This window comes from Aulonocara stuartgranti, assembly GCF_965226115.1.
Source record: "Aulonocara stuartgranti genome assembly, chromosome: 2".
NCBI classification, from domain to species: domain Eukaryota; kingdom Metazoa; phylum Chordata; class Actinopteri; order Cichliformes; family Cichlidae; genus Aulonocara; species Aulonocara stuartgranti.
Genome location: NC_138940.1, coordinates 4087907 through 4319388, shown reverse-complemented (window position 1 = coordinate 4319388; position 231482 = coordinate 4087907). Strand labels below are relative to the sequence as shown.

The 231482-nt window shown below is 40.1% G+C and overlaps 11 protein-coding genes across 17 annotated transcripts; 4 read left to right on the top strand and 7 right to left on the bottom strand.

Annotated features, from left to right (window-relative positions):
- Positions 1-3631: 3631 nt before the first annotated feature.
- On the bottom strand, positions 3632-18935 carry klhl3 (kelch-like family member 3). 2 transcript variants are annotated; one of them, XR_014270648.1, is made up of 16 exons: positions 18825-18935; positions 17019-17153; positions 16032-16138; positions 15823-15944; positions 12706-12868; positions 12389-12498; positions 10165-10281; positions 9180-9329; positions 8968-9085; positions 7646-7843; positions 6989-7090; positions 6757-6885; positions 6231-6371; positions 5648-5791; positions 4975-5530; positions 3632-4787 (listed from the first exon to the last, which is right to left on the bottom strand). XR_014270648.1 is itself a non-coding variant. In XM_082501945.1 (15 exons), the coding sequence occupies exons 1-15, from the start codon at positions 18872-18874 to the stop codon at positions 5502-5504; spliced, it is 1815 nt and encodes a 604-aa protein (XP_082358071.1). In that variant the 5' UTR covers positions 18875-18935; the 3' UTR covers positions 3632-5501. The 2 variants fall into 2 exon arrangements, 1 of the variants encoding a protein (XP_082358071.1); XM_082501945.1 differs by having other exon boundaries at positions 3632-5530.
- A 3164-nt stretch (positions 18936-22099) lies between these two features.
- On the bottom strand, positions 22100-23682 carry LOC309715163 (heterogeneous nuclear ribonucleoprotein A0-like). The gene has a single exon (XM_082548029.1). The coding sequence runs from the start codon at positions 23609-23611 to the stop codon at positions 22739-22741; it is 873 nt and encodes a 290-aa protein (XP_082404155.1). The 5' UTR covers positions 23612-23682; the 3' UTR covers positions 22100-22738.
- A 1300-nt stretch (positions 23683-24982) lies between these two features.
- On the bottom strand, positions 24983-29144 carry LOC309715153 (heterogeneous nuclear ribonucleoprotein A0-like). 2 transcript variants are annotated; one of them, XM_082548014.1, is made up of 4 exons: positions 27977-29144; positions 26914-27064; positions 26510-26621; positions 24983-25087 (listed from the first exon to the last, which is right to left on the bottom strand). In XM_082548014.1, exon 1 carries the CDS (start codon positions 29069-29071, stop codon positions 28166-28168), a length of 906 nt encoding a protein of 301 aa, XP_082404140.1. In that variant the 5' UTR covers positions 29072-29144; the 3' UTR covers positions 24983-25087; positions 26510-26621; positions 26914-27064; positions 27977-28165. The 2 variants fall into 2 exon arrangements, with proteins under 2 accessions (XP_082404140.1, XP_082404139.1); XM_082548013.1 differs by lacking the exon at positions 26914-27064.
- A 1029-nt stretch (positions 29145-30173) lies between these two features.
- Positions 30174-45946, bottom strand: maea (macrophage erythroblast attacher, E3 ubiquitin ligase). Its single transcript, XM_082547994.1, has 10 exons — positions 44724-45946; positions 43967-44168; positions 40247-40429; positions 38442-38645; positions 35033-35155; positions 34381-34457; positions 34163-34271; positions 32486-32619; positions 32140-32335; positions 30174-32003 (listed from the first exon to the last, which is right to left on the bottom strand). The coding sequence occupies exons 2-10, from the start codon at positions 44033-44035 to the stop codon at positions 31908-31910; spliced, it is 1191 nt and encodes a 396-aa protein (XP_082404120.1). The 5' UTR covers positions 44036-44168; positions 44724-45946; the 3' UTR covers positions 30174-31907.
- Positions 45947-45979: 33 nt separating this feature from the next.
- Positions 45980-125661, bottom strand: LOC309715200 (uncharacterized protein). Its single transcript, XM_082548106.1, has 3 exons — positions 125584-125661; positions 49093-49178; positions 45980-48427 (listed from the first exon to the last, which is right to left on the bottom strand). The coding sequence occupies exons 1-3, from the start codon at positions 125601-125603 to the stop codon at positions 48084-48086; spliced, it is 450 nt and encodes a 149-aa protein (XP_082404232.1). The 5' UTR covers positions 125604-125661; the 3' UTR covers positions 45980-48083.
- ctbp1 (C-terminal binding protein 1) lies at positions 57733-78106 on the top strand. Its single transcript, XM_082547983.1, has 11 exons — positions 57733-58158; positions 66345-66499; positions 67958-68102; positions 69148-69251; positions 69626-69728; positions 70231-70355; positions 71719-71808; positions 72327-72457; positions 73682-73809; positions 73973-74087; positions 75466-78106. Exons 1-11 carry the CDS (start codon positions 58119-58121, stop codon positions 75659-75661), a joined length of 1332 nt encoding a protein of 443 aa, XP_082404109.1. The 5' UTR covers positions 57733-58118; the 3' UTR covers positions 75662-78106.
- On the bottom strand, positions 81221-126800 carry LOC309715194 (uncharacterized protein). Its single transcript, XM_082548089.1, has 3 exons — positions 126717-126800; positions 126441-126509; positions 81221-88266 (listed from the first exon to the last, which is right to left on the bottom strand). The coding sequence occupies exon 3, from the start codon at positions 82655-82657 to the stop codon at positions 82091-82093; it is 567 nt and encodes a 188-aa protein (XP_082404215.1). The 5' UTR covers positions 82658-88266; positions 126441-126509; positions 126717-126800; the 3' UTR covers positions 81221-82090.
- spon2b (spondin 2b, extracellular matrix protein) lies at positions 114487-123088 on the top strand. The gene is made up of 6 exons (XM_082507114.1): positions 114487-114786; positions 115852-116112; positions 116472-116695; positions 117814-118005; positions 119330-119516; positions 121980-123088. Exons 2-6 carry the CDS (start codon positions 115878-115880, stop codon positions 122156-122158), a joined length of 1017 nt encoding a protein of 338 aa, XP_082363240.1. The 5' UTR covers positions 114487-114786; positions 115852-115877; the 3' UTR covers positions 122159-123088.
- On the top strand, positions 125089-129143 carry LOC309715184 (transmembrane emp24 domain-containing protein 11). Its single transcript, XM_082548080.1, has 5 exons — positions 125089-125674; positions 126447-126538; positions 126676-126801; positions 126919-127065; positions 127302-129143. The coding sequence occupies exons 1-5, from the start codon at positions 125545-125547 to the stop codon at positions 127449-127451; spliced, it is 645 nt and encodes a 214-aa protein (XP_082404206.1). The 5' UTR covers positions 125089-125544; the 3' UTR covers positions 127452-129143.
- A 682-nt stretch (positions 129144-129825) lies between these two features.
- On the top strand, positions 129826-137010 carry rnf212 (ring finger protein 212; the record flags this gene model as incomplete). 4 transcript variants are annotated; one of them, XM_082548041.1, is made up of 12 exons in its annotated part: positions 129826-129946; positions 130517-130578; positions 130711-130785; positions 130957-131013; positions 131179-131237; positions 131317-131376; positions 131934-131998; positions 133670-133730; positions 134790-134832; positions 135002-135047; positions 135718-135787; positions 136683-137010. In XM_082548041.1, 12 exons carry the CDS (start codon positions 129826-129828, stop codon positions 136789-136791), a joined length of 828 nt encoding a protein of 275 aa, XP_082404167.1. In that variant the 3' UTR covers positions 136792-137010. The 4 variants fall into 4 exon arrangements, with proteins under 4 accessions (XP_082404167.1, XP_082404168.1, XP_082404170.1 ...); XM_082548043.1 differs by having other exon boundaries at positions 129865-129946; positions 130716-130785; XM_082548042.1 differs by lacking the exon at positions 135718-135787.
- Positions 137011-145527: 8517 nt separating this feature from the next.
- On the bottom strand, positions 145528-212316 carry fgfrl1a (fibroblast growth factor receptor like 1a). Of its 2 annotated transcripts, XM_082550409.1 has the most exons (9): positions 211814-212316; positions 210525-210628; positions 185894-186166; positions 184283-184342; positions 157470-157547; positions 153678-153971; positions 150109-150281; positions 149833-150013; positions 145528-148733 (listed from the first exon to the last, which is right to left on the bottom strand). In XM_082550409.1, the coding sequence occupies exons 2-9, from the start codon at positions 210583-210585 to the stop codon at positions 148312-148314; spliced, it is 1542 nt and encodes a 513-aa protein (XP_082406535.1). In that variant the 5' UTR covers positions 210586-210628; positions 211814-212316; the 3' UTR covers positions 145528-148311. The 2 variants fall into 2 exon arrangements, with proteins under 2 accessions (XP_082406535.1, XP_082406536.1); XM_082550410.1 differs by lacking the exon at positions 184283-184342 and having other exon boundaries at positions 212230-212316.
- Positions 212317-231482: the final 19166 nt, after the last annotated feature.

Genomic DNA, 231482 nt, shown 5'->3' with positions numbered 1-231482 from the left:
TATAGCGTAAACAGATGCATAGACATAATGTCACTTGTCTCTGATAATTTTTCTTCTTCAACATTATGTGTGATGTTCTCCAATTGCAGGCTGTAGTTCCCATAAAAGTAGTTCTATGCTCTATACATCTACAAATGGATAGCGTAGTAGTAAGACCACACTCCTTTGGAGCAGGAGTTGCAAGTTCGATTCCCACCCGTTCCATTCTATATACAGTAAGGGAATCTTATAACCTTAGACCTATGAAATCTTCAATACCCAACATCCACAGTTGATGGCAAAACAACTAATAGCTCTGTGTTCGTTTGGAAGAAGGGACTGCTCCCACTGCTAGAGACTGACGAGGTACAAAACACATGCTACGGCAAGGGGGAGCCAGGACGCCAGGTCAGGGGGAGAGATCATCACCCCCACCCGAGATTGGGTACCAATTAAACAAAGAATTACATTTGTTGAGCTCAGGCATCAAAGGTACATTTTTTATTTCAAAATGTCAGTGATAATATTAGTGTTTTCTCAAAACATCAAATAGATGCGAGTAAACTAGTAATCTGATTACTGAAAAATCTGACCAACCCTTTATCACAGAAACCTTTTAACCTGATTAGGTGAACTACAAATTAGTAATCAGTGACCTCTAGTGGAAGCTAGAGAACACATATGCTGCACAAATACACTCTTCCTTCCCTTTTTCCTGCAAACTACAAGTCAAACATACCAGTTAAGATAAGTTATATACCGCCCTTTGTTCTAATTTTGTTGAGACGTCTCACACAGTCAACCATTATTGTTTTTAAAACATGTTTTAAAAGTACAACAAGTTGTGTCCTCCAAGTTTCACAGCCTATGAGATCCCACAACTCGCATCTATTTGAGAAAACACTAAAATTATCACTGACATTTTGAAATAAAAAATGTACCTTTGATGCCTGAGCTCAACAAATGTAATTCGTTGCTTAATTATTTGATTTATACATAACAGCGTTATAACATTAAGTGACATTTAATATAATTTTCAATATTTTTAAGCTTAAATTGTCCTCCAATTGTAAAAAAACAAAAAACAAAAAACACCGTGAATCCATCCTACCTGGAAAAACATCCTACCCAATGTTTCTGCGCAGACGCGGCGCATGCGCACAACACCAACGCCAAATTAACTTCTTTTTCTCTCACCCATTCTTTATGGTTAGGTTTAGTCGCAAGTCACCGTCAAACTATAATACGGGTAGGACGTTTTGTCAGAGTAGGATGGTTTCTCAGAACACCGCCATTAGCGCTAGCTTAGCAGGTTTGGCTTACAAACTACTAAAACGAGTACTTAACAAGTCTGTTAATTTATTCCAGTATGCAACAATACGGCGCCTCTCTGCATCCCACCTGGTGTGGTCATTTAAAGTTAAAAGCATGGTAGAGAAGGAAACAAGTGACGGGAACGAAAATTAATTCAAACTCACCTCCCGCTAGGCTCTTCTTGCGGCACACACGTTTCCTGATAAATCCTTTTTCTTAATTATATTATTATTAAAATAGTTCAATGGCTAACTGTTAATAGCAACTGCTACATTCGGCACCGTAGCTAATTAGGCTCGTTGCACCTGTCAACAAAACCAAGACCACGCCCACATGGACCCTTTTCTTTTTTCATCCGAACTCATTCAACTGCTTTTAAAACGCACACCTTTAAAAGAAATTAAGACATTAAGAATGTCTTTTCTCCTTAAAGGTTTGCTTCTTTATAAAAGGAAATAATTTCCCTTAAAATAGATCATGGTTTTGTTTTATATGCTGCTTTGTCAAGAGGAAGATGGCATCATGCAAAGAGCACAAAGAGATGTAATGATGGAGACATAGAGAAGGCCAGAAGGAGCTGCACAGTCTTTGTGGATTAGACAAAATCATATAATATTCAATTCAATAAAACTTTATTGATCCTGAAGGTTGACCCCGAAGGAAAGGAAGGAGGGTATCTGCATGAAGTGATGGTGCTTTTTACTTTAGTGCGAACAACTCATGAATTTCAAAGCTGTTCTAACAGTCCAACACTGGTCTCTCAATCTCCCGTTGGAGAGCCGTGAGCTTTCTATGATGTTATCCAAACTTACGTTCTGTGATGTTGTCGTTCTTTTTGCTCAAAGAGCAGGTTCTGAGAACTCACGACCGCAGTGCACTTCCCCAAGATGTGATTGAATTTGCGCTCAAAGGTGTTGTTCGAGCTAGCCCCTCCAGATGTAATCCAGTTTTTCACTCAGAGGTCTTGTTTTGAGTGTTCACGGCAGCCGTGCGTTCTCCAAGATCTTCTCCGTGCTGCACTCAATGAGCCCATTTTGAGAAACTCACGCCTCGTCCCATCATTTCAATCCCAGCGGGCAGCCTTGTGGGGGTTTGAACAGCCGGTTCCGCTTCCTTAATTCCTTAATAAGTCAGGGCCAAGCCAGCTCCGATCCGCCAGAACCCTGTTACCATGGTTCCGAATAGGTAGATATCTTCAGCAGTCAGGCTCACCCGAGCCCAGACTTCTCGTTGAGAAGGGGTGTCAATTGCATTCAGAGACCAGTTGATCAAATCCATAATTCTCTTTTAGGTTTTAGAGAACAGACTGTGAGAGACTGTTCAGGGAAAAGTAATACAAAAAACACGAGACTAGACAAGGACATAAGAGGCTAAGCAGGGAAGCTAAGGGAGAGGAGGAGGAGGAAAGTGCGACCACCTTCGTCAAGAGCAGACAGGTAATAGGTTGCAAATAGAGGATCTTAGAAAGCCCGGAGTGGCAGAGAATATGAGAGCGTGGTGCAGGAGATTTAAGAAGACAATGAGATAGTGGCGAGCAGTGACAGACGGGTTCAAGGTTGGGGTGGGATCATGGAATCTCCCTGGCCTATGAGTTTTGCAGATGGCAACTGCAACCTGTTGTGAGAGTAGAGAGCCTGGAGAGGTGGGGGGAGCCAGCAGAAGAAGGTTGAGCGATTTGGAGACAAACTTAGTGATGCAAGGCTGGAATGTTTGGACATGTGCAGAGGTGGGAAAGTGGATATATTGGACTAAGGATGTTAAACATGGAGCTGCCAGGAAGGAGGAAGTTCTCCGAAAAGATTCTGTTAGTGAAGGAGGTGTGCAGAGGGTTGGTGTGACAGACAGGACACCATCAACTGTGGCAATAAATGTTATGCATTTGGGCTGATTAGAAACCACCACTGTGCACTTGCTCACTCAATACCAGCTGCTTACTACTTTTCCATAGAAGGCAAAGTCCACTTCATACAAAACATCCTTAAATTTCCACACAGAGTCAGTTTTAAGCTCCTCTTGCACATTAGCTCAGCTTCATTTCATGAACACATTGAACAGTTAACAAACTCACAACAGCAGCCGTTTCAGTCACAACATCCACAGTTTATATTAAAAAATATAACATCTGCTGTAAGAACATCATTATAACCTGAAGCTTCGATAAAAATCGCCATAATCATGACCAAATGGGTTTAATTTGCCATCTACATGAAACTGCATATTGTTATCATAGCTTTGTTTTTTTAGAAAAAAAAAAAATCCCAATGCTTCTGGTAGAGCAATTTGAAAGTCCGCTAATAAACACTTAGATTTGCTCGAGACAGATGCAAGTGTGAGTAGGTTTTATTTTTTAGGTGAAGAAAAGATCTAAGAAAGCAAAAATACTTGGTGATGCGTTCAAGTGCTGATGGGAGGCTCTGAAATCACCTCTTATTGCTGCCAAGTGCATGTCTCTAAAGTTTCACCCATTTTAGTTAAGTGTCTAAAACTCGGCGTGCGATCTGTGCTTTAAGTAGTGCCCTGAAAAATAAGAAGAAATTTACACACATTTCACCTAATCAGCGTTGAGGATCTATAACATAGGAAGTGGTGAATGCCTTCAAACACAGCAGAGGACATGAAGGAATAAAGAGCCTCTAACCTCACTGAGTGACATGGACTCCTAAATGCACCACGTGGCTCGAGCCACTTGCGATACTACACAGTGTTAAAGGCTGTCCTGATGCTGAACTCTAGCTCTTCAGATCACTACCCCAAACTGGAATAGTCACAGTGATCCATTCATATATCTCGAGCAAATTCAAGTCACTCCAAGTCTGAAATTTTAAGAACTATGTAGTATTTATAGTTCTCTGTGAGACTGCTTTGAAAGGTTAACCATTATGTCATGATTTTAGGGAAATCAAAAACAGAAATTACAAAAGTCGACGTTACATAAAACTTTTTTTTTTATAAAACTCTCTTCAGATCAAAAGCCATGGCACCAGTCAGTCATCTACATCTAAAAGACACCCACCATCATCCAGACGGGGGCACAAAGTGACATTATGATGCTAAGACTTGGATGCGGATGAATGCTGTGTGATAAAAGTCAACCAAATAATAATAATAATAATAATAATAATAATAATAATAAATAAAATGTTAAATCTGCATGTTTTACACATTACAGCTGAATTACTACAGTGCATTTTTGACACGATCGATTCTTAATTTACTTAAGCGGTAAAAACATCTCCAGCATTTTTTTGATTACGATTCAAACTGGCATACATTTGTTGTTGTTTTTTTTACAATTATTGGCCTTTAAGAAGCGAATGTAAAAGCTCCTGTGAGTGCGATCAGAAACAGCTGAGCGATCAAGTTCGTTGGTCAGTCAGAGAGAGGTCGGTCGGTGTGTCCGCTCCGCCGCTCTGCGTCAGTCAGTGCAAGTGATCAGTGCTTCAGTAGTGTGTCGACAACAGCAAAGTCCCATCAACCGGCCTAGGTCAGAGCCCCTAAAAATATTAAATATCACTCTTAATTTGCATATTTTATACATTCTTTACACTAACTGTGCAGCTCTCCGGGTCCAGGATTCTTGGAGGCGAACCAGCTCAACTCCTCAGAATAAAGTTGAGCAGAGTTGCTGGGTGAGTCCTATAATTTAAAAAAGGAAGAAGAAGAAAGGTCTCAACTGCTCACCCAGATTACAATAATCTTGTGAATGATGTTCCTGCAGCAGCCAATCACAGGCCAGCATTGGAGCGTCGAGATTATCGCCTCAACGATGTTGTGAGCAGTCTGAAACCTTCGTGCAGTCCATCGAGTCAAGTTGTTTCTTTTTTCCTTCCTCAGCTGATGTTTCAAAGCTTTAATTCTCCAGGAAATTCTCCAAAAAAGAAAACCGTACGTCTCCATTTGGTCCACTAGGATCACTTCCTTCCTTTGAGTCTTATTACAGCTGCTGGTTGTGTGCTTAGCATTTGAAAAAGCCCACTCTCCTGTGGCTGCTGCTTCTTATCCAGTGCAACACTGCCCTCAAACAGGATCTGACACAGCTTGAATTGAAATGACAAGAAAAACAAAACAGATGTACCCCCCTAAAAAAAAAAAATATAATAATAAAATCATTTCCGATCACGTTAGCTGAAGACTGAGGGCGTCTCGTGTTTGTTCCGCTTTCCCGATTGCTTGCTGAGCTTCAGTTCGCTGATGCGGAGCAGATGCCGTCATAACAGCTTGTCAATCACTGCGACTCCTGAAACAACGAGACGACCAATCAGAGAAAGCAGATTTGCAAACAGGTAATACGTGTTCAGCCCGTCACGTTCATTTCTCCCGGTACTGTAGAAATACTGCCTGCAAGGAGACCTACCAGCATAACTTCGTCCATTGCTCATGTTGGTGGGAATGAGGCTCCACTTGTCTGTGGCTGGGTTGTAAAACTCTACAGAGGACAGATTGCAGGACCCGTCATCTCCACCGATCACATACAGCAGCCCGTTAATGGCACAAACACCTGGGGGGGAGCAATGTAACATGTTTATTTTAAAGATCAGCACAGGAAATTTGTCCCATTTATCATTAAATGACCCAATTTACAAAATAATCAGCGTACACCACGTTTACGTATGTTTTATTAGCAATACAGGAGAATAAAGGTTTTTAGTCATCTCTTACAGATCGAATATCTTTAAAGCACAGGCCAGTAGAGTACATGAACATCTTAAAGCCAATCTGAACATCATGCAAGAAAATATTGTAAATATTTGTACATGTAAATCTAACAAATGGCTCTCTTACCCATAAACGGCAGCTGAATAGTTATTTATTATTAACAATTTAAATAACTCAAGGACCAAAAAGAAAGGCAGTCATCAGCTTTTCAGAGGGAGAAATAAAGCTTTAGCCAGAGCGTACGATGAATAGATCGATAGATGCTGTGACCGCAGTCTGACCTGCGTTTCGTCGACACATGTTCATGTCGCAGACCAGCCTCCAGGTGTTGGTCTGTGGGTCGTACACCTCCACACTCTTTCTCACCAGAGGACCGTCATGGCCTCCTGCTGCATACAGCTGACCACCCAACACACCCACACCTGGACAGAAATGTTTTTTAAATAAATATCAGGAGACTGTGAAATCCTCCAAAACCCCAAATATAGTGCAAATTCACCACAAATGAAGAGCTTTAACAAAACAAGTTCTGATTTTGTTCAGATTATTTTTACAAAGCAGTTAGCGTCCACCAGGGGGTGCTGTTTCTACCAGTTAAATGGTTAGAAAAAGGCCAATTCACCATCATAGAGCGGGATGATTAGATGCTTCTAATACTGATATTACACAACACATTATGATCAGAGCATGTGAGCATTCGCTTGGATCCCACTGATGGAAATTTCTATTTTTCCTGAATACTAAGGGTTGAGCTGTGATGCTGCTCCCTGTGTGGATGTACAGTAGGCAGGATACAGTGTGTGGTACCTGCTCCACTTCGCCGTGTGCCCATCTCAGCTACATAGCACCACTGATTAGAGACTGGGTCATATTCTTCCACTGTACTGAGACACTGGCGTGATGCACCATCATAACCCCCTACTGCGTACAGTTTACCTACAGATAAACACAAACCGGTTAAAAACAGCATATACATATTTAAAGCTTGGATTTTCATTCTGATGGCATAAAAGGTAGCTGACACACAAGTCATTCTTACCATCAACCACCCCTACACCCACGCTGCTGCGTCTGGTGTTCATGGAGGCGACGTACGTCCACTCGTTGGTTTTATAGTTGTAAACCTCGACTGTTGACAAACCTGAGACACAGATGCAAAGAAAGAAGGGAGAGATGTAGAAATGGGAAAGACTGGAAGCGAAGGTCTGCGGTAAAGGGTTACCGAGTGCGTTATCACATCAGTCTGTGAGCCTTCTACACCCAGCTGGTAGATGTGTTGTGAGAAGAAAATAGATCTCCTGCCTCCTGTGTTTTAATGGGGTTTAATAGAGCATAAGAGCGCTGTGCCACTACAAGCAAATGTATCAAATGAGGAGAACAGTCAGATGATGATACCAAGGAAAAACAACTTTTTTTCTAAAGGGAAAATATTTTTCTTCACTTGCATAGAAATTTACCTTAATTTCCTTCAGTATAAACAGTTCATAATCAGTATTTTTATATTAATTGAAGGCAGTGCAATGAGATCCCTGTGAGCAGCAACTGGATGTGTGATAGTTCTCAAACTGCAATAATGTGACAAATGTATCTATTCCGACTGAAATTTACTAAACTTAAAAATGTGTTTATTTGAGTTACCAACAGGCACATTATGCATAAACCCACTGCTATTAATAGCTACATGCATTATGTGTACCTATGCTTCCATTAAAGCCTCCCACAGCATACAGTAAATCGCCCAGCACAGCGGCTCCCAGCGTGCTGCGTCTCTCCTGCATGCTCGACACCGCACTCCACTGGTCTCTTGTGCCGTCGTACACGTCCACCGTACGCTCCCGCAGCGAACTGTTGAAACCTCCAACCGCAAACACTCGGCCCGCCATGGAAACCACACCTGGGAAACAAGACAAAGAATTTGGGGATGAGATCATAGCTTGTTAAATTCCAAAAGTCATTGCTTCTATGAGGAAACCACAAGAATGTTTAGAAAACAACATGTCAGAAATGCACAAAGTCTGTCTTGAATCCTTGTATCTTTAACAGTCTTTGTTACACCCTTGCTGAACCTCCTTCATAGGACTCTACTAGACCACAGCTGGTCTGCTGCATTGTTCTACTGATTGTTTCTCCTTTTTTCAGTGCTTTTGGAGTAGGGCTGTGCGATATGACCAAAATCTCATATCCTGATATAACCCTGCTTTATTGTGAAAGGTTTATGTGGAACATAAACAAGCAGACACGCGAAGGTGTTACCGTCATTGTTGCTAACCACAACGCATAAAAACAGGCGCTTGTAGTGTGGTTATATTAAATATAAGAGAAAGAGAGAACTTTAAGAAATTAATACAGCCACTACAGTGACCATCAAAATGATGAAAAATATCGCCGTGAACAGTTTAGTTTATTTTGCGACATCACGAAACAAACGATAGCGTAAAATGAAACGACAGATGTTTTTATATCGTCATATCGAACAGCCCTATTTTGGAGTGCAGGAACCAAAACCATAATAAGTTTACAGAACTTTTTGGGGCCGTTTTATCTGCTACTACAGAGTCAGTAGTTTTGGTCCATACATATATGTAGGCTTGAGTAATCTGGATAAAGCAAAACTAGTACAGGTATACATGTATATAGATTAGTCATTGAACATAAATGCAGCACAAGCCACCAGCATTGCAAAAATATACATGTAAACCTTAAAAAGTGGATAAATAAGGAAATATTAATGCACCGTAAATTGATCCTATATAATATACATTTTAACCTGGTATATAAGTCCATATATTCCTGTCAACATAGTACAGGGCATCCAACACACTGCAAACAAATGTAGAAATAAGAGGTGAGAAATAAGGTTTGGGCGGTACACAATTCCCTGGGAACAGTGCAGACAGTCCCCAAAACTGATTGAAATGCAGCCATTATTTCTATTTTTCCATCAGAAGTGCATTTGCAGCAGTGTTATCCAACCCGCTGTTTTCAGATGTCACTAGACACACCAAGTAATGAACTAACCTGCCCGGCAGCGTCTAGAGGGCAGATCGGCCACTTGGTACCAACGATCTTCCTGGAAGTCGTAACACTCCACGCTGCGGATGGCTTTGGGAGCCTGACCACCCACTACAATCATCACCTGCACGTCCACACAGACCCACAGTAAGAAAATACAAGCGCACACGTGTATTTTATGTTAAAAACCTTCAGCTTTGGCACATTTCTGCGTGTACCTTTGGGATGCTGATCGGAGTTCGTGGTCGCGTCCTATCAGTCTTTATGAGGTGACGCTGGTCAGCAGGCAACAGGTGATACTTCATTGCTTCTATGAGGAAATCTTTACAAGTGTTGTTGTTCTTTATCAAAGCTTCTTCCTCTACAATCTGAAACAAGGATCAGATTTCATTCAAGATGAAGACACAGTAGATTTCTGTTGAGTACTCAGCCTTTCAGTCTCTGGAGGCATTTCTAAATGTAATAACTCCTTTCATCAAGTCCCTCTGTTGTTGCAATACCTGTTTAAAATGTGGCAACAGTGGCAGAGACATGAACACTACAGGTGGGAGGCGAGAGAAAAAAAAAAAATTACGTGGGAAACCGGTTTCTTGTGTGTGACTTGAGCAAAAAAAAAAAATCAGTGCTGCTGAAAGATTTGCATGTAGGCACACTAATTGTAGCAGCTGGCCCACAAACACGATGACTAATGTACTGCACAAAGACGAACAAACAGTGATTTATTTCAGCATCAACTCTTCTTAACATACTGTGATGAAAACCATTTGTAGCTGTGGGAGTGACTTTGTTATCCAACCTAAAGGCCAGAAACTAGTCTAACATCTTAGTAGAGCAGCGATTCCCAACTGGGACGAGCCATCAAGGTACGTCAAACAAAGCTATGAGCTGAATTTATTGTATATCACATTAACAGTGGGGCTCTCAAATGTAAAGCGGATTGAGAAACTAAACAAGCAAATCATTAACAATCAAATCAAGGACAACATAATGAAGGAAATGCTTGATACACTGGTGTGATGGTCAAAGTTGTGGGTTGGCCAGAGGAGATTTTTAGCTCACATAATGAGCAATAGCAGTCTTAGGTTTGAAAAAGCTCTTTTGAATATTCAATTATATCTGATGGCACGGCTGACTGAAAGCCATGATTAACCCCCGTCCCCTGTTGGTCAAAGACCGATAATGTTTAAACAGAATTCGTTTTACCTGTACCAGGTAATCTCTGGAAAGCAGTGGAAGTCTCACATGCTCCATTAGTTTGGGCATGTATTCCAGACGAGCTGGTTTATCATGTTTGATCCACGATATCATTGCCTCGAACACCTAAGAACAAGGAAAAATATGAAGGATATGGAGAAACTGCTCCGAGGTAGAAGCGACCACAGCAGTTTATTACATAGACTCTCAGTTACTTTGTTTGGCCCCACTTTGTATTTACAGGTGCTTATCTACATCAGTACTCCACTTTTTCAGGGGTGTGTGAAAGTTTGAAAACTTTTGGGATCAAAAATTTTAAAACTGGGAACAAAACCTGTTAACACAAGCCCAATTTTATCCCATCCCCTTGAAGTTAAGAGGGCGTGACAGATTTTTCTTGGAAGCTGCTGGATGTTAGAAATGTGCAGGCTGAGACTGAAACAGTGAGACTACCAGTGTATAAATACACGACACCTCATAATCCCAACGACTTTCCTGTTTTGTAGATGCCGTGAAGTTTCAAGACTGATCGCTCCAGGGAGCAATCGACAGAACAGAGGCTGCAGACACTAGTTTCATGCCACACCACATTCATATTCATTGTGCCACTTCAGTCCCATTTATCTCTTGATTGCCTGTAGGGCAGCTCCACAAGAGCAAAGGGGGGGCTGCGTGCCCCTCACATTGTGCACAAAGGACTCCAGCGATGGTAGCATAAAAAGACTCACCCAACTCAAGGGATGCACCAGTTTTTCTCTAAACATAACAAACAACCTAGCAAAAAAAACTGTTTTAAATCGCATCTTTACACAATTCATTACTAGAAAGCCTGTCAGAAATGCAAACACAATTTGTTCCCATTTCTTTAGCTGAATCTTTGAAAGAAAAAAAAACACCAAAGATAACAGTTTGACGTGCATAGAAATCGTGTTTTTCCACCAGTAGGGCAAATACCAAAGTGCTATTAGGTGGAAACCTAACTTATTGTGGCAGTATGCACTTCCAAGATTAGAGGAAACTAGTCAAATAGCAGAAATGGGCAACTGGGAGCTAAAAACTACCAGCAAATAAATCACTATCTGAAAGTTACGTCCTTAACAAATGAGACAAAATCCAGCAAAAACCCAACTGGCCCTTTTGTTGAGCCAGTTGTTTGTTAAAGCCTCGTGGTGTGAGGGGAAGGGTGGCTGTTAAGAAGCCATTCTCATGGAAGAGAAGTGGACTGAAAACCAGTGGCAGCGGTTTTGATGAAGTGATGAATCCAAATTTAAATTTGGACTGGATTAACCAGAGCCCAAACCTCAACATTACTGAAGCAGTGCGGGATCATCTTGACACAACAGAACAAAAGGCAGCCACCAACATCCAAAGCCTGGAGAACTACTCCTGAAGACAACTCAGACAAGCTTTCTAGTAATTTCTTTAAGAGTCCGGCTGTTTAAGAATAAAGGTGATCATAGCAAATACAGACTGTCAAGCTCCTTTGTGTTTATACCAGTTCTGTTTTTGCCTTATATGCTGTATTTTTATATAGGATTGCACATTTCAATCCATCACTGCACCCATTTTCAATTTTCCTTGCAAAATATAAAGAAATAACGGCTGATGCAAGACTTTTGCACAATGTAAAGCAATAAAAACTGCAATTTGGGTTATTCTCCTCTCAACTAAGAGGTTAATAGAGGGGGAACCCTGTTTCAATGATGCATGAACACTCACATGATGGAAGAACAAAGTCAAATTGAGACAATACACAAAAATGACCTCAAGAAGTTAATCCACTCACTTCATTTAATCCACTCACAAAACAGCTGCAGCAGGTAAATCAGAGCTAAATGACTGTGTCTGCTGATGCAGTTTGTTTGGCGCTTCATGGTTAGCGTGACAGCGTCCAACTCCCCGCGTTTATGTTTGAATCAACCTTTGCTGTCAGTGCTCTGACAGCAGCATGTCACACAGCTGCTACATCAAACTCTTGCTGTTTGACAGGTTAACTGCAGACAGATGCGCCATCCCCAGGAATATACGTCTGCTGTCAGATTCAGCCCATCATACACAGCAAGTGTGGGATGACTCTTTTTTACTGTCCCTTTTTCTGAAGTCTGCTTTACTTCAGAGATTTTGTGATCACTGAAGTGAAAATCTGTTATGGATTTCATTTTCACTCAAGCATCTTTAAAAAAAAAAAAAAAAAAAAAGAATAAAAATCTCTATCTTTATGGTGACGCCTGACCTTTTCCTCTGTTGACACGGTGAGTTTGTCGCTGGAGATGAGGCTGCACACCTGCTGCAGAGAAAGGCTCAGAAACTCCTCGCCCTGCACCACATCAGTAAAATGCTGCTCTGAGAGACACAAACATCCACAGCACACATTAAACACTGTCCCAGCAAGCGAAGCTTAAATGAAAACATGTTCGTTGTCTTTGCTGTCCAAGACACCTAATGTATTCCCTAGACTCGTGTCAGATTTTAAACACCTCATAAATCAGCCAACTCACAAAGTGACAGATTATGTGGCGCGAATAGAGAAAGAAAAAACAAAAATCTTACCAGCGTAAGCATGAGCCTGGTTGAGAAGCTGTGTGCATGTATGCAGGTCAGCAAAGGCTCTGATGCCCAAGCAGTTGGTGGGATGAAGCTGAGATTGCAGGAATTCGCAACAAACCTGACGCACATCCATCAGCTGGAGGAGGCTGGCTGCAGGCAGCAGTACCTAATATTTGTTTTTTTTAAAAAGTCACAAAAAGTTGAGTTAGCAGTTTACCTCCACAGCCATTCCCTGTGTACACAACTCAAGACTTCATCAGCACAGCAGGTCTGTTATTCAGTGAGCTAATCAAACAAACTCAAACGCATCATTCAGGTTAGGAAGCAAACTGATACCCGGTAAGTTTATCAGTAGGATTAACTTTAAGGATCGGACAGAACTGAAGAAGCTTCTCGGATGAGAGGTGAATCGTCTTCAAGCAACTTTAAAAAAGTCCAGACGCTTTTCTTTGCAAGCTCCTTAAAGTAGAGAAACTCACATTTGGTTTTGATCTCTACTTTGAATGAGGAGCTACTAAACCACTTCCTGCAAGACTTTCAACTTGGTGCAAGAGCCTCTAAAACGAAAGGTCACAAACATGTCAGCTATGCTTGCCACTTAGAGTTTATAAACACAAACATCATGGATTTAACAATTTTCTGCAATTCTTCATCCCTCTATTTTCTTTACCAGCAATGAAAAATAAATAAATCCAGCCCGGGACCATAATCAGCCAATAGCCATAGTCCTTGGTCCTGACCAGAGTCGACCTCATATATGATCACAAGCCAGTCCGATTCATGCATGCACAACACATACACGCTGACAGCCACGCGCCAACATGAAAGCTTCTCACTGGGCGTGAATACACAACACCGCATGGCGACGACCCCAAAAACACTTGAAACAACAAACCTAATCAGACACTTAAAATCACCTTCATCTCACTGAACACTGACATTAACTGAGGCTAACAAAGGCTAAAGCTATCCAGAGCTCAGAGCCAGGACTAAGACGGCAGCCTCGGTACGAGCAAAGGCTCAAAGCAGAGACAAGTGAAAAAGAAAAAGAGCTTGATGTCTGCTGAAGTTAGGAACACTGGAAACATTATTCAAGTACCTGAAATTGATTTTGTTATATAAACCTGTTGAACCTGCTTCTGTTTGGTAGGTAAAAGTGGGTGTGCAGCAACTCATTTTCAGTTACGTGTACCTCTTTCCACTAAAGAAGATCCTGCAACTTACTGCAATTAGGGAGAAAAGCTTAGCCTTCACTGTAAATCTGCCTTTTTTGTTGTTGTGTTAAAAACAAAGCAAGTCCTTATCCTTTACAGCAGAGCGCTTTCACCCCTCCTTGGCACGCCAAACCGAGTCCCTGTTTATCGCAGCTCAAATAAAGGTAACTAGAAAAGAGCTTTTTATCAACACGATATAAATAAAGTCCTAAATAAAGAGTTATCTGAAAAATCTGGCTTCAGTCCGCCTTCTGCAGCTTTTGTTTGTATTGTGATTTTATTGTTAGAACACTAGATATTATGCTAAACTCATCACTGTGACATAAAGATAGACGAAAAAGAAAAAAGATTAATAAAGACCAAATAAGAGTTTGCACACATTCAACTGGCAACACTTACTGCTCGATCAGTACTGACCTTGGCCACTTGAAACTATTTTCTAGACCAGCCCTCATTTTTTTGGCTACGGGTGCCGCTTTTTGTCCATTTCAACATTTGTGACAAGCATCTAGGGAACTGCCGAGAAACTGATGCTAACAAAGCTACTCATTAGTTTAAGTAGGTCAGTGTCTGCCTGCCTCAACACCTCGCTGTTTCTTCAGACACACACACTCATCCACTGAATGAGTATTGTCACTGTGTCCTCTGTTTCCTGTACACAGCTGCCCCGAAGCCTTGCATCTTCTAAAACACAGCATCAGGCCCAGTGAAACTCTGTTTACAGCAGCTGTGACACACCAAAACACACACGGCTGCAAGCAAAACAAAAACACTTTTAGTACAGAGAAACGCTGACTTTCAAGAAAAGAAAAAGAGTCTAAATCCAACTTTTGACAGATTTTTTTTTTTGTCAAAACACACACACACACACACACACACACACACACACACACACACACACACACACACACAAACACAAAAACTGAGAGCCAATCAGCGAGGCACGCTGCTAACAGTTGGAGGATTTCCTGCCTTGTCCATGCACACTTCCTGCACTAATAATCAGAGGAAGTATCTTGCCTGCAGCTGGATCAAGCTGAGCTGTGAGAGAAGTAATGCAGCTACCACAGGTTAATGCCACCGAGCTAACCAAAGCCTCAGCGCTGTGCTTTCACAGCAGAAAACCCCACAGAAAGCTCTGTGTTTGTCCTCTGTAGTAAACATCTGCTCCTCAAACACGGCCAATCGGACCATCCTGATAAAAGGGAAAGACTTAAAATGACGACAATCCCTTTCAGGTATTATGCAGCTGTGTCTGAAACACATTTATGATTAGAAACAAAAACAATAATATCATTAAAATGCTTTTGTGAGCAACACTTTTATTAAAATTAATTTAGGTCTTAAAACAGGTAAATAGAGGCACTTTCCCCAAGAAGGACAGTTCAAAATATGTGTTTAGTTTATAGTTTAGCAACAGTGTTTAAAAAAATTAAAGCTTTTATCCACCCCAAACAGGATTAATATGCAGTTATTCTTTCTTGTACTTAAACTGGTGAACAAAAACAAAGGTCAGGATAAAGAAAAGGGCAGCAAGTTACAAATTTCCTTCTTAAAACAAAGGATGTTTTGTAAGAGCCAGACTTATGCTGCGATCGTTTTGCTTGGAGCAGCAGCAGCACCACTTTGATATAATTATCTAACTTGTTAAACAAGTGTGAAAAAAGAAAGTGTGACAACATGATGTTTTAATATGCAGCTCCCCAGGCAGCTCCATGTTTACTTCTCCACTGTTAACCATTAAACAGAGGAGACGACCAGCTTACAGGGCTAGGCGTTATTAGCAAAGGTGATTATGTTATTGCTGCTAATATACAAGAGTCGTTTTAAAGCACAAGCAGTCTTCAAATGAACACACAAGCCACCATAAGAGAGCAGAAACGGGAAGGAAATCTAGGATTCTCACCTGGACGTTGTCCTCTGTGACCTCGATCTCTGCTGTGTAAATATAGTCGACCAGTTTTCTCAGAGTCTGACCGTCCACCTCTCTGATCTCCACCTGGTGAGCTTTACTCTCACTCATATCACCTGCGCACACACAGACACACACAGCTAAGCATACACACAACTGTGTGCAGCATCATACACAATGCACCAACAATAGTGTGCATGTACCTGTGAACATGGCACAGAAGTAAGGGCTACAGGACGCCAAGACCACCCTGTGAGCTGGCACTTCAACGCTCCCGGCTACCAGCTGGACGTCACACAGCATCTTTTTACTGGAGGAAGGACAAACAGACGGCGTTATGTACGAGAACCTTCAACTGACGATGTCCATAACTAGACATCTGATTTTATCGCTTGCAATTTTCAGATTCGTCATTATTTTTGTGCAGAAACACTCAATTTCCTAATGTTACACACCTACAAACACGACGTTTATTAGAAAGTAAATCTAAACAGACATGTGGCAGTAACACTATGAGATTAAGGCATTGAAACAAAGAGAATTTAACTCACTTTTCGATAAAGACTTAAAAAAAATTACTGACATTAGAACATAAATATGTCACAGACATACGATAAACACAAAATAGAGCAACAGATAAGCATTAATGCTTCTGGTCATTCCAGTTGCTTTGTCAATTGAGAGTTCTGGAAGGATTATTTGAGTTGCGTCAAAAATATAAGACAGAATTATTAAAATGTTTTTTGTACAAATGTGAAGTTAAATCTGCACTCAAGAGCCGAGCCAGGGAAGAGGGGCACCTTTGAAGTAAAAAAACTCTGGTATTCATCACCAGTTGATGAAATATCACAGTAAAATACATGAACCTGGGCCAGTTGTGTTGAGGTTCACATTTCACAATTAACAAGCCCACAGTCGTTTTTGTCATGCATGTGCAGAATAAAACATCCCCACCCAACAGAAGAGGTTTGCCAGTAGCTGTTCGACAGTGATTTGCAGTTGAAGTCGCTTCTTTAAAAACGCAGCAGTTCAGTTCAGGCAGAAGTCATGTACTGCTGCACTGACATTTTCAGACAAGCCAGGTGAACAAGCGAAGACTTGCATGTCCTTTCTGGCTTACAAAACTCGATACGGCCTCTTCGTTCTCAAGTTAAAACGAAACGGTAGAAACCACAATTTGAGCTACGCACCTCCTCAGGTCGTTCATCAACTGAAACGCTTTCCTCATGTGCGTCTGGTTGAAGGTGTGCATCCCTCCATTCACCGTGTCCTCTTCTGAATCGGTGGCACATGGTGGACGCGGTGAGGCCGGTGTGGCAACCAGACTGGTAAGACATAAGAGGCGGTGTCTGGATCAGCGGATAGCGATGATGACAAAAGGCAACCACAAACCATAACAAAGCCTCCACCATCTTTTACAGATGACTGTAGACACTCACTGTTGTACATCTCCCCTCACCTCCTCTGTACATATGAATGATCTGAACCAAAAATAATTTTATACGGCTTCTTCACTCCATAAAACTTGTTGCTACAGTCCAGTTCTTATGTAATTTGGCATAGCTCAGCCTTGTCTCCTCATTTCCCTTCCTTAGGAACAGATTTTGAACAGCCACATATCCAATGAGACCATTTCTGATAAGGCTTCAGCAAACAGTGGACAGATCAACTGAAGGTTCATATGCATCTCTCAGATCCTGTGTCACGTCTTTGTGTAGATACAACACTGGCTCATCCTTGAGTTAGGTGCCTTTTTATCCTTGAATGGTTAACTGGTTAGTGTTAAGTAGAAAGTTTGGATTTCTCAAGACAATCAAAACAACAACAGAGTCTGGCTTCTTGGAAGCAAACTACAAAAAAATGAGTATGTGTATACTCAAAGCTGATCCATTAGACTGATGGATGTCATCTTCGCGTTAATCCAAAGGTACCAAATAACCATTCAAGCATGTCTATTTAACTGAGGATACCTGCTCTATTCAAGATGATTGGAGGAAAGGTGTTCTTTGACCCTATCCTTTATTAAGGATTAAAGCTGGATACATTTTATGGTCAGTGCATCCTTTAAAAGGGTAAAAACAGCCACAATATATAGGGTTTCATTTCTTTTAACGAGCTAAGCAATTAGTGCCTATTTGCTGTGGAAGATTAACAAACATCTGCCACACAGATGGCATGTGCATATTACTGGTAACTTCTTTTACACAGGGACTGCACAGAAAAAGAAGCCCTCACACATGCTTACAAGGAAATGGGGGGAGAAAGAGCATGCAGACCCGAAGCTTCAGCCCAAACCTTAGGATATTAATTTACAAGCAAATGTGACCTGCAGCGAGCTGAAAGCACATCTGATAGTGTCGGACAGAAAAACCGCTGTTTATTTAAACAGTGCTTGGCCGTCTCCACCGTGCATGTACTGTACGATGTGCTATCTTAACTCTCAAAACAAGCCGTCTCTTCACCCACAGATAATCAAGCATTTCGAAGAATTTATGATGCTGCACTGAAAAGTCCCAGTAGCTGCCCGGTAATTCGTTTTTGTTTAACAGCTTACGGTAAGCTTGTCTTCATGCGTCCAAAAAAACCAAATCAACAGGAAGCTGTTCAATTCATTTTAAGTTTGTTGTGGGTTAAGTTAGCTAGCTCCTAGCATTGCTAACCAACATATAACCTTATGACAGCCATGGATATCAACTGAAATCGTATTCTAAGCTACTTTAAAAATAATTACAAACCAACCCACTTTCAGTCAACTATCTACAGTCTGGTTTGGTTGGCTGCCATCAGCTGAGCAGCCAGTGATGCTAGCTGACTAACGGGCGCTAACTAGTCAACACAGCTAGCACCGAGTTCGCGTGCTGTGAGCGAGCTCTCGAGCTGTCCGTGTTGGGTTTCTGGCCACTACATCGCGTAGGTTCAAATGTCATCCAGCAGATGCAGAAGCAGCCTGAATCCCATCTTTAGAAAACATAATCCCCACCGATGAGCCAACTCACCCCAACGACACACCGTCCATCCTCCCGGAGTCAGAGAACACAGCGGGCATGAGCGCCGAGCGGCCGGCTGCACGCAGATCGTCTATTAGAAAGATGAGTAACTCCGCAAGACTGGCATACACAGATGGTTTTATATGGTGACTCACTCCCTTTATTTTTATGCACATTTTTAAAAATAGTTATACAAACTGTATTAGAACACAGTAAGCCAACCTTTGAAAGATAATAAGTAATGACAAGAATTATCAACAAGACCACAATTTCATAAAAGTTATAGGGTTCATCGTTCTTTCTTTGTATCATTCGTCTTTTGTTGTCATTTCCAGTGAAAACAGGATCAGGGATCAACATTTCCCTGAAATTACTAAATGCTCCTCCCACGATAAACTTGAATTTCTCTTATCTTAAAAACACAACTGATTTGAATTTAAATTAGCTGGATGATTATAATTCAGATATTCCGATTAACTAAAAAGAAAATGCGTTTCGATGCCTTTTGTTTCCATTTGCACTATAAAGGCAGCACAGTCAATAAATGCTTTTGCATTTGCAGGACTTCATGAGTACAATTGATTTTCCATCATCTGGCTAATCAAATCACTGTTTCAACTCTAACAAGAAATGTGAAATCCATCACCTGGTATAAAGCAGGGGCGTTACCAGCTACTTAAGATAACAGGAAATGCAGCAACGTTGTAGACATAAAATAAAGCCATTTTTTTGTTATTTTAGTTGTATTGCAAGAGCTGTTAGTCTTTAAATCTCTGCAATGGAAGGACTGCCAAAGTAAAAGAATTTAGATGACTTAAAAATCACATCTTAAATAGGCCCACATTATGAATATTTAGGTTTTATTAAATAGCAAGATTGTACAATCCAAAATTGCTTACTGGAGGGTTGTTTACCAACTGGTGGCCTGCATTTAGTCTATTAGTGTATCATAAAATGCTTACTAAGTCAAATACAAATAGTCACATCTGGTCACATCTGCACTGAAAGAGTCCCATTTTAAAATCTATGGGAGCATTCAGTGATTGCAAATACCACGAAGCAAAATTCCTACCCATTATTGTGAGCTTTCAAACGTAAGTCAGCCACCCTTTGAATTCACATTTGAGCAAAAGGGGTATGCAGAACTATTTCTATAAGTTAATTGTTCCTATTTTAACAGCACAAACATGCATTTAGTTTACTTCAGCAATAACAAAAAATAACTTGAGGAACTTTCTTCTATCAGTTGAGGTTAAAATAAAAATGCTTATAGGCTTTGTATTAGCACTTTTATGCACTATTTGCAAGGGATTCAGCAAATTATAAAAGTGGCTCAAAAAATAACTCTTTGGACTACAGTTAAAAAAATTACATATCAAGTTCTGCACGTAGTGTAAATAATGGTCGTCTCTATAATAAATCTTTCTAGCTCCACCCACTGTTTGACTTAGTATTTTACATTCACAGTCATCTGTCCAGTGATCGGAGCTTTATTCTGGCTTCCTGTGAGTCAGAGATTTTTCTGCTGTTGTAAAACACTGAACGGGTTGGTGTCAACAGCACTCCTCTCACAAACTCTAAAGGGAATAATTATGAGTTATACACCGGAGTCTTCTCAGTTAGCCTCATTTAATATTGCTAATCTCACTCGCTATGAATTGAAGTTGACTTAAAATCCTATTTGTAACCTGTGAAAAACAAAAAAACCTGCAACCCTGTGCCTGAAGAACTGAACTCTGTGTGACCTTTGGGGAAGCTGTACCTAGATCCCTGTAGGGTGGCTTTGAAGGGAGGTTGTCATACAGTTTACAGGGAGTAAACACTGGGAAGCATGCTGAACATAGGCACGCTCAAATACACTGGAAAAGCAAAGCTTGGCCTGATATGTTTGGCATGTGAGAGGTGCTTCACATTAATATGCATTTAGAGTCTACGCTTGTGCACAATACATGTGGTTAAATAACAAAGAGAGAAGGTGTCAGCGGCACTTTGTCTTTCTCTGCTGCTCGTGCTTAAGTCTCGACACCCCAGGGGATCATTTTTACTCCTTAGTTTTTTATTTTACATGTTCTATTAGGATCTGTTAATCTGGTTTAAATCAAGCATTATATCTAGCAAGATTATGCTCAAAATACTTTGCAAAACAAGCATTACAAATTAACGCTCAAACCTTTTGTGAAGTGTAACTTTTCATTAAATATATTAAACAGGATACAAGGCAAGGCTGCACAGAAACGTTAAAATCATAGGTTTTCCAGGCCTGTTTTCTGCATTTATTTCTGATTTCCTTCCTGGAAATGCACATTCTCATCTCCAGGCCTCTTAGGTCAGGTTTGTGATGAGTATGTGCATTTCCATGTACTAAACTGATAACAGAAGACCAGCATTCAGTTTTAAGTTCGCTCGAGGTCTCTTCCAACTCTCATTCCATTTAATCTAAAGCCAAAATGATTCAGTCAAACAATGAATGTATGCTACTAAACGTGCTTTATAAAAATCAGGCATGAAAGGAGTGATAAAATGCAGTGTACAACTGTAACAACATCAGGTTATAACACTCAATGTTAAAAAGAAAAATACTTTCATATAAAAACACCCAGTATTTGGATATTTTCCAAACCAGAAACAGGTTCAGAGTGAGAGCTCTCACTTTATTCTTCCTTTGCCTGTGCACCTACTTTCCTCCATAAAATCTTGTAGGTCATGTAGGTGTTGCTGATGACATCCAGCCCTTACACAAGCGGATTTGGTACACACTTTAGCACCATGGCCGGTTACGTTCATCTATATCTGCCAATACCTAACACCTCTCCCCTTTGTTTGATGGACACTAAATACTGGTTGCTCCCAGGTGAAAATATTTATCAGCTGGCTGAATCTGTGAGGGTTTTAGGAGCCTGATATTGTGAAAACCTGTCATCGATGCGTTTCTGTAGATCAATATGGAGGAAAAATAAAAAGACAACTGGTAAGTCTTAAAAAAAAAAAAACAAAAAAAAAAAAAACAAAGCAGTTAATCAAAATGAGGATGCTCGTTTATTTTTTATGTTGTATAGGAATAACAAATACTGCTTTGGTGATTCACCACCTCCAAAATGGCCGATGTAGCAGAAATCCATGATTTCCAGGCAATACTACCTCCTAGTGGTCGTTTCCTGAACCCAATTTAAAGAGGAGAGTTTAAGGATTTAAAAAGGAAATAAAAATAATTGTTCCCAAACGTTCCCAAAGTGGGGGGTTTAAAAGCACTTTCTGTTGATCTGAATTAAGACTGCGAGATTAGATAGATTTTTAAAACATTAAAAACTTTAATAAAAGCAGAACATAGGGGGTGAGCTGAACACATGAATTTCAAAGGATTTTAATCTAGGCAAAACAAAAAAAGAAAACAAAAAGAAAACTGGGACGGGAAAGTGGGGCAAGAGTACAGTGAAAATAGTCCCTGACATTTCTCAAAACAATAAACAAAAGAGAGCAAAGAAAAAAGTTTTAGGGTCAAGAAGCTGAAGAAATCCAGTCCCATGCTGCCGGACACTGCCACAAACTTTACCTAAAACCCTGAGTTCATGGTGTGAAAACAGGCAAAACTGACAGATCTGCAAATCAAACAATCGATTTTTTCTCATTTGAAGCAGTGACTGACAAAAATTATACTTAAAGAATTCAACATAACAAAATACAGTTCAATAATTCACAATTCTTAGTATTAAAGTCCATAACGTGTGGAATAAGAGGACAAGAAGGGAAGTCCTGGTGGGGGGTGGATGGGATCCAGAAAGCAGGCTGTGTGGGTGATGGGCGTTGCTTCTTTTTAATTGAACTCGAAGACCACCTCTCACCCCCTACCTGGACATGTGTAGCTCGTGTGTGTAAATCAAGTCCATTTCAATTAGAAATGAATCTCTCATCGTTTGAGGGCGCCATTAGTAGCCACTGCTAAATCCACCACCCCTGTTATAAGGAGCCCCGCTCCGGTAAGAAGTATAGTTGCCCCCCTTCATCGCTCCGTAACTGGAGTGCTGCTGTCCATAGCCGTCCCCAAAGTCCCCATTGCTGTACCCGCCACCCATCTGGCTGTCGTATTCGTCGTATCCCCCGTAGCCTCCGTAGCCATCCCCCCCGTTATAGCCCCCGCCGTAGCCGTAGCCACCCCCGTAACTACCGCCGTAGCCGCCTCCGTAGCTGCCGCCGCCGCCTCCTCTTCCGCCGCCGTAACTCTGCATCCCTCTCCCTCGACCCCTTCCTCCCCGGCCGCTGGTGGACATTTCCTGCTTGGTTAGAGCCTTTTTCACCTCCACCTTGTTCCCGTTGATGGTGTGGTATTTGGTCAGGACCGCTTTGGTGGCGGAGTCGGTATCCTCGAAGAAGACAAAGCCGAAGCCTCTCTTCCTGCCGGTCTGCTTGTCGGAGATGATCTCGGCCTTCTCCACCGCGCCAAATTGCGAGAAGTACTCGGTCAGGTTCTCCTCAACGATGTGGTCTTTCACGCCGCCGACGAAGATTTTCTTGACATTGGCGAGTATGTCCGGGTTGTTGGCATCCTCTCGCGCTATGGCCCTTTTCACCTCCACGTTGTTGCCTTCGACGACATGTGGCTTAGCGGCCATTGCTGCGTCGGCCTCCTCCGGCGTGGAGTAGGTGATGAAACCGAAACAGCGGGAACGTCCAAGCTGCTGGTTCATGACCACCACGCAGTCGCTAAGGGTACCATACTGCTCGAAGTACTTGCGGAGGCCTTCATCGGTGGTCTCCACGTTCAATCCCCCAACAAAAAGCTTACAAAGTTTGGATGTCATGGTTCCTCCGGAGGATGGTGCGCAGCTCAGACCGTCCCTCTTCTTCAATGAACCGACGTAAGGGCGGGCCGTTTCACTCACGTCTTCGTAAGACGTTCCTCTCGCTGATTGGTCACCTTAAACCAAATCACCCCCTCACAATCGGCGCGCGATTGGCGTCACTGTCCTGTTCCCTTCAGGTCCCATCGGAAATCTTAATTTCCTGAAAAAGGACCGCGTAAATTTCGACCTTTGTTTTTCTTCGAATACAGTAATAAAGCTACACCCCCGATAAATTAATTTTACTTAAAACACATAAAACGTCAATCCGTGTTTTATTTTGTGTCGCACTTTAGACCCACTGGGACAAAATATATTTTTTCCAAGTGTGTACGTGAACCACGTTCTACCCTAAAATAAACGAAACTCATAAGCCTGAATTTCATGTTTTATTTTTTTAAGTGTATATTAGCTCTGCACGACTGGCTGTTTCCAGCAATTACAGCTGTGAAATGCAGTCATTTCGCTGTTAAACTATTATGATCAGAGAAAATCTGAAGTCGCTACAGCCTTAATAAATTAGGTTAGCTGGAGGCAGGCGCTTCACAATAAATGCAACTTCTCTCAGCGCCCCTCCCCCCTTGTTCCTGGAACACGATTTGAGCCCGACAGAAGCGAATAACTCCCATCACATAGTCTGACACACGAAAAGCATTTTTCCTATCAAATTCAGCTTCTTAGTTTGATCCACCTCATTTCTGATTGAAAAAAAAAGACATTTTGATAGGACACCTTGTGGAGATTGTTCTGCAAGCCATTTAAACTTCAGTCTTAGTGGTCGTGCAGATCTGAAATGTAAATTATGTTAATTTAATTCTATGTGAATTTTCAGTAGTGGTAACTGAGATTGGATATAATTTATTCATTTAACACATACTTATCTTGTTTGGCAAACATGTTGCAAAACACCAACTGTAACCAAGTGAAAATATAGTTAAAAGGTACCACCAAGGTTTTATTATTATTGCCACTATTGAACTATTATTTCAGCTAGTTATTTAGCCAAAACATGCAGCAATGTGCAGGCAAAACCAAAGTGGAAGGAGGCCAAATAGGAGTGATGGTGATGGGCAGACCTCCACAAGGCACCTTCAAAACTGGCACAGTATGTGCTATGCATATGGAAAAACCATGAAATCCAAGCTGTATTATGGAACACATGGGATGGACAGTAAAGAAGGGCACTCTGCATGTTTTATAAAACACCCCTAAAACAAAAACACATACCAGCTTTACATCTCTGGGCTCCCACCTCTGCAAACCCTCCACCCAACAGATTGAAAACAAGCAATCAGACTGCCCTCAGTGTAAAAAAGCAACATAACAGACATCTTGATATACAAAAATATATTGATTTATTGTGAATTCATAAAAAGAAAGGCCAACATAAGTTTCCTTTTCCTACAGGGTGATCAGAATTCGCCAAGCACCATCATCCTATAAAAAAAAAAAGGTAAGAGAACAAAAGCATAATTTACACTCATGACCACATCAAGCAGTTCCTTTTTAAATCAGCACAAAACCTCAGATTGGTTTTCATTTTTTATTTAAACCCTAACAAATACTTAAGATTACTGTGGGAGTTTTAGTCAACTCTTGTACTGATTTTCTAGTGCTCATTAAAGCCAAGACATCAAGTATTGTCTTGCATTTCATCATTGAAGCGCTCTTTAGAACATCTTTCAATTAATCTGAGAAAACTGCTTCAAGAACCACAAAGACCAAGATTCACTTTTAGACAGTGGTCAGCAGACTTGAAGACTTAAAGCAGTGCTGGAAAAACCAAATAGCTGAATATAACAGTCCACTCTGTGTAGATGACTAGTTTGGTCTACAGTGTTTGTTTATGCAAATTCTGAGTGCATTATGGCTTTTACCTGATACAAAGTAGCATCATCTCCCCTCTGTTCAATTATATATGACTAACGTTCATTGTCAAATGTGGAGGCCGTTTTAACAGCTAGCCCACTTTGCAGCTGTTGAACACTTTAATAATTTAGGTAAGAAGCACTGAGCTGCAGTGGGGTCTGCCACCATCTCCCATGTTTTTATTCCCCACCCCTTCCATTTACTGACCCGTCATGTTTTAATTTTACAACCATCCATTACCACATTAAAACCCGACAAGTGGGTTATTTTAATTACTTATTTGCAAGTTAATAAAATGAAATGTGAAGTCAATTCTGTAGACAAATGTACAGTCAACTGTGTTGTTTACAAAGATCAACTAGATTTTTACTGGTCTTGCAAAACAAGTAAAACCAGAACTACAAGAGCCATTTGAACAGTTTCCCTTTGGCCAAAACCCCACAAAGCATGTGACTGACTTGAAATGCATCTTAAAAAGCTTTACAATTATCAGCTTCAAGTGTTAAATACTTTTGAAACAGTGCAAAAACGCCCATGCTCCCTATGAACATTGGTGGTTTCCAACCAAGATGTTGAATCAAGTAGAAAATTCTCAGACTTGACCTCAATTTTATTTGGGTACTGTTACTCAATGCCAAGTTCTCCTTTCATACGAGGATTTATTCTGGTATTAAACACAAGTTAATAAGTTACCTAGATGAAAGTCAAAACTGTAAAAGCTCAAATACACCAAAAAGAACACACTAACGAGGACTAAGAAAACGCTTTATTTTAGAAGGTGTTCCAGACCAAAAAGGCTAGAAAACCCCGATTTGGATTCAGTACTTATTTTTTTAAAACAAATGCATCAAAGGTGTACACTGGTTAGTCAGTAGCACTGGGGTACTGTATAATCAAAATTCCCTGGAAACCCAGTAACAGTTCACATTAAAAAGCACATTAACACTGCCTTTGACCACACCGGGGGAATCCTCTGAAAACTGACTTCACCTGTGGGGGAAGAAGGCACAACCACTCTTTGGTCCCCACTGTCAGCGTGGAGAGACACACACCCCCATCGTTTCGGGGGTTACCGTCCTCGTGCCCAGGTTACAGAAGCAACCTGGAGGAGATGAGAAAGAAAACAACAGGGTGAGATTCTGCACCGAGCAAAGCTTCTCTGGAGGAGACTCCAATTTACTTGTTCCATCGTTTCATTTAATTATGGAACAATACTTGGACCCCCTTCCAACCCCCCATCAAAAAATAATTAACCCACCCACCCCTCCCTTTTATTTATTTTAAGATTAGCTATATAAGACGCTGATAAATTAAATAATGGCACACGTGTGCACCATCTCAAAGATATGCCATACAATGACCAACACAGAGTGAAGACAGGTTGATTTACATACCTAGTTTGCTGGATGTGGATATCCTAAAGAGATATTTCAGACTCCTATCACAATCGACCCCAGGTAATCAACAGGGTCCTGATGTAGCCTACAAACAAACTGCTACGGCTATTTTGGCTGGGATAGCCTACTGGAATAAGAGTAAGAACACCTAAATGTAGGAATAATCAAAGATAAATATCAGAGCCCTCATGTCCACATAAATATATGTATTCAGAAGAAAAATAAAGAGTTATTAGCAATATCTAAAAACCACAATTTTAAAACAACGTCACACCCTACAAAGCCTACATGCATTGGCTGTGGGTAGACAACCATTAACCATTTCACCCACCTGAGTGTAAGGGAATAAACTGTGGGAATGATGCCATGTAACTAAAGAGCAACAAGGTGATGCCACTTATATACCTGTGGATGAACTTGAGGAAGCCTGGTTAAATAAGTAAAATAACTAAGCTAAGTGGTATAACGTTTTATTTAAAATGAACATACATGAGCATAGCAAATTGTTTTTTTTTTAACAGTAGGTTTTGTTCTCCAGACATGAAAGTATACAATATACATTAGATATTGCTACAGGTAAAGGAAACATGAACAATATTTAGACTGAGACTGGCTGAGAGGTTTGGTACAATAAGGGAGAAGGAAACAGTGGTCCTGCATCCCGTCCCGCCTTTGCTGAATGACCCAATAAGTAAATAATACATGTCCGTTATCAATAATGACATAGCTATGAAAAACCATAAACATGCTTTCTCATCCTCATACATTGAAAAGTCACACTAAGTTTTCTGCAGAAAAAAACAAAATCGAAAACGAACTGCTTTAAAATGCAAATATTAAAAATAAATCAGAACTTGTCAGAAAAACAATCCTACATCGAAAAAATCCAAAAACAACGAGTGAACGCAAATAAAAAATAAATTCAACTCTAGACAACTAGACGCCGGAGGCGTGAGTACATAATAAAAAGCGATGTTATTCTTCGTCTTAATGTGTCCTAGTTGAACGGCAACAACCGCTTCTCGTTATAATCAGGTGTTCTGGGAAGTGACCTTCCTACCTGTTTGGGTTTGGAGGTCTTCGTAATGATTTGGGGGAGGGGGTCTTTGTGTCCGTATCTCTGCCATGGTTGGATTTCACGGCAGACGCCCCGTTACTGGCTTTGACTCTTGGCGTCCAATTCCGGGCTGAGGGGAGAGGGCAATTTGTGGGACAATAGTAGGGGTTGCTTTCCATCGTGCAGTCTCATTTAATAGCCGCCGCCGCCGTAGCCCCCCCTTGCGTAGCCGCCACCGCCGCCGCCGCCTCTGGTGTAGGGAGCTGCGCTCCTCTGGCCGCCGAAAGGTGGCCCTTTCATGGGGCCATAGCCAGAAGGATGCTGACCATAGCCGCTGCCAAACTCATTGTAGCCGTTGCCACCGCCATAGCCACTTCCCTGATCTCCATAGCCACCCCCATATGGCCCGCTGCCGTACCCTCCGTAGCCGCCACAGTTGTAGCCTCCGCCATTACCGTAGTTGTAGTTTCCGCCATAATCCCTGCCGCCGTAGCCATTTTGATTTCCTCTCATACCTCTACCGCCTCTGCCTCTCGGTGTCATAGAGGTTCTGTTGGCTGCCTGCATCTCCTGTTTGGTCAGGGCTTTCTTTACCTCAACTTTGTGTCCTTTGACGGTGTGGAATTTCACGACAACCGCCTTATCGGCCGAGTCGTGATCGGTGAAGTACACAAAGCCGAAGCCCCTTTTCTTTCCGGTCTCCTTCTCTGAGATCACTTCGGACTTCTCGACCTGTCCGTACTGGGAGAAGTATTCGGTCAGATGCTGCTCTTCGATGTCGTCTTTCAGACCGCCAACGAAGATTTTCTTCACCTTAGCGAGGGCCTCGGGCTTGTTTGCGTCTTCTCTTGCCACGGCTCGCTTCACTTCGACCGCGTTGCCATCGACGGTGTGCGGCCTAGCCGCCATTGCCGCGTCGGCCTCCTCCGGCGTGGAGTAGGTTACAAAGCCGAAGCAGCGAGATCGCTGGAGCTGCTTGTTCACGACGACAACGCAGTCGGTGAGCGTGCCGTACTGCTCAAAATGCTTGCGTAGGCCATCGTCGTCGGTGTCCACGTTGAGCCCACCGACGAAAAGTTTACAAAGCTGGTCGGTCATTTTTGAAAAATGGCGAATCGATTACACCCGAACACCCTCAACAACGCTCTGAACTCAAGATGGAGGTGGGGGAGAACGCAGCTGTATTTATATCATACGCGCTGTGACGACATGCTAGGCTGACTATTAGCGCCGCCTTTTCCGGTCCACTGCTGTTTCTTTTGTAGAAAAAGACTGAAGATACATGAATAACCCATGATTTAAAAAGACTTAACTACAGTGAATAGTTTTGGCCATGCTACCCTTTTCTCACGTATTACCAAACCACATCGATCTCAAAAACTTAGACCTTAAAACATGGAGGTGGGGAACCTTGTTATGTATTGCGTATCTCCTCCTCATTATTTTAAAGAGTGCGAGGCTATGACCCAATAAATCGGATGAACAAAAAAAGACTTATTCTCTTTTCTATCTCTCCGAAATATGGCATTGGAAGATTTGCTAATGAAATTACAATTTTTATATTTGGTTTTATCTACGGCAGAGGATTAGGGCCACTGGGGAAAAAAAAAAAGTGGGCACGTCTTTTCCCCCTTTTCCAGAATCCTGAGATTGAAGTCAGAATTCTGACTTTTTTCTCAGAATTCTGGAAAAGAAGAAGAAGAAAAAAGACGTGCTCACTTTTCCCCAGCAGCCCTAATCCTCTTCCGTATTTATCAAGGTAAGAAAGGCTGTAGAAACTGAATAGGCTCTCAACTAGTGTGTGAAATTGTAGCAGACATTATTTTTCACTAATTTACACGTCAAACAGAAAATGAGAAAAATACTGGATTAATCTGGAGAAGAAAACCTTGTCAGTGGCTGATGTGTTTTCTGCAGAAGTTGCAGGTTTCGGTTGTAACAGATAAGCCAATCGTCCTGCCTATTTTCCCCTTATCTTTCCTGCCACGATCTCCATGTAAGTGATCAAACACAAAGAAAAGGCCAATTCCCCTCGAATCCCGACGTCCTCGGGCTATGGCGATGTAGTTTCAGGTGAAAGACACGGCACTTGATTTAATTACCTTGTGCAGAGAATAACCACACCTACCAACAGCTTATGGTAATGCAGATTTCAGAGCAGACAAGAGCAAAGCAGACGGCAAACAAAGAAACACCAAAATCAAAGTTTACTGAAACCTTTATGAGGCATATTGCTCATGAAACAATCCCCATTTCTACTCTACCAACACAAACACACAGGACAGTCTGTGTCTGCACAGATACAGCTCCAAACTATAGATGGACACAAACGAGGTGACTCGTGGTTTGCTGATAAAACAACAGATGGAAGAAAGGACCGACCACAAAATTGATTATGTTAACCTGCATTTTTTGAGTATTCTGGGTGTTCAGGCTTGATTTTCAGAGTGACCTTTAGGTCCTTCTCCATATTATTTTATATCCCAGTCCTTCTATAGTACGTTTGAAAGCCATAAAGGTTGAATGTGACTCCTCTCCTCCTCCTGTCTTTGTAAGGAAAGACAAAGTCTTTACCTTCAGTAAAGGCATGTGAATGTATATTAAATGAAATGGTCTTAAAGCCTGTAATAATGGTGCTGCAAGCAGCTTCAACATAGAGTACAAGACTGGTAACGCAGCGCCATTGTCCTTCTCTTTATTATCGAGGCTTCACTGGGAAAATAGTTATGAAATTCAGACTGTAGGCAACGTCCAGTTGACTAAAAATCACCCAGAATGTCTTTTTTTAAAGGCAAAATTTCAAACAAACTGAAATAAACACCAAACCTGTCACACCAAAAATGGGAAGACTGTTTTTGTGTTTTTCATTTGGAAGCTAAAAACATCAGAGATGGTTTTCTTGTCTGAAAACTTAGTACATTTCTTTACGGGAGCAAGTACCGCTTAATTTATATTACTGTCTGTGAAACTACGAGCTTCTCCAGATATGAGAAATTATAAGCAAAAACCGCTTGACTTGAGGATATTGAAGGCTACATCAGGTTTTAAACACCCGAGAAAACACTCAAATTTACACAGCAATCTGTGCAGATGGCAAATATTTTGTTTTTTTAAAATGACATTTCTCTAAAACTCCTGAATTTATAAATGAAGATCAAGTCCTACCTAATATTTACATTAAAACTGAAGCCTTTTGTAGCCCAAAACATCCTCCAGTTTCAATCGTGAGGGAGATAAATGTAATTAATCCAGTTAGGTAGTTTAAAGGAAGCATTTAAAAATATTCCCTAACAACCAACATAAACATGGCTATAAGACAAACGATGCAGACAGCATGCACCACAGGAGGAGATGTGACTAGGAAGCCATGTCTGTTCACAAAAAAGGCTCAAATCTTGTGTTAATGGTTAAAGCAGCGACTTAACACATTTCTGCCACATTATTTCAGTAACAAACAACATTTGTAAAAGGAAAAAAGTCAAAAGTAACCTCAACAGGATTTTATTTGTTGTAGTAAAATCAAACATCTATCTAGCAGTTTTTCCACTCTTCAGTCTTTTTCTCTACTCTCTAATCTTCAGTGTGAAGGCCTGTAAGATAATGACAATGCTGATAGTCCATGTGCTTGAATGGATCAGATTAAACAACTTCTAGCCACATCTAAAACAGAGTCTTAAAGGAGAGGAGCCCAGTTTGTCAGATAAAATGGAGGGGGCGGGGGGGCACGGGGTCTGGATGGGCTAACTTGAGCTGATCATGTAGAGGAACTGGATGGGTTGGGGTGGTGGAGTCTCCACGGACATGTGGGTTTTGTCTGTGGGAGGAAGGGCACTGGATCACAGCTCCACAGGTGGCTCTGAGCAGGCCGGGTCACAGGTGATGGGCGACGGGCCGTATCTGATGTGGTTGATACTCAGAAGCGTCATCCGAGCAATCACATGATGTACACTTTCTCCGCCTGAGAGAAGTTGAAGACTTCTTTGGTTCTGGGACACACCACTTTGTCATCTTGGCGAATGGACAGAAGAGACTGGAAGAGATAATAATGAAATATCAAGGAGTGTTTTATGAAACTTTATCATCCTTTAAGTCTGCATTTTAAATTGCTTCAACATGGATGGAAGCACCTTTATACAGTCCCAGCTGGCATCATGCAGTTTACTCACATTGTAGCCGTAAACATATCCATTAGGCAGCATCATGGGAGGGTTGTTTTCATTCATGACCTCTCCAGAGATTTTACAGACTAGTCTGGAATTGGCGCAGTGGGCCATGGGTAGAGGCTGAGCCAACTTGTTAAGAGATTTACTGCACACTGGGCAGTCTGGGTTTTTAGAGGTGCCATCCTCCTTGTAGCACTGACTGGTTTGGAAATGGGAGTTAAGGATTAATGCAGATTAGGGAATAACACACAGAATAGACCCCCCTTAGAACAAAAAGCACTATCCATCTTCATATAGCTTAAGAAGTTGAAATGACAGGGTTAAGAGTAACCACACACTGGAAGGATACGGTGTCTTGATGGCAGACAGACCAGCCTGCAGGGTGATGGTGAAGACAGAGTTGTTTCCCAGCTGATGCAGTCTGTAATTGTCATATCGGAACTGCTGGATCAGCATCTTCCAGCGGGCTGGATCCAACAGATCCTGATAGATCAGAAAGAAAAAGAGAAAATAAAAGGAAGATTTTTTTTACAACTGCATTTCTGAAAAATTAATAAATAAATAATCAAGTTTAATTTGGCACAGGGGGCTTTTATAATTTGTACAATATAAAAAAAGTCTGAATTAAACAAAAAGGTCTACTTTTGTGTATAAAAGGCATACATTTGTCTTTGGTCTGCGCAGCTTAAAACACAACTGAAGCTACACCCTGTCTGGTTAGTAATGTTGGGACACCACAGGGTGCACCTTAGACTTCACGTATAAAACGAAATTTATGGTCGAGCAGAGGTTTGTTGTCCTCTCCATTCCAGGAGAGCAAAGTTATAACATACAAAGAGCTGAAATTTCAATGTTTAAAACAATGAAATTTGTGTTGCATTTTTTGTGGCTCAACAAATTGATTCACAAGGCTGGACCATCACTGACCATATTCTGGGGGGGCACAAGATTCCACACATATTCATCACATTTATCTTCTTGGAGCAGTTTCTAAGCTACTTTTATAGCAACAACAACAATAACAATAATAGCAACACTATGACACATTTTTACTTCCTCCAGAGTCTATTACAGTAATGCTCTCTTTTCTGGACCACCTAAAAAAAGAAGCCCCACTGAAAGTCTTAGATTCTGACTTGGTCTTTAATCAGCGATGTTGATTTCAAGTGAATTGTGATTAACGGTTTTTCCAAGAACAGCTGAGACTGTAATCCTATCAGTAATGTAACTGCGTTGTCTAAATTAATTACAGTTTAATCCTTTTTAATTACCCCTGGCAGTATTTTTATTGAGCATGATTATATTTATGATTACTTTTATTATGATCATAAGTAATCATGACACTGAGGAAAAACACTATGATAATAATGAAAGCTACTAAGCTCTCCCGTTAATAGCATACTGGCAGGGAAGAGAGGCTGTTTCTGTAACTCTGGCACAAGCAGCTGGCACAAACACTACACTGGCTTGCCTAAAAGCGAAAGAAAAAAAGCCTTGGTGACAGTGTGCCATAGTACAATTCAGAGGATGTTGGAGTGGAAAATTAAAAACAGCAGTGCCACTGAAAGCCTGTACAAAAAGGGAATTGAGCTTTTTGTAAAAGACAATGGAGGCCCTCTGGTGGCTGGTCTGTGTCTATAGCGCTTTCTCTTTACTTCAAACACACAAGAAGTCAGGCTGGTTTGGTCACAGCTCTGCCCAAAGTGGTACCAATATTTCCACGAGGACAGACCCATGGAGTTTAAAGTTTTTCTCAAAATTTTCCCAAGTGTTTTTCTTTCTTCTTAACACAGAGCAAGAGATTTTCAGCATTTCTAAACATATCAGTTTTCTTTAGAAAGCATAAATTATCTATATTTGAACACAGAAACAAAACAAAAATGACCAGGTCAGAATTATCAGCCTGACTGAAAATCTGAGAAATCTTTATTGAGCCAAAGCACAAACTATTGCTGTGTAATGACTTCTGATCAAATCAAATGATATCCTTGTAGACATTCACACTGATAAAGACCACTAATGTTACCTTGTATGGAGAGATGTGCGTATCTGATGGAAAGGCCAGCATGCCCATCACCTGCCGAACCTCATCCAACTGTCCACCTTCTGCTTGGCTGAAGTGCTTTCTAGCATGTCTAATACACACAGAGAGACTCACAATCTCAGTAACGCAACTGCAAATGTGGAAATACGTGAGTAAAAGGCTTCAGGTGAAAAAATTATTTGTGTGTGTGTTTTAAGTACCGCACTGCATCCATGCGCTTGTTTTGTCTGATGAGCTCAATGAACTCCTGGATTCTCAGACTGAACTCAAGACAACTCTGCCAGAGAAAGGAAAGATGGAAGAGGAGGCATCGAGTTTAAAAAAATGAGGCGACCCCCCCATGGTTAATTAATAATGTCCATGGAAATCGAGACAGAACAAACAGCAAAATGATCTGTTAATATTTTACCATCTAAATGGACTGAGCAGGGAAAAAACCCACATCTGTTACCAACTGGAACTATAGTTTTTCTGATTTACATATTGCCCAACTGGCAAGAAGATAAACTAAACCAAATTTTACTAAAACAAAGCCACGTCCATATAAATAAGTAACAGCCAACAAGTCAGATTATTGACTCCCGTCTGAATTCTACTGAGGACTCAGACCCTGTCTAATAAAATAATGTTGGGATTAAAATGGGAACTTGCTGAGATTCTCAGCAGAGCGAAAGCTACAAGAAAAGCAATCAAGACTTAATTTTTTGCATCAAAAACCGGTTACACTGCTGACTGTTGTTTATTAGAGCCAAAACTATGCAATGTAAAAAACTGATAGCAGGGTTTTTTTCAGGGTTCACTGGTATCAAAGCTAGTATTAACAATGCCTTGAAACATCATTAATTATTCTACCTTCATCTTGCGGAGGCGGGACTTGTTGTCATGGCACCAAGCCAGGCAAGTGGCTGTCTCCTGCCTCTCCAGAGACTCCTCCACCTCCTTAGCTGTGAGGAACATCTCAATGTTCACCAGATCCTAAAAACACAACAGAGACAGAAAAACAGAAAAACACAGGTTATTTCTGTATGTGAAAGGTATGTGTGAACGAGAAGACTTTTCTTTTAACTAACAAGCTGACAAACAGCTATGAGGATATTAATTGAAAGAAGAAGAGATCTATTAAAGTCTGATCTTCGCTACACATTTTTCATGAAGTCAATCATGGCTTAAACAAAAGAAATCTCCGAGGACCTCAGAAACAAGGACGTGATGCTCATTAGGCTGGCTATTGAGTACTCTCTATAGAGGCTGACAGACATTGTACAAAAAAAAAAAAAGAGAAATTCAAGACCATTGTTACCCTCCCTGGGAATACTTGACTAACAAATATTCCTCAGAGAGCAAAATGTGTAATAGTACCCGAGGTGACAAAGTAACCCCGGGTAACGTGCTTCTCAGAAACTAAAGGCCTCTCACACTGGCTCACGCTCATGTTTTTGAGTCCACCATCAGCAGAACACTGAACAAAAATGTTATCCATGTCACGGTTGAATGGAGAATGCCACTGGTCTTCCAAAAGAACACAGCTGCTCATCTGCTGTTTGTTAGAGAAAAGACACTGGAACTGTTTGGTGTAAATCATAAGCACTACATTTGAAGAAATAAAAAGACAGCATTCCAGCATCTGAATCTCATCCCATCTGAAACGCACTGTACTGTTCGAGTCATGGTTTGTAGGCCTTGTCTGCCGGTCCTTAGTGGGGCGATTCATTTGAATTATACTACAAAATTCTAAAATGTCAGGATGTGCCTGTAAAAAAAAGAAAAAGCAAACTGGGTCGTGCAGCAAGACAGCAATGCTCAGCACATGTCATTCTACAAAAGAAGGATTAAAAAGAGTAAAGGTAATGTTTTGCAACATGTGCTGAGCAAATTCAATACAAATGCTCTGAAAGGACCTGAAGCAAGCAGTTCAAAACGATGAAGCCACTCAGAATTTCTGTATCCAGCTGGAGGCCATTTAAGTCCAAGACAAAAATCACACACATCTTAGATGATTAAAAAAATATTATAAATATTTAAAAAAAATGTTCTGAAACAGTATCTCGAGGACAAAAAACTGTAAAATAAGTGAGGGGAAAGGTTTTAGAGACAGGCATGGATGGGGGACGTCCTGTCCTGTATAGTAATCACTAATTACAACTAGTTTGGTGACACGGTTTTTAAAATACTGTGTAGATTTCATGCATTGGCTCATGAAATCACACCATTCATAGCAAAGTGATGTCTGTGCTTCAGTATTCAAGTAGTCGTTCTTCCAGCAGAAACTCTGATTGTGTGGGCTGCATTCAACTGAATCTTGCAGAAAAAGAGAAGCACTGTAATGCTTTTGGTGTGTTTGGCCAGGGCATGTTTGTAAATAGACAGTTTTAACTGACAGCACAATTTATTTCCATGCTTTTCAGTAGTATTATCCACAGACAAATGAACTTCACAGTGTTTGTTTAAAACACTGCATTTAATCTTGTAGTGATTCCACATTACAGAAACAGTACTCTCAGGCTACGTTCACACTGCAGGTCTTGATGCTCAATTCAGATTTTTTGATCAAATCCGAATTTTTTTGTCTGCTCGTTCACACTACAAATAAAATGCGACAGCAACGCGCTCTAGTGTGAACGCTCAAAGCGCCCGCATGCGCAAAAGAAGACGTCACACACAACGCGCTCTGTTTAGACCCAGAGCAACAGTATTGTTTGACTGATGGACCTTAATATAAAGACTTTGGACTTTACGTTTCCCAATTTTTGCTTTAAGTTATTTTGTTATTTAAATAATAATGTAAATAGCCTAATAATGATCCTTATTGCTGTTTAAGAGGAGCGCTGCTTCAAAGGATAGCTGCAGATTTCTGTCAGAATCTGCAGATACAAATAAAATGTTCACGTTTCTCCAACGTTTTTTTTCCCAACAGTTTCACTGACATCTACACTGGATGGCCAGGAAGTGTTCATGGTGTCTACTCCGGAGCTGATAATTGGCGTCTGTCTTGTGTCAGTGACGTAAAAGACGGATTTAATGCGACTTGACCGTCAAACAGCAGTCGCTTTCTGAAACATCGGATATGTATCGGATTCAGTACCACATACGAAAGTGACCCAGATCGGATTTGAAAATATCGGATTTGTGCCGTTCACACTGTCAGACCATGATCGGATATGTGTCGCACAGGGTCAAAAAAATCGGATTTGATGCGCTTTCGCCTGCAGTGTGAACGTAGCCTAATGCAGGCTCCCTTTTGGCCATTTGGCTTGTTCTCCCATTAAAACTACCCCCATTTTAGATTTCCTATCAACAAATAGATCAATATCGCTGCAGATACAATTAAATATGAGTTGCCATTATCACTGCTCTTCCTGTTGGATAAACAAACTAATGTTTATCCATTATTAATGTAAAACCACATTCCTACTTAGGGGTGTCTACATGTTGTAGCTGTTTATTATGAACACAGGGCAGTGGGGAAAGTTGTCTTGTTCGTGTACGCGCTGTTGTTGGTCTTTTTGGTTTACCTTCAACTGCAAGTCTAAATCATAACAAAGAGCTTTTTATGGTGTAAAGAAACAGAGTGTTAAGAACAATGAAAGCTGTCCAGTGTAGCCACAGCCTGTACTTCAAGCTGCTGCTGAATTCCACTCTTGCTCCCTTTAACTCTACCTCTGCCTATCATCACCACCGTAGTGCCACATGCTGCTGTTGTTTTGAATGACCATATGCAAGGACATGTGCAAAGACAGAACATCCATAATCCTTCACTCTCAATAGCCAAAAGCCACAGAAACACAAGGACAGTACCATTAACTCTGCTTTAAGAGTCAGGGCTGTATTCACTAAATCTCCTAACAGCCAAGGAGCAGATGGAGATCCAGCAGGGATCTGCCACAGATCTGAACAGGGCCTGCCACTGACCAACCAGCTGGTTTGTATCAGCGAAATCCTTCTTGGAGTTAAACACTCTGTATATAAGGAACTGGTTAAAAGTCCTTTAAACTGATGTGCAGAACTTATCGTTCTGCACATCAGAAGTTAAGTTGCAATTACTCCTGCACTACATACTGACAGTAAAGGTTAATACCTTTTCCCCTTGCAGATACATAATACTGGATCAAACCCTCAGTAAATAAATGTAAATCATAGAACAATTTCTTTAATTAGGTTCTCTTTTTAAAAAAATGATTTCAGGTCATATTTATGAAGAAATACAGAAAACCCAAAACCTTTGCCTCTTTCTGTACATGAACTGTAGGAGCCCTGTAATTACCTCTATACCGCTCTGTCTGGCCAGTTTCACAGCTGTGTTGTAGTAGCCACAGCGCAGCAGATGCTCCACCATCATGCGGTCCATCCGTTTCTTCTTCCACAGGTTAACTGAAGCTGGCTGGTCGCTGCTGTGCTCCTTTAAGTGCTCGATGCGACGCTTACACAGCTTGGCACTCTCGTCTTCTGCTTGAATGGACTCTGCAGCCTACGGGACACAAACACAATCACGAGAGCTACAAAATGCTTCCTGTTAATCGTTTCTCTAAGAAGGATAATTAAAATGAATTATGTTTATGACATGTAACATGGTTGACTTTAGAACAGGAACAAACCCTGAACACTGAAACCAAGAAGTCAGAAACCTTGAACGCTGCTCAAGTTTCGTTGGAACAAAACTGCTGCTTTCTGCTTCACAGACATGGCAGGATGGAAATTATGGATCACAACCACAAAGGAGTAATTTCTTTCCACTGTTACATGCAGTAAGGACTCGGTGATCCTTCAGCACATAATTACAATCCTAGGCTCGCTTTTCAGCACATCTTGTACTTTTAGAGTAAATTGAAAAAGAAACAAATATAAAATTGTATAACACCAATTTAGATAAGCATTGTTTTCCTGGTAGAAATGGAACAAAGCATGATTTATTTTTCACTTCTCAGATTTCAGATGCCCAATCAGTGCAGTGTCTAATGACATCATCTGATACACAATTAAAGTATCCCCCCTTCCTCCGCCCAAAATGAACCTTTTGTATCTGCTGAGAATGTCGACATAAAGGTAAATTTTTTATTTTTAAAAAAAAGCAAAAGTGCGATTTGACAGCTCAACACACGAGCCACCCTTGGAGCATTCCTTGGCAAACAAATGCAATCCACCTAATGAGGTGCTTTTGCTAAAACAGTGATTACTGTGGTTTTCCATGGTCGGCTCTACGTGAAGCAAGATTTTGTTTGTAAAGAAGATAATACGTGTGATGCATAGATGTATAACAGCTTTTCTACTCCAGGTTAACAAGATGTAGGTGGTTGGTTCTGCTTTACCTCTTCACACTATTTTACATGTTAGGCAAAATGATGGTGTGCAGACGGGTTCGAGTAACTTAGAAAGGCCCACAGAGCACGACCAAAATTTAGCTGCACGATTGAAGTACCTCTTTTAAGGCGTGCACTTTATCTCTTTACAAAAAGCATCAAATTATTTCTTCCCTCAATCGCATTCAAACAGCTGCCAAGGAAAATTGAGATTTCTCTGGCCTTCTGGAAACCGTTTTCTCTCTTTCCAGAAGCGAGATTTTAAATAATGCCAGAAACATTTTAAAACACAGGCCTGTAAGTGTAGCAATGACAACATACACAGGGATGACTATTATGATAGAACTATATACAGCTGCACAGTTGCACTTGAAAGCCATCTTCCTGTTGGGCCTGATTATCTCTGTAATTGCCTTTTTGTATAAAAGCAGTGCTTCTGACTGCTTCCAGAGAAAAGGCTAAAGTTGAAACTGATAGAACCTCTATTGTGTGGTCAGCTTCAGTCGAACAGAAAACAAGCAACCGCAGAGAGTCAGCGCCATCAGAGATTTACTGTTAGGGATGAAAAGAACATGTGCAAAGCTATGCATGTTCATAAAATCAAGTGTTATCATAAAAGGTGGCGGAAAATATCGACTTTTATGCCTTCAAAAACATGATGTTCAAGAGCTGCAAACTCCCTCACTAAAACTAAAAGGAAACTTGGCACTCTTACCAGTCTGGAAGGACTTGACTGTTACACTTGGAAAATGTGTATGCCTGTATCTCTTACCTTCCTCTTCAGGGCACTGAGTTTCTCCACCACTCCATCCAGCAGGGACACCACCGAGTCAACCACGGGGAAGCTGCTGAGCGTTTTCTCCAGCTCTGCAACTACCATTGTGACGTGACTCGTCTCCCTGTCGATGTTCTTCTGAGCCGCTCTAAAGCGTTTGTTCAGAGTCTCGTATGGCACCTGTAGACATCATAAATGTTCTATTTCAGACATTCATTCAAGGGGATTAATGCATCTTAGTGTAATTTTATAAGCTACGATTATAGCTCAATATGTGAATTACCTCAAGACAATATGGTAGAAAACTGTTTAAATACTAAAGCTTTACTTTTTCTTATCCTTGATACAGAACAATTGGCCATCATTATCCTTAATTTGAGATGTTCTGTTCTCTAATTTATGCCGTTTCATCTGGAATGAAGAACAAAAACATGATGCTAAACTCCTGCTTAAACATTTCCTAATACTTAAACTGAAAAACTGCAACAGATTTCTGTAAAAATGTTACTTTCTCCGTCAGTTCACTTTAAATAAAACTTCCATATCAATTTATGGTCATTCAATTTTAGAAAAGCAAGTAAGCTGTCACAACAGATTCAAGAACTTCATCCAGACCACAAAGAGAAGGGGGGAAAAAAAAAAACACCATTTCCCCTCACCAGTTGGCACACACTGGAGCGCAGTCAGAGTCTGTAAACTTCTGAAAACTCAGCTTGAAAAAGCTAAAAAAGCATTCGAAACCACGTCCTTTTCAGAGAAACCTGCTTTGTTAAATGATGTACTTATTTTCTTTGCACAACAATAAAAGTACTTAACTAGTTTCATGTGATTCTTGATATTCCCTCTGCTGACATGCTGGATCAACAAAAGAAGTGCTTTGACCGATTGAAAGGAGCGTTTCTTTTAACTCAGAGCCAAGTTTATGTCACAGATTACTAAGATGGCGAGGAAGGAATCGGGGGGGACAAACTGGAAAATGCAGCACCAAATGGGCCGCATTTCTCAGATAGCTTACTTTACCACATATTGGTATATACTCCAAAAAAAATTATTGGATGGATTTTTCGTATTACACTAACAGCTCCCATCAGAATATAACAGAGATTAAACATTACCTTTATGTCAGCCTCCACTCCCTAATATCTTTCAGTGACGACTACATTAGAGTCAGGATTCGCCACAGACAAGGTTTATACTTACTTATTGACCAGCAAATATTCTGGTTGCCCAGATCAACAAATAACTACCGGTACTCACAACTCAAATTTTTCAACACAGAAGACGATGATTTTAGCAAGATGTAAGGAAGAGCCGAGGTATATTTATAACGTAGGTAAAAGGTTTTTCCTGGCTCAGAGAGGGTCATTAGAGATAATCAGTTTGCATTACGTCAAAGTCATTTCAATATGTCTGTGTTACATTTTTAATATAAATCTATTAATTGTCCTGCTGTTATTGGCCAGCTGACAGGCACAAATGTGTAGTCTCCTCAGTTCACAACACTTATTGAACATGTCAATGTTTTTGATTTTGTTCTGGGGAAAAACACATGTAGCAGGCTTTGGTAACATAGTAATATAGTAGCTAAATGGTAGATTGGTAAGCTCTAATTAACTTTTACAAAACTCGGTGCTCATTTTTTTAAAAAGCTGCTTGAAAATGATTACATATTTTTTCTGTGGCAGACTCATCCTCATGGCAATTCAAACAGACTCATAACTTTTTCTGTAGGTGGTCATGTCAATGGCATACCTGCTGGCACAGACTGTGCTAACCCAGGGTTTTTCCTGGCTCAAAAAGAAGGCTTTGAGGGTGGTGACCACACATGGAAGCACACATTCTCCTTTATAATTTAGCCATAAAGTCTTTTGTTAACAGCTTTTCAGATACACTTTTATAAAATAAATAACACATATTCTTAAATAATCCATAAGGCCCATGTCTGCAAAAAATTTTTAGCTGCATGTTGGGAAAACTGAAATATCCCCTTTCTGAATTTGACTGGCTACTAGATGTTATAACATTGCTAAGATTAGTAACCCCTTTATGATATGACCTTGATTTAGTCAAGAGTGAACATGTAATTCAGCCATGAACACAAAGCAGACTGTTATCACAGTAAAAGCCATACAGTATATGAGTATGGTGGTTATCATTCATAATTGTTTTAAGTGAATCCTTGGAAGAGACAACAGGAAGCCCATTTCAAACAGCAAACATTACATATTAATAACAATCACAGTAATAATCAATACAAGGCTCAAGTGATTTAATTATCATTTTGACTGCATTTTGCTGTCAACATTTTAATACCTTTGTGTCTTAATTGTGAGATCTTTATATATGCTTAGTAATGCAGAAATACAGATCAGATTAGAACCTTCTTCAGTTTCTGGGACAGGCATTATTACAATGATAAAATTCTGCTCAATACAGCTCCAAATGTAATCAACACTGCTGTCCTGCAGCTGTAGACTCCCATTTGATGCCAATTACAACCATCACTCCTGTCTTAAAATGGTGCCCATCATCTCACTGCAGCATCCAACCATAGCAGCCAGAGACATCCCCAAACCAAAGCCATGCATGCTCAGCACAGAGGCATTTTAACATCAGCTGCAGCAGGAAATGCCTCTATCCATCATGCAACATTACACAATTAGTTACCACACAAAAGCAGTAAATGCGCCGGTACTCACAGCCCTGCTGTCTTTATATGACGACGCTCTCCTGATCACAGGAAGCAGCCCGGACCTGTCTTTTAGCAGCGGTGTCGCAGCAGCAGCGTTATGTGGAATGGAGGAAAACCGTGCGTGTGTGCGGCGGCGGCAGGCTGTGATTTCTCTCACTGGCCATTTTGAAGTACAGGGAGGCAGCAGCAGCAGCAATCTGATGACACTGCGCTAACTCACAGTGCTGCTTCTCCGCCTGACAGCACCGGGTTAGGGGATCTTCCTCCTCCCCCGAAAGCTTTAAACCCACGTATCTCCGAACCAGCCCGGATTTCGCTTGCTTTGACGTTATGAATTGGGCAGGCTGCTCGTTAAACACGACAAATACTGGTTTTAAGTGCCGTAGCTAAGCTAACGGCCGAGTTAGCAGGCCAATCACGTTTGCATGTCACTTCTCTGACTGGGGGCGAGTAACCATGCTGCTTCCATGTAACCATATAAACTGTAACCCTTAAACCTCCTATCCCAGTCTTTTTTAAATGTCCAGGTCAGCGCAGGAGACAAGCTGTACACTCGCACACATACACTACACAAAAAAGCATGCTTCCCACAGGCCAGCCATCTTTAAGGTGATGCACCCTTAGGTAGGTGGTAGGTACTTAGGTGAGCTCACGAGCCATGGTTAAAAGGATAATCAGGCCAAACCCAACAAAAAGTCAAGCGATCAGCTTTTGGGCCTCTGACGGACTCAGAGTCCATAATAAAAAGAATTAACCCAGCAGGAAGCTAACCAACTAACCCCCAGCTTATATCATTTAGGGGACCACTCATATTTTTACATCCGTTCATAAAAACAAGCACTTTACGGACACTGGGTGCCTGGCTAAGCTAATTCAGCTAGCGTTAGCCTCCCTGACGAGTTCACTCGCTATCTAATGAACGACTAATTCCGATTTCTTTCCAAGTGGCACAGCACGCATCGCGTATTTTTGTAACAGCAGACTCATTGGGCTATCAATATACACCATTATGCGTTTGTGTTTACCTTCAGGGTGGGATATTCTTGGACTTTGAGAGCCATGGACAGTTGAGATGCTGTCTCCTGCACCGCCATCTTGGTTTTGTGGTTTTCTTGTGGTTGTTTGTGTTTTTTTTCTATCAGCTCAGAATGGGCTCAGCGCTCACTATCGCCATCTGGTGGGACGGTGTAAGTACTGACTCTGAAGACGTTCAGGATTCAGCACTTACTATGGAAACATAACGAAGTGACAGTTATACTCCCTCCCTAACCTTGTGCACAACATTTACACACAGCACAACACGCACGGACGTACATACACAAACAGTAGGAGGAAAATAAATAAAAAATAAATAGGATAATAGAAAAGTATTTATACCTTACAGTTATTTGCTTGCATTCCTAAACATAAACGTTTTTGTAGTTTGATTATTCCTCACTTTTCAGAGAAGTCCAGTGTGTTGCCTCAAACTTGGGTATAGAACATTATTTTGGTGGGTATTTCTGTCTAAGTAAAAAAGGATGTAAACAGTAAGGACATAAGACATTTAAACAAGTGCAACTTCCACCAATACTTTCAGATTTGCAACTCTGAGAAATGAAATGGGAAAAAAAAGACTAATACACCTCCAGGAAGAAGTACAGAAAGGTGGTGACATCCAGGATGAGCGCTGCACTGTTTTAACCCATTCCAGTTTGTCCTGTTTAGTGAAAGGTGATTTTGTTTTTCTGTGTGTAAGGATGCGTTTCAGCCTATTTGCGTGTTTGTACACCTCTGAAGTACCTGCTTGATGGGCGAAGCTTGAACAAATGGAGGTCTGGAGAGTCTTTGTGGCCTTCTTCACACAGCAAGTGGTGTAAAGATGATCCAGATATGGTAGCTCTGTGCCCACAATCTTTCCACAACATGCTGGAGGGCCTTTTGTCAGCTTTGGTACAGCTACCACACCAAGCTGCGAGGATGCTCTCTACTGTGCTGTAAAAGCTGCAGTGTTGGTGGCAGTGTGGTGCGCAGTAGACTCTCTCTATGGATGTGTAGTGGTGTGTCTGTGGTTTTCTTTTTGGTTCGGGACTCTATAATCATCTCTTTGGTGTGTGTGTTATTAAAACACACACATGACATCATATTGTTATGATGTCAAATTGAGTGCAATGGCTGTCGTATCATCTGTAAACGTAACAGTGGTATTCGTCTTGTGCATGCACTGATGGTCATGTCTGTCCGGAGCATACAGGAAGGGTCTCGGCACATAGCCTTGCAGAACTCCGTGGTCAGAGTGAGGATGGGGAGTGTTTGCCTGCCCAGGCTGACAGTCTGAGAGCAGTTGGTGTTAAAATCTTATACCTGGTGATCTACCTCCGCTGTGACGCATAGCTTTATGTGATTGAATAGCAGTCTTTCAAAGTATTTAGGAATGATCATGGTAAGAGGAATTGGCCAATAGTTGTTGACACAACTTACTGTAGATTTTTTGGTCACAGGTTCAATGATGGTTAAAAAATTAACCATCATTGTGTTTTTAAAAAGTTTGAAGTTATTCAGCAGGAAGAAAGAAAGCATCAAGGGAAAGGGATGAATGACTGAATAACCCTTTAGTGTTGGAAACATGTAAACAGTTTTTGCATGTCGGTAAGAAACATTCTTATTATTGTTATGAAATATCCCTTCTTTAGGGCTGGGAGGACACAGACCCAGTGTCAGTCAACTAACCCCCAGCTTATTTGTATTTAAGGAGTATTAGCGTACTCCCAGTGCCAGTCCCAAGCCTGGATAAATAGGAGGGGAGCATTCAGAAGGGCATCCGGGGTAAAAAATGTGCCAAATCAAACATGTAGTTCTATCCGCTGCAGAGCCCCTTGGGTAAACAAGGAAGCAGCCAAAAGAGCCCAGCCATCATCATTATTATTATTGTCCTCTAAGTGTTGAGACTTGTGAGAATAATGTAAAAAAGAAAAAGGCATATTTTGTCATTTCACAGCCTTGAATGTCATGAGCAATGAAAGAAATCTCCGTCCCGGGTTTCTCCATGGATCGGGTTTCCTCCAAGGCGTGAGCACCGATAAGCAGAGTTCTGTATAAAATTAATTATTCAAAGTAAGCTCAGGTATGCCGTTCAGCAGGTTAGTTACAGCGCCGGGAGTAGCTTGGGAGAACAAAATGACACAGAAACTGCTTCAGGTTGCTCTTCCAAAATCAACTCAAAGGTTTATTCAGTATACAACAGTTTATATAGAGGAAAAAAAGGTTCGTGTGTCAGCAGATTCTCAGTTCAAACCGGTACAGACCAAATAAGGAAACGTCTTCCTGCCTTCTGAGCAAAGAAGTATCCTTTGTGTAGTTTATCAGTTCAGCTACAATTTATGATCATTCCAGCAAAATACACTCCTAGACATAGAATACAGAGTTCTTTCATTAGTGAATTCTGAAACAAACCACCTGGCCTTTAACAAGCTCTTTTCTAGGAGATAAAGAAGGGAGGATGGGAGTAAGGAAGTGATCTCTGTGGTGTTTTCGACCTTGAGGTACCATCCTGTGATTCTTACACATTAATTCTTGGGTCACAGAGAAAGAGAAAAACAACTAGTAAATGGGCCTTATTGAGTAACAGTTTTCCTGTATAATATCACTATAAAACAATATCCTGTAAATGCTATCATGGTATCAAAATATCACAACAGTTCCCCCCTTTTATCATGAAATGATAACATAGTATAAAGACAGAATGTAATAACATAATATAAAGACAAATCATAAATGTGAAACAAATCATAAATGTAACTGGTCCTTCGAGCAAGCTTAATATCAAAAATCCTGAGAGCGTATACATGGTATCACACAACAGACAATAATTATCGAAAACATGCGGCAACGGTTACAAAGGCTACAATTAGTTTCTTCCATTTTCCAAACGTGTCCTGTAGCCACTTATGTAGCCACTGACCGTGGCCTGTATTGGCAATTAGTTCTATCTTCAATGCTTCAAGTCTATTCATAGCTTGTGTGAATGAACCGTTAGGAGCGGTATTATTGGGAATGAAAGTACAGCATACATCAACGGTCACTAGACCACAGGTACCGGTCCAATTAACAGGTAAGGCTAGTCTAAGAGTATTGTTGCACAACCAATAACCGTTAGGGATTGCTCTAGTTAGGCGCGTGACCATGTGTGATTTAACTAACTCCCCCCAGTCAGTGTCATTTAATACACCTTCTGGGGGAACAATGATCGATTCTCCGCTCGAACTTGAACTGTGTGTGTGTTCCTCCAGATATGATACAACTTCAGCCACAGAGACAGCTAGCCATGTCTCATTACAGCGTGCACCTGGGGAGTCAGAGAAGAATGTATAGTTATCCTTTGTATAATCTATGTGTGTGTCTGGGCCCGTTAACTTTAGTCTACGCAGACATATCATACTAGTATTAAAATGGAAAGGGATCTGTCCTAGGGGTAGTGAGGGCTTTAACCTAGTCTTAGGGCGTTTCATTGGGGCGCAGGTCCCTGCCGTGTCATTAGATAACTTCAATAATTTGCCTAATGGAGTCTCAGGGTTAGTTGGTGTGTGTGTGTGTCTAAGTAGGCAGTCGAGAGGGCTCAGAGTCAACTGTAAAGTGTCTTTAAGGAGAGCATTATCTCCGCCGATTTTCTCTAGTCCCTCAGTGAGGGGGAAACCGTATATGGGGTATCCTACTATTACCTGTTCTGGATTAGCCTTTGAACAGACATAACAGTTACTGTTTCCTAAATCACGAGCGGCTATTCTGGCATTTTCATACCAGGAGTTGACTCCTGCTCTAGAGGGCGCATAAAATGGTTTATTAGTGGCGTCTATGTTGCTATTTACTGATTGTGAGGAGCGTATTAAGTAGGTGTCTCGCAAAGTAGAGCATGAGGTATTGTCAGCAAAATATGACCTGCAGAAATGTGAACATGGTTGCAGTTTACAATACAAAATGGCAAAGAAAAATCCTAAAGTTAATGCGATAGATATGATAAATAACCTAAATATATAAGAAAAACAGTTCTTCAGTCGTCTTCTGGCCTGGTCCCAGGTTCGAGAGACATAGAATAAGCGTCGTATGATGACAATGGGCATTTCATTTTCTCCATTATCAGGATGGAATGAGTCTAGCTTTATCAGATTAGACATCCTGTGGTACTCTCAGCTTTCTATTCCTGCTGGATGTTCGAGTACCTTGCTGTGGCTCTTTCAGACGTTGTGTGTTAATCAGTGATTGCGTGTGTGTAGGTGGATTGGATCCGGGCGTTGGCTCGCCGGAGACGTTGTCTGCTTGATCCGACGCCTGAGATGGTCTGGTTGGGCTGGTCTTAACCCTGCTGGCATGAATCCACTGAGGTTGTCCGTCTGTGAGGATGCTGGTCACTGCCAGTACAGTCTGGGGGCTGGAAAACGCGCGGCCTCCCTGAGTGTCCTTGGTTTTAGCGACTTCACCAACACCGCATCTCCTGGTCTCCACTGGTGGAACTGTGGAGGGGAGAGGCTGAGAAAGACAAACTTTCTGATAGTTATTATTCAGTGTTTCTACCAGATTGTGAACATAGTCGGACAATGCAGTGTCTACATCCCCTTCCAATAGCGGTGCCCCTCTGGAAGCTGACCATGGTGTTGGAAATAGTCTTATTTCAAATGGAGATAATTTGGTTACTGCAGATGGAGTCATAATGTATGAAATGGAAAATCTGGTTGTGGTAAATGCTGATGTTTCGCTTTTGGTTTTCCTACATTAGTTCGTGCACATGTTAGACAGGTTGCTAATATGCTTTTTACTGCATGTGATGTTTTCTCAATTACAAATCTTGATTTTATTGCCCCTATTACCCCTCTTTGTCCGACATGACTCACAGTGAAAATGTCGGACAAGGACTGGCATCAGGGAATATGGGAGGGCAATCAAACCCTCAAGATTTTGTATAGGCCATCTCTGTCATCTAAGGTACAGTCATTATCCTCCCAATAGGTGTAATCAGATGCAGAGGCTTGCTCTTGTATAAAGTTTAAATCAACATTTGTTTCTAAATAGTCTGGGAGTGTAACAAGTGGCAACTGTAGGGGCACAGATAATACTTCCTGTGGAGGTGGGAGCTGCGATGCAGCTGCAGCCTTGGCTGTCACGTCTACTAGAGCATTACCTGCTGCTTCGTCTGTGTCAGCTGTACTGTGTCCTTTCGTTTTTACAACTGCAACGGCCGATGGCAGCTGTATAGCCTGCAAAAGTCTTTGAACAAAATCAGAATTTAGCAATTGATTTTCCGTCAGCAGATCTAAATCCTCTTTGTCTCCACAATGTGCCAAAGTCATGTACGACGCCAAACGCATAGCGGCTGTCTGTGTAAATTGTCACACGCTTATCCAAATGGAGCTCACAGGCGCGTATTAAAGCCATGAGCTCTGCTTTTTGTGCTGAGTGAAATGGTAATGAGTGAGCCTCTAGTATGATGTCAGGCAATGTCACCACTGAATAGCCACAAAGAAATGAGTTGTCATTCGGCCTTGAACAGGACCCGTCCACATAAACCGTGGCTGAGTCTGAGATAGGTGTTTGCTCTAAATCTGGACTTGGTGCTGTGGATTCCTGTATACGTGTCATGCAGTCATGATCGTCAAGCCTGTCTGAGCCATCCTGTCGGTCAGAAGAATACAGCATATGGATCAATAAATGTGCTGGCGAATTGGGTGTGCTGCTCGCTTTTATAGTGAGATTTGCATATGTTGTGTAGTTATGTTTGCTAGAATGGTCGTGACCTGGTGATTGGTGTGTAGAATAGTGTCATGTGAGAGTGTGAGCTTCTCGCAGTCCCTTATCATGATATCACAACAAGCAATAATAGAGAAAAATAGCTTTAACAACCATAAGCACCCAACGTTACTGTGAGATATTTCTGTAATGAAATCAGTAAATAAATAGTGGCTATATTTACATGGATCTTAGTTTTTAAATGGTTTAAAAGCCCAGATAAAGAAAAATGCTTCAAATAAAGAAACTCAAAAAAAATTAATGGAAAAATTAGTGGCACGTGGGAACACGAGCCAAAGTCATAACAAAGATGTTGAGGAAGACAAACAGATGATGCATTTAACAGCTTTGATGTAAACAGCGCGCAGTATTAAAACCATATTTCACATGAACACCTGGCACCAAATCTTTCATCCAAATAAAAATAATAATGTGTGATTTAATAACCTCTTATTGTGTTTATTGGTTTCTCTAGGCTTGTTTTATTGAATCATCCCTTTCAAGCAGAGCTTAGTTTGATCCTTTTTAGTCACTCATCACATTTATTTATATATACAATAGAAATGCAGTTAAATGAAAACCAACAGGGATAAGAGAAAAACGAGGTTTTGGGCTAAAAGCAGAACGAATGGATGACACTGGAGACACTTAAGCTGCTTTCAACATGCACTGCATCCCTGAACATTTCTAGACTTTACCCTTGTGTCTCTTTGGTAGAGGAGAAGCAATTTACATGCATCAACCAGGCAGGAGCAGTTCTCTTACTTACATGTTGGCCTCAAAAGGACGACTGTAAATATTCAGGTGAGGCAGCTGCCAGGGTAGAGCATGCAAGAAGGCAGACTCTTGATGCCCCGTGGTTTACTGTGAATTTACTGCGTAATTACATGAGTTGTCTCACACATGCAGACTTTGTAAAAGTCTAGAAAAGCTCAGAGCTGAAGCACAAAGCTGTGGACAAAAAGCCTGGCCCAGAGTTCTTGTATAACTGCATAATGCTTAAACAATTATTGAAGCTGGTGGAAGAACAGAAAATTTGCTACTCCTACAATAATCAGGATGAGATATCAGTCTGAAAACAACATTTTTATCTTTCCAAATGCCAGAATTCGGCTGCTTTCATTGTTTTAAATCAGCGTAAAGGATATTTTGAAGTTTGCAGGACAAAATAACAAACTCAAGATGATGAGCTGGAGTCTGGAAAATTATACACTACAGTAAAGGCTGGTGACGATGACAACGAGTTATATGTGGTGCACAGGAGTGACTCATATTTAAACATTAATAACACGTTGCTACATTTACAGAAAAGGCAGAAAGAGATAAAAAAGGATAAAGATGAAAAAATGTTTGTGGCATAGTGTAAACAAATGACACTGATGGAGAAAAAGCTGTTAGTTATTCATTTTGTTCACATTAGTCTGTTTGGAAACCAACTCTGGGTTTTGTTTAAGGACGTCCATCTAAAAATAAATTGTATGTAATCAATTTGAAAAAGAAAATGAAACAAAATTGTAAAAACATATTTACACACATGCACTGAATTATAGGAGGTACTGTGCAAAGGCTCGGCCACATTTCTTTTCCTGTGTGTGAGCGAGAGCGCCCTCCCCCAGCTGCGCTGAACATCTTGCCATTGGCCACAGTCCAGTACCAGGCTGTGCTGATTGGTTGGCTCCAACTCTAATCACTTACAATTGGCCCATTATCTACTGCATGCCACACCTCCCGTACGCACACACACACACCTCCACCCAGCTTTGGGACACAGTGGAAGAGTGGACACACTGAGAGGAAGGTGATGCAAGGTTTGTGATGTATTTTTGGCCCCATATCACAGACTTCCTGTGTGTAATTTTCTGTGTGTGTCTATGTATGTGTGTGCGGGTTTGTGTGATAACAGCGGCTATTCTGTAGTGTGTTTAAGGTCTGAAGAGATAACTCTGTGCCAAGCTAATAAGGGTGAAACAACCCCCCCCCCCCCACCCCCTTCCTCTGTGTACTTAACAGTATGAAGGCTTGGTTGTGTGTGAATGTAAGAATTTGTTTATTTTTCTGTGAAAGGGTTGTTGTTTAGTAAGTAAGATGTTTGCAGAGACGTGGGGATTACTGCTTCGATGAATTCTACCCAGAAGGGTTTTTACATGTTGCTGCTGGTTATATAGAAAAAAGTCTGAGTATCAGCTCTCATCGTATGACAAATACAGCATCTAAAACATCCTTATGAACCATAAATAGGGAGCCGATTAGAGAGCGAGTCTTTAAACGTAAGTGTTGAGAGGGCTGTGCACTCCTCAGCGCATATGATCAGTGAAGTATGTGAGGTATTAAGAGCCAAAACCACTGTGAGTCCCAAAAATTAATATTAATAAGCTTAGATAGGACACTTCATGCAAAAGTTGCAAAACCCCTGTTTTACTGTAGCTAAAACATTAAACACAATCTATAACAAAATAACTTAAATAAAGTAGAAAAGCTGAATGAAGTGAATACAATATAACAAATGACACAAAGGAGCCTAATAGGTAAAAATCTAAACAAAATCCAATAGATCACCATTAATAACACGGTTAAAATACAATAATCTTGTGTAAAGAACAAACAATTTTACAGGTATCTCAGTGAAAAACTAAAAACTTAGTACACTTTGTCTCAACAGCTTGCATAATTTAAAGTATTTATTTACTGTATGGCTTTATCAGTCTCTCACACTGATGTGGAGGAACTTTGTCTCACTCTTCTTCACATTATTGCTTAAATAAATTCATTGAGGTTTGCAGGTATTTGTTAATGCACGGCTCTTTTATGGTTCCACCACAGCATTTCAATCGGGTTGCAACCTTGATTATTTTCTTTTTTTAAACATTCTGTTGTAGCTTTGCGTCTGTGTTTGGGATAACTGACCTGTTGCATGATCCAATTTGGGCCGAGCTTTAGCTGTCGGACTGACAACCTCACATTTGGCTCGAGAACACTTTGGTATTCAGAGGAGTTCACGGTTGACTCTCTGACTGCAAAGTGTCCAGGTCCTGTGGCTGCAAAACAAGCCCAAATCATCACCCGTCCACCACCGTGCTTGACGGCTGGTATAAGGTGTTTGTGCTAATATGTTCTGTTTGTTCTTTTCCAAACATGCTGCCATGTTCTTTTTAGAGAACAGGCTTTCTTCTCCTATATCTTTTTTTGGCAGCTTACAGGGTTTTAAATCATCCAGTGCCCAATTATTATTTCTACATCCACTTATAAGCACTTGGGTCCGAGAGATGTAAACGGTGACAGCGAGGGTCTCTGCAGATGTCCGCAGAGGATTTACATAACAATGCACCAACTACCCATGCGCCCCAGGCGGCAGACTTCAAGAAGTATAACAGGAATGACTGCTCGGCCGTTGCGCCTCGAGCTGTCTGTGCTTGTATATGATCAAGGTATAACATGATCGGTGTCCCAGCCACTAGAGCGTCAGAGTATCCAGTTTGTAACCACTCTCACACAGCCTTGTTTGAGCCCAGATGCATGGTTCTAATCTTTACGTTTTGGTCTGCTGTTTAGCATAATGAAAACATCTAAAAGAGTCCATTTCCTCTTTTATTAAACAGCTCAAGAAAGCAGCTCATCCAGTAAGAACTGATTTTTGTTATGCTGATCAGACATTGGAGCATTTCTCATTTTTAACCTCACACTCTCATACTGTTATTGAGTTTTCAAATAGGTTCTTTTCTACTCCTTGAATGAAACAGGAAGATAACACAGCACAAGTTTCAGGCCAGAATCAAAGAGACTACTTGACTACTTCCTTTATTCTTTTCTTACTGTGCCCATCCTTTTGCACTCCTCAACTTCCTCTTCCCCCTTCCTTTTCCTTTCTAGCGCTCTGTTCCTTAATCTCTCCCGTTGGTCCCACCTAGTCAGCCTCTTTTCACTCATCTCGCCCCCCCTCCTTCCCTCCTTCCCTTCCACATGTTGGCTGGATTCTTCACGCCTGCGGTACCCATCTCCACTTACAGTAGATTAGATTGTTTCTGCAGTATCTACTCTCTTCTGTAGTGGCATCCACATTGTTCTGCAGCTCACTGTCAGCATCCATAAATCCAATTTGTTGCCCATGCGTGTGTCTGTATGTGCCTGCGTCTGCATGTGTGCTTCAATGCGATGCAGCTGCCTTACGTTTAGTTGTCCGCGTGAGTGCATTTAAGTGTCGCAGGCATCCTTTTGTTTGTGTGTGCTGCAGAAATATTATTTCCGTGTACCTGCCTTTCAGTGTCAGTACGTTCGTCTTGCATGAGTGTGCATTTATTAAGCTTGTGTCTTTGTGGATGTGCAGGCGTGTATCTTTGCAATTGTTTGTGCGAGTGAGCATGTGTGTGTGTTAGCGATAGCTCTGGGTCTAGTTCGCTGTCAGTCTTGATAAGACACGCTGCAGTGACTATAGAGAGAAAAGGAGTGGGAGGGTGGAGATGTATGAGAGTGGGAAAAAGAGAGAGAGAAATGCAGGAATGAGGAATGGGGTAGGGGTGGAGTGTGTCGTGGTGGTTGATGGAGTGTGAATAAGATCAAGATAGAAACTGGGAGAGGAAGATGATAAAAATCATCACAGTCAGATAAGGAGGGCAGATGCAGGCGAGGTGAAGGCAGTTAGAGAGAGAGGATGAACAGGAAAAACCAAAGGAAGTCTATCCCCAGTTCTTTCCCTCTTCTGTTTCACCTTTTCCCTCCTGAAAATCATTAAATATTCAATCTCTTTTAAACTATTTTTTCTTTTTTCCCTTATATCTCTCTACTACCCATCCACCCCCCTTTGTTTCCTCCTTGCTCCCTGTGGAGCTTGAACAGTTCAGATATCCCCGCAGTGTCGCCTTTCTCTGTCCTTATTTAGAAGCACCAAATATGCTTCATATTTCTTCCATCTCCTGGGGAATATTTGTCTCTCGTATGTTAGCTGAAGTCGCTGTCAGCCTCAGAAACAAGATAAACACGTCTGTTGCTTCTCTAGTCGACACAGGGATGTCAGTTTGCATTTGGTCTGAGACCTCGAGCACCTAACACATTCCTTTTAATAGGATACATGCAACTGTGATGTGTCAGAGAGACATTTCTCAATTACTAATCAGTTTAACTACTAACTGGCATAATTTGTTGAGTTCAATATATCACGGTTATGATACTAAAATACGAGACAGCTCGGGTGCTTCTTCTTGAAACAGCAAGTGGCTGATACATTCTGCAGTGTGGAGCAAATCTCACAAACCTCCTAATCCCACAGCAAATTTTTAAAGTATCTGCGGCAATTTGCACCTAATTTATACGTTGGTTCGTGGGCTTTTTCTCGTCGCAAATTTGATCAGAAACACATTTAGTTACACATGTTTACAGTGCAGAGGTGGAAAACCTTGTTTCTTAAGTTAGAAAGCGTCTCAGGTCTGTTCCCGCCAGCTGCTGCTACTGGCTGCGATAGAAAAGATTACTTCAAGTCAAGCTTTACAAGAGAAACATTCAGAAAATGCCATCGCTTGCCACTGTTCGGTGCTGCAGTGTGAAATAAGCATGAAAGTGTTGTGGAAAAAGCCAGGAGGACCCAAAACAGCCAAAATAACGTGTTTTAGTACATCAATTGTCACGGTTGACAGGTCTCTGGTTCAGTATGTCAAGGCTACTCATATATACGTGCCTCATATATTTGCAAATATGAGGCAATCTGCAGCTCGTTCCTTTGACCTGTTTTTTTTTAGCGTCGTCTTGTCTAAACTGTGTTTTTTTCCTTTTACTATGTTTACCTTTGGAAAATTTGGAGTCGACGTAATTTCCATCATAGTTCTTTGAAACAGGGCCAGAAAAAAGAGGTTGGGTTATTTTATTTAAAGAAAGAGGCAGTGGCCCAGAGCCATGTATGGTCCACTTCACTGTGTAACTAAAGGGGAAAAAAGGTAAGGGAGGAGGGTACTGCTCATTTTTAATTTTGTTTCAAACAATTCAACAGTGCATGAAAGGAATGATGGGAGGAAATGCTGGTGTTGAAAACAACAGTTTCGCTAACCCTCTGCCTCTTTTTGGATTTGAACAACTCGCCCACTGGCTGTCTGTGACATTTACCAATAGTGAGCGTGTGATGTAACCATCATTGCTGTTAAACTAGGTTAGGCGCCGGCAGTTAGAGGGGCGTCTGAGGCTTATATCACAGCCGTTATCAAGTGGCTAATGTGTAGATGACAGGAGCTCTAAAGCCATCACTGCAGTCAGTCTGGACAGGTATTTACTGTCGGTGACCAGACCAAAGCACCCAGATGGAAAATTGGAGACTAATTGGATGACACACTAGCTGTTGCTTGCATTTTTGGACACACCTATGAGGTATTATTAGGGAACAATAGAGCATGAAGGAGAGAATGGCCATATTACATCACTGATAAGATTTCTCCTTCTGGTAATGGTCTACTTTAAAGGCTTAGTTTTTATGCGCAAAAGGAATCAACAGAAAATAACATGATAAAAATGGCGAGGACATATATACTCGCTGCCCACTTTGTTAAGCACATCTGTTCAGCTGCTCATTAATACAAATATTTCATGCAACAGCAACTCAGTACATTTAGGTATACAGAGTTCAAAACGAGCATCAGAATGAGGAAGAAAGGTGATTTTTAAGTGGCATTGAATGCAGCCTAGTTGTTAGCACCACAAAGATTGGTCTGAATATTTCATAAATTGCTGATATTCTGGGATTTCTCCACATAGCCATCTGTAGGGTTTACAGAGAATGGTCCAAAAACGAAAAAATATGGACTGAGTGGCAGTTCTCTGGCTGAAAATGCCTTGTTGATGACAGAAGTCAGAGAAAGTAGGCAACAAGACCTCAAATAATCACCTATTATAACCAAGGTATGCAGAAGAGCATATTTGAACCTTAAAGCAGAGCAGCAGCAGAAGACCATACCAGGTACTAATGCAGTCAGCAAAGATCAGAAAACTGAAGCTACACTTCACACAGGCTCACTAAAATTGGACAAATGAAGCTCTGATCTGGTGAGTCTGCTGTAAATAACATGAAGGCATGGATCCACCCTGCCTTATACCAATGGTTCAGGCTAGCAGTGGTGGTGTAATGGTGCGGGGGAGGATATCGGCAATTCAGTAGAGCAACTTTACATTATGAATGTTCAACCAACAAATTCATATGGATTTAAGCATCTTTTAATCTACGCCATACAAAAAGCAGTTCTGAAGGCAAGAAGACGTCAACTAGGTAGTAGGAAGGTGTGCCTAATAAAGTGGCCAGGACAGCACATAAACAAGATAATTAGAAAGAATAGTAATAGTAATAGAATAGTAACATTTTATTTTTAAATAGATGGATGATTTAATAAAGAAACACCATAATGCAGTAATAAGAACTTTTCACTTATAAAATTTAATGTTCTTTTTCTGGAGGAAATCATTGTCACAGGTTAAATATTTAGCCAAGCAAAACAAGCTAAACGTATATAACAAGGAACTATAGCACAATCAGCACATTTCATACGCTTACTTAAGGCGGGGTAGACTAACAGCACTGACTTCCTCAAGTAACTTCCTTAAAATATAAAAACATGAACCTGTATTCATGCATGGCATAAGCACAGTGTATTTACCCATAGTGTGCATTACTCATGGAAGTGGGTTAAGTCAAAAATATAACTAATCCCTCGCAAAAATAAAAAGTTTGAATGTTCTCAAACAAACACAACGCAAGAGTAAACGTATAAACCAAAGATGGTGATTAAACGGGTGTTACTAAAGGCACACATTGATTGCAGTGTTACAACTTGTCTCCTCATTATTCAAATTAAGTTTTGTTATAGTTTCGTTTTTATCACAGAGAACTAGTTTTTCCTCTCTTGCTTCAGCCTTGAAATTGCACAACTCTTCTTTCTTTCGTCTTTCCTCCTCCCTGTCGTCTTTCAGGAAACAAAAGATGAATTTTGGCCCGCGTTAGCTCCTCCCCATTCCTGCTCTCCCTATCGCTCTCTCTTTTTTTCTATGCTATATACCCCCCCGCCATCTCTTTTGCACTCTCCCGCTCTCATAAACGCAGCAGCTCTTGCAAACTGTGTGTGCTTCTTTTTTTGGTGACAGAGAGCTGGAAAGACAGAGAGATTTTCTGTATTAGAAAGTGAGAAAGGAAGGGGAGGGAGGTACCTAAAGACAGCGGGGAGGGAGGGGTAAGAGATAGAGAGAGCAGGCGAGCGAAGGGGACGGAAGGGAGGGGAGAGAGAGAGAGCGAAAAGAGGGGGAGCACATGTGTATGCTTGTCACTAAGGGGCTGGGAGAAGGACTAAGGGAAGCGAGGTAGCTGGCCACAGCCGCCATATGCTGACTGGATTCCTGTTCATGTCTGCTGTGTGAAGACTGTAGGTTTCTGTTGTGTGCTGGCCGGCTGGGGAACACACCATGGGAAGCTCACATCTCCTCAACAAAGGCATGCCTTTAGGTAAACAACCAGCACTCTGCTTTTATGTGGGAACTGCATATCACTGTGTGTGTGTATGAGTGTGTGTGTGCCAATATTTGTGAACTCAGTGTAGATCATTCTGCCTCCTTCTCCCCTCCCCCTTCTCTCTCTTCCTCTCCCTTTTTCCGTCTCCTCCTCCTCCTTCTCTTCTTAATTCACTCACACTGTTATCTTTTGTTTTTCCTTAATCGCTCAGCCGCTCTCATCACACAAGAATGGTTAGTCCTTTCTCTAAAGATCTGTGTGTGTGTGTGTTTGTGCGTGAGTGAGTGTATGTGCACGAAGAGGCAAATCTCTGCTATTGAAAGCTGCTTGAACACCTCTGTTTGCGGTGACAGAAATAGATCTCCCTCTCCTTCGAGGGCTAGCAAGGACATGACACATATTTGCCTTTCATTGTGCTTCTTTTAATGGAAAGTGGTTGCCTTCACTGAAGTGTGCGCACAATTTACGTGCAAGCACACTTACACACTCACAGACATAAAAGGGAACTAAAGTGACACACATATTCAAGTATAAACATGCATGCCCCCAGCCGGATTCACAGGTAATAGATGCACCTTATGATAGGGGCTGCAAAAGACTGTTCTAGAAAATGGGATCAAGGTAGGGCTGCTAGGAATAAGAAAGGGGTGGGAGGGGAGGAGGAAGAGGGGGGTCGGGTGTCGAGCAGGAGGATGAGGGTGTGAAGATAAACGATCATTCCCGTGTTATCGAGTTATTATATCAGCTAAATCTGCATTTGTGAATCCAGTTCTTCTTCAAAGAAAGCAGACATTATTTGATGTCATCAAGAGGCTGCAGGCTCTTTTTCCTGATGACATCAAAGATTAAAGTTGCAGCTATTATCTTACTACCCCCCCACCCTTTTTTTATTGCCCCTCGCTTTGGGCAGATATCTTCTCCACATCCACGCCGGCAGCTTGAGAATCCAAGGTCACAGGACTAAATGACTGTGGCTCAGCAAGGTTTGTCCTTTTCAAGACGCTCATGCACAAATCTCCACCAGTCAATAATCGTGACACTGATTGGGTCGTGGGGTCTGTTTCAGTGCACGGTGACAAGCACTGAACCTTTAAAGGGTGCTGTAAAATCAGCTTGCAGTTTCAGGTGATTGATTGATTCATCTTTCTGAAGGCAGGGGAGCCTCTGATTAAACCAGATCTGCTGGTAAAACACAAAAAATCGAATGTTGGTAAACGCATCCCATGAGGCCTTTACACTGTAAACACGACTGTTATAGTTCCAGGCAGTTTCCCACTGAGAGACGCCTAATGTCAAAGGCAAAAATCGAGGGAAACCGCTCATGTGGTGGCATGTTGTTAGTTTAGAGAAATCCAGAGTAATCTGAAACGGCTATTAGATTACAAGTCACTACACATCTATGTTGGAATGTGAAATAAGGGCTCCAGTACCATTTCACACACTTATGAAAACAAATACAGGTTTTTTTATACTGCACTACTGCCATATAAAAGGCAGGAATCTCCTCAGGTGTAATTTACAGCACTTAGAAATCTATAAAGTGCTCAGCAAAGAGCCATTAAGATGCTTGGTCTATTATGTCAAATGCTTACAGAAAAATGACTGAACTAAAATGGGAATCAATAGTGAAAGATGTGCCAGTCAGAACTAATACATCTCACTCTTTTATTCAGTCAAGGTTAGCCTTATGTAATACTTGCTAGCTGCATTTGACAAGTTCGTTTTTTATTGAGAAGGGCTGTTCAAAGGGGGGAATGTGACTGAGACAAAGTGGCAAGATCAAAAGACGAGTACAGAAAAAACAAAACACAACAAAAAACCAACAGACCTACAATTTACCACCCCAAAACAACAGTTAGCAGGTAGGCTATAATTCAGCTATGGTAGGTAATTAGCAGCTTTGCATTATGATGAGTCCGTGCATACTCGTTATTAATTTATATGTCAACACTGTCAAGTGAGTCTGATTGGGGTAAAACCTGCAGATTAAATAACTTTTAAGATGATACCTGTAAAATGGCTTTAGCAGCCTCTTTAAAACGACCAAACAGCACTTTAAGCAGTTATTTTAGCTCAGCTCAAATAAACGGTGCAATGTGTGAAACGAAACCCTTTTTTCCTTTTGCTGGGAATACCCTTGAAACCGCTCAAACGCCCCCCTGCGGGTCCCCGCACTTCAACAAACCCGTAATCTAAACGCAGTAAATGCTTCATAGCCTTAATAATCCATTACGGGGAGGCGTTTACACCAGAGTGTCCAAACTGACCCAATCCAATTGAAACTTCAAAGTGACTGTGATTTAAAAAAAATGTATATTAACAATTAATCCAATGTAACAGGCCAGCAGCCATACAATAATCCAGTTACAGCCTTATAAATGTATTTTTTTCCTCTAGTGCAAATACTGTTTAAGCCAGTACTTATAAACAGTTTATGAATTCCTGCAAACAAACAGTGGGTACTTGTGACATTCGTGGCAATCTGGAAATTGAACCCTAAGTCATGTCAAATTGAAAATGATTGACTTCACAATTGTAAAATAAATATTTTCCAGCAGAAATAGCTTCCAATAATAAATTATTTTTAACAATTACAATTTATTGATCTATTAAGCTAGTCTCTGGAATATTTAAAGTATAGGCACATAGCACAACTGGAACTATAGCCTGCCTCATCAAACTTTGAACTGGTTGCCATTACTGAGTTGCTGTCAAATGTTATTGCTGGTTTGCTGCTGGTGTCTTTCATTATGAGAACAAAGACCTGACAAACCTGAACTGCTTTGCTGACATCATACCTGCAAATGAGAGCCCTGCATGGTGATCGTTTCTATGTGTGTCATACATCACTGTATATTAGTCATGTCCAAAAGCACTGACTGACGAGGCAAAAGTGTAATACCTGTGTTAGTGTGTAGGTGTGTGAGTCCATGAAAGAAGGAGGACCAGTGGTGATGGATATGTCTGTCTTCTTATTTTTCCTTCCTGGGAGTTGAAGTGGGGGTAGGGGGAGAAAGACGAAAGACAGAAACATCAAGCCACCCCTGAACACTTTGTTCCTGGATATTCACCCGCTTTTTAGCAATATAAATACAACTATTATACAAAGCACGCCTTTATGAATTGCTAGGGAGTTGTGCAGAGCGGGAGAAAAAAAGAAAAACGGCAAGGGAGATGAAGAAAGCCTGGGGAAGTGAGACTGAAATGAGAGATGGAGACCAAAAAATGAGGCAACATCAGATGAAGAGATGTTGAGACGAACACTGAAGGGGTGAGAAGGAGGATACGGGGGCTCTTGTGGTTGCTGCACGCCACAAGAGCCAGTAGCATTATAAATCAGCCATGCTGTGGCTCGATGATTGGTTTCTACGGCTGCAGGCGACTTGAGCGATCACAGGTGCCGACAGCGATGTCGTCCCCGCTTTTCTTCCTTTCCTTTTTCTCGCTCGCACAGTGAAAAATAAAAACACTTGATCTGCTGGAGCTGAATGTAGTCAGACGAGGAAAAGGAATGTGAAGATTTGTTTTTAAATATTGAAATGAAGAAAACGGGAACTATTCTTCTAACTATTCTTAGCTTATAGCTTAATAAATAAACTGTAACAATAGTTATGACCTTTTTTCAGCTGACTAATAGTTCAACACAGAGGAAGCCCTACAGATGCTTCGGAGCGGTTTACCCTTGTTACTAGAGTGCATGTTCTTGTGGGAAAAATCAGGTCCGCTGCAGCTTGTTTTGGCAGATCATTCTGCATCGAGGCTGGCCGACGTCCCGTTGACCTGTACGTTTAAAACGCATGAAATTAGCTGATCCTTTTAATTGTCTTTGTTGACTGACAGTGTGAAAACACGGTCTCCCTCCTCGGGGACAAAAATCCAGCTGTTCCTAAGAGCTGGTCAATGACAGCTGGATGCAGGCAGGCCGCAGGGCTTTCCCATTGGCTCTCGTGCTGCAGTCCCAGCAGTCACTGGCAGATGCTTTTTCAATTTCTAAATGTCAATCAACTTTGGGATGGAGCCTATTTTCATATCTATGATGTCATTTGATCTTGCCCCCCCTCCCCAGGCTCAACTGTTACTGTACAGATGGTTATTGTATTATAGTGAACAATGAACAAAACTTTCTTTGTTTTCGCTTTTCCCAAGTTGCAAATCACTACCACTGCTTTGCTGCGTTTACTCAAAATGTCTACTGTTCATGCTTGTGCATCTGAGTTAAAGAGTACTTGTTCAGAAATGCTGGATGGAAAAGCACGAGCAGAGCTGAAGCTCTGGCTGTCAAGAGGCCTGTTTGCACCGTGAATGCCCCCAGCAGTCACCAAGCCCCGGGGCTACGGGAGAGGTAAAGACAGAGTGAGAGATTACTGGAGTATTTAATATAATGAGAGAGGGAAAGGAGAGGGATAAGCGTTTACAGTTAGGGAACTGGAAGTCTGGCCAATTATTTAATACAATGAAGGATTTAATGAGTGTTTAAAGTGACGGGAGAGCGAGAAAAATACCAGTAATAAAAAAAGACCAAGAAATAATGACCATTTGAGTTGGAGGATTAATATTTACAGGGCACTGCTGTGGTTTGTGAGTGTGGGGGAAGAGACAGAGACAGTGAATAAAGCAGTGTTTTATTGCCTAGTACTACTCAGCAGGCTGAAGTGCTGGTACTCCCAAGGTCATTCATGGGGCTGGAATGAGAGCTATTTCCTCCCTCAGTCTGACCAAGTGTGTGCTGGAGAAATGTCTGGAATCTCTGTAACCCCCCCCCCATAAAAATAATACCAGAATGACAAGATTTCATGAAAATCCTGTCTGCTCAGTTACTACTACTTTTTCCATGTCAGTGCCAAAAACTGAGCAGCGCGGTGCCGTAATTCTTCTCGCTGCCGCTGTATTCCATTTTCTAAGCTGTGCACCATAGATTTTATATTGATGTGTAAGTGCAGTGGCCTCCAGGCAAATCCTATTAGGTATAGCTGATGTTTTAGCAGGCCACATAAGGCACCATGTGCAAGATTTGAGTTTCACCTCACTGGACTGCTTCATCAGATCAAGTTTCATGCTGTAATCTGACAATGCAGATTTAAGAGACAATGCAGAAGTCGAGTGACGGGTCGCGCGATGTTGGGAGCTATTCTTTGTCGCCGTGCAGCTTCTGAGTGCTCTTGCTTTTCTTTTTTATCAGTGGAAGTATGAAGGAAATGCCCACATTAAACCAGGAGAACGTGCTGTGGGCAAAACTGAGGTGGAAACCAAGTTTTAGCTCACGTACAAGTAGCTGAGCTTCTGTTGTGGCTGCACGACAGCTTCATACCACATGAAACCAAAACTGAAACGTGTTTGAACACAACTGTTGGTGTTAAATTCCCGACAGCGAAGCGTCTCTCTATGTATTTTGTCATGCACTTATAGCGTGCTAGTTTAAAAATAACCACGCGACTATGCTGCTTTAAACAAAGGGAAAGTTAACGGTAGACGGATCAAACGAGACACAAACTGAACGCAGACCCCTTGTATCGGTTTTCTTAATATAGACTGTGAAAGCTTATTTTGTGTCACAGCAGAACTCTAATGGCTGCAGCCTAATGAGACGTACGAGCTGAAATGCAATGTACCGCTGCATACATTACTTCCTCATGCATGCACACCAGTGAAAACTGCTGCAAGTATGTGGGGGAGAAAGTCACAGAGTTTCAACCTTAATGACCTATTTACTTCCCACGGTGGGCCTTTCACATGAGAAAAAAATCATCATCCATCATCATACATACTTTTATAAATAGAAGTTAATTGGATGTTTTCCCCCAGTCTGCCCCTTTTCTCTTAATTATACAGTTACACTTATTTACTCCTAGTGGTTACAAATACAACACAGTCCTCATCTTGTAGTGAAGCAAATGGGAAAAAAAGATCAAAGCAGCAACCAGTTCCTGGCCAAATGTAATTAATGTTAAATGCAAATTTCCAGTGTTAACAGAAAGCCAACAAAGATTAAATAATCAAAACATCAGTGCTAAAGGTCAGGCTCAGACATCACTCCAAATCAAAGAGCAGAGGTGTCTCTCTGAACTGTTTTGCAGCAACATAAAACAGTCACACAGGAAGAAATCAATCCGCTGCAGGAAAGGTTGGGACACCGACTTCTCCAACAACAGGATGCAACCTCAAAAAACATGTTGCATTACTCAAAAGGTTTAATAAATTGGAAAGTCCCTTTATGTTTCAGTCATTCTGAAAGTTGCATTCATTCTGCTTCTTCCCCCCCACCCCATGTTTCTGTCTTCAATAATCTGAAAAGCATGAACTCACTGTTTGAAGTAGAGAAACGCAGCCTTTAAGTACAAGAAAACAAGTAAACAGCAGCAAAACCCAAAATGACAACGAGCTTCAACTGGGCTCTCGGTGAAGCTGTAGCTGCCAGGAGAAGAGTGTTATTTTTTCAGATTTCTCAAACTAATTCATAAGTTAGGAGCTGCCAAACTTCTGTCCACAAGTACGGTTCTCAGGGATTCTTGGCATGCAAAGTATTGCGTAGACCCTAGAATCTTGATTTCGTTTAATTTAAATGACTGGTTTAATAACTTGGCTTCTTTTGCACGATGTTGGTAATGCAAATGGAAAACACGCTAAAACTCGGGGAAGGTCAATTGTGTATCCTTTGAGCTTATTCGAGATGTCAGACTGCACATCTCAGATGGGGGGAAAAGTCAGCGATGAATGATGGGTTTGTCAGCATCAGCAAAAACAGGCATAACTCTGCACTTATTTCATCTGCAGTGTTTCAGAGGGCTGTCAAAACTTTACATGTCAAAAAATCCCAATTACACACACACACAGCCAGGACTTTCTTCAGAATCTGCATCTCTATGTCCCTCAGATGTCTTCTGTCTCAGGCTGTAAGGCCCTCAGTCATCTGGAATAATTATTCCATCGGTTATGTGGAAAGAGAAAGGGAGGGAAACGATGCAGGAAAATGCAGCAGGAAGGAATATTCAAGGAAAACTAATAAATCCACCTCCTATCAACCCCTGTTCTTGTTATAACTTCAACAAAGGCCCACTAGTGGGGTCATTTGGCATATCTTCATTGTTAAATACCATTTTTCCTCCTGTACAGCCCAGCAGCACTCTCAGGGTAATGGTTTAATCTTTAGGCATGATTTAATAAAACACCCTGCGGCAGGGGTGCAGGAGGAGTTCGCTGTAATTCGGTTATTGACAGATTTCAGTCGGATTTCAGAGACTCGCGTGGCAAACCGCTCTATCCCTTGCGAACTGTTGCACTTCCTTACGCACCTGCACGTTTACCCCTTTCAGCGATGTTTCGATGTTTTTCTATTTGCATTTTTCTTGTATATTTATAAAGAGACACTTGGTTTCATCCAAAATGTGCTGCACAATAAACAACTGAGATATAATCTAGTGCTTCAGGCTGCATGCCTAGTTATTTTCGTATCAACACCGCCCCATTTTTTCCAAGTAAGCAGCTCCCAAGATGCACTCTGAGTCCATGGGGATGAGCATTTACATTCAGTATATAAAGACTTGTGAACAGGCTGGAATAAAAAGTATTCTTCATTATCACAGGCTGTTGTTTTTCCTCATTATTAATAACACTAAATTCATATAGCAAGATTTGCCTTTTCAACGCTATTTTCTACTAGAATAGCTACGACACCCACCTCATCCATCTTCTAAATTACCGCCTGTTTCATAAAGTCAGCAAATTTAATCATAAGTCAGCAGTAATTAAGCAAAAACAGTGAAATATTTCAAAGTTATGAGGAGAAAAACAGCTGTGAAACATGACCTCACACAAGAGGAATTAGCTCCGCAACAGGCAGACAGCTGCTCCGAGAAACAGCTTTTTTTCCTCCACGCCTATTGTCACTGTTGGCATGGCAACCACCACCTCAGAACAGAAACATTATGGGATGCAGATACAGCCGCGGCCTCGTGTGTGCCTGGGACCTCATCCTTATTTTCACTTTAAAATTTCCTACACAAAAGTAAACGCTGGAAGTTTGAATGAAGTACAGAACAAGTATCCCCATTCCTTTTGTAGGAGATTTACACTGGTGGTGTTTCAGCACCACAGTCTACTTTTCCACCCATGTCTTCCCTGTCTTCTTTTCTTCTTTTGTTCTGCCGATCTGACTCTTTGTCCCTCACTTCTTGCGTTTTTAGGCATCAGGCCCCCCATTATGAACGGGCCCATGCATCCGCGCCCCCTGGTGGCGCTGCTGGACGGGCGAGACTGCACTGTGGAGATGCCCATCCTAAAAGACGTAGCAACTGTAGCGTTCTGTGACGCTCAGTCCACACAGGAGATCCACGAGAAGGTAACATGCTTGAAGTAACATGTACACATAAAGTGCAATAATAATTCTATAATTCTATCTGGATGTTTTTGTGTTTCAGCTAAACAGAAAAAAGAACAGGCAAAGTAAAGCGTTTGCTTTTACTAATTTTGCATATATGGATTAAACAGAAAGATAACCAAGTAGCTGACATGAAACTTGTCACCATGGGCTAAAGGAATAATGAAAGCAACGTCAACCAATTCAGAAACCAGTGATTTAAAACTCTCTTTTCATGCTTTCCTGACTTAATGATGCTGCCATATCTAATAGGCTTAGAATGCTTAAACAGATATGAATCGGTAAAGCAATGGCACCAAAAAGAAGATTTAATTTAAAGCTTTGAAATATAATACTGCCTAGCCCAAAAAAGTCACCATCTGGATTTAGCTAAGAAACAGGTAACAATACACACACAATGTCAGAAGAACTCAAGGGATTACGACTAAACAGCTACACAGTCTTTAAAAAGTGAGGGTAATCGGAAAAAAAGGCTTCTTTTTGTCCCGAAGGATAAAGATTGTAGCGATGGAAAAAGTTCACGAGACTTGAGAAGCCCAGATTTACCCTGTTTCAGGGTGATGGGAATGAAGAGATGTGGATGAAGTGATTTACCCATCACGCCCAGTGCTTACCATACAAGTCTGTTGGGGCAGTGTTATGTCTGGGCTTCCTTCAGTTGGTCAGGTCTACATTCAGAAATGCTATGTGCTCAAAAAAAAAAATCAACTGAATATACCGAATGACGAGGTTTTTCCATCAGGATGACAAAGGCAGGATTCGCCAGACTCAGACTGAGAAGAGTGATTCAGGAAGCATGAGACATTATTTTCACACTGGCCACCACAGAGCAGAGACTCTAGCCTCAATGAGAAATGTTTAACCTAAGAGAAGAGTCTAAAGTTAAATAGATGATGTTAAAACAAAAGGGATGCACAAAAATCAAGTACAAACTTGAATGTGGGTCAGATTCTGCAACAGTCACTACGATTGTAAATGGGTTTGTATGTCTGGCAGGGTTATGTCTTGTACTGGGTGTCTGCCAGGCGCACCCTCTCTGTGAGCGCGCTCAGTAGGCCACAGTGTGGGAGAAACAGATGGCACTCCCTCCCTCGCAATCCTTCTCTTGCTCTCTGTCTCTGGTTCTCTAATAAGCAGCCACCTCATTGTGTAATTAAAAGGGCTTCTTTACTGTAATTGAACCGCATGTCATTTTCATCCCCTCGCACATATGAACCAGGGGGCTGGCAACATTACAGAAAGATCACACCAATTAAAAGGTGTCGGCTCTGTCTGCAGACACCTTATCTTAATTTATCTTAATCTTACTTCAAAAGGCAAAATATCAATGAAATGTAATTCTCAGGAAAAAAAGTTAATAATAATAATAATTTCTTATATGTTAACTTGCTCTATATGTTGTGTTGTGTGTGTTTCCAGGTCCTAAATGAAGCTGTAGGAGCGCTGATGTACCACACCATCACTCTAATGAGAGAAGACCTGGAGAAGTTTAAAGCGCTGCGTATCATCGTCCGAATCGGCAGCGGTTATGACAACATTGATATTAAATCTGCTGGAGAACTTGGTAGGAACATGCACACATACGTGCACATATTTGCATAATAGCAAAATAGTTCTTCCCAGCTGTTTCAGTGCTCTGTCTTAAAGACACAGGCAGAACTGGCACAGATTTTAATTTTCCTGTTAGTAATCTAACAAGAAAGAAGCGTCTCTGACAATTTGGTCTACTGTATTGTTGCAACAGCCAAGTTACTTGTTCAGCTTCTTATTATATTTTATGTTTTAAAATACTTAAGATGAGCATTGGCGTATGAATTTATTATTCAATAAAAAACGATCCAGTCTTTGGTATGACCCACTGTCTCTCCTATGTGAGGGGGGGAGTGGCCTCATTTAGTAAAGAGATGCTTTTTCCAAAATTAACCACAAATTTCATCACTGTTCCTTACTTTCTATTGTAAATTTACTCTTGCAGCTATGGATGTTAACTTTTGATGTGTCCAAAATTTTAAATAAAAAAGACAAACAAAGTTTTTTGCATGCTTTGGGAACAGATCTTGCTATAAACACAGAAGTAACACCCACCTTGTGTTTAAACCTTTTGTTTTTGCGGAACAGCCAATCACAAGAATCCTGGCTTAAAGAGTGTGAGAAGTGAGCCAGATCTGTAAAGACATTTTCGAAATTAGAACAATAGGGCCCCTTTAAATACATTTTTTAAACTAATTTAATATATGAAACACGAAAAAGTCGACTGTAAGCTGTGTAAATGCATGACCTAAACATTAAGTCAAATTTTAAGCTTCCTAGCTACCAGTTCCTGTTGCCATGTTTGCAAAAAATCTGTAATAGAAAAAAGGAGAACTTTTTTAAAACTCAGTTTGCTCCTGCAACAGCCTGAACTTTACTAACTTCCCTTATCTTCTTCTACCGAGAGCCTCTTCCATTTTAAAGTGTCGAGTAGTTTTGTATTTTGCACAGGAAAAAAAAACTGCTGACACCTTCAGCTCGTACTTCCCCACAAAAATAGCTTTCACCAAACGTCATTTCTCTCTCAAAATGGTTTTTAAAAGCTATTACCAATCCTTATCTGCTTTCTGGTCCAACAGGCATAGCTGTTTGTAATATGCCAGCCGCCTCTGTGGAGGAAACGGCAGACTCCACGCTGTGTCACATCCTCACCTTGTACCGACGCACCACCTGGCTGCATCAGGTTTGTAGCTCCGTGTGGCTGATAAAAGAGTCTCAAATTAAATGGATTTAAGCGACTTATTTTAAATGTCTTGGTTAGTGGTGTGCATTCGGTTATCACAATTTTAGTTTCGACAGTTACTAATCAGAAAAATTGAAACGTTCATTCATTTTCTTTAGAATGTGGCTGTATTTGAAAGACGTTGATGTAAGATGTAGAAGGTACAGTAAAATGATTTGTTCCTCAAATCATTATTTAGACTTATCACCTGAAACGACTTAGACTTTGGTCATTGAGTCCAGATATTATGATGTATGGCTGGATCATGTTCAACTGTAACGTTTGTGTGCTCTGCCTTGTATATGCGTGTAATAACTAATTGGTATTCGTGCCAGGCTCTGCGGGAGGGGACCCGTGTTCAGAGTGTGGAACAGATCCGTGAGGTGGCATCGGGAGCAGCGAGGATCAGAGGAGAGACCCTGGGACTCATCGGGCTCGGTGAGTAACAACAAAGACGAACGTATGTGAAGCAGAGCTCAGCAATACACACCGAGGTCAGCATGCTGAGGTGCTCACAGTGATCATACTAACACGCAGGTACAATGTTTGGTCAGCTGGTCAGAATGTGCTGTCTGTTTGTTTTTACATTTCCAGTGATCGAACATTTGTTCTGTCGTTTCTAGTTTTGTCCTTAGCTCAGCTAAATTGGCTTCGCAAGGGGTTACTGCCAATAAAATATAAGCGGATTAACCAGAAGCAATGCAAATCTCTTCCATGTACATTCTAAAGGGTTTTTCCAGTAATAATGAGCAAACGTGGGTAGCAGTCAGAGAATCGCAGTATGTAATTTGTGCTAGCAAAAGACAAAAAGCGGAATATTAGATGCACGTGGATATAGTCTAGATATATAGGTTTTATATGTTTGCAGTTTTTCTAATGCCCCTGCATGAGTATTGATGTTAATGTAATTCCACGCCCGCGGGTATTCCTGTGTTTCTAGGTCGAGTGGGCCAGGCTGTAGCCCTGCGAGCCAAGGCCTTTGGCTTCAGTGTGATTTTCTATGACCCTTATTTGGCTGACGGTGTAGAAAGATCCCTGGGATTACAAAGGGTCACCACACTACAGGTAAAACACACACTTGTGAAACCATTTTATATTTTAAACATCAGCCTCTTTTCACTTTTGTCAGCTCTTCTGTATAATAGAAAAAAACCCCAAAACATCTTTTAACAGTTTATTTTCCATGGAGTCATTATTTTCAAACGGTAACTCCATCACCGTTTATGCTGTGGAAGCACAAACAGGGTACTCCTGTCTGAACGCAGATAGAAAAAATAAGCTCCGCCTAGATTTTACCATGTGCACGTCACCTTACTCCTCAACCATTTGAGAGAAAATCGAAATGGTTAATGAAAGATTAGAATGATTATTCTGATTGATTATTATCTGATTGATATATAATGATTACAAATTTTGGAGCCAAAGTTACAATAAAAGTCCATTAGTCCTGTGTGAATCTTGATCAATAGAAAGTTAAACTCATAGGCAGCCTTTTCATACCTCTGCATCCTTGACATCTACAGGCATCGGTCGTATACACTATGTGACACTGAGACCATAAAAGAAGTGAAAGCTAATTAAATTCCACAGCTAATTTGATTTTGAGTGGATTTAAGGGCTACGTTTAATGAAAAATTGCAATGGCTTGTGAGTTACTACTGAGAATCAGATTTTAAGGGGGACGTGCTATGCTCATTTCCATCTGCATATTTGCATGTTTTCACTGATTTTCACAAGAAAGAATCCTTATTTATACATATACACTAATACTAATATATACATATATTTACTTATACTTACCTATACTTATACTGGGCTTTGGTGTATCTCCTCAGTTCATGCTTTGTGTGATACAGGCAGTTTTAGCTCTTTTTCCTTTAACTTTATTCTGACTGCCTGCCCCTAACTAACATGTGAGCACGACCCCTGAGCCCAGCTCTGACCGTATAAAGGCTATTGTTGACAACATAGAGACCCAACAGTGCCAAAAATTGGTAGAAAGCCAGTGTTTAGATCAATGTGAAGCTATAGCTGTCACAGTATGCACATGACAGAACATGAGGAGAAGCAGAGCAAAATGCTTTGCACAAATATCAGCAAAGCACCTGTCACACAACAATGCTCACCTGGCGTGTGTGCCAAAAACAATTTCCACTCAGCTCGTATTTAACCAATAAGAGCTCATCACTAGCACAGCATTTAAATGGATTCAGACTAAATCCTCTTTTTACAGGGAAACAAATCCTTTGTCTCCAATTCTCTTTGCTGACGAGAATGCTTTCTCCACAATCCGCCGTGACAAATAGGCATTTATTGCAATGGTGCTGTGACCACTGTGTGTGGAAAAGTAACAGTAACTGTCGTCTGGACCTGGTTCAACATTTCTGTTGGGATTGGGATTAAGTGGCTCCTTTTTTCTCTTCCTCAGGATCTGCTCTTCCACTCTGACTGTGTGTCTCTGCACTGCAGCCTCAACGAACACAACCACCACCTGATCAATGACTTCACCATCAAACAGGTAAAGATCGGCATTCGCACTCATCGCCCAACACACGCGACACTGAGCAGGTACACTGAAGCATAAATGATTTCTTTGACCTCAAATCAACTACTGAGTCCCATAGCCATAAATATTAAAGAGCCTACACCCAGGGAAGCCCACCATTTTACAGATTAATGAGGTTCTGTACCACGTCTGAAGGACTATCAGATATTGGCTTTTCTCCTTAAAGGATTTTAGCTTTAAACACTTCTACCCTAACTGGGAGAGGATAAGTGAAAAGACAATTGCTCAGTGTAGGCCTATAAAATATTACTGGAAATTCTGCACTGTGAGCTGAAAATGTGATTTCTTTTTTATTAGCTTTACTGAAAGGGATTTGTTTCATATTTAATATCACAGAGTCTTTATGTACAGGGGCACCGATCTTAAAATGTAAATGTGGTGTTAAGCTCAACTGAACATATATCACTGACTGTGTGTGTGTGTGTGTGTGTGTGTGTGTGTGTGTGTGTGTGTGTGTGTGTGTGTTAAAGATGCGTCAGGGGGCGTTTCTGGTGAACACAGCAAGGGGGGGTCTGGTGGATGAGAAGGCTCTGGCTCAGGCCTTGAAGGAGGGAAGGATACGTGGAGCTGCCCTGGATGTTCATGAGTCAGAGCCTTTCAGGTAACCTCCTGTTTTAACTGCTAGCTATATTTGACTTTATCGTTAATGAATTCATGAATTATTCCATCAGTGCTACTGGCCACTTTATTAGGTATGTAGTCAACTGCTGGTTAATGCAAATATCTAATCGGCTAATCGTATGGCAGCAACTCAGTCAAGGCAACCATCAGAATGTTAAAGAAAGATGATTTAACTGATTTTGAACATGGCATGGTTTTGGTGCCCGTATTTCAGAAACCGCTGATCCGCTGGGATTTCACACAACCATCTGTAAGGCTGACAGAAAATAGAAAAAGAGAAAAAAAATCTATTAAGTGGTAGTTTTCTGCGAGAAAATGGCTGGTTGATACCAGAGGTCAGAGGTCAATGGCCAGACTGCTTTGAGCTGATAGGATGATAACAGTAATCTCAACTAACGACTCAGCGCAACCAATGTATGCAGAAGGACGTCTCTAAATGCACAACCCATTGAAACTTGAATCAGATGGCCTACAGTAGCAGAAGGAGAACAGGACACTGAGGCTAAAACTCACAACGGTTCACCAAAATTGGATAATAGAAGATAATAGAAGGTCTGATGAGTCTCAATTTCTGCTGCAGTCTTTAGATGGTAGGGTCAGGCTCTGAAAGCATGGATCCGCCCTACCCTGTATTGGAGTGGGGAATATTTTCTTGGCACACTTTAGGCCCTTGCTGTCAAGTGAGCATCATTTGAAAGCCATTACCTAGCTGAGCATTGTTGCCTACCCTCTCTAGCCTATCGTGACCACAGTGTACCCATCCTCTGATGACTGCTTCCAGCAGTACAACACACCATGTCACGAAACTCAAATAATGTCAAACTGTTTTTTTTTTTTAACATAGCGATCAGTTCAAGTCCTCAAATAACCTCCATAGTCAGCAGATGTTCATCCAATATTACTCCTTAGAGATGTGATAGAACGGGAGATCTGCATCATGGATTGGCAGCTGATAAATCTGCACGATGGTTTCATATCTTATGGACCAAAATCATTGTTGAATATTTGCAGCATCTTACTTCACTTCCATGAAGAATTAGGGGCAGTTTACAGGAATGTTTACTAATTTTATAATATCATGGTATTCAATGACATTTGTGCCACAGCATAGGTCATCAATAAACACAAAACAAAAGCCTTTTGTGGTGCACAAAATCATTTTTGCTGCAGCTCAGAGTGATTGTACTGCTTGTGTATTTGTCAGTTTCAGTCAGGGTCCGCTCAAAGATGCCCCCAATCTCATTTGCACACCACACGCTGCCTGGTACAGCGAACAGGCATCACTGGAAATGCGAGAGGAAGCAGCCAGGGAGATCCGAAGGGCTGTGACAGGTAGTGCACACACACGGTCACAGAAACACAAACTTTAGCAGACAGCATGATTTCTGATGAAAAAAGCCCAAAAAGTGGTATTTTAAGGAATTCCATGCTTCCTGTCGAGGAATTTTAAGGGCCTTCTTTCCTTTTCTTCTATCCTATTTTTCTTTTCTTTAAGGTCGCATCCCAGACAGTCTAAAGAACTGCGTCAATAAAGAGTTCCTCACCCAGAACAACCACTGGGCAGGTGTTGACCCAGCTACCGTCCACCCTGAGCTCAATGGGGCATACAGGTATCAACCAGCAATTACTTGACTGGGTTTTTAGTTGTTCCTTCTTTTGGCATATTTCTACATATTTTCCAACTATATGGAAACCTTAACCCTTAAGCTTTCAGGGTAAAAGAGCTACAATCATCAGTTGATGTTTGTTTTGGTCTTTCAAATGTACTCGAGCTTTAAAGGAGCATGTTGCTGCCCTGTTGACTTCCAGTCTGTTAGTACTCGCAGATGTGATGACAGCTCTGACTATACACGATAAGAGAGGTCGCACGGCAGTCTATAATTATACTGATGGGTAGACAGCGTCGCTGCCTGCCATGAGGAATTCAGCCAGGCAATGTCAGCACAACAAAACACTGGCTGCTGGGGTATTGAAAAGTGCTTGCAGGGTGTATCACATCCTGAAATAGCAACACAGTTCAGCTTACCAAACACTGCACTACATCTACTACGCAAAGCACTGTTTGGTGATGTGAAGAAGGTAATGAATATCCCACTTATAATTATTAGTTTATATTCAAATCAGATTTCTGCAAACCACAAAAAATGGAGGCCAAATTTCTGTACGTACAGCAAATCTAAATATTCCACAGTGACACACAATAATCAAACATGCTGTCGTAATCGGAAGTAGTGTCAAGTGTCCATGGGGTTTTTAAGTGGTCTTTAATGTTTAACATGTGGACATGGTTATGTCTAGGGCTGTGTGATATGACCAAAATCTCATGTCCCGATATAAGAATTCTATCGTCCGATAACGATATAAATCACAAAAATGTAACATTTTCTGTAAATTCTGTGAATCTCGGGCAGCTCGTCTTGCGTGAAGTGTTTCCAGCTGCGCATCATGTAGCTGGAGTCGAGTGTTTTAACCGATACATGAAACGATACATTTTTAGACATAAGTTGCCGTAAACAGTTTATTTTGCGACACCACGAAACAAACGATACGTTAAAATGAAACGATAGACGTTTTTATATCGTCATCCGATATATATCGTTATATCGAACAGCCCTAGTTATGTCACTCTTTTATCATTTATGCGATTCCTGTTTTTATCCATTCTAAGATGTTTAGTGTTTAGCTTTGTTTTTGTTGAGTGCTTGAACTGAATAACCACCTTGGTGGGGGTGTCCTCTTGGAGCTGGACCTTAGATTTACTGACCCACCCTGTAATCATGTGAGTCATCGAAGGTCATATGACCCAAGGTGTGGGTTATTACTGTCAAGTAAGGTGTGAATCCTTTCTAAGACACTACCCTGTGAGTTATTAAGGTTGCATAAGTGAATTTACAAAATGCCTTTAATCATATTAGTTTAACTGCATTTAAGATGACTCAGTTCTTATTCTCTCAGATTTTATTCTCTCCCCATGTCTGTTACCACCAGGTATCCCCCAGGAGTAGTGAACTTGCCATCTGGCGGCCTCCCTCCCCCTGTTGAAGGCATTGTACAGAGCGCCGTGCCAATCGCGCACACCCTTCCGCCCGCCGTCACACACCCTCCTCACGCCCCGTCTCCCGGACAGAACACAGTGAAGCCACCAGAGGGCGACAGAGAGCAGCATCCAAATGACCAGCTGTAGCCCCTCCACAAACACAAAACACACACGTTCCCGTGTTGTCTAGTGACTGGTGGTGGTTGGCACAGCAACCGGTGTCATTGCGATAAGTTCTCTAGTGACAATTGTTATCAGGTTTGGTGTCAGATTGACCGGTTGACGTCCCAATTACAATCAATTCAAGAACTCTCTGGCAACTGGTTTCCAACAGCCGGTTCACACTCCAAAGAGGAAGACAAGGAAGGTGGTGATGAATTAAAGAGCAAGGCAGCTGTCTGCTGCCCCGACCAGAAGTTGGTCTTCCGATCGCTGGATGATCTTCAGATTCTGTGCCAGAAGTAAATAAAAAAAACAACAACATAACAATAACTATGTGTTGATTTGGGAAAAAAACTAGGATCAAATTCCTCTGTCTTAGACTGTAGTGTGTCCAAAGTTAGAGGGGCGGGGTTTATGTCTTTCTCTCTTTTCTGTGTCTTTTCCTTAGTTTGATGTACAAGCAAAGTTAGTAGGTTATAAAATGAATGTAACCTGTCTGTGTACAGTTTTAGACTTAAAGCAAGAAGATACTGATATTTGTATTCGAGTCTTAACAAAAGCAAAAGTGATCTCTCTATGTAGCTGAACCAGTTGGAGAATACAATATCCGTTTTTATTTTATTTTAATGTCCCCAAATTAGCAAGCCCCCCCAAAAAGAGGCAGCTTTTTGCACACCATCTCAGGAGAGTAAGTTTCCGCAGTTGGTATATTAGTTATTTTTTGTTTCTTTTTGTTCTTTTTTTTTAGTTTTGTTTTATAAATTCTTTTTTCATGCCACTTAGTGCTTTTGTTTTTCTACCTGCTTGCCTTTTCGTGTCCCGCTACATTAGAAAAAGAACTTTAACAAGAGCTAAAGTTGAACTGATGTTTGCTTTTGTTAGTTATGTTTAAGGGGCATGTGACTTTGCTCTTGGGACTTGTCTAAATGCTTGACCGAAATCAAGAGGGTTGTGGGAGGAAAGGCTGCAAGAAAGCGGTAAAATGGTATGCCAAGGCTGGGAACTTATCTCCTTGTCTCTATTAATATATATGTCGACAAAATGATGCACTGAGAGCTTGTAGCAGACCGCACTTTGAGAAACAAGGATGTTTATCTTGTCCTGTCTAATGATACAACAGTACCCCTATCACACACAGTAAATGTGCAGGTCATGGAGCATGAACAGTTTGATGAATCACTGAGTCATGGTTCATCATGCTGCAAAGTCAGTATATTACTGAAGTTGCCCTTGCAGATATAGATCTCTCCAATCAGCCCGAAGAGTTGCAAAACACTCAACTTTCCATTTGAAGTTTTAAACTCACTCCCAGATGTCACATCTAGTTAAGCAAAGTTAACGTTTACTGACAGATGAGAAACAGTCATGCGCATGAACTTGAATCAAATGAAATCTTCATACTGTTTAGGACATTTTAAAATTCAAAGCAAAGTCAGTAAATAAAATAAAAATCTCATTTATCCAGACTACTATCCCTTTAACATTTCAAGATGGGTCCTTCCTTGAGTATACCGTTTAGCCACTCTGTGGCTTCCGTGTCTATGTGTACATATGGTGTTCTGCCTGCCTGTGTCAATGTGAGTTGGTTGTATCTGTGTCTAAAAAAGCAGCACTGGGAGGAGGGGTGGTGGCTTGTGCTCTCCACAAACATCAATACAAAGACTGCCATTAACAAAATACTTAATACGAAACTATAAACACCTGAAATTGAAACTGATTCCAAACTTAGCCTAGCAATCTCTCAGAAATTAAATCTCTTACAGGTTACATTCCCACATAACAAGAAGAGTACAGTGTCATGCAAGCGTAAAACTCTGCCAAACCCTTTTCTCGCGTGCTGATGTTAACCAGCCATCTGAGTGAAGGTGCTTTCTGATCCCCTCCTACCAGCAGCTGAGTAGTAAAAAAACAGTTTACTGTTGCCTACCTGGTCTTCTTCATGGTTAGGTAGTAAGCGTAGCAATCAGGGATGGAAATTTTGCCAGCGATATCTGAAAGGGGCGCCTCATACTGAAGGTACTGCCAGGCTAGAGCCCCAAAATCCTCAACATCATGCTGAACTGTTTTGAACTTGAATCTTAAACAAGATGCCATTCTTTTTCTGTGGACGAAAGTCTTCTGCTTGTTTCTTTCTAAAACAAACTGCGAGCATTCCTTTATTAAAATGATGGGCGCCACATCAGATGAGCTTTTTAAGTGTCGAGGTGCTCCTTGAATTTCCATCCCTGGTAGTAACACACAGTCCACTGTTGCCTACCTTGGTCCCCTTTATGGTAAAGTAGTAGGCGTAGCAATATACAGTATACATAATCTATATTCTACAGTAAATATCATTATTTTTGGTCAAAACTGACAACCTGACAAAGATACGTTTGTGACTGTATGCATTTGTATGAATTATTTTAAAAGAAATAAACTGTGGAAAGGTGATGGTTGCTTCCTTAATGCCAATGTGTTTGGTTTTAAGGGGAAGTTATGAGTATGTACAAGAGTATGAGAGAATTTCTGATTTAAAGTAAGCATGAATTTTGGTAAATTTACCAAGAAAAAAACGATTACTGAATGTTTATGGAACACACACCACAATTTGATGTTTGAAGCTCATTCTTTAAATTATTAAGTTAAAACAAAGAATTGAGTGGTCAATACAACACGATAAGTAACTGTTTTAATAGTTTAATAATCGTAAGGTAGGGTAGTTAGTCCAGCAATGGGCAGCATAGTGGCTAAATTTGTTAAGTTTCAAATCTCTACACCACGAGGTGACCAGCTCTCCTAGTCAAAGTTCTCAACTGGGATTTCCAACTTGTAAAATTGAAGCTGTCCAACCAACCACAACTTAAGAATATAGGACGGTGGCAGTGAATGCAAATGTAAATGCCACTGTAAAGCATAAGCAATCTGTACTGACAAGTGCAACTGTGAGTTTCTAAATACAATACATGGAGAGGAAAGACTGAGTTTTATCCCCCCAAAAAACAAGCACCACGGTGTAATGCTAGACATGCACGAATGGCTAAAGAGCAAAACAATCCCTATTTTTTCTTCCTTTTCCGACTTTACTCCTTCAACGCGCTCAACTGGGTAGTGAAGTGACTCCCAACTCTAAAATCAGGCTTCCAAGGTAAATGGGACACAGCATTAAAAACCAGGTTTGTATCAAACATCTATATATTAAATGCTCAAGCCATTTAAAGACTTGAGTGAATACAGATCTATAGCTTAATAGAAGCAACTGCAGATAGGTGACAATCAAACGATTTTTGAAATTCCAGCAGCAGCATTTTGAAGTAACTGTAATTGTCTGAAGGTCTTTTTAAGGATGCAAATAAAAAAACATTGCAATAGTCAACCGAGAATAAGAATTAAAGGGATAAACAAGCTTAGTTATTATTACATAATATTATCCAGAACAAAAAAGTCTTCCTTTATGCTCTTCTACTAAACATGACAAGTACTTAAAACTGCTGTCACATTTACTACTACACTGCTCAAAGGTGGCACATTAGATAGGTTTCTCTTTTTATAATTAAGCACAACACACTCTGATCTTTTTACTTAATCAATATGATTCATTTGGAGTTATTCAACCTTGAATATATATCCTACTTTATTCCACTAGATGTCACCAGCACAACTGCAACAGCCACTGTGACATCCAAGCCAGATGTAACATCTGAATCTGCTCTGCTACCTGCATGTGTTAAATGTATTCACACCAAATTTATGTTCATCTTTGTGTCTTATTCCAGACTTATACCACGCACCTGTGTCACATTATATGTGTGGGTGTCAATATTTCTTGCTGGACTGCTCAGCCGACCACAGCAGTTATTGGCAGCTCAAGCAAAAAGCCTGGTGCGGAATATTAGGTAATAGCGTGCAATCATTAGAGAATTGTTTATGAATTATATTTTACACAGACAGAAGAACAGGGCATCAAAATTATTACTTAAAACTCTCAAAATCAATAAAATGTCATCCATATCACTGGACTTTTGAGTAAGCAAACAGGAAGTCAGATGTCTTTGCAAATCTTGTACAAGCTACGGATCCACAATAAATAATGAATTTCATTTCAATTCAAAAAGAATAGAAATCTATCAGCTATGAGGCAGATAGACGTAAAGGTAGGTCCGTATACTTTTCTGAACACTGGCATAATTTTTGTAATCTCACCTCTGTACACCAACACAGTGCAGTCCAAATCAGACACTCAGTATGTGAGTGATGTGCAAACTTCATAAAAGCACAGCATTGGCTATACGTGAGTTCCAGCCAAATTTATATTAGTCTATTTAGAGGCTTAAATTAATTGGACAAATTAACATAATGTGAAATATAATGACTACTTTTAGTACCTGCGATCAATGATCAGCTGAAGTTTAGAAATCAAGGACATCACCAGCTCTGCTGGGCGTTTACTGCAGCCACGTTCAGTTGCTGCTTTTTTGTGGGTCTCTCCTTCAGTTTTGTATTTAGTAGCTGAAAAGCAGGCTCTACTCTGCAGAGGTAGGTGACTGCCTTTGCTGTTGTAGAATGTCCTTTTTCTTCGCCTTCAGAAACTCTTGGGTAGCTTTTGCAGTATGTATTGAAAACACAGATGGGATACAGAAAGGTGAAAATTTAAACTTTAACATTTAATAATAAACATAACTTGAAAGTTCAAAAACACAAACAATGTCCACTTTCACAGAGTCTGTGGTTATTTTAAATAATGCACCAGGATAGCTGCAAAATAGAGCCCTGGTGACATTTTATGTTGGGTGCTGAACAACAGGACTTCGACAGAGTTTAATACTAGCTAATATTAAATGTATATGATTAGAAAAAAACTTTAAAGACATCTTAAAGATATTAAAAAAAAGAATAATCTGCCATTAGGTAAATATTTTAGCTTTGTCATGATCAGCTATTGTGGAGCAGCTGTTAAGTTTTAAGAGGATGACTTTTAAGTAAACCTAGCACACCAGCACACTCTCTTGTGTAGGGAGGACACAAATGCACAAATCCCATACATTAATAAGAAATATAAAGGATAATAATTAAGGGTAAAAAACAAAGAAAGCTTAAAATACAGATAGTAGATAAATACAGATACAGTAGATATTGAGACACCTTTTTTGGGCTTGACACTGAAATGAAAACACGAAGAAGTTACTAATGGGAACTTAAATTTGTTTTGGTTACTGATATGTGATAACTGTTAGTACAGAAAATGAGCTTGTGCAGCTGTTTGGTTTGGAGCTAGGTTTGACTGCTTTGATAAGATGTGTAACTAGTAATACGAAGCAGGAGTATGCCTCAGTGACTTTCATTTTGTCAAATTAGCTCTCTAAGGAAATCATTTTGGGAACTCCACTTTACTCTAGATTGTTACTTTAGATAAATAAAGCCCCCAAATGGAAGAAGCAAATGGACGAAACCACAGAAAGAATAAGAGAGGAGGTTTCCCTCTCCAAGGCAGACAGATATGCATCAGAGTGATGATGTTACACAGAAAGGAAAAATACAATACAGATGGTCAAGTTATAACTTTTTTTTTTAACTTTTATTGCCAAAAATAACAAGGCAATTCACATCAACAACATGACCTGAGACCAAATCTGCAGCATATAATGGTGAGGGTTATGCAAAAACTTAATTTAAAAGAAAAAACATATATACATGTATACGCATACATACATACATACATACCAATACCTAAGCACAGGTATTCTATTTGCAATAATGGTTGTAAGAATTTTTAAATCAACACAAAGCAGGCTGATAGGGCGATAAGACATGCATAAAGTCGGGTCCTTGCTTTCTTTATGGATAGAATAGAATAGAATAGAATTCAACTTTATTGTCATTGCACATGCACAGGTACAGGGCAACGAAATGCAGTTTGCATCCATCCAGAAGTGCTTTAGTGATATAGATATATTACAATATATATTAGCAATAATATAGATATGTAAGTATATTACAGAAATGGGTCTATTATGTTATAATGTACACGGTATGAAGTATGTTGTGAATATTCTATAACTATAAGTATGTACAGGCTGTAGTGAGTACAAGCTATGTACAGGCTATGAACAGGATATAAATATGAAAAACTATACAGAATATGAAATAAATAACTTTACAGAATCTGGGATATACAGCTATACAGAAATGGGAACTATGCAAGTTGTAAACAGTTGTAGGATTAAAGATTATCGAATGTACAGAATGATTATTTACACAGAGCTATACAGTAGTGCAGTTAAGATAAGTGAGGGTGTAGATAGTTTCTACAGAGGCTATATAAAGTGCTAGTGGTTGTGAGTGGTGGTTCAGTCCATGTTATTATTGTGTGTTTGAGGGTACAGTTGTCCATTGTGGGTGTGTGTATGTTCAGTCCATGAGTTTAACGTGGGTCAGATGTCAGGAGGCAGAGTTCAGGAGTCTGACAGCTGTGGGGAAGAAGCTGTTCCGGTACCTGGTGGTCTTAGTCCGGAGGCTCCTGTAGCGCCTCCCAGAGGGCAGGAGGGTGAAGAGTCCATGCGATGGGTGACTGGGGTCTTTGATGATTTTCCCAGCCCTTTTCAGACACCGCTTCCTGTAGATGTCTTTTATGGCAGGAAGTGGTGCTCCGGCGATGCGCTGGGCAGTTTTCACGACCCTCTGCAACGCCTTCCGGTCCGAGGCAGAGCAGTTCCCGTACCAGACTGTTATACAGTTGGTCAGGATGCTCTCGATGGTGCAGCGATAGAAGTTCACCAGGATGTCTGAGGACAGGTGGTTCTTCCTCAGAGTCCTCAAGAAGAAGAGGCGCTGGTGAGCCTTCTTGACCAGCTTGGAGCAGTTGGTCGTCCAGGTGAGATCCTCTGAGATGTGGACTCCCAGGAACTTGAAGCTGCTCACACGCTCCACAGCCGTCCCCTTAATGTGGATGACACTAATAATAGCTTCAGACCATGACTGGGGGGGGATCACCTTTAAATAATGCATAATTATGAACTTTGCATAACAATGGTGTTAGCTCTTTTTCAAAAAATTGTAATACTCCCCAGGCAGGCCATCCACTCCGGGGGACTTGTTGTTTTTCAGTTTTCCAATACGTTTTTTTTATTTCTTCAATGGTGATTGGATTTGTTATTAGTTCAGCCTCTTCCTGAGACAGTTTACTAAGATTAATTGGGTTAAGAAATTGTTCAATCTTTTCAATCTTATTTGGGACATTTTCTTCTTTATACAATTCCTGATAATACAAAGAAAATGATTTTGCAACTTCCTTAGGTTGGCATACAATTTTTCCGGAGTTTGGACATTTAATTTTATGAACAACCCTACTTGATTGCTCTTTACGCAGCTGAAATGCCAGCAGTCGGCTTGCCCGATTGCCGTATTGGTAGTTTGATTAACAAAGCGTAGTTGTCCCTCCGCCTTATACGTTAGTAAATCATCCAACTTTTGCCTCTGGTCTTTCAATGATTTCAAAGTCCCAGTGTCTTTAGTTACCTGATAGACTTTTTCTAATTTCTTAGTTTTGCTTTCTAGTTCTGTTTGTTCTGCTAGTCTCTCCTTTTCAGTCTTGATGAAACTGCTATAATATTACCTCTCAAATAACTTTTGGCACTCTCCCACAAGATTGAAGGAGACACCTCATTATTATCATTGAATTGAATATATTCAGTCAGACTCTTCTGAAGTTCTTGTCGGGTTGTTTCATTATTCAAGATAGATACATTGGCTCTCCAATATTTAAAATGATTGTTTGGATTCATTCTTAATGTCAGACAAACCGGGGCGTGATCAGAGAAAGTGATTGCTTCTATGCTACACTGTCTAGTCCTATAAAGGTTCGTCCTAGGCATTAAAAACATGTCTATCCTTGAATGGCTGCGATGTACATGTGAATAAAAAGTAACATTTTTTTCTTGGGGGTGGAACTGGCACCACACATCCACTAGGCCCAATTCTTTAATCATTGTATTTAAACTACAAGATTTTTTGGATTTGGGGCCATTGTGTGCCGGGAGTCTGTCGACAGCTGCTTTCAAAGTACAATTGAAATCACCTCCCACCAAGATCATTCCTTCAGATTTTTCTGCTATTAATGATGCAATATTCTTGAAGAAATTTGGACAGTCCTCGTTTGGTGCATATAAATTTAGTAAAGTAATTTTAGACCCCCCCCCCTACAGAGCCAATCACCATTACATAACACCCTTCCCTATCCGCAAATGTTTTTTCATGGTGGAAATATGTTGACCGGTTAACAAGAATTGCAACTCCTCTTTTTCTCCCACCCTGATAAGTAGAGCTATACTGTTGTTCAACCCACTCTCTCCCCAACTTCCTGTGTTCCCTTTCAGAGAGGTGAGACTCCTGGAGCATTGCTATGGAGCACCCAAAGTTTTTCAGTTGGTTCAGTACCTTTTTTCTTTTAATTGGACTATTCAAACCCTTTACGTTATACGAAACACAAATTGGATCTTTCATATCTTAGACTCATATCCTATACAGACAAAATTAAATTATTGTACTCAATGAAATAATGGTCCACAATTGGTCTCAGGCCAAGATAAACAAAAACATTTAGAACTAAACAAACAAAGAACATTAAGAACAGTAGCTTCCACGTACCCGACTGGATTAATAACAACCTGAGTAATCCAGTCCGCGGTGTACCCTGGGCGGAGGGTGGTGACGAGTCCTCCGTGGGGGAAAAACACAATGTGTTATTTCGTCGCTGTTGCCCGCTCGCAGAGCGAGTTTTAAAAATTGTAGTTAGGAGTAATGTATTAATCTGGACGGAGCTCGTTCCTTATGCTGCTTGACTAGATCATGGCGTCACCGGAAGCCGAACTCCAAGTTATAACATTTTTATTAGGTATTATTATAAATGTATTATCAGTTTTAAAGAGTTGGGGGTTTTGTGTGGGTTTCTTTAAGCTTTTGTTCTCTTTGCGTGAGAAATAAAGAGATTTAACCAGGAAACATGGATTCCTGGTTATCTTAAGAGTACCTTAATATTAGGTCATGATAGTCCAAGGAGCTTGGAAAGAAAAACAACTGGACTTCTTCAATTCTCAGAGCATCTTAACAAAACCTAAAGAACTGAAGAAGCCTCTTAGATGAGAGGAGAAACGTCTTCATGAAACTTAAGGGGGTCTAGTCGCTTTCTTTCCAAGCTCCTTAGAGAGGGTTAGTCACTGACCAATCTTTTTCCAAACTTTTCCATTACTTAAAACAAGCCACCATCTCTTAAATCTACAAGCTTCACAATGGAAGATGTGACTGCTTTGAGCTTACTGATGGTTTTGTACAATGTCTCCAACTACTGAATTACAGCCTGTTGATGGTCTTGAGGTTTATGCACCCTATTTTTTTCCCCTGACAAAAAGTTTTATGCAGTCTCATGAAAACTCCTCTTCCCCTTTGCACAGTGCCCTTTGGAGATCCCCATGCTAGCCGAGTTAAACGTGCCCTATGTTTGTTTTCTTTCTTTCTTTCTTTCTTTCTTTCTTTCTTTCTTTCTTTTTCCTTTATTGCATCTGGTTCCCATCCTGCTTCCTGAGGTTTAGATTAAACCATCTTGAGTTTCCAGCTGCTGAGGAGCCTGTTCCAGTGGTTGTAACCCCGAATGGATGAACCAGAGAAGGAGGAAGAAATAAAGAAGAAAAAAGAGAGCATGATGGAGAGATTGAGGGTAAGCTAAGGGCAAAACAGGGATCGGTGCAGAGAAAAGCAAAGAGAAGCTAAAGCACACGTCTGTTTCTGCACCAGAAGAACCTTTGGTCTCGCTCAAAATTCGAACTTTAAACAGTTTTAATAGTTTATTTATTTCTAATTTTATTAAAGACTTCAACAAGACTGAACAGTAATATAACTTGAATAGTGCTTTCATCAGTAACTACAATTTGGTCTCTTTTTTTTGGTCAACAACACTTTTACATTTTGTTCTTTTTGTTATTTTGTAAACCACTAAATAGTCTTTTAAATCCATTAAGATCTGATCAAAATGCAAACTTTCAGCTGCCTTTTATCAGCTTTTGATAGATCAGATCACACAGCACCAACAGCACAAAGACAGCATAGATCCAGTTTAGTGAATTAGTTGGGATCTAGCATACAACAATCAGTCGAAAGGAGAAACTCTTTCCTGCAAAACGTACTTTTTAATGCAATAAAGTTAAGAATTTTAACACAGGAGTATTTTGGGATCTTTGGGGGATAGACTGGCTTTGGTTTTTAGCCTCAGAGGCTTCATTCTTCTTTTTTACCTGCACATTTTGTCTCTATCAATTTTGCTGCTACCGGATTCTCCCTTGATTTCACGTTCTTTGAGTGTGTCTGTCTTAAAATGTCTCTGGTTCTATTTAATTTCCCGTTTTGTGCGCCAAATATAACTGACCTTAATAATGACGCATTAAGGAAAATTACATTGGAGGATATTTTAGAGCATCCACAGCCTACTATATGCATCTGGTATCAATTTAGTCAGCTGCAGTCAGTACAAGGAAAACCAGCTTTGATTATAGACTACACAGTCTGACTACTTGATGAAATGTTAATTCATTGTTGTGTCAGATTTGAACGCTCACTGCAGAAAGAATTTGTGAATTTAACAAAGCTTGTGCCAGGCTTTAACAGATGAACTGGTTGATGATGGAAAAGGAATAAATCGGGTGGTTTTCACACTTCCTCTCTGCATCTCCTATTCCTGTCTCTCTGCTCTTCTCACCTTTCCTCTTACATCTCCTCTCACCTCTCTGTGGTTTTTCCTCCTGACAATATTCTCCCTTCTGTTTTCTACTCTGCCCTCCTCTCCCCTCGACTGGTCACAGTCCAAATAAAGCCTGACAGAGGATTATTATGTGCAGAAGTATAGTGGAATACAGTGGCAGCCCTAACACTGAGAAGGTGAGGCATCATGCTGAGATGAGTTCCCCACAAAGTGTAAGATTTCCATTAGAATTTGTTTCAGTGGTGGGTTTCAGTGTCCACTGGGCACACACAGTGTTTCATAGGGTCCTTCAACCCTGCCAAGAAAAATGTCTGGTGGTTAATAAACACCAGCCACGTGCTTGTAAATGCTAGCTGGTGCCTGAAAGATGCCAACTCCATCGGCTGCTTTGGCAGGTCATCATTTCGTAGTTGGCCAGTAGAAAAGGATTTAATTCCAATACGTCTGCAATTTGTAGCATTTTATACATTTTTACAACAATCACTCCCCTTAACACCAAGCATGCAGGCCTTTGTTGATTTTTTACTTTTTTGCCTCAGATGTGCCTCAATGAAAATCTGATGTTTTAATGAGGCACAAAGACTGGCTCTAATTCCTCAAATGTGTCTGTTAAAGTCAATTATATTGTTGTCTCTGGTCTATTGGGTTTTGTTAGGCCCATACAATGTTGGAAGACCCTGCGCACTAAAAAAATAAACAGACTGTTGGATAGAGCTTGCACTGCTGGAGAAACCACAGGAACTAAATGGGTGGATGAAGATTATGAGAAAGGCAGCTTTAGATAAATATAGAATAAACATGGAGATGACCGTGAATAACTTTTCGGATTTAATATTTTAGGAGAACAATAAAGCTTTTTTTTCAACCATCCAGTTTACATTTTTCACAGGAACTCTAAGTCACGTTTTAACATTTTCCCTCAACGTGAAAGAAACCTGTGAAGGTGGTGACCCACTTTCTACTGCCAAGTTCCTGGGGTTTGGGTTTTTTCTTCCCACTCGTGTCTGAGGTGGGAGGAGCTGACACTTGACAGTTGCCATGTGGTCCATATAAACATATACATAGAGAAAAACACACACTGGTAGGACTACATATGTGCTCAATGAAGTTCTTTATATGCTTCAGAGTCTGTCGACTAGTTTCACTGCTGGTAAGTTTCTCAAAAAGTACATCTTGAAACCGTAACACATTTATTCTGTTGTTATGTCCTTTCAAACTTCAGTATTAGATCACAATCACACTAAAAAGTGTTACAGCAAAACTGATTTGTGTGTTTTTGGTAATGTAATGCCACTACTACTTGCAGAGTAGATGAACCGCTGTAATTGGCAAACTACATGTGCTAGCTGACAGATTTAGTGCAAGTTTCTATTCGTTCCAAAACACGTTTGCGAGCTAAGAAAAGGTAAATGGAAACAATTCAATCAGGCTTAATGTAAGGGCCATTCAAATTTCCATGTCTGGTCTGGCAATCCTCATTTTAAACTGTGAAGATCAGTTATAATCCACAAAAACATAATAAAAGACAAATAATCTCCATTCATAAATTGGTTACCACATACAAGATGCTATTTGCTTAAGCCAAAAAACAGAATATTGTTTTTATAGACCTCGACCCTGTCATTTTTCCAGAGAAAAACCCACAAAAGGCACGCTGTTAATCCAAAAGCAGGATATTTCCAAGAAACATTTACCCAACAGCAGGAGTGCCCAACATTTAAACAAATCTTGAGTCTTCTTGTACTTCTAGTCGGTGAAGAGCAACAGATACACTGAAGCACTGCCAATAATGGGGCAGTGCTTCATTCCTTCAAAAATGAACAACATCATGTTTTCCAAATGTTGATCCAGTAAGATGTTTAATGTCCTAGAGGCCAAGGCAGATTGTTGTAAATGTTATAAACAGGAATATTAAGAACAAACCAACAGGAATGCAAAATGAATAAATATTAGCATGTGATTATTTGCACAGATCCAAGCCTGAGTAGTGATGTCTGCACCTATGCGTGCAGGCAGCAGAATATAATCCTCACCTTAGTGACTGTGGATTCAACAAGGTCGTGAAATAACGTTGGTCCATACCGACATGACAACAACACTTTGTTGATGCCATTTTTATCTCTTTGTTGCTTGGCTGGTGCAACTAAACCCGATTCTCAAAATTCACCTTAAAGAGCAATTCAGCAGTTAAGACCAATGTTAGTAAAGACCAGTCGGAGCAACCACCTGCTGGATTTTCCCATGAACTGCAATGACTGTGATCAAACTCAGTGAGGGAAATTAAACCAACTTTAAAAAGCAATCATAAAATCAAATCAATGCTGTCTTGGCCAATAATGTCCCTTTATTCAGAGATGGGACAATTCAGATCAAAATATTCCCATTGGAGAACAAATGAGTAGATTGTTATCCTTCTGGTTTGGATTTGTACTTTGAATTCAGGTTGAGCAGGTCCACACAAGACATTATTGAGATCACCACTGAGTACTACTTTAATAAATTCAAAGAATAAGATCACATCCATGATTGGGAACTTTTTCCATGTCACCAATTTTACTTAAAGCAAGGCATGACTTTTCTAAAAAGCACCTTTGCTACGGTTTAAAAGTTTTTAAATTAATTGACAGATGAAAAAAAAGCAAAAATGAGAAAATCTGAGTTGATACTTTTATATCATTCATGTTCATTCATGAAATGGCCAAAAAAAACTCTTGTTCTCATTTGAATAATTCACCAAGCTGAAATAAGCAGCTTTAGGTTTTATCATCAAGCAGTACAATTGCTGCATGTAGTTAAACCTCAGTGTTTTAACTACAGAGAAGAAAGAGTTGAATTTGTGCGCAGCTGATAAACAGACTTGTTGCTTGGTAACATTTCAAACTTCATGGCTGCTCTGCGTGCCAGATGGGTATTTTTTTCCAGCTTTTTACGTGTGTTAGACCTCTGGCTTTAATGGACAAAGGCTACAATTGTTTGTAACGTTACTGCAAAATAGCTTTTGCACTCTCAGTCTCGAAGGACGTCTGTTCTTGTTGGATAACACCTCCCACCCACTCCATGACATGTTGGTCAGTCACAGGAGCTCGTTCAGTGAGAGACTGAGATTACCGAAAAGCACCACTGAACGACACAGGAAATCATTCCTGCCTGTGGCCATCTCCCTGTACAACGCATCCACTTAACACACTGTTTGCTGCTACAACTACACATGTTTCTTTTCCAAATATTTATTTATAAGTGACTTATGTATGTATGTATGTATATATATGTATATATTGTACTATTCTTAGTTAGCGTATTGTCTGTCTTGTCTTAATGTTGGTTTAAAATGGAGCACTGTAACAAAAAATAATTTCCCCCAGGGATCAATAAAGTATTCTGATTCTGATTCTTGTATTCTATCCATAGGAAGTAGGGCTGCTCAATTAATCGAATTTTAATCACGATTACGATCTGGGCTTTCAACGATCATTAAAAATGACTGAGCCGATTATTAGCCCCTCCCTCATTTATCCGCGACACCTTAAAGGCCGGTCCGTGAAAATATTGTCGGGCATAAACCGGTCCGTGGCGCAAAAAAGGTTGGAGACCGCTGATTAAGAGGACCCGAGGGAAGCTCGGAAAGCTAAGCAGAAGTTATTTGGAGAGTGACTGCCGTTGGTTGAAAAGAGAGTTTTAAAAAAAAAACTTCAGTGGTGTTGCACACCATTTTATATTATTTTTTTAAAGTCATTGTTAACCCTTTAAAGCAGAGCAGCACGCTCCGTTTTGCGTAACTATTTTTAAATCCCTGTAGAACCTGAACCGTGTAAGCTAGCGCAATAATTTGTTTTGCATATGAAACCGGAGGAGTTGTACTTACATCTGATGCCATCAGCTTGTCCTCGGTCACGGTTTCCTTCCACATATAGCTTTGCAAAAATTGCATAAAAAGCGCTTGCAGGAACAAAAACATAATATTCCAGAAACACGCTTTGCCGATCCTATCAGCTGTTCGTAACACTTCCCACAGTGAAATGATGCACCTGCTGTTTTCTTTGCAAATTTGCATCATAGGATTGTTTTTTGTTTTTCCTGCAGTATATAAAAATTGGTGTATCTCCAAAATAAAACTATGAAGACACTCAAAATAAATTTCCTGTGGTGGGAAACTATTTTTTTGCAACTTTATTGTATTTAAAGTTTTGAGGGATAAACCTCTTAAATTTCTCCAAGTAGAAATATATGTAAACAAAACAAAAGCGATTTTCAATTTTTTTTGTAGTTTATTGCACTTTTTTGCAATTTATGTAATTACTATGCACTTAATGCATACATATTATTAAAATATGGGCTATAACAGTTGTATTGATGTATAGCAACTTGAAATGCTCCCACAAATGGCACTACAGCATGTAAAAAAAATAATATATAAGCTCTGGTGGACTTGGTTCTATGGTAGGTCTTAAAGGGTTAAATAAATATCGTCAAATAATCGTGATCTCAATTTCAGTGAAAATAATCGTGATTATAATTTTTGCCATAATCGAGCAGCCCTAATAGGAAGGGATTTTTACATCTAAATACAGACAGGATTTCACTCCAGTCCTGAAATAGGCTCAGTTAGGTTTACGAATCAAAAACTCAAAGTATGCCACTGACATGTAAACATCTCCAACCTGGAGTTTGTATCTATTTGTCAAAAAACTGCTCAGTTTTAGTCAGACTCAGAGCCACAATTGTCTTTTACAAGGGCATCTGTTCATACTTAGGTACTCTCAAATGCCTCCAACTATACAGATAACAAGCCCTCCAGTGAACAGATAAACAAGTTATTTTAATCACTCTTCAGATTCAAACTACATCCCTACAGCAGAGTTGAAACTAAGCACACAGTAATTATTTATACACCTAAATTTGAGCAGTTTGCTTCTGTCTTCATTAACCTCCCAGCATGGCCCACACAGACAGGAGTGGAAGAGAGACAAAAGCCCACAAACATAGGTGGGCAGGCTTCCTCACAATCACCCCCTCGGCTGTCAGAGTTCTGGTGAGCACGTCTCTCATCTGTCATCATTATTTCATTAGAATAGAAACCTGAGAGACACCTTCTGGCAAGGCTATTAACACTGAATATTGTGCAGTAACTGCTCACACCTATGAAAACAAAGTGGAGACTCTATGGCTCTGTCAAGATGTCAGAGGTAGGAAGAAAGAGATTAAGGTGTTACAGTAATCTCACTTAAAGCACATACCATCTTATCTCACTGTAACATTTGACAGATATATGAGAGAGGTCATTTCCAATTACATAATGCGCATATAATTCAGGCATCTGTTTGCATTTTGGTAAGTATGGATAAGTGTCAAAGTCACAAACAGCCTCAGAATTAAAAACTTTGCTGATGAAGAAACCAATAAGTTATGGGATACAAAATAATAAATATACTATAAACTGATTGTCTTGTCTTATATTTTGTAGTTTGAAGGCAAAAAGTGTGCACATTCAAATTATTAGCACTATTGGCACTGAAGACATGTATAAAGTTGACAGCTTTTTACTTCTTTTTTTCCACTAATGTCAATACAAATGAAGACTCTTGGTTTGTCTGAGAAATACGTGGTCATGGAAGAAATAGGTCAGAACTAACCGTGGTAATGTTGTACCCATTACAGCTGAGATTGTTAGCTCACTTAGTGGCATACTGAATTTAAGATGGGGAACTGGACAAGCATGCGCTCAGAGCTGTGATTATACACAATCTGGACTATTTTGGGTCTTACTTTGTAATTCACAGTTATCCTGTTAATCTACTGTAATACTACATACTTGACATCAGAAATACAAAGGACAACACCATTACTGTACAACTCTGCAAAGAGTTTCGACTCAAATCTGTACAAACTTTAGTCATTTGGGGTCTTAGTGCAACCATCTGGACCGAAACATAGTCTAATGGTTTAAAATCATTAACCATTACATCAACAAGGAACAGATTAGGCAAAGGAGAAGGACGCATACGCAGGACACATGAGACGCAGTTTCCAGGTTGGGTCTCCATGTGGAAGTAGTTTGATAGATGAACAAAGCAAATGAGGTGCAGGCAAAGGGAAAAGTACAGACAACCTACCACAGGGTCACGAGCAGAGCTATAGACAGTGAGGAACTGACAAAATACAGAAATACACAGAAGAAAAAATAATCTTGACTATGAGAACATTGCTATCTAGCAAAGGAAACAAAGGGAAACAGGGGTTGATCGGGAACAACTGTTGAAACTGAACAAATGTTAGAAGTAGAACTGCCAAAAGTACATGATAAACAGATTCTAAACTAAAACAGAAACACAAAAACCTGCCAGTTTAATGTTTTTTGTAAACTGACGGTATACAAAACCGTCAGTTTACAAATGTAGAAATGGAGGCTGCAGCCTGGCTGCCCTTCAGTTTGTTACCTGCTGAAATTCTGGGTCTGGTCTCTAGGCTGGGGTCGACATTCAGTGTTAACATACCTACTGTGCAAGTGCTTGCAAAGAGTCGAAGTTGTGTTAACAGCATAATGCAGCCATTTCTGTCCTGGATGCAGTTTGGACTTCCTTTTGTGGAATAAAAATAAAAATAGTGTCCATATCCACGGTGAAAACTACAACTATACTATTTTCCTCCTCCGGCATACAAAATGAAATCAACTGATTGTAGCGCAACTTCAAGTGGAACGGATAAGCGGGATAGGGATTGATAGGCAAGCAGACTAACAACTCCAAGGAACTGAACTACTTCGGTTCCTATCTCTAGTTGGTACTTCATTAGTCCAATAAGGGTCTTCCCTCAAATTTGAATCTCCATTCCATAAAACAGTTAAAAGCATAAAGTTTTCTACCTCTAAGTCTTCAGAAACCAAAAAAAGTCGCAGAAAATAAATAAAGAAATGCAATCTTTGCTTTGACTTAAAACTTGCTGATGACAAATGACAATAATGACAAATGTTACAAAAAAGTACAGTGAAAGTATGGCCCATTGTCTCAAATGACTGTCCCTTTGCACCCTTTGCAACATCCTATTGAATGTCTTGAGAAATGTCACCAACACAATCCCTTTTTATGAACTGCACTCTGCAGTTTTGGTGACTGTGATATTGAATTGCAATAATCCATGTATGAACCAAAATCACCTGTCAAAAGCTACCATGGCAAAGAGGAATTTATGAGGTGATTAGGTGAGTGAGGGATCATAGGTTTTACCTAGGTTCATTTTGGTTAGCACGGTTCATGGAAACAGCAGGTGCTCCTGATAGGTTTTCTTGAGAATCACAGGAGTTCTGGGCAGTGAAGCAGCATTACTTAACGATTCCTCAGAGAGGGACAGTAAATCCCTGAACAGAGACGAAGACCAGAGGTACTAGATGATCCCTCTGGCTGACTTACTGAAAGGGAATAAGGTGAGTGAGTGAGTGTGTGTGTGTGAGAGCTTCTATTATGTCACTTTTGCTGTGTGCATTTGTATGTCGTGTGCATTAAAATCTCTTGTGTGCTGTTCTTCAATAATACCACGAAGAAATGTCTGTATTTTTACAAGACTGCACAAGTGTGGGTCAGTAGTTCTGCACTTTTTCTGCAGAGAACTTCTCCTTTTGCATAATAACAAAAGCAGAAGGTCGACTCTTCTTTCTGCAGACATCTGGTCTAACATCAAACCACATCTTCACCAAAAGGTTTCTGAATGTGTTCTTGCATTTTTATTCATCCTGTTCAATATTCATAAGTGCAGTCCTGTCACTATGTTTGCAATAAAAATCAGCGATGTGCACTGTTTTGCAGACATTGGACTTATTATTATTACAGCCTGTCAATCAGGGTTTGATTTACAGCAAGAACTAGCCAAAGTTTAAAATGACACCAAGGGATTGGGAACAAAGAATCACTGTCCAGATGCAGTTACACAACAGTACGGTTGTGTGGAAATCTCCTATATTCACATTTGGCTTTTGCTTCATTTTCACCTTGACTTTAAAGCTGACATCATCCTCCAACATGCTGAGGGAGTGATATGACCTTTGTGTCTGCAGAACCCATTCCATTACCCAAAAAAAGGCCTCACCATGAAATAAGAATTGCTTTTTTCTTTCTGCTGTGCTGCAAAATCAATCTATTGTAACAAGTCCTTCAGTGCAGAATGGAGGCTTTAAACCTTATTGTGCAGAAAGCTACTGAAGCAAAACCTGGCAGGAGACAGTGAAGTTTGCTGAAGCAAGCTGGTTTGTTTAAGCAATTTTCAAGTAATGTCAGCTTGATAATCCTGAGATGATATTATCCGTATTTCACAATGTCATCGCTTGTTTTTAAAACCACTCTGGTAACCAGTGAAATTATTTCACACATTTTCACCTCCTTAAAAGAAAAACAACATCTTAAGAATTTTTTCTGCATGATGATATGTCTTCTGGGATTTAAGGTTTTGAGGTTTTGTTTTTACTTCAGTGATACTTTAATATCCTTCCTTGTCTCTTTATTTCCCAACTATTAGTAACTCATCTGCAAAGCCTGACAGTTGGATAGAGGTTTCTCCTCTTCATTGTCAGTGAAAGAGCTTCAAACAATCACAAGTCAAAGTACGTAATACAGGATCTTACTTAGACTGATTTCTCAGTTTTTGTAGGTGTCGTCAATATCACATTTTGTTGGGACAGCTTAGACACCAGTGTTCACAGCATATCTCTGGCTTTGTTATCAAGTCTATTAAAAACAGGGGAACAAACACAAACCTAATTAGGAACAAAAAAAGCAACAGTTAGTTAACCGGTTACTCTAATTTAACACAAGTTAACTGGCACAGTTATTACATTATTACATTTTTACATCTGTCTCCTTCGCTGTGGCTTTTAGAGTGATTATCCTGCCTTCAAAGCTGTTTTCAGAGCAAACCAACCTCTAAACTGGAGGTCTAGGGATCATTCTGGGTCTATCCTCTACTCTTTAACTCTTTCCAGCATGGGTGAACCTACCTGGGATAACTCTAGGGTTCACTGAAACATGCAGGCTCCACGATCAAAATAAGGTGGCAATCCAACAGTTTTAATTAGCTACAGGACAGAGGACTTTGATGGTCCCCTATAGATGGCCTACTCCCCACAGTGTGAAAGGCTAAAGAAAAAAAGATACTTTTGAAGGCTGACGTAGTAAATATACTTATTTTTTCATGAAGAGAAATGTCATCTGCATTCATTCACAGGGCTGGAAATTTGTTTTTTTTTCCATGCAATACTTTTTTCATTTACTTTGAATATGGGGACTCCATGGCCTACCAAACTGAATTGGGAATGCTTTGCTTCACTTTGTTTGTGGTGCTTGCAGTGAAGAGTTCAATACTACAATCACCGGTACAGATGCCAACAAATCAAATCACATTTATTTAAATTGCATTATGAAAATATCTCATACAGAGTCTATGAGAAAGGGATGTGGTTGCTGGTATAGTTTGTCATGTGACATCAAAATTGACTGTTGTTATTTCTATGCCCATTAGGCATGCATCAACAGAAAGCCAGCATGTGAAAGCAGCAGAGTAGGGGTTCATTTAATACCTGCTGCAAATGTGAAAAAAACAAACAACAAAAACTAGTCTGTTATGTCACTATGTTAATGATGTTATATAACAGATGACTATGACTTCTTCAGGCATACATTAATCAAAAAAGCTCTGTTTGATTATTGATGTGGACGATAAGCTTAAAGCCTCTGTCTTCCCCCAGTTGTTCTGCAAAAGCTTTCACCTGTAACCACTAATGGTTTTACAATACAGTTACATGAGAACATGACAGCATAAGACAGCATCTGTAGAGCAAGAGGAAAAATAGAGTGATCCACCATCACTGCATGTGTGTGTGTGTGTCCTACAGAGCAGTGAGCTCTTTCCAGGAGCTACCCAAAGGTTATATTTACATATATCTAATGTAATTTGTGATGTGGGTAGTAATTTACATTTATATGTTTTTAACATTAGTCAGCAAAGAGTGATGCCGTTATATGGTAAGTCCAAAGTAAACTATGGAGGTGCATCTTGGTTTGGTATGATTTCACTTTGATTGGTTCATTTGGTCATTTAGGTACATCTGGTCATCTCACTAACCATTAAGTGGTTAGCGAGGTGACATAGTGGTAAGCACCTCACCGAAAAAAGGTTCAGTGCCCAAATCTTTAAAAAAGTACGGCTTAAAGGTGATGGCACAGTATTAGTGTAATCATAATGGGCCATATTTGCTTTACTGTTTCATTTAATAATACATGTGAACAGCTTTGTAATTTGACTGTACTGTATGTTTGACCAGCTATAAACAGCTTACCAGTTTGTCCAATTAAGTGCAGGGCTGGAGGCGGCTGAGTAACAATAAATTATATAGATCGATCAGGCATAGCATTATGACCACTGACAAGTGAAATGAATAACACGGATCATCTTTTCATCATGGTACCTGTTAGTGGGTAGGCTATATTAGGAAGCAAGGGAACATTTTTCCCCAAAGTTGAAAGAAGCAGTAATAATAAATGGAAAGCGTAAGGATTTGAAGGCGTTTGGCAAGGCAAAATTGTGATGGCTGTGACAGAGTGACACCAAAACATTTGGTTACATGCATAACTCATGTTCTCTGACAACCTCACTCGGTATCTCACTATTGGAAGTGCCCTCTGATTGGTCATAAATGGATTGGTCATGCCAGAGTGCGCTTCCCACACTGAGTGAGTTTGAAAGAGAACTGAAGCTCTTGCTATCATTTAGTTTTTGATGATTGTTTTTTGAGGATCACTTCTGTCCTAGTTTGTCTCTTTTCTAATATTAGTAAGAATGCTTGTGGCAGGGTGTGGTTTGTGGTTGTAGAAGGAGGGGTGGAGCAGTGGGTTGAGGGGGTAGTGCCAGGGGAGGCTGGCTGGCACAGCTGTCAGCCATCACACCAATTATGCCTTCCCTATTTCAGTAGCCCCCTAACCCCGGAGAAGAAGGCTGTGTGGTATGTGTGAGTTGGAGAGGGCAGCTGAAAAGCTTTCTGTACATGAATCACTGTAAATAAAAACAGTTTCCTGCCAAGTGCCAGGTCCTTCCTACCACAAGGCTATTTTCTTTTATGTTATTACTATATCCTCCAGCGCTCAGTTTGTATTCTAGTCCATCTAATTATGTATCTTCTAGTTGAGTCCATGTGTCTTAGTTATGTAGGATTTTTCTCTGTTTCTGTTTTTCCATTCCTGTCCCCATGTTTGTCTAGTCTCTCTGTGTTCTGTACCCATGGTTGACTGGTTTCCCCATTTCATTGTCTCAAGTTATTCTTGTCTTCCCATTCAGTTATGTCTCTTTGGCATGTCACTGTGCATTTAGTTCTCTGCCTGCTTTGTTGATTATACCTTTGTTAGTTCCCTTTTGTATTCCCATCCGGTTCCCTTGTCTCTGTTTGTTTTTGTCCCTATGTCAGATTCGCTTGTGTGGGTCTGTCATCTATTACTTCCTGTTTTACTTTGGTGGTTGTTTGTGTCATGTATTTTGCATCTAGTTGTGTCTACTTCCCTTCTCTCAGCTTCTGAGATCGAACCTTGTACACTTTCAAAAGGACAATGCACCATGCCACAAAGCAATCATTGTACAAATATGTTTAAAGCAGCACAACAACGAGTTTTAGATGTTAACTTGGCATATAAATTCCCCAGAGAAACAAGTCAAATCCTGAGAGGCTTCATCTGGCATTTTACAGGACTCAAAGAATTTGTTGCTAACATGTTGGTGCCAAATACCATAGCATACGTTCAAGGTTCTAGTGGAGTCCATGCATTGATGGGTCAGGGCTGTTTCCTTTCAGTCGATCCACTCTGTGCAACACGCAAGTTTGGTATATCACATCCTCGTGTGTCCTGGCTGAAGAAACTTTTATTCACGCCTTTTTGACCTGTGATAACATATGCACAGCCCTGCCTGCGCATACATCCCATGTCATCACATCACCCAACAGTGACCAGCATCATGCCTGTCCTGTTTGCTGGGGATTGTCCATGCTAGGAGAGCGTTGACAGAGCCCAAAGCCTGTGCATTCTGTCACCAGCACCAGCGCTCAACCCTGGAAAGACGGATGATGTTTGTGGAGAAAGTGCTGGGATGGACTGCTGTCGCATAGCATGACCCTCTCCTCTCGTCTGGCATCTTAACGAGGTCAGAGTCGCCACAGATTACATCCTCTGTGCGTCCCACTGTACAGCACTCTCCCAAGTCAGAGGGATGGCTTCAACAGTAGTGGCCCAGAGGCACCTGTGGCTGAGCCTCTCTGATGTCCCAGACAGGGACAGGGCTGTGTATCTGGACAGACCAGTGCAACAATCGATCTAACAGATGCTTATTTTCACCCAAACCAAAGGTAGTTTCACTGCATTCGAGGGCGTAGCCTACCAATACCTTGGGCTGCCGTTCGGGTTGTCTCTCGCTTCTCGGACCTTCGCGAAATATGCCAAGGCAGCGCTAGCACCCCTCAGAGCACGAGGGGGAGGAGGTTTCACCCTTTGATGGTGTCCCAGATTTGGATCTATTTGGGTAGGCGTAAGTAGATCTTTTTGCCTGCAGGGTAAACGCTCACTGCCCCCTGTTCTTCTCCGTAATTGACCACGATGCACCCTTGGGCATGGACGCAACAGTGTACCAATGGCCAGACGTGCTCCTGTGTGCATTTCCTCCAGCTGAAATGATATCTCCAGTTCTAGAGAGAGTGTGTCGGCAGTATCTCTCAGATTCTAGTGGCCCCTTGGTGGCCTCCAAGGCCGTTGCATACAGAGATAATCGGTCTGCTAGCAGTGAGTCCTTGGCAGCTACCTCTCCGTAGGGACCTTTTCTCTCAGGCGGGAGTAGAGGTGTTTCATCCGCACCTGGATCTGTGGCACCTTCATGCTTCAATTTGATTGCTAAGGGTCTGCCACCTAGTGTGTTAGTGACAATTCAGAGTGCTAGGGCGTCATCCACTAGAGGCTTGTACGCTTACAAATGGCAAGCCTCTGAGCTATCGAACTGAGGGATGACTGTGATGACAGTGGGTATATGTGCAGGTGGGGCTCTGCGCATGTCAACACAGCTCATCTGCCTTAGAGGCATGAATAAAAGTTTCTTCAGCCAGGACACGAGAGGGCGTGGTATCCCATACTTATGCGTTGTACCTCATTCCTCTCCTTCGGGGAACAGAAGTTATAGATACAACTGTTTGCTTTGGCTGCAAAAGTTGGACCAATACATTCGGTGTTTGATGTACATTATATTAAAGAACAGAACTACAGTATGATAAGTTGGCATAATTCAGGCTTGTTGAAACATGTCAATATAGAGAACTTCCTGTTCCTTGAATGAACTTCTGGATTGCATTGTTTTATCAGGTATCTACATAAATAATTAGTCTAAATTCTCAAACTGGTAATTAATCATCAAGTAGAGATAGACTCTAGCCAAGGTCTCTCTGCACAGTACATACAAAGCTTGATTGTTTTACCACATCATGTTCAGAGAAAGCACTGCCATCATTTTGCTTCAACTGTAACCCTTCAATTACATAACCAGAATTTATGACCTAGAATGTGCTTTAAAGCTATTTAAAAGGCAGCTTTAAAATGTGTTTTTTTACCTATTGAATTGTACAGTCATTTACTCTGTTCAATGTTAACTGTAACCCTTTTTATTTGACATGGAAGTTTAATAAACTACATTTTATTTTACCTCTTCAGTTTTGCTATTGCAAGCAAATGAATTTCAACAATCTGACTTTGGGAAGCACAATAACTGTTAATAGCACTCCAGCGGCACCATGATGTTGACATCGATTCAATGGATTACTATGAATCAAATTCTTGTTTTCATGCAAGATGAATGTTACAAACCTGAACCATTAGTTTTCCAAACAGCACAGTCATCAGTTCAAAATTCTATTTTCTTTTGTGATTTCAATTATACCAACAGGATCGGATCACAGACAGGATCCAATCTCGTCTCTAGTCTTGTTTGGGGGACGAGGGGCAGGATTTCAAGTTATAGACGTTTTGTGAACCTAAGAACAGCTTCCCTTCTTTTCACAGATGATTCTGTTGGATTCATCGAATCGTGACCCAACTGCGAAACAGCTATAATGGAAGTGAGCAAGGCAAAGTCTGAGGCTCTATGTTGGATGTAAGCTCCCTTTGGGTCAGGAGAGAAAGGCCACCCCCAAGTGACAGAGTTCAAGTATTGGGATATTCTTAACCCATAATGGGAGAGCAAAGCGTGAGTTGGACTGACAGATTAGTGCACAATCAGCAACAACGTTGGTGTTGTATCGAACTATGAAGGTGAAAGAATAGCTTAGCCAAAATATTTACATTTTTACATCAAGGACAAAGATCTGGGTAATGTTCAAAAAAGTGAGGTCTCAAATACAAGCAGCTGAAATTAGTTACCATCGCTGGCCTTTGCATGGTTGGGCTCAAGCTTACAGATAGGACGAGGAGCTTGGACACATCAAAAACCTCACAGTTGAGCCACTGGTTCTTCGTGTCAACAGGAGCCAGTTGAGGTGGCTCAGCAGTCTGGTTAGGATGCCCTCTGGGCACCTCCTTTTGCATGTTTTTTTGGCACAACCACCAGGGAGACCTCGGGGAATACCCAGAACTCATCATAGAAGCTATATATCTAATCTGTCTTAGCCTGCTGCCACCAAAATCTTTGAAAGATGAAAATAATGGTTGGATGAATGGACTATATATTATGTTATCCTCACTCTGCTAGCTGGCTGTAGACTTTTAGTGTAGCATATATTTATAATGTAAACACATTTAGGACAGTTAAACATCTCCATATCTAATCATGTCCACCTATAATTATTAGTTTGTCATTGCTTTAGATTTTTTTCTGTTTGACATGCTAGAATTTCCTGTTACCTGGCACTGTGTTTTGTTATTGTTCTTCTGTAAGTTTAATCAAAGGTCACCTTTGTTTGCTTTACCTGCCTGCATTTATATTAGTACAGTCACTCAGGTTTATTTATCATTTATTTTAGTTTAGTTGCATATTTTCAGTTTCTCATAACATTTGTTAGATTTGTAATTACTTTGTTTCTTGTTATGTTTCCATATGTAAAAGCCTTAATGGGTGTTTGGGGTTTGTTTTGACACTGGAGCACAGATATACTGGTTTGTTTCCAGCAGTAAAATTTATAGGCTCAGCCTGTCACAACTTCACAGTGGTTTTATTCATGAGGAATGTCTGTCTGGGTGTTGTTGTTTTTCAAATGACAAGAGAGATGAGATGTTGAGCAGCAAACAGTGTGTGTCTGATTACGTAAGAGCATGGTAACCTCCCTAATCTTCCCAACATATGGCTGTGAATTAGTGCTTAATAGCATAATACTTGAATTTCACTCACTAAAAACTGAAGCACAACTTTGCAGAGAGTCTGTATCAGACAGCAAACCACATCATTTGCCAGTAATTCCATTTAAAATGCTCCAAATGGCAAAACATCACAAACATCATTCAGTTGAGTGACTCGAATCGCAGACGTAAAGACTAGCACAAACCGATCAGCTTACAGCTCTCTTTGTCAGCATACCTGTCAATCAAAGCAGCTGAATTTCCTATACTGAAGCCTTAATGGTATCCAAGTGTGACGTAGTCAGACTCGAACGTCAAGGAATGTGGTAGGGAAGTAGACTACTCAGGTGGCAGAGCAGGTCAGCCACTAATCAGAAGGTCGGTGGTTCGATCCCAGGCTGCCTCCTGGCTGCATGCCCAAAATATCCTTGGGCAAGATACTAACCCCATGTCTGCCTACTGGTGGTGGTCAGAGGGCCCGGTGGCGCAAGTGTCCGGCAGCCTCGCCTCTGTCAGTGCGCCCCAGGGCAGCTGTGGCTACAATGTAGCTCGCCATCACCAGTGTGTGAATGTGTGTGTGAATGGGTGAATGACTGAATGTAGTGTGAAGCGCTTTGGGGTCCTTAGTGACTAGTAAAGCGCTATACAAATGCAGGCCATTTATCATTTCCAAAGGCGAGCAATTTATTTACAGTGAACTGAATTTAATGTATAACTAAACAAAACGTTCCCCCCCAACAACAACCCCAAAAACCCTCACCAGCCCATGGATCTGGTAACACAACTCACCTCTCCTCTCTGCTGCATCTGGTAAAGACTGGCTTTAAATAGGGCCATCAAAGGTTTTTAAGGATAAACCATCTAGGGATAGTCAGGTTATAAAGAGTCTCCACTTTGGTGGCCTTTTATTTGCAAACTGTAGTTCAGCAGTGGTTCAGTTTGCACTGATGCGGTTTAGAGCTGAGTGTGAAGTGGCAAGAATGAGAATGAGCATTTCCAAATCCAAGACCATGGTTCGCAACCAGAAAAGAGTGGACCACGAGATTGACATACAGTTCGCATTGCCAGAAGAATACAGTAGAAGCAATCTGTAGCATTTCAGGTTTGAACTGAAATAACATTGAAGATCTTGGTCACAATAACAACATCCATAAGGAAATCCACATGAATCATTTCTGATCTCACCTGAATCACATAACAGTGTTGAGGTTAACAGCTCCAACTGCAGTTGCAGTCCACACATGACAGGTGTTTGGGATTTGATGTTATGTAAATACAGTGTTGGGGAGTAACGGAATACATGTACCGCCGTTACGTACTTAAAATACAAAATATGAGTAACTGTATTCCGTTACAGTTACCGTTTAAAAAGGTGGTATTCAGAATACAGTTACTTTGTTGAAATAAATGGATTACACTGCGGTACTTTCTTGTTTCATTTTGTCGCGGGTCAGGACTGTTTGGGTTTTGTTTGACAGCTACGTTCTGTTGTTCCAGGCAGCGTTACGGTTCCCATGGTTACAGGGCGACGCTCTCTCTCTCTGTGACTGTGTGTTTCCTGGGTGAGAGAGCGCCTTTTCGTTGTTGTTGTTGTTGTGCTAAGCTAACAGGCAGAATGCTACAAGCATAGCTCTAAAGAATGTAGCCTCATGGGCAGTGTAGTCCGTGTTGCAGGGAGAATGGACTGCCATACACGTTATGGGTCTGTGAGCGCGAGGAGGGAGAAAAAGGGGAGTGGAAAGGTACGAGTTGTCATCGAGGAGAAACGGGAGCTGGAAGCATGTAAATATAATAATAACCACTGCAGCCAAGAAGAGTGCCTGACGAGCCCAGTTGTAAGTAAGCTATTAAGACTCGACTGTACACCGTGTTCCTGTTTTCCTCCGAAAACAATAAGTTCCGTTGGAGCAGCCTTTCAACGCCTCTCTCTGTCTCTCGCAAGAAAAGTTGACCCACACAACAAAGTAAAGCTATTTTTCGGCTACGAGCCGACGGGGACCCCGCCGTATTAGTCAGAGGTCCCTTTACTACAGTTCAGAGTCGCGGACCTTCAGTAATAGTAATAAATCACACAGCAATAGTACATTCACGTTGTTGTAAAAAACATGGTAATATATTAAGTAATCCAAAGTATTCAGAATACGTTACAGAATACATTTTGGGGCATGTATTCTGTAATGGAATACATTTTAAAAGTAACCTTCCCAACACTGTGTAAATATGATACGAGGCGTTAAATACCGCAATGATGTGAGGCTATGATTTTGTGGCATGTGGTGAAATATCAGAACCTAATTTTTGCATTTAGTGCAAGAGTCTCATCCCAGTCAAACTAAACAAGCACAATTAGATATTTATACCACATAAGAGTCTGGAGAGAAAACGTCGGGCTTTTTACCTCTACAAATTGACACCTTTCAGCTTTCCAGTGTAAACAGTCTTCTGCTATTGACCATGGACCTACTCCAGCTGACCAGCTGGGGTTAAAATGTCTTTGTTGCTTAGGGATTAGAAACTTTTGTTGATTTTTTTTCTTCTTAAGTCTGTCCAGAATGTAAATTCTTGACTTTCTAGCCACAGATCTCCTGCTCCAACTTCCAGGCTAGATTTTTGTACTATTAAACAGAATCAGTGTTTGGCTTCAAACTCATAACTGATTATAATGTATAACTAAATCAAAATCAGAAGAAAGCATTTATTCTGGAAGACTTTGTAGTGTTACCTCTATTTGTTAAAAACATCGTGATATGCTTCCAAGGTTCTACAAAATAAAAAACATTCCAGGGTTAACTGGTATCTTGGATTAGTAATTCAAAATATTATTAACTAAAACAGCCACTGTGTGATGTTTTTCAGAAAGAATTTTCCTCTATTCCAGACTACCAAACATCTAGTACTTACTTCTGAGAAATATTGACTGCAACGCCAGTATTGTCTGATCAAAACAGAATTCCACTGGCAGTCATGTAAGTCCACATTTTATTTTGATTTTGTCATCTAAAAGCAACCCAGCTCCACTGCTAATTCACATTAATGATATGCTTGCAGACAGCTTTCCAGGACACTATCTATTTAAAAATTAAAAATCAGGTCATTCACCTTTGAGCTCTTTTTCAACGTGTAGAAGGCTGCACAGTTCAGCTTCACACTGTATATATTTATGTATGTATAAGTTTTTGCTGCACAAGATAAAAAAACGAGACTTCATTTAACTGGGACTTCACATCCCATGGTTTCTTTTAAACCACAGCATCCCTGAGTGTCAATAGCACAGCCCTGGGCCTTAATGTTTAACTGTTGTTCCCACTTCCTCCCTCATTTGGTTCTCTGTGCTGCCCATCTAGATATGTCAACAGAACCCATATGGAGAAAACCAAAACCAGCTTTAACATTGTTTTCTTCTCCTGTGGAAATGCATTTTGGCACTTTTGCAGGATGACAAAATTGGACCACACCATGTCGTTGTTGAACTGACATATATCAAGTAAAAAAAACCCCAAAAAGACCCCAAAAACACTGACGAGTGAAACCTGCATTGAAGCACAGGGCTACTGTGCTGGAAAACTGATCTCTCTTTTTATGTCTTTTTTTCTTTTTTCTTTTGCTGCAAAGGAGCCCTGTAAATCATGTCCTTTATACCTCCGGCTGGGGGTTCAGTGCCTCACCACAGGGTGGGAGGAGAGCATGATGGGAAAAACATGATGGGATCTTACTTTAGTGCGTCAGACCAGACAGCGGGAGAGAAAAGAGGGAAACGAGAATGAGAAGCTCCAAACGGGTAGAGAGACAAAACCACCAGGAGGGTAAAATATTGAAATACAGTCAGAGAAAGACAAATAAAGACACAAGACTATGAAGACATAAAACTGCAGTAACAGTAATAAAAATTAGACTTACTCTTTCAAAACATTTTAAATGGCCAGCTCGGTAACTCTTTAACTCTGTAATAGCAAAAGGGCACAAAATGTAATGATATACTAAAACATCAGCCATGACCTACTCAAAAACAAAAAGGAAGAAAAAGGGAAACCGATACATAAATCTTCCTAACTCCTTATTGGTTCGACCATCATTTTTTCAACAATAGCACAATTTTTGTAGCTGTGTTGTATTTGTAGATTTAAATAAATAAATTAAGATACAAATGAAGTGCAGACTTTCAGTTTTGGTTCATGGGTTTTAACAAAAGTAATAACTGTTTCTGAAGTAATAGTCATTCTTATATACAGACACTCATGAAGGATCAAAATTAATTGGAGATCCAGTTTCATGGCGAGATGACATCTGTTTTTATTCCATGAAAAATTAAGAACATAAAAGTTCTCGAGTTGATTTCAACTGAATAAATGAATGTATTAACGGAACGCAGTGGCTAGCTCGGCAACACCAACAGGCCTGAAAAACCACAGAAGGAAACTGAAATGCACGATGACTGTTATTTTCTATGGTTAAGAAAAACAACTTGACATCTAACAAAGAACACTCTCAAAGAGGTAGGTATATCATTGTCTAGGTCACAACTAAAAGATGCTTTCAAGACTATGATGGAAATGGAATGTGTCAAACATAGTTTCTCAAGGTAAGGGTATTCTTTAATGGTCAAGTCAATCATCTAATTTGAACCCATTGGAGCCCACCTTTCAGTTATTAAATGCAAAACCGAATGCAGAAATACCAACAAACAAGCAACAACTGTAGGTGGCTGCAGTAAATGCCTATCAGAGGGTCTCAAGAGACGAAAAACAGCATTGGGTAATGGCCATGAATTCTGCAAAGGAGTTTGATCTAAGTACCAAGATGGAGCATGAAAATGATTATAGAGCTTATAGTGGTTGCTAATTTTCCACCCTTGTCCCATGTTTGTAGATATTTTTGCCAGCAAATAACCTTTGATAAAAAAAAGATTTAAGTACTCAAACTAATGATAAATGTTGCCTTTTAACCTGTGAGCAAGCCTCATTAAAATCATCATGTTTGAATGTCCCCACAAGAAAAAGTACTGTGACCTTTTCATGGGCCCTAGCGTTTTTTAAAGTTTAAAAGTGTCTCCTACTCCTATGGCAGATATGGTTGAACAAAAGACAAAGAACGTGAGAAGACAAAACATGTATTTATTGATAAGGGATACTGTACTTCATGAAATGAGGGCTTGCCAACCAACAATTTCAGGATCTGGCACTCAGGTCATGGAGGCATTTCAGAATTTTAAAGTATACCTAGTGGCCATCTGATGCAGTTTTTTACAATTTTTCATATATAATTTCTCTTTAGGGTTTTATAGCCACCAACAGTTACTCGCACAACGCAAGCTCTCTAAGAAGGCAAAGAAAGGCTTGCCAAAAAATAGAAATAGCAAATGTTATTGCAACTAAGAAGTAAATGACACGAGTCACTAACCACAGCGCTTCTCTCCTCTACATGAACCCTCATGTCTATTTGAAGTTACCCTTGTGCAAATGTTCTCTGTGAAGCTTTTAAAAGCCTTCCAACAAAACCTAGACGACGCAATCCAGGTGCCAACTGCTCGAAAATTGCCACAAAAGACACAAAATCGAGTAAGAGGAAGCTGGAACAGCAAGCTCAGCAGCTGTGCGTTCCTTGTGGTAAATTTACGTGTTGTGTTTTAATACTCTTCTGTCACCTAATACTCTAAACAGAGCTGTTCATCCATAATTCTCAGATATAAATCGCTTTGGTCTCGACATCTAATATTGGCTTGTCTGAATGTGGTGGGTTCTGATGATTGATTGCACAAACATTCAACAAAGTCAGTTATAATATTCTGTTCCTGTGGAGGCAAACGGTAGGAATCATGAATGATTCATTACAGAGTTAAGGTAGGTCAGAGGGTTTATGCGATTAAACTTTTTTTTATTTTTAGAATTATCATTATAAGAATCCAAATTTAAGATCTCAGTGATTTAAAACAAGTAGCAATTTCAGACAGACATACAAATGGGTTATATGTTTGTGTCATCATGTAAATAAATCTGGGACTCTGATAGTACTGCAGCCACATGTCAGCAAGCCATGTGCTACATAGATACAAAATACCACAATCAAACTTGTTGTCTCTTCTTTCTGTGCTGACCTGCTGCATCCATTAGACGGGGCGTGTGCGTGCACACACACACGCATATGCGCAATTTATCCAATAATGTGCAAATTAATGCACAGGCACAGATTGCTCCCACACAGCTGAGGAAATTATTCCTGGAAATCAACAGCGATTATTACAATAACAAGGACCTGGGGACATGCTGAGTGAAGGCTTGTAAAGAGAACAGTGTGAAAAAGGTTATATAGTGAGGAAAGGGTCTAAGGAGCTTGGAAAGAAAAGCGTCTGGACCTGGAGACGTTTCACCTCTCATCCGAGAAGCTTCTTCAGTTCTAAGGTCAAATGGTGGAGAGTCCCAGATTTAAACCCAGTGGGAGTTTCCCCCCACAGAGGGACAAAAGGACCCCCTGATGATCCTCTAATCATATGAGCCAAGGTGTGAAAGCGGGTGTGGGTCACAATCAGCCAGGGTTTCGGGTGAGCTCATTGTGAAACCTGGCCCCACCCTATCATGTGATTTCCTGAGGTCAAATGGCCCAGGATGTGAGTGGGCGTTAAGGCGTCTGGGAAGGGATCTCAAAACTGGATTATAGATGGCATTATATATCTGGGATTATAAATCTGGGACTCTCCACCATTTGACCCTTAGAACTGAAGAAGCTTCTCGGATGAGAGGTGAAACGTCTTCAAGCAACTTAAAGAAGTCCAGACGCTTTTCTTTCCAAGCTCCTTAGAGTACGATGACCTGGATGACTGAGAACCTTCACAGACATGGTGAGGAAAGGTTTCAGCTCGAAAAGGAACAGGTCAAATATATATATAAATATATACAGTGGGGCAAAAAAGTATTTAGTCAGCCACCGATTGTGCAAGTTCCCCCACTTAAAATGATGACAGAGGTCAGTAATTTGCACCACAGGTACACTTCAACTGTGAGAGACAGAATGTGAAAAAAAAAATCCATGAATCCACATGGTAGGATTTGTAAAGAATTTATTCGGTGGAAAATAAGTATTTGGTCAATAACAAAAATACAACTCAATACTTTGTAACATAACCTTTGTTGGCAATAACAGAGGTCAAACGTTTACTATAGGTCTTTACCAGGTTTGCACACACAGTAGCTGGTATTTTGGCCCACTCCTCCATGCAGATCTTCTCGAGAGCAGTGATGTTTTGGGGCTGTCGCCGAGCAACACGGACTTTCAACTCCCGCCACAGATTTTCTATGGGGTTGAGGTCTGGAGACTGGCTAGGCCACTCCAGGACTTTCAAATGCTTCTTACGGAGCCACTCCTTTGTTGCCCGGGCGGTGTGTTTTGGATCATTGTCATGTTGGAAGACCCAGCCTCGTTTCATCTTCAAAGTTCTCACTGATGGAAGGAGGTTTTGGCTCAAAATCTCACGATACATGGCCCCATTCATTCTGTCCTTAACACGGATCAGTCGTCCTGTCCCCTTGGCAGAAAAACAGCCCCATAGCATGATGTTTCCACCCCCATGCTTCACAGTAGGTATGGTGTTCTTGGGATGCAACTCAGTATTCTTCTTCCTCCAAACACGACGAGTTGAGTTTATACCAAAAAGTTCTACTTTGGTTTCATCTGACCACATGACATTCTCCCAGTCCTCTGCTGTATCATCCATGTGCTCTCTGGCAAACTTCAGACGGGCCTGGACATGCACTGGCTTCAGCAGCGGAACACGTCTGGCACTGCGGGATTTGATTCCCTGCCGTTGTAGTGTGTTACTGATGGTGACCTTTGTTACTTTGGTCCCAGCTCTCTGCAGGTCATTCACCAGGTCCCCCCGTGTGGTTCTGGGATCTTTGCTCACCGTTCTCATGATCATTTTGACCCCACGGGATGAGATCTTGCGTGGAGCCCCAGATCGAGGGAGATTATCAGTGGTCTTGTATGTCTTCCATTTTCTGATGATTGCTCCCACAGTTGATTTTTTCACACCAAGCTGCTTGCCTATTGTAGATTCACTCTTCCCAGTCTGGTGCAGGTCTACAATACTTTTCCTGGTGTCCTTCGAAAGCTCTTTGGTCTTGGCCATGGCGGAGTTTGGAGTCTGACTGTTTGAGGCTGTGGACAGGTGTCTTTTATACAGATGATGAGTTCAAACAGGTGCCATTCATACAGGTAACGAGTGGGGGACAGAAAAGCTTCTTACAGAAGACGTTACAGGTCTGTGAGAGCCAGAGATTTTCCTTGTTTGAGGTGACCAAATACTTATTTTCCACCCTAATTTACGAATAAATTCTTTACAAATCCTACCATGTGAATTCATGGATTTTTTTTTCACATTCTGTCTCTCACAGTTGAAGTGTACCTCTGGTGCAAATTACTGACCTCTGTCATCATTTTAGGTGGGGGAACTTGCACAATCGGTGGCTGACTAAATACTTTTTTGCCCCACTGTATAATGAACGACTGATGCGACTTTTGTTTTAATTTATTACAAGCTGTTACGTGAAGCACCGCACGCATCTCTGTGTGTTCAAGTCCTGACACACGAGACTCTAGATTTGTTTGTGTCCTCGTGTGCATGTCTGATTGCGGATATTTCTTAGAAGCCAGGACGACAAAACAATGACCTCACATTGTGTCACTACAGCAACCCTGGCGACGGACCAAACAATAACATCTCTGTTATTTTGTTTACAGGCTGTACGGTCCATTGAGTGGCCTCATGGTTTGCATCAGGGGGCCTTCAATATCTTCACCCAGTCGCTGAAATCAATGCGTTCAACTCTGTTTCTTACTTTCTGCTAGAAAGTTCAGTGATGTTACTTGGCTGCAAAACCAATTCCAGCTTGTAAACCACGTTTGGATAATATTTCTTAGCCGTCAAAGTTTGTGTCATAAAAAGACTGAATCTGTTTCATAACCTGATATGAGCACTAGGTAGGCCACTGGGTGCAGCCAGGGGTGAATAGTGTACTGGATGATCTGACTTTTGGCTTGCAAGATAAAGAAAAAAATCATCCACTTTTCCCTCTGTTGTGCTATAAATTCCCAGAGCAAAACATTCACACTCCATTTGTCAACTCTAGTGAGTGTAGTGCAATCATTGTGTCTGTACTTCCAAGAATAATTGGGACAGTGCCTGACAGGTTCATAATTAATCACAAATGATTTAATTATTAAAATAGTGCTTAAATTTAAGCAAATCTAAGCTGCTAAATGGTTTAATAGGGTTATTAAAGCATTTAGCAGCAATAACTTGAAGTAACGTTTGGGCTCTCACATTATTATGGAGGACTTTTGGCCCACTCTTCTTTACAGCATTGCTTCAGTTTATTCAAGTTTCCAGTTATTCATTTATGCACAGCTCTCTTAAAGTCCTGCCACAGCATTTCATTCAAGTTGACATCTGGATTTTGTCTGGACCAGCAACTTGATTCTTTTTTCTCATTGTATTCTGTATACAATGGAGTTTGTGGTTGACTCAATGACTGCAATGGTACAGTCACTGAGTCACTGATGTTTTGTCATTGGCTTTTTGCAATGTCTCTGAAGGTTGCACGTCTGTCTGATTACACATAATTCTAGTCTTTCTTCTTTACAAGACTGCATATTCATAGTTGTTGAAGAACATTATAGTGTTTCATATAGATTGCTTTTTTTAAGAACCCAGCAACATTAATTGAAAAATATATTAATGACTATTCCCTAAAATTACATTTGACAAAGTGAAAGTATCAACAACAATTCTAACATAGTAAATATTCCATTTTCATAAGCTGACTGTAAATAAACTCACAACTTAAGCTCTTTACAGCTTCGGGCATGACATTGTTTTATTTTTTGTTTGCCAGCTGCCAATTTCCACAATCTGTGAATTAAACCGTCTATTTTATTAATTCTTCAATTCATTTAAGAAGAACTTGGTCTTCAAAATTGCCATATTACTCTTAACTTTGGCTGGAGGCCCTTGTTGTCTTTTCTGAATGTTTTTTCCTTGATTCTTGATTTTTTTTCTGCATAAGATGACTTACATGTCAGACCTATGTGTTTCTAAATCAAGGCCAGCTAGTCAGGGTCGACCTTATATGATGAAAAAGTAGAGCTGAAATGGGTGTGTCCACAGCATCCCACAGTAACAGAAGAGAAAACAATATAAAAACAACTTGAACTTGGACAGTGTTTCCATTTCTCTCTAATGCAAAAATATCAAGATCCCTTGCCCACCATTTTCTCAAAAGCCCTTTATTTATACTTTCATTATAAAAATGGTTTTAGAGATATGAGCCCTCACACAACCACTCTAAGTACTTTCTATCTAACATTCACATGCATTCATACAAGCAACTTGGGGGTAGTATCTTGCCTAAGGGCTTTTGGCGTGCAGACTGGAGCAGACAGGGAGTGAACCACCAACCTTCCATTTATGACCTGTTTTACCACCTGAGCGACAGCTCTACATTTCTGCAGCAACTTCTTGTTTTTTATCTCAGTAATGTCTGTAACAATAACCTCTTTATTGTTTTAGTTTATATTTCTCTGACAGCTGCCACGAAACACAAATGGAATTTCAAAAAGGACAATAAACAATATAATAATCCAATATAACTAATCCATCTGTAAATCTCATCCTCCACTCGCTTGTGAATAAAACCCTGAGATACTCAAACTGGAGGCCATCACCTGATGAAGCCAGGTGATGCCACCAAAACCACATCAACAGATCAACAGAACCACAAAAAACAAAGACAATATCTTGAGACCATCAAAGCACAGACCCTGTACCACTTGGCTACAGCAGAGTATTATAATTATAAGAATTATAAACAGAATTGGTGACAAAGCGCAGCCCTGGAGAAATCCAACATGCATTGGCTTTTGCTGTAGTTTGCAACTAGCCATACTCCTGTAGTTCCCCTCATACGATATCTTGAGGGACTTGGTCAAATGCCTTCTTCAAATTCCCAAAACACCTGAGGACTGGTTGGGTAACCTCACACACACCCTTGAATATTATCCAATCCAGGATATCCAGGATAAAGAACTGGTCCACTGTTCTGCGACTACGACCTTTTAAATGGAACCATCCCCTGCCAATCCAGCGACGCCACTGCACGCAACACTGCAGAGATGTGCCAACCAGGACTTCCCAACAAACTCCAGAGCTTTTCAGAATTCAGGGTGAACCTCATCCTCCCCTGTGGTTCTACCATTAAAGAACTGTGTGACTATGCCAGTCATCCCCCTTGTCTCCACACACTGCTTTCATTATAGAAAGTGTCAGTGGGATTGAGGAAATCTCCAAGGGGTTACTTCCACTACCTAACTATATCCTCAGCTAAGTCAGCAGCACTTCTTCCCCATCCTGAGTCACTTGATGCTTTGCCAGAATTACTTTGATAAAACTGAGCACACTCCACCACTGTCAGCTTGGGTAATGAGGGTGGTAATGAGTTAACTTTTCCTTTTCAAATGTTACTGGGTCAAAACAGACTGAATTCTACAGGCCAAAAATTAAATCGTGGAAATGAGGTTGAGTGAAGGCAACTGGTCTGTGTGTGTGTGTCTGTATGTGTGTAGGTGTTTTGGTTGAGGGTTTTTTTTTTTTAAAGAAACGTGACCATATGGAAATCATTACATGTGGGCTGATTCAGCATGCCAACATATTTTTGTGTTTGCACGTGAGTGTGGGTCTGTCACCTCCAAGTTCAGCAAGTCAAGTACCACACCCCCAACCTCCACCCACACACATACAAACACAGAGACATAACAAAATGTCCTCAGAAATCTGGCTTAGACTAAATATTTGACCAAACAAAAGTAAAAAGTATCTTGCATACAAATACTAAAGTATGCTCTATAAGCTGACTGGGAGACTAACACAATGGGAGAAAACTGCAACTGTTAGTTAGGTTTCCTATAGGCGTGGAACTAAAGCATATTTAACAATACTTATTTATAGCCAGTCTAAGCCAAAGTTTGATCAAAAACACTCAATGCTTATCATATTTTTTGTAGAAAACATGCGAGTTGTTCTAAAAGTGTTCAGAAAATAATAACAAAGAATCATGACACTGTTACAATTAATGTAAAATCTTCCAGAAATAGTTCGGAAGAGTAGCTCTCTGAACAAAGGTGACCAATCATGGTAATCATTGCAACAGCTCAATACAATTTATACAGTTTAATACAAAACACAGCTCATCACTTTTCAAGTACAACTTAAGCACAACTTCTTAAACCACTGACTATACTAGATCAGTAAGTTTTTTGCCAATCACTTACCAAGAGCCACCAAAAACACAATCTTGTTGTGTCTGAAACCCTGTAACTCCTCTGCATTTTGTAATATAATGCTGACTGACTTTATAAGCCCCTGAAAAACACATCAAAGAAAGTATGCAAATTGACAACGACATAGGCAATAAAACTTCCTAGGTGACTTAAAAAGCAGCACTGGGACTGGATCTAGTAGCTCAACTGAAATTCAAAAATGTGACCAAGAAACCGTTAGAGAATAAGTACACCATTAACCTCATTAGTCATATATGTAGGTTTAGAGAGCTACAGTATCAAACTGTGAACTGAAACTCTAACCACGGACTGCATCGGACCCCTGGCAGTGCACGCAGAACTGCTGAACGCATTATTCATTTAATGGGATACTTATAAAGAGTACGGGAGAGAGGAGGAGGCGGGTGAAGGAGGGAGAGCCAAAGTCAAAGGGCATGAAGGGGGCAAGGAAGTCATTTGCATGAAGATAGAGACTGAGTGAAAGCGTGGAGCAAGCTGGAGAGGGGAGTGGAGCCCAAGGGGGAAGAGGGGGGGAAATAGGGGAAAGGAGGGGAGGAAAGCGAGGGGTGAAACTCCTAAAACACATAAATAGGCGGAAAAGGACTTGGAACTTTGCAGTCACTCGTCCCGACAGCCACATCCACAGCTCTCCTCTCCCCTTCTCCTCACCTTCAGCCCTCTACTCCACTCAGCTGCAGTCCATCATTCATCTGGAACCCTGAGCAAACCCAGTGAGTAGTTTCTACAGCACACATTTACCCTGTTTCTGCATAGCCTTCCAGCTAAAAGACTGCTTAGACTACTAATCTACACAAATTGATGGATGTAAGAGTTGAACCATAGGTAGCTACAGAGCTGTGAGCTATTAACAGTTTTTAAGACACAGGACTTTTAAACAAGTACAAAGTATTTAAGTGATAACATATTCAGAGTAAGCAAAGGTGATAAAAAATGTAAATGTAGCCATTTTTAATTTAATTGTAAATATTTAAATTAAGAACAAAATGTTAAAAGAATGGAAAAGCTGCTAATTCTGAAAGACCTGGCAGTGTCAAGATAAAGTGTCTTACTTGCTCAGGGTTAAATACTAAAAATGTGTTGCAATCTATGCGAAAGCTGTTCATTTATATACCCTCTGAGAAGCAGGGATGCAGCACTTGAACTCTTCATTAAACAGTGACACATATGAGCATGAAAGTGATACTGCTAACTGAACGACTAAATCAGAAGACCCACACTGGAGCTTTAATGACAGAGTTCAGGGAAGATGCAGCCATGACTGGAAGAAGGCAATAATGAGATATCCAATGGAGAAGAAGAATAGCTTACTTCTATTTAGTACCTTTAATGCAGGTAATACAGAGATGGATGGTTTAGCAGACTGCAAGTGCGATTACACTTTCGCTGTATGTATCCTAATAAATGTCAGATTTCCTTCTGCCACTTTAACAACGCTAAACTAACTTTACAAGTATAAAAAGTGGAAAGACTGCCTAGAAACAAATGTCCCTTGTATAAAGAAGTTGTTAAACCCAATGTTACTGGTGTCTGATCACAGTTTTCTTGGTGCTGATCTGTCTTAAATATATAAGATTATAAGAATCAAAAAGAATGAGAAGACTTTTATTTGGAAAACCAATATTTATGGTTAGGCCGCTGTTATAAGACCTTTATAAAAGAAAAAAGTACAAAATAGTGTTTACTGTGTAGTAACTGACCAGGTACTTCTTTGCAGCTCTATATTATTACTGACTAGTCTTCCTTCTTTACCATTTTCTTTTATGCACCTCATTCAGGTCTTCTCCCCCGATCTACTCTTATCATGGACACCACAAAAATGACTATCTCCTTCTCTGAGGCACTCTGTCACCTGATTGTCTTGATGCTAAGTCTGGGCCAAGGAATTCATTCGATGCCTGTCCCTACTGACATCCCCATGTGCACAGCTTCAGAAACTGCCCAGTATAGTCTAACATTTACTGGCAAGTGGACCCAGGCAGCTTTTCCTAAGCAGTATCCTCGCTACCGTCCTCCTGCACAGTGGTCAAATCTTATTGGTAAGTGCATCTAACCTAAGGCAAGTTATTAGTCACATTATTTTCAGGTCAATGTGGCAAGATCTATTGGGTGGTTGAAAAACAGAAAGCTACAACATAAAATGTCTTTTGAATAAATCAGAAGAGGAATGCACCAACTGTTTACTATAGAGTTATTAAAAAACAATCCTATTTTTTATTTGTATCACATTTTACCCACTAGTAGGATGTTATACATCTGCCCAATTCAGTCCAAAAACACTAGAAAACAGTCACAGAACTCCATTAATTTCCCTTTGCCAAGATGTACCGTACATGATCTCACTATTCAGACTAACACCTGCTGAAACAACAATTTTTCATCCTTTCTTTTCCATTAGGGGTGACCCACAGCTCTGACTACCACATGTGGCAACGTAATGAGTTTGCCAGCAATGGAGTGAGGGAGTTCACGGAGAAAGGTGAGGCTTGGACGCTTGTGAAGGAAGTTGAGACGGCCGGTGAACGCATCCAGAGTGTTTATGGGATCCTCTCCGCTCCCGCTGTCGTGGGCGGCACAGGCCAGATGAACACTGAGTTTGAGGTCTTTGCCAGGCACTCCTTTGTAAGTTTCTCAACAGGGCATTAAGTGCATGCAAGGCTTGTCACTGACAGGTCAGCATAGATAAGGTGGTGTGAAGAATTCCCAAATAAGCACTTAGAATCATAGCTCTGTTTAGCCCAATAATAAAGCCTTACAGATAGGTACCCAGACCAAACAGGTTTCAAATTTGACCATAATATAAATAAACTGTTTTAAAGTGGAAATTATCATTCTAGGAATCAGCACCACATCAGATTATACAATAACTTCCACTGTAGTTTGCAAAGGTTACAAATATTTCAGTGTCAGTGAAGTTTTCAATGTTTCACTGTTATTTAAATTTCATGTAAGTGCAAATAAGAAATTTGGTGTAAACTCGGACATTATTTCTACTGAAGATGTTTTGTTGCTATGTTATATATTATATGTTAATATATATATCAAAATTGCAACCATTTTAAAATTTGCATCCAGTGTCTTTGTAGTCAAATAATAACCTGCCACACTACTGATAATTGTTCATAATATGAAGTTATACTGTGAGAAAAACTGCATAATGCCTCTTTAATTAGGCTGATGCAGCAACAAAATGTTCCTATAAAACAAGCTCCTGACAGTTATTTTTTCCTGTAAACTACACCAAAAAGCGAGCTTCTGTAACTGTAACAAGTCTAATTAATGTCTCTTCGAATTATGTAACCTCTGCAGAAGTTTGCAGTTAAACTTCCCACTGATGAGTCTCTGGGTAGCTAATAAAACCTCTGGCACATCTGACGAAAATTTGTTAAGCTTGGAAAAAGCCAATTGGAAACATAAGATGGTCACCAAAATAAAAGCAAGCCATGCTGGAACAAAAGTGCACTTGTAGAGTGGTGGATCCGGTACAAGACTACGAATCTCTATTATGTCATGCTTAAAAAAAGAGCATATTAATGCACAATAAAATAAATCATTGTAAAACACAGACATCATATATGATTTAGAAGTATTTAGTGGTCCTTGAAGGAGGTTTGAGAATTAAGATGTTGGAAAGATGTTTGGAAAGGATTTTATTATGTTTTTCTTTCCTTTTCTATTCTCATCTCTGCCTGTGGCTACATTTTAACTCACTTCTTATGTTTTACTTTCTCCATTCACAGCTGTCATTTATTGTACGTATCGTCCCAAGCCCGGACTGGTTTGTGGGTGTGGACAGTATAGACCTGTGTGATGGCGACCACTGGAAAGAAAATGTGTCAGTGGATCTTTTTCCATATGATGCAGGAACTGACAGTGGGTTCACCTTCTCGTCTCCCAACTTTGAGACCATCCCACAGGATAAAATCACACAGGTGGGCAGCACAGGTGCATGAATCCATAGTAAACCCGGGTATTTAGAAATCCTGATTGTCAACAGCTAGTAATGAAAACATTAGTGTTTCTATTAGACTCATATAGAGATGCTGTATTGAAGTGATGTACAGCAACACTCTACGGCTGCTGAATTTGCCCAAAAATTACAACACTGCTTTAACAAAATAAACTACACTCATTAGAATATTTATTTCTGCACATTTCAACCAGAAAAAGCAAAAAGAATAGAGACATAACTATAAGGCTATATTTAAGGTAAATTTAAACATAATTATAAGTTTTAAAATGCATCCCTCAACCAATAACATGGTGTAAGTCTTATCCATCAGTACACTGCAAGCACAATGGTCCAGGGATAATTTAGGTCTGGTCAATACCAGCATCTTTTTTTCATATTTAAGACGACTTTTTCATCAGCTACAAATGTTAAGTTAGCTGGTTAGACAGTAATGTCAAAATAGTACAAAAAAATGAAAAAGACTATGAATAAACAGGGAAACAAAACAGAAACTTTCTGACTTTTTCACAATTTGGTCATATTGCTGAATTTATATTATAATGCACTACAGTGGAACCCCGACTTATGAAATTAATTCGTTCCCGAGGGTCTTTCGTAAGTCGAAAATTTTCGTAAGTCGAAGCACCCATCGCGCCTTTTGAGTGAACGATAGGCTATAGGCTAATTGCTAACTGGAACACCAATACGTCGTTCAAGTGAAACAGCAAAGCGCAAGTACGAAAGCCAAGGGGGTTGTCACATGATTCGGAAGGCATTGTGGGCATTGTAGGCATTCTGGGCTCAGCCAATCACAGCCAGCGGATTTCGTTACGTGGGCATTTTGCCGTAACGCGGGCAGAAATATTGCTGCGAGTGCCTTCGTAACTTGAATTTTTTGTTAAATGGGGTATTCGTAAGTCGGGGTTCCACTGTATATGGAAATCATCACCAGGCTGAGTTCAGTGAGACATAACAGAAAATCAATTAAAGTGTAACTAGTAAACTATATGAGAGTATTTGAGGTTTAGTAATGTTGATAAAGGTAATTAAGCCACCACCGACACAGCTGTGTGCACTATCTGCCTCCAGGAAGCACCTAAAGACATTTATACTTCCCTAAATCCTCCAGCAAAAATCAAAAGAATATGGCAGCTGTTGCCGTGATACCAGCTTTCTTTTCTATTAAACTGTAATTTCAACTTTTAGTATCAATTGTAAGCCCATGCAGCAGCAAAATCAGTCTGAAGAGGCTTGTTACAACACATATCTTGATAGATATTCCTTGTCCATTTTCCTCTTCACAGATCACTTCCTCTTTCCCTAGTCACCCAGCCAATTCCTTCTTCTACCCCCGCCTAAAGCACCTACCACCCATTGCGAAGGTCACACTGACCAAAATAAAGAAGACCAATAAGATCATCAGCCTGCCCATGGAGCCCACTCAATCCAACCAGCTGCCAACAGGAAATGAGATTGAAGATAAGCTCATAAGTAAGTCTGAATAACAAGTAAATGAAGAATTTCTGTTTTTATATGATTCATCTACTTTCTTTGAAACATGCATTTTACAGCATAGTACAGAACACAATAACAAAAGCTAGAACTCAAGGATGTGGCAGTTAACATCTCAGTTTGGTCTCAGTTTCACACTCACTAGAGTCCTATGTTTTGGGAAATGTTTATGGGAAAATTAGGAGCAGTCGTTTAAATGGCATCATGTCCTCCTTTATGTCTTAACACAGATCCATGCGTGAACCATTACTCGCGTAACCCCGGTTCTCTGAAAACTGAGTAATCTACTGAGTGACAATTGAAAGAGAACTCTACACAGGGCTCTAGAGTGCGACCAATTTGGTCGCAAAAGCACAATGTTTCCAGAAAACACATTATATTATATAAATTATTATAAAATTTGTGTGCGCCTAACTTTTGTGCCGGTATGCCTAACTTTTTAAAGTTAGGCGTACCGGTACGCCCATGGCAAAAAGTTAGTCTAGAGCCCTGCTACATTAATCCCAATCCTCAATGGTTCTCAATCTGACCTGGTTAACACACCAAAAGGGATATTTTTATCCCCATATATTTATCTATGTTTTATTCTGCATTCAAGATACTGTCTTGGCAGCTACAAGTCATTCTGGTGACAAACCCTGAATGCATCCATAACTGAATTAGGCAAACATATGAGACAAAGACAGACTTCAGAAGAACACCAACTCTATAGTGTCTTTCTTATTCTACTGATACTATATATATTATATTTGTTGTTAAAGGCTAAACTAAAAGTATATACAGAACAAAATGAATACAGAATTCTACATGCTTTGTCAAACTCAGGTGTAAGGTTTTAACATAAGGCAGGGACTTGCTCATTTTGGGGGAATTTAGGAAACATTACAGGCCACACACAAACTAAACTGTTTCCAACCAAAGACCAGAAAATCCAAGCCAGAGTCAGGGTACCAGAAAATACCAGAAACACATCTGGCATCTAGTATAAGAGGCAAAAGATGTGTGATAAAAGATGTCAAAGAGTACTTTATGAAAACTGTGTAGAAATTATATACAGTAAATTTTTAGTCATGATGCCAAGTGGGACATAAACACTGGAATTTATTTCATGGGTGAAGCTGGATATGTGGGTTCCGAGACTATTTAAGACTCTTCTGTAGAGAAAGGAAGAATACAAAGACATCTTGGAAAATGTACATGGAAAAGCTGTATCAAACTAAAAGTTAGCAATGCAGCAGACAAGTAACTTTGTGTGAATGATGCATGTGATAGGGAGGGCAAAACAGCCTTTTATAAAAGCACAATTCACCATGGAAAGTCTAAATAGATGACTTGACTGGGAAAAGTTTTTTTAAGGGGGAAAAAGTAATAGATAGCATGTTGGCCTGGCAAAAGAGCTGACAGAGCATTAATCAGAAGCAGGGTTGAGGGTAACTGCAAGGGTCTGAGTCAGCATCACAGACTACAAGACCGTTCCCCCGACAACCCATCAACAAACAACAGAGAATGGCCAACAATCTGTTGGGGTTTCCTCCCCCTGTTCCCAATGCTCCATCTTACCCTTGTGTCTGTTTATCCTACCCCTGTCATTATCCCTCCATCGTATTTGTGTATTCTCCCCAGAGCTTGAACAAAACTTTTCTTTAATGATCAGTAAGCACCTGTTCTAGATCTGTGAGACACTGATGGAAAATCAGGTTAAATCATCTTTGCGTTTCTGCAACCTTTTGTCACATTAACCTTCGCTTTGTTATTCTTGAACATAAATTTTAAAGGGAGTTATCAGCCTTTCACTTGATATCCAAATGTCCATCTATGCAGCTTCCATACAACCTCCCTTCCTTCTGCTTTTCTACTCTCTAACTGACAACTGCGATTCATATCAGCTGCATAGAAGCCCACCAAGAGCTTGACTGAGGTACATCAGCAAGTAGTCTGAAAGCACCAAAAAACATGATGTGATGATAAGACTTTAAAAGGATTACATTTTTATTAGGTTAGCTGAAAAAGCAGAAAGTCAGAGGATGCTTCCTTACCCTCTATTATAATTGAGGTGTCTCCTAATAAGGGGCTAAATCATGATCTGTTGCAGAGGAGTCATTAAGTAGCAGCACTGTTTACTCTGAGGCAAAAATAAAAAAAAGTAAGCACAATGAGCAAAAACCCACTCTACAAATGAAAGTAAAGCAAAATGAAAATTAACTCCAGCAGTGCAACCACTGCAAAGAGTCTATAATGAGAAAATGTGGGTTCATAAGCCCTACACACAAAGCACGGCAACACCCTTTAATAATTTTGTGTTATAAAAAGAAAAGAAGATTTTCCTGATTACGACATATTACTCATCTTATAAGTCATGTGCAAAAAGTTAAGAGCAACAAATTAGCAGAATGGAAACCTGATTGTTAATATGATTGCTATGCTGCCCGCCCTTCTCTGCAGATACCCCTCTGGACTGTGAAGTGTCAGTGTGGTCTCCCTGGGGCTTGTGCAAGGGCAAATGTGGAGAGTCAGGCGTTCAGCACCGCACGCGCTACATCATAATGCACCCAGCCAACAATGGAGCAGCCTGTCCCCTGCTGGAGGAAGAGCGGAAGTGTTTCCCAGACAACTGTTTATGACTAGGCCAGGAAAGGAGGGAAAAGAAAGAGAGGAAGGAGAGGAGAAAGAAGAAGGAGAGGAAAGCCAGAAAAGGGAGGAAAGGACGAAGACGCAACAGCAACAGTAAAAGGTCCACGATTTAATCACATGAAGTTTAACCATCACAAACCAGCTTCCATCGGCTCTCCCTGACCAAACTGTTTCTGTGGAAATCACTAATATACATACTGATTATGTGACTGTTCAACTGGGAGAGTGTGCCTTAAAAAAAATCCTTAATCTTCCCTTCATATTGATAGATCTGACAGCACTAAAGAGGTGTAGTTTGGCAAAATAGCCATTAGACGCCAATTCAGTTTTGGCAGATGATCAAAATTGTCTGGGGAGAGATCAATGCTGTTTGGTAATTAGAAAATGAGCTGAAAACACAAGTTGGCACTGTAATTGGATTTGCTTTGACACTTCTGAAGATCACAAATATTTGTTTGCTACTCCCAGCAGCTTTTATTTAGAGGATTTAGAAATAAATCCTGGCATAAGATCCAAAATTATACAAATTATATCAAACTAAGAAAAGGTGGAAATACGGTGCTTCAATAGCCCCATTAGCAGAAGTAATATGATAACAAAAGTGACATATACACTTTCCTAAATTTAAAACATAATGTTTAAAGAAACATTGCGCTTGTTTTCCTAAAGAAAATGGATATATTTATTGACAGGATTTTAACCTGTAGTGTACAGCATATGAAATCTGAAATAATTTGTATTCCTTTACGTTACTGAGTTAAAACAGAAAAACTTGCTTTGTAAAATACTAAAACACTAAAAATATGTGTATTTTTTTTGTAAAGGTCAATAAAATGTAAATACAACTTACAATACTGTTTCCTCTTTGATTCCTGTTTTCTCAAGAAACAAATGGTGGCGTCGTTTAATTAAAACTGTCATGGCCTGTTGATTATCACCTTTAAATATTAGGCATGCATTAAGTTAATATTACTGATGTTGCGTTTGCAGGATCCAATGGAGTGTAGAGGACAAGCTGACCTCGGTTCACACAGTTTTGGACTGAATTCACCCTAATGAAGTGTTGGTCATAAAGTGAACACAAGTGATCTCCAGTGATTAAAGAGTTCATGAAATGTTTAGAACTCAAAGTTTAAAATCTTAAAGCAAGAAATTAATTTCACATAAAGGCTATAAAGCATAAATCCTACTGCACAAAAATATATATGTACATAGAAAAATGACCTTTTCTTTCAGGGCACGATGAAGACGACATAATTTTAAGTAAACGATATTAGCGTAAATATGTAAAACAGATATTCCCACCAAGCCAACACTGAACCTACAGACGGCAGACTGAATAGCAATAAGAACTAAACATCTGGGACATGAGGGATGTCCTTCCGTTCGGAAGAGGGAGAGGAAAATTACTGAGCTAAAGATGTGTGTTTTAGCATTTCTATTGTAGGTTCACTAACTATGTGTTAGAAGTAAGAGTAACATAAACATCCAGTTTGGTGCAATGTCACGAGAAATATCCCTGCTTTGTTTGTGAAATTGAATTTTTAACAGACACAGTATAAAACCTGTGGTTATTTTATTGGTATGATAAAAGTACTGATTTACTATTCAAGCTTCCTGTAAAGTTACCAGAGTGTGGGATGAGAAGGAAATCTGATTCTTTGCTTACTTTAGAAATGACAACTTTTGCAGATGCTAAATATGAGATGGGTTCATTCAGTGTGTGTGGGAGTTTTCTCTGCATGTGACCTCATCTAAGGTAAACATATGGCATTTTACGCAATGGACTGGATTACATTTCCTACACTGATTACTAGGGATGGGTATTGTTTAGGTTTTATCCGATACCGGTGCCAAACCGGTACTTTTGAAACGGTGCTGGTGCTTAAACGGTGCTCAAACCGGTGCTTGAAGAATGGAGAACACAAAATTGGTCCACAAAAAAAACCTCTCATGTTCAGCTGTTTTTTTGTAAAAAGATAACAATGTTAGCATTTTCTGCAGCTATGGGGCATATATGGTATCACTCTTGGCTGGAAGCAGTGCTTAATCAATGGAAAAAACACAAACTTTGTCCAAAAACCTCTCATATTTAGCTGTTTTCCACTTTTTCTTTGGTCATTTTAGCCTTTTTGGCCAGGGTGAAGGGAGCATCTGCCATCAAACAAGAAGACAGCCGCATGTAGCTATGATGATGTTTGCTAGTTCACCTTACATGCATAAATGTAATAACGTGGTTAGCCTACTCAACGTAAATTATACACGAACAACATGAAGCTACTCACGCAGAGAAGAACGGCTGCTGCTGCATCATCATCATCATCATTTCTGCTACACTGGCAGGGCTAGGGGCCAGGACTCTCCTCTTCGGGTTTTTGGGGGATGTTGCTAACTCCGGGTCCGATATGTGCACGGTGTGAGGTCTCACAGCAAGCTATCAAATACGGCGCATTTCTCGGCTTTTAAAAAAACGCTATGCGTCGCCAGGTGTTTCATCGGATTTGAGGTGTTACCTCCTTTGACAGTATCACAGTATCAGCTTAAAGCACTTGTTGCTGCTGGGTTTGCATCTTTTGCTGTGAAGTACAGCCAGACTTTTGACCGCTTCGCCTTGGGCATTTTTAATCTGTAGCTCTGCTCTAAAAGAAAGTACGTACCTGGGCCCGCCTACTATCCTCGGAAACTTAAAATGATTGGCTAGAATCTAAAGTGTATCATAGCTCAGGAAAAAAAAGCACCAAAATGTGCGCTGCTTTTCGGTCTGGTTACTACCGTTTATGTCAGAACCGGTGCCATCATTTCACTGGATACCGGTACCCATCCCTACTGATTACATAATGGGACACTGTCAAACAATCAACTTACTATATTACAATGTGCTAATATTTTGCATATAATTGTCCTTTGGTACTCTAAAGTACAGAAAAAAACTGGAAAGCACATTCTTGAATTTTACTGAGGTAAATGTAAAGTACATCCTTGATAAACACACAACATTTTTTATAAGTGACACTACAAATTGTTATATGTGACCAAAAGTTCATGATGCTTATTCCTACCTCGTGTTAGTGTCAGAATATAAATATAATCTGCAGTGAAACGAAGAAACAGCTAGATACCCTATATCAGGTACATGCTTGCCATTGCAGCTTTTCTATTGGTTGCCAGGTTAACCAGTTACAAAATTACCAGAATAACTTGTCACACAAAGTAGCACCTGTGAGTTTCTCACACTCTCACATATGGACATCATTAGATGGAAAATACCTCAAACTTGAGCTAGAATTTGCAGATCTACATAAAGGCTCTACTGGAACTGCAGGCAAAGCATTAGGTCACTGTTAAGTGTAATCTAATAGTTTGCTGTTAACATAAAATGGGTTTGCAAGGCACTGGCTTTCTCCTTCAGTGTTACCTGATGCTGGCTGCTGCCATGTTTTTTCATCTTGGAGAGCAGGAGGAGAAATGCATCATTGAGGAGATTCCTGAAGACACACTAGTGACCGGTGAGTGTTTTAGATGGGGAAAAGTCCTCCTGAGTATCATTTATGATACCCAATCATAGCAATAAAAGTGGAATCAGTGATTGAGGGTGAATGTAATTATTTACAAATGTTAAAAACCATGTGATTTTTGAATCACACAGTAGCTTTACATGCACAATATTACGTTTCTAATTTGAGCAAGTGCAAAAACCATAAAAAGCTATTCGAGCCTTGTTTTAAATGAAACACTTCCAATGTATCCAGTAGTTAAATGAATACAATAAAGAAAGAAATATAAAGAGCATTCCACCAACTGCAAGGTTCATGGAGTTGGAAATCAAAATGAGTGCTTTTTAAGATCTCCTCACGAAAGAACCTCATGAAAAAGCAGTGTATTTAAGGATGTATAACCAAGTAATAACACCTGGGTACACAGCTACCTGAGAGTCGCTAAAACAAACTGTATTTGGTTCTTATTTACCACACGGCAGTTCAGTGATTCTCTCTGCAGTTTTCCATATTTACTGAGCTGCATGTGTGCCAGTGTTTTGCGATACTTTACATTACTTAACATTTCTCAGATCTTTTTTCCTTGATGTTCATCGCAGACTATTTAAGACTTTTTAATGATTACGGTGAGTTTTGATAACCACAGAATAAACTGGAAATGATCAATCTTATCATAAGCATATGTCACGAATCTTGCAAGCTTGCTATGGGTCTTTGCAGTTACTGTGTGTGTAATTTTGTTTGTGTATATGTCTGCACTCATGTGTGTGTCTCTTACCTTTAGGCTTTTTTCTTTTGGAGCCTTGGGATGTGAAGGCGTTATCAAAATTACCTCAACTTGGCCTCACTGTGACAGTAAAAGATTCAAACAGTGAGGTACTGGACTCAAACTTGAATGTCTTCACGTGATGTTACACTAAAAATATGTATCTTTGGAAATGAAAAAGAAACAAATAAACAAAAACAAGTGCTTATTACAGCCTAATAATAATAGTAACTTTCCTACTTTTCAGATTATGTTGTCCAAGCGATATGGGAAATTTGGTAAATTCACCTTCACAGCTCACACTTCTGGTCAGCATTTTCTTTGCTTTAAAACAAACTCGACAAGTTTTTCTGTCTTTGCCCGTGAACGTCTGGTGAGAACACACAGAACAAATGTTATTCAAAACAAAGCAAAATACATAAATGGACTCCCCGTTTAAACACTGACTAATAGTTAACATTAACTTCTGTTTATCAATTTTGCTACACAGAAGCTACATTTGGATGTACAAATGGGAGAGTTCACAGATGGTCACAATACTGATAGGACCAAGGACAGCATGGAGGCCCTGGAGAACAGTCTTAGACACCTGACGGAGCAGATGATTCACATTACCAGGCAGCAGGAGTTCCAGAGGGTAAATAAATATTTTACTGCACTGTCTTAACAGTTGTTTAAACCTGACATACAGTAAGGAGACCAGTATATCAGATATAAGCTTCATTTTACGTCAAGAATTGTGAAGTACTTTTTTCCACTGCTACCAATGAAGGAGAATATATTCATTTTAAAATGGTAAAATTACATCATATAACAGGTTATCAATTCTATTCTTCTCTCTTTCTTTTTATTTTGTTGCCTGTTGTCATTCAGGAGAAGGAGGAGGTATTTCGTCAGATCAGTGAGAACACCAACAGCAAAGTGTTGTGGTGGGCTGCAGTGCAGACCTCCATTCTGCTGGTGGTTGGTTTCTGGCAGATGAAAAGACTCAAAGACTTCTTCATCGAGAAGAAACTGGTCTGATGAACAACTTTGACCAGCCTCATTGTTTTTACTTTTATTTCACATACCTGTACCAGTGAAGTTTGAGTGCTCTAGGGCTATAATGCTTAATAAAAAGGCCAGTTTTTACCAAACAGCTGGTGCGATGCTCTAGAGTATGGTGTTTAAGACTATTGTATATACAGTTGTGGTATGAAGTACATACATTCGTCATGGGCATGAAGTTGTGGTGATCTGGGGTTTTAGTGATTTCTGTGAACTGTGGAATGACTGTGCAGCACACATTTTTAATGATTATAATCAAAAATTGGGTGCTCAAGTTTCAATCTATTTTGGATTTCACAGGGTCACAATTATACATGTTGGATCAAATATATACATATACCCCGAATCATATTTGATTAGCAAGACCCTTCTCAAATTGCATCCGCCACTTTTAGTAGCCATGAAGTTATAATTTTGGCTGGCTATTTCACCACTCTACTTGGCTAAATTGGTAGGTGTCTTGTAGATCGATTGCTTTCTTGGCAAAGATCCAGCTTTTAGGCATAGTTCACAAATTTTCAATAACGTTGAGGTCAGGGCTTTGGGAAGGCCACTCCAGAGACCTAATATTAGCCTGCTTTATCAATTCTAAAATCAGTTTTGATGTGTTTGGGATCACTGTCCTGTTCTAACACCCAATTGCATTCAACCATCTAGTTGCTGATTTGAGGTAAAGTTGAAGAATTTGGAGGTAGGCCTTCTTCTTCATTATTTTACCCACTTTGTGCAATGTACCAGTACCACTGACAGCAAAACAGACCCAGAACATGAGGCTACCACCTCATGCTTGTTAGCTGGTAGTGTTCTTAGTTAGAGTCAGGGCTTCTTTCTTGGTTGGCATTCTCTCAATGCATGGCGATATAAAACTCGCTTCACTGTTGACAGTGACACTAGTCTTCCAGCAGTTTCCAGTTCGTGGCAGGCTTGATCCTCATTCCCCCGGTTGTTCCTCAACATCCTAACCAATTTTCTTTCATGACAGTTTGTGTCTTCTTTCAGAAGAAAGAAAAAGTGGTGAAACATCCAAATAACATTTGTACAATTGTTTGAACTGATGATCTTGGAAACTCCAGTTGTTTAGAAATTATTTCCAAAGATCTTCCCAACTTGCGTAAATCTACAATTCTCATGTTTAAATCTGAGTTCCTTGGACTTTCTCATTGGTCAATCTAATCAGTGGTGTCAATCAAATCGTTTTTATGCTAAAAAGAGAAACTAGCAGTTGTAGTTAATCATGATCACAAAAGTTAACTGGCCTTGGTCTTGTCAAGTTAAAATACAGCATAAAACATTTAGCACCGTTTATTAAAGCACTTAAATGAATGTGGACATATATTTGAGCCTGCATGTTTTCTCTTGATGTCGTGGATTACAGAAAATCCTAAATAAATAAATAAAATCAAGATTTGGGTGCATAGAGCTTGAAAGTATTTAAAAGATGTATGCTTTTCACTCTGGAAAAAGAACAGTTCAAAGACATGATTAAAAGTCCAAAGTTACCATGACATTCATGACCACGATGAATGCATGTAAACTTCTGAGCACAACTGTATCCTTTGCAAATTAAAATGTGAAAAAATTGCATAAAAACTTGGAATGGTGCTTGCAAAATTGTTTTTTTGTTTTTTGCAATGTTTTTTGTTGAATAAAGTATTGTTTGAGGCATTAGGTCATTGTAATCTTTGATTTGTGTGACATTAACTCAATATAATCGTTTATATTACTGCAATTTTGCCCTAAATAAGGTGAAAATCATAGACAGCAATTAGGAAAATATACACAATGTTTACAAAGGTTGAATGTGTTATAATTAGGTACCATGATTTTAGAAAATATAAGCTAATAGCATAAGAATCATCATGTGATTATGATGCATTTCACTCATAGCTTACCTGGTGTTCAAATGTCCAACAGGCATAATCTTAAATAGGTATTTACAGGTTTTCAGCAATTTTAGTTAGAAGTTGGACAAACAGCTTCAACAACAATTGACCATCAGCGAAAAGGTGAAGTTACCTTTATTATAAGCAGTGAGGACATATATTATCCATTAATGACTCTGGGAGTAGGACAGAGCTAATATAAGCTAAATTAGCCTTTAGCTTCACCAGCAGTCACAAGGTTTTCAAAGTAATAAATATAGTTATCTAATAAACCTTAATGAAATATGGCTGTAAAAACGAACTATATATAGAAGATATGCAGCAACAATTCTAATACGCATGTGTAAATAAGAGTTAGAAGACCGTTTAGCTAAATCTGCTAATTCATAAACGTAATTTAGCAAAGAACGTTAGCTAAATTAGCTCATTAACTCCTCACCTAATCTTGTTTTCCTGCAGGTTTTGAAATGGCTTCCTGGGTTTGCTGCAATTCCTGCTTTCTTCCTCAAAGTGCCGACCGCAAACTGGCGGTCACAAGCTGTGGCCATGTCATCTGTAGTGGTTGTTATCAGAGAGGTTATCAGAGAGGTACATAAACAGTTTTGTTGCAAACACAGTCAAAACAATCACTGTTTGGAATACCTGCATATATTTAAGCACCAAGTCTACAGCCTTCCTACTCCCCAGCAAATGAAAGTATGATTAGACAGGGACATCTGTTGGGCTCTAAGTGATATTGCAGAGCTGATTATTTATTTTTTGCACTGAGTGTTGCATGTTTCTAAGTTGTCTCTAAAGGAAAGGATCTCCCTAGGGGTCTATGTTTAAAATAGATTAAATATCAGTGTTAGAGATTGTTATATTATAAAGAAAACCAGTGATTCTCTGTGATTATATGTTTCATTCAAAAATTGAGAGTGAAATTACACCATTCACCAATGGATGGTACTCCTGGAGTTGTTCATGATTGGTCTCACCTTAATCAGACTATTGACTTTGTCTGTCTCCCGTGGTTAGACAAACCCATTTAACTGATTTTGTTTCACAGACAGAAACCCTTGATGTCAATTTTCAGTCCTTCCATGTCTTCCTATCCTTGCGAGCCAGCATTATATTCTTGACTTTGTAATTTTGGTTTAAATATAATCTTTCTTTCAGGCCAACCAGGCAGCTGTTATATCTGCAACGCTAAATGCCAACTGTCACCACTGTCTGACAAAGTAAGCACTCTTTTCTCATGAAATTCCCAGGTAACTGTGGGTGTTGGGGTGGGATAGCCACATTAATAATCAGACTGTTAAAAGTTGAATATTCTGCTGTCATTAGAGTTATGTTAAATGTGCTCGTTTCAGAGCAGCCCTGGTGTGAAGGCCCTTTTCTCAAACATCAAGGTGGTGGCAGCCAAGCACTTAACGGAAATCAGCCAAGTTCAGTCATTTTCTTGCTTCATATAAACACCTATAATCCGATTGTATATCTCCAGTGACCTGTAAACAATTGTGCTGTATAGCATTTAAATATATCCAAAAGATGGAGATTTAAATGCAATAGTGTAATGCAGAACTTGCAAAAACAGCACTTATTCTGCGTTTTCCCAGGTTATAAAGTACCAGGAAAAACATCAAAAGAGGCTCTTCACTCACTACGAGCAAAGGGTGATATTTTTCTTATTATTTCTTTGCCTTAAAATTGTATTTTTCAATCAGTCTGCAACATTTAACTCATCTACCACACTGGCTGTCTAGCTCTGAAGACAACAGTAACTGAAACAGATGCTTATGCCACCTAGTGTACCAAACTCATCAATTAATCACTTGCAGAATGAAAAGCTGGAGGAGGCAGTAGTGAGGATGAAGCAAGAAATGCAGCAGATGACAAAGTAAGTTAAATTAGATTTGAAATAAGCTGCAGTTTGTGAAAAGATGGAAGGGTTTCTTATTTATTTTTCCAATTAACAGGAAGCTGAATGAACAGAGTGCCTACATTGCTAAGCTGGAAAATGCACTAAAGCTTCAGAGGTACAACACTGAATAGATAGTTAACCCAATGTGTAATTGTCAGTTTCTGCCTGCTAAAGCCAGTTATTGCTCCCCTAATTCTTATTTTATGTTTTATTTTGATTAACAAATGTCTGGCTAAATTCCCTGTGCTGTAGATTTGAATACCATTTTTTAGGGTTTTGCATCAATAATAATGATGTTAAGGTAAAATAAAATTTAAAAAGTAGTAAATAATGATTAGTGGAGGCAGTTAAAAGCCTGTGATTAAAGACTTTTACAACCAACTGGTTGTTCTTCCGCACCGTTCACTAGGTGTCACTCCTGGCACATCTATGGTTCAACTATAGTAATGCTTTAGTGTTTCCATGGGCATGTTGAAATGAATTCAGCAATAAAAATACAGACTTCTAGTCTGTGTAGAATAATCTATAAAAGTACTACAGCTCCATTCATCTCTTATGTCTTAATCCACTCTGATTTCATGCAGAAACGCCATCATCTGCTATCTTAGTGTAGGTTTCAGCAGGTGCGCTTTGTGTAAGTGATTAACATTATTTATTACTCCTGTTACTCAGTACCAAAGCTTCATCTGGGCACCATATGAGCCATAGTTCCCAAACCCCACATGGACATAAACCAGGTAAACTATCTCTTATTGTATTGGCAACTGTAATGATCTGTTTTTTGATGACGCCTGACAAACTATGCAGACATACTGTGTACCATTAACAATTTTTATTACTAATTCTGTCCTATGCAAGAATTGTATATGTGCACTCACTGTCCACTTCACAGATATACCTGTTCAACTGCTTGTTAACATTAATATCTACTCAGCTAGTCATGTAGCAGCAATTCAGTGCATTTAGTCATGTACACGTGGACGGGACAACCTGATGTTCAAATTGAGCATCAGAATGCGGAAGAAAATTGATTTAAATGACTTTGAACGTGGCGTGGTTGTTGGTGTCAGATGGGTAAAGAAAATATCCAGTGAGAGGGAGTTCTCTATTGCTGATAGCTGAGGTCAGAGGATAAGACTGCTGTGAGCTGATAGGAGGGCAGCAAAAGAACATCTCTGAATGGATAACACATTTGACCTTAAACACCACACTCCACTCCTGTCAGTTAAGAATAGGAGGGTGAGTTTACAGCTCCCATGGGCTCACCAAAACTGGATAATACTAGTGGTAGGGGTCAAAATTTCTCATAAATAAGCAGGGATCTACCCTTCCATGTGTCAACAGTTCAGGCTGGCGGTGGTGTGATGGTCCGGGGGGGATTTCTTGGTATAATTTGAACAGAATACAATGCCTTTTATTGTCACTATACACATGTACAGTGAGATACAAAGTGTCTTTATTCAGTGCAGACACGTGGGAAAAGAAAAGGGGGGTGAGGTACACAGTTCTGTAGCACTACAGTATGTACATATGAACAGTATCCACAAGTAAGAACTCTGCAAATATACAAACTGGGGGAAAAATAGTGTTATATATTTACAGTGTGGGTTATAGCCCGTAAATTAAGTATTGCACAGAGGTGATGGTAGTTGTGTAGTCTGTGTATAGAGGGAAGTCTTTGGATTGGGGAGTGGAACTGTGTTGTATGAGTGAGTTCAGGGTGGCCGCTTAATGCCAATTGTTTAAACACCACAGTCTGCCTGAGGATTGTTGATATTATTGATGTCCAGCACAATAATGTGCCATGCACAAAACTCAAACCGATTTCTTTAACATGAGTTTACTGTAAATTGGCTCCACAATCACCAGATCTCAATCCAGCAGTGCGCCTCTTGAATGTAATGGAATAAGAGAGTTTCACGGATCTGCAGATAACAAATCTACAACAACTGTGTGATGTCGTCATTTCATTATGAATCAAAATCTCTTAGGAATGTTTCCAGCACCCTGTTGAATGTGTGTTATGAAGAATTAAGACAGTTCTGAAGGCAAAAGAGGGTCCAATCATTAACAGCATGGTGTACCTAACAAAGTGACTTTTTTAGTTATTATACAACACATGGTTTGTTTATTTTATACACTTTGTTAATGCTACAGTCAATGAAGCAGATAAAACATCTTTTATTAGAATTAATTATAATAAAAGATTATATTTATTTAAATCTATGAGTGCTTGTTGCAAAAAAAAACCATGCACAAAGACCAGAAACTTTTGTAACCTTATTACTTTTAGACTGTAAAACAACCATCTAAGTGGTTCATTTTATGAATAACTAAATAATGTCTGTCACTAAGCATACAGCATGTTTTAAGTTACTTTAAATTTTGCTCCTTCTTTTTCGTCTAAGTCTTACAGATACCATATAACTCCTCTGTGTCCCTCTCACGACACTCTTCAGCTACTAATGTGTGAGTATAGTCTCTGTCTACTATTTCACAATTTTCCTTAATAGCGCTGACCTTCTCCTTCTGCTCATTTTTGATTAATACTCTCTTCATTCTATCTCATGCTGCTAATTTTTCTTCTTTGGCCTATATTATTCTCTTACTATACCTCAGGCTTCAGAGAGAGAGAGAAAGTAGGAGGTAGTTCACAGCACAAACATGTTATATCCTGGCTTCACTACTGATGTCTTATGTTAGCTTTCGTTGCCGTGAGCTTTGCCCTGCCCTGCGGCTATCCACACACCTGAATAAGCTGATCTTTGCTTGGGTTTAATCAGGAAAACGTACTGGGTTTCCTACACAGTACTGACACAGGACTGATTGAGTGTCAGAATTTAATAGTATTATTGTTATTTTATCCACTGAGACACTGGCTTTAAAAGATGGAGAGCGGATATAAATGTCATTTCCTGCAGGGTCGATTCAGCCGCTGGCACTTTAGTCGCTGATAGATGTCTTTCTGCTTTGCTGGGTGGCAACGCGGGTGAAGTGGTGCCATTATAATATAAATTTGGTCTCAAATTATTTTGATCTTGCTTAAAGTATCACAGAGTGAATGATTTATATTTTGAAAATCCCCCAACTCAAATAATCTGTGTTTTCTCTCACAAGTACAGTAAACTACACACAAGAGTCATGATTTTGGTAAAAATAAAATGTGAATGATATAATTTTTGAAGTTCATTTACAGTTTTTCTTCTACAGTTTAGTGTAGAATTAATAAAGGATTTAATAAATTATCTAAAACTGTTTAAAATGCGTATAGAACATAGAAGGTCAGATTTATTTCACTACATTATACCATGTTTTCTTGTATTCATTTGTACATGAATTTTTGCAAAATTTCTGCAACGTCCACTGTTCACTAAGGATGTGTCAGTGTTTTACTATTGAAAAAATAAATACTAATGTAACTTTAAATGTTGTCCTATTAAAGAAAAATCGAAAGCATTCAGGTATCGGTGCACTGTTAAAAACACTGAAGCCAACAGAATTAATGAAGTGTGCCTTCCTGTCTGGCAGCACTGAAAACATGGAGGTGGATCAAAGGAGCCTGTTCTGGAAAGTAAGTCCCAGTTACTTCGCTCGCTGTCTATCATTGTTATGAATGAGATTCTGTCGAGATTACACAGCATCCTGACATTGACTTTAAGGCTTTGGTATATTATGATGGAAAGTATTAAGCAAATAAAACATTGTGATTTGTGCTGTTTCTCTGTGAATCTGTCTTTCAGCCTAACTCTGGCTCATTTATCAGAGCTTCACAAGATGGATGGACTGGTATGTGCTTTCTACTGCCTGTTATGCAGCTACTGGTTTTGGTTTTAACTAATGGAAGAGGTGTCATCTGTGTCAGATATTTCCATTTGCTGGAAATGCTGTCATTGTACACTTGTGTTTATTGCTATTTTGAGACTTAGAAACTGATGATTTGACCACCTATAGTAAATAAATCAATAGAGATAAATAAGGTGACAGTCCTTTAGTTGCTCTTCCTTTATCACTTTAGACATTGTAGATATCTACTATACCTACATAGCAGTTTAGTTCAGGACATACGCTAATATACAAGAGGATCATTTTGTAACCATCAGTGGATTGATTATGCTATTAAAAATACTTTTTACAGAAGATTTGATTGATGGTTACTGCAAGATAAGGATGAGCTGTGTCATTAATTATAGACCTAACTGCTGCAGAGGCGCGTGTACAAGCTTTAGGTGTTTTGCCTGGTTTGTTGGTAGCAACATCTGTGCAAGTTTGATGCAAATTACTCTGGAAGATGACTCACCTGTTTATGGTGAGTCATCTTAGACAAATGAAAGCTCGTGAGGTGGAACAAGAGACACATAAGCCTATAATGACCCAGGAATTTTTTTAATCATTGTGAGCCATTTTTATCTGACTTGTGTTAAGGATTAACCATGGTTTTATCTTGTGTGATGTGCAGGCACCATGCCTCACAGATCATCCAACCCAAACATGTCAGCCAGTCACGCCGCATGCTCAGCCACAGTGAGGTAACAAGTTTAATTCATTAAATACATCAAAACAATATCATAGGCAGCATGGTGATGTAGTGATTAGCGGTGTTATCTCACAGCAAGCAGGCTAGTGGTTGGAATCTCCGGTGTGGCTGGGGCCACTGTTCTGTGTAGATTTTATATCCTGTGAGCCTTTCTGATGTCTTTTTCACTGATTAGTTTTGTTTTTTGTGTATTCGTTTGGGAAAGAAAAGTCTGATAATCTTCTGCTAGTTTAAAAAACACTTCAAAACGTCTCAGGTTTTCCTACGTTTATTGCTGGTGCTGATCATTTGTGTGCTTTTCATTTTGTAGAACAGTTCATTTGTTTCAAGAAAAACATGCGGTGTCATGACTGTGTGAGCTATTTATTTGTGGACACAATTTCAGAACACACAAAACGGCAGGAGTAAACTCAAAATGAGCATTTAATTCTCATAGTCTAAAAATACACAGGAACAAACAGATAAGCCAGCGAATGAACAACTCTAAGGATTACTAGGAGATACAGCGTCACTGTCAAACTCAGAGTGCCGAGGTACTGTGGAGAGCTACACACAGCTATGAGGGATAATGAATAAACAGAGACAGAGACAATATATATAGAAACAACAGATAACGAGGGGAGCGGTAACAGGTGAGTATAGAGCTGAAACCAACTCAAACATGGGTCATCCAGAAGAAACTTTAACTCAAAACGCAGAGAACATGTAGAAATCTCACTACTGTGAAATTTGTGTTGATTCTGCCCCACATAAAACACAACAAGAAAACTGCATCAATGAGAGCGTAAAAAAAAGAGAAGGTTACATTTAATGACATGTAGTGTATCCAATTATGCCTCGTTGTTGTTACAGTAGATTAACAGTTTGCCTCTCTTATCGTCTCCCAGCCGTTTTCAAGGAGGACCTTTTACCCCAGACGTGTCATTCGGCCAGAGTTCTGGATGGAAGTCTCCAATCTTTAGACCACCGTCCTCCTCCAGGCACTCCATGTCCTAACTGGTCTACCACCTCCTTAATAAACACACACGAAAACTGTCATGAGGTCTCTAGATGAAGTACGCCTAGCTAAAATGAGTCACCACCCGGTTTATATGTTGGTTTCACTCACACACCTGTGAATTCACAGACACAATTAAATGTATTTAGCTTAAAGCCAAGATTTGTTCTTATGTACATTGATTACAAACCTAAAATTTAAGTTTGGTAAATTGTGTTCAATCTACAAATTCAATAAACAGATGATAAGATAACACTGCGGCTTGTTGCTGATTGAAATGGTTTCAATGTTTTCTATTTTTGACAGAGTTTTAGCTCACACCAAACTTTGGCGTTCTGGTGAAATCTGGTACACTTTTATATTAATGACTGGTTTGTAGTCAAAGGTCAGAATATTCAGGCCAAATTACTTTGAGTAGTCCAGTGGAGAAAGGCCTCAGCCCACAAAGTCTTACAAGCTTTTAGCTAAAGGCACAATCTGACATGACGTTTTCTTTGCCCGCTGGATTTAACATTGGAAACACAAACCTCATATCTGTTACAAAGCAAATGCAAGTGAAGGCGAAGAAAAGTGTAGCCGCGTAGAAACACGATATCACCTGAAGTCATCTCAGCACGGAAAAGCTTACGCAGTGAAGCGGGTGGCGAGGACGCTTGATGTGTTCAGACAGGTCAATTCTGTCTTTGAAAAGCTGTGTTTTCACCTCTATTGTTCCCGGCTGTCAGGGTGGAGAATGGTGTCTATTCAGGAGGGCTCAGGTGGGACTGTGTGTGTGTGTTCTGGGTCTGTGCACGCTATGTTCAGGCACTTGCATTTGGGTGTGTGCTCGTTTGTAAAGTAAGAGAATTGTAGGCCTGATCCTCTTCTTCGCTTCAGTGGGATTTGAAGACGTTTCCTGTTTTTTAAGGTCCACTTAGAGGGAAATGGCTCCCCAGGGCATGTTCAGCTGTCGTGGTGTCACACATTGACAGCTAGAAGACTAAATCAAAATAATCACTACCTTATGGGCGCACACAAATAAACACACACAAATACCAGGTGAACTCTTGTGCTATTAAGCTCAAGAAACTTCAATAAGTGTTATACTGTTTAATGTGTGTAAGTTTATTACAATTTTTCTATAATTTCTTTTTCTCTCTCTCTTGGTCTCTCTTTGACTTTCTCTGTTGCACTCAAACACACCTCTGCATGGCTCCAGGCTGTACAAATGAGCTGTGCCACTTCAGAGAGCTAAAGAAAACTATTCTGATGTCAGTGGTAATTATTCAGCAGCATGTTCCCACAGCTTGTCCACCCCTCCCTCTCTCAGTCTCTCTATCTTCACTCTCCTGTTTGTGTGTGTGGATAGAGTGTGTGTGTGTGTGTGTGTGTGTGTGTGTGTGTGTGTGTGTGTGTGTGTGTGTGTGTGTGTGAGAGAGAAGGAAAAAGCTTCTCACTTGATCTGATCCACACTTTGTCACTCAGTATTTCAGTCTTATAACTTTGGTGTGGTAAGTGTAATCCCCTGTAGGCAAGACAAGACATGAACTAAATGATTTCACATTTGAATTATTTGTCTTAGTGAGGTGCAGAGAACTTGCTTCTATATAAAGTCGAATCACTTTTAGTGTCGAAGATGTAATTTGAAAAGCAAAGAAATGTAATGAAAGTGTTTGAGTGAACAAGTATTGACAAAGTTTTATCATTCAAATTTTGCATTTACTTTTATAGATCATAAATGATTTACCTCATATACTGTTTACTGTTTAAGAGCAGTGCAACCCCTGCGGTGGTTTCATCTGCGCTTGTCATGTTACACCTCAGTGCAGTGCTTTCCATACTGTTGATCGCAATATTTGACTACAGAGATGAGAACACACTTTTGGTTTTAAAGACGATATGCTACACCGGTTGAAACTGTATTTATTTGTTAGCTTGTAATTTTTTCATGCATACTCAATCATCCAGGTAAGAAAATCCCAAAAAGTGAACAGAATCAACTTTTTGAAATGTAAACAAAGTGGGTTTTTGTGGGTTTTTCTGCACTTTCTTGCCCAGTCACGGAGTTCCACAGGGTTTGGTGCTGGGACCAATATGTTTCATGTTTTTATACTTCCTTTATGCAGTATTAGTAGAAAACCCTGCATACATTTTAATTGTTATGCAAATGACACTCAGTTCTACAAAATTTATGTGAAGTCAGATGACACAAGTTAATCAATACTACAGGCATGTTACAAAGGTGTTAAGCCTGGATGATCTGTAACTTGTTACTTCTAGATTCAGAAAAAACATATTGTACTCGGCCCCTAAAGCTTTCTCTTGGCCTCCAGTAACACTATGAGGAATATTGGAGTCATTTTCAAGCAAGCTATGTCATTGAATGAACACATTAAACAAATATGTAGTACTGCTTTCCTTTATCTGCACAATATGTCTAAAATTGGAAAAAAAAAATATCATATCAGAGTGATGCAGAAAAATTAGTTCATGCAACTCATTCTAGGCTCAACTATTATATTTCCTTATTATGGAGCTGCTCTAAAAGCTCCCTAAAAGGCATTCAGCTAATCCAAACTGCTGAAGTAAAACTAGAACTGAAGATCAGATATCTTACTTATTCATTTCTCTTTATTGGCTCTGTCTTAAATACAGAATTTAATTTAAACTCCTCCTTCTCACATACAGTCATGAATGATTATGCCTTATCATATCTTGGACCTTTTAGTAGGATATCAAACCAACAGAGCATTTCACTGTCAGGCTGGAGAGGCTTCAGCTTTCTGGCCGCTCCCCTGTGGAACCAACCAGTTTGCATTTAGGAGACAGATAGCCTCCCTATTAGTTACACATAAACTCCCCTTTCTCCCCCCTTTTTAAAGCATATAGTTTAAAGTATTTAGTTTATAGTTGGATCAAGTGACCCTGAACCACCCCTAAAGGCTCAGGATGCTGGGGGTCTCCCCATGATATACTGAACGTTTCTTCACTTCCTTGCGTTTACATGCTTTTGCTGCATATCATTAGCTTTTGTCTATGGCTGTATTTGTCCCCCTGCATCCTCCAGCCAATCATACAGTCATACAGATGGCTGCTCCTCCCTCTGCCCTGAACCACCCTGAAGGTTTCTTCCAATTAAAAAGGGAGTTCTTCCTTCCACTGTTTCGTCATGTGATAAAGATGAGATATGCTTTTATTGTAACATAATGTTTAATAGGTAAATTGCAAGTGACCACCCTGATGGGTTTACTGTTTGATAGCCAAAGCTTCTTCCTCAGACTTCTGATAATTACAGAGCACCATCCTTAATATGCATAATTCATATACGACAGCACAAGTGACATATCTCACTTGTTGCAAATTGCCATCACTTGAATAGCGAGAGAGCAAAAAAACCCAACCAAACAAATAAATTTAAAATATACATAAACCTATAAAACATGGACACAATAGACAATGTTTTTAAAATTGATATCCTTACTTTATGTCCTTACTATTTGAGGTCTATATATTATTATAGGGAATGAGAAAGTATCAGCAATGTCAACATTAGAGAAAAGAATTAGGGTACTAAGCCACAAATCCATGTCCCTTTTTTTTAAGGCCTTTAGGTACTAAGGTATCGAGGGTTTAAGGCAGATACATTTTACATCTTCACTTTTTTGATTTGAAAAACGAATCTAATCTGTTTTCATGTATACGACATCTTTTTTGATTCACAGCCACCATTTTAGCAATGCTATTGCCTAGCTTGACAAATCAAGTCGAAAAAGTCAGAAAATAATGGTGTGAGTCATTTGTTCTATACTGTAGTTCACTGCATAGCATGTGGAGCAGGTTGATGAATAATCAACAAAGCTGAACGCAAAGATTTCTTCCAACAACCTGCAGAGCTGAATTTCATTCAGTAAACAGTGGACTTGACATTAAATTGATCTGCCTTTAGATGGGGCTATAGTCCACCGCTGCCTTTTATATAGCTTGATGGCTCCACTATGCATTCCTTTGCTGAGTGTGAAGGTCTGTGGACCACAGCTGCCACAGATAGGGATCTGCAGGATGAGGAAGGGACGCTCAAGAGGTCACTTGCACACAAATACTCACACAACCATGCAAACACACACGAATGCAATCGTGCTTCCATCAGTTTAGACGGCATTAAACTGACTTATGTGCATTTCCTCAGGACATACCCAAACCACAACCTGCCTTACACTAATGATATATGTTATAAAGGGATATTAGCCCCTTCAGTGTGACTGTATAGATGGTTTTATGCCCCCAAAACATGAGTAATTCAAGTAATTCAAGTATGCACACACTCACATGCACGTACATCTATTCACAACTGCTTCTTTTGTAGAGGTTAAAGAGGATGAGACTGAGGAACTGTTGCACATGCACATACAAACACACACCCACAGGAACTCCTGTGGCATTTTGGCGGAAGAGAGCTGAATGGGGGGCTTATGAGGGAGCGAGAAACAGGTGAGGACTGGTGACCGAGTCCACTCATGTATTCTTCAACATACACATACATGCAGGCATCCCACACGTGAAGTCGGCTGTTGCCTTTGGAAAGGGGCCTCCTTCAACTGCTCTATGTATGTTTAAGTGATGTCAGCACAACTACGGAAAGATTCCTTTCCTGTCGTACACACAAACACAGACTCAGACACACAAATTTTCACACCAGCACACACTATCTTGCTTTGCCATTTGACTGCTCTTTTAAAAATACACACACATGCACGCTAGTGCCCTAACTGTTAGTTTCTTCCCTTTTTACTCTCCATGAACACACATGCAGACACAAACTTGGCAGGATGTGAAGGCAGAAAAAGGGGCCGAAAGACAACACTGAGATTAGGAGGCTTTTGTCACGGCTCTGTGGCAGACTTTAAAGACCTTGGCTCCCTTCCCCTCGGCCAGATTTCTTTCTTTTCTCACCCTGCCTGTCCAGATCCCTCTCTTTTCACAGGGGAAGGTAAACATTCAGTACAGAGAGACAGAGAAAAGGGAGGAATAGAGGAAGGGAGGGATGGGTGGAAGAAGGATTGAAGCCGCCTGTTGCCCTCTTATTGTGTTTTTGTTTTCTTAGTTTTATTGGTGGCTTTGTGGCTGTGTGGAGGATGATTAGGGAGGGAGAGGTATGCAAACAGAACAGCGCTTCAATGCTAGCCAGGTGTCTGCGTTGTTTCCATCTGTGTGTGTGTGCAATGACTGCATATATCTGTGCTTTTGTGTTTGTGCATGTGTGTGCAAACTCCTATAAGACGCTGTGTACACATGTTGCATATGAACTTTACCATTACTCTCGTCCAGGTGAGTGTGCAGATGTGTAGGTATTTTTTTCAGGTTTTTATGAGGAGATTTTGTCTATGTGTTTTTCCCCCCAGGTGTGTGTGTGTAAGTATGTGAGAGACAGCGATAGCCCTTCATGGTCACTGACTCCATTCACCTGAGCACTCCTTTCACACTAAAAAGGCAGCTGACGGTAAAAAGCTCTTTGGACAGCTTCTCTTCATCACCAACCACAGCTGTTGTTGACTCAAATACCCAGGAATCTCCTCCCTGGGTTAACACCCTTTTAACCATCCAACCACATACCAGAAACCTCCACCAGAATACAAAGGATCCAACTAAACCACAAGGTAAGAAGGTTCAAACATGCAGAGGTTTATGTCAAGATGTAGACATTGGCTTCAGCCATGACTGTGGCTTACTTACTCAGATATTAAAGTGTGCTCATAGTGATCATGAGGTCCATTAGAAAACTGGACTTGGAAAAACCAGAATAAACACAAGCTATTTACATGGTTGTGTTACTATTCCCTTCCTTCCTCCATTCAGTGAGTAATGTTACCTGAAGAATCAAGAAAAACATTTAAATTGAACTTTTTCTCTCATTTTTTCTTTTTATGTAAAGCACTTCTAATAAAATCTTCACCAGTTTAGCTCTACTAGTGAAAGCAAAAGGCCTACCATGTTCAAATACTTTCTTCATAATATTAAACACATCATAATAGGATTTACAGCTTGTGAGTCATGTATGTAAAAAGCATTAAGACTGAACTCGTTCGTGACCTCTGAAATGGAAAAATATCCCTGTGTGAAGCCACATAGAGCAAGGTCCATAAGTTTTTGAGCAAAAACAATTTTGAGTCTTCAGATAGCCGAGACAGTCAAGATGTTACTGAAGTGGGGATTTTCATCATTAATCCAAGTGCTTTAAGTGTAGCAATTGCAGTCAGTTTTACATATAATCCTCTGTTTTCAAAAGTAATTGAACAGATGACTGACGTTCATTGCAAGGTGAGGCCTGTTACTTTGTTATTTCCAAGTGTTGAAATTGCATATTTGTAGCTGTTCACTGGAAATCTCAATATGAGGTCAGGCCACCATTAGGCCGAAAAATCTAAACGATCATATCAGTGGGAGAGAAAAACTTCTGGAGTGGCCAAATATACAATCTGGTAAATTCTTAACAAGAACTAATGCAGTGTAGCTTAATAACACCAAGAGAATTAAAGTGGGTGATTGCAAAATGATTTCAAAGGTTAAGAAAAACACCTTCACGACATCTAAAAATCTAGAGATGGCTTCACGAATGTAAAAACAGAGGGTTACCGCAAGATCCACTGGTTACACTCAAGGACAAGAAGCCCAGATTAGACTTTACCAGAGCACATCTGAGAGGGACTGTGCAGTTCATAAAAAGAAAGTAAAAATTCTCAAGGCAAAAAAATGCGATCTTTGTCCATTTCCAAGGCAGTCAAGTGATCCCGACTCAATAGAGCACTTTTTCACTTACTGAAAACAGTCAATGCAATACTTTTTAACCCTTGAGTTGAAAGGTCTGCTGAAAGTCTGCACTTCAATCGCATCTTCATTACTGACTTAGAATCCACCGCTGTGGTGAACAGAGGCACAAATACAACCTGTAGGGCTACTCTGCACATACACACACATAAATAGGGTAAAGTAGGCCAACCATCGAAAAACTTGCACTGAATATTTTTTAAAGATAGTCTTAAGTCTTAAAAATCTTTTGTGAACGAGCAGTGAAATGCTCACGAAGTGACAAACCAGAGCGAGGGCAGATGGGATATGTGTGATAGATGGGACAGGTTGTATCTGGCCTCCGTGACATTTTCATCTTCCTTCCTGTTGCGCATTTCTTTCCTCTCACACTTCCACACTCTTCACTGATCTCATCTCCTCTCATCAGAGAACACCAGTGAGCTCAGCACATCTATCAGCAACTCCGCTCTGTGTCATCCTTCTCCTCCTCATTTCGCTTTATCTTTTCTCCCTTGTCTGTCCTCCCAGGTTCTTCTCCCCAGCTCTTCAAGTCAATCAAACTACAAAAACTAAAAAAAAAGAGAAGCCCACACAGACAAAAGCAGGAAAATGTTAATCTCCCAGATAAGAAACATACTCTTTAAATGTTGTTAATTCTCTTATCTCACAATATGTACATGCATTTTTCACAGCTATCATGGATCTGTCAGGGATCCAGGATTTGGACTTCCCTGGTTGAGGTCATACAGACATGGGTAACTGCTGATTATTGCAAATATTAACAACAGCAAATTCCTGTGAGGTATTTTCATTCCCTGCACTGTTTTTTTTTTCTTAACCCTTCTCGCCTGTTTCCATCCTATCATGCCGAACACCCCGCTCACTCTTTAATGAATCCAAGAAGTTAGGAAACAGTGTGTACACATCATCTAATCAGTTCTGGGTCAAGACGAGGAGTTCAAAATATTTTCTTTCTCTTTTATTTTAATGTCCATTCACTTGTAACTCTCTCCAAGAGAATATATTTAAATGTTTTTTGTTTGATAAGTAATTTGTAGATAAATTCATGACCTGAACTTAAATTAATTAATTAATCAAACGAAGTCAGCTCTCTGTATGGAATTACTATTAACTAAACTAAAAGTAAACTGATTTACTTTATAACATTAAAAATGGCTTATATGGCTGCATGTAATATGGAAATGATTTGGGTTTGGACCCACAGAAGATGAACCCCTGAATCTGCAGGTCATCATTCTCACCACTAAAGTTAAGGTTTGAGACTTCTCTGAATGCACCAAATCATATATTTCACATATTTTTGAGATTTGGCTGCGAGTGCAAAAGCTTCACCTCTCATTGTTTCAACCTTTTGCTTGTGAGGAACAAGAAAGCTGGCTTAAAGGCTGGGCGATGTTAATGCGCATCTGTGACTAGTGCTCAACAGAATTTTAAAAATGTTGCTTGCAGATACTAAAAAGTGTAAGCAGCAAGCTCTTTCAGAACTACACTGGACTCTCATAAACTAAGCGATGGAGCTGAACTGACTTTGTTCTCACATCCTGCCCTGTAGCCATTTCCACTCTTTAGCAATGCCCCATCCTTTCAGCAGTGTTTTCTGTCATCATCTTCCTCTTCGGGTGAGTCAGAGAGCAGAGAGACACTGCGCCTTCACACCCTCCATCTGCACGCAATACTTGTCTGTCTGTCATCCCTCCAGACAGACACGCTGACAGATGAAACGCTGGCTGCAGCTCGCACAGCCAAAGAGCTTTGACTATTTAGAGAAGGACATTCACTTAAAGACAGTCCCATGGTGCTGGAAGGTATTGTGCTGGACTAAATTGGAATCCCCGCCTGCATCTGTGTGACAGAAAATGGATGCAGCAGCACAGCCAGTGAATGCCTTTCAGTGCAGAAGTGAATCTTTAAGAACAAAAAGGCAAATCAGCCAGATTTTACTTTTTTTTAATGGCACCAATAACACGATTACAATAGGAGGAAATCATTTTAAAACTAAATGACAATAGACTGTACAACATTGTCAATATAAAGATTATCAATAAAATTTTGTATATTTTGTCAGCATGTATAAATACAGTATCTTACAAGGACATCAAAGTGGTATTTGCTACATAGCTTACATTATGACTAGAACACAGAATCAATTCATGCAGTATAATGCCCAATTATACGAAAATAAAAATAATAATAAAAAAAATGTCAAAAATAAAATAAATTAGAAGCACACTTTCTTTTTCTATCTTTAGCATTTACAACGTTTCGTGGGCCAATGTGCTGCAAGAGCTTCTGTATGGTCCAAACCACTAAATCAACTAACATTGTCTATTATTTCAACACTAATGTCATTCCATGTACATACTAGTGGTGAGTGCACATATACACAGTCGGTCTGTTGGCAGTTGATTAGCTTTGATGCATATAACAAGTAACAGTGACAGAATGAAAGGTAACTGTTCCAATACAAGAAGAAAAAGAGTAAAGTTCACACATTTCAGGGTGAGCGTAACAGGAAAAAATGGAAGATTTCTCACGAGCAGGGAAGTGAGATCTTTCAAACGATGTTTTCTGTCAAAGAGGCATTTAAATGAACTCCCTTTTGCAATGTACAAAAAGTCTTTAAGTCTGTAAATAAGAGAGTGACCTTACTGCAAGAATGATGCAGGGTGTGGTGTTGTATATAATGTAAAAGTACAATTACTCTGTAGATAACAGTATCAAATGTACTGAACTTCTTTTCTGCAGGTGACTTAAAATGAAAAAAGCAAGCAACCGGAGGCTTAACCAGCAGTTGGTTCTACATGCGTTCACTCAAAGCACCGCAGGCAACTAGTTCTTGGTGACACAGCCAGGCATACCAGTGAGTAATATAAAAATATACACAGGAGTAAAGTATCTCTATAAAAATATATTTGTACATTGTCATTCTTGAGATTAAAGATTTATGTGCAAAAATAAATTGAAGAACAAGCATTAAAGTTACCAGATGATTCCGATATATCATTTCCTTGTAAAGTTCTCGCTGTTGTATTTTGTTGAGCCCTAAGGAAGGATTGCAGAGAGAAATGTTGCTTTTATGCAGACTGGCGTGGCAAGCATAGAGTCTGATTCATATTCCACATGAAATTTCTACCCTTCTTTTTTTTATGTTTACGCTCTTCTGGACAGAGTCCCCCCACTGTTTCAACCCGACACATGGCTGAACGTGCCTCTCAGCGAGCACCATAATGTAAAACACCTGAAACCTAAATCTTATCTTAGCGTATCGGTTTACACAGTTTTATGAAGTGGTCAGATTCACGAGCAGACGCAGAGATGGATACCTGAGGAAAAAAGCAAAAGAGAGTCTGCTGAAACTTGCTGTGCGTTAATGTTTGCTGCAGCTGCTTTTCTTTGATGTTCTGTTCAGGGTAAATGTTTTTATTTCTGGTGGGTGCAGGTGAACATCCCTACACCTACCAGGAGCACTGAGGTATAAAAAGACATGCAGATAAATGTCATCCTTTGACTTGTGTGTGTGATTGCTGAGACTGCTTTAGTGAAGGCGGTTGAACCCTTTGCCAGGTGTTTTCAGTTAATCTACCCAATTAGGCCCCTGCCCAGGATAATTCAAAGATAAGTAATATAAGAACATAGCTAAGCCTACAAAGCGTGTTTTAACAGGAATGAAAAAGGTCTGACTCATTCAAACTTAAAAGTGGAAGAAAGGTTACAACTCAAACTCAGACTATTTCCTTTTCACGTTGATTGGGGGAGGCTTTATCAACCCCCCAAAAAGCACCTGTGTAGATGCACTATGCGGGTACAGTATGGCAACCTTTGCAAAATCAGAAAAAAATGAAATGAAATGAGGCAAAAAGGTGACGATGCAAAGCAGTAAAGGGATTTTCAGTGACAGAAGAGATCAGGAAGAGATCGAATGATTACTGCAATCGGTTTTCTGACCTTTCACCGCCTTGAATCAAATCTAAAGTCTAATGAACAAGACTTGCAAAGCATCCAGATAGCAGCTGGTGATTCAGCAGAGCGGCTGTCAGCCTGGAAGAAGAAAACAAAAGCAGCCCTAATCCATGCTGGGGTTGAGGATATAGTCGAGTTTGCCTTGATTTGTGTTTTTCATGGCTCAGTTGGGCTGACGCCTGAGATATGCTCTGAAATTAAGCTATTACATTACACACGAGCTACACTGCTCTTTATAGATTAACAGGAAATAGCCTGCCGAATACCACATAATCATTTATATACACAAGTAGCTATATTAGAAATCCTGTAGTAAAGAGAAAGTTTTTGTAATGTGACTGAGGAGGCTGTGTGGTTATGATAACGACATATAATGTTGTTTTAAGTTACCTTTAAACTGCTCACTTAATTGTGTCTTCAAATAGGACCTTTGAGCAAAAAAAGGAAAAAAAGTGACATCATAAAAAGTTTGAATAAAACAGATTTAGGGTTTTTCTTCCCCTCACAGAATGAACTGAATGCCAGGTTGATTAAAAATAAAAACCATATTTCTTTACATTCTTCATTGTTCTTTTCTTAAGTCTGTTCATGCACAAAATGTGGCTGCAGCAGAGTTGTATAATTCCAGGCTTTTGTACAGTCTTTGCATGTGCTTTCCTTGTCCTTTGCTCTGTACACCAGCAGTTAGTGTGGATTTTGATGGCTGGATTTAAGAGCCGAACGTGAAACACCAAAGCTTCCTACTAACCTCACTGCTAACACTGGTAATGAATGTGCTGATGCTGATGCACTTTCCCATCCACATGTGAATGTGTGTGTGTATGTATGTCTGTGTAGATCTTTGGGTAGATTTTGGGAGCCAATCCGCTGCCTCCCTGAGCCAGGAGGAGCTGCTGGTGGGCAACGTAGTCCTCGTACGAAAGACAGTCTTTATCCCCGCTGGCTGGCGGAGGAGAGACCGTTGGGCAGGTTCGGTCACGACTGGCCACGGGCAGACGCTGAGCAGAAGGGAGAGCAGAAGACGATGAAGAAGAGGAGCAGGTGCGTTTTAACTGGCAGAACCAGAGAAGGGCAGCGCCTAAGATGAAGGCGACGCATGCTGGTACTCCGATAATCACAGGCCAGGGGAGACTTGGAGATAACGGTAAAGGAACTGAGTTGGGGGGAGGCTTCCGATCTGCAGCGGAGAGAAAATAAGAGCATTAATGACAAGTGGAAATAAGACATGCTACATGAGTCATGGTGACTAACTTTACAATACTTTTTTGCTGTAAGCTAGCATGTTGTTAAATAAAGGTGGCATTAGAGACAGAGGTTTGTAAGAAAGGAGGTTAGCTAAGCAGATTGTAGCTAGGGATTCATCTGAAATGTGGATGTCAGTTTGAAGCTGAATCAAAAGCTTGAATAATTTTGATTTATGAGGCCAGTTTATTCAATTCAATTCAAACATCAATTGGCTCAATAGCAAAGGGCAGACTGAAAGTATTTCACTTCTGGTACAGCAACAGTAAACAGTAGCCAAGTGAGCTGAAAACACTGTGAAGCTCAAACAATGAGGCTTAACATTTGCCGGGAAGCTTTTTAGTGCATGTACGATAAGATAACGAGTTGTGGTCAAGTGTGTGGTAAGAACTGATGCGAAGAGCAGAGAAAGCAGAAACGAATCGCACTGGGCTGAAATGCAATGAGTGAGGTAAATCGCATAAATCGTCTGTTTTATTTATATTTGAATCTTATTAGTCTTGGTCTCGGGCGCCACGGTGCTCCAGCGGTTAGTACGGTCGCCTCATAGCAGGAAGGTCCTGGGTTTTAATCCAGTTTGGGGTCTTTCTGTGTTTGAGTTTTGAATTTGCGTGTTCTCTCCGGGTACTTCTGCTTCCTCCCACAGTCTTAAGACATGCATGGGCTTAAGTTATTTGGTGATTCTAAACTGGTTTTAAGAGTGAGTGGTTGTGACAGACTGAAGATCTGTCCAGGGTGTACCCTGCTCCTTTCTGGGATAGGCTCCAGCCCCCTACCCTTTATGGTCTGCTCCACATAAAGAATGGTTAGCAGTAAGGAGTATAAATGAATAATTAACACTTGTATGGATCGGTTCTTGGTATCCACAGTTACAGTTATCTGTGCCTCTATTGGAAGAAAGAAAGAGCATACATCTGGAATAAGAGCCACAGATTTCTGCTCACATAAGAACTTTTAGGTGAAGTTCTTGTGGCTTTGTAAACTATAAGATCTAATAATTCTGTCTCTGCAGGCAGCACGTTTCTTCCTCTGACCTGGAAGCACAGTGAGGTAGGCACTCCTGAAGCTGTAGCCCATAGTGTTGGCTCCCATGCAGATATACATGCCGGCATCTTCCTCCTTGGCTCTGGTTATCAGAAGCTTGTTGAGGTATGATCCATCAGGGCGTGACCAAACGTCTCCTGGAGGCAGGACCACAAAGTGATAGTCTCCAACCTTGGAAAAAACATCAATACACACCTCAAAGTTAAAAAAGAATTCAGTCTAATGAATAATGCTGCTAATTTGCTTCAGAAAAGGTTTTTTTGTACCTCTATGGTGGAGTTAAATTTGTTTTCATCACCAGGTTCGACTCTTTTAAGCCACTGGATAACTGGCTTGACGTCACTGCGGACTTTACACTGAAAAGACGTGGTTCCCCCATAATCCACGGTGGTGTTGACAGGGTGAGTACCTGTCAGGATGGGTTTAGAGTTGGTACGTTCTGAAGAAAGAGACAAAATAGACAAACGTGCAGAAACATAAACAGAAACTATTTTTAATGTTGTATTCTTCAAACTACAAAAATGTGAAAAATGAAATGGTTTGATTATTTTATTTTCTAATTGTCTGCTTTATTAAGAATTAAACGAGGAGGTATACACTTGTAATCAATTTATTTTGAGTAAATTACACCAGAGAGAGTAATAATTTAGGTAAAGAGGATTATTTGCTGTATTCACCTTCCCCTGCATCATCCCTGTCTGCTAAAGACATACAAACAGATCATTTATCTGTAGCTCTTGTTTCTTCTTTATCAATTCACACAGCTGATAAAAAGAGGCCTTGCAGAGATACTTAATCATCTCCTTTCCGTTATCTGTTAATCTGAGAGCAACAGAAGCCTGAGTGAGAAAGGCTTTTTGGTTGGTGGATTACAGGATTAATTAATGAAAGAAAACCAGCTTTCAAACTTAGCTTAATTTCTAGGTGGTGGTGATGATATGGAAACCTTTTCTTTGTATCTGATAAAGAGTTCAAAGAATACATTTTCCCCTTGTAAACAGCAGTGCTAGCTTAATTTTCATGGTGCTGGTATAGACTTTAAAAATGTTAATGTAACAGAAACAAGCCCTGAGAAAGCTGAGGTTAATTCCATTTAAATACAGAGGGGTTGTCATACAGCTGAAAATTCACCTCCGAGCACAATTTATGCTCCTGCTATAGCGTCTTGCATCTCCACTCACAGGTTATACATGATTTTTAAAAGCTTTATTGGGTTTCTGACCCTGTGTCTCTTTTTTTCTAGTTCTCTTTCTAACAGCTGGGAATGACGGACAGTTGGATGAATCTCAGCCGATAGAGAAAACGTCACATCTGACACAAGCAAGCAGTGGCTTGATTTACTTTCTTTTTATTTTATGTGCGCTTGTGTGTGTGAGACTACAGCTGTGGTTTAATATAGAACAGATGTGTGAAGTGGAGTGAGAGTGTAGAGAGCTAGTTTGAGCTTCTCAACAGAGCTATAACATTTGGTTACACGCAGTTGAGTGGACACACGCACAAAACCGACACCATCTCTCCACCAAACAGGTCAACACTAAGTCGATCGATCTTCCAACACAACCTAATACGGCACAAAACACCCACAAGTCGCCATAACACACATTCGACCCTCAACAGTAACAAGACTCTTTTTAAAAAGCGGATCACACTGCAGCCTGAAAAGCCCGCTGAACATTTCTAACCTGTTGGACCGATGTTTACAGACAACACTAGTGGGGGTAGGGCTGCCACAAACTATTATTTTGATAATCGACTAGTCACCGATTATTTTTGCGATTAGTCGACTAATCAGATCATCATCCATTGGACATAAAACATACAGCTTATTGCACCAGCATTCATCTGCTCTTATATAACTATCATTAGCTTACAGCTGTAAGTGTTTAAGGTCTGTGCTAACTAAAAATAAAGAAAAGATGATAGTTTATTACATTTTAATGAAATTTGCAGATTGTTTTGGTGAAGTTTAATAAACTCCTTGCTATCTAAAATATAACAGGACACTGGAGTAAATTCTCCAGCATCTCACACTTCTGATAATCAGCTGTCTGCTTGAAGTTTATTCAGCTGTGCAAAAACTAACTTTAATCTCAGACAAACCGATTTACTCAGGAACAAATAAAATACGAAAAAAAGCCAAACAATAACATTTTTAAGTTATCTAACTCCAGTAGCGACAGACGGCGGTGGGTTTGAAAACGATTTGCCGGGAGTCCGGTGTTCTCACGGCTCTACTGAGCTAGCTATCGAGCTAGTGGGTAACAGACGTCTCCGAAAACGTCGGAGCGCTTTTGAAAATATGTGGTGTCTTGATAAACTGAGCAGATATTTGAGGTTTACACAGCTACATTCTCGCCTGAAAATATGTTAAACGTTTATTTTGTGACCCAGAAAGAATAATAAGAGTAATATTAAAACTAACCAGCTGCCGCCATTGTTGGAAACTGAGCTGGGCTGCGCTATGAATTCTGGGACAGCTTCTTCTTCTCCTTCGGGGTTAAACGGCAGCTGGCATCCTTGTACATGCAGTGCTGCCATCTTCTGTTTCAGTCCGTTATTACACTCTTAAACCCTACTACTCATTCCTGCATCTTTTGTGATCTTACAAAGCTTCAAACGAGGCGTCGACTTTTAAATCAGTCGTCGACGATTTTGATAGGTCGACGTAATCGTGACTAGTCGACTAATCGTGGCAGCCCTAAGTGGGGGATCAATAAAAGCTGCTGAAAGAAGACTTATAAATAACCTTCTATTCTTAGTGATAAGCCAGAACCTTCTCAATTATGAGCACTTTTTATCCTGTAAAATATAAATGTTTGTCAGCACAAGTTAACAGTCATCAATTACAGCATAATTGTAAGCGAAATCTGCTAATGACTACCATCTTAATGTCATTCTCTCTTTCAATAAAGCCTGTATGTGAGCATGAGCGGTTGCTTCCTGGCAGCAGACTCTTTGACAACAAATCATTTAAATGGCTGAAAAGTTAATTATAGTGATTTTGATCACATGCTCTTAGACATCCTGCATAATCACTGTACCGTGAGTAAGACTGGAAACAAAACCCATTTCAAACCCTGCTATTTTGTCACGCCGGCCCTTCAGTAAAACGATGATGTGTACAGCATAATGTGTATTATTGTTTCAGTGAGAGACATTCCTACTGGTCTATAATATAACAGCAGGAATGCTAAAATACTTGCACGCCACATTCCCCCAAAATTTGCTTTTTGATGTGTCACAGCATGAGATGACCACATATAGCCATATATAACGCATACACTGAACATTTCACGAGCATGCTTCTGAATGGGAGGCGGAGCCTTAATCGCTTTACCTGTAGAAGCACCTCCCAGAAGGAGACACCTTGTTTCTAGCTTTCTAACTAGGTTTAAAGGTTTCTTTTTAAATAAAACTCCCAGTTAGGGCTGGCTCCGGTCACTCTGAGCCCCCCTTTAGTTGTGCTGTTTCACATTCATTCAGGGTGATGGGGTGTCTGTTGCTCCTAATAGCATTATCTCTATTTCTGATGAAGTCTTTGAAATTTCCAGAAAAAGCTTGAGTGTGGCCCTCAGGTTACCATTGTTTAGCATTACATACTAACTGGCAGTAAGGACTTGTGATGAGTTATTTACTAGCCCTGTTTATACTGTAATAGTATTCTGACCTTTGAGGAAGGTCTCTGCTATTTTAAGAAGGATGATAGTACATTTTGAAAATACTCCCTGACGTCAGGCTTCAGCTAATGGCTACCAAAGTTGAAAATGTGGTTCAGCATCACCTGATAACCTGAGCTAATCTATACTCTATACGAGACCAAGCATTGGTGACTTACGTATGACTTCCACTTTGTAGGTGGCGTTGATCTCTCCCGCTCTGTTGGAGACGTGGCAGGTGTACTTCCCGCTGTGCTCCGGCGTCAGATTCTTCAGACTCAGAGTCCATCTCTTCTTCTTCCCTTCCCCTCTTGCTCCATCTTCCTCGTCTACCAGTGGCCTGTTGTCCTTCAACCAGACAATGTCAGGGCGAGGATTACCGCTTGCCGTGCACTTCAGCCGCACAGAGCTGCCTACTGGGCGCGCGATGACGCGTTTCCTCATCTTTGCTGGCTGAGTGAAACGTGGACGAACTGCAAGAGTAAAGAGAAGGAAAAAAATGCTCATTAATTAGAGAAAGAAAATAAAGCTTGATTTGAAACCACTCAAAAACATACAGAAACAAACACTTCATTTCTCTCTCTTAGTCAGCTGCAGGTGGGAAAAACGGTCTGATGCAAATTAAATTGTTAGTCGTAAATAGTTTACAGAGTCAATTTACAGATCTTGTTGCTTCGACCAGTAAAACATTCCTGAACTCATAACAATTTCAGTTATGCTACCTGACAGTTTGTGTTACATGTTTGTGTTACAGTTACATGTTTATTATTTATTATTCCCCCCCACATTCTTTGACGAATAACTGCAAAATGCCATCTCTGGATAATTAATCCCTCCACGGGGCTGTTAAAAACCTTTTATTATTACAAATGTTTGGGATTACAGATTCATTTTATGTCCCTCCAACTGCCAGAGCTTGTTCATAATCATAAATTATGCACCATGAAATCACCTGCTTTGCTGTTAACAAAATTTAACTGAGCGAGGACTGAGACTTGGTGAGTGATGTACAGTTTTTGCAGTGCGAGGAGCGTAAAGCAGACTGAAGTCATTTCTGCGGGCAGTGCCAGGAATTCCATGTTGTGCTGTAACAACATATGGCAACGTGCCTCTTGGTATATACAGTGTAATTTGCTGTAATAAACCCTAATTGTTTTGTTTAAGAAAAAAACTTGAATCGCTTCCTCTTCTCCCTGACACAGAAGACTTACATCACTGAAAACACACACATTTTCCACTGATCCACATTGGTACCCCTCTCCTGCTCATAAAAAGGCCATGCATTGGACTTGAAATCAAGCGTCCATGGGAACTGCTTTCTAAAAACCAGAAAGCAGCTATACAAGAGCGAAGCATCACTTTAAATACTCGGTTGTTATTGCACAAGTCATAAAAAGCTAGACAGTGACCTAGCATCACACCGAACAGCCATTCATTCCATGCATAAAGCTATTCAAACATCCACATCCTTCTACCGAATGCAAGAATTAACTCCATTTAGTACCACAAATATTTCATTGCTGAACAATACCTCAGTCTAGTCTATTCATACATACACATCGTATTTAAAAAGCATAACAATCAGTGAAAACAGATCAAAGAGGTAAAGAAAAACCTAAGCAGTAGACAGGAGAGGAAATCACTCACAGGAGCGCTTGATTTTACAGCCCTCATATTTTAGCCACAGCAGATAGCCATCAACCGGGAAGGTAAATCACCCTGAAACTAGTGCAGTTTCATCTCTTTCTTTAGACACAGTTATTATTCTAGCTCTGGATAAACAAACAGGGAGAAGAGTTATGTGACGGGTTTGTGCGCTCAAATTAGGAGATTTCAGTACAGCTGCATTACTCAGTGGAAACACAGCTCTCTGCCGACAGGCCTGAAGCTGGGCAGGATAACAAAACAAACATACCGGAAAGGCTTTTAAGTCTCACCTCTGTGCACCCTGAGTCTGAGAAAAGCTACCGGACCACAGCTGAGCTGTGACGAGACAGAGTCAACATATCTAACAAAGAGCGAGGAAAGAAAGTAGCCTGGATGAGACAATGATTCATAGTTTAATGTACAGCTTTGATGGGTACACAAATTCAACCGGTGCATGTGTTTAGACTGAAAATAACTGGTCAGTCTGGGAAAGAGCCAAAACAAAGTTTAGTTGAACTAGACTGGACAAAGATGAGACTGGAAAATGAATAGAATACGGCGAGGTGTAATGGAAATAAACTGATTTATACTGTCTAAGATGAACCAAATCAAACACAAGTTAAGAGGAAAACAGATGAAAGGCAAAAAAGTGAAGTTCATATTAAGGTTAGCAGCTTCAGAAGACTGATCGATTGCCAAGAACAGACAAATAAAACTTGAAGTGATAGTTAGAAAAAACAACGATAAAGAGACCGAGTTAAAACAATAAAAAGCAAAGGTAAAAGAGAGGGCACGTGAACAAGCCGAAGAAAAAAACACAGAGGCGAGAGAAGCAAGGGCGAACAAAAAAAGCCACGATCGAGAGAGGGGAGAAGGTGAGAGCCAGAGTGAGCAAAAGGGCAGGCTTGTTCTGGGTCTCGGGGGCCACTTCAGCGCCACACTTCACAGTGTAAAAATACTGCTGACCCTCCGACTGACTGCCTTTGATCAGGCGGTGTGCCAGAGACCAAAAGTAGGAGCGCCACGGTGGGACAGAGCGTGCGTGCGAGGGACAGAAAGAGCCGTATGAAATCCAGCACGGATTTTAGATGCTATACTGAGATAGACGAGATAATTCCCAACGCGAGTAGTTCTGGTGAGGTTCTGTGGAGGGTTAAAATAAGTTAGGGTTAAGATTTAAGTAAAGATTTAGGTTAAGAATTGGACTTCAGGACTAATAAGACTAATAATACCAACTAGATTCTTAAATAAAGAAAAGTAAGGACAAATTTGTTCAAAAGAATAAAAAAACCACAATTTTTATCTTATATAAAGATTAAATTTAGTTAGATCTACTGGCTGCCTCCAACTGATTCCTGTTGAAAAACTAGAAATCTGTTTTTTAACAAAAATGATTATGAGCTCAATTTTATAAGGTTTTTATAAGTTTATGAGGTGTTAACAAAACTTTTTGGATTCTGATTGACAGCTTATTGAAAGTTAGTTTGAACACTACTCTCCTCGGATTCTTTAATTGAACTAACACACTTTCTTGCCTGTTGTTTCTTCTCCCAGTAAAAAGTCAGTACGTATGATAGATGACAGCCTAGTATCAGTGTATCCAGTAATATTTAATTGATTTATTTTGATACCATTCTTTTTATGTCTGAAAATAACTCTCCGGTGTTTCCACTATCTTCACTTTTCATTTAACTCTGGAAAAAAAAGGTTACAAGCGTAATACCATATATGGTGTAACTGTTGTGTTAGTGCATGCACTTAAGATGATTTATCATTCAGTTTAGATAATATGCCATAAAAGGTCCTGTAAACACAGAGCAAGAATTTATGTTGATGTTTATATATAAACGTATGTTTGGTTGCTTAAATGACCACAGAAGAGAAGAGAAACAGAAGTGCAGCAGAAGTGTGTCTGAACTGACAGAGCAAAAAGAAAGAGGTGAAGGTGAGAGAGTTTGATGAAGTGATAACAACAAGTAAAGAAAGAAGGGTTAAGCTACATGACAAGTGGGTCCAGGAACACTTGGGAGGGGGGAAAGGAAGGAATGCGTCCGCCCAAATCACACCTCACACAAATAGACTGCTCTCCACTCTGTCAGAGCCAATTACTTGCACAAACAGCCACCCCGATGTGTGCCCGCGCGTATTTGTGTGTCTGTGTGTGGGCAGAAACCCTCATCATTTCCCCTCCTGACAGTGTGCAAGGTGTTTATTGTACAATCGGCTACTGTATGCTGTCTCAGGTTTCACTTCTAAGCTTGTTTCTCATTTTCAAATGTTTATATCTCGATAGTGATGAGAACCGAGAAGTCACGAGTGCTTACCCAGTTTCCCGGCAAGCTCTGGGGCATGTTCAGAATCACTGTGGGCTGGTCCTGCTCCATTTCTTGAACTGGAATCATCTGGTGAGGGAAAAAGAGAGACAGGAAGACAAGAGGTGGGATTTGAGGATTGACCCTAAATTAAAAAACAAAACAAAAAAACAACAATAGCTGAAATTACTTGTTTTTAAAGTTACTATTTTAAACAGCCCACTTGTACAGCTTAAGTAAAATAAACATCTTTCTGAATGCAAAAGTGGAGGTTTTATTTTATCGGTGTCTGACTGCTGTTTTTACATGCTACAGCTGCACTAAAGGACCAGTGTTTCAATGTAAAATCAATTCAGTTCAATTGAATTAAAATGTACTTATATAGTCACCTCAAGGCGCTACATACTGTAAGGTAAAAGCCCTACAATAATATAGAGAAAACCCCAAAAAACAGAGAACCACCTATGAGCAAGCATTTGGCAACAGTGGGAAGGAAAAACTCAATTTTAACAGGAAGACGCCCTCAAACCAGTCTCAGGCAGGCAGCCATCTGCCATGACTGACTGGGGTGAGGGGGGACAGAACAAAAAACACACTATGAAAGAGAGTCACAGATTAATAATAACTAAATCAAGATTATTTGCTCGATTCCTGCAAATTACAATCAGAGGACTGTTTTATCTCCTAACAGCTGGAAGGAGAAATACAGAAGCATCATTGTTTTCACTCTAGATATGCAGGTTTTTAAGTGAGATCTCTGCAGCAATAAAAGTCGTAAAACAATCCTAGAAATGATGAAGGGCAGGTAAATTCAAGTTAAATGTGTAAAAGCTTCTTGAGAGCCAAGCAAGAGTAATTTCAGTCAAAGCAATATTTAGAGAACAATTATTTTACAGTATACTGTGAAGTCTGGCTTTCACAAACGTATTTTCCAGCCAGTGTTCTGCTCTCCACCGTGTAATTTTAAACCGCTCAGCCGTGAATCACCACCATATACTCGTTAAATGAGGAAACCAAATGATAAACAATATGATTCAGTAAGTTAGTGCATTTACCAGCAATGAAAGCCTTGACATTAATGCTACTCCCCTACCATGCTTACCCAAGGCCCTGCAGTTTTTAAACCCTGACTCACGTCTCTGAGAAACCGTGGTCTTAAATTTGGTCCTTCAACTTTGTAGCAAAGGGAAAATTTCCCCTTGGTGAAAAATGAAATGGAACAAGCTTTTCTCTTCATACAATGTGTTCAATCACACACTACAGTATCACACTGCTTTAATGCTGCTGTATCAGGTTCCCTCTCTCTCCACGTCTTCCTCCAATGATTATCAAAAAGACACAAACATCTGTCTGAACCTTTATGCAAGGGAAAGCTTCAAGATAGAGTCATTGCATCCAAAAGGGGCCTTTACAGGGGATGGCAGGGGGCTGGGAGGTCTGATACAGTCCAATATCAGGTCTGTCAGAATACATGTGGGGGTTGTACGTGGTTTGCTTGGCTTGAACCTGAAACTTCAACCAACACCTGATGCTGGTTATGAAAGGAATAGAAAAGGGAACCAAACAGCCTTGGACCACCTGCAGAACGTGTGTGTATCTGTGTGTGATGTTTATTGTGCATGCTGGTCTATACCATTTTTGGGGATTTTAGAAGACCACCTGAAAGCTTAGAGTGTTTAATGCAGCGCCAAATGTCTTTAAAGCATCACTTTTTGTATGATGGAACAAAAAACACATGAAATGCAAATACAAGACATGACCTGCATCTTCTGGGTTGGTATTAATAGTATACTGGGAGTCCACGTGGTGGGGCTCCTGTCTCTATGGGTGTGTGTGCGTGTGTGATATGAATTTCTCCGTGGGCGTGTCAGTGCATGTGTAGATGTGTGTGTTCTAGCATTATTTAGCTAAATGGTAACTTGAGGTGCCGGTATTCCTGTCAAACCTCACTCCTCCTTCCCTCTTTCGGACTCCCCCTTCATCTCTCCCTCCTGCCACACGCACGGCTAGTTCTGAGAAAAGGCAGGGTGTTTGAAGCTGAGCGGCAAGGGGGTCTAATCTAAAGGGGGAACGTGGTTTAGCACTCTTACCAGAAAGCAAACCCTCCCATCGCCATCTCCTGCAGACCCACTCACAGATGAAGGCTTTAAAAACCTTCAACTGTCCATACGGCACAGCCAAACAGAATATCCAAAGTACTTAAGTGACCATATATTTCTTTAAAAACTACAAAAAATGAATGATTATGTTGCATGATTAAAAGATTGTGGCTTGTCGGTGACTTAGTCATTAAAACCTTGGAAATATTTATTACCTGTAATTCAAAACTGTGATGACATTTAAGATGAACTTGTTCTTCAGGTCTAAATGTCTCCAATTTCTCTTTTCTACTAGCACCTCAGCTCAACTTGACTCGACTGGTCATTTTCCATTGCAGATGAGTCCCAAGATGCCATTTGTATGTGACACAACCACAACACAGCAATGGAGGACATTGAGGCGATGGTATACCTGCTGCTAAACCCATAGTAAACGTCTGTATTTTGTCATTGGATCACAGCGTTGTCATTGCTGGGTTTCAAAAATGGCCGATTTAATTCTTTCGAAGAACTCTCATGACTCATGCAGTCACTCTCTGGCCAATCAGTGGCATGCAGTTTGTTCACGTCACATTTTCAATTCAACTCACTTGGAACTACTGGTACCAGGTCCTTTTTAGAGACTACTAAAAAGGACCTGGTACCAGGTTCTACTACTTAAACAAAGCTACTAGAAATACTTCTATAAATACAAGATGCTTGTAGACGGCTTCGAGACTCTGAGACAAAAGAACAAACCAAGACTCAACTGCACTAAATATTGTTCATGTTTTGAATGTGACTGAATGAGATTTGCAGTCTTCTTGCCCTTTAGTGAGTAAAAATACATATTTCAGTGTGAAATCTGCAATCTGTCAGCACGTTCAACAACCAGGCTTTCAAACGGTTTCTGCCAGCGGAGCCAGTTTGATACCTTTCTTCAGCTCGGTTACATGAGTGCAGGGCTGTGGGGGCAGACTTAACGTTTTGCTGTTTGTTTCAAGTTGAACACACACATAGTCGAAAATATACCCTCCCTGCTTCAGCTGCTTTTAATAAACAAAATGCTTTCTTCTGATCTTGTTCCACCTTCTAATGTTCGGCCAGATACGTTGCCTGGTGCTGACAACAGCTAATACACACACACACACACACACACATGAAGACCAGTGTGTAAGGACTGCCAACAATGAAATATTCAGAAACAGCAAAGATGAGGATGATGAGGGTCTAGTGGTGAATAACAAAATGTTGGACATTGGCCAAACTAACTTCCTACTCATTGCATACAGATGCTTGTTCGTGATTCCTTGGTATCACCTTTGAATGCACCAAGTGTCCCTTTAGCATAATGTTTCCACTACTAGTGAGGTATATGGTAGAAAAACAGGTTAAAAAGAGTCTGGAAAGTACAAAAAACTATGGTTAAAAACCACAATTAAACCAACACTGCACAATAAAACAAGAAACAAGAAAAGGTTTGACTTTGGCCCTACCTTTTGTATTTTCCATCTGTTTTTGGGCCACATGTTTCTGGTCAGTGTCAAATTATAACATCATGTACATAATATCTTTGTGCTTGTCTCTGCTGTATCATTGTGAAGATTTATAGTCCTTGAAGAAGATGTGCAAGGACTTTATTTCTGTGTCTGTACAGGCAGTGGATACAAATCCATATTTTCCACTGAAAGTATGCAGTTTGCTACCTGTTGTGAAGTGCCATAATTGTAAAAACATGTGCGCTTGTAGCTTCTGATGTGCAAATCCACAATGAGTATAAAATTTATGGTCGCGCTCCTTTAAATATTCCTGCCTGGCTCTGAACTGAACATTCACTCCTTCCTCTTTCTTGTGCTTTGCATCTCTTTTTCATTTTCCGCCTCTTTGCTTCTTTGTTTCTTTTTATTCATCTTTGTCTAAATCTACATCTACAGGGGGGAAATGGTTCAACAGCGTGCTACATTTCACACTTTAACCGGCCGCATACCCCTCTGAGAGTGTGTGTATTTGTATAACCTCTTCTTGTATTTGCTTTCATGTCTTTAGAGAAAAGGCAGCAATTGTACATGAGCACGCTCAGAAATATGACTCCCACAGTCCAGTGTGTGTATGTATCTACGAGTGTGTCCAGGGGGCAGTGTTTTCCTAAAGGGTCATGTCCTTCCACGTTTTAATAGAGAGACATTGGATATGTGGACAGAACCTCCGTGCGTGCGATTAAGCTGATGTGTGTGCATGTCTGAGGGAGAGAAAATGGTAAATGGTAAATGGCCTGTATTTATATAGCGCTTTACTAGTCCCTAAGGACCCCAAAGCGCTTTACATATCCAGTCATCCACCCATTCACACACTGGTGATGGCAGCTACATTGTAGCCACAGCCACCCTGGGGCGCACTGACAGAGGCGACAGAGAAAAGGATGTTTCTAGGTCAGCCTCTGCTGACCGCTGGTTGTTGCAGCTTCAGGGCCAAAACCAGCAGTCCTGATGTGAGTTTGTGTGTCTGACAAACCCTGTAAACCACTGTTAGTCCTCTAAAATTGACCATCGTCATAGTTTCAGGCTTCATGCAGCCACAGCTTTCTTCACTAACTTGTTTGACTTCTTATTTCAGACAGGAGCTACCACAAGCAAAGGCATTTTACACAACACTGAAAGGAGAACCATTGTTCAGTTAAACCTTCATCCAAGGAGGACTTAGTTTCACTTAAGCTCCCTTTAAATATTGTAGAGCAGCGGTCCTCGGACCGGTACGTGAGTCGTTTGGTACTGGGCCGCGAGAGTTGAGGCCCAGGTCTGAAATGTCTGGTTTTCAGGGTTTTCATCGGTTTTCAGCGTTATTTTGTTATTACTTTTATCGTTAACTCGGTTTTCCTGGGTCTTTTCACGTGTGTTATGAATAAATCTTCTTTTTTTCTGTACCGGTACTAGTTTTATTTTGTTGTATTTATCCGCGACACCTTAAAGGCCGGTCCGTGAAAATATTGTCGGGCATCAACCGGTCCGTGGCACAAAAAAGGTTGGGGTCGCCGCTGTTGTAGAGGGTTGCAGTTTTGACCAAAGCTGGATCTAAACCACAGTGCATGCTGTGCAAATGATCAGAGAGACCACAAAATAACCTTAAAACATTACACAGATTACATTTTCACTTTAAAGAAGAAGCTAAATCAGCAGTAATTATTAACTGTTTACCTTGAAATAATATTTAATATTTGTAGCTTTCAATCATATTTTAAAGTTTTGAACATATTATTGAATAAGATATAGATATTATTCTTTTCAACAGATGTAGTTTGACAAGCTAAAACTTTCTGTTTTCAGTCAGACTTTATTCATTTTATTAAGAAAACCTGTCTCTATTCTGTATGTGATGGCTGTACAAAAAGACCATTCCCCAATCCCCTGAGTTAATAATAGCACAGCTTTACTGAAAGCTCTGTTATAGTTTCCTTTGATTTCCTTTTTTTTGAGCATGCTTTGTTGTTTGGCAGTAGACTGGCGACCAGTTCAGGGTGTACCCTGGAAAAGGCTCCAGCTCCCCAGGAACGCTGAATTGAATAAGCAGAAGAAAATAGATGGAAGGAATTTGTTGTTCTCAATGACTGATTACTTTCGCTTCTACTTGGTGTTCATTATTATGAACCTGCAGTCAAGACCGCAGTGCCTAGAAATCTGGATGAGAAGTTCAAAATATTTTAGTTTTAAAGACTCATTAAGCCCAAATACTACATTTTGCATTGCAATTCATCTCATCTACCAATAATAAGCAATAATATAATATGCTAAAAATATTCAACTACAGCCTTTACATGCACATGACCACTGGGTTGCTTTTAGTTTATCAGTGGTGAAAAAGAATGGCACCTGTGCACATTCTGACCTTCAACTAGGCCGAGCAGGGCACCTATTTATTATTTATGTGACTGATTTAATCTAATAATGGCCACAAGATGGGCTGATGGCATTTAAAGTGGACAGTATTACAATAATATTTAAAAAAGAAACCTGGGTAAGAGGGTGAAATTGCAGTCTAAAAAAAGAACTGAATGTTTGACAATGTTAAATCCCATTTTTTCAGTACAGTTGTGTTAGCATACATCTTCCTCCAAACCCATCTTTTATAAGAGCCAGCAGAATAAACAACATTTGTCCTTCGGCAGCTGTTTGGCCTGTCAGTGCTCTGACCCTCTACCTAAACACACTATCATTATAATTCAATCAGTTCAATGAGACTCTGGAAACAATGAAACCACATGTTGTGGGTTTCTGTCTTTTGTTATAAGCCTACTATTGTGGGAGATGGAATAACACCAAAGGTTACACACATTTTTGAAACTTAAATGGCAAAGAGAGAAACATCCAAAACTTCTCTTTTTACATCCGTCTGTTTCTTTTTCACAAAGTATTACACCATAGCATCTCGAGCCTACGTTCCAAACATACTTTTCTCTCCAGCAACATTGTTTTTCAGAATATTTATGCATAGTCTGTTGCAACTCTACACCAAAGTGATTATAATAAATGGTTAGATATACACAGTGTAGCTCTAGATAAATATAGGACTGTGGACAGATTCTGCAGTATGGCTTGTGTTTAATATGTAAATAGCAGCTCATGTAATCCTCTAAGTGTGTGGGAACAAACAAAAGCCTCATCAAACACATGGCTATAAATATGAAAGTGTCAATAAAAATAAAATAATGAGTGAAAAGCCCGAGTTTAGGTCTATAACACACAGCACCTAAGAGCAGGGTTGATATTTTGACAAAACATTTCTTCTTATAGTCCTCTTTCACTTTTGTGTGGCTCATTGAAAACTGTGCAAACTTGACTCTTTGAACTCCACGACCCATATCTGCAAACGTAACAAAATGCCAGTAACTGCCTGCACCGAATGACTAATGTTTTTCAGTCTAGTATTCCCCCGGTCAGTTATTTACTTGGTGTTTAAGTATAATAATGTTTAGAGTTGACTGAGAGTCAATCAGCACACACATCTGATCGAGCCCACTTGTCAAATGTGAAGAAAATAGACAAAACAATAAACTGGATTCAGTGTAATCGCAGATAATCTGATGACATTTGTTTTCTCCAAATCAGATTTTTCCAGTTTAAAAGTTTAAAGATGAAGCGATAATAAAATAATGATCAGATCTTATCCAGCAAGTTTTAACTAAACTTCTGTTACCTTTCCATCAACCTTTCTGTTCTGTCTTCTTTCTCTCCTTTAGCTCGCTTGCCCAAAACCCATTTTACACAACACGTTTGCACAATTAAGATTTGCCCCCTGATACATGGTGTATAGGTAAAAGCAGTCACTTTATGTATGCATAAAGCTGTCATGTTCTCCAGAGAAAACAGTAAGTGTACACGTGTGCACATGTGTAGTTCATTCCAAAGTGCACACACACAGACGCAGATTTCCACTACTGGCTGTGCAGATGCTGTGTAGCCTTATGGAAATGATTACAACTTGTGCTGCTTTGTCCTCTATTAACAGCATGGGAGTGAGAGACAGTGAAAGGGACTGCGACACAGAGAGAGAGAGCAAACAAGACGGGATACGACTGACTTTTTGAATAGGTCAGGAGGCAGCAGGAGCGAAAGATGAAAAGAGAGTTGGAGAGAAAAAGGCAACAGTATGGAGAGAGAGATTTATTAGCTGTATCCACAGGGCAGACACTCATACACTGCAGTTAACTTCTGCTCCGTGTGAGGAGCAACACTGGCTTAAATGACATATTAACTGCTTGTACATTTGCAAGCTCAGACTACTTAGTGGCCAGTGATCACACTGGTGACGTGTGAAGACATTTTCCATCATGCATTAAAGTACTAATTCACGCACACATACACACACACGCACACACACACACACGCATAACTAATTTTTGAGCTGAAAAAAGATCCTTGTATGCTCATAAGAAAAACATCTTTTGCTCTGAAATGTTTCAGGAACATTTGATCTCATTACCCCTCAAATGCAGACACATGCAGACATGCGCACACCAACACCTGATGGAGTTTCTCTTCCAGCTAACCCCATTCACTTGTCCAACCCTTTCCACTGGCCCCCGTACACCAGTTTCTTTTTTTGTTTGTTTTTTTACGAGAGCAACTTTACGATGCTGTTTACAAATGTGACTACACGATGTGCCATCCTGGACTCTGAAATATGATGAACACACATCAGTGTTCGGGAGGGAAATTGATTCCAGCTTTCTGACCTATTTGGTGTGAACAAATCCAACAGAAACACGCACTCAACTAATTCACGAGGCGATCTAAATATGGGGTTGATTACCTAGCATTCCTTAGCAGCATGTGTTTTAAAATAAGGGAAAATCTGAGACGGCTCAGGGTGCATGTGTGTGAGGATAAAGGTGGGGTGACATCCAGGAAATCTTTAATTCTGATTTTGTATTTTAAAGCAAGGTAAGGACTCTGATTGACTAGAGTCCCGAATGCAATGTAACCTTTTAACGCTGGATGAATTTGAAAAGAGGTGCATATGGCAGATCATTTTGGAAACCAGCAGCAGCTACTTTTCAGTTTTTCCAAACTCAGTAAGCTCCAAAAACATTTTCCTCATTTATCCATATCAGCTCATAAGTTTTAGTGGAACAAAAATTAGCAACATTTACCTCACTATTCAGCTATGCTGCACCAACAGATACAGCTAAGCCAGCTTTAAACACAGAACTGTCTGTGGGGTTGAAATAGAGGCACCAAAGGCATATTTTAGTTAGCTATTAAGCAAAATACGTCAGACAAAAAACCTTTTTTTATTATATATTAGATCCAGTTTCAAATGAAACTGGGGGAAGTCTTTTTTTAAATACTGTAGTGGGCCTCGGAAATTGGAGATAAAGTAAGAACAATAATAACTTTATTTGCATAGCATGTTTCAAAACACAGAGTTCCAAAGTGCTTTACAGTTCAAATAAAAGCCACACACTGAAGATAAGTGAACTTGCTCAAACATACAGACACGTAATCAGTCATACCGGCAGGCATTCATTCCAAATTACACACATACATGCAAATGGTTGCAAACTATGGCCAAAAATGAAGGGGAAGGAGAGGTTAACCTATAGAAATGAGTTTTCAGCAGTCGTTTGCACCAAATAACAGAGTCAGCCGGCCTGATTGACCGAGATAGGCTGTTCGGAGAGGCTGGCTGCATAAATAAGGTCTTAGAAAACGTAAAAAACAATGTTTACAATAAATCAAAGCCTTGTAAAGTTAACTGACTGGCCAGTTGCACAGTTCTGCACATATTCTGCTCATATGAAGGCGGAACATCTATGGACTATTACCAAGTATATCATTGATGAACTAAAGGAACACAATGAAATAAAGGAGTTTTACCACTAAGTGTTTTTACCATCAAGGCTTTCAGAAGACTAAATAAACCCAACCGAGAGACGGAATGCCAAAAAAACGTCAAATAAACTCACAGAGAAAGCTCCCTGATCACCAGAATGAAAAAGCTGACCGCTCAGAGCTGTGTGATTATCTCCAGCAGCATTATTCCTGCTTTCATAACCTTGTTCCCAGCTGTGTAGATTCTGCCTACCGTTGCAGCAAAAACCAAATGTGTGTAGTCTTATGGCTGATTGGAGATGTTGAACATTTCAGGCTTATCTAACCCATAATCCCCTGCTCTCCACCTTCTCTCTCTGTATTCTCTCCTCGCTGAAGTAAATACTTACACAGTGTGTAAGTTTCTGCTGTTAAGTCAAACAGAACTCTTTTGAATGAGCAGACTAAACAAAAACATTTTAAGGGGAAGCCTCTCGTATGCCAGCATCACATTAGAAACACAGCATGAGGACTACAGAGCAAAGGTGCGTGCATCAATGAATGTGGTTAAGTGAGTATGTCTAACTCTGAACAGGGCTCTGTAGTTCCTGAAACTGAGCGGCCCACAGTTTGATCTTGTGCCATGAATGGGCTCTACACACTAATTACAGCCACCTGTATGTGTGTGTGTGTGTGTGTAAGGTATGAGTAGATGCATGAGAGAGGAGGGTGACTGTATGGTCATGAATAAAGGCAACCTGCTGTTTCCACTCTGTCTACACACACACACACACGCATGCACACACACATTTGTAGGAAAAAACTATCATAGCATCATGCGTTGAGGAGGTAGAGGTGCTGCTTTCCACTGTTGGGTTAACCATCTGTGCGTGTGTGTCTGGTTTATGTCAGATCTGTTACATTCACCTGAGGCTTGGCTGTATTTCATAACCACGCAGTGGCATGTCTGAGTCTGTATGTCCAACTGTCAGTCACTCAGTAAGGTCAAGAAGAAACCAGAAAATATTCTAAAGCTAATCATACGAAAAACCCAGATTTTCTGGCTACAAAGAGCGGAGTTTGACAGATTGGGAGCACTCCATAAATCCACAAAATATACATTTTCTTGAACTCTAAAAACCGATGATGTTCTTTGCTGATCTTTTAATCAAGTGCAAGTGCGCATACATGCTTTAACAGTGCAAGGAATACAGTCAGAGTACTATCTCATCAGTAACACTTGGGTAGAAAGCGACAAAAAGCTTTCCTACTACAGTGACCTTGTGGCAATAGTTCAGATTTCTTTGCTTTAGATAGTCTAATATAGGATACACTTGCTAAGAACCAGCCTGCTACAAATAACCAATCATCTTACCAAATGTAAGTTTTGAAACTATGTAAAAACGCAAAAAGAATAAAAAGGATTCAATAATGGAACATGCGGCTCTGGTCTACAACTTACATAAGTAATTTCTGGTAATTTCGAATACACAAAATTAATTAAACCTTCAGCTTTCTAAATGTCTTTTCACGTCTATACTGAAAACACACATGGAATAAAATGCTTATAAAACAAAAGTTAAAAATCTGCTTAGTTGTTCTTTGTGTCAGTAACTTGGCCTAAATGTTCTTTAAACAACACTTTTGTAAAAACTAACGCAGCACGTTACTTAACTACCTCCTGGAAAAAGTCATTCGTTACTTTCATGTTGCTCAGTGACATGAATGGAAGAAAAAACAAACAAACACTTTTTAACCAACCAGCATGCAGATAACTGAAGAACCTTTGCAACACAAGTAACAACATAACTGTAATGTGATTACTGCATTATTAAAGTAACTTGTTACATTACTGCATTACTTAAAAATGGAATGCAATTACACTAATGCAAACTTTAATCATTTGTTACACCCAACAGTGGTTGCTATGACCTGAACTGCTGTGGTGCTCGTGTGTTTTGCCCCTCAAAGCACCCCCCTCCCCCCTTTTCATTTTCTTGAAAGCACAACCTGCTTGGATTAAGTTCTGACTGCATGTGTAGCTACGAGTGTTGAATAACAACAACAAAAAACCCATTGAGAACAGAAAAGCCCTTAAAATTCCCAGTTCCTATGCACCAAATCCTCAATTAGCTGATGCTTCCAGGTAACTAATTTAAGCCAGAGAGTTGGGTTTTGGCTAAAAATGCTTGGCAATAAAAAATTGTTCCAGGAAGTAAATCCTACCACCCTATAGGCTCGCAACAGCTACAGACTTCTCAGTACAGATCCACTGTACAGCTGTATTAAACTGTAGTGTTCCCTTTGTTCTCTATCTAACAAATCCTTTTCTAAATTAATTCATATTAAGTTTATAAGCTACAAGTCAGTGCTCTTGTCCACACTGTGTCTGAAGAATAAAGCAGGACAATAAACTCAAATTTCTCCTCATTACATGCGTTTACCACAGTGTCATTATGTATGTAATAAATACTATACTTGAAACACTAGTGAGCAGTGAATTTATATTTTTCATAATCAATGAAAGCTGTTATGATACACATTTTCTCCTCTGTAAAATGGAGCGCACTTGTGCTGCCAAAGTTCAAGTTTAATGGAAAATTATTGTACGTTTAAAAACACGAGATGTAGGGCTGGGCTATATCATACCATTCACGGTAATACCGGTGTAATTTTGGGCAACGATAGGAAAATGAAATATCGCGATAGAATATGGGTAAAACGCGCATGCGCAGTGACTTTGTTTACATACGCACATGGCGGCGACGCAGAATGAGAAGAGCAAAAGCGGATCGTTGAATGACACGGATGAACCAGAATTGGTTTGTAAAAATGCTGCAACTTCAGTGGACCTGTTTAGCTTTCGTCCGTCAGATACACAACAAAGCACTATTTTTGGTAGAGCATGCTAGCGGGCCGTCGTTATTACTGTGTTGTTTGGAAAATATGGCACACTTAAAATCAATCCTTCGATTTTTCTGAAACTCGACAGTGATAGTAATAATAAAAAGTAGCTGAAGGTCTGTGCCATAGTTCAAATTACTTTCAAATGCAACTGCTATAGAAAACTAAATGGACTGTATCGGTATTATGGTTGCATACATATTAAGTGGTAACCAAGTGCTAACCAAGATATCCACGACATCTAAGGGGTGTATGTCTACATATAAATATATCTATATATATATATATATATATATATTAGGGGTGCAACAATACTCGTATCGATATTGAACCGTTCGATACAGTGCTTTCGGTTCGGTACGCATATGTATCGAACAATACAAAATTTTTTATTTATTTTATCAACTTTTCTTCTGACGATGCTGTCTGTGTTGAGCACTCGGTGGATCTGCGTTCGATTACTCCGCCTAGGCTGCACTGTCGAGTGCAGATCCACTGAGCGCAGCACAAGCTAGCAAGGTAGAAGCTAAGCTCGTTGCAACATGGCAAATTGAACCTCCCCCACCCTCATTCAGAGCTGGCGTTTGGAACTATTTTGGTTTTCATGTGACGTATGACCCTGAAGGTAAGCGCGTCATGGACAAAAGTAAAACAGTATGTCGAATGTGCCACGCAATGCTCAATTGGTGGGAACTAGTGGGTTAGCGCAGTTATCTTGTTAAGGTGTTGACGCTGTCCAGCTCCACGCACAGGGCAATCCGCGGTAACTTGTTAACGGAGATTTGCTGCTTCATGGCGTTGACGTCATTTTAATGAGATTAACGCTGACAGCACTAGTGGGAACACAACGAATATGACTGCACATTTACGCCGACATCATCCTAGCGCAGACAAGTGGAAGCAGACAAAAACAACAAGCACGCATGCTACAAACTTTACCCGAGTCATTTAGACAGTGTTAGCACATGATTCTCCTTATGGGGACCTGATATGTTTAATATGCTGCTGAGAATATATCCCAGAAGAAGCGTATAGTAGAGCTTTTATTTTGGAAAGAGCCATTTCTCTGTAATAAACTCTCTTTTCCAAAGATGAGTGATTTCTCGATCAGATAGATTTATTTTTATTATTATTATTTTGTTCTTTCAGCAACATTAATTTTAAAAACTGTACTTTTGAGTTAAAATATATATTTATAATTTTAATAAATGACAAATTAAAAAGGCATGAACATTTTTTTGTATCGAAAAAATATCGAACCGTGACACCAAAGTATTGAACCGAACCGAACCGTGAATTTTGTGTATCTTTGCACCCCTAATATATATAGTTAAATTATCTCTCAGGTGGCTTACCGGTGTACCATTAATAAACCTACCTACACATTAAACCTATAGAATAGAGTAAGGCAGAATAGTTTTATCCATATAGTGTCCTGAATGTATTGAAACGTAATATACCAACATAATAATACACAATTGAGGGCTTCTACCTGTTTTCCTATTGCTGAGCCCAGGCCCTAACTAAAGGAACGGGATTTTTCCATCTGGGATCGATAGCAATTTTATTTCCTCCTCATTTCTGCTACAATGAGTCAGTAGTTGCAAAAAGATTCACCAGAATGTGCCAGAAGAATATACGGTAATGAGAGTTCAGTGATATCTCTTCCAGCTGACAAAGCACAAATCCTGTCTTATTCAATCACCATTTGATATTATTTAAATACACAATATGTGATTAGCATGCTAGGTTTTTATGGAGTGTTAATAAGTGCAGATCCGTTTTGCAGCAGTTGTTTATATGTATGGTATATTTTCAGAAACTGTGACCCTTGGCGGTCAGACTTAATACAACAATGAGGCCTCGGTTTAGTCACGAAAAACCAACACATGAAGTATCTTGAGCTCCTCCAACCCCGAACATGGACTGTGTCAGAGCGTAAAATATCAACAGGGTGGTGAAATAACATACAGGCACAAGTGGTTCCACACACTCCCTCATAACCATCACACAGCAATGGGATTTATGAGTTCTGAAAACATACAGTAAAGGATCAAGTTTTCAATTTTCTTTGTGTGTTGGTTAATGTGAAGTACGTGGGTGTGTGTCTGTGTAGCACAAGCATCTGGCTAGGTTTATTTAGTTTTTTAAAGCCTCAGTATGAAAGTAAAGTATTTAATTTGTTCTTCTTACTTTTCCTTTTCACCCTTTTTTCCATCTGTGTGTTACTGTGATGGTATATAAATCTTTGCATGTGCGCTTATTCGTGTAGCTGTTTTACATCACTGTTCACACTTCACTGAAAGAGGAGCAGGGTCAAGCACTGAACACAAACAGAGATTAGCCAAAAATGGAGACAATATGGACGCCATGCAGGAATCTGGCAAACATACAGCTGCAGTGTAAAGCTTTAGCCATGATGGAGGCAATCCAGACAAGGTCAGAAATGATTCAGTGGAATTACTGAATTACTTCACGTTTGCTGCTCAGAGGGGATGACGGAGGGCCTCTGAGATAACAAAAGTGGAAACCAAGTGTGTCAATGTACTATATAGATGGGTTAAACAATATTTAACATGCATGTGAAAGGATGCACATATGCATTGCTGTAAATGAACTGGAGCGACAAGTTTCAGCAAAAACACAGCACTAAAGAATGTGGTAGTAACAATAACAGCATTCAAACTCGAAACATTTGTGACTAAAACACTATTCGTCAATGATCTGGACAACGTGCATGACTTATTTTCCCACACACTTGTCCACCAGGTGTGCTTTACATAAGCGTTAAGTCTGACTAGTTACCAGTGACTTCACCAACAAACAAAAAACAAACAAACCAAAAAAATAAAAAATTAATTACATTAAAAAACTATTTGAAAAACTTGTTTGAGACATTGCTTTACAAATATACTGCAGACCGATAACTTAAATAGACACTGAGGTATATGATCTGATAGGATGCAGAAAATGCACCGGCTCTTAATGTTGCACCAAGTCAGATATATTTAGTAATTTGCTCCAGCCTCAAATCATCCTGGCTCGTAAAACAACTGTCATCTTCCAAAAATAGATGATGTCCCCATCGATAAATTATTGCTTCCTCGCCAAGTGACGAACCTGCTGCTCAGCAGGGGGCAGAAACGCTGCAGCAGTTCCTCAAGGATGCGAAAACAGCAGCAATGTGCTTGTGTCAGTGTTAAACGACTATTATGCGTTAAAAAGCAAAAGAATAAATCTGGCTGCAAATGAAACATTTAATAAAGTTAAATGTATGTCCTACAAATTATTGTTTTTGTACCGACGGGTTTGTATTTATGCATAAAATTACCTGAGTGTGCTGAACTTGTAATTACTGCATCTGCCTTGATTTATGTGTGTGTGGGTGCCTATAAGCATACGTGCGCTCTTTTATGTCTGCGTGTGGACAGCATTTGTACCTGGCTGTGTATGCTTTTGAGACTGTGTGTCCGTCCAGCTGCTGCGCGTGTAACCCTAGTAAACTTCAAGGCAGTGCTCTGCTCTGCAGAATTAACGAATCTCTCACATCCATCGCCACGTGCCGCCTTTGAAACAGACACCGACGGCCTCGGCTCAGCACTCTCAATCATTCTCTCGCTCGCCCACCCTGCTCTGCCCTGTATCAAATTATATTCTAGTCAAATATCTGCTCATTAGCAAAAGTTTTGTCCCCAATTAACCTTTTTTCTCTTCTTACATTGTTTAATTAATTTTCACAACAGGCAATCGGTGCAATCAAGGCGGCTAAGGAGCAATGAGAGGTAGATGAGGCTGAAAACACCTGGGTTTCCTCCCAAATCTCAGTTTCTACTTAAAATAGGACTTGCCTGTTGATAAAGCTGATCAAAACACCTTCTTTCTGAACACTTCCATAAGAAGTAAAAACAACACATTGCTTCAAATTTGTGCAGAGAGTGAAATGAAGAGTCTACAATACATAAGCCTGGAAAGGTCTGACCATATAAAACAATGTTCTAAGATGTTTGATGTTTGGTAAAAACCACGTGGTACTGTATGATGTGCCCTGCACCTGCTCACTATACATTTCTCCCTTCCTCTCATGTACAATTGGGCTCCGTCTTCTACGCCCTCTTCCCAACAATGAAATTCAAGTTGACTGACAGCTATTTTGTCACAGTGGACAAACAACAAGTAAAAAATATATTTCCTGACCAGCTGAGGGTGTTGCACCAAAAAATACGTTTTGAGTGCTGTGATTGCTAGCAGATTGCTGCTTAGACCTCTAGTTTGCATGGAAGATGCAGACTTGTCTGCAAACACTTGGAAACAAACCACTGAGCAGTAGCGAAACCTTAAACGTGTCACGCAAACTGGAAACAGAGAGCGTCTGTCTTCAAAGTAAAAGTTATGCCTCACTGCTGAAGCAACATATTCACTGTAAATGAACAAATGGTCTCTGTTTCCAGGGTGAGGTGCACTTTTCAGTTTCATTAGCCGTTAAGTGTTTGGCAGTCATTTCCATACAAACTGTGGGCGACTGCGGCAATCTGCTAGTGAGCAAGGCAACTGCAGCATCATATACCTCTTTGCAACCAATTTCAAGCAGCAACAGCCAACAACCTCTCACCTACACCTTTTTTCCTTGTTACTAGTGGTTGCCAGACAGTCGCTAATACAGGGGTGTCGAACTCCAGGCCTCGAGGTCTGGTGTCCTGCAGGTTTTAGATCTCACCCTGTGGCAACACAACTGAATCAAACGATTAGTTCATTACCAGGCTTCTGGAGAAATTCAACACATGTTGAGGAGGTCATTTAGCTATTGAAATCAGCTGTGTTGGATCAAGGACACCTGCAGGACACTGGCCCTCGAGGCCTGGAGTTCGACACCTGTGCGCTAATAGGTGTCTAGGCCTGTGTGACTGGGGCCTTACTTGTCAACTCCTAACCTGCCAAAACCCCCACCAAGCTGGCGTTCTAATAATAACTGTAGAATTTTTTTAAGTCTGAAACCCAGAAATTACTATTCCCTAACAAAGAGCCCGGTCTGTAGACCACTGCTCTGCTTACTGCTGAACTCTGCTGTGATCCGTGCTGGAATGTAACTGTCTAGCCACACTTCAAAGCGAACACCGAACCTGTTGAGCGTGAATATGCCACAAGTGTGCGGATGAGCTTGTTAACTTTGCACAAACATGCACGTATCACCGTTTCGGCACGGATCTGCACGGGTGCTCATTAGGTGTTCCAACGTGCGTCCCCATGCTGTTGTGTATGCATTTAATTGCGTACATGCTGACAATATGCGGTTGTCTTCTTGAACTTCAAAGTTGCTGGCATGCTCTGCTGTGTGAGGCTACATGCTGAGAGGATGTCTTTGATGAACAACTATTTACAACAATGTAAAACTAACCCTCACATCACGATGCGCCGCTGGGCCATGTTTCAACATGACTCACCTCAATTCCTGCTTTGTTCAACAGTCATTCTTGTTACTCAGAGCTGTTTGTGGATTAATAACAATGCAACTTTTTGTCTACACTCAGTGGGATGCTTTCTTGCTCACCTCAAACTGTCGTATTTTACTCCCCTAGAGAACATTTTAGTAGAGAAGATAACTGCATTCATTCTGTGTGTGTTCCAAGTACACGCTGTATCCCAGGACCTATTAACTACATATTGACATGCACTTCAAAGTAAAACAAAATAGCACGTTTCTTTGATAGTGAATAAATTCTGCTAACAACCAGCAAAACCATGGTGACACTGCTGGAAGCCTGTGAATGACCGAAGGACACTGAAACAGACGTCTGCCTTGATCCAATCGATGCAGTATGTCGGACCGCTGTCTTTTCGACCTAATGAGGTGTCTGAAGTCATGATGTAGCAAACCATCACTAGTATAGTAAAGAGAAAGGAATCTGATGGGTCGACTGGATGTTAACTTTCTGGCTTGTTTAAATTATTTAAAAATTGTCTGACAGCAGCGATACACACTCCTTTCTCACTAATATTCTTACTTCTGTTTTACCTTATAGCTGATACTAGTAACTATTCTTTTGGTCACTAAGAGCACAATAGTTTAAATCAGACACACGTAAAGCTAAACGTTAACTGTCAAAAAATATTAGCCTTGATTGCAACTGTGCAGGCAGCACGGTTGCATGGTGGTTAGCACTGTTACAGCACAGCAAGAAGGTCCTGAGTTCAATTCCACCATCAGGCCGGGGTCTTTCTGGGTGGAGTTTGCGTGGGTTCCCTCCGGGTGCTCCGGCTTCCTCCCACCGAGATAATGCAGTTTATGGGGATAGGTTAATTGATTAATCAAAATTGCCCATAGGTGTGAATGCGGGAGTGAATGTGAGCACGAATGGTTGTCTGTCTCTGTGTGTTGGCCCTGCGACCTGCCCAGGGTGTACCCCGCCTCTCGCCCTATGACAGCTGGGATAGGCTCCCGCGACCCTGAAAAGGAGAAGCGGACGCGAATGGATGGATGCAACTGTGTATAATCTTATGTCAAAGTGCTAAATTCAGTATGTTTGATACATAAACACTTACATGGCGATGAACACAGAATAAATCACAACACAAATTTAGGATTGAGATGTTCAGGCAAAAAAAAAGGAGGGAGGGAGGCTGACGCAGCACTTAAATCTCCAAATATCATATACTCATTAAAATGCAAACAGCGTTAGAAAACAGCATTGTGGAGAGGAGCTTGAGGTCACGGCCACAGAGTGTGTGGTGTGTGTTTTCGTGTGAGTGTATCAGTTTTCAGGATACTGTCACACTGATCAAACTCAGGCCTGATAGCAGAGGCGCCGTAGAACCATTGCTGTATTTGCCTAAGAACCATGGGGAAAACTACACACACATCTTACCCAGAGAACAGAGAGGGAAATGTATTGTGCATGCATTTTGGTGAAATATAATGCGCTGGAATGCTGCAAAATTATGCAAGTAACTACATGCAGACGCACACCTGATGGCTCGGAACAAAACCCGTCTGTTGGAGCTCATTTCTTCTTTAATGGTGACGTTATCTGTTTCAAATTACATGTAATTTCTTAAGATATTTCTGTCTGCGGTAATTTTCTCTAATCATATTTTTTCTTTGCTTATTTCATTCCAGCTATGCCGAACGTTTAGAAATAGGCGAGATAAAGCATTTAATCAAACTTCCTGAAGCTTAAATAGATATGAAATAGAGGCAGCTTTAAAAAAACTGTTTAGACTGCATACCTATAAACACATGACAGGAAAACACTGACAAGTCAACAAGGCTTCATCAAATCCAGATAGAGCACCAGCTTTGGGATGCATAGTTCAAACTGCGATAAACATTTTGATAAGTGGAACAAGTTTTTCCACGCCTGCTGCTTTTTATTCAGCTCAGTGTGAGTTGTTCTGTCGTATCCTGTCCTGCTTGCTGTCAGTGCAGTGACATCTGGAAAAGCCAGATGTAATTGCTGGAATCCAAAAAGTGACAAAAAGAGAATAAAGGAGGGAATCGCTGAGAATAATTTGCTCTCCATGTCGTCATTAAGACATCAAAGCGAACGCAGAAGATACAGAGCCTTTCAGCGTGGACACAAATGCACTTTGGAGGAGAAGAGTAACAAACGAGGGAAGAACAGAAAAGAACAGAGGGGAAGGGAAGAGGAGGGATGGTGTGTGCTGAAGAACCTGTCTTTGGCTTTGATGACGGCACAACAGTGAAAGCAGCAAAAGCAGACAAAAGTTTCTAAAACTTCAAACGAAAGCTTTTTGTAGCACAGGTCTGCTCGCTCTTTCTCCCCCAGTTCTCCATTCTTCCCCCCCCTTTTCTCTTCAAACATGTCTTTGCTAATTGCCAGACCCTGTTCTGCCCTCCGCAGGCTCTCCACTCCTCTCAGGTCTATTCAGCACGGGGGTTGTTACAGAGGGAAGGCCTAATAACGTGCTCTAAGTGGACAATGGAGCCTGCGGGGCCAGCGACAAAATCCTGGTCTTAATGAGAAAAGACTCCTCGAGTGAACAAGCAGGTCTGTCAATAGACTGGCCTATTATGGAGTTACAGGGCAAGGTGGGAGGGTGGGGGTGTATGGCATGTGTGTTCCAAGTTATCTGCGCATGAGTTAATATCTATGTGATAGAAAATAAATAAATAAATAAATAAATAAAATTAGTGTATAAAAAGGAAAAAATACACGCGTCTAGGTATGGCAGCATGAATGCTTGCGTATTTGTGTGTGTGTGTGTGTGTGTGTGTGCTGCTACCCCCTGAGGGTAACAATAGTTAACAGGACTAATCCTCTAGACCGTATAATGGCCACTAAGCTGTCTATTCAGAAGTTCAGCTCCCCTGCTAACTCCTCCGATCAGGCACGAATACCCACACTCAGCCATTCACTTCCCTTTCCTTCGTTCTTTGTAAAACTTTCGGAAACTTTTTTTGTTGTTGTCTTGATCAGTATATCATTTGATTCATATCACATAGCTAATCGCATATTTAAGTATTTTTAAATGGAAATATCCTGCTGCAGTATCCCTCATGGTTTCAGCAGTTTAAAGTATTGTTTATCTGTTTAAACAGAACCCAGAGATACACTATTATCCAACTATTATATAACTTACATTATTCACAGATTTATTTGACGTACTACATGTTAGTTATCTGTTGCGCTACTCCCTCCTCTTTCTTAATCCCTCATTTCCTCCCTCCTTCTTCCCTCCTCTCCTCCATCTTCCCCTCCTCCCAGTCATTTGTAGTGTGTGTGTGTGTGAGAGACTTCACCAATTAGTTTTTTGGAGAGGTTAACCCCACTGCTGTGAGTTTGTAGCGTCATTGTTGCTCTGTGTGAGGGACTGCAAGTTATGCAGAGAGGCTCTCCGAAGCACCTTGTTTGCTTTCATTTGCAGGTGGGGTGAGGCTTTGGAGTGGCAGTGGGTGGCTGTTAAGTGATGGGGGTGCAGGACACATCTCCCATAAGGACCCACTCTGGAAACAGCGAGTGTCTCCTTGAGAGGCTTTGTCGATGCCTCTTACAATTGCACCGAGCTCTCCCTGCTAAATCACCTGCTCACATCTTAACTTGTTGATTCTCTAACAGCAGGCTGTGATCTCTAAATGTATCATTTGTTTGTTAAAAATGTATACTTTTATCTGCAGCTATCTTTTGTGGTGTCTGATGTCCAGGATGGACAGTTATCAAAAAATGTAAGTTTGGATTATGACTCTTTTTTGGTTTAAAATAGAGATTAAATTGGTAATCATGCTGACATTTTCTGTCTATTCAAAGTTAAGAGGTTAAGAGCTTCTCTTAAGCTTATACGACTGTGTAAAAACTTTGCAAAACAGAGCATCTTAAATTAAAATGTTTTGTCACACAGTAATCTCTGGTTCCTATGCTTAAAGACAGTTAGATTTAAGGGTTTTAAACCCTTTGGAAGCAATTTTATGAGTTTATAACAACCAAAATCAATAAGAATTAATAAAATGTTACTGAATTTGCACTTACCTATGTCATTGATGGTCATCAGAAGCACACAGCGCACTTATTCTTAGTACCCCATCGAAAAAACAAGATGTGGTTCCGATGTCTAGTTCGGCATAAATGTAATGCGACATGTGTTCTGTGAATTTATTAAAAATATAGATTTTTTCCAAACATTTTTTAATTGTCCATAATACAAAATGGTAGATTTTTATAGAAAAACATTTACCTTTAAGACCTTTTAAAGAATTATAACCTTAGCTCTCCACTCTTCCACTTCAAACCCAGTTTCTACAATTATATTTCCTCCAGTCTAGCTTGCTTTCATTGTGATATGTCCTCACCCTCCCTGCCTTTCAGATTCTCCCATCTTCTATCACTGTTGGACACGTCCGCCTTAATTGACAAACTGAGATACTTTAAAGCATCTCGCATCCTCAAATTTTCAGTTTCGTGTAGTTTTACCCATATCTGGGGACGGAGTGCACTTCATGATGTGAGTGATGGGGCATCAAATGATACATATAAAACCCTGCTACATTTCTTATTAGTCTCATGTTTTTCACTCAAAGGACGCTGCTGTGCCAAAACACACAGAGAGGTAACATTACACCTCAGATTAGCTGTGGGAGAGTTGCTGTGGAAACCAAGGGTGAAAATGTGTTTGCTTTAGAGTTTTGAGGAGCTGGTAAATGAAGTTAAGATCAAATTCCTTCCTCAAACAGAATTAACAGAGCGCAGAATACAGCAAAGAGCAAGACGGAGAGGATACGTAGAGGTCGAGTGCCAGTAAAACAGAAATACTCTGCATACTGAGCAGTACTGTCTTTACTCAACAGCTGTATTTGCTATTAAGTTGACTTAAAAAAAAGCAATTACAGCATTAAATTGCTACATTATAAGTTTGTCAGAACGTGTAATTTTAAAGAAAGTTACCTGCACTAAAGCTTAATGGTTTTTCCCAGCCCATTAATCTTTCTGACACACGTACGGCTCTCACCTGATAACCCAACAGTAACACATTAATACAACATCTATGAATCAACCACAATGTTAAAACTACCTTGGTAATACTTAAGCAGTCTGGATGGATACTTTGGCTCCTGTGGATCTGTTTGCTCGGCGCACACACTCTTGACGGCACTGAGATCTGTGAAGTTTGGAGGCCTGGTCAGTGCCTTGGCCTCTGAGCTGTTACCGTGCAGTTGCTGTGGTGCAGCAGGGCACACCGTCCTGCTAGTCTTCCAGATTCTTCCACAATCAAGCAGATGGTGCTTTTCGAAGTTTTGGCCATATATTGTCGATACCAATATGCATTTAGCTTCTACTACTAGCAGTAACTACATTAGAAGTAACGAGTGGGAAAGTGGAAGCAGATGTCAGTTTTCCCTAACTCTGAATCTAACTCTGACACACGACAGTGAGAGGAATGGGAGGATTTCATAGAAAAACTGTAATTTAAAGAGTTTTCAGCCTTCAGTTAGACATACCACTTACACTCTCTGTAATCATATGAAACGTGTGCTTCACTTCAGTTTTCGGGTGGATTTTCTCCTCAAAATGAGTCACTGCTTGGGCCTTGAGAAAAAGGCTTGTTGACTGACAGATGGCATCTAGTGCGGAGAATTGAAGTCAAAGCTAGCACGGGGTATTTAAGACCCATTAGGGGTCTGTGAGAGCTTTACTTGGCGTACAATCAGTAGAGAAAAAGCCATATGCACTCAGACACACACACACACACACATGGACATACACAGATGTTAATGGAGCATGAAGGCAAACAGAAGGCAAAAGAACGAGGAGGTGAAAGACGCTCAAGAGAAAAGACGTCTCCTCTTGACTGGTAATGCTGAAGGAATCCAACTGCAGGAGGGTTTTGAGAGAAATACAAGAAGGATATTTGAGGTGGATGAAAAAAGGACGGGAAAAAAAGCAGAGAGAAGGTGACTGTGAGAAGAGTTGGTTGTAGTTTGCATGAGAAGTTAAGAGAGATAAGTATTCGTGGCTACTATTTTCCACAGACCACCTCAGTGTTAGGTAAAAGGAGACGCAGCAGATACAACTCTCCTTATCCCTACACTGCTTTGAATGCATCTCAACCTGTTAAGACAGCTTTTCCAAGACTTCCGTAGATTTTATTGTTCTCTTTTATTCTCCGGCATTGTTGACGGCTCTGTTTTCTTTTGCTGCGTCTCCCCCATGTCCATCTTCTTTCCTCCTCTTTGCTGGAAGTGAAACGAGGCAGAACGAGAGGATGTGGGACAGACAAGCGTGAAATGGAGGCAGGGGCCTCTGAGGAGTGTGCGACTGTGCTGATGTCAGTTTGCATCTGTATTTTGTCCACATTTGCCGGTGACATGTGCATGTGAGGGATTGGACAAATATTTTCCTGTCCCGTCTTGTTGACATGTATATGCAAAAAGATGCAGTAAATATATCCATGTGCATCTTAATGTTTATCGTTACAAGAAACAACAAGGTGGTAAACAGCTTTTGAAACCTGAACCCGTTCTTTCTGCTGCGTCATATCTGCCTGAACACGCACGCATACACACCAGCATGTTTACATCTCCACAGTGCCACCCTGATATCCGGAGCAACAGCTTTGTCTACTTCACTGTAAGGGCGGCGTGTTGTAACAAAAGCAGGACCAAAGAGAACGGAACAAATGTGATGCGGAAACGAACAAAATGACTGTGACAGGCGAAGAAACAGGCGCACATACACTCTTTCAACTCTGCCCTAACTTTCTGCAACTGTTGGCCGAATCAAGCATAAGCTCGTGTCATTTTTAAATGCAAAGACTTCTGGAATACAATGTAACTTATTTCTGATTTTTACCATACATTATTAAAAATTCCCAGCTGAGACTTCTTCAGTTGAGAATCTAATAAAATTATGCGCTATAATGAAACAGGTATTTCCATAAGGAGAGACAAAGGAAGGGAACTTCTCCTGGAACCAGATCCCCTGCTATTAAGGCATCTTTAAGTTCAAGAGGAGGAGGAGTAAACAACGTGATGATTTCTGGGCTCTATCTTAAAATGACAGCTTTTTTAATGTTTTGCGCTTTTTACTGAGGACCTACTTCCTGTAAGGCCTCAAATGCTAGAGTGAACACCAACTAACCTGAGCAGAAATGGTTAATTTGTCAAGTAGGTGGATGAGGTAGCGAGGGCAAGACACTGGGTTACTTGAGATTCATTTTAAGCTCTGCGCAATCACAGACACATACTTTTCTCTCTTTGCGTGTGACTCACACCAATTAAGTTGCAAACCTTGGCTGCCACTACATCCTCTCCAGATGAGGCACCAGATATCTCAATTAAAAAAATCAGAAATTTGAGAACACGAAATAAGAGGGGGCATCAGGATGGAGAAACTGACGGATGGGGAGATGATGTTGGTCTGCAACGTGATCTCATGTGTTAGCTTCTGGCCGGAAGACAGCTGCGGTCTCACACATGCAATGCAGTTTAATGAAGAAAGACTGAACGTGCAAAAACGAGCTGGATTTGCTGTCAAAGAAGTGCAGGCCTACCAGGAAACAAGCAGTCTCAGGCAACGATGTGAAACCATTTATTTGGTGTGCAGTACCACATTAAAGTTTCATGACAAACAGGGCGGAGCTGTGTGATGTCAGGAGTTCACTGCTATTAGTGGGCTAATCCTGGCATTAAATCACCAGATGTTATTGAAGAAACAATAATTTTCTAAATCAATTTTCTTCATAGTCCTGCTTTGGTTTTTGCCATTTGTCATGTTTAATGTTGTGATTTGTCTTGCTTCAGTCTTCATTACGTAGCCACGGCTTGATGAACATAAATCATGTACAACCGTATTTATTCAAACATACGTTAGGTCGAGGTTTGATATCTTTCTCTGCCTGTCTTTGCGCTTTGTTCTCCAATTATGAACAGATGTCAGCTGCTATGGTTGAGCTCTTAAATCACCACAAATCATCATGTCACCCACTTGCGAACAGACCTGCATATGCACACTGACACACACGCACGTGCTCATTAAAACTCAAAACCGCATTTTTATGCGCACATGCACTGAAAGCACGCCTAAATGCAAGCATGCACGCACACACACACGACTCCAAGCCATTTCCTTCCGTCCTTTTTATGCACAGTTTCCCAATTCTGCTCCAGACATGCTTTCATTGTCATCGCATCTGGTTTAAGCTATAAATGTTCTATAATTCATTGCTCTAGTAAAAGAAAAAAAAATTCACAATATGAAAAGACAAAGTTAAAGAAAAGCGAATAAGGGAGAACAAAAGAGAAGAAACTCCACGAAAAGACTGCGGGAGTACGAAAGAGAAGCTTGCCTCGCCTTTTCAGTTTTTTTGAAGGTCACTGTGGTTTGTAGAGCAGAAAAAAAATCTTTTTTGGTTTCACTTTATTGGTGGTCCAATAAATCTTCTCACAACGACGCATGAACATACGCGCATGCAAAAGTCCTCAAATAAACAACCACACACTCACACAAACACACGCACACATTTTACTTACAAACATTTTCCAACCTACACACAATAAAAGAACTAACCCTTCAAAGAATCTTCCAATTTCCCCACATCAACAAAAGCCTGCCTTCACAAAATGCCTCTCCATGCCTTCCAACCACTGAGGCGGAGTACAGTGGGTGTTTTACGGCAATCGAATGCTAAAACATCTGGGGAAAATAGGAAACTGTGAAAATATTGGTACAAATTAAACGTGGTTGGAGGAAAATGAGCCAGCTGACTGGGGGAAGGAGGAATGAGCGCTGATATTGGGTGCTAATAAGAAAAAGGTGTTAAATGATACTCTTGGTTAGAAATTGAGAGGGAAATACAATAAGATGCAGGTGTGGGCTCATTACTGTGAAACAGACCGGTCATAAGATAATTAACACAGGACCACACAGGTAAGGAGGGGAGATGAAAGCGAAGGGGACGTGTGGTGGAAGCAAGGAAGCGAAACAGTGAGAGAACCCTTAGCAGAGCAGCAAAGTACATCAAACAGAGAAACAGGTAAAGGTCCACAGAGTAAGGTATTACAACAACTACTGCTCCATGCTCTGAGCATCCTTACCAATGTAGATTGATCCAGCTACGAAAACAGTTTCCAGAGTCTGCAAGCCACGATCATTTTCTATTGGAAACATACAAGTTACATTACCCTGCTTGGATTTTTAATTAATTACATGTACATGTACATGCATGCAAAACTCTCAAGCCAATCCTTGCTGCTCTAATGAGCTTGAAAGTCAATATATTGTATGACTGTCTACTTTTGCACAGTTTACTTTGCTTTAAGTGGAAAGGATCCTATTCTCAAGTTTTGATGTTGTAATTCACAGGATTGGTTCTCATTACCAGTGAGACTGACAAACACATAATATACATACATTTGCCCAATTAACTGTGCATAGCATGAACGTGTGTGTGCATATGTGAAGTGAGTGAAAGGGACAGTGAATGAGGGAGGGGAGAAGGGGGCAGCAGCTGCTTGCCTGGATGACCTCAGCAGCAGCTGTTGCCCCCCAACCCTTCCACCACCGCCCCCGCCCTCTGTATGCCAGCTTGCCTTTGAAGTTCAGGTCAAGACCGATGCAGCTTTGAATGCATACCGATAATAATTACAGGAAAATAAAAGGATATTTTCGACCGGCAATATGCAAATTTATGGAAAACTGGGACTGAAACTGTATTGTTGACACTATAACCGAAATTCAGACCTGTCATTTCAATGATAATAAAATCTATGCTGTATCTATAGGAAGAAAATCTTCATATTCATTGATAGATAAAACGCTGCATCATTAGGTTTTCTGCGAGTGTTGTGTTGTCTAAGATTTCAACCTGGCTCCTGTTAACTTTGGTGCATGACTTAATTTCAAATTGAAGATATACTTTTGTCCTTTTAAAACACCGAATGAATGAATTTGCATCGGAGCATTTCACTCAACCCAGTCTTTGAAGTGCCGACGCAGTATAGAGAGTACAGCTTTAGTCAGATTCTCTGGAACGCTATGCAGCCTTAATCACTCTGCTGGCATCCACTCTACTGACTGAAACCTGACACACACACACACACACACGCGCGCACGCACACACAGAGACACACACAAAATCGGGTGGCATGTGCACAAACTCGTGGAATGAAGCGCGCGCGCACACAGACGGGTGTGGAGGTTCACCGGCACACAGACCCAGACACACGAGCAGGCAAAGACAGAGGCTTGCATGTGTAAATGTACGCTGACACACTGTCCCTCCAACAGGTATTTTGTTTACATGGATAAGAGTTGAGGGAAGTGGTTATTTGAGTCCATGTACATAAAATAAAATACACACTTGTATTTGTGCAACAAGGTTGTCAGAGGAGTCACAGACTACTGCCTCCACATAACAGCTCACCCACCCAGACACTAACAACAATACAGCCTTCTGGGCATTGTATAGGAAAAAGAAACATGGCACAACAAAGCCTCTTTTATAGTGGCATTAACATTGAGACGCACACACAGATGAGGAATTTCCATGCCTCCGGACTAACAGTTTGCATCGCCTGCACTGGTGCAACTCAATTTTACATTTACCATTTACTTGAAGCACAAAATGATTCATTTCGTGCTCAAACAGTTCTACTACGTAATTCATCCAAAGGTTCACATTGATGTCTCATGCACCAAACACTTACCTATCACAATAAGTGTGTAGTTGACATTTACGCTGCCAAACCCATTGGTGGCCTTACAGATGTAAGTTCCTGCATCGTCCATCTCCACCTCCTTAATACGCAGAGCGTGCTGTGACACCCTGAACCGTGTCCAGCCCCTGTGGATGTTGCGGCCATCTTTGGTCCACATGATGAGGGGAGGGGGGTCACCCTCCACAGGGCAGGGCAGCTTAACCGTGCGACCCAGACGTGCGCTCTGCCGATGGTTCACCCGCTCTGACACCCTGGGGGGACCTTGAGGGTAGAAGAAAAATGAAAACTTTAGTACCGGTAGTAGCATCAGCAGTAAATTCAGCCTGGTTATGTAAGACCTGAATAATTAGTATATTAGTATACTGGGCATGAATGAAGAGTGTGCAACTTGATCTACGAGAAAATGGATCATTCTGACCCCTCCAAGAAAAAGACAAAATACTACAGTTTTGAACAAATTTGTTGTTTGACAAGCTCATAAGTTAGATTATAACTTAAATACAAAATACAATCTAATTATTCCAGGAAGTTCAAGAAGTAAGTTTACTCCTTGGTAAATTTACAGTCTTAAAAGCATCCATTGGAAGCAAACACAAAGCCAATTAGTAAGTTTAATATCATTTGATATGCCACACTGACACGAAGCCAGGCATGACCTTGACCGCTCGGTAGCCGCTCTACTGTGAAATAGCACACTAGGAAAACAAAAGGGATTAAAGTAGCCTGATTGAATTGGAAAGGTGGGAGGAAATGATGGAGAGAAATGGAGGGGACAGAACAAAGAGAGGGGGGGAGAAACAGAGGAAGGAAAGAGGGAAGGTAAGAGGAGAAGCGAGGAGGAAATGAATAAGGGAATAAGGGAGTATGGAATTTAAGGGAGTAAGTCTGCGAAGAGAAAGGGAATGAAATACGAGTGAATAGGACAGGCATACAAAGAAAGACAAACAGAAACACAGAGAGGTGGAAGCAGGAGTGGCGTGGGAGTTAACTCGTTTCTGAGCATCTCTGTTTGACCTTGCATTACTCCCTTTAGGTTAAAACAATACTCTCTAAATATAGCAATAAAAACACACAGTAGGCCACCATGTAGCAAACAATTTCCCAGCAAACAACAAAAGGCAATTGCAAGAAAATCCACCCTTAAACAACTAACTTCAGGTCACGTCCTGTAGGTTAAACATGTGAAAGAAAGGACAAACGGCGGTCCATGAAAACAGCGCGCCTGACAGACGTTTATCAAATCGATGTGGCCAGATACAGTTCAAACATTTCAGGTGCGTTTAATTCATTGCCCCCTTTGATACTGCTTAAATGTGTGCTTGTCAAAAAATGATTGGTTGGCTGTCGGGAACTTCTTCTTATGCTGTTTTTTGGTTGGCTTGTGATTGTGTTAGAGGTCGTAGTTGATTTTTTGTGCAAGGGAGAAAAGGAGTAGCCTGGTGTGGGGGGTTGAGAGTGAAGAAGAAAAGGCAAAGAAGTGCAGACTGTTTTAAGTGCAATCAGAAAAGGTTTTAGGGGTAATCATTATAGTAGCGATCCACTAAGAACAGTGAAAGATTGACTAGTTTTATCACAGCTGGCATTCCAGTTTTTCACTTCTGTGTGGCTGGCGTGAGAAACAGGAGCGACGAGAGCCACAACAGATTATTAAGTGCGGGGCAATCCCAAAATTAAATTGGGTTTTTGAACATTAAGAAAATACATCATTGTCCAGCCGTGGAGCATTGGCGCGCATGACATGCATAAATCATATGACTGTATTTTTAGGCTGAGTGGCATTACACAATCTATATCTCTTTATTTTCTACTAAGTGTGCCAAGTGAAAACCATGAGATGTCACAAGCACTTTTATTAAAACACACTGATTGAAATACACCACAAAAACATAGTTTCCTTACCCTGTTTCAAAATATACGCTCTTCCTGCATGTTGCTAAAGTCTTTCCAGAAAGTGCTAAGGCTAATAAACATGTCCATCTCCAGGCGTCTGTTTACTTGTCTCTTTTCTCATTGCCCACACCTAGACGTGATTCCATAAAAGCCAAATTCCCAGTGAAGCTGTTCTTATTTATATTTATCTTTTTTTAAAGCTCTGGGTACAATTAAACAGTTACTGAACTAAGATGACATTGTCACTGTTCAGTTCAGTCTGAATTCAGTCATTTCAGCAGTGTAGGGGCAGCACGGTGGTTAGCACTGTTGCTGCACAGCAAGAAGGTTCTGAGTTCAATTCCACCATCATGCTGGGGTCTTTCTGTGTGGAGTTTGCATGTTCAGAGGTGTGCCTGTGGTACAAAAGCAACACCTCGTGGGGCTAAAAATGTTGCTAAATGTAGTTTGGAGCATTGAGGAAGATGCATAAGTGAGCTAGGCCTGGTTTAGTCGCTGACTCTGGGGGTGGGGCTTTGTGTGTGGAGAGTGAGAGCAGATTATGGGTTATGGAATGCAACACCAGATTTGTTTAAATATATAAACAAAAACAAAAAAAACCCTTAAAAAGGCTAAGCTGGAACTAGATTCATTCCTTCACTGTGCAGCTGCAGAAGTAGGAGATGAACAAGATGAAGAAAAAAATCCTAAAGAGGTGAGAAGAGAGTTATAAAAATGGGGGAACCGTTACAGTAGTTCCTAGCTTGTGCTAACAAGGAGGGCTGTTATTTAAACATGGAAACAGGATGTGGACACAGTGATGGATGGATGGAAGTGAAATGTGTGAAAAAGACATTAGTCATACAGGTATTCAGAGGAGCCTGCTCTCCTCCAAACTCATCATTCCTGGATAAGGGAATGTGTTCGTTCATCTGTATGGCTTTCTCATTAGGGGCCCGAGAGTTCACTCTTTCTCCTTTTCCTACCCTATACATCTATTCTTTTCTTTCCTGGTAATGTGGTTACATATCGCTGGATCTCTTGGTCTGCTTTTGTTATTTTCTTCTGATATATATCTCTCTGAACACACATAAAATCCATTTTTTCTTTACTTAGTGTGTCTGAAATATTTTCCCATCTTTCTTTTTCTTGCACACATTTACCTCTTTTGATTGGTGGTATTACTGCCACACAATCCTAATTCTCCTTTGTATTTATTTATTTATTTCTATCTTTTTTCTTCCTCTAAGATTGTAATCTTATTCCCCTTACCTCTAAACTACTCCACTACCAATCTTTTTTCTTGTCCGTAACCCCCTCCCTTCATTTTCATTTCCCCTGACATCACTCTTTTCCTTTCTGCCACTCCACTTTGCTCACTCTTTTCCTCTTTCAGCACACTCATTCACGCCGTCCTCTTCGTTCACTGCAGACTCTTTTCTTTTTCTCCCTCTCCTGGCTTTTTCACATTTGCGTGCGCACACGCATACACATACGCACACTTCCTCAATTTCGTCCCCAGGGTATCACAGGAACAGGACCTCTATCCAAACCTCTCAACTTTCGACAGTTAACCTCTTCTACATCTTCCTCCTCTACCTCTAAATTTTCTTCCTTCCCACTCTCTCTCTCCCCAGTGATGGGAACACACGAACAGCAGCCTCTTTTCCTCCTCCTCCTCCCCTGCTCCCAGGTCTTTGACCACAGAAAAGTCTTTTTAAATCTGTCTCTTGGGGGTGAAACTAAAGCAAGTAAAAAAAATAAATCTTTCCTTCTTTTTCACGAGACGCAGTTCAGGTTGTCTATGTACTTCTGCACATGAGGCTCCTATTAAGTAAATGGTAAATACGCAGCTGAAAGTAGGTTTACAAAAATATAATATAAAAAAAACCCAAAACATAACCTTCAACAGGAAGAAAAGCATGTGAATTTAAATAAATATAATGCATATTTGTCTTGAATTACGACACCAACGAATGCTAACTGGGGTCAGGAGTGACTAACCATCCAGTCCAAGTCCAGTCACTCGAATAATACTGGAGGTGTGGGTTAGAGATGTGTTGATTTACAAAAAACACAATTTTATTTCACATTGACAAGAAACATCTGCTAAATTGAACCACGGCTCATAAAAAAGAGGTCCTGGAAGACTCCGACAAGAAACATTTGCTTTGCATAAAGTAACTTTAATGGGTGGTAGATATTTATCACTTCACAGTTAGACAAACTGTCTATGAATGCAGAATTTAGTAATGAGTCATCTGCGATGTGCACAAAGAATTCATCTTAAATGAACGCACACTTTTAATGAGATAGAAAAGCAGCTATTTTCCAATTAAAGAAACTTCACTACACACCTGATGTTTACACGGACTGATGTAAACACAAAGTGTAAAAGATTCCTGCACACTGACACCATCCTAATGAAAAAATACTGAACAGGAAGCATCATAATTTGGGAATGCATTGTTGCCTATGGGTCAGAAAAGCTGAAAAAAATCAGCTTTATCAAGGTATTTTATAGCATTAGGTCACTGTGGTTGTCTGCCAGCTGAAGCCCAGTGTAGTTGAGTAAAGCAGTTGGATAGTAAGCCTAAATATTGATGTAAATTGGAAACAGACAGACTTTACTTTTCATCAGTCAGCAACACTGTAGACAGGCCAGGCAGAGCGGTGACTAGAAAGATGCTCGATGTGGACGAGGCTGTGTGTATGTTGAAAAGTGGCCCAGAATAGGGACCCGAATAACAGCGGAGTTCAACACAAATTGGAAAAGCACTAAAAACATAAAATACTGCGTAAGAAGCACAGATGGAGGCTGCATTTTTTTTAACACCTAGTTTTACTTTAGCGCTTTATTTGTTATAACTTTGCTCTTCTTTGCCGCTGGCTGATGGACATAAGCAAGCGCAGCACACAGACTGGTTGTTTGTGACACTACCCCCTGGTGACAGTAAACATATAGATTATAGTCTGCAAAGTTATCTGTAGGCTGTCTGTAGGACCACCACTTAACCTGAACTTGGGGTCACAGGCTCATTTGTCATTTAGATAAAGACTGGACCACAGTTTACATCCAATCACTGTGAAGACCAGGTCATACTCACAGATCCCATTTACAAACTTTTTCTTAACATTGTATATAGTCAATTACAGTAATTATGAATTTCAGAGTGCCTGAGCATTACTGTCTTATCTTTTTGGGTAGTTGGCATCTTTGAGAAAATTGCAGGGCTTTAAAATGGGCTTCTCTTGCCCACAACTGACTTCCCACAATAATTTAAAGCTCCTTGAAGATAGTTTGTTTGTGCCCACATATGCATAAACAAATGCTCACCCCCTCTCTGTCTGCCCTATGGTTATACAGTACGGAGTATGTAGACAGACTGAATATGCACGTTGGGTATTCTGCAGCTTAACTACAGGAAAATATAGCCCACGTCAGACGCATGCTATTCCTGCAGGGACAGAAGCTTCCTGCTCAGAGCTGCACGATCTCTGCATGGACTGATGGAGAAAGTCTGAAGGCCAAATAAAGAAAAAATTAGTTCATACTGTACATTCTGTTCTTTCAGCAGTTACTCCCAAAACAACGGCAAATGCGAAGCTCAAGTTCCAACCTGGATGATGAATTAGTCTGTATTTGGAGCAAACACATACTTTCATGCACATTAGCTTCATCACTTTAAGCTCTTACTTCTCAAGATAAAATCAGTAAATTTATTCTGGATTTATTTTATGTAAGTTTACACTATCAACAGAATTCCTGGGCAGGTTTGGCTGTTTAGACGGACTATAGCAGTATAATCATCAGTTCTTTAGTAAATCCTAAACTACCCTCACCAAACGATGACCTTATATTCAGACAATATGGGGAATATTAGTTACTGTACTGTAGTTACTGTAAACAAATACTTAGAGTAGTACCTTAATATGCTACAAGCATTTATTTTTTTTTAGCAGAAGCTATGTCACGAATAAACTCTCTTTCACCAACTACACCCAATTATCCAATAGCATATGTACTGTGGCACTATACTGACTCATTTGAATCCAGTGCAGTTCAGTTTTATTTAGACAGCGCCAAATCACAACAACGGTTGCCTCTAGGACCTTTATATTGTAAGGTAGACCCTACAATAATAAATACAGAGAAAAACCCAACAATCATATGACCCCCTATGAGCAAGCAGTTTGGCGACAGTGGGAAGGAAAAACTCCCTTTCAACAGGAAGAAACCTCCAGCAGAATCAGGCTCAGGGAGGGGCGGGGCCATCTGCCGTGACCGGTTGGGGTGAGAGAAGGAAGACATGATAAAAGACACGCTGTGAGTTATTAATTCAACAGTATCTTACTCTAATACTCCAAATCTCCACTGTCCAAGCTGGGCATATAGAGAGGTGGAGGTTCTCATGTATAATACATATTATGACACCATCATATTGCCGAGCCACCATCTACCTATGGGCTAAAATTACACATTTTAAAAGTACAAACTTAGAAATGCATCATATGACTTTAATTTTATGACAATGACGTGCAAGTTTGCTCGACAAAACATGTATTATGCATGACATTATGACATCATCACACTGCCTTGTGACTACATTTAAATTTATATACTAGAGCAAGATCTGAGCATTGCAAGGATCCCAAAAAATGGCCTCAGTCGATATAATAGTCTTGTATGTTTGTCTTGTAGTTCTTCTCTGGCTAGTTAGCCATGATGTAACCGGCCGTGCCCCACAGAAGGTCGAGTAAACTCACCTGGTTTGGCCCCATGTCCATTATTCTATATTCGCTCTAAAATTGGACACTTATTAGCAAAATTAATGCAAATTGCATTAGTTGTTACACTCAAGTACAAACAGACTGTTTTTCTGGCTCTGGGTGCCAAATACCACGAATACACGTCTGTGTTTTCTCACGCTAACATTTTGTGATATGACACAGTGACAAATTAACTCGCAGTTCTAATGTGTTTTGTCTGGTTCTCTATTTTGCATTTGCAGAAATTCGGTGATGATTGCCAGTGCTGTGCTGTTTATTCAAATCAAACTCACGAATGCATTTCACATAAGAATTTAAAAATTACAAATTTTCTTAGCATGGTAAAAATACTATCTATAGCGTAACTAGCATGGCAAAATAAGAGCTGCAAAATATCATCAGAAGTAGAGGAGCAGCATTCAAACATGACTTTTTTTAAAGCGCTAATTTGGTCATTTTTTGTTGTGTTGTATATTTTGGCAGAATGCGGTCGCTGGGGCTGAACCTTTATGTTTTTGATTGAGAGTTCTGGTCTTTTATTGCCCCTAACGTTCCAATGGTCTTTGAGTCAGATGGGTTTGCAGAGTCCAACACAACGTTGTTGTTGGCAGGCAAGCGAGACTGGGGCGAGAGGGGAGAGCCGAGGAATGCTTTTCATGGAGAGCTCTTGACAGCGGGACACAGCGCTGATGTACCGATCAAGGTAGAGGTGTGTGAGCATGTGTGTGCATCTGTAAAATATTGTGTGTCTCAAAAGTTTGGAACGCTGCAACACAAACGAATCCTCAGGAGCTCATTGTTATTACCAGGTATGTTTGAAAAGTAACATTTACGTGTTTAGTTCTGCCCTGTACTGTAGTAAAACTTAAGATTTTAAAAACCAAACTCTATGTGTACTTTCCTGCAGTACGCTTCAGTGACAATTTGTCTGTTCTCAGGCTTAAATTACACCAATACTCACAAGTGTGCTATTTATGCCTTTGGAGAAACCTTGCTGTTATTGTTTATAAGCCATATTCCATTATCACATCCATAGTTTCTAAACTGATTATAAACCAACAGGACTTCTTTTTGCGTAAGGCCACATTTAGCCTTTCAGGCAGCTTATTGGACAGAATTAACTCACAAAAAACTGAAATCTCACTTATCCTCTTCCTTCTTTTTCACTGACACAAACGCACAAACATAAAATAAGTTGATCTTATGTTAATTGAGGCAGAAACTGCAGAGCACAAAGTGTACAATCATTTGTGTATTTCAGGAGCTTTCTCACACAGACGCTTTCTTCTTGTTCTGACCCATTCACTTCCACTCCATCAGCAGGTCAGCTGCTGCTTGTTACCCCATCCTGACAGTTAACTGTGTGCCTGAGGCTGGCACAACACTGCGGGCTGCACGACACACATACAGTCACACACTTTACGTAAACCAAAAGCATACACTTGTCTCTCTCTCGCTCTCTCACGCACACACACACAAAAGAAAAACACACAGCGGACAGAAAAACTTTGAGGAATCTGCTGAGTGGTTTGTTCAGCAACTTGATCCCCTCCGCGACTCACACCATCAGTTCCCGAGCGCACACACACACACGCACAATCAATCATTTTGCTTTTATAATAGATTTTACAGTTAAATTATACCGTCAGACCTTTCAGAGAGACATGATTTATTTTCTCCTACATGTTCGCACTTTCTTTCTCTTTTTACAGTCTCTGATCTGTCCTTCTCTTTGTGCTCTTTCACTATAGCCTTTCTAATAGCTAGTTATTTTGTTCCGGCTTTCCTCTCTTCTCTCGACTGCACCTGTCTGCCTTTCCCTGGAGGAAAGCTCCTCCATAATCAAAAGTAAGAATCAAGGCTATCACTTAGAAGAAACTTACCAAACAAGTTGCTCAATTACAAAAACAAGGGAAAACTTGAGGTTAAAGATTTGCCCTAACCTTTGTGAAGAAATAAACCCTCAAAACTATACCCAACAATCCCGCTGAACATGAAAACTCTTCACGGTTACCACATAATTATGGACTTCCTTCCAGAAACAACGATCAATATGATCAATGTTCAAATTTCAGATAAATGATCTGAAACCACTTGTGCAAGGTGTGAAATCTACCACCGACCGCTTCTTTTCGGGTTCATGCTCCGTTAAGAGGAAAACATTTGCTGGAGAAAAAGATATGACTCATTTATAATGACACACCCCACCCAGGAGAGAGGTATGAAAGCTATTATTTTACTTTACTTAGGTTTAGAGTTTAATAGTAATACATTTTCACTTTGTTTTACATTATGCAGCTGTGAGAAAATGAATGCTGATCAGGTTATTAAAAAGGTTGTCACTCTTCAGACGGCTCACTGGTGCAGCTGCGTGTAATCTAAGGCTCCTAGTTTCTGAACCTTACGCATATGTAATTCAGAAATGAACATATGTCTTCATTTGTAACTATACAGCATTGTATGAGTAACACATTATTGCCTAACTTCAGGCCAAAATCTTGAAAAACATATTAAAATTCCACAGTTTAGCGTTTTTACATGGACCTTACTGACCTAAAGGTAAATGCAGTAAGTATATTAGGTATGCCCTGCAAGATATTTTCAACTGCTCCTTTATTTTTCAAGGGATCGCCACAGCGGATGGATCGGCATGTTTGATTTGGCACAAATTTGACAAAGTATGACCTTCCAACCCTCCCGTTTATCCAGGCTTGGTACTGTGAGTAAACTAGCTTGTGACGCCCTGCGTCTCCTCCCGGTCTTCAATACGTGATTTCTCACATGTAAAGCAACCAGGTCTGTGTTTCTGACAACATTAATATATACAAAAAGTTACATTCATAAGAAATGTTTAAGCAACCATTGAAATTCTGGTCTGTTGAAATATAAACAGTGGAGTAGTTTGAACTCATAGAGAAAAGACAGAAGATACTTGAACATGGAAAAAATGGTATAAGAGGCCTTTGGAGGAAACATGACTGTAAAGTTCTGCAAACCAACAAGAACCTGAGAGCACTTTAAACCTTGAGCATTCTTTTAAAGCTTATAAAGGGCTTTATGAAAACCACATCATGCACAGTATGCACTTGTGAGAGTGGGTGTGCAGGAATACTGTGGGCTAACTACATAACTGCAGACTCAGGGAAGTGAAGAAAAGTACAGTAAGTTAGAAGAAAAAAAAGAAAAGCACTGTGTGAAAGCCAGCGGAGAGGCACCACTCGCGCAGAGTTAAGGGATGAAGCCATGGAAGGATGAACAGAAAGCAAATAATCCACATAAACAGCTACCTGCTAACATTTGAGGATTTACAACTAAGCTGCAGACTGGACGTGCAACTGACATTTTAATGACTACCTGGGGTAAAACTGTGAGAGAATATACTTTAGCCTCTGTAACCCTGTATTTTCTTCGCAACCTGTGAGTTAAAAAGGAAAAAAGAAAAGGTAAAGATTGACAGTGCTGGAGAAATCTTGCAGTCCTGACTTGTTGGAAGGTGATCGTGTAGTTGCTCACGAATGCACAAAACTATGCCCCTCCGTCACTTCTGTCTTTGAATTGCTGGAGATAAAAAGAAGACAGGAAGTACATTAAGATACCGTGTCTATCTCCTGTGACGACAGGGTCTCCAAAACATCCACGTAGCCTGATAAGGTTTGTTTACACAGTTTATGCATGTCATATCTAAACACTAAACAATAGATGCTAGGCCTCAACGAAGGTTAAAGGCCACAAACTTCTAGTTTAGTGTGTGTATTTTTATGCCTTCAAAGTTCAATATCTCCTAATCAGAAGGTTGTCAGCTCAATAACAGCCTGCTCCAGTATTCCAGTGAGTAAGAAATACTGTCTGCTTGAATACTTTAACTACTCAAATAGAGTAAAAAGTATTACCACCATTCCTGGCTGGCCAGTGCATGGTGCAAAGTAAAACACAGAGATGTGCTGAGCCTGAATATGATGGCACACTCAGCTCACTTTCATCCTGATTCAAAACAAACATTTATTTGGTTTTAATAAATGTAACATTGACTTAAAAAGAAAACAACTGTTCAAAAGTTTCAGATCATTTCACTCCAACCTTCAGTACTGAACTCAAACAAACATTCATTAGGCTGCAAAGCCTTTTCCCCAACAGAACAGGAGAGCAGGTGGTCTGATTGTATGCAAGGAATCCAAGGCTGGGGTCAATTTACTTATTTAGTCACAGTCAGGTTACAGTCACTGTGAACATAACTTTGCAACGACCCAGGCACCAACAAAAGGAACACTATTTACACGTACAGTACGTGGCAAAAAACATTCATTTATAGTCTACAAATCTCTGTAAAATAGCCACTGTAAATATATACATCTGTATCTTGTGTGTCTTTTTGTGTTACGCCTTACAGATAAGCCAAGACATAGTTGACGTAAGATAAGAAATAGTTAACACGCTTGATTAGGTGCACATTTGGGTGAATGTGTGTAAAGCAAAGCGATGTCCTCGACCTGGCATTTATCAACATTCTGGAGGCAGACACTGTTACTCATTAACAGCGAGTGATAACGAATGCATACACACACACACACACACACACACACACACACACACACACACACACACACACACACGCGCGGTACCACCTGTGTTAAGCACCTGATTTCAGTGGTAGAAAGCAGACTATTTACTCTAAGGGAGCCATCCATATTGACATAACTATAAAAACAAGAGACGAGGGATAAGCGAGGGCGCAAGAAAGAGAGCAATAGTCATAAAAATAGCTTATAGCTCCCCACGTTGTGAAAGGATGAAGATTTAGACAATTCAGTGATTTCAGAGCGATTTGTCATAAAACATAAAAAGAGAATTTGGGTATTTCATCATTTCCATTACAAAATATTGTTGGTCATCATCGCTAATGTAAGAAGATAAAACTCTACCATGCCAAGAAAAAACAAAAAATCCAAGAGCAACGATTCCCGCCACCTTTTTCCAGACTCAAGTTCATTTAAAGGTGAACTGAAGAAATGACCTGTAGTCAATGCAATACAAAGGCTTATGCATTGAAGACTCTGTGAAGGCAACGTCAGTGCTGAATGGTTTAGCGACATATGCTGCCATCCTGGCAACATGATTTTCAGGGAAAGTCTTGGTTATTTCGGCAAGACCGTGCCGTATCTGCACATAGCATAACATCAATGGCTTCATAATAAAACAGGCTGAGCGGTGAACTGACCAGACTGCAGTCCAGACCTGTCAGCAGTTAAATGACTCTCACTCAGGCAGTGTTTTGTCCAAAGGTGAGAAGCCTACTTTGTTAAGGTGACAGAGTGGAGTTAGAAGTAAAGCTCATCAAATTAATACTTACTTGGTTATCACTTAAATAAACATGTCTTTTCTTTCTATTTGGATTTGTTTTGTACTCGTCAGTTTGAGCATCACACTTTGAAGATCAGCGATCCAGCACTCATCTTTTTCCCTCCTTCATCATCCTGCATTTCCTCCTCTCCCTCACATCTTTCCACCTCCTCCTCCACCTGTGTGTTTTCTGGTTCATTGAGTGGGGAGTTAAACATTCCAAGCATGCACATAACACACACACACACACACACGCATGCATGCATGCACACACAAATTCATGCCCCCCTCCCACATTCCACACCAATCCTCAGCCATGACTAAACTCCATTTGTTCAGCTCTGGTCACTGTCTTAGTCCACTGCTTGTGTTTGAGAGAGGGGATAAGGTGCTTGTGTGAGATTGCATGTGCTTAAGCCATAGTTCTTTTTGCTAATCTCTTCTTGTCAACTGACATCTAAATGTCCCCCAAAACCATAAAAAAAAAAAATTACCCCAAATAAGTTAAAGCCTTTGTAAGCGGCTTGTTGCTGCAACATTCTTGCCTGTGCTGGATTATGGTGATATTCTATATATGAATGCTTCTGCTCAATGTCTTCGAATGGTTGATTCTGTGTATCGTGCTTCTCTGAGGTTCATCACTAACCGTAAATCTCAGACTCACCACTGTGAGTTATACTCTCAGGTAGGACGGCCTGCTTTGGTAAGTCGGAGGAACTCTCATTTATACAGTTTTATATAAGGCGATACTTGGGTTGCTGCCTTCTTATCTATGTTCCCTGCTTGTAATGAAACATGCTGGTCGGTATTCTCTTCGTCCGCATGGCTACTTGTTGCTTTCTGTTCCATTTTCCCGAACTGAACTTGGTAAAAGAGCTTTTGTCCATTTAGCACCCTCGGCTTGGAACGAACTGCAGAACGACTGGAAAATGACTGAATTCATTTCATTAAGTGCTTTTAAATCTAAACTACGAATCCTTGAGGCCAAGTCCATAACATGCAACTGTTTCAATTAGATTGATTGTCATTTTAACAGATTTTTTATTTTTATTTGAATTTTATTTTATTTTGTTTGTATTCTTTCACTTATTGTTGCATGTGTGTTGTTGCTGCCTGTGTTTGAGTCATTTCTGTAACTGTGAGACATCTGCTGCTGCCTATCTTGGCCAGGTCTCCCTTGAAAAAGAGGTTTTTAATCTCAATGGGATCTTCCTGGTTAAATAAAGGTTAATAAATAAATAAATAAATAAAACACGACTGAAACAAGACTGGTGGTCTCAGTACTACCGTGGTGTATGCATGTTCCACACTTACATCTTTCCAGTTAAAACTTAAAAGCTAACATTATCTTAATCTTGCGAAGCTCAACATAAAGTTGACCAAGTAGCAGTATTTTAGTGATGTTTAAATGTAAGTAAATGGATCTCACTCATTCGTGTATTTTCATCTAGCACAGTAAGAAGTAAAAGTAGTCATTATGCTAGTTTAGTCTGAAGCTTTTGTATTCTATAATTTGCAGCTTGCAGGTTTAATCTACAGGTACATAACATTTCTGAAATGTTGCATCATGCTTATAGGTAGCTCGAAGTAGCAGATGAGTGTCTCCAAAGTTATGAGTGTCTCTAGTGAGCTTTTTATCAAGACAGTTTTATCAGGGAAAACCCTCTGACATGTAATGTCTCAATATTAACATTGATTGTTATTCTCTCAATGACAAATTCAAAAACTGTGGTCAAAATGTTGCCATAGGAGGATTCAGTGGCACTGATCAGGTCAATCAAAATAGCATCAAGTACATAAGAAACTCTATAGAAGAACTGACCCGAGCTTCTTAGTAGATAACCTGTTTTAGACAGTAAGGATAATCAAAATGTAAATTGGTACCAGTGATACTGACCTCTTGAATCAAGAGGAACCAGTTGAGTCTGTCAATCATTATATAGTGACGTTTAAAAAAAGACCCTAATATGATAAATAGAGTTGATTATATATAAAAGTAAGAGGATGAAGATGTGTTTTAGAGACAGTCCGATACACACTGTCAGCATACTCCATTACTGACAGGTCTAACATTGCATGTAAAGCAGCATCTGGAAATATCCAAAAGGCAAACACCAAAAGTACGTTTTTCAAAACATAATCAATATGTGGTGTAAAAGAAACCTCAGCTCTCTTTCTTTTACAGACGCAGGATTATGGTCCTTTTATTCCATCTCGCCCAAATTAGAGACTCGATGATCCGAGACATGTTGCAAACAGGCTTACTGTTCTTAACCACAAAAAGCTGTTTATTCAGAAATACATGGCTGCATCGGGACAACAAGCTGAAAAAAAGTAACGAAAATGTAACTTCCTCCCACTGGTCCATTAGCTGACAGTTAAACTGTAATTCCCAGGTTAAATTTTCAGTGTGTAATAGATGCTGTTAAATGTTCAAACCTAAACTGAAGTGCCGCTGTATTCTTATGTGAGCGCTTTCCTTTCCCCCACATTCTCCATTTTCCACTACATCCCACTGCCTTCCCTAAAGCTCCAACAACACAACAGTTAAATCCCAGAAAGCAGCTCATAAGGACCTTTGTTAATTACATATAGAAGAATAGGCCCGTTGTGATCTGGTGTGATAATGGTGCCAGTGCAACAGAGGGATTACCTTTGGATAATAATGCACTGAGCTGACCAGTGTGATGAAGGGCCATGTAGTGGGAAATAATTAACACAGCTAACTGTTCTGCAGACCCTTCAGCAAGAAATCAGCAGGATGTGGTTACTTGGAGCATATTAATGTCCTGAGTTGCCTCAGTGTAACTAATATCTGTTTTCAAACTCTGTTTTTGTAATCTTTTACAGATCTGGTCAATGTTTTGCCTTATTTTGGGAAAAAAAGCAAGAAATGTCAGTTATGCAATTTTCTGCTGATTTTTAAACCACTGACAATAAACAACAGAGGATATGCTCACTACTTTGGCTACGAGTACTAAAATGGCTGTAACACACAGTGTAAGGATCTTGCGAGCACTTTGGACACCAATTTCACTCCTTTTATTTTCTATGAAACTTATCCCTTCATGCCTAAAATGGCTCGGATGTAACTCTACCCCCACATGCTGCTCACATCCCCCTGCCGTATGGATTCTACAGCAACAGCTGGCACTGGGGATAAAGATAGAGTATTTGTGTCCCCTCTTATGTAGAGGTTTTCATCTGTTTGTTGCGGTGTATTTTTTTTAATTCAATTAGGAAAAAAAGACAGCAGAAAAATGACTTTCTATAGAAATCGTGATTCTTTCAGGAAAAAAAAACAGCACTGTAGCGTTTCCTCCTATTGTAGGCATGGTATTTACTTTCATAATCCTTCCAAATATGAAATCTTTAGTTGTTATAATTTAAAGCTACAGACAAGCTGTCCACCTTAACATCCTGTGCAATTAGTTCCCACTCCCTAGAGTCAAAGGTCATCAGTATGTTTGACAAAATGAAGAGAGTGTGGCCAAATGTCTATTACATGTCAATCACATTTGACACCAAAGGTGTAATGGTGATAATGCTGGTCAGGCTGGTGTTGGGTTCCTGTTGTTTTGTTTATTACACAAATAACACAAACACACACACATAGATACAAGCTCACAGCTGCCCACAGTGGTGCATAACTTCAACTCACGTCAGTATGACAGGCTGAAGGGAAAAAAGTGTCCCAATGATCACTTTTCAATATGCCATTTGTAATGCCACCAGGAATCAACAGCTGAAGTGTGTGTGTGTGTGTGTGTGTGTGTGTGCATGGTAGGTGGGGGTTAAAAGGGGTCTGAAAAGATCTGATTTAAAGGCAGACAAGGAGCGAGAAAACAGCAGAGACAAAGAAAGTGAGAAAGGATTTAAAATGCCAGAGAGAGAAAGAAAGTGAGAGTGAAAACAGACACACTGCAGAGAGAGATGTAAAAGGCAGCAAAGTACATACAGTTAAGTCTGTGACACTCAAAGACTTTCTTGTGAACACTTTCTACTGTTTCACCTTTAAAATAAAACAGTTCATGGTAAAAGGTTTTAAGTGTAAAGGCTAATAATGATCCAAAGTAACCTGGAGCATCATTCCACTGGGATATTGATGGATAAAAATGGGGTGTCAGCAGGAGTGTTTTCTTAAAATACACACTGCTTATGGTGTCTTTCTATTCATCTGCTTAAAAACACTTTCTATCCATTTCCAGTTACTACAAACTGGTATCTAGAAAGTCCACGTGGGTCTACTGGAGACTAAAAACACATTTTATACTTCACACCTGCACAGCAGATTAATGACATTACATTTATGAGACTGTTTGCTTACAATTATCACTGCTGTCTATGGCTATATAACTAATTTTATTAAATTCAGTGCATAATTTAAACAGATGTTTTATAAATAGTTAATAGGAAACAATAAAGACAATAGATTTCAATCATTGTAAGCAATTTTTGTTGACTTATAATCACTTCACAACTGAGGTCTTTAATTGTTAAAACCTATGTTATAAGTTTGGGATAATTTATATTACCTCATTAAATCTATTAATACATGCTTGATGAAGTTTGGAACACACACTAGAGACAACGATGTAAAAATGCAGTGAAACTAATGCGTGCTGTCCTGTGGAGTTCCACCAGTGTTATTACAGACTCCTCTGGTGCCAGCATGTGCTTTCTCTGACCCTGCGTTACAGCCACACACATTCACAGTGTGTGTACATAAACTGATGCTCACACTCTCCCTGACCCCTCCCTGATCTGCCAGGTGCCCTCTGACCTGCTGTGCTGTAGCGTTGACCAAACATACCCCAACCCCACTGAGACCACAATACAGCACTGTGGCGCCACACAATAATGCACCATGTAAGGGAGAGACAGAGAAGCCGGGAAAGACGGAGAGCTGAAAAAAAGGGAATTGGGGGAAAATACTGCATATAAATAAAGCGGGAATGAAGAAATAATATTAAAAAGCTTCTGGAATTACAGATGTGTTGCACATGCTGGTCAGAAGAGAAATGTGTATAATATTTAATGTTCACAAAAACTTACTTTGTCTTCATATTATGTCCTTGCAGCATCATACTAGCAACTGTAACTCTCAGCCTTTCATTAATCCTCCTTTTATGTTAGGCTGTGCGATATGACCAAAATCTCATATCCCGATATAAGAATTCTATCGTCCGATAACGATATAAATCACAAAAATGTAACATTTTCTGTAAATTCTGTGAATCTCGGGCAGCTCGACTTGCGAGAAGTGTTTCCAGCTGCGCGTCATGTAGCTGGAGTCGAGTGTTTTAAACGATGCATGAAACGACACATTTTTAGACATAAGTTGTAACGGCCGCCGTTTTCTTTGTGAGTATTTATTACACGGCGTGCTGCGGGGAAAAAGGCGGCTCTTTTTTTACTTCTCATCCATAAATAATCTGCATCTTTCACGTGATTCAGTTTATTTTGAAAAGTCTCAACAGGATCTTGAGCTTTATTGTGAAAGGTTTATGTGGAACATAAGCAAGCGGACACGCGATGCTGTTACCGTCATTGTTGCTAACCACAACGCATAAAAACTAGCTTGTCCGTCCGTAGTGTGGTTATATTAAATATAAGAGAAAGAGAGAACTTTAAGAAACTAATATAGCCACTATAGTGACCATCAAAACCATGAAAAAATATTGCCGTAAACAGTTTATTTTGCGACACCACGAAACAAACGATAGCGTAAAATGAAACGACAGATGTTTTTATATCGTCATCCGATATATATCGTTATATCGAACAGCCCTATGTTAGACTACTGCTATTAGGGGTGTGCAATTATTCTAAAGACATTTCCAGTATTTTTAAATGATTACAAATTTAGTCATGAAGTCAGTTCAAAACTGTCTGTTAAATATTTCTGTTTCTTTCTCAGTATTTTTTCCACACTGCCCTTTTCTATCTTATCTTCTCCTGTTGCCTTTCCTTCTCCTGCACCCCCTCCACAAACAGGCATCGCGTCTTAGCAATACTGCGACACAGCGTCAGCCCCTGCAGAGAGCGTCCAGACAGCCCCATTAAACCCCACCATTAGCAAACTCAAAGCAAACATTGACTTTATCTAAATGTGGGCTAATAGCCTTCAACATTAGCAGACCCCATAAAACAGTGAGCTGCAGGACTGCTCCACAAGGTCCCAGCTCGTTGCCCGTGAAGAGGTCCACATCAGTGCTAGTTAATCTGTAGGACATGTCATATTGTAGAATAAGTTCTAGGTTTTGAAAACTCACACTTTAGACTAACACGTAAAAGGGACATGCACGAATATTTCAGGTCTCTTCTTTAAAGTGCATTGTTGGTATTTGGAGTTTTTTTGACAGCCACAGCTGCACCAGCCCAAACAGCCAACAACATTTGGCCCTGACGTTAGGATTTAACAAGAGGAACTGAAAGAGTCATTTGGATCCTTTGAAGCTTCCCTTTGTCAGTTAATCAACCAGCACACACACACACACACACACACACACACACACACACACACACACACACACACACACACACACACACACACACACACACAGTCTGTTTCTTCTCTCAAATAGAGGATAAAAGCCTCAGTTAAATCTTAAATTAAAGTGCATAATCGTTTAAACCATTTACTAAAGGGCTCTTTAGTTTTTCCATAATACACTAACAAAAAACTCTGTAGGTTAAAGGTAAAAAATACTGGTTCCACGCAAGAGAAGAAACATTTTCTAAGGCCTAGCGTGGATTCTGATGAATGTTTCACCCATTTTGGGTAATCTAGTTTTAGCACCTCCTGTGCGAACACTGAGACTGGCAGGTAAACACCCCCAGGTCATATAATGGTTATCAGCATGTCAAATGGCATTTACAATTGTTAGCTGTGACTAAGGACACTTTGAATGCTTAAACTAGTGAGGTGAAAGAGATTCATTTTATGTGAGCCATATCGCATACTAGTCCAGATTTGTATATATCAAACTGTAATATTGTGATACTATTATATAGCAATGCCTTTTATGTTCCCTAGTGCGCACAACAAGACATGCCCGGGCACTGAGGGTGAGCGCCGCGTGTCACCCTCTGGTGACAATTTGGTACCTAAAAAGGAGCTACCTCGACAACCTCCAACGAAGCAATACTTTACCAAATATGCAAGAAAACTGGTGATGTGCAACAAAAACTATACAAGTGACTTCACTGAGCATTATTCCATATGACAGGAAGAGCAAACGGTGAATGAAATTAGTAATATGTTTACATGATGGAAAAGCAGGGCCTTGGTAAGAAGTTCAACTCAAGATACAACCTCTTAGCTACTTTTGTTATGCGAAAACTATTTCACTATAATGCTAAAGCTAGCACGATGTTTTTAGTAGATTCACTCTCTGAATTAGGTAGTCTGTCCTTAATAATCCTAATTCGTGGAAAAGGATGGAAAATACCCTTCATTTACTTACACTGCTGCTACGCTGTGATAAAATGTGATGCTATATTGCCCTTATAATGCGTCTTGTTACAATGAAGCACAAAGCAGTGGTCTGAAAAGCAGCTGTTCCATTAAAGAGGAATCATTCTGCTCTCTTCCATCTAAATCCACTAAATGTCAGACAGGCAGAAACTTACTGCTACATTTTATTTTATCTTTAAAGTAGCCATTATTTTTTTAAAGTTGTTGTTCCAGAGAGTATCTAATTACTACACCTAGAAATAAAAGCCAATTCTGTAGTTGTATCTTTTGTTTTTACCTCTCTTGGTATACTCGACTGATGGCTGGATAAAACAGACATTTTAAATTGTCGTCTTGGGTACTGGGAACTTGTGGCAGGAATTTTTCACAATTTGATGACAGATTTTTAACCATTAATGACAAACTTTAAATAACTGATGGAAAAATAAAGGGATTGTGAGTTGTAGTTTTCGTACCTATCACTTCATCCTGCCCTCCAGCCATCTTTAGCTCTTCTAAAAACTTAAAACCTGTGCTATTTATGTGTTCCACTTACCTCTGATTACTGTCTCATTCTCCACTCTTTACCTAACCACAGTTCTCTCCTACATATCACTGTTAGTGTTAGCATGCTAATTACATTCCTCAGTAGTGAGTGTGTGGGGCAGAGGGTTGTTAAGGGATTGGGGGCCTGTGTGTGACTGCTTATATGTTAAATTATATTTATGGGTAGAATCTTCTACTTGTATATGTTTCCAGCGTCTGTGCATGTGGCTGTTTACACTCTGCACTTTCTGTCTGTCATTTCCTGCAGTGACGATGAACTGTTCTCTCTCTCTCCCCCTCTGTTTCTCAGTGTGTGTTTGCAGTGTTGCTTCTTTGGCAGCTTTCGTGGAATGAAGATGCATTTTTAATGTGGCTGTGGGCTTTTTTACACTTATTATAACAACAACCCACGGCGATGAACCCTCTCATTGCCGTGTCTGTTTCTCTCTCTTCGTCCAAATAATGGGTGGTCTATACGGCACAATCACATGGAAAACATGAAACTGTTTAGACAGAAGAGTACATCAGGAAACCATGTACAGAAACCCACAAATCATCTCATTTCTGGGTACGTCTTTTTTTTTTCTGAATTTGCTTCCAGAGAGATCTAAGACTGTGAAATGCCATTTCAACATATAAGCTTGTACAAAGAGGAAAACAAAAATCTGGTGGATTAACTTCAATAATCGCATTAATATCATCCTACCAGTCGTGCACCAGTTGTTTGACCATCAAGCTGAAACAGCTGTCTTATATAAATACCAAACGGACAGACTGATAACCATCTGACATACACATGGCATTTTTCATCACATAATTAATCTATCTCCATATTTGTAGATGCATACACAATAACAGCATATACACTAATAAACCACAACTGGATGTGCTCAGTGTCTAACACATTTAGTAGATCGTTCAGCTGCGTCTTCAGAAAGCACCAAAGCTAGCAGTTTAAGTCAGTAGAAAGTCAAAATGCAACATCTGCTCTACAGAATCTGGTTTCTTTGTATAATTGTTTAATGCTGAGGGAAATTGGACTTGAAGGAGGCCATTATTCTCGAAGTCTAAGGAAACTCTTGGAGAGTGTATTTGTAGCGGCAGTGGAAATATTTGGAAGTTGCATTACATCTGCTTCAATGTGCAAATCTGCCATGGTTTAACATTTTGTGAAATATGATTAAAATCACTACCACTCTCATGTCTATAATGTACATATTAAGGTACAGAAGGTAGCTTAACAGCATAAAGATCAGAAACAGAGGTAAAAAGTTTGATTCTGCCAAAAGTGACAAAATCCAAAGAGCAGTTCTGAAGTTCACAAAGGATTCCTGGAAATGTCAAATATTTGATTTGATCTGGAATCTAACTCTGTCCAAAGCTGCAGGCAGCCTCAAATCCACTGGCCTACTACTTTTTGACCCCTGAAACCAAGCTCGGTGCTGTTCAGCTAACAGGCGAGAATGCTAATCTCTCAGCTGCTCAGTCTCATGCTCAGCTACACACACTTATGCACGCAGACCCCAGTTCACACAGTGCAGTTGTGTAAGCCTCTGGAGTGCAGCAACTCTACATCTGTTGCAAGGGGCACCAAAGTTGCCTCTTTATCACTAACTGCCTGTCTCACTATCTCCGTGTCACTTCCTCGTTCCTCGGCACAATCCACAGCAACAGTTATTAGACCCTTATGTTTAATAATTTATTATTATAATAAACATTTTCTCTTTAACAATGTGGTAATTTTAAGGTAATGCTTTTTTACATAATGTCCTAAATTATAAAATAGCTTAAATTTACTTTAACTGCATCTTGTGTAGAAAGGCTAATGATCTGATAAATGATACCATGAGACCTTGTTTTCAATTTGAAATGTCCTATTGTGAGCTGTGATATTTTTAATTTTCTTGTTTATTGCTGACATAGCTGGCATATTTCTCTGAGATATCTCAGTAGTCACACATTTAAAATGTTTCTTTGTATCATTTCCTAGAGTGCAGTGGAAAAATGTAACAAATAAGCCAGTCAGATTAAGATTCTTTTAGATTCTTGTATTCTTGTAGATGATATCTGCTGCTAACTTGTTGTAATTTGGATTCTATTATGCAAAAAAAGTTGGTGACGGGGAAGATTTGTGAGATTTGCAATCTTTTTAATGCTATAAAGCTCTGTTTGCCTCGTGCTCTCTTGCCCCCTTTCTTACACTCTCTGCTGTAAAGTGTTTTCAGCCACTGTCCATTTCCCCTCCTATTCCTACCTCACTTGTACCCACTGGTTTCTTTTCTCACTAGGTCCCTTCTATCATCCATTCTTACTCCAATCTCCCTAGTCCTGCCCCCCTTCCTTCCGATTTCTTTTCCACGTCTTTCCTCCATTCTCCTTAATCTTGCTCTCTGTCCTTCTCTGCTGCCTGACTAAGCTGACAGGCTGCAGTCAGTGAGTGGGAGGATATGCATTGTACAGCAAACATCCCTAATAGGCTAATCTAATCTCATCTCTTTGCGGTCTATGGCCCTGTGTTTACTTTCGGCCCCGTGTCTGCATGCTGGCTCTGCCTCGCCTCGCTGAATGCAGCTTTGTTCCGACTAAAAACTCATCGTTGGTGTGATCTGAGGAACGGGCGCCAGCTCCACAACTGTCTGCCCATAAAGCCTGCAGGCAAGCAGGGAATTGCTCTCATCTATGTACAGCTTGTTGTTGTTTGTCTCTATTACACTGATTTTCACTGACAAAAAACACATTGTTGAACAAAGTACAAGGAGCTGTTCTGTAACCGATGGTGGTGACAGACCCCCCTATACGGCTGAAGAATTCAGTTTGTGATCTGCACGATTATCTGAAGCTCTGACACTCCAGACATAAGTTATGTGTTAAAGGCTGTACGGTGATTTTTTCATTTACAGCCACGTGACTCTATGAGGTCAGGTGAAAAACTCAAGTACATCCCATGATTCAATAGCTGGTAGAGTTCTCATGCCACAGCATTTCAATTGGATTGATGACAGGACTTTGCAACGCCATGATTCTTTTCTTTTTCAGTATTCTGTTGCAAACTTGCTGATGTGTTTGGGATTGTTGTCCTGTGTTATGACCGTATTGCTGTCTGACAAATGGCCTCCCATTCGATTCTAGTGCAGCTGGTAGAGGTCTGTGAGTCGTTTGGTACTGGGCCACGAGAGTTGAGGCTCTGGTGTGAAATTCATGGTTTTCAGGGTTTCTATCTGTTTTAAGTGTTATTTTTTAAATCGTTTTGATTGTTAACTCTGTTTGCCTTGGTCATTTCCCGTGTGTTATGAATAAATCTTCCGTATTTTGGTACCGGTATTGGTTTTATTTTGTTGTATTTATCCGTGACACCTTAAAGGTCAGTCCGTGAAAATATTGTCGGACATAAACCGGACTGTGGTGCAAAAAAGGTTTGGGACCGCTGTTCTAGAGTGCTTTGTTGTACAGGAGTTCACGCTTAACTCAATGACTGCAAAGCAAATCGAAATCATCACTATTGTGCTTGATTCTTGGTATGAGGTGTTTGCTCTGATATGCTGTGTTCGGATTTTGCCAACATGGTGCTGTGCATTACAACTAGACATCTCCACTTTGGCCTCATTTATTCAAAGGACATTGTTCCAGACGTTTTGTGGTTAGTTCAGATGCAGTTTTGCAAGCCAGAGTCAAGCTGCCATGTTGTTTTTAGTGCAAAGAGGCTTTCTTCTGGCACACCTTCCAAACAAGCCATACTGTATACTTATTCAGTATTTTTCTAATTCCACTGTCATGAACTTTAACATTTAAGAAGCTAACTAAGTAGCTCTTGAGCTTTTTGCAATTCCTTTCAGAATTTTTTGGTCTGTGGTGGATTTGCTGGGATTTCCACTCCCGGAAAGACTACGGCATTGTGCAAATGCTCCAGACCAGCAAATTGCCAGCGCTTTTGCTTTTATAGATATGGTCACACTTGCTTTTAATTAATCAAATGCATTTGATTAGCAACCCCTGGCTGCAATTTACTTTCTTGAGTCCAGTAAGCTATAAGGGTGTAGTTAGTTTTTCACGCAATTCTGTTAAAACTGTATGAATAAAACAACCACTCAAAGAGAAAATTATAGTCAGCAGCAACAGTGACTGAAGTGACAGTGACTACATCTGGAGCTTATGGTGACATGTAGCTATATATACAAAAGAGTATCTGAATCCTGAAACTGAAAACCAAATAACGTTGCAAAATATGAAGATCTGAATATTCCAATAGTCAAAAGGTTTTTTTTACTTGATTGGTGTCACAGTAGCACCCTTGGGATAACCAAGAGGTCCCAGGACAGCACAGGAACATCTCAGAAAATGTAACAACCAGACAGTGTTTGGATCTATGGTAATTCAGTGACGTAGAGTTAAATGAAGGAATGCAAATACATTATAGTTTCTGAACAAATATATCAATTCTGAAAAGAAATTAAGAAACCCAAGGAGCAGAGGAAGATACTGACAAAAAGAATACACTGATGTAGCAGTGAATAAGAATGCACACCATGAAAACATCCCCACAACTATTTAACTGCACCAACCTTTATAAGGCTGTTGGATAGTCACACAATCTGACTGCAATACTCTACAGTTGTTGATTTCAGTACTTTTGTTACTCACCCCTGACAGCGGTGGAAATAAGGACCATCTCCAACAACAGACAGACCCGGAAAAGCCCCATTTTTGTATTTTTATGAGGAAGAAAAAAGGTCAGACGATTTGATCTGAAAGGAAATTAAATGACAAAAAAGATATTAAGATTCTTATTAATGTATAACACCTGTGGTGCTACTGAGTTCCTGCCTTAAAGGTGCAGGTTTTTTTTACATTTCTGTATGTAAATGATCACTTAATCAACCACACTTTTCCCTTCTGTCTTCACAGTCTCTGGTCACCTTTATCATTTCAACATTTGACGCTCTCTTATGATCAGATGCTGTCAAAATAGCTGCTTGTGAAAGGAAATGCAGTACCAAATGGTGAAATGAAAACCTTGCCAGGAATTTTAAAAGAAAAAATGCCCCAGAAATAACCCCAGAATCTCTTCTTTTTGATGCATCATATGTTTAAAACAATTTCTTGATCTAATCAGTGGCAGTGACAACAAAGTAAGGTGTTCATCCACGACCAGACAGGAGAATAAATCTGTCAGAACACTTTCTGGAAGTCAGACTACTTTCCTTGCAGATTTATTCTGTCCACCTGTCCATAAGTCTCTCCTTACTCCGTTTTTAATCTTTCTGCCCCATAAATTTCCTCCCAAACCTTATGAGATCTTATTTCAATACTTCACATCTTTATCTTTGATCAGTATCTGTCATCCGCTGGGTCTCAGCTCACTAGGAACTGCTACTCACTTTAAAGTGCAAGATAACTGATTTGGCAGGGACTGAGAATTAAGCTGAGATCTTCAGTGAGGTTAAATTTTATTTGCGTTAAACACCTTACTACAAAACGTTTTCATAAGGTGTTTTACGCATTTACAAGTACATTATTACTATTAGGCAATTTCACGTTATTTCTAACCAAAAACATTAAAAGTATTTAGAAAGGGAGAAAATTCTGTATTTTGTGATAGCTTTCATGAATATGAGTCCAGACTGGGTATCTGTACGTGTATGAAAAATGTGGACGTATTATCATGAAGCCACATCTGCCAATATCTGTCCGTTTTAAAACATTTGCACGATATGAATATGCTTCAAAAATTGGTTTTTACTTTAGTCCCTGGGAATTTGGTTAGAACTGCAACAGTTCTAACCGGTTACCAATTTCTATAGGATATGTTGTTTTCCAACATGCAAGCTAATAAAACTGAAAGATAGCAAACAAGTTCACTGTGAAACTCACTATGAAGTGCAGAAACATTAACATTAATGTACTTTAGTGACTTTAGAAGACGGACTTACTGTTCTGTTCTCAGCCGTGTTGCGGTATCCTCAGTATGTTACCCGCCGGGGGGGCACCACGCCGTTATTCCGCAAAAAAAGTAATTCACCTTAAGTCCAATGACTGGAAGACTACAATAACTTGATTGTGCAGACACGTGTTTGTGACTGAAATACCAACTTGTATTAAGTCTACTTGGACAAAGTAAAGCGACAATCATGCGACTAAACGCAGAAAACTGAATTCATGAGCACGGTCAAACACATGAGCGCTCAAAATGTATCTGTAGTATTTCTGAATGACAGCCCGCATGTAAACCGCTCCAATGAGCGGAGTAAGAGAACCGGGAAAAGAGGAAAGAAAACAGAGAGAGAGGAAAAAAATGCATCTACACTCTCCAGTAAACTATCGAGATAACTATGTTTAGAATAAAAACCTTAATATCATATCCTCATCGCCTCCAGCAGCGGTACGCCGTCTGTATTTCAGCCGCAGGCGAGAAAACAAAACTCCAGTCGACGGATTGTCCCAGCACGTAACTTTCAACCAATCAGAGGGCAGGCCAATCAGAAAATAGACCAATCAGAGAGCAGGAGCGTGCAGGACAAATTTGGAGCGGTTTATAGCTGCGAGGAGGGGGACACTTACTCAAATGATTATTATTAATAATTTTTAGTTACAGCAATAATGCACAAAAGAACAGAAACGTTACAACAGGCACTCCAGGAAAGCTGAACGAGTCTTTAAAAAGGAGATTTTTATTACAACTATTATTATTGTTGTTATTGTTATTATTATTATTTTATTAGTAGTATTAGCAGCAACAGCAATAAGAATGGTATCTATCAATATAGACTTATACTACTTTGACTAATGTATAATATATGATTTCACTATTCTATTCTATTCTATTCTATTCTATTCTATTCTATTCAAGCCCATCTACGATTTCGCGGACCCCAATAGACGTCTCCAGGTATGGAGCTACATTGCCCCCTAGTGGCACATGTACGTTATTACAGCTATAAAATAAATAGGTACAACACGCAGAGGCGGTATATGTTGCACAGTGGCTTACAGACACTGGCTAAAAGTCGACCTCTTTATATGACTCCCTGTGATGAAATTAACACGTAATACCATGCTTCAAAATTATATAATATTTGCATATGCAGACACAGGGCGCGTACCAGCTTTATCTTTGAGATGATCAGTGACTCAGAGTGTGAAGGCACACTGAATCACTGATGTAAATGTAAAAAACCTGGAGAAAGTTGGGTTTTTGTAGGAGTTGTCTGGCAATTAACTCATTCCACTGGACAGAAGAATTATCAAAACAAATCTTCTACATTGCAGCTCTAAAAATGCTGCTGAGTGATTTTCATTGCAAAAACCAAGTCAGTTTCCAGGGAACAAAAGAAAGCGTCTACATTGAATGTGTATAAGTCTCACATGTTTAGTGCAAACTGTCACATTACCACAGCTGTTTGTTTACTTCTTTGTTCCACCACCAGAAGAGGATGTCTGGGTTAATGATGAATATGTTAATTGAGTGTGCAAAAAATTATTACATTGAATACCAAACAGATAATTAAAATAATAGATAACCTTTATGAGCAAATTCTATTACCCACCCAGCCATTCATTTTCTTAACTACTTATCCACTTTGTAGTGGCTGAAGACTAGCCCAGCTATCACAGTGTGAAAGGCAGGACAGGTCATCATTACAGGGCCAACACAGAGAGAAAGTAATCACGCAGTCTAACATCCCCACTGACATCAAATTAAGAAACTAGAATCACCAGTCAATCACATTCCCTCACATGCCTTTGGACTGTGAGGAAACTTCTTGTTGCATGGTGACTGTACTAAAAACTACATCACTCTGTTTTCCATCATATTCTATTCTATTTTAAAGTTGCAGTGACATCTCCTGGTAATAAGACCAACAGCACTTGTCATTGTTACCCAGAGTTCTGTTGATGTTGGTATATACAGGAAATTATGAGGAAATATCGCCACGAGCAGAATGCTTATCATCATTTCAACATATTAATAAATACATAGCACAACAGAACAGCTCCAAACAAACCACTTCCATCACTTTTTTTCCTGTTGATTCACAATCATTCGTCTGTAGGCACCTGTGACAGCTTTTTGGCTTTCAGCTTAAAATCTGGAGTCAGATTTAATCAGCTCAGTGCCAAATCTTGAAAAGGATTGGCCATTTTTGAGGCACGAGTATGGCCACACATATATATGAGTGTTGCATAGATTTGGTAGAAGCAGGCTGTTGCTGCACTGACAAAGAACAATGCTCCACTTAACAGCAACTCAGGGTTATTTAATCGAGTGGATAAAGATCCATTTAACTTATTTGCAAACCAGTTAAATTAGAGGCATTAATGCAGGCCTCAGTGGGGTTTAGGCGTAGTTTTCACCACTAGATGGTAGCAGAAGATTATGTTAAAAGGACAAGGACGCATGCACACACACACACACACACACACACACACACACACACACACACACACACACTCTTTTAGATTTTACATACCGCTATACTTAAATCTTCTTAAAACTTCTTAAATCTACATGACAGATGGTGGGAATATGGTTGAGTTTGCTCCATTGAAATCCATGCACTGTGACAGGCAGCAGGCTGGAACTATTCCTGGTACAGACTCCTGTGTACGAACACGTATGAACAACACCATGTGTGTGATTTCTGTTTTGCTACCAACCTTCGAACAGACGATTTATGGACCATAGTATGTCCAAGTGTATATTTGTTGACAGTTCTTTGTATCTGTAACACCATCACTAGTTTTAAAGAGACACAGGGGTATAATACATACTACATAAGCAAAGTTGACTCTACACATAAAGTTGCAGACGTTGATGGTTTACCTTACATATCACTGTCATGAACATGAATTACATTTGCAAACTTCTGCTCAAGGTTTTGTTAATATCACTTACCTCTGCCTGACCATAGTTTCTACTGTTTCTGCCAGAAATCTCCTTTTTTACTATACATAGAGAGACCAAGACGAGTGGTCAGACAGCAGTGATGGTGGGTGCCAGTTTGTTAAGGAGGAAAATATCATAACTCAACGTGTGCAGTACATCACACTCAGCAGCATATTTCATACATACTGCATGTGCTGCCCATCAGAAAAACACCTCTTAAAGAGCAGTCTGGAACCTGTAATTTTATATAATGGAAAATGCTGATTTTTGTGAGAGGGAGAGTTATAAAGAAACTGTAGAGCACTTTCAGGACTAAGAATTTCCTTACTCTTAACAGGTTAGTGCAATATGGCGGTTTAGCTATGGCATTTCAAGTATATGCTAATAAAGAAAATTAGAGTTGGAAGTTCAGGTGTTGTGGATTGCCTGGCTGAAAGGTGACATAAGTGATGTATGTACTATGGAGGAAATTTATAATTTATTGGACAGAGATTCAATTTATTTAGTGTTGCCTCTGCAGATCAACATAGTGGATGTTTAATCAAAGAGTAAATGTGCACTGCCTTTCAGCTTTAATTCAAGGGGTTTCAGAAAGATTGTTCATTAACTGATCAGGAATTACAGCCATTTTTATACTTATTGCCCAACTTTCAGAGCCTCAAAATTAATTGGGCAAGCTAGCATCATTTTAAATTTAAGAAATGTTTTCAATACTTGAATGAAAATACTTTGCAGACAATGGCTGCCTGAACTTTGGAACTCCTGAAATGCTGTTTTTCCTCCTTTAAGACCTCTGCTAGACCTTTACTGAAGCCACCTTCAGCTGGCGCTTGGCTGTGGTCTCTCTGAACTATTTAACATCCCAAAAGCATGCTCTACTTGGGTTATTTTTCCAGTATACTTTAGGTCATTATCTGTTTGTGCTGTGAAGTGCTGTCTGATTAGTTTGGAGCATGTGGCTGAATTTGAGCAGACAGTAAAGCCCCGTACAGTTCAGGATTCATCCTGCTACTTCTATCAGCAGTCACATCATCAATAAACTCCAGTGTTCCAGTTTCACTGGCAGCCATACATGCCCATGCCACAACATTGCCTCCACTATGGTTGACAGATGATGCAGTATCCTTCAGATCACGAGCTGTTTCTCTTCGTCTCCAAACTTGTCTCTTCCCATCTTTCTGGTAGAAGTCCATCTGGATTTCATCTGTCCAAAGATTTTTTTTCAGAACTGTGTAGGCTCTTTTTTCCTCATTTTTGAGCAAATTCTAATCTTCCAAGGCTCTTGAGTGTAACCAGAGGTTTGGACCTTGTTGTAAATCCTCTGTATTTACATTCATGTAGGTGTCTATTGGTTGTCCAGCCAAAAGAAGGAGAATTGAGCCTTCTGTTTTTGGCTGCTTCCTTTCCTCCATCGTGCCCTATTCCTAACATCCTCCTCTGTCAGACTAACCTTCTGCATGTCCTCTTTCACTACATCCATGAGCCTCCTCTCAGGGCTTCCTCTTTTCCTCCTGACTGGCAGCTCCATTATCAACTTCTATTGTCCAGTATACCCACTATTCCTCCTCTGCACATGTCCAAACCATCTCTACGTGGCCTCTCTAGCTTTGTCTCCAAACTGCTCACCCTGAGATGTCCCTCTGCTGTACTCATTTCTAATCCTGTCCATCCTAGTCACTCCCAACAAAAACCTTCAATTCTTCCACCTTCAGCTTGGTCTCCTGACGATCTAATAACTTGTCAGTCAAATGTCCAATTAATTCTGAGCCTCTGAAAATAGGAAACTACTGTATGTATGCAAATTACAGCAATTCATAAACAGTTAATGCTAAGTTTTTGCCAGCTCCTTGAGTTAAAGCGTAAAGTTTGCATTTCACACATGAATTTACCTTAGTCCAACAAAATATGGTCACGAGTGTATGTTTTTGTTCTTGTGGATCAGCCTTTAAGGGAATACAGTGACTATCAACTCTCATAGTGCAGTCTGAGTGTGAATTAATACTACTGCAAGTAGTAGTTTCTTCTGTTGGTCAGCAGGAAGAAACCTGCAAATATAGCCTTCCAATTCTGTTAAAGCAGTGGGACATGGTGTTTTTCATTATTAGGTTTTACTGGGCTTCAGCCAGTGCAAGAGGGCATTTATATTCTGCAGGCGCAGCGAAATGTCACATTCAATCTCTACACTTTGTTTTCAAAAGGTCATAATTAGCTAGCAGTTTTGAAACAATTATGGCCAAAGTGCACCAATTTCCCTCTAAAGCAAAACATAGAATTACTCATGGAGAGCAAACTGAACTGCATGTATGTGTGAAACACTTGTGGTTTGGTGTTATTCCACTCTTGCTGCTTAGACCAGTATCAAATGCTTTGTCTCTGTATCAGCTGCAAACCCTAAACACAGCATGAAGATTGGTTTTCCACCTCCAGATTTTTTTTTTTTGGTCTTATCTAAGTTGACTGAGCGTAAATTTTTCATTAGAGCCATTCAACACATTTACCTGTAGGAGCAGCTGAGAATAATTACAATTCGCTGGTCAGGCTGGCACATATGCACACACAGGAGGGAAATTAAACAGCAGCTGCTTAGAAACAGGAGAGCGTAGTTGACTCACTGTCACCATACCTGCACCATTTTGCCTGCCAGTTAAACGATTTGGAAAAACACTCAACCAAGTGGCAAGGTGCACTACTGAAAAAAGGAAAATCATCTTTTTAGCCTTTATTTATTCCCAATACTATTTTCTGAAATTTATGCCTTTCTGTGTAAGTGATAATGCTGTTGCTGGAGTGGACAGTTTGCATGTAGCAGCCTCAGCTGCTGTAAGAAATGCTTAAAGACTAAAAAAGGAGACAGTGATGGAGCCACAAGCCTGCTATTGCACACACACACACACACACACACACACACACACACACACACACACACACACACACACACACACACACACACACACACACACATATATATGCAGATTATATATGCATCTGCATGTGAGAAATGCACCTCTTAGGCTAAAAATGAGCATGTTCTAAAACATGAAGGTTTTTATACACAGTATATAGAGTATACAAAACATATCCATATGCATATAAAGTACCTGTGTAATATGTGTGTGTGTGTCTGTGTGTAGTTTGTAGTATGGCGGTCTCACCTCAAGTCTGAACCCAGTGTAGCCGCTGGGAGGGTTGGGCATTTATGAAGGAATTCTGTAATTTTCAAAACTGTGGTTTGAGTTTCACTCTTTTTAACAAGCTGGTTTGGGCACTGATAATGGAAAACGGCTGCAGAGAGAGAGAGCGAGAAGGAGAGCAAAGGAGCGGGAGAGAGAGGCTTTTCACTCACTTCCCATTTCACAAAATATGCTTTTGCAGTTTTCTCTTTGGGGACTTTATCATTTTGGGCTATTTAGACAACAACCTTGAGACTGCAGAAGGAAAAGTTAGAGAAACAGATATAAGAAGGCATGTAAACCCATCAATCCCACTAAGCCCTCTGAACATGGTATCAGAGTCTTAACCCCAAAAGCACAACCAAGAAGAACCTAGTGTACAATCTAAAAACATCTTTAATCATTTACAAGAAGGTGTTTAATCAGGACGAATCCCTTAAAACAAGGTTTAAACATAAATTTATTTTCCATAAAAAAGGAAAATAACAAGAACAGCTTCCTAGCCATCTCCCAGATGTGGCCTTTGAATTGTATATTAACTTACACTGGTAACAACTAGTATAATGAAATCAATGATTTGTTACATTGCAGCCAGAGCAAATGCAAAATTTACTCAATTCTGAACCCTGACTGTGTGAAAGCCACGCATAATAAATAGCCCTATTGCTCAGCCTTTAGTTAATAATGGCATTAAAACATGAACAGTTGCTGAAAATTAGCATTTAAAGTCAAATATATTCCCATCAGCCACACATTAGAACCACTGATGGGTAAAGCGAGTAATATTGATTAGCTTGTTACACTGGCAGCTGTCAAGGGGTGCGATGTATTAGGCAGTAAGTGAAGACTCAATTCTTGAAGTTGTTGTTTTTGGAAGCAGGAGAAATGGACAAGTGGCAGGGATTGTAGTGACTCTGACAAGCAGAAATTCTGATGGCTATAGATGACCATCTCCTTAACAGCAGGTTTTTGGGGTGTTCTTCATCTGGTTGTTAGCAGAAAGTTATCCCTGGAAGGAAAAACAGTGAACTGGAGTTAATGTTGCATTTGGGAAGGGATTATATCAGAAATGCTGGTTATGAGAAAATCATGTCAAAGACACACATTGTATTGTTATAGCTAAACATAGAGCTGCATAACTCCACGATAACGCCTCAAGATAAACCACCTACAAGGGCAGCAATGGCCCAGTAAAGGTCCAGATCTCAGCCTAAAACGCTGTGTGCATAACTGAATCAGCTGAAGTTTTAAAGAAGAGAGGAACAAAAGTCCTCAGTAATAATATGAGAGATGGATAAAGTCATACAGAAAATTATTACTTCACGTTATCACTGCCTGCAGTGACTATACAAGCTACTGAATCATGGGCTGGCTAGTCTTTCACAAGACTGCATAAAGTCCTGTCCTGCGTCACATTACATTGCCATTACAATAGATTGGAGGCACACAGGGTCACTCTAAACTGTTACCACCAATGTAATCCTGCATAAGAAGTGGTAATTGTCCCAAAATAGAGATGATCCTTTACGTAGCATTTTCTCTCCTCTTCTTTTTTTTCTTTGTAGAGAAAACCTTGAAAAATTTACTCTATAGATAAATGAAATCTTAAATAACAAACCCTGCTTGATGAGACAAATACCACGTTGATAATCCAGCTACTCAAAATTCCACTGCTACCATCGTGCTGTATTGGAAATGTTGATCCTGCTGTTATCAATTCAGTGCACAAGAACTAAAAATGGCTTCTATGAAGTTACAAATAGTAGAAGAAATGCTTGTTTCACAAAAGGAACAGTATACATGGAAACAAAAGCTGTTTTTCCAAGCACAGCTACTGTTTCAACATCTGGATGCCAGCTAGCGCTTACATTGCCACACACTCACTCTACACACACTGGTCCAAGCGGCCAAAGGGGCCTGTTAATCTACCAAGAGAGATTTAACCCCCCCCAGACGGGGAGAATATAAAGAGCGTAATGTAATGGATCCAGCTGTAAAAGCACACAATGATACAGAAGAAAATACACCAGAACTTTGCATAACTCATTGTGACTGTAATCTGACCTGAGAGTGGACAGTTTCAGGGTCAGGGCTGGCCACAGTGACAGCATCAGACATAGACTGTATGGAATTTCTTAATGAAAATGATCTATTGAGCGGTGCTTGCTGCCCACAATGAAATTGAATGATTTGTTTCGTTTCATGTGTTTAAATTTGGTGATTTTTCATTCGTATAGATTAAAATCAAGCAGCTCTTTTATAATGCTTTCACAATAACCCAACATGTACCGTTTTTATGTATGACTGAAGGATGGCTGGACACGTGAAGCCCAAGGAGGAACCTTCAGGAAATTTAATTTTCAGTTAATCCAACCTGCAAAAGCTGTGGGAGAAGACCAAAGCAGAAAACTCACACGGTCACAGGCAGATCATGCAAACTCCACGGGCCAGACCCAGGAAGGAAACGACGGAGCCAATCACCCACTTTCATGGCTTTGTAAAATAGTTTGAACTGTATAAATTTCAAAATATTTTTAAATTCTCAAAACTCCCATTTAGCATAAGAAAAAGAAGCCAGAGCTGTCAGAAATGGTTTCTGTTCAGCATTTAGCCTTTAACCTCTTTTCAGCCAACTCAGAATGGCTTTGCTATATTTATGATCAGCGTGCTGGTGGCCAACTACAACATGTAGAGAATGAGGAAAGGCTCTGACTGCATATACAGTACAATATTTTACATGCCAGCTGTGCCTGTGTGGGCCACTAGTACAGCCACAGCTAGTAGCATTTAGCACTTTTAGTGCTGCTGTAAATAGTGTGCGTGTGCGTGTGGTGCTGGTGGCTTTCTGACGTGTTGTTTGCAGCTTTTTTCTCTACCTTCCATTAACTATTACGTTTTCATAGGAGCTGTATTATTAAGTCCATTTCTCACCTCCTCACACTCTGAGGTAATGCAAAGAAGGCTTTTACAAGCACTTAACACTAATGTTTCACTATTGCTGCAGTCATGAGCTCATGTTCTTAGCCCCCCTCCCCCCAGGTTTCACACTTAGTCCATATATATCTCACTTTGTCTCACTCCCTCTGCCCTCTTAAAGATGTTGAACTTTGTTACCACCTTGGGGTGTATAGTTTACAATCCATCGCATGCTCTGATTTGTAAATGTCTTGATATTTTGTTATTTAGTGTCAGAAATATTTTCAGGTGCTTTTAAGGCGACACTGGAACAATGTAATATGTGCTGGTCGCAACCTGGCTGAAAAGAATGTGATAAAACCAGGGTGGCACAGTAGACACAGTAGGATGCTGTTAACTTGTTTGCTTAAAAGAAGTAAATAAACCAAAGACTAGTACGAAATGCAGCAAAAACAAATCCGCTTTTCTTGCTTTTTTCCCTTTTTTTTTCACTTTTCTGCTCTTAGTTGCTTTGCCACTTCCACATTTGGCTATGCAAATAAAAAAAATGCAAATGTAATATCCTTTTAAAAATATCCATGTATAAAAAAGAAAGAAAGGAAATGTTAATAATCTTCTCACAACATAATTTTAACATTTTAAATTCCCCACTCTTCCTCTTCTACCAGTTTTATTAATTTTAGACTTAAGTAACATTGTTGATAAGTTGAAACCCACTATCTTCAACACTGATATCATTCTTCCCAGACTCTTTGGACCTTGGAGTTTAACCTTTATAAGAACATTTTTAGGGATAAGTCCTGTTCTGGGATATTTTAATCTCTAATTTACATTTTTGGCTGAATTTCCAGGAAAAATTGTCTTCCAAAAGTTTGAAAGGCAATGATGAGATTTTTGAATCTGGGCTTGTTTCTAATGATCTATTATACATTGCCAGTGCTGGTTACTCAACCTTGCTTCCATTATGTGATCTTATTGCTGCATTTGACACAGTGGCTCATGAAATACTGATTTCCCAACTTCAGCGATTTATTGGTTTCCCTCTAGCCCTGCAGTGTATCACACTGGTCTATTTTTGGGCCCTATTCTGTTTTCAGCTACTCATTAGATCGATATTTTAAAAGCATAATAGTGTCTGCTGATCATATGCATCTTCATCTAGCTCTAAAACCAGATATTGACACCTCAGTAAATTCCTTAAAATGTTGTTCAACTGAAATTAAAACTTGGCTTTTGCAGAATTTCTACACAATGGGAATAAAACTGAAATCCTGTTTTTTGAAACCTCTTATTGTCAGGCCACTCAACATTACTTTGTTTCTTAGGTAGAAGTTTTGATTCCATTTTGAAATTAGATTTGCACCTTAAGTCCATTGTCAGAGCAAGCTTCGTAGCCTTAAGTACCCTTCAATCACTTTTATGCCCCTTCTCAAACGCTTAGGTTGGGGTTAGGGGTTAGCTGCCCAGCAGCTGTTAATAGTTCCAGGTACCAGAACGGATTCTACAGCCAATCAGCCGTTTGCAGTCACAGCACTAAAACTCTGGAACAGCCTCCCCCTCAAGATTAGGTTGTCCCTTCACTAACAGTCTTCAAATCTCAACCTTTACCTTTTCTCTTCATCCTTTTCATTTGACTTTTAAATAACTTTTCAGCTGTCGTTCTGCAAGCACCATGGGTTGATCTTTTTAATTATTTATAATGATGTATTTAGTTATGTTCACTTACTGTCTTGTAATTTCACTTTGTTAATTGTTTGTTTGATTGTTGTGCAGCACTTTGATCAATATCTGTTGGACTTAAATGTGCTTTATGAATAAACATGACTTCACCCCAAAACAAAACAGCAAAAAAGCCCCAACAAAACCCAAGAACATGGTGAAAGTAAAAACAGGAAAAACAGGGGCACTCAGATATCAGGTAAAACGATATTTTAAGTTTTCATCAGGCAAAAAACAAAACAAACAAACAAAAAAACAGATCGATGTGGAGTACCTCTAAGTCATAAGTAAATACAAGATATTCTTGTACGATAAATATCTGGAGAACCAACAAACTCATGAACACAGGACTTTTACCAAGGATGTTTGGGGTCATGTTGGCATTATTATTTTCCTTCTTGTCATTTTTGCTTTCCAATGATATTTGGTGGTCTTTATGCTACAAAACTACTTGGTTAATTTTAGGAAAAGATTTGGGTTTGGATACTTTGATCACACATTAGAATCTTCTAAATCAGCGGTCCCCAACCCCTGGGCCTCGGACCGGTACCGGTCCGTGAGTCATTTGGTACCGGGCCGCGAGAGTTGAGGCTCAGGTGTGAAATGTCTGGTTTTCAGGGTTTTTATCGGTTTTCAGCGTTATTTTGTTATCGTTTTTATCGTTAACTCAGTTTTCCTGGGTCTTTTCACGTGTGTTATGAATAAATTTTCTTTTTTTCGGTACTGGAAATATGAAAATATTGTCGGGCATAAACCGGTCTGTGGCGCAAAAAAGGTTGGGGACCGCTGCTCTAAATTATTTGGCTATTTGGATCGTAAGTTAAGGAGCATATGACACTCATTTCCTTAAACAACAGCATAAAAAATAATTTTTGTCTCTTTTCCAGACGAAGACAAAAGTCACACACCCTCGATGGGACCGGGAGTTACCTTGTGTTTGTCCACCTGTAAATCAGAGTCAGGGGTTAAAGTTATCAGTCGGGCTTAACAGGCTGTATTTATTGGCTGTCAGTGTTTCTACAGGACCACAGGAATTCCACCAAATTACTGCATGTATGACTTACTGCCTAATACTCTCTACACTTGCACACTTGCAAGTTCACACATGAAAGTATATAAATGTAGGTGAAGTCACACGCATGAACCCACGCAGAGAGACATTAATTTTTATACTGTTTACCATTCCTGCAAAGACTTAATCAGTAGATTTACAGGCTCCCTCGGCCTGTATGTATTTCAGCATTCTCCTTTTATATTAGATTCAGGTTTCTGTTATAGGTTACACTGTTTTTATAGGCCAATTTAAAACTAGTGAGGTGCCCCCTGTTACTGCTTCAGCAAGTCCAGCCTGGTACAGCTTGTTTATATTAAAACGTGTGTAGAAGCAGTACACCATTTACTTTAATAGCAGTCAACACTATGATTTCATGGTGCAAAATTCAGCTTTTCCCAGGTTTTCAGTATACACGTGTGTCCCGGCACTAAAGGTTTCCCATTATGTCAGGTGCTCTTTGTACAGAACAGAATTTCTTTTATGCTGTCGGAAATGTGACAACATGAATCCGTTTTGAATTAAGTCTGTTGTGTAACGAAAGGTTACAACATGAAAATTACCTTATTGCATTTCATTGCTTTATTAAAAAGCGTGACCCCGCGGCCTGATGTGTTGGCTACGTCCTCACTTTCTCACCCTCATGAAAAGATTTTTTATGAAGCGCAACATCTTGCTTCCTTCCTTCAGTTTATTAAAAAACCTTCTTTCATCAACTGTGAGGCTGTTTTGTAAGAACTCACACCTTAAAATGATGAAATGTGCATGACATAATAAAATGTACAAATCTAAGCAGGATGGAAATTACGTTCTCCCTGCTTTTGCAGAACAAATAATAATAATAATAATACATTTAACTATTATTGCTTAAGATAAGAAAACACAGCCTAATAATATCCTATCCCTATTGGTAATATTCCTGGCTTGGATAGAAGCTTGGGAATATTGCTAAAATGCCATTTTTGCTATAAGCTCAATGCTTCCTACTCTGTTCAGCGCTTGAGGATTTGATGTCCTTGTGAAGTGAGGTAAAACATAAAGCCGTTTTAAAGCTTGTTGTGGAAGAACTGGTCTCTGTTGAGAGCTGACCTCAAACGATTCATTTCAATTTTGATGAATTGGAAAGCCAACTAGGAGCCGGGTCTTATTGCCCAGCAACAGTGCCCGACCTCACTGATGTTTTTGGACCCATATGAGGGAAAATTCCAGCAGCCAGGTTCCTAAATTTTGTGGAAAGCCTTCCTGGAAGAATGAATGGGGTACCTTATATTTATACCCGTGGTTTTGGAATGGTATCTTCAAAAGTTTCATGTATTCAGATGTAATGTTCAGGTGTCTACACACTATTGGCCATGTAGCGTATGTGTACACTATATGGTGAAACATGCTGAAACTGATTTTACTTCCTAGTTTTGGATTTATTTACCCGATACCTATTTTATGAAAGCGTCCTTTGTACTGTTAAATAAATCTGAAAAAAGGCATGAATGACATGATGGTATTTGGTGATGCTATGATGGTAATGCTATTTCACAGCCTTCCCATCTTTTTTCACCTCTGCTCCTCATCTTTGCACAATCGTGTACAAAAACAAACACACCCAAAGCTCCTGCATCTCACTGAAACACAATGTTAGAAAACACCCAGACCCAGCTCTGTGGTTAGATGAACATCTCTTCTCTGATCTGATCCCTATTTTCTCAGAGATCAGCTTCCTTAACGCCACACCTCTTACAAAGGAGCTCCTGTCTGAGGCACCACAGGTCATCACTACTGTGATAGTTCTCAAGCAACAACAATGAAAACATCCCCTTTCTCTGATGGTAAAGGTGTAGTGAACCCAGCGAATCACACGATAGCATCTGCATAAACACAAACATGCATTGTAGTGCCCTAAAGATAAGGAAGAAAGGTTAGACCACCAGCTACTAGTGTTGAACTTTTGTAGCAGAGGAAAGAGTTTGCATGGCCGTTTTGGCACATTAGGAAAGAGATGGATAATCACAAAATATTTAGAACAGAATTATTACTGAATGTTTTGTTTGCTCTTTTCTTTAGCAACGGCCGTAGTACAAAAGAAATACACCAGCAAATATTTGATTCTGATAAAAAATTTAAAAAAAGGCAAATTGTGGTTCAGGCTTAAGGTACAAGCCTGCAGTTATTACAACTTTAATCATACACAAAAACAACCAAAATAAAAGTACTTGTAGTACTGTTTGTTTCCAAGTCTCTGAGTCTCTCCTGGAGAGATGGACCACCAGAAGATATTCCCTCAGTTGTAGTTTTGATGATGGTGATGACCTGTTCTTTCTAAAACACTCCAAAATGTACACACGACCCAGCATATGATTCATGTCCTTTTTAAATTTATGGAAAAAAAGAGTGGAGATACTCTAAAAGTCGAGCAGCTTCTCGGGCAACACACGCGCTCTGATAACCCAAACAGATGACAGACTGATGAAGATAAAGAAGCTTGCACAGTTACTGATAACATATACACGAAAGCTCAAAAGGATCCCGAAAAATCTCAGTGCGTTTGTTGTGTTTCCATAGCAACTGCTTGTTTTAACCATAAATGAACGCAAGGGCTGAATATTATTAGGTTAGCGCTACATGTGCTAATATCTTGTATTGTCATTCTGTTTTAACATTTTACTATGTGTCTTTTCGTGATTTATTCAAATTAAAAGTTTAATACTTCCTGAAACAGAGCAGTGTGTTCACAAGCAACAGATATGGAAACAAATCCAGTTAACTTAGAAACACCTCTCCTCAATCTTCCATTATCTTAGTTCAAAACTAAATGATAATGCAAGTCTTCTTGATGTTAGGTGTCTCAGCCTTATCCTGTTTAGTGCTGAAACATCAAAGTCCTGAATATAACATAACAAAAATAAAACCTTAAATTAATACCACAAAATGGTTTTTATTACTTATGAAGCTTTTCAACCTTTTCTTTTCTGTCAAGTATAAACTTCCACAGTAAACAGTGTCCCTTTTCTCACGAGAATGCAGGATGTAACACATATAGTGGGAGAACATGAATGAACCTGCGTCTGTGCTGTAGGTACAACCAAGTGCCCACTAGACAGTTGAGCCAACAGCTTTGAGCAACCCACACTTTGGCATGGCCATTATTGGAGCTTTATCGACCTCCCACTGTGAAAGACTCAAGACATTCCTATACGCTGTAAATGTTCTCACTCTTGATTATTATAACTGTCTTTCGACATACCTGAATTGTCAGAGCAAATTATTACTCTGGCTTATGGTGGAAATTGCATTTGGTGTTCTGACAAAGCAATGACTACTGGGTGGTTGGCCTTAGAAAGAAATCATTTGACACCACCAAAAAAATCTAAAGCATAACTCTTACTTTTGACTTCACAGTTGGTAAGTAATATGTAGGGGTTGGCAAAAGTTGGCTGTTATTGTGAAGCTCCAGACCTGCATGCTTTGAGAGATCTGTGACAAATGGTCATGTCAACAAAAGCCATATCCCTGCAGAGTTACTCAGACATTCAGAAAAACACAGATTTTCTAATATTCAGGGTTTTGGTTGGATGTACTGAAAGACACTACAAGCCAGAAGCGTAGAGTGAATATACAATGTCTGGTTAAACAAAATCATGCTTTCTGTCTTTTAAGTCTCCTTCTTTCCGTGGCTGGGTTTCCACATGTTTCTCTTTGAATATGTGAGGAATCTTGCAGCAACTATTTAAAAACAAAATTTTTTAAAGCTATGAATAAAGTTTAAGGCCACTCTGTTAGGTTGTTGTGATATGGTTGTTGGTTCCAGATGGGTTTGTCTTTGTATTTCAAGAACTGCTGATCTACTGGGATTTTTCCCACACAACCATCGCTAGAGTTGACAAAGAATAGGTTAAAGAAAGTGAAAACATCTAGATAGCGGTAGTTCTCTGGGAAAATAAAATACCTTGTTGATGCCAGAGATCCACAAGGGTTTCAAGCTAATAGGAAGGCAACAGTAACTTATATAATCACTCATAACAATCAAGGTATGCAGAAGACCATTGCTTGAAGCAGACAGGCTACGCCAGCAGATTACCATACCAGGTGCCACTACTGCCAGGAACAGGAAACTGGTGACATTTGATTCAGGTAGGTTTAGAATCTGGAATGCACAACATGAAATCACGGACTCATTCTGGCTTTGGCTGGTGGTGCATAATAATGTGAGGATATTTGGCACACTTTTAGCATTCTTTGACTACAGTGTATTCATCCTATGATGTCCACGTCACAAAGCTCAAATTATATCAAAGTAGTTTATTTAAAATGACACTGAGTTCACTGTACTAGTAGCTGCCAAATCTGCAGAAAGACAGTTCTGAATGCAAAAAGGGTTCAACCTGGCAAGGTGTGCCTAATGAATTGACTGGCGAATGTATTTAACTCAAAGGGTGACGACACCAATTTATGCCTATTGCTTCACCAGTTTATGTTTCATGACTTCACTGATTGCCATTCTTTTTTCTAACATCTCTCATTCTCCTCACTCCTTTCATCATTCCTCTTTTTTCTCCTTTTCCTTCCTCCACATGAGTTCAAACAATTTCTTCAGCTTCCCACTTTTCCTGATTTTTCCCTTACCTTGTTGCACTCTTACTGTTATGGTTCTTGACATCGTTCCTACTCATTCAGACTATTGTAATGTATTTTATTCCCGACATTACATCATGTTCTTTGGTTTTCTCATGTGTAATACCTCACGCAGTTACGCTGCTGCTTTGATCACGGTGTTTTTTAATAAATGCATCTATTCTCTTACACTAACCTTTCTTCTTCTCCTGCTTCATTAGACTTTGGAATAACTGTTGTTGCGGCAGCGCTGGCGGTTGTGCAATTAAACTTGTGTATTTTAATGGCCAAATGCTTCATGAACCATTTGTTTATATTACCTCAACTCTCACAAAGCATGAATTTGGCATGCAAAACTTCCCTAACTAATTAGACCAAATGTTACCCTCGGCAATCCATTTTGGATTAGCAGGGCCTCCAAGGAAAAGCTATGACATACTGCATTCTTGGATTTATGTTATTGATGTTGTTCTAATTGGGCTAAATCTGGTTTAAAAAAAATCTTTTAAAGTGTATCCACCCTGCCGCTGGAACTCTGAATGCTTACATATGAAGGTAATCTGTTGTTTTTTCTTTGATGGTGACAATCAGTGGAAAGCAACGCGACCAGGGGGAAAGAGAGGGAGGGAAAATGATGACAAAGAACTGCTCAAAAGGGTTTAAGAGCAGAGAGAAATAATATAAAACAGAAGAAATAAACTGATGAAGTGGATTTCAAAAGAATGTTTTTATGTTCTGAACAGGTTTGTCAGCTTTTGAAATTGGCTCTGGGTTGATTATTATGCTTTGCATTCTCTTTATTTCTGTTTTGTGCTGCACACAGAAATAATTTTGCACTCCAGCAGAAATATCTGTGCAGAGTAGCTGATAGAACAAGAGAGGGGGGGAAAGGGTGGAATTTGAGCTCATGTGTTACTATAATCTACATCTCCAATTAGGTAAATATATCTGTACCGAGTCTTAGTCTTTCTTTGATGGCAGTAATCTGTGACACCTGACAAAAAACATAAAGAGAAAAGTAATTGGAACAGGAAAAGAGGCAAGAAAAATGTAACACGAGCCGATGATTATATGTGTAATCTGAATATGCAGCATATGGCGCACAAGCAGGTCTCCTTCTTTATGCACCAGCAGCTGCTCATACATTTAATCATTTAATGTTCCTCCTGTTTCATCTTAAATTATGCACATTTTTTTGTGCATTTACATGCATGCTTTGCGCCCGCAAACACACACAGGCAAACAAATGAATTATACTCAATTTTCTTTCCTTTAATGAAGCGTAGACATATGGACTGTGTTTTCCTCTCTTGGTAAGATTTGTTGCTGATGAGCCACTAAAAGCAAACAAATCTTACAGCGTCATCTCCTGCCTCGTTCTTTTGGGCATGCCAACAATAACCAGGATTGCATTTTAGCTAACATCATGTAAATAATAAACTGATCACTCTCTCTGTGAACCCACATGACCTGGAGAAAGGCATGGTTTCCACTTTATCTGATCTTAGTGGGCAACGTGCCTTCTACATCTTCATTTCTCTGTTTTTCTGTGAATAAGTCTTCGTGGGATTATTACCATCTTTCATGTTCCCTCTTTTTTGGGCTGGAACTTTTCTATCCCCTAAAAAAATTAAATCATAGACAGTTAACTGCAGCATTGTAGTATGTTGAATGAGTCTTCAGTAAGTGTTTATATTTTCAATATGAACTTGTGATTTTTTAAGATTTTGGATTTGGATATTCCTGACTTGCAACTATCAGACATGTAATTTACAAACCCCGAGATCATTAAAATATACAAATGGATTAAAATGACTAATATGACCATGAGGATCAGAGATGGCAGGGTGAAGTTGGCTTGTAAGCCTCCAGGTGTTGAAGAACCCGCCGAGGGAATTTCAGTGAGGCCTTACTGTTGTTCTTGTATTGAGAAAAAGAGAATGAAAAACAGAGTTTGGGGTGAGGGTTGTGACAATTGAGACAAATGGGACAGAAAAGGAGTAGACAAGCCTATACAACTGTTAAACTGTTTAAACAGGAAATCTAATTAGGGTGAGATGTGGTCTTGTTCCTGAATCTAAGTTAATCTAAGTTATGACTTCATAAAATGAAAGCTGAAACTCTGTTGTATTTTTTTATAAATCATAATCAGCTGATGCTAATGTGGTCTATAAATTAATTTTTTTGCACGGACACAAGGAAAAGAAGACAGAGACATCTATCTGATGCTGCCAACATGACATTGATTCTTTGTAAACATCTGCAAAGACATCACACTAACACAAAGTTAGCAAAGGAGAAACCTGAATGATATTAAAGCCCTGACCAAGCTGCAAGAGCCTTCAACGGGTAACAAATCAGTGATGAGCAGTCAGGGTTTTAAGCCCTGCAGCTTCTATTTGTACCTGTGCAGGAGAATCACTGTGCAGATCAACGGAAAGCTCTTTTTGGGATTGTTTTCAGGTTTGCAGTTGGCCCATGTGTTTATGGAAAAATGAGTTATCTTCTCCAGGGAGTTTTTTTTTTAAAGGAAATAAAAGGTATTGCTTCTTTGAATATTATTTTAATGTACTGAGTAAGTCAGATTGCCAACATAGATAAACTATATCTTGTTTCTTCCTTTCTTTCTAAAGGGACATGTGGCACAAGAGAAGATTGGTATTTTCTTAGACATCTAGTCCTCTGTTGTATATGGCGGAAACAGACAGAGTATTTCTATTAAATACTAAATTTCCTTTTTCATCGCAGTGGCTGTGTGGCCCCTGTTAGCATCAGATCCAAAACCTACCACAAACAAATCCGGTAATTATAATGTGATAAGAGATGTTACGGGAACATGTTCTCCACTACCGGCTCCTAATGGGCAGCTGTAACTTCTACAAACATGTTGGTTGTTGTATCAAGAATATGATAAGTTCTTTGGTGTACCAGATATTTTCCGAGATACTGGTGTAAACTTACCTCTCTAATATATGTGAGTCATGCTGTAAAACTGGCGGTTGGGTGGTCAGGAATCTCCCTGTAGGAAATATCTGATATTTGATAAATGTGGCAGAAATCCGGGTTCATATCTGGTTATTTCCTCTCGTCATTGCTTTCTTTAAATTAAAGTACATCATTAAATTATCTCTTTCAGTACATTTTCCTCTATGCCTTTCTTTGCTTTCAATATTAATTTTCCTGGATGTACGTGGCCCTCAGAGATATTATTTCTAACGAGTGAGCTTCACAGTTTTTGCTGTTTGTTGGCTTGT

Excerpts from the sequence above, each read along its gene's own strand:
- spon2b (XM_082507114.1), top strand. The coding sequence starts at position 115,878 with ATGGACACCACAAAAATGACTATCTCCTTCTCTGAGGCACTCTGTCAC. Across the intron at positions 118,006-119,329 it reads CACAGGATAAAATCACACAG|ATCACTTCCTCTTTCCCTAG; the intron begins GTGGGCAGCACA and ends TCCTCTTCACAG. Across the intron at positions 119,517-121,979 it reads GATTGAAGATAAGCTCATAA|ATACCCCTCTGGACTGTGAA; the intron begins GTAAGTCTGAAT and ends CCTTCTCTGCAG.
- LOC309715184 (XM_082548080.1), top strand. The coding sequence starts at position 125,545 with ATGGGTTTGCAAGGCACTGGCTTTCTCCTTCAGTGTTACCTGATGCTG. Across the intron at positions 125,675-126,446 it reads TGAAGACACACTAGTGACCG|GCTTTTTTCTTTTGGAGCCT; the intron begins GTGAGTGTTTTA and ends TCTTACCTTTAG. Across the intron at positions 126,802-126,918 it reads TCTTTGCCCGTGAACGTCTG|AAGCTACATTTGGATGTACA; the intron begins GTGAGAACACAC and ends TTTGCTACACAG.
- LOC309715163 (XM_082548029.1), bottom strand. The coding sequence starts at position 23,611 with ATGACATCCAAACTTTGTAAGCTTTTTGTTGGGGGATTGAACGTGGAG.
- LOC309715200 (XM_082548106.1), bottom strand. The coding sequence starts at position 125,603 with ATGGCAGCAGCCAGCATCAG. Across the intron at positions 49,179-125,583 it reads ATGGCAGCAGCCAGCATCAG|ACTTTTGCAGGCTATACAGC; the intron begins GTAACACTGAAG and ends TTTTGTTCAAAG. Across the intron at positions 48,428-49,092 it reads TGACACAGACGAAGCAGCAG|TTCCACCAGTGGAGACCAGG; the intron begins GTAATGCTCTAG and ends TCCCCTCCACAG.
- LOC309715153 (XM_082548014.1), bottom strand. The coding sequence starts at position 29,071 with ATGACCGACCAGCTTTGTAAACTTTTCGTCGGTGGGCTCAACGTGGAC.
- maea (XM_082547994.1), bottom strand. The coding sequence starts at position 44,035 with ATGGCGGTGCAGGAGACAGCATCTCAACTGTCCATGGCTCTCAAAGTC. Across the intron at positions 35,156-38,441 it reads CCAGACAGAGCGGTATAGAG|GATCTGGTGAACATTGAGAT; the intron begins GTAATTACAGGG and ends TTGTGTTTTTAG. Across the intron at positions 34,458-35,032 it reads CCCGCCTCCGCAAGATGAAG|AGTTGTCTTGAGTTCAGTCT; the intron begins GTAGAATAATTA and ends TTTCTCTGGCAG.
- fgfrl1a (XM_082550409.1), bottom strand. The coding sequence starts at position 210,585 with ATGGGGCTTTTCCGGGTCTGTCTGTTGTTGGAGATGGTCCTTATTTCC. Across the intron at positions 186,167-210,524 it reads TATTTCCACCGCTGTCAGGG|GTCCCCCCAGGGTGTCAGAG; the intron begins GTGAGTAACAAA and ends TCTACCCTCAAG. Across the intron at positions 184,343-185,893 it reads CTACACACTTATTGTGATAG|AAAATGATCGTGGCTTGCAG; the intron begins GTAAGTGTTTGG and ends TGTTTCCAATAG.
- ctbp1 (XM_082547983.1), top strand. The coding sequence starts at position 58,119 with ATGGGAAGCTCACATCTCCTCAACAAAGGCATGCCTTTAG. Across the intron at positions 66,500-67,957 it reads CACAGGAGATCCACGAGAAG|GTCCTAAATGAAGCTGTAGG; the intron begins GTAACATGCTTG and ends GTGTGTTTCCAG. Across the intron at positions 72,458-73,681 it reads CATGAGTCAGAGCCTTTCAG|TTTCAGTCAGGGTCCGCTCA; the intron begins GTAACCTCCTGT and ends TGTATTTGTCAG.
- klhl3 (XM_082501945.1), bottom strand. The coding sequence starts at position 18,874 with ATGCCCGCTGTGTTCTCTGACTCCGGGAGGATGGACGGTGTGTCGTTG. Across the intron at positions 12,499-12,705 it reads CCAGGCTCATGCTTACGCTG|AGCAGCATTTTACTGATGTG; the intron begins GTAAGATTTTTG and ends TGTGTCTCTCAG. Across the intron at positions 9,086-9,179 it reads CTCCGATCAGCATCCCAAAG|GTGATGATTGTAGTGGGTGG; the intron begins GTACACGCAGAA and ends GTGGACGTGCAG.
- LOC309715194 (XM_082548089.1), bottom strand. The coding sequence starts at position 82,657 with ATGCATTATTTAAAGGTGATCCCCCCCCAGTCATGGTCTGAAGCTATT.